This window comes from Martes martes (assembly GCF_963455335.1).
Source record: "Martes martes genome assembly, chromosome: 10".
Classification (NCBI taxonomy): Eukaryota; Metazoa; Chordata; class Mammalia; order Carnivora; family Mustelidae; genus Martes; species Martes martes.
Window position 1 is genome coordinate 42,650,979 of NC_137898.1, and position 285,298 is coordinate 42,936,276.

General features: G+C 44.5%; 4 protein-coding genes and 1 long non-coding RNA gene across 8 annotated transcripts; 3 read left to right on the top strand and 2 right to left on the bottom strand.

The window, feature by feature from the left end:
- Nucleotides 1-48,298: 48,298 nt before the first annotated feature.
- LOC308351330 lies at nucleotides 48,299-63,447 on the bottom strand. The gene is made up of 5 exons (XR_013967575.1): nucleotides 63,214-63,447; nucleotides 58,876-58,935; nucleotides 58,351-58,465; nucleotides 53,638-53,926; nucleotides 48,299-49,959 (listed from the first exon to the last, which is right to left on the bottom strand). It is a non-coding gene; the product is annotated as an uncharacterized lncRNA (long non-coding RNA).
- Nucleotides 63,448-64,086: 639 nt separating this feature from the next.
- On the top strand, nucleotides 64,087-80,203 carry E2F8 (E2F transcription factor 8). Its single transcript, XM_080816888.1, has 12 exons — nucleotides 64,087-64,643; nucleotides 66,638-66,916; nucleotides 67,257-67,413; nucleotides 69,112-69,426; nucleotides 69,857-70,018; nucleotides 71,845-71,982; nucleotides 73,655-73,858; nucleotides 74,158-74,245; nucleotides 74,504-75,023; nucleotides 78,470-78,602; nucleotides 78,721-79,109; nucleotides 79,435-80,203. Exons 1-12 carry the CDS (start codon nucleotides 64,629-64,631, stop codon nucleotides 79,615-79,617), a joined length of 2,583 nt encoding a protein of 860 aa, XP_080673014.1. The 5' UTR covers nucleotides 64,087-64,628; the 3' UTR covers nucleotides 79,618-80,203.
- Nucleotides 80,204-104,916: 24,713 nt separating this feature from the next.
- On the top strand, nucleotides 104,917-127,618 carry CSRP3 (cysteine and glycine rich protein 3). Of its 4 annotated transcripts, none has more exons than XM_080815933.1 (7): nucleotides 104,917-104,982; nucleotides 105,300-105,383; nucleotides 114,830-114,969; nucleotides 120,110-120,278; nucleotides 121,981-122,113; nucleotides 123,261-123,354; nucleotides 124,928-127,618. In XM_080815933.1, the coding sequence occupies exons 3-7, from the start codon at nucleotides 114,858-114,860 to the stop codon at nucleotides 125,002-125,004; spliced, it is 585 nt and encodes a 194-aa protein (XP_080672059.1). In that variant the 5' UTR covers nucleotides 104,917-104,982; nucleotides 105,300-105,383; nucleotides 114,830-114,857; the 3' UTR covers nucleotides 125,005-127,618. The 4 variants fall into 4 exon arrangements, with proteins under 4 accessions (XP_080672059.1, XP_080672058.1, XP_080672057.1 ...); XM_080815931.1 differs by lacking the exon at nucleotides 104,917-104,982 and adding an exon at nucleotides 107,904-108,074 and having other exon boundaries at nucleotides 105,231-105,383; XM_080815934.1 differs by lacking the exon at nucleotides 104,917-104,982 and adding an exon at nucleotides 110,324-110,432 and having other exon boundaries at nucleotides 105,365-105,383.
- A 3,787-nt stretch (nucleotides 127,619-131,405) lies between these two features.
- Nucleotides 131,406-182,035, bottom strand: ZDHHC13 (zDHHC palmitoyltransferase 13). Its single transcript, XM_080815194.1, has 17 exons — nucleotides 181,925-182,035; nucleotides 168,601-168,746; nucleotides 165,459-165,581; nucleotides 163,348-163,425; nucleotides 161,632-161,776; nucleotides 160,144-160,208; nucleotides 158,387-158,549; nucleotides 158,016-158,141; nucleotides 154,244-154,377; nucleotides 150,980-151,080; nucleotides 145,754-145,878; nucleotides 144,845-144,907; nucleotides 144,045-144,138; nucleotides 142,378-142,461; nucleotides 138,360-138,517; nucleotides 135,427-135,524; nucleotides 131,406-132,654 (listed from the first exon to the last, which is right to left on the bottom strand). Exons 1-17 carry the CDS (start codon nucleotides 181,949-181,951, stop codon nucleotides 132,516-132,518), a joined length of 1,869 nt encoding a protein of 622 aa, XP_080671320.1. The 5' UTR covers nucleotides 181,952-182,035; the 3' UTR covers nucleotides 131,406-132,515.
- Nucleotides 182,036-220,547: 38,512 nt separating this feature from the next.
- Nucleotides 220,548-230,244, top strand: MRGPRX2 (MAS related GPR family member X2; the record flags this gene model as incomplete). Its single annotated transcript, XM_080816286.1, has 3 exons — nucleotides 220,548-220,611; nucleotides 220,711-220,876; nucleotides 229,224-230,244. 3 exons carry the CDS (start codon nucleotides 220,548-220,550, stop codon nucleotides 230,242-230,244), a joined length of 1,251 nt encoding a protein of 416 aa, XP_080672412.1.
- Nucleotides 230,245-285,298: the final 55,054 nt, after the last annotated feature.

Consider the following 285,298-nt stretch of genomic DNA (forward strand, 5'->3'; position numbering starts at 1 on the left):
GTTCAGAGCTGCCAAGTCTGTGTAAGTTGATGGGAAGCATGGGGAGGGGAGTTACGGTGGCTCAAAGAGGAGTGAAAAGGACATCCCAGGCCAGGAGCAGGAAGTGATGGGGCACAGGGAGAAGGGCTGGAGAGAGGCACAGAGTTCACAGGGGAATGGGGGGGGGGGTGTGCTTCCCAGGGCCGTCTGCCTAAGAGAGGTGAGCAAGGGAAGGAGATGGGACCTAAGAGAGCCATGTTCTGGTGTCTTGAATACACAGCGAGAGCCTGCTCCCACGTGCAGGTAAAGAATCAGTGCCACTGGCCACAGGTCCCACCTTCATGCTCTGTGTAGAAGGAACCTCCCAGGTCTTGAGCTCAAGGTCAGAAGTCGATAGCTGTTCAAGCTTCCAGCTTGTACCAGAGCATCTGCCACAGAGCCCATGAATTCTGTCCAAAGGCTGCCTCCCAGGGACCACAGTGGAGGCACTCTTGGTGGCGGCCCTGGCTGGGTCTTTGGCTCCTCCCGTCCTGGGGATCACAGGCACAGAGCAGCAGCCTGACCTCCAGCCAGATCAGCTTGTGCCCCTGGGACCAAGAAAAAAATCTGACAAAGGATGGCCACTCCCCAGGAAGTCTTTCATGCTCTTCCTAGAGCAGACACCACACCCAGGCTGACCTTTCCTCCCAGGCGTCTCTGCCCCCAGGCTTCACCTGGCGTAAAGCTTACTTAAAATCAGCACACAGCAATTTACGCAGCTGTGCTGAAATGCCCAGTGTTGTGCCGCTTGCAATTGGGATAATGAGAGTTTAAGACATAATCCCTGCCCTCAAGGAATCTGCAAAGTCTTTGCACAAATAAAACCCAAAAAAACAGCCACAACAATAAGAATAGTTACCATTCAGCTAGCTCCCATCCATCACACATTGGCACACATATTTAATCATTACAAAATTACAGCAGAGACGGTCACGGGGACTTCATGCCTCAGTGTTCCTGTCTGTAATGTGACTGTAAGACGTGCTCAGCTGACATCAGCGTTGCAAATTAATGAAGCATCCAGTCGCTAAGTGCCCTAGCAATCAAGAGATGGTAATCTGATAGAGGCCAAAACACTAAAAAATGAAAATCAACATAATTTAAAAATTAAAAACACCTGAGAGCCCTATCTACCCTAAATTAAGGTGAATCAGAAACCAAGGGATATAGAGAAGGTAAGCGGTATGTTAGTAAGAAATGCCTGCGTGAGACTCACATCACAGCTGGGTGGCCCATTGCCTGAACAGATGCTCGGGACCCAAGAAAGACGAAGGGAAAGCAAACGCCAGGACATGAAGTATCAGCCAACCTAGGCCACTGGGGCCAGAGGGCTGTGGAGGCTCCTGCCAGCCCTGATCGGCATTGCTGAGATCAGCTTAGAAAAGCACACTCCACGTATCAGCTCGGGGAAATCGCAGAGGCAGCGGAGAACGTCAAGGGCTGATACATGATGGCCCAGTGGGAGCACCTGGCCCCTGGAGTCCTGGCACTGAAGCCCACCTCTGTGTGACCCTCTCTGGGCTTCAGTGTCTTCCTCTCTAGAACAAAGGAACTAGACAACACCAACAGTTCTTTAACCACGGGGGTGTATGGATCCTTTCAGTAAACTGAAAGTTATGGATTTGCTCCTCAAGAAGAAGATACACATACATCTGGCATAAATTATCAGGAATGTTTCTAGCACCTTCCACCTTACCCCAGGAGCCCAGGTAACAACCGTTGGGTTAGGAGATCTCTAATGATGACTTGAAGTGTAGACAAAGTCAATTGAGGTTCTACTGCTCGCAGGCCTTGAGTGCCAGGCTCAGGCTGGGGTTAGGGCACAAGCAGTAGTAAGCCAGAGAAGGTAATTACCAGGGAATAATGGGCTCAAAGTATCCACCAATCCAAGTTCTATGTCTTCTTCACTAAGGACCCAGGACCAAGCAAACTTCATTTACTACTGGTAGCAGACAGAGCTATGGAAGCAGGAAGAACTCTTTGTTGTTAATCCAAAGTGACCCACTGGGCCTGAATTCCCCCAGAAGAATCACATCTTTCTGACCCCACAACAGCAGGTAAATAACTCCGTCCCACAGCGCTCACCAGCAAACACGGGCACCCTGCCCTTTAGACACAAGACGCTTCTTGGTTCTCTGGGCAGCTTGGGGTTGCATATGCTTACCTGGCTCTCCTCCTCCGGAGACATCTGTCGCTCACCCCAGTCTAGGCTGCCAGCTGGCCTGAAGGGTTGGAACAGGAATTCAGGGCCCTGCTGACACCATGAATTAGGTTTTCCACTTCCTTGCTTAAGACATCAAGTCGGAACTGAAGTCTTGTCTTCGTGGAAACTCATCTCTCCTTTGGGGTCGTGAAGGAAAGGGGTCTGTGGGCTTCAAGAACAGACTGAAAGAAAAATTCCGTGTAAGGCGGGAGGAGGTCTCGGCCCGCAGCTCTCACCCCCGGCTGGACATTAGCATAACCGGGGGAGCTCATATATTATACTGATGCTGAGCACCGTGGCCAGGTGAGTCTAACTCTCTCCAGGTGAGTCTAACGGGCAGCCATGGCTGAGAACCACCGTCCTCGGCAACCCAAACATGGACTAAAGCGCCCTGGGGAGAAGCAGGCAGGGGCGAAGAGCGCAAGCCCTGTGCAGTGCCCGGGGACGAGTTCACTTCCCACTTGTGAAGGGTAACAAAGTTTTCTTGGAAACCTTTCCACAGGCAGATAAGGAGGGGGAGGGCACTGCAGACTGAGGGAACAGCTCGAGCAAAGATCCAAAGTCGGGAGCCTACTGGGAATCAAGGCCCTTTGCTCTTTTTGGGTCTTGTCTCACCAGATAAACTCTGAAATGCCTTGTGTAATAAGCCTGGGACCCCACAACTCCTGTATTCTTTGAGGCAGAATGTTCCCACTTCTGTGCTTAAGTCTTTGTTCTTGTAAAGGACTGTTCTGGAATAGATGGAAGGTAAAAGAGGATGGGGTGGTAGATTCCTGAGTAGTTTTACAAGCATTTTCACATAGATTTTTTTTTTTCATCCACTCCTGGGAAATCCCTGGGGTGTGGGCAAGAGAATTATAACCAGCATTTCAGAAAATTACAGAAGAGGACAGGAGCAAAGTTCAGGTCCCCTGCTGAAGGCCACACGGGCAGCTGCCAAAAGAATAGGGTCCTGAGGGCACCTGAGTGGCTCAGCCGGTTAAGCGCTCACTCTTGGTTTCAGCTCAGGCATGATCTCAGGGTCATGAGATCGAGCCATGCATTGGGCTCCACACAGGGTATGGAAACTGCTTAAGATTCTCTCCCTCTTCCTCTGCCCCTCCCCCCACTCAAGCACTCTCTACATAAATAATAATAAAATCGTGCTTTTGGAGAATACTTACTGCCATTGACAAATGCTCCCTCTATAATGGTAAATAAAATTAGATCTGAGTGCATAGCATTATTAATTAAATTCACTCATTCTACAAGTGTGCCAGGCACTGATCTGGGCACTAATGAATTAGCATGGAACAAAATGCGAAAGTCCCTCCTTCTGTCAACCTTCTTTTCTGGAAGGGGAGAGAGACAATAACCACAAAAACAACAAAAATATACAGGGCATCAGACAGTAAGAAGGGCAATCATGAAAAATGAATCAAGAAGGGGGGATGAATAAAAAAATTAATAAAAAAAGAAGGGGGGATGATAGAAGGGCATTTTTCCTTTTATACATATTCCCTTAATATGTTTTCTAACAAATATTGTATTTATGATCAGGAAAAAAACTTAAAGAAAAAGCAACACCAAAAATGTGGTGGAGTTAGGAGCTGTTGTTAGCTCACAGCTTGGGCCTCAGCTGGGATTCAGCCCCATGGCTGTGCTGGTAGACTGCTGGGTAGGGGAGACAGACGCCGGCCAGCCAAAGAAGGCAGGCATCTGGTCTGGGATGACCCAGGGGACAGGGCAGTTATTGAGGCAGCAGCGCAGTTTCTAGAGCCAGGCTTGGACTCAGGAATGTGACATAGTAGAGTTCTCAGAATTGAGGGCAGTACTTGACAGTAAGCCCACCCTCAAACGTGCATGAATATTCTCCCCTAAGGGAGGCAGGCTGGATTTCTGAGCCCCGGTGGAGCTGAGCCTGCAGGGGGTCCGGGGCGGTGGGTTCTAATCCCTGCTCTGCCCCGCCCTTCCAAGGAGACCTAAGTACTCCGCAGGTGGGTTATGAAATCAATAGCCCCCATGATGAGCGTGTGGAAGTTCCATACTAGTGTCTACAGCCTTTCTTCCCATCTCTTTCCAGAACTGTCCTTCGCCGTGGCTCCAGTCCCCACACAGCAGATTAATTACTGAAGCCACTGAACACAGAGTAAATGGGCGCACGGGGTGAAGATGCTAGAGAAAAATGAGGGCTTCAAGTGGGGCAGAGGTAGGAAGGGGGTCCAAGGGCCCGCCGGCTTGGGGCCAAGCGCTCCCTCGGGACTCGTCCAAGCGGGTGCTGCGCTCCCTCACTTGCCCAGCCAGAGGGGCTCCTTGGGTAGGCGTGTGTCCTTGGGGATACCACCTCACTGAGAGGTTTCACTCCACCCGCACACTCACGAGCACCCTCACCGCGTCCCAGGCGAATCCCGCCTGGGATGGTGAATGGATGGATCCAGGCACCCGTCAGGTGGCTAAGTACGGCGGGGCGTCCGCTGCCATCAGGAGAGAGGAAACGGCACCAGGACGGCTGTTTGCCTTCTCTCGGGCCCACAGAAACTCCCCCAGGACATCCTGACAGCACGTGCACGTTCCTGCCTTCTTCCTGGAAGGGCTTCATAACCCAGAGGCTTGGACAGAGGAGAGTCCAAATGTTAGCTCATGTGCTCCTGGGCAAGTTACTTAAGCCCTCCGGGTCCCTGTTTGGTCATCTGTGAGCTAGAGGTTCACCTACCTTGAGCAGTCATTGAGAAAGTGAGTGCAAACAGCAGGCACAGAGGGCCTGACCTTGTGTAGGTGCTGAGTAACTGTCACTCATTCTTTCTCATTCTTTCTCCTCCTTCCCATCTCACAGCAGCTTGGCCTCCGACAGAGGTTTTTCTCCACCTGAACCACCAAGAAAGTCGAGCCCTGCATTGGGCCTTTCTTACTGTGCCCTTGGACCACATCACTGTATGAATAACCGTTTCCACGTTGTGAGTCCACAAGGATTCTCCTTCCAAGGGAGTAGAAGAAGAGTGGAGTGGTTCTCCTGGGACCTGGGATGCCTAAGCCAGACAGGCTCTTCTCTGCTCTCTGCTGCCCCCTGTTGGTTCAGAGCCTGAAGAGCCAGTTCCCCACTTTCCCCGGGGGGGTTATTTATACCTTTCACGGAGATGATGATGATGATAGAAAGAAAACCCTGAGCAGTTAAAAAAAAAAAAAATTAACAAATAAAAAACTCTCAAGGTTTGTAGACACGCATCTCAGAGCCAGTCCTGCCCAGTCCTGCTAGGCTGCTTTGGGGTACTAACAGCTCAGGGATCCCTGTGATCTGAGGCTTTGACATAAGGGGGAAACCACTTTGCTGTACCACTTGGGGTTCCTCACTACATCTTCCAGAGAGAAGGAGTTGGAATAAGTTCTGCAAGAACGTGGCAGGAGCGTTGCCCTTTCCTCCATGGTCGGGCCTCTGTCAGGCATTTTCAACCAATCGTTTTCTTTCTTTCCTGCTGGGCACAGACCCAGCCTCAGGATCCTTTTTAACACAGCTATACTCCAGCAGCCAGTTCTCATTATTGCATGAGATTAAACCCGTTTTACAGCTCTGGGTTTGGAGCTCGAGCCTGGGCCTTGCAGCCACGGAGCAGATTTGGAACAGACTTCCTGCTGTGGGCTGCTCCTAAGTCACCTTTCTCCAAATGGTCTGGGTACTTTGTAGTCGCACTAGAGCAGCCTTGGGCTTCTGTTCTTGAAATATACTAGCTGTTTTATTTAGGAAATTGACTAAGGACAAAGTGCTAGTAAACTGACACTTCAAAGCATTACTGAGGGGCTCCTGGGTGGCTCAATTGGTTAAATGTCCAACTCTTGATTTTGACTGGGTCAAAAAGAGCTCCGAGTCATGAGAAAGCCCAGCTTTGGGCTCATGCTCAGAAGGGAGTCACTTGGGATTCTCATTCTCTCTCTCCCTCTGCCCCTTCTCGCCCCAAGCCTCCATCCTCCCAAACTCCCCTGACCCCTGCACTCTCTTGTGCACATACTCCCTCTCTAACAAATAAGTAATTTTTTTTTAAGTATTACTGAGCCTGGGAAAGGCAAATAAGTGGCCATGTGGATGATATTGATGGATGGATTTCCCTAGATGGATTTCCCTAGTATTTCCTGTTATCCCCTTGGGGTAGCTAAACAGGACCATGAGACACTGTCTTCTCCTGGCCGGGTGACTACAGCAGAAGAGAGAAGCAGAGCAGAACTCTAGAGCCAGATCCTTAGTGTTTGAGGATTCAGAAGACTTCAAGGCTCTTGAGTGATGAGACCTGGGCTCTTGGGCAAGAGTTACCTGAGTCTTGTAAGAGTCAGAGTGTGAAGTTTATTCTGTAAATGACAGATCTGGAAGAAAATGTGGCCAGCCCAAGCCACACCTTACCACTCCCCACCACTCCCCAGACTAAGTAATCTCATGTGCTATTATGAGAGGGAGAGGGTGAGCAGAGAGTTCAGATTTGGGGAGACCCCAAGAAGACCGTCTGTGCCCTACTGTCCCACATATGACCCAGGCCCCAGGGCAGGCCAGGTAGGGCAAATGAGAGCAGAGACCCTGGGACTCACCTTCCAGGTAAAGGCCTGGGCAGGTGACAAGTCTGGCTGTGTTTTCCTCTCCCAGGACCAAGCAGGGAGGGGGAAATTAAGTAGAAATGATTGCGAGAAATATAAGCTTCTGTGTTTTTCTGCACTAGCGTGGCAGAAACCTAATCTCAGTGAAATTGTATTCACTCTGGCATGTTTCTTTAGCTCTTCTCCTTTATGTTGTTTGTTGATTTTTGCTTGGGGGTACCGAAGCATGGGGGAAAGAGGTGTCTGTTCTCAGTCATCACCTGGCCCCCTGTCATCCACTGGGATGCTCCTGGGCCCGTCGGGTCTCTGGGTGTCAGTTCACACAAATGCCTGCCCCAGTGGCCTCAGCCCAAGGCCCAATGGGTCTCCATGTCCTGGTGTACAAGACCACATTCTACTGCATTCCGTGCCTTGTGTGAACATGTGAGGACCCCAAGGGGCTGTCTGTGACCACTTGCACCTAACACTCACACACAGTGCGGCCTTAGGTAACTCTCCGTGCCTAGTTTCCTCATCTGTGGAATGGGAATAACAATCGTATATATGTCATAGAATCGCTATGACAATCAAATGAACTAACACATTTTCAATGTCTACAGCCCTACAAATGTATCCGTACCCAGGGTTATTTGCTACTCCTAATAAAGGGGTGATGTTGGAAAGGCTCTGAATACAAATAGCAAATATGCAATATTCATCAAAGGCCCTCTGATGTGCTCCCTGGGTGGGAGAGAAAGTGGGAGGCTGGGCCAGGGCACTGGGAACAGCACATCACATCATACTGGAGAGTGCTGATAGTCCAAATCAGACCCAACAGATCTGTCCTAGAGGCTGCCTCTGTGCCAGGCATGGCTTTCAGTTGCTGGATGCAGAAGAAGTGGAGGTCCTGGTGTGTAGGACAGGCGGCCACTGCAGTAGGAGGGGAAAGAAGAAGTGAGGACCAGGGCCTCGGGACACTGGCTCTTTGATCAACCAAGACTGGACCCTTTCACTATTTTGCAGGAGCATGGCCTTACCTATGCCAGCTGGGTGGCTCCCTGCCCTGGCCCTGGGCCCACCCACAGGAGTGTCCCATGGTTATGAGTGCCACTGTCACGAGGCCAGTCCCATCACAGAGAGTGGGAGGAACACAAGCTTGTTACACTGCGCCATGGCTGGATGCTCAGCCAGGGTACAAGGTAAAGAGAAGACACAGGCTTGAATCCAGGTCGCCCCAGATGTCAGCCGGACCAAGTACCCCAAAGCCAGCTTAGCAGCTCCCTTAACACAAGATCAGCACCCAATCTGAATAAACCAGAAATGGGGCGTGTCCTGGATCAGCTGACTGGCTCTGTGGCTCCTGGATTGTGCAATCTTTAAGCCCTGCCCTTGGCCCAACACCCGAGGTGCTTCACCTGCTGAGTTTTGCCTCCTGCACTTTGGTTGCCATTTGTGATTGTCCGTTGGGTCACATCAGCTTCTGGAGGAATGCCCCAGTCCAAAGATGGTAAATAGGTCTTATTTTTTGTGGCAATTTGTATTGATTGATAGTACTTGCCTGGGATTCAGTGTTTGGACGGTGGCTAACTCGGGGGCACAGGATCATTTAGAACAGACTGTCCCGGGGTGGGGGAGCAAAAGAGGCAGTAGGCGTGTGGTATGCTGGTCATCTCGGCCCCAGCCGCATCCCTCCAAATGAGGATTCTTCAACCCCTAGTGGACACATGGATAAAGACAAGAGAAGGGTCAAAACTGGGCTCTGAGGGGCTCAGGTTGTTGCCAGAGGTGAGTTCACCAAAATCTAGATGCAATCACCAGAGCCTTTTTGGGGACGATGAGCAATTTACCAGGCGGTAGCCTAGGACTGCCTGTCTGGCCCCACTAGTCCTTAAAGGTGGGTTGACCAACCACCCCAGGTGGCCTAGGATTGTTCTGGGCTGAACACTGAAAGTCTCACGTACCAGGAAACTCCTCAGTCCCAAGCCAACCAGGACAACTGGTGACCCTATGGACAGGAGGTATAAAAGCTTTGCCTGTACCCACAGAGCTGATTGGGCAGCTTAGTAATCAGGAGCACACTCTCCTCTTTAGAAAGAAAGATGTGCCAGGTACCTTTCAAGAGCGTACGCCTGGATGTATCCAGTGAGTCTTACATGAACTGTTTATCCAGGAGCCTAAGGACTTTCAATTCCCCTAATGCTTCCATGTGAATGAAGATGAAGTACAGGAGACCTTGGAAAGATACCCATCTGAAGCCAGTGTGCTCAGGGACTCTTAACCTTCTCCAGGAAATAAGACCTATGAGATGCACCACACAGCACCTCTGCTAGCGACTGACTCATCACAGAGAGAACACAGATAAAATGCCAGGTACTCTGCTAAGCACTAATGGACCTCCCAACCGCTCACACCAACAAGTCAGCTGCAACTAACAAGAATGTTTTTCAGTGCTCAAAGAACTCTTTCGGGGCATCAAGGAAAGAGGAAAACATTCCTTCTTGCTCCTCTCTAAAAATATACTTTTCAAAGCCAATTAAAGGAGAAAGAGGGAGGGGGAGGGGCGAAATCAGGGCACAGAGTAAAATCATTTGCATTGGTCAAATGTTCAGAATTAGCTCTCAAAGGAAAGGAGGAAATTTGAAAAGTAACTATGGCTCCCTGGTTTGTGTCCTTTCCACCTGCAGCTTGCTGAGAAGAATCTGTATTTGCACTGGGCCATGTCTGCTCAGGGTGACATCTGTCAACCTGGGAGTTTAATTGTTGGTAATAGTATTTCCCTGTTATTCAGGCACCACACAAATAGCATAAATATGATTTAACCACCCTTGCCAGAAATCACAAATTTGTGTCGTGCATGCTGAACGCTAAGGCTGATTAGCACAAAATTTAATTTTCGTTAATATCAGCCCAAGACAAGTAGAGCATGAAATTAACCTGATGTGTTAATATTGTGCTTCACAGTTCCAACTATATCCTGTAGACGCTCTCACTGGAGACAGGTGCCGCTCTGCATGGGGAAGAACTCTAGCAATCAGCCCTGTCTAGGGGGAGGGGAATGATCGGGCCTGGTGGTGGGGTTTCCTGCAGCTGCAAGGTGTTGAGGAAGATGCTAGGTAACAACACAGGGAGGCACTAGAGGGCAGGTGGCTCTTATGGAGGAAATTAAGGACAGGGAGCCTCTGTGGTCCTTTCCAATACTGGGGCTCCGGGATTTTAAATCTTAAGAGATGAGGCACCTGGGTGGCTCAGTGGGTTAAAACCTCTGCCTTTGGCTCAGGTCATGGTCCTAGGGTCCTGGGATCGAGCCGCTCAGCGGGAAACCTGCTTCCTCTTCTTTCTCTCCCTCTCTCTCTCTCTTTCTCTCCCTCCGCCTGCCTCTCCACGTACTTGAGATCTCTGTCAAAAAAATAAATAAAATCTTTTTTTTAATAAATAAATAAATCTTAAGAGAGCTTCCGCAGATCGGCTGTTAGTATCTAAGACAGGAGTTGACAAACTGCAGCCTGCGGGCTAAATCCAGCCTGTTGCCTTTTCGCACAACCCATGAGCTAAGAATAATTTTTACATCTTTAAATAGTTGGGGAGAAGAGATCAAAAGAAGAATTTGTCATGACGTGAAAGTTATATTAAAGTCAAAGTTCAGTGCCCATCCAGATGGTGGCTTCATTTGCGGGCACAGCGTAATTTACAGAGAAGTGAATCGCGGGTTGTACACCTGAAGCTAATGTAACAGTGCGTGTCAACTATGGTGAAACAAACACTTTTGAAACACAAAGTTCAGATGCATAAATTTTGTTTGGAGCTCAGCGGTGCCATTCCTTTTTCAGTTACAGCAGAGCTGAGTAGTTGCTGCAGAGATCATAGGACCTGGAAGGCTCTAAATATTTACTCTCTGGCTCACTACCGGAAAAGTTTGCCGACTCCTGATCTGAGACAACAATCCTTTTCAAATGGGCTCTTTGGAGACTGGATCAAGGGCATCAGGGAGAAGTGGGGCTCCAGACTTTAGCTCTTTATCAATTATACCCAACATGCTTTTGTTGGAAGAAAAGGATTATTAGCTGTAGATGGTTCAGGATACAGATGAGAGTTCAAAATGTTTTCCCTTTGGAGAAACACATTGTGGGCTGTGAATTATGGACTGTAGGTAAATCTCCAGACCTCCAGAAGATCCCAGACTAGGCCAAAGTTGGGTGTGTGTGTGTGTGCGTGCGTGTGTGTGTGTGCGCACACGTGCCCTCGTGTGTGGACACGTGCATGAATTCATGTGTTCCCAACCAAGGAGTTTGAAGTCAGGGGCAAATAAACAATGAAATATATTATAATCCTCATGAAGCACATTCCAGGATTTTCCTGTATACACAGACTTCCCTTTCCCTGTGCCTAGCAAACACCTACTTAGCCATTTCTCATAAACTGGTGTATATTATTAATTCAATTAACCCATTTGTGGTAGGCAAATATCTACATCAAATCCCTGGGACCCGTGAATGTTGCCTTTTCTGGAAAAGGGGTCTTCGCAGATGTAATTAAATGAAGAATTTTGAGAAGAAGAGATAGCCCTGAATTATCCAGGTGGGCCCTAACTGCCATTCCAAGTATCCTTATAAAAGAGAAACACAGAGAAGAAGGCAATGTGACAACAGGGACAGAAACTGGCATGTTGTGACCACAAACGCAGGAGTGCCAAGCTACCAGAGCCTGCATTTTCCTCAAGAAATTGCCAACCTCTTCAGACTTCTGCCCCCCAAAACTGTTGGAGAATAAACCTGTGTTTCATTCAACTAGCAAGTTCGTGTTCGTGTGTTACAACAGCCTCTGGAAACTAACACACCATTACAAAAGGGTTCTACTGTAAATGGTCCCACAGTCCTGAAATAATTCTTTTCCTTACTTTGCGTTGAATACCCACATATCACTCAAAAGCCCATTCAAAGCTCTCCTGCCTTATAAATTATGGCATGGGAAGAGAAGGGCAGGATGAAATGAGGGAACTTACTTAAAGCAGTTGGCACATACTAGACACTGTGCATGCGAATTCCCTTCTTCCTGTTCTCCCAGCAGAATCTGTTGCCCCTTCCTCTGAGGTCCCATAGCACTTCATACATATTTTGTTTAATTGAAGTATAGTTGACATATGATGCTGTATTAGTCCCAGGTGTACAGTGCAGTGATTTGACAATTACATACATTACAAAATGCTCAGCACGGTAAATGTAGTTACCATCGGTCACCATACAACAGTATTACAATATTATTGATGACATTACCTATGCTGTACTTTTCATCTCTGTGACTTATTTATTTTATAGCTGGAAAGTTATACCTTTAATCCCTTTTATTTCCTGCGCCCTTCCTTCACCCACACCAATCCTCTGAACTGATGAGTCTGTTTGGGTTTTTTATTTGTTTCGTTTTTTAGATTCTACATGTAAGTAACATAATACTGTATTTATCTTGGACTTAATTCACTTCGCATAATACCTTCCAGGTGCTTCCAGGTTGTCACGAATGGTGAGATTTCATTCTTTTTTGTGACTATTAGTCCATTATGTACACACACACACACACACATACATATATTGTATATATAATATGTATATATATAGCACATCTTTATCCATTCATCTATGGATGGGACTTCATACATATTTTAATTAGCATTTACCTTTCTCAAGTATATTTCTGTGGTTTTGGGTTTGTTTTTTTTTCTTTAAAGGCTCTACGCCCAGCGTGGAGCCCACCACGGAGCTTGAACTCCTGACCCTGATATCAAGACCTGAGCTGAAATGAAGCCCCAGATGCTTATCCGACCGAGCTACCCAGAGGCCCCTATAGTTCTGTGTTTTCAATGTCAGGTACCGCTTGGTGGGCTCTGAATGTCTTAGAAGCAATGTTCATACCTCATTCTTTTTTATTGTCTTTTATTAACTTTTTACTGAGGTTTAGCGTACATACAGTAAAGAGCCTATATCTTCAGTGCGTATTTCCAAGAACATTTAGAAATGCCTACCCCTGAGGAGCCACCACCCAGATCAAGAGATAAAACACTGCCCACACTTCCATGCCCCTCCCCCCCAATACCTCCCAGAAGAACCGCCGCTATACTGACTTCTCTGACCATAGATAAGTTTTATCTATTCTTGAATATCTATAACTGAAATTATACAGTATCTGTTCTTTGGAAGATGGCCCCCCTCACACACCATGTCTCTGAGAGGCACCCATGCTGTTACATATGGCAATAGCATTCTTTTTTTTTTAAGATTTTATTTATTTATTTGACAGAGAGAGATCGCAAGTAGGCAGAGAGGCAGGCAGAGAGAGAGGCAGAAGCAGACTCCCTGCTGAGCAGAGAGCCCAATGTGGGGCTCGATCCCAGGACCCTGGGATCATGACCTGAGCCAAAGGCAGAGGCTTTAACCCACTGAGCCACCCCGGTGCCCCGGCAATAACATTCTTATCTGTCGCGTGAAATTACCACAACTTATGGGTTCACTGTACTGGGAACGGACTCCCGGGCATTGTGGGTGTGACTGTCACCAGCAGGGCCACTAGGAGAAGATTCCTGTGCCTGTCCTGTCATGGAAGCAAGCATTTGTTTCTGGTGAGTATGAGCAGTATGAGCACGAGTAGAACTTCTGGATCACAGGGTAAGAATATGGCAAGCTTTAGAAGATACTGCCTAATGGTTTTCTAACTAGCTGTGCAGATTTTCATTTACTCCAGAAACACATGAAATCCGGGGCGATGCACCAAATCCTCAATCCTCACCAAACTCTGTCAGTCTTTTTGATTTTAGTCATTCTGGTAGTAGCTACTTCATCTTCTTTTTTCTGGCTTTACTGAGGTGTGATTGACATGCAAAATGGTAAAATTTGAAAATGTACATTGTGGTGATTTTATATAGGTATACATTGTGAAAGACTTCCCCCATCTAGTTAATTAACACATCTCATCACCTTATATATTTATCTTTTGGGGGGGGAGGGAGAATATCTACATTCTACTCTGTCAACAAATTTTAATTATAAAATACAGTGTTATCAGCTATCGTCACATTATGCATTAGATCTTCAGACCTCATTCATCTGATAGCTGGAAGTTTGTACCCCTTTACCAAGCTCTGTCCCCCTGACCATTCCTGGTCCCAGGCAACCCCTTTTCTACTCTCTGTTTCTATGAGTTTGACTTTCTTTCTTTCTTTGTCTCCTTCTCTATTCCATATATAAGTGAGGTCAAAATTTCTTCTGCGTGATCCTACCTTCCTTCCTGGCCAAAATTGGCCAGATACAAACATTTGGCGGAATTCCCAGTAAATCATCGGTCAACTACCAACTGACAAAATCTTGCATGAAAAAATTAGCTTGGCCAATTAGATTCCCTCTTGCAGAAAGTAAAGTAACAAATAAACAATAGAATATAACACAGTCTTCAACAGGAAAAATAAGGAAAAGCTGGAATGGCTATGAATCAATACAAGCCAAAGATATGAGAAATTATGAGGAAGCAGAAACAATAACAGAGAGATGATATAAGGTAGAGGGCGTGGGAGCCTGCTGAGACCAGGACAGAAAGAATCAGGTACCATGAGAACAAGCAGTGAACCAGAGCATAGAGCCCAAGGCCAAGTTCTGGGGTCACTGGAGTAGCCTTGGACCCAGAACCACCCTCCTGCCCGTAGCTCCATAATGCCCTAGGAAGGGGCCCATTCTGGAATCCCTGGGGGGCACCTGGGTGGCTCAGTCAGCTGAGCGTCTGATTTGCAATTTCGGCTCAGGTCATGATCTCCTGGATCGCGGGATCCAGTCCCAGGCATGGGAAGTCTGCTTGAGATTCTCTCCCTCTGCCCCTTCTCAACTGGGCGCTGTGCACACTCTCTCGCTTTCTCAAATAAATAAATCTTAAAAAACAAACAAACAAACAAACAAACAAACAAAAAACCAGAAGAATCTCCAGGATAGTCTACCTCCCTTTCCTCACAATAAATACCTTTAGCATAAACCCCTCCTCACTGTGGTTGAACTAACTTGAGTGAGTATCTGCTTCTTGCAACCAAAACCATCCAACTGCTTCACCAAGTAGGCACCGTCAGTGGTGTGCTGGGAAAAGTTTAACAGCCATCGCTCCAGGAAGGAAGAGCCCTGAGTTGAAATGCTTGCCCATATCTGTGGTGTAAATACTCTACATGCTCCTTCCAAGGCTAATTGCCAGCTACCAACACGATACCACTGAAAACAGAAGGCAAGAGATGGGGAAAGAGCACACCATTAGACTGTCCTTTCACCACACAGATGCAATACATGGAAATAACCTCAAAAGCATAGACAGTAGGAAAATAATTAGTTGCGTATTGATATTCAATGTGAATATCATTGTTACCTTTATTTTTAATACAGTTTATTTAGTTTTAAGTCTATCTAAGTTTTTAGAAACACCTGCATTTAATAACTCGTTTGCAAAGTTCCCAAAAATTTGAGTGTTGAGCCAGGTCCAGCACATCCCCTGAAATAGATGCTCAGTCAATGTTTGGATCTTTTCCTGCCTTCTGTGCAAAATGCATCCTAGCAGACTCCTGGCTGTGTAGGGTTCAGCCACCTGGCTCCCAAGCCAGTGACGTAGCCAAACATGAGTAAAGCGAACCATGTGATAAAAGCGTTGTACTCAATTTTCCAGTGTAGATCTCCACCAGTGATATTCTAAACCATGGAAATAGACATGTCATGGCTATATTTACCCAGACAAAAGCGTCACAGCTTTCTGGTTCGGAAATCTGGTTTGTTTTGTTTGTGTTTTGCCTAACAGCAGGACCCAAGAAAGCATATACCAGAGAATGTGAAACACGCACAGGAACTTGGGACTCATCAGAATGGCTCCTGGAGCAAAACCCAGCAAATAGCCAAGTTTCTACATGCCTACCACAGTGCTGGGCATCATGGTCTCAGGAAGTAAAGTAAGAGCTCTAGTTTTGCTCTTAAAAAGGGCTTTCGGTGCGCCTGGGTGGCTCAGTGTGTTAAAGCCTCTGCCTTCGGCTCGGGTCATGGTCTCAGGGTCCTGGGATCGAGCCCTGCATCAGGCTTTCTGCTCGGCTGGGAGCCTGCTTCCTCCTCTCTCTCTCTCTGCCTGCCTCTCTGCCTACTTGTGATCTCTCTCTCTGTCAAATAAATAAATAAAATCTTAAAAAAAAAAAAAAGCTATAGGGGCGCCTGGGTGGCTCAGTGGGTTAAAGCCTCTGCCTTCGGCTCGGGTCACGATCCCAGGGTCCTGGGATGGAGCCCCGCATCGGGCTCTCTGCTCAGCAGGGAGCCTGCTTCCTCCTCTCTCTCTCTGCCTGCCTCTCTGCCTACTTGTGATCTCTGTCTGTCAAATAATTAAATAAATAAATCTTTTTTAAAAAAAAGCTATTAAAAAAGGGCTTTCAACAATAATATTCTGATGATGAGAGTTAATATTTATTAAGTGCCCACCTATAACAAGATTCCTTTAATTCTTGCCATTTGCAACGACATGAATGGAACTAGAGGGTATTATGCTAAGCGAAATAAATCAGTCAGAGAAAGATAAATACCATATGATTTCACTGATGCGTGGAATTTAAGAAACAAAACAGATGAACATAGTGGAAGGGAAGGAAAAATAAAATAAGACGCAATCAGAGAGCGAGACAAACTACAGGAGACTTAACTACTAGAAACAAACTGAGGGTTGCTGGAGGGGAGGTGGGTGGGGGGAGGGGGTAACTGGGTGATGGACTTTAAGGAGGGCACTCGATGTAATGAGCACTAGGTATTATATGTAACCGATGAATCATAGACCTATACTTCTGAAACTAATAATATACTATATGTTAATTACTTGATTTTAAATAAAAAGAAAAAAAAGATTCTTTTCTAAGTGCTCTATGTGGATAAATCCAATTAACCCTCACAACCACTCTTTGTGGTAGGTGTTATATTATCTCCCCAATCTTACAGATAAAGAACATGAGGCATAGAGAGGTTAAGAAGAAGCCTGAAGTTAGTGTCTGAACTCAAGTATCCAATTCCAGAGCTCATGCTGCTACCCACTGGGCCACCTCACCTTAGGAGAATAAGATACAAAAACTGTTGTACGAGTAAACAAAGAGGACTTCAAGAAGCTGTATATAAGTATATTAGTATCAGAAAAGGAAGTAGCAAGTGTGAGCTGGATTCTTCTCAAAGAATAACTTTTTAAAGTCCCATTAGCTATTTGGGAAGTTAAAGGAGAGACTTGAGAGATAGGCCGGGAGTGGGCAGATCAAAAGGACAAGGTGGGTAGCTTTACGGGAGGAAGACTTAAGAGTAGGAACGAGCACCAGATGCCAGGGAGGGTGACAGGATCAGCGAATGTGCCCAGGGCAGTCGGGGTGGGGGGTGGGGGTGCTGAGGAAGGGGCTGAGGCCAAATGACAGAAGGGAAGGATCACGAGGGGGTGTGAGGACACTTCACTTTTAGGGTGGTGGCTATGTGCCCTACCTTGATTGTGGTGATGATATCAACAAATGTATACATACGTCAAAACTTATCATATTGTATACTTTAAATATGTACAGTACCTTGTATGTCAATTATACCTCAGTAACACTGCTTTTAAAACTGAAAAAAAAAATAAAGATTACATACCATATGATTCAATTTATAGGACATTCTGGAAAAGGCAAAGTAGAGGCAAAAAACAGACAATAGTTGTCAGGGGCCAGGGATGGGGGAAAGGTTCGGTGATGAAGAAGCAAGAGGGACTTTGGAGGAGGAAGGGTTAATAGATGGGAGAGCTGGTCCGTTCACCTCAGTGGTCTTCCTCCCCAAAACCCATAACCCCAGTCTAAGCATCAGACAAAACCAAACTAAGGGCCATTCTCTTAAATACCAATACTCCCCAAAACGGTCAAGGTCATCAAAAACAAAAAAGACCGAGAAATCATCACACACCAGAGGAGACACAAGGACTAAATGTAATATGGTATCCTAGATGAAATTCTGGAGCAGAAAAAGGTCACAAAATGGACAAACTAATGAAATCTGAATAAACACTTTAGTCAACACTAGCAATGTGCCAATGTTGGTGCCTTCCTTCCAATGAATGTTGTAAGATGTTCACAGGAGGAACATAGGGCAGGAGCCTATGAGAACTCTTCATACTATCTTTGCAACTTTTCTGAAAACGGAAATTATTCCAAAATTAAAAGCATATTTACAAACATCTTAGTGGAAGCACTAGATGCTTTGGTTCTTCTTGTTGAATCTTCTCCCAAGCAGTAAGGAGCGTAGTTTATTTTTCAGCCACCAATTAATTTCCGAGCCAAAGGTAGGAGTTTCTCTGCTTTGACTCCTAAAACCCTCCACGGAGCCGCTTGGCAGAGAGGGTCTTCCAACTCCTCCCCCACTCCCAGACCTCCTCTGCCTTCTCCCCCCTCAGCAGCCCCAGTGGCAGTTTGAACTCAACAAAGGCATCCTGGTCACCCATAGATCCAGACAGCCAAGGGTCAGAGGGCAGTGTGCATCCCCCCCAACTCCTTGAAGCCCCACTGGTCAGATCTGGGCTGGGTGGGATGGCTCCTGGGTGTGGGGGGTGTCCCAGATGAGGCCAGGGGATTTCGAGCACTCCCTGTGTATGTGTGTGTGAGAGACAGACAGACAGGCAGACAGCAGACAGAGACAGGGAGACAGAGGAACTGAGAAAGCAGTGAGGAGGTTACAGTGAGTGACCTGAACCGGGCTTCTGGAAATAATCTCTCAGCAGGGAAGCAGTGAGTCCCTTTGGAAACCATTGAAGCAAGAAAGTGGTGTTGACCAGCCTATTGTGCAGGCCTTTTTTTATTATGTGTAAGTAAATGAAAGGCCGAAACTGTCCTAATAATCTTCAGGAAGCCCTGCCTCTCCCCGCCCCCAGCCTCTGCCAGCCCTTGGGGGACAGCCTTCCACCTGGCCTTCTGTAACACCTCCCTCGCCCCCACCCCCCTCGCCCAGAAACTGTCATTTTTTACTCCAATGGTCACAGCAGCTCTCCTCTCGTGGCCAGACTTTCTTCCTTTCCTCAGACTTTCTTCCTTTCCTCTTCCTTTTCCTCTCCACCCGCCCTCCCAGTGTGGTCCTTCACATCGTCACTTTAGCCCGGCTTGCCCCCGGAGCAGCCCTGGCCCCATGGAGCACAATCAGGACGCACGTGGTCTCTCACGCAGCTGTTCTGCACAGGGCATCAGGACGAAGAGCAGACTCCCGGCATCCCTTGTTCAGGGCGACGCTGACATCTTTGTTCATAAAATGAAGGTATCCCTCTCAAGTGACTCATTTAGGAAAAACTGAGTTTGTATGTAATATTAGACAGGGTCTGGTCAAAAAAAATTAATAATTTTAATAGAGATAATCTTGTACAAAAATTGTCCTCAATTTATTGTGGTAATCACGGTAGAATATATACATGTATGTAACCATTACATTGTACACTTTAGGCTTGTACAATGCTGCATGTCAATAATCTCAGGATAAAACTGGGGCAGTGGGGGTGGGGTGGAGAATTGTTCTGTTCACCAAGAATTGGAATATTAAGCCAGCAAAGAGAATACCGAAGTTTCACCAAACTGGCTGCAGGAAGCAGCTCTGGCCACCAAGGCTGGAGGAGCGAAGGGGACAGGCTGGGGCTCTAGGACCCAGAAATAGGAAGGAGGTCCCCAGAGACAGAACCCAGACCTCTGAGGAAGGTCTGCCGACTGGCTGGGGATAGGGTCTCCAAGGAGAGACAAGGAGACTGGTTTTGAGATTGTGAGAAAAAAAATAAAACCAGGATCAACTGCTATATTGAAATCAACGGCCATTGCCAAGATGAGTGGGGTGATGCTGGCAGGAACTGAGAGCAGGCAGGAAGAAGTACTTTTTTCCCTCCTCCTCCTGCCTTCCAATCCCCAGCTAGCACCCCCTGCTGGCAGAGCCTAATACCATTCCCACGGGCCAAGGAGATAGGGGTTTACCAGTCCCAGCCCAGCATTCCAGAGCCAAGTATAAAAGCAGCATTGAGACACAATGGCATTGTAATAGTAACAGAAGGAAGAAGAGATACAAACTGATACTTAATCAAGTGACTGTTCCATAGATCAACAGTGTGAATGTCCAAGCATGTGTGAGTATATGGGTAGAAAAAGTAGCTCTGATTATGAACCTCATATTTGGCAGCAGCTTCCCATTTCTAATAATAGTATCTAATATTTACTAAGAGGTTGCCAGGTACAAGGCAAGTGCTAAACTCTTCACATCAGTGATCTAATTTAGCACTCACAAGAACCTAAGGAGGTTGATACCAAAAGAATTCTAATTTTGCAGATGTGAAAATTAAGGTGTAGAGAGGTTAAGTCGCTTTCTCATGAAGATCAGAAAGTAGCAGGTTCAAGACCTTGTTCCATAGAGCTCATGTGGTTAGTCCCTGTATCACCTCTTACCCAATGGGCACCAGCACCGCAAAATCTACCCTCTCCTCTCCCTTCCCCTGACATCATCAGGAGCTCTGGCAGGAAAGCAGGTAACAGATTCCTCAGTTCTCTTCACTTAGATGCACATACAACTCAAACCCTCTGGTTCATGAAAACACAGGATTAAAGCACGTGCAGCCTTGAAGCACACACACAGTCACAAAACCAGAGGAACAGCAGAAAAGAGTGCTTACATCCCAGTATAATAGCGCCAGGCACAGACAGTATAATTATGAGGTCAACACACATGTATTGATATGGGAAGATAATAATTGCTAATATTTAATGGGAGTTTCCCATGTTCTGGGCACTGTATCATGGGCTTTTTTGCATGGACATATTTAATTCTTACAACCAGATGTAGCAGAACCCATCATTAACATGTCCATTTTACAGATGAGGAAATTGAGGCACTGGAGAGGTTATATAACTTACCCAAGGTCTGTATAGCTAGTAATTGATAGAGTCAGTATTTGAAACAAGGCAGTCAAGCTTCAGAGGACACGATGTTGACCCCACACTATTCTGACTCCAGCAGAGTGTAAAAATGACATGACAAGCTATTCAGCCAAAAAGAAAACAGATTACAGACTAGTGTGTCTAGTATTTTGTCGTATCTATTCCATATCTATTTCATATATACATATATGAATTTTATATATAATATATTTTTAAAATTTTAGTCCATAAGGGAAAGTGTGGAAGGGTTTATAATAACATATGAACAATGATTATCTCGGAATGGTAGTTTGACTTTTTTGCCTTCTTATTTTTAAATAACTGTGTGTTCTGGTTTTTCTACAATAAACATATTCTCTGTTGGAATAAACTTGCAATTTTCTTTAGGAAATGAATGTCATTTCAGGAAAAACGATCTGGCAGTGTGAACAGCTTCCTAATATTTTGGGTGGATAAGGAAAGGAAACTTGGGCTCCCACTAGACATGTATAAAAGGAAAGATTCAAAAGCATCTGCTTCATCCTGGCAAGGTAATCAAATGCCTCCTGACAATCATCCCATACCTGAGTAAGCCCAGGAGCCACGTCCATGCATTGTTTCCAGCATGTTCTCTTCTCCACTGCACTGTATGGAGGGCTTGCAAATGTATGGAGCATGGGCACGATTATTCCACTTTGAAACTCCAGCCTCCTAGATCCTAATCAAGATGACTTGGTCCCTCTGAACATCCGACATTTGCACGCAGGATAGCATTGTTGTGGTAGCTGTGATGTTATCCCTTTGCATCGAGAGTATTCTCTCCCATTTCCCCAAGCCATGTGTTGCCTTGGAAACATCATGATTCTTATAGAGATCTAAGCAAAGGGAAATAATAAAAATAATAAAATCTTACAGTTGAAGTCTATCTTTCATGCCACCAAGGCGTGTTGCTAAACCCATCCTCTAGATAAAAAGACAGACAGGCAGAATGGCTCATACCATGTGTCATCCCGATAATTAACAATTATCAAAAACACATTGATCTCTGTTCTCTGGATAATTCAGGTCAAAGTAGTTCTCCACCTGAATTAAGCAGATTGTCAAGGCCAACAACTTTATGAATAGGAAGATTGTGTCCCATATCTAAAGATGCTGGCCTGAGAGAGGTCTCTGAGCTGGGAGGCAACAAAGCCTCTTGCCATCCTGGCATCAGCTCACGTGGAAGAAAGGTCTGAAGCCATGCGGAGAATCTTTCCTTGTAGCACAGTGGTTGGCAAACTTTTCTGTGAAGGCCCAGCTGGCAAAAACGTTCAGTGTTGTAGGCCCTCTGGTCTGACTCACCAACTTAACTCTATTGTAGGATGCAAAAAGCCATAGAAAATATGGAAAGGAATGAGCACAGCCACGTTCAATAAAATGGATTTACAAAAACAGATGGCAGGCTAGATGTGACCCTGGAGCCATAATTTTGCAGACCCTTATTCTAGAATATAGACTGAGGATCTTCAAGGTGTGCCTGTAATTGTCAAGGATTACCCTCGGGAGAAGTATGAAGTTGGCAAAGTTATTCTCATTCATTTATTCAATGGATGTGTATTATATTCCTTTAGTGAGTCAGGCTCCAGCTTACGTACTGCAAGTCAGAAGTGGGAAAGCAAATAAAGTCCCTAGAGTTTGCAGTTGATGGAGGAAAACATACTAAGTCAGTAAACAAGCAAATGAGAAAATTTCTAGTATTGATGAGTTATATGGATATGATAACTAAAAGAAATAGTGAGAGAGGGGAGAGCCCAGTTTAGCTAGAGTGGTCAGAGAAGGCCTCCTAAGGAAGGTGCTGTCTAGCTCACATCTGTCTGCAGAGAAGGAGGTCACATGCAAAGACCCGGACAAAGAACAGGCCATCAGTGTAATAAGTAAGGAGAGTATGGTTTGGGATGAGGCTAAGAGGTGGTCAAGGGTCATAGCAGATGCAGTGTTCTGAGGCCTTCTGAGCCATAGGGCCTGAACTTGACCTCACCTTGCCATTGTCCAGGAGTCCTGGCTCTTGCTGAAACCTCACCTGGACACTCACAGCTTCTGAGCCTTGTTCAGGTCCACTGCATTTGTGGTGGGCTTGGAGGTATTCTAAAACTAGTACGAGCAGGCTCCCCTACCAAAGAAAGCACACCTATTTTCATTGGCACCAGTAAAAGACTGATTGAAGCAAAATAAATTCATGCAGTAATAAGATTTCAGGCACCTGATCAAGTGACTTCTTAGCTTCCTCTTTTCTTAAAATCAGTGTTCAGACCAGGAAGAATAAGGAGGTGACTTCTGAGTGTGTCAGGGCACACTCACAGATGAGAAAAAAAAAAAAAGCAAAATCTACTTACCTCCTTTAGCTCTATCAAGGACAAAACTCTTCACACTAGAATGCGTAGACTATACATGCTTAGGAAGGCACTTGAACACAAGGTAAAGAGAACTAGTAAGACAGGTCTTCAGCTATTTTAAATGAGCTGGAGGCACAAGCCCACACCAATGAACCCAGGGTAGAGAGGCATGTCCTGTCCCAGGGTTATAATATACCAGTATCTGTAAGACCAGGAGAAACGCCAGAAAAGACAGTGTTGTTCTTTTCAGAAGGAGTAAAGAGGCATAGTCCAAAAGCACAACCCATGACTTGAATATCCTTCCCCACAAAAATCCTATAAGGGATAATTAAATAATAACATTTCATGAGTGAGAGGGAAGTGGTGAGCATTACACCTAGAGAGCGTTCCTGGAAACAAATCTCACAGGATCACCCTCATTTCTTTTCTTTGATGTGATGGTTACATTCAGCCAATGTTCATTATATAACAACTAAGTTCTCACGCATGGGCTGTAGCATGAACAAGACAGACACAGTGCCTAACTCATCAGTGGAGTCTTTAGGAATATGCCACTGGGCTTTCTTCTGGATCCTAGCTTATGCAACCTCCTTATCCATTAGTTGGATGAAGACATGGGAGACATGACACAGTGGAATCCAAAATGGGTTAAATCTAATGAAAAATGAATAAATATTCAACCTTGTACAAGTTAACTCTGAAAGTACAGAATGTAGACTTCTGGTTAAAAATGATCCTTTGAGGGGCGCCTGGGTGGCTCAGTGGGTTAAGCCTCTGCCTTCAGCTCAGGTCATGATCTCAGGGTCCTGGGATCAAGCCCTGTATAGGGCTCTCTGCTCAGCAGGGAGCCTGCTTCCCCCCTTCTCTCTCTTCCTGCCTCTGCCTACTTGTGATCTCTATCAAATAAATAAATAAAATCTTTTAAAAAAATGATCCGTTGATTACAAACATTTATCTGCTTTCCCTCCCAGGCAAAGAGAATGGGAAAGGGGGCTTCAGCAGATGAGAGATTTCATTAAATTTTTGAAAGCGGAGAAGTTATTGAAAGAGTATTGAATGATGGAGCAGGACAGAGAAAGACATAAATTAATTTGCAGAGGAGGCTAAGGGCAAAGATCCCCAGTTTGCTTCACAGAACCCTGGAGAAGCTCTAGACTTGATTAAAACTGCCATGGAGGGGCGCCTGGGTGGCTCAGTCGGTTAAGCGTCTGCCTTCCGCTCAGGTCATGATCCCAGGGTCCTGGGATGGAGCCTACATTGGGCTCCCTGCTCAGCGGGGAATCTGCTTCCCTCTGCCCCCACCCACCACCCCCGACCCTCCACTCCCCACTCCTGCACTCACTCATGCTCTCTTTCTCTCTCTCACACAAAAATAAAATCTTTTTTAAAAACAAGAAGTGAAGCTGCCATGGAGAGGGCAGGGGCAGTGCAGAACTACAGACCTACTGTATCTGAACACTGAAATCCCTCATCCTTCTTTCCCACTGGATATGTCTTCCCCCAAGGTAGACATCAGGAAATTCTTCTCTGGGAAATCCAAACAGTCCCAAGGAAAAAAATTTCACAGGCTGTTACTTGGGTTTCCCCCAGTGCCAGCCTCCCACCCAATTGCCCACATGAGGTCTGCGAATTGACAAACCCCTATAACCATACTCATACACAGAGCTATCCATCAGCTTTGTAATGTCTTACAATTGGATAGGAATGGACAGCCAACATCTTTGACAATGTGAAGAGAGGCTGAGGTCAATGAATAGAGAAAGGGAAACTGAAGGAAACAGATTTCATGCATGAAACAAAGACTTAGCAAAAAAAAAAAAAAAAAATCTGGTCAGTAACCTCAAAATAAGTAATTTTTACATACCCCCCCAAAAAAGCAAAACAACCAAGAAGAGAATATTATGAAAAAGAGGCAACCTAAAGGTAAGAGTGAGTTTTTGAAATTAAAACAATGACAGTATAGGAGTGTTGGCCAGTCAGTAGAGTGTGTGACTCTTGATCTTGCGGTTGTAGGGTTGATTCCCATGTTGGGGGTAGAGATTACTTAAAAATAAAATCTGTAGTGTACAGAAATGATAAATTATAGCCTAAATAAATAAATGAAAGCATTGGAAGATAAAGTTGAAGATTCTTATAAGAAGTAAAACAAAAAGAACAGACTGAAAATAGGGGGACAAATAAAAAAGTCACCATATGAAGCAGGAGGACCAATATCCTAACAAGAACTCCAGAAAAAGAGAACAGCGTAAAAAGAGGGGGAAAAAATTAATATGAATGAATGAATGAATGAATCTCCAGGTTAAAGGACCCATAGCAGACCCAGCACAATAAGGGACAAGAGGCCATCACTAAGATTTCTCATAGTGAAATTCTGAACCTTAGAGATAAGAAGGAAACCCTAAAAGCTTCAGAGAGAAAAACTCACTGCTTAGAAAATACCAAGGTCATGGGACACCTTGGTGGCTCAGTCCATTGAGCGTCTGCCTTCCACTTAGGTCATGATCCCAGAGTCTTGGGATTGCATCCTGCGTCGGGCTCCTTGCTCTGCAGGGAGCGAGTCCCCCCCACTGCCTGCTGCTCCCCCTGCTTGTTCTTGCTTTCTCTCTTTCTCTAATAAATATTAAAGAAAAAAAGAAAAGACAAGACCAGACTGAGATCAGACTGACAAAGGTCTTCTCAAGAACAATACAGTAAGCTAGAACAGTGCTTCTCAAAGTATTAGGTGGAGATTTTACTTTGTTTTCAACCTTTCACTGACTGCTACTTTCATAAAACAGAGTAGAAATAATTCCTACGCAAAAAATTACAAATTAAAAGCCAGATTAAAATGTTATCATCAGAGATGCCTGAGTGGCTCAATTAGGTGTCTGCCTTTCACTCAGGTCATGATCCTGGGACCCTGGGATGGAGCCCCGCATTGGGTTCCCTGCTCAGCGAGGAGCCTGCTTCTCCCTCTTGCTCTGCCTCTCCCCTCTGCTCCTGCGTGCTCACTCTCTCTCAAATAAATACAGTCTTGAAAAAAATATTAAAAAATAAAACATCATCAGCTTCAAGAGACATGAAATGCTGTGGTTAAATTAGTTTAAGTTTTGAAAAGTTTACTCTCAATTTCTGTATTTAGCTCATCACAGATGAATGGCAAACAGTTTGCAGACTGACACGGGTCCATGGCCGCACTTTGAGTAGCAGTGTGGGGCAAGAAATGCCTTCAAGATTGTAGCTCTCAGCCCGGAATTATATACCCAAACTATAACTATGAGAGAGCAGAACAATGGAATGTTGAGGCTGGAAAAAATAAAGACAATTTATCCTCTTGGATCCTTCTGTATAAAACTACTAAGAAGTGTTCAAGTGTTCAAAATGAAGGAGTAAATGCAGAAAGTATAAGACAAGTCCAGGAAAGGGGGTCTGAGGGTGGGGTCCTACCGACGCCCACCTGGACCGCTGGGATCAGTGACACCCACCCTGCACCCCGCCTCACCCAGAGCCACTCTCTTCCCTGTCTCTTGGCAAGCATCTCCTTCAGCCCGCCGAGTTTAAGCCCTTGAACCTGTGAGGGGCTGAAGTATTCATACACACATCAGAGAGAAACTATGACAACCAGGCAAGGAAAGTGCCAGGAAAAGCAAGGACCTCGACTTCACCTGTGCCTTTTTGACCTGTGAGTGTCCCCAGTGATTCCCATGGGCTGCCGCCCTCCCACCACCACCCAGACTCAAACCCAGAGGCAGCTTCTCCTGGAGACGGTCCGAGGGGCCAGTTCTTGGTGCCTGCTCTCTCCTAATGTCTGCTGGGGCTTATTTCACCCTCTTCCTTCCACTCTGGCGGTCCTGGGAAATAATTTAAAAAATCGAAAATATTTGCATTCCATCCGAGTTAACACCACATCTTCTGTAATTATCCCCGCTGCTGAAATCATTTTCTCATGTGCTTTTTGAGCAAGAAGGGAGGGGCAGGGGGAGCAAATTAATTCCTTGGCAACAAAAATCTAATTAATCAAAAACAGGTCTGAGAGACTCAGAGCCTCTTCGGCTCAAGAAAGCAGCAGCCATAAGGGGAGCAGGGACACTTAGCTTAGTAGTAAGAAAAAAAAAAGTAGGCACCGCTTCACATGGCAGTTTTCATGAATGTGCAAGTGAGAGGCAAGGCAGCATGAGAGTTAGAGCAGGGGGTTGGAGTCAGTCTGAGTTGGGCTGGAATCCCAGCTCTGCTGTTTCCTGCTGCATCACCTTGAGCAAGTTACCTAGTCCCGTGGAGCCTCAGTTCTCCCATCTGTAAAGTGGGGATAACAACCCTGTCTCATGAAGGCAGTGGGGAAACTGAGATGATGTCTATAAAACCCTCGCACAAAGCTGTCGTCATCAAGACAGTATGGTACTGGCACAAAAACAGACACATAGATCAATGGAACAGAATAGAGAGCCCAGAAATAGACCCTCAATTCTATGGTCAACTAATCTTCGACAAAGCAGGAAAGAATGTCCAATGGAAAAAAGACAGCCTCTTCAACAAATGGTTGGGAAAATTGGACAGCCACATGTAGAAGAATGAAATTGGACCATTTCCTTATACCACACACAAAAATAGACTCAAATTGGATGAAGGACCTCAATGTGAGAAAGGAATCCATCAAAATCCTTGAGGAGAATACAGGCAGCAACCTCTTCGACCTCAACCGCAGCAACTTCTTCCTAGGAACATCGCCAAAGGCAAGGGAAGCAAGGGCAAAAATGAACTATTGGGATTTCATCAAGATCAAAAGCTTTTGCACAACAAAGGAAACAGTTAACAAAACCAAAAGACAACTGACAGAATGGGAGAAGATATTTGCAAACGATGTATCAGATAAAGGGCTAGTATCCAAAATCTATAAAGAGCTTAGCAAACTCAACACCCAAAGAACAAATAACCCAATGAAGAAATGGGCAGAGGACATGAACAGACATTTCTGCAAAGAAGACATCCAGATGGCCAACAGACACATGAAAAAATGCTCCACATCACTCAGCATCAGGGAAATACAAATCAAAACCACAATGAGATACCACCTCACACCAGTCAGAATGTCTCAAATCTGAGCCATTAACACAGTCAGGAAATAGCAAATTAACAAGTCAGGAAATGGTAGATGCTGGAGAGGATGTGGAGAAAGGGGAACCCTCCTACACTGTTGGTGGGAGTGCAAGCTGGTGCAGCTGGAAAACAGCGTGGAGGTTCCTCAAAAAGTTGAAAATAGAGCTACCCTATGACCCAGCAATTGCACTACTGGGTATTTACCCTAAAGATACAAACGAAGTGATCCGAGGGAGCACGTGCACCTGAATGTTTATAGCAGCAATGTCCACAATAGCCAAACTATGGAAAGAACCTAGATGTCCATCAACAGATGAATGGATAAAGAAGAGGTGGTATATATATATACAATGGAATACTGTGCAGCCATCAAAAGAAATGAAATCCTGCGATTTGTGACAAAGTGGATGAAACTAGAGGGTATTATGCTTAGCGAAATAAGTCAATCAGAGAAAGACAACTATCATATGATCTCCCTGATATGAGGAAGTGGAGATGCAACGTGGGGGGCTTAGGGGGCTTGGGGGGTCGGAAAAGAATAAGTGGAACAAGATGGGATCGGGAGGGAGACAAACCATAAGAGACTCTTAATCTCACAAAACAAATTGAGGGGGACTGGGGGGAGGGGGATAGGGAGAGGGTGGTTGGGTTATGGACATTGAGGAGGGTATGGGCTATGGTGAGTGCTGTGCAGTGTGTAATCCTGGCGATTCACAGACCTGTACCCCTGCGGCTAATAATACATTATATGTTTATAAAAAAATAAAAAAATTTTTAAAAACCCTCACCATGTTTGTCACACAGAAAACACTAAGTGTCAGTGATGAATTATTAGCACCCTCAAGCACCAACCCTGTTACATAAATTGCAAATTTTCGGGAGACATTTTTTTTTCAGCTTTTTCAAAAGCTCTTTTTAAAGAGCTTCAACTAAATGTATTATATTTTCTGGAAGACATACTAAAGAAATAATAAGAGAAGTATGAAGACATTTAGTTGTAGGAATGCCCATCAAGATTTTCATTCTAATAGAAAAAAGAAAGCTGTCTAAATGTTCTGAAATGGGAGTTAGTAAAATAAATCATGGTACACCCATAAAATGAATAATCACTCTTCAAAGCGGATATCAAAAGAGAACACTGATGGATGGAGATGAGGGGGTTAGGTGGTAGGAAGGTGTAGGAAGCCAGTTACCAGTTTGTAAAGTATAAACCATATTTATTTACTTCAACGCATTTTCTACCTGTGTGTATATATGTACAGAAAAGAATTTCGGAAAGGATGACCAAGGCTTTGTTGTTTTGTTTTTGTTTTGAGAATTTGCTCTCTTCTTTAAGCCATCTGTATTTTTTAAATTCTTTTATTGTGAGCATACTCTTTGTGATTTTTAAAAAATTTGAACTTTCACTTTTTATAGAGAACCATAGATTTACTCATTCTACCCTCAACTGTAGAGCTCTCTGGACGTGACCCTTGGATGATTTAAAGGCCGCCTGGAGGCTCTGTCAACACAGAAGACGCACGGGTGTCTGGGCCCCAGTTGTCAGTCAGACACCCCAAGGATGACCACCAAGGCGGCCAGTGCTGGGCCTCCCCACTTAACAGGCAATAGCCCCTGGGAAAGAAATCATCTCACACGGATGTTAACTGGGGTCACTGATGGAGCATGAGGCTTCTTTGCTGGGCCGTACCTGCTGGCTTTGTTCTCTTTGGGGACGAGGAGCAGGAGACACTGTCTGCCTGCCCTTTGCCTTCCGTTTACTCCCCCAGGGAAGGTGTCTGCTCTAAGGCAACACTGGGCTGCCAGCCCATCTGATCTCTTTTTCCTCAGCCCGCAGCTGCCACCCGCCTGCAGAAACTCAGTGTCGTCAAGGACGACGACCTCCTTCTCCACTCTGGTCCTTGCCAGCCCACGTCCTGTGCTCTGTTGAGGAAACAGCAGGCCTTTTTCCGCCCTCTTCCCACAAAAACACACACCTGCTCCTGCATGGGAGAAAAGCAGCTGTGACGTCCATCACTCAGAGCCACCACTGCAGTCTCAGGGGCAGCAACGGGAGAATCATAAGGCCATACACACGACCAGCCCTCAAATGTGCCAAGACAAGCCTCAAGGCTTCGGTCTCAGGTCCCCTGTCACCTTCATGTACAGTCTGTGGAAAGCTCAAGGGGAAAAAAAATCCCCAGACTTTGAGCATGGCTGGGGCGATGTCCTAACAGTCGAAGGCTCTGCCGGAAGTTCCATGGCATGCCTCCAAGGCTTTCAAGAGGTTTCCCCCAGAAATCCCCGCAAGGTATGAAGCAGATGCCCGTAATGCAATGGCATCCTAGAACCTCTGACAGAAGAAACAAACCTTGAGGCTAAATAATGAAATAGAACATTTTGGCTGCAGAAGTTAAAGAGAAAATAGTAAAAGGAAAATTGGAAGAATAATAATAAAACCCTCAAAACAGCTTGACTTGGATTTTTTGTATTTATTCACCCAATTCAACAAACATGATGTGTGTCTCCATTTGTTGGGTCTCCAAGCATTACAAAGATTGGGACAAAGTCGCCCTGGTGAACCCCCCATTTCCTGGATATATTCCTTCGGGGTCCATCATGTGGCTGGTTGCGTTGTCCAAAAGTAGCCAGCCAGGGTAGTGTGTCTAGTCATACGTTTCCTTTCCAAACCTTGATACCCCTCCGTCCAAATGGGGAGCCGATTTTCCCTTGGCAGGGGTTCACGCAGTCCCCTGTGATGGCCTTGACAAGTAGGACCCAGCAGAAGTAATACTGCTCCCTTTGGAGGAGAACTCATAAAAGCAGGTATGATGTCTGCTTGGTTCTCTCTTTCCTTTCTGGACCCTCAAATGTGGGGGCCACCATGTTGGGAGGAAGCCCAAATTCGTCCACGTAGAGAATGAGAGCAAGAGAGAGGAGAGGATCAGAGAATTCAGAGCTCTTACAGAGTAAGAGCCCAGAAATAGACTCTGTCCACATGGAGAGGAACTGAGGCCCCCAGCTTCAAGTCAGCCTCAATGGGCAGAGTGGGGCAAGTGAGCCTTCCAAAGAGCACAGTTTCCAGGCTTCCAGTCTCCAGCTGAAACTCTAGACACCGAGAATTGGAAGCAAGCCTGCCGTGCTGTGCCCTCTCTGCATTTATACGTGAGCCCAAGAGACGGTTGTCTTATGCCACTAAATTTTGTGAAACGTGTTCCTCAGTCATAGGGACTGGAATATCTCGTTTTCTTGAACAGAGCTTGGGTTTCCAGAGCTGGGCGGACCCGTTTTTAAATCCTAGCCCTGCCATGTCCCAGTTAAGGGGTACAGGCAAAATCACTTAAAGCCCCTCTGTAATATGGGAATAATACCAAGACCACTAGGGAGAGCAGAGACTGTAGAGAGAGACCCAAGGAGTAGAGGAAGGGGAGTTCGAAAGTCTCCCATCACAAAGGTTAGAAGCGGTATTGAAACAAGTGAGGCCAAGAGTCTAGAAGGAGAGGAGAGGTTGCTCAGGGAATAGAAAGCAAGCAAGGAAGGGCTAGACGGCTGTCTGGGAGAGGAGCTCAAAACACCAGAGTGGGCATTTGGCCACGAAAGGAACAGGAGCAGGGAGGTAAAACCACAGGGCTGCCGATTTTCACTCAGCAGCAAATATTTTTCACACCCAAAGATGGGTGAGAGTAATCGAGAAGATGGACGTTTCCGTCAGCAGGGGTATTTGACCCAAGGCAGGATGCCCTTGGAACAGACCTGCAGAGTACACTGAATCTTCACCAGGAGCACTGGATCCAAGGAATTTTAGAGTCGGGCCCACCCTGAGACACCAACTGTCACCAAGCTAGCCTGTCACTCTTTAGTACGGGGTCCTTTATTCATGCTCAGCACCACCTTGTCACCAGTCGATATTTTCTTTCTGCACTTATATCTATTCTATCTTCTATTCTATTCTATTCTGTTCTATTCTATTCATCTGTATTAACAGTTTATCTTCTCCTCCCCGTACTACTATCATTGACTACATATCGAATTGTCCCAGAGTTCAGTGGCTTGCAAACAACATTTACTATCTCATAGTTTCTGCGGGTCAGGAATCCAGGGGGGCCAGCTGGAGCCTCTGGCTTTGAGATTCGCAGGCTGTAGTCACGGTGTCGGGCAGGCCATGCGCCCCTCAAGGTCAAGCTGGGCGGGTCGGCAAACTGGCTCACTCACATAGTCGCTGGCAGCATCCAGTTCCTCCCAGCGGGGGACTGAGGCCCCAGTTTCTCAGGAGCCGTCAGTCAGAGGCCACCCTTGGTTCCCTGCCAGGTAGGTGTCTCCATAGAGCGTCTCACAGCCCGGCTGCTTGCTTCAGCAGAGGGAGGGAGGGGGAGAGAGAGAGAGCCAACAAGACGAAAGTCACTATCTTTGTAACAGAATCAGCAGTGACCACCCCCCCCCATCACTGTGGCTATATTCCCTTTCTTAGAAGTGACTCACTAGGTCCAGCCCACACTCAGGAGTGGGGATTTATACAGAGCTGTGACTTTCCAGAGTCACGGCTGCCATCCCCCTTCATCCAGCCCTCGCAAAGGTCCATGACAGCAGGAACCTCGCCTGCCTTTTTCACCTCCTTATGCCGGCGCCTGAGACATGAATGTTCGACGCACATTTTTAATGGAGTGAACAAGGTGAACCATAAGCCCCAAGAGCTCCGGGTGCTGCCCTGTAGAATACATGCTCGTTGAATGGATGAATGAATGAGTGGATGAATGAGCTAAATATCCCTCGGTAAACATTTGACACACTCCCCAAATCAAGATTAAAAAACAGATTTAGAAGACTAAGAACTCCCATGAATAAAGAGGGATTTTCAGGCCGAATTACACATAGATCCTATTTCCAAACCATGTGTCCACGAGGCCATCTTGAAGATGCGTAAATAACATAGGAATCCCTCCAGAAGACATGTGGCAAGAAAGCTACTGCCTCCAGGGAGTAGGATGGCAAGCAGACCTTTATCCTCTTGCCAGGTCGTGGCAGGGGCTCTGGAGAATTTACATTTGCATAATTATTTCCCCCTGACTGGCTCCCCTCCCTGCTAAGTCTGATGTCCTGGAGATGCCTTTCCAAGTGACAAGTGTATTGTCAATGCAGAGCAGATCCATGCACCAGTCTTGCTGATTGGCAGGCCCATCAAATCACAGAGGAGGCCCCAAATGGGGAACTTGGGGGACCAGACCTGCAGGAGGAGGCTGGTGAGAACATGTTCTCCCCGCCCCCCACCCTTACCCCTACTATGGCTGTTAATTGAGAAGGGGAGCCTCAATAAATTATATTGGAAACAGATAAACAACTCAAGCTGTGTTTATTAAAGAAATAGCAAATGGCACAGTGCCAGCACGAATGAGCTTTGCTGTAATCAGTGTATTTATTTCACCGAAAAAAAGCCTGTCTGGGCTTCTTTTAAGCCTGATAAATTCATTATGCTAAGTTTCAGCCTCCATAGAACTGAGGCTTTTCTATATGTTAATTCATTTTAGTAAATAATTATTCTGTTTGGCTGAGGGAATGCATGTCTCTATAATTTAATAATTGGGAGGGTTATTACATGTGATTAATAGGAATCATAAGCAAATACTGAGAGTATAATAAAGAAGGTCAGTGGGGAGGAAAGTGGGAAAGATGCCCCATCCCCCACCCTTCTCCCTTGGCGGAGTTAGGGATTCAGTACTTGGAGGAGAGATTGCCTTTTTATCCACCGAAGAGCCATTTCCGATACATGGTACATTTCTCTTTGGAGCTTTGCAGTGTGTCTCCATGTGTCTGTATTTCAGAGGTGAGAAAGGAGGAGAGAGAAGACCTGGAGAGAGAAACAGAGGCTTGAGTGGCTGGAACCTCCAGACCAGAGCCTCCCAGATGCCCAAGGGAGCCCCTACCTGTCTCTTCAATGCTAACCAGAGACGTTTTCAACAAACCTCAGTGAAATGAGAACAACTGACACCATGTGACGGCTTTTCCCATGTTTTTTCAAAATTCTGGAATCAGCGCTTACCCAACTGGAATATTTTTAAAATGTCCTTTTATGAAATAAGGATGACCAGTAACCTCTTTTTCTTCTTACTTGGAAAAATGAAAATCTGGCAATCTTTGACCTCTTCCCTCCAATGGGTTTTGGCATTTTTAGTTCAGAAATGTACCAGTCTGTGAAACCCCAAAGTCTTAGAACCTCTGCTTCAGTCCAGAGCCCTCTGGCCTCACGAGTGAGACCACCCTGGGATGAGAGTCCCATACCTGATTTTCCTGGGCTATTTCCTCATTTATTAAATGGAGAAATTGATTCACCTACATAGGAGTCCAGCAATTCAAAAATATTAATTGGGCACCTATGTGACAAGTACTCTTCTTAGCACTGATGATAAAGCACCTGATGTCTTTGAGCAAATAAGGGTTTAGTTGAAGAACTGTTACCCCCATCAATGTAGAGATTTGTACATGACCAAGGCAATAGGGGCAATGTGCGGCTCTTAGTAAGGGATTAATAGTGCTTGTTGACCATACAAATGACTGAACTACATTCATAGTTGTTACAAGATCACAGATATCAAGGTTCTTTACATATTTCGATATTGTTGTGTTGTCCTTATTCCTGCAAAAAAAAAACAAAAACAAAAACAAAAAAAACAACGGATCTTCCGGGCCCAGCCAGGCCAGCTGGGAAGCCCTAAGGAATCAATGGGTACTAGGAGACTCATGAGCAAGCTCCCCATGATCCTTCCAGACACAGCTACTGTGCTGCCTTGTCCATTGTCTCCTCACAACTGCTTCTCCTGACCTACACACGAGACCTGCTCTCCAGCCCCTGCTGTCCTGTTCTTGACCGCAGCCTCTCTCAGTCCTGATCTTCCCCAGCCCTGCCCTCCCGTGCCTGCTCTGGCTGATGGGTCCATGTCCAGCCTCAGGGAGCTTCTGCCCCGGCCCCCACTGCTGCTTCCCAGACTGAAACACGATGGTCCCGGCGGAGGTTTCTGGGGCTGAGGCTGCCACTTGCCAAACATGTCTCCTCTCTCCAAAGGACCAGTGAACCTCATAAGGTACAAGTCCTACTGCCTCGTAGGTACCGGCGATCTAGGCCCAGATCAGTGTTCCTGGAACGTGGTGCACCTGAAGCCATGGAGAGGCCAGAGCTTCAAAATGTATTAATTCCTTCAAGGAAATAAGTTGAACGTGTACCTAGTGTATGCCAGTCATTGTGCAAGGTGCTGAGCAGACAGCAATTAACAAACAGGCAAAAGTCCCTGCCCCTGTGAGGCTTAATTTTTGGCAAACAGATGCAAGTATATGTGATAGAATTCCAGAGAGTGATCAATGTTACAAAGAAAAATAAAGCAGGACAATGGGATAAGGGGGCAGAAAGGGCCTCTTTGAGGAAGTGACATTTGAGGTGGACTGCATAACATCCAGGAGAAAGGCCTCTGGGGCAGAGGGAACAGCAAGTGCAAAGGCCCTGAGGCCTGATACTGGGATGTTTTAGAAATGGCCAAGAAGGTTAATATAATAAGAACTGGAAAGGTTATAGACTGAGAGAAGAGAGGATAAGGGGCAGCCACGTCATGTGGCACTTAAAGACAATTGTGAGGACTCTGGCTTTACTCTAAGCGTTTAAGAAACTACTAAGAAATTTTCTGATAAGTGGAAAGGAAGGGGAGGCCCAAGCTGAGGCCTGGCCTGGCTAACTGCATAGTCATTAAAAAGGGTACCTGCCTTCAGAGAATTCCTTCAAGCCTTTTAGTCCCCCTATACCCTCCAGCCCCACCTGATACCCCTCTTATTACTACCAGCCCCCATACCAGATCTTTTGTCATCTCTCATCCCCACTACTCATTTTGGTCCCTGGCTCATCAACAAACAATCCTGAAGGTGGGGATGGCCACCATGTGCTGAGAATCATGACATGCCCAGGGTTAGTGGCCCAGACGAACACTACCAGAAGATTAGCCTGCTTTGATAGACCATACCAGACATGGGATCAGAGGTGTTGGGTCCAGTCCAGCTTTGCCATTTAGTAGCTGTGTGATCTTGCACAAGACCTCTCTGGTCTTTGTCTTTAAATGACAATTATAATAACTGCTCTGCTAACCTCCTGTGGAGGCAAGGACCCAGTGCTTCAGGTAAACTGTTGAGCAATGTACCCTTGTCAGCTGTGCCTGCAAGCCGATTATCAGCATTAAACCCTGAGCCTGCCTATAGGCTCGGGCCCTCATGGCTAAATGGCTTTCAAACACCATCCTCCCTGACTTCCCTGGGTCCCAGGCCCCAGAGCCATCTCGTCTCCATTCCCTCCTTCAAATAATACATTTCACTGTTCCTTGGCTCTCTAGGAAATAGTGACCCTTGAGATAGCAAAGGGCCCAGAAAACACATTTGGCACAGGCAGGGCATGGCTTCATGTCTGACACACCCAGTGCTGGGCCAGGATCCCCTCCGGATGCCTCCCTCAACAGCCTCCCCTCCAGAAACTCACACACGCACAAGTCAAGAGGGCTGTGGATCACACTCCTGTGGGGGATGATGGGAGATCCTTGGTTTGCTCATTCACTCAGTCTGGCGGTCAGACAGGCAGTCACCAAACATGTGTTCTGGGCCATGCTCCATGCTAGGCCCCGAGGCCCCACAGTGAGCGAGGCAGGCCTGGCCCTGGCCTGAGGGGAGCTTAGGCCAAGCTGTGGCCAGTCTACCAGCACCCAGGGAGCTACAAGGGACTGCATCCATCCAAGGGTTCAGGGCAAGGGGTTCCTCTGAGGAAATACCTGTGTTACCTCTCTCAAAACCGTGCTGACCACTTTGTGGAGCGGTCCTCGGGGAAAACAGCCTTTTTCCAGAGAAGCGGCCACCCTGCAGCCCAGCAGAGACTGGGGATTCTGTCCTGGCTCCAACATGCCGGGTCAGTTTATAACTTTGGACACTTGCAGGCACACTTGCAGGCACAGCTGACACATCCCTTCTGCTCTCTGGGCCACCCGGTGCCCCATCTGTCACAGGAAGGGCTACAGCAACCAAAATCCCTCACAAACTTCAGTTGTCCTGCAACCCTCCTTGTCATTTCTGTCCCATACACCCCTGCCACCTCCAATCCACTCACTTTTATGAACGGTGACTTAGACGATGCTTAGTATGCGCTGGGAAATGCTGTAAGAGCTTTATATGTATTCACTCATTTAACGGTCTAGATACCCTTCTGAGGTGGCTGCTACTTTACAGATAAGGACACAGAGCATAGCAAAGTGTTTGTCCGTCTCATCACGGCTCCTAAACGTGGGGCTGGGAATGCTGCTTGGGCAATACGGCTTCGGAGCTCATTCTCTTAACACTTGTAGTATGCTACTTACTGCTCTTAATATCTTTCTTTCAACCGATCCGCTTTTTAATGTCAACTTCTTTTTTTTTAAAGACTTGCAATCACATCCATCAAGTGAAGAAGTATGTGACTTGTCATAAATAGAAGAGACCCGTTAAAAATGCATGACTACTCCATTGCGAACTCAGTATTCCTCCATGCGACTCCTCAGATCAGCTCTCAGACCACCAGGGAACACCTGGGGACACCTGGAGAGGACACGCTGAGGGCTTTTCCAGTCCGGTTACACCGTGACTTTCTGTCACTTCCAGGCACCTGCAGGCTTCCAGGGGAGGAAAGCCTCACGGCTCTCTGACCTGCCCCCCCCCCCCCAGGATTGCCACTCCTTGTACACCTCGAGGACTTCCAGGGGATTTGGCTCCTGCCAGCCTGGGGCTCCCATGACTCACCCACCTCCTCCCTTGTGGGTAAAACGTCCACACAGGGGCTAATGATGCCCCCAGCTGAGGCTCCCTTGGTCCTTTGCTTTTTCCAAAGACAACCCACTGGAGGCGTGTTCCACCTCCTGCCAGAGTAAATAGATGATTTTCCATTGCCCTGGGTCCAGCGGGGCCTCCTGGGGAACATCAGCAACAACTGCGGTGGGGGGGGGCAGCGGGGTAGGAGCCTCGCTGCCCAGGCCCCCTCCTGAGGGGGATTTGCAGGGTAACAGGCGTTAATCACACCTCAGCTGCTCCAGCACTTTCCAAACCAGCATGTCTCCCACCGCTCATCCCCGTGCCCCCGCACCAGGCTCTTTATAAAACCAACTGTTTTCCTACACTGACCATGGAAGGGAAAAGCAGGGAATTGACGGCCCAGGACAAAATGCCTCCCCTCACCTTGAATACTTTTCTTTAACTCAGAGTACAACTTCACTTAGAGAAGAAGGATCGCTTAGGAGAGCCCAGTTCTGCAAATACTCACAGTGCCCAGCTTGCTATCACTCCAGGGCATAGCTGAGTCACAGAGAGAAGAGAAATGAACTTGGAACCACTGCCACCCCCACTAAAGTTTGAGTCATCTCTCTACCACCCTGGCAAGTGGGAGTGTGTACTTGGGCTAGTCATTTACCTACCCTCTTTTGGGCCCCACCTCTTCATCTTCAAAACGGGGATAATATCTGGGGGTCTGCCCAGCTCAAGGGGCCATGTGGGGACAGAATGAGAGGTGGCTCTGAATGTGTGGTACAAGCAAGGAAACCTGGTGTGGATGTGGGGGTATGACATGACGAGGTGTTAGCCACCGTCAGCTGCTGACAGCAAACCTAGTACCAGGGCAGGGGGTGTTGGTTTGAGATGTGTCCTCTGAAAATGAAGGTACAGTCCTCCCCACCTCTGTGGCTATAGGAATTTGTCAAGTGAGGCATCATTTATCCCATAAGACAACCAGACTCGGAGAGCAGGATGTTAATGAAATGGAGTCTTAACCACTTTCAGGATTGAAGCCATTTTCAAAATCCTTCTTTTGTTCCAGAATGAAATGAAGGTTTGATTCCCATTGAATCTAGTTTACCAAGTAAAATTTGGCTTGGGCAGGAAGGAACAAATTTAGTTCAGTTGGAAATTCCAAGAGATGGCAGATACTTGGGTTAGGTTTAGGTTCCAAGCAGGAGGGCTTTTTGCCCTCATTTGGGTTTTGAGTCTGTTACATGTGGGTTCCCTGGCCTTTCGTAACGGGGTCTGGCTGGGCAAATGACATTCATCACACTGTGCTTTTCCAGTACGTTTGTGAGTCAGAAGCCATCTGATAGACGGCATCAGGTTTGGCTATCCCCACTAAGAGAATAAGCTGGCCCAGCTGCTTACCCAGACAGAGGGAGCATTCCCCCACGACTTTATTCATTCATTCACCCACGCATTCATTCAACAAACATGTATTAAACTCCTCCTGTGCCATGCCTTCTCCAGAATGCCGGGGAAAATAAAGATAGGACTTAGTCTCGGACCTCAAGAAGCCCATAGTCAGGTGAGAAACAAGCTTGCAGAGAAATACATTACAATGTTGTGTGTCAAGAGCTAGGGTCGAGAACACAGAACACAGGAAGAAGACAAGAACAAAGGATTAAAGCAACAGTGTGGGCCAGCGCTCCTGGATAAGGTGGCCCCTGGTCTGGACCTTGAAAGATGAATAGAAATTCACCAGCTGCATGACATTACTGCATTCTGATTTGTATTTATTTTCATAGATGTGTTTATTTCTGCACAAAAGTAGACACACATACACACACACACAAACACACACACTCCACTACCTCGATCCTCAGCACCATGAAGGCAGGGAGCTGGTCTTGTTCACTGCTGCATCCCTGGCACCTAGACAATGAGTGGCACGTTTTTGTTAAGCGAATAATAGGTAGGAGGTATTCTAATCAAAGAGCAAAGCATTTTCCAAGGGGACATTAAGAGGAACTGAGTTAAAAAGGAGAGAGAAGACAATTTTCCATTAATGGTGGAGGAGAAAAGCTGGGGCTGGCTCAGGCTCGGCAGTTACTCAAACATTCCGCCGGTGGGCAGCCGATTTGCAAAGGAGGGAGTTACCCGACAAGGAACAGGTGGCTATGGCTGTGGCCTTCAAAGTGGCTATATATTTTTCAGAAGGGTTCAGGGACCCCATGCCACGCACCCACCCACCCACCCACAAACTCCATTTCTGCACAAAATTTGCCTGGAAATAAGCAGGCAGAGGAGGGTGGCACCAGCCGGGGGCAAGAGCATTAACCAATGAGCAAAAGAACGATTGCTGGTCCCTAATCATCCTTCCTCCCCTGACAAGCCAAAGCCCTGGGTGGGCCAAGGTGACAGCCACAGAGCTAAGGCGTCCATTCTCATGGAGGTACCACTTGGAATGGCAGCAACATGAGCCGATAAAGTTCACTTCCCGTTCTGCGGGCTGAAGACTGGCGGCATCCCGACAAGGGAACAGCCAGGACTTGGAGGGAAAGCAGAGTCTAGACTTGAATGCCCCATTTATTTACCACTTATAGCCAAGCCATCGGTTATAAGGTCATCAGGGCGTTTGGTCCACAAGTGCCAACAGCAAACTAACGCTGGACCTTGCCCAAAGGTGCAGATCATGACACGAGGATGTGTTACCACCACCCCCACCACCACCACCACCCCACCCCGCCCACGAGCTTGGCTTGTAGGGATCAGAGAGGAGGGGAAGGAAGGAACTTCATTCTTCAAGGGGAGAGGAGCGCAGAGGCCCCCCGCGTCAGTCAGCAGTCGGATGGCCTGATTGCTCAGTATGCAGCCCAAGTCCCCAGGAAGCCTCCCTCCCTGCGGCGCCCTCAGGAGAGGGAAAAATGTCGGCGAAAAGGAGCACAGAGCAAGGGAGAAGGAAGCCCCCGGCGCTGTTCACAAAGGCAGGCAAGAGCCTCCAGCCAGAACACAAGCCTGTGCGGCAAGGACAGAGGGCTGAAAGTCACCTGCGCTGCGGACGCTAAAGGAGGGGTGATGCTCGGAGGAGGTGAAGCCTCGGGCGGGCGGCAGCACCGGGATGGAGGTATTTCACCCACCGCCAGGATGCGCCTACTGAGGGAATGAGGTCCTCTGGCCCACGCCACTTCCTTTCAGGGGGTCACGCACCTCTGGCTGGCAGGGGCTGGACAGCCCTGGAAACCACTCGCTCACCTTATCCCAGGGACCATGGTGGTGCTGGAGGAGGAGCCCCGCACTGGGAGCCCCGCGCTCTTCTTCTGGAAGCTGCAGTTTCCACATCCGTAAAGCAGATTCCATGAGTGTTGTGAACTCACGTGGCAGGGGTGAGGTCGCCTGGAGATGGCAGGCGTTTGCCTATGTGTTCAGCAGGTGAGGGCACCAGGCTTCGCAGGGGTGACGAGATTTAAGCCCAAGAATTCAGCAAGTGGGAAGCCAAACTAAAATTCTTGTGTGAAAGAACAAAAATTCAACTGGGTAAATCTGAAGATTTAATTGGCTTTATTAAGCCGTTCGCAAAGCAGGTGGCATCTTCCCATCTAGCAAGTAGGAGGGAGCTCCAGAAGAGCTGAATACAAAGGGAGACTTTTTTTTTTTTTTTTAATAGGAATGAGGGTAGAGCAAGGAGTTACAAAAGAAAAGCAAGGATCTTTTCAGGCAAGTTCAGCTTCCCTTGGGGTTCTCATTAGGAGGATGACCTCATCTTCTTCTTTTGGAGGATGGAGAGGGCCCATTGGGACAGATTACCTCACTGAGGCTCATCAGAAAATTCCTGACTGACCAGGTAAAACTACATTCCAGGGGGGAGATTGTTAACTACAGTTAGGTTAGGTATTAAGTCGTGGGTTTGTGACTTGACCTAAGTGACCCCATTTCAGACCTGTGGTTTTAACACCTAACTGCTCGTTCAGTGCTCTTTCTCCAGAACCATGCCTACCCACAGGTAAAGAGTTTCAATTATTTCGTGGGCCCACATCTTGTCTCCTCAGTAAGTTTCCCTGGGACGAGGATTATGTACTCTACATGGTTCCTGATACTTAGCAACAGCAGCCAACATGTATGGCGTCATTACAGAGCGCTGGGCTTTATTCTAAGTGATTTTCCTGTCTGAACTCACTTTATCCACACATGAGATCTACAAGGTTAAATATTACTATGATCTCTGTCATTACAGAGGAGGATGCAGCGGCACACCCGTTAAGGAACCAGCCCAAGGTCATACAACCAGTGGGTTGGTGATATTTCCTGACGAACCAAGGCAGTGTGACTGGAAGGCTCAGCTCAACCAACAGAAGCAGAAACGTGGGTGTCACAAAGAGTTGGCCGTTACCCAGGGAAGTGTGTGAGTGCCAGGGACTGGGACAGTGGTGGTTTCCCGTGACCTGAAGAAAATCTTGTGATAAAATGATTTGCCATGTGCAGCCCTGATGCTGGCTTCTTGCCACTGGGATGACCAGGAGGCACCTCCATATTTCCTTCCTCTCACAAAGGACACAAGGAGATTTGTACTGAAATGTGACAGTGACAAAGAGATGTCAATAAGTAAGGAGAAAACTTTAGCCTCACCAGGAGTAAAAACAAAAACAAAAACAAACAAACAAAGAAACCAAATTAGAATTAGGTACTCTTTTCATCCATCCAATGAGAAAAGATTTTTCTATTTTTTCTTTTTTTTTTTTAGATTTTATTTCTTTGTAGAGAGAGAGAGTGAGCACAAGGCGGGGCGGGGTGGGGGGGGGGCGCTGGGTGGCTGGGGTGGACAGAGGCAGAGGGAGAAGCAGGCACTCCCCATGCAGCAGAGATCCTGATGCGGGACTCAGGCCCAGGACCCCATATCATGACCTGGGCTGAAGGCAGCTGTTTAACCAACGGAGCCATCCAGGTGCCCCAGAAAAGATTTTTTTAAGTGATCAAATCTAATGCTGCCAGATATGAAGTAACACATGCTTTTTCACACCCTGCTAGTAACAATGCACATAGGTTGTACTTCTCTGGGAAATTACATTTCATAAAGTCACCACAAACTCTGAATTACCAATTACCACTGTTCCTGGGGGAAGGACACGGTTAGACTACTGTGAGCCTCTCATCCAAGCAGTTTGGTCCACCAATCAATACATGCCTCGTTTTACATGTTTCTATTTAAAGACACCTTACTCAATACACTGTATGTCGACCAATTAACTCCTGAAGTCATAGCCAACAGCACTGTACCCCAGGCCTGAACAAAGCTTATTGAACACAGGAATTTTCTCCATAAGGCACATCACAGCCTTCTTGTACTTAGAAACACCAGCCAGCACTTATGCTGTTGTGTTGTTGTTGTCGTGTTGCTTGCTTCTCCTCTGCTCACCAGAAGACACATTTTCAGGACTACTCACTTCAATTGAGATCAGTGGAAGATTGGGGGTGGGGTGGGCGGGGGCTTATCCTTTTTCTCTAAAACTTTAAACAAAATTTCATTGAAATACAATTGGCAAATAACATTGTATTAGTTTCAGGTGTACACATTTCAAAATTTATATATATTGCAAAATGATCACCATTGTATACACTGCAGAATGCTAAGTCAAACTAACCTCTATCACCACGCAGAGTTACAATTTTTTTTCTCATGATGAGAACTTTTAAGATGTATCCTCTTAGCCCCTTTCAAATATAAGATATGGTATTCCTCACTATATTCACCATGAAGGTAGTTTTAAAATAGAAACTATTATGCTTTCTATTTGAAAACTATTTCTCTTGTTAACTCTAATTTTAAAAATTTTAGAAAAAACAAAACAAAAAACCGTTGGGAAAATGGCAGAGAAATGCTTCAACTTTTTGTATTAGTCGTGTAGCTACTCTTGTTCCCACTTAATGCTAGGCTTTCTTAAGGCCTATCCGCAAAGAGCTTTCATATAATGGGGATAAACTATGGGCACTCTCCAGGTCTTACCCCCTCCAAGAGTCCTTGGTTTGTGGGAAGCACAAGGTGAGGGGAGGAAGAGGGAGTGAAGCTGCTGAGGTTAGTCCATCAGACTCACTGGCTCAACCGAACCCCTCATCTTTAAAACTACTGGAAATAAATGAAGGATTTTAAACTGAGTCAATTACGTGATCATATTCATCCCTTAGAAATATAATTCAGAAATCACAAAGGAAGATTAGTGAGAGAAGACTGATGGTTGAGAAATCAATTTTTAATATTTGCATCTTTTTGAAGAACTGCTATTTCAATAGAAGATATTCTCTGTTCTCTAATTATAGTATAGTATAGCATAGTAGAGTACCTTTGACACCTTTCGCCCGTTTCTCCCACCCCCAGACTCTAACAACCACCACTCTGTTCTGAGTCTGTGAGCTTGGTTTGGGGTTGTTGTTTTTTTTTCCCCCGATTCCATATCTAAGGGATCATATGGCATTTGTCTCCCTCTGTCTGACTTATTCACATGGCGCAGTGCCCTTGAGCTCCATCCACATTGTAGCCCATGGCAGGATTTCATTCTTTTTATGGCTGGATAATATTCCATTTATATATACACAATTTCTTTATCCATTTGTCTATCAATAGACAATTTGTTTCCCTATATTGGCTATTGTAAATACTGTTGCAATAGACATTGGGGTACACATATCTTTTTAAGTTGTTTTCATTTTCTTTGGATAAATACCTAGAAGTGGAATTTCAGCACCATAGGGTAGTTCTGTTTTTATCTTGAGGAACTTCCATACTGTTTTCCATGGCGGTTGCTACAGTTTACATTCCCACCAACAGCGCAGGAGGGTTACCCTTCCTCCACAGCATCGCCAACACTTGTCATTTCTTGTCTTTTTGATTCTACCCATTATGGCAGGTGTGCAGTGGTATCTGACTTTGGTTTTGATTTGCATTTCCCTGATGATGGGTGGTGTTGATCATCTTTCCCTGTACCTGTTGGCCATCTATAGGTCTTTTTTAGAAAGATGTCTATTCAGATCCTCTGTCCATTGTTTAATGAGATTGTTTGGTGGTTTTTTGTTTGTATGTTTGTTTTTTGCTTTTGAGTTGGAATTCTTTTTATTTTGGATATTACCCCCTTATCAGATATATGATTTGCAAATATCTTCTCCCATTCAGGAGGCTGCTTTCCCATTTCGTTGATGCTTTCCTTTGCTGTGTAGAAGCTTTTCAGTATGATGAAGTACTACTGATTTATGTATACATTTGTTGCTTTTGCTTTTAGTGTTAGATTCAAAAAATCTTCACCAAGACCAATGTCAATGAGCTTACCACCTGTGTTTTCTTCTAAGGGTTTAATGGGTTCAGGTCTTACATTCAGGTCTTCACCCATTTTGAGTTCATTCTCGTGTATGGTGTAAGCAAGTGGTCTAGTTTCATTCTTTGGTATGTGGCTGTCCAGTTTTCCCAACACCACTTACTGAAGACACATTTTAAGCAGGAAAATCAGCAACAAGAAATACAAAAGTGCAAAACACAGAGCCCTAAGTAGACTGCAAAAGGATGCTTGTTCATGGTGTAACCGAAACAAGGCAGGGCATTACCTTGTTCCACCTCCCTGGGAACAGGCATGACGGCCAATTGTACCACACAGGTAGCCCATTTTTTAAAATTTTCATTGAAATTCAATTTAGTTAACATATCATGTATTACTAACTTTACAGGTAGGATTTAGTGATTCATCAGTTGCATAAAACACCCAGTGCTCATTATATCAAGTGCCCCCCTTAATGCCCATCACCCAGTTACCCCATCCCCCTCCCATCTCCCCTCCAGCAACCCTCAGTTTGTTTCCTAGAGTTAACAGTCTCTTATGAGTTGCCTCCCTCTCTGTTTTTATCTTATTTTATTTTTCCTTCCCTTCCACTATGTTCATCTGTTTTGTTTCTTAAATTCCACATGAGTGAAATCATGTGGTATTTGTCTTTCTCTGAACGACTTATTTCACTTAGCATAGTACCCTCTAGTTCCATCCACATTGTAGCAAATAGCAAGGTTTCATTCTTTTTGATGGCTGAGTAAAGCAACCTCTTTGACCTCGGCTGCAGCAACTTCTTGCTAGACATGTCTCCAAAGGCAAGGAAAACAAAAGCAAAAATGAACTATTGGGACTTTATCAGGATAAAAAGCTTTTGCACAGCAAACAATCAATACAACTAAAAAGGCAACCTACAGAAAGGGAGAAGATATTCACAAATGACATATCAGATAAAGGGCTAGTATCCAAAATCTATGAAGAACTTACCAAACTCAACACCCAAAATACAAAAAATCCAGACAAGAAATGGGCAGAAGACATGAACAGACATTGCTCCAAAGAAGACATACAGATGGCTAACAGACACATGAAAAAATGCTCAACATCACTCAGCATTAGGGAAATACAAATCCACAGTGAGATACCACCTCACACCAGTCAGAATGGCTAAAATTAACAACTCAGGAAACGACAGGTGTTGGCGAGGATGCGGAGAAAGGGGAACCAACCCTCCTACACTGTTGGTGGGAATGCAAGCTGGTGCAGCCACTCTGGAAAACAGTATGGAGCTTCCTCCAAAACTTAAAAATAGAGCTACTCTACAACACAGCAATTACACTACTAGGTCTTTATCCAAAGGATACAAACATAGTGATCCAAAGGGGCACGTGCACCCGAATATTCATAGCAGCAATGTCCACAATAACCAAACTACGGAAAGAGCCCAGATGTCCTCAACAGATGAATGGATAAAGAAGATAGGTTATGCCCATTTTATTGATGAAGGCACCAAGGCACAGGGAGATTTTACAATATAATCAAGGTCAACCAGGTAGAAAGAGATTGAGTCACATTAAATCCCAGATTTTTCTGATTCTATAGCTTCTATGCCAATGCTTCTCAAGCTACCTGGTGGGGAAGGGCCAGATGGGTGATAACAGAATAATAAAATGGGAAAAAAATTAGAAAATACCATATGTGCTTAGATGTCATGCCAATATCAGAATTTTCAAACACTTGCAGCATTTGTACTTGTCTCACACAGCCTGGTAGAAACACTTCAGTCCAGATCAGACTCTAGAATAGCTCTGTACTACCCCCCAAAGAGTTGGGTATTCCTGACTCTAGGTGGTCTGGGGACTGGCGTTGAGGCTCCATGAGAAAAGTTCATAATCTCTTTCACCTGCAGGGAACTTGATAATTTCACAAATCAACTTTCCATTGATTTGACCCCTTAAAGTTCAGGGAGGTGGGGGTTAGTTTTCTGACCCCCTCCCCCACCCCCACCTTGTCTTCAGATAAGAAAACCTACTTTTCCCTCTGGCCAGGACACCCCTTCCCTGGGTTCCTCACCAGGCTGACTCCTCGTCAGCCTTGGGGTCTCTACTCAGCATCACTTCCTCAGAATGGCTCTCCCCGACCACCTCATCCCGATAGCACCTCTGACCCTTCCCGTCACCATGCCCTGTTTCAGTCCACCACCATCGAAAGTTGTCTGTCTGTTTACCAGTTTTTCTCTTCTCTTTTTGTAAGACCAAGTCCAGAAGGGCACAAACCTCTCAGTTCATCGGCTTTCTCCCTGGTACCTGGCAGAGTCAGGCTCCCTGAAGGATGTGTTGAATGATTGCAATAAGAGCACAGAACCACAGAGTGGTAAAAGATAGCTTACCTCAGGTCAAAATCAAGTACGTGCAGGAGCTGGAAATCAAATCCAGTCAGCAATACCCCAGATAATGTTTATGTGTCTCCTTCTGTGAGTCAGGCATCAAGCTGGGCCCTAGGGGGGCTGGTGGTGGGAGAGAGAGGCCAGCTCCCATCCTGCTGCGGGCTTACAGATCCAGTGCCAAACATAGGGGCCTCCTCTCTGCCTTTCTGACTCTTTCTGGTCTCTTCCATTTGTATGTACTCTTCTGCCTATGATGAACAGTTTCTCACAAACAACTGTGTTATCTTGTAAGTAGGGATTATTATTACAACTCTTTCTAGGGTTGCCAGTTAAAACACAGTTATATTTGAATTGCAAATGAACAATGAGCAATTCTTCAAGATCCGTGTGTCCCATGCAATATTCAGGACATATTTATATTGAGAAATTATTCATTGTTATCTGAAATTTAAATTTAACTAGTTGCTCTGAGTTTTTTCTTTCTTTTTTTTTTTCTTCTCAGTCTGATAATGCTACACATTTATAGACAAGGAAACTGGGGCTCAGTGAGAGCACGCTGACTTAAAAAGCTTGTCCCTGGGGCACACCACTAGTAGGAGAGTCACCACCAGCCTGTCCAAAATTGGCTGACTCCTCATTCTCTCTCAAAGACCCTGTGCTTCTGTGGCCAAGCCAGCTCCTGCTGTCCAAATCCACGTACTCTGAAGATCAGCTTGAAGTTGAAATACCTCCTTCATCTCCAGCAAAAAAAGCAGTTTTCATGTCTATATTTGATTATTTTTATTGAATCTTTTCTGATTATAGAAACATACCTGTAATACATTCACATGATGGAATACTACACCTCAGTGAAAAAGAACGGGTTTCTGCTACACACAACAACCCAACCAGTGAGCTTGGGGGTATTTATACACATCGACTTAAATAAATGATATTGAACAGGAGTCCAGATAGAAAGGAGATCCTGTCTAACTCCGTAAAAATGAAGTCCCAAAATAGGCAAAACCAACCTGTGGGGACAGAATAATGATTCCTGGGGGGGATCGAGGGTAACTAAGAAGAGACATCAGGGGACTTTTTGGGGTTTTGGTAATGTAGATCTTAATCTTGGTGAAGGTTACACACATGTATAAATACATGAATCCAAACTATTTGGTTGAGATTTGCACACTTTTCCATTTGTATGTTATACGCCCATGAAAAACTAAAAAAGTAATATTAATACATGCTCACTGTTAAAAATGAATTAAGTATGGACAAATCTAAAAGAAAAAAAGAAGTCTGCATGTACCACTGGGAGACTGCACAAGCAACATCTTAAAGTGTATCCGTCCAGATATTTTCCCAGAAGCATTTACTTTTGATGAGCATTTCTTATGAAAGGACTTCAGGATCTACTACCAATCACCAGAGATGCTCATTTATTTAGGAGTCTAAATTTCTGGACAAGGCTTTCACTTACCCAGAAAGCCCTGACACAACCAGATTTAATTTGAACATTTTTAGAAGAGCATGGAACAATTAACATCAAATAAATGGAATTAAAATCAAATTGAACACAGTCTTTCAATGATATGACTTAGAATTTGATTTTAAGTACAGTAATGAATATAAAATGAAAGCGTGAAGGCGGAAAAGAGCTCCAGGGGCCTCCTGGGACCCAGAGTGCCACCTGCTGGTCACAGTCTGCAATGACATCCCACCATCCTCTCAGGTGAAAGCATGGTCTCCCTATTTATAAGCCCCAAATTTTACTCCCCCTTTTCTTGTATAAGTTTATACCTGTCCCAAGAGTTTCCCAGAAATCTTTGCTTCCCTGATGTATTTCACATCTCCTAAAACAGAGGAGTAAGTTAATAAATATTTGTTAAAGAATGAATGAAAGGATGGACGGATGGATAGACAAAAGAACAGACGGGCGTTCTTGAGCGTCAGTGTGAAACAAACAAGTAATCTCTGCCTTACCCATCTCTTTGTTTTGTTTTTAATAAAAATGATTTGATATCCCAAAATACAGTAAAATGATTAGTAGTCAAACTAATACACATCTTCACATAGTTACCTTTTAGTGATGAGAGCACCTGCATTCCACTCTCTTAGTGTATTTCCAGCTGCACATTAGGGATCTAGAGACAGTCATCCTTCATTACTGCAACTTTGTGCTCTTTGACCAACATTTCCCCCATCCCCCAGCGCCCATGAACCATGGTTCTCCAATGTGGATTCTATACGTTTGACTTCCTTAGATTCCATATTTAAGTGAGAGCGTGCAGGGTTTTTCTTTCTTTCTTTCTTTCTTCATGGACTTTCTTGGGAAAGAGGATAACCACTGGGTGAGACCAGATGAATGTGAGGGATTATCATGACACCCAACAGCAGGGGGTGGAGGAGTCAAACGGTGACCAGGGTGAGCGGTGAGGCTGTAGAAACAGGCACCATGTAAATAAAAGGAAACAAATATATGTGAAACGTCTTGAGCCCGACACTTAATAGGCATCTGACAGGTGTCACTCTTTTCCCTGTCCTCTTCCTCCTTTGCAGGCTGGCTCGCAAATCCTTTCTGCAGGACCCGGTGAGCTAAGGATGGAGATTTGTCCTCTCCTGGGCTCACTCACAGGTGAGATGATGTTCGAGGTCTATCTGGTACCAGTTCTGAAACAGGCCAAGGTCCCCTCGCCTGCGGGTGTGAGCTGGCCTGTCAAAGCCCTCCTGAGTTAAGAAAGGTGGTTCCTGAGACATTGCTGTTGGGCAAGGTGCCCATCTGAGCGTGTCCACTGTTGACAGCCCTTGACAAGCATCACGCTGGTCCTACTTTTAGATGTCGCACAGTGGGGCTCTGGCCTGCAAAAAGGCTCTGGCCTGCAGCGGAAAGAGTGTGGACAAGGGGTCAGTAGGCTGGGCTCTGCCACTCGCTAGCTAGGTGACCTTGAGCGCAATGGCTTGCCTTTGCCAGAATATAAGGATATAAACCTCATTAGGACAGTGTAATAAGGTGATGCCTGGGAAAACGCTATGTAGAAGGGTGTTGCTGTTAATAAAACCCCAAATGAACTTTATACCCCAGATGTGACCTGAGTGAGCTCAGAAACTACAGGAACCGTCGTCTGCTTTGGTCTGGATCCAGCTTCCCTTTATGGAATTGCTTCCATTTTAGCAGTTACTTCACCGTCTTAATCACGTGGCACTTCTGGCCCACCAAGACCTGCTGGCTTCTTAAAATCTGGGCTGTGCCCCAAAGACCACCCTTCGTTTGGGCAACCGACCTTTCGAAACCAAATGGAGACTTTGTGCTCCATTTGCACTGGGTAACCTTGATCTTGCTGTTCTGGCCCATCTGTACGGGCAATTCCATACATTCTCTCTCCCTGCCACCTTGATGACAGCCGCACATTTCAACAGTGTACAATCTGGGCATTCGTTCATTCAATATACATTCACTGAGCACCCACTATTGCCTAGACACTGTGGCAGGAGCTGGGAGACACAAGGGGTCTATCTGACAAAGGGTGGCAGGCACCAGGGTAGTGATTGCAGTGCTGTGGCCGCTGGGAGCTCAGAGAGTGGGGCATTCCCAGTGCGGCCAGTAGCAGTGGGAAGGTTTCCCAGTTCAGAAGATGTGGCAGTGGTCAGTGGCCATTCTCCTTTTTTTTTTTTTTTAAGATTTTACTTATTTATTTGAGAGAGAGCATGGGCAGAGGGGGAGAGATAGAGGGAGAGGGAGAAGCAGACTCCCCACCGAGCAAGGAGCCTGATGCAAGACTCGATCCCAGTACCCTGGGATCACGACTTGAGCCCAAGGCAGACACTCAGCTGATGAAGCCACCCAGGCACCCTCTCTTCCTCTTTCTGAGCACACCTCTGGACTCTGCTTTCCAGTCCTGATCATTCTTGGTGCTCCCACAGGAACGACCAGATCTTTCTTCCTAGGCAGGTGAGGACAGGCAGTCCACTGTGATGAGTCCCTCATGATTTCCTCTACCTTCCCAGCAAAGAAACTGCAGGTAGCAATAGCTGGCCTCCTCTTAGCTTTCTAACCTCCCCACCCCATCCCCCAGCCAGTGCACACGCTCATTCTGCAAATATTGGCAGATTGCCCACTTTGGACCAGAAATGTGTTGGGTTCCATGGCGTTCTCTTAAATCCTCTCTGAGTTCAGAATCTCCACGATGGGGAGCAGGGTGACCCCTCTCCACAGGGAGAACCTTTTCCCTAGCCCTTTCATCCCAGCCAAGATGAAGATCTGAGCCTCTGCATCCCTACCCCCCTGGCTTAGCGTTCCCAGGCAGCATGTAAAGGTGCCAAGGGAGGGAGGTGTGAGGTGTCACTGCACGCCTTATCCTCTTAGTCCCTTCCTTAGCAGAGTGCTGTGATGAGAAAAACCTGAACTCTGAGTAAAGAGACACAGACTTGTGTCCCACACCTGCCACCAATGCTGTGACTTTAGGTACAGCCCATAGAGCCAGCTTCGTAGACCATACCTTTGGGTCCCCATTCATCTCAAGTATTCTGATTCTTTCTATGCTAATCCCTAATTCCTCGATGGATCATCCACTCTCTTCTTGTCTAGCTTTATAGAGGCATGAAAAAGTCTTACAAAAAGAAGCAGAAGGAAGGGAAAGGAGGTTAGCCAGCCTTCCTTACAACAAAACACGTGCTGGCAATAAGCAGCCCAGGGGTGAAAAACAATCACAAACGGCTATAACCTCAGAATATCTCCAGAGTCTTCCTTGCCAGAAACTTGATTTCTTTTAGGCCTGGCCTCATCTTGACCAGGCTCATGTTCCATGCTAACTGTCAAGACAGGCTCAAATTATTCATGGAATTTCTCCACTGGAATGGTTTGGGGGGCTCTCCTTTGCAGACGCATTCCTCCTTCCCTGCCTTCAAGCCTTCCTAGGACTGAGCTAGCTGGACGGGAGTCCCTTCACTTTCTCAGGCCTTGTTTCCTCAACTGTAAGCCAGGAAGGTGGTTCCTCCCAGCTCTCGAAGGTCTTGGTGCTGTCATGACAGGTGCCTCAGCCGGCGAGTTCACATGCAGCTCCCCACCAGCAGGAAACCACGGAGATACACACATACGCATGCAAAAAGGATGCCATCCGCCGATTAAATGCAAAAGGAATTATGCGATTAGCAAAGGAAGTGGATCACACACCAGAGCCTAACTGCAGCACCTGCGAACGTTCCCTAAATTAGATAAATATGGGCTTCCAGTCACTCTGGTACACGAGATTGAATGGTAAAGTTGAGCAAAGTATAGAAGTTGATTATGAGACAGGAGTGATAAACACAGGGGATGTGCACGAGGCCGATCAGGATTATTAGCCAAGTAATCATCTCACGCCTAAGGTGGCGTGTTCTAGGAGCCCCGGGCCCCATAGTTGACGACCGTGTAATGAAGTTACCATGTTTCCCAAAACACGAAACACGTCCTTCATTTTTACATCACACCTGTCACCTGGGGAACTCCAGCACCTGAGACTGGTGATATTGGCTCGTCAGCCGGGCCCGATGCACGTTGCTGAAGTGGGCAAGGCTTCGCGTACTGACCTAGAAAAAGAACCCTGGGTCCTACCATTCTCAGACTCTCCTGAACCTGTCACCCATGACAAATCTTTAAGTCCATGAGGTAGCTTCTGCATGAATGAACCTATCAGGGTCAGGAACGTCCATGGAGAATGACATGGTGAGAACCTAGGTTCTGGAGACAAACTCTGAATTTGAATCCTGTTCTATCATTAATTCTTTGACAAATCAGTTGAGCTCATTGGGCCCTGGTTTCCTCATCTCTGTCACGGGGACACTAGTATCACCTATCTTTTGGTGTACATGCAAGGAGTAAAGGATTTCCTATCTGTAAAAGTACTAAGAACACTGTCTGGTACCTAGTACACACCCAAAAAGTGGCTTATTTCTTCCCATTTAGTTTCCCCTCTTCATTAATTCACTTATTCAGCCAAGTAAGGGCCCACTATGTACAAGGCACTACACTAATGACAATGCCCATAGCAGGGAACACACACACGCACGCATGCACGCACGTGTCCCACCATCACACTGGGATTAGAGAGGAAGTGTTACGTGTGACATGTTCTACTTACGTGTCTACAAAATGCTCCAGGGTGCATTACTCCTTCAAGGCAATCGGAGAAGTCTTCATTGAAGACAGGCCAGGATGAGATTTTAACAGAGGGGAAACGGAGTAGAAAGATGTGTAACAGGGAAACCTGGGTGGCTCAGTGGGTTAAGCATCTGCCTTCGGCTCAGGTCATGATCCCAGGGTCCTGGGATCGAGCCCCGCTTCGGGCTCCTTGCTCAGGAGGGAGCCTGCTTCTCCCGCTGCCTGCTCTGCCTGTTCTGCCTGCAGTTCTCCATGCTTCTGTTCTCTCTCTGACAAACAAATAAATAAAATCTTTAAAAAAAAAGAAATGTGTAACATTCTAGGCAGAAGGTGCAAAGATGCTTAGTCAGAAGATCCAAGGCAGGGGCACCTGGGTGGCACAGTCAATAGGGCCTCCAACTCTTGGTTTCAGCTCAGGTCATGATCTCAGGGTGGTGGGATGGAGCCTTGTCTCAGCTCCACACTCAGTGTGGAGGCTGCTCGGGATTTCCCTCTGCCTCTATCCCTCCCGCTCTTGCTCTCTGGGTGGGAGGGATGGGGTGGCTTAGTGATAGACATTGGGGAGGATGTGTGTTGTGGTGAACGCTGTATATTGTGTAAGACCGATGACTCACAGACCTCTATCCCTGAAACAAATAATACATGATATGTTAATTTTTTTAAAAAAAGGAAAGCATGTTTATGGAGAGGATAAATGACAAGTAGGTATTATATTATAAAAACCAAAATTTTTTAAAAACTGTGAATATGAATTGAAAAAACATTGGAAGGAAACATGTCATGACATTCATAGGTGATATTTTATATCTGTATCAATATATCTATATTTGTGTTTTTATATAAAATATGTAAATAAATCTTTAAAAAAGATAACACTTAAAAAAAAAAAGATCCAAGGCAACATCAAGTTATTGCCGGAAGTGATAGGTGAAGTTGGAAATCAGCTTTGCGGTCATTTGTGGCTGGGGGTGGTAAGTAGAGGGATGGGTCTCAATTTCAAGCCCCGAGTATTAATTTTATCCTGTAAGCCACAGAAATCCCTGGAACATTTCAAATGACACATTTTAGGACAAAGAGGGGTGAAAGGAAGATGACTGTGGCAGGTGAGCAGAAAGGATGGACAAGGAAAAGACTAGTAACAATGTGAGCTAGGATGCTACTGCAACAGTCCAAGCATGCTGTAACGGGGGTGAGAATGAAAAGAAAGGCAAGGGACATTGGGAAAGACAAATGACAGGACTCAGTGACCTATGAGCTCACTCAGTGAGGATGTACAGAGCAAGGATAAAGAGGAGGAGGAGATGATGTTATGGTTTTGAATGTAAGTAGCATGGACAGAATAGGAGTCTTGCTGGTCAGCAAAAGATTCTGATTCCCAGTTGCACAGAGCAGAAGTTCAGAACATGGGCTTAAGAGCAGAGCAGTTAAGGATACCTGCTATGCTATTTGCTAGCTGCATTATTCTCAGCCAGTTTTAACCTCCCAGAGCTTTTCTCATTTGCAAAATAGGGATAAAAACAACATACTTCTCACGGATGGGAAGATTAAGAAAGAGAATAATGTGATGAAAACGTCAAGCACCTGCAAAGTACCCGCCCGAAGAGAGCACAAAGTCAATGCCAAACGGAAGAATGCCAGGGCCCCCAAAGGATACAAAAGTATTTAATGATACTCTGCACTCGAATTCTCCTGAACAAATATTCACATTTTGATGATTTGGAAGCTCTTTCCAGATCTGGCAGAACCACCAACATCACAACGTACTGTCACTGAGTTAAAGCCCCGAAAGCACCAGTTGGCACATGCCTGGGTTGGGTTAAAAACAAACCAGCTTAGTGTATGGCTATGGAGCCACGGGGAGAAAGAGGAAGGAGCAGAGAGGAAGAATCCTTGCTAATGGAACTGGACCATGAATTTGGGTAAATTCCTCCCATATTCTCATCACGGACCCCATCGTTTTCCTTCTCACGCCTCTCGGGCAACACCAGCTTCCACAAACCTTTCCTGATTTCCTGTGACAGACGTGGTGGCGAAGATCCCAGGAGCTGCTGACCAGTCAGCTGCGGTGTGTGAACTTCAAAGGCCCTATTGACACAGCTGCAGGCCCCTGGGCCAGGGGCCGGCGGGGGCGGGGGCAGGCCTGTCTGAAATGCTTGAGCCATACCTCGAGAGCAGCAAAATGGCAAAGGGACCCATAAACCATCCCCAGTTCTCAGAGGGAGCGCTGTTATTAAGGCAACAAAAAGTCACCGCGCCAAAGCAACCTGGTTCTGTCAAACGGCCCCCTGGAGTTTGGAAATTACAGGCCTAAACCTAGGTCTAATCCATTTTCTCTCACGGCAGAGCTCTGCTCACAGCTAATGTCTTATTTCAAGCAAAACTGCCCTTCAGCCAAACTGCTGTGAAGTTTTCAAAAGTACCCAGGACCCTCTATTTAAAAAAACAAAAAACAAAAAGAGAGCAAGCCGTGAAGTAGTCTGTTGGTCCGCCCGTCAGATCTCAAAGCCTGTGCCTCTTCCGGTTTCCAAGGGGGACTCAGCGTCAGCATTGAATCATACCACGTTGGAAGATTCAAGGAAGCAAGTCTGCCACCCCCGCCCCCACGCCCCCAAATCACAGGGGAGACGCCTGCAGCCCAGGAACTGTGTGGCATGTCTACGATCACACAGCACGTGACAGTTCCTATGGTGGAAATCCATAAGCTAGCAAGATATTGGATCCTATTAAAAAGACAATTTCCTTGGGCGCCTGGGTGGCTCAGCGGGTTAAAGCCTCTGCTTTCGGCTCAGGTCACGATCCCGGGGTCCCGGGATCAAGCCCCGCATCGGGCTCTCTGCTCAGCGGGGAGCCTGCTTCCCTTCCTCTCTCTCCGCCTGCCTCTCTGCCTACTTGTGATCTCTGCCTGTCAAATAAACAAATAAAATCTTTAAAAAAAAAAAAGATTTCCTTATAATCAAATAACAATTAATGTTTTCAAACATTTTTTTGTTTTACATTTGTTGCCTCCGTTGGTCCCACACCATCAATGAAGTCTTTATGTCACTGGCATTTCCAGCCCCTTTCACAGAAAAGGAATCTGAGGTTCAGAGAGGGACATGGCTTGCCCTAGGTCACAGAGCTGGCAGGTACCACAGCCAGGGCTAGAACCAGAGTCCCCGGGTTCTAAGCCAATCGGCCAGTATTAACCAAATCCAGTTCTATGCCCCAGGCCATGCTTAGAGAAATTAGGATGTATATGTGCTGGGAGAAGAGGTACAGAAGCAGAGAACAGGAGAGGACATATGTACTAATAGAGCCAAAAAACTAGACAAGAAACCTTAAATTATGATGCACTTACTAATTCTTCTAAGAGATAAGAGTATGTTATCTTAAAGGATTTTTTTCTCGTTCAATGTATTTTTCTCAAGCATTCTATAAATTCAGTCCAAAAAAGAGCTAAGGCAGACCGTGGGTTGCAGGTTTCCAAAGACCTGCCCCCACAGCTAAGCACTGAGCACAGCTGCCCTGTAGCAGGGGGTGGAGGGAGGCAGCAGAAGGGGACAGAGGATACAGACCCAGGCAGTCAGGAGGTATGATTTCCTGCCCCAACGGTCAGCCTCCTGGGAATCTCTTTACCCAGAGTGATTACAATCAGAAAAAATAAAAACAAAAATGAGTATTGATTTGTCTGGGTTATAACAATGTATAGTAAATAGTACTTAGTACTTACCCTAATGTGTGAATGTCATGCTTAGTCCTTTATGTCCATTATCCCATCTCACTCCCATAGCAACCCTTCAAGCTGGGTATTTTGATCCCTATTTCAGTGAGGAGGAGAATGTAGGGCTCAGAGAGGTTAAGTAATTTACCTAAGGTCACACAGATATCATGATGAGGTGACTTTGAGCCAAGGCCTATTTCCCTCCAAAGGCCTGACTTGTATCCACATCCTATCCTTGTTCCAAGAAGATAACAGACTAGAAGATGACTCTCCTTCTCCCTTCTCCCAACCCTGAGTTTCCCTCAGAGGCTATGACACAGATAGGACATTTTCACAATGACACCAAGGTAACGAATACCTAAAAATTTTGGTTAACCAGTATCTTTCCCTTTTTTAATTAAAAAAAAAAAAAGGATCATTTTGCATTATTCAAACCAATTTAAAAACAATTCCAGATTCTCATTTCAGAGATTGAGTTAGGAATGAAGTTTAGCACTGTTTAAGAAGCACATGTAAAACTATTCGTTTTGTGGGCAGATTCTAATGCAATTACTGCAACCGTTTTCCACACTGAAAAATACTGTGAGTTTTTATTGAGCCTTTGCAGGTAAAGCTGAGAGGGGAGCTATCTCTTTCTTTTCAGAAGATCCTAGGTATTTTGCCAGCAAAATGAATTACGTATGTCTTAAACAATCTCTGTACTATGTGATAAAGCTGCACAGTGGGTAGCTGAATTCTACCACAGTATCATGGGCTACATTAGGTCAGACCAGATCCTGGAAACCAGGAGCTTCCAGGGAACTCAGAAGTGCCAAGGAGGCAGAAGACACCTCCTAGGGGAAGAAGTGGGATGCTGGAGGGCTCGGTGACTGCTTGTAACCCTGTTGGGGGTGCCCCTCACCCAGCCTGCCTTGGCTGATCAGGAGGCTTCTGTCTTCCGGGCTCGCTGCTCCCGGACACAACAGCGAGCCGGCCAAGGTTTAACTGACTTACTTAAGCGGACCTCAGTGATCATTCCAGGAGAAAGCAGGCCTCCTCCTGGGATTCTGCAGCAGCAGTTAGACAGGATCAGAAAAGCAAGCAACTTCTCCAAATGAAGGCCACGTCCCTGGAAAAGAGAAAGAGAGAAAGAAGAGTGGTAAGTGAACAGCAGGCCTTGCTGCTGTGATCTGAGGGCAGCTACTGTGCCCTGTGCCTGGTGCCCAGCGCTCCCTGGGCTCAGAGCAAGTGACCCATACATGTGGCTGAAAGGAGGAAAGAACAGAATGTGCATTCTTAGGGAAGAAAGATACCTGCAGAAAACTAACTAAATAAGTACAATAGAAGAAGAACATAGGAAAAAGTCATGTTTGCTAAATTGAGGAGTAGCAGAGAGGTCTCATACACAGGAGAAAAATAAAATAGTAACAACAACAACAACAATGTAGTAGTACTAGTAGCTAACACTTCGTGCCAGACACTGTCCTACTGCTTGACTGTAAATTCCAAAAGGGCAAGGACCTTGCCTCTTTCACTCACCTGTACACACAAAGCACCTCATTCAGGGCTTGGAGTATAGTAGGCATTCAGGATACTGTGCTTTAGTAAATGAATAGAGAAAAAAGAGTCATGAGTATGGGGGTGGGGGAGAGAAATACTATTTAGCTAAAGTAAAAAAAAAAAAATTTTTTTTTAATTTAATTTATTTATTTGACAGAGATCACAAGTAGGCAGAGAGGCAGGTAGGGAGGGGGGAGCAGGCTCCCTGCTGAGCAGAGAGGAACCTGAGCCGAAGGCGGAGGCTTCAACCCACTGAGACACCCAGGCGCCCCTAAAGTAAAAAAAAATGTTAAAGTGTGATAATTATGAGCTCATTTTTTCCAACACTAAGAACCAACTAGGTGTCAGGCATTGAACTTGGCCCTAATGATAAAGAAGTTAAAGGCAGGGTATCTTCTGGGCTTGGTGAGATGGCACTCAAAACTAGGGCCTTATTCAATGAACCAACATTTATCAAGCCCCTGCTCTGCGCCAGGCACCCAGCTGGGCACCTGGGGGAGAGAGAGATAAGGAAATCCCCTTCCCTGCTCTCCAGGAACTCACAGAGGTAGAGGAGGAGTGTCTGTAACAGGGATAGATGTACAGGGCTGCGATCAAGACAGGACTTGAGAAATCTGCTCTCTGAAGGGGATCAGAACAGTTACCCTTGATTACCAGACTTCAAACAAAGGGTAATAATTGCTGATCAGGGAGGTTATGGGATTCCTCCACTGACTGGGACTTTTTCATGTAATAAATTCCTGCCCCCAACTCCCAGGAATCTGTATATATACTTTGTTTTGGTGTATATATATATTATATATATAATATATATATTAAAACATTAAATATATGTATTATATATATATTAATATATATATATTTTAATGTTCTAGAACCTGGAGGAAAAGGGGTTCTTCCAATCTACAAATAAGCACTGAGACTACATGATCGTTAGCTCTATGTCAATTTTAAGATCAGATGATACAGTAATACAATGAGGACAGAACTCAGACTTGAATTCTATAAAAGGGTATTTGGTGTTCAGTTATCCCCAAAGCATTTAAAAAATTTAGATGCCATAACTGCTCGATACATGGCAACAACTGTTGCTGCTGCAGCTGAGTCCAGGGCTGCAAATATCCATCCGGGGCTCGTTGCTTGAGGTTTCCCAAAGGAAGTCAAGGAGAGCTGAAGGGGACTTCTTACCCAGCTGCCTACCACTGCCAGCAGGCTCTGACCAAATCTAGCTCCACAGTGGGCACAAGCCAGCTCCAGGCTGTCCCACCTCCTGCATCCCTTCCACCCACCCGCCTTAAACCCTGCCCAGATTGGACCCAGCACAATTCATTTGCGGGCAGAGTAAATAACTAGTTAAAAGAACCTGAGAGGACTGAGATCTGGTAGTGAGCAGCTGTGACCTAAGCCAGCACATGGGGATTTGTGCCGATTTAAGCTCTAGACAGCTGTTTTGCGGTGGCTATGCCCACTCATGTTGCCGAAAAAGCCCAACGCTGCATTGCCCCACCTGGTCGAACTTGGGAGGTGGGGCAGCAAGACAAAAAAAGGTCTAAGAGCCCAAGAGATAGAGCACCTCCCTTTCTAGCCCTGGGCCCGCCTGGTTGGGGGCGGGGAGCTGTTCTTTTCACACCCCTCCCCCCACCACCCCCTTCGAGGCTCTGGTGATGATGAAAAAACAGGATTCCCAAATCCTGAATGTGTCCTTTGAATCTAGACACCTTAGATGACACTCATCTCTCCCCCTTACTTCTTTTCTCCATCTTTAGTGCTTGACATATTACACAACACTTCACCCTCCAAGTTGTGCAAACCATAAGCGTAGAGTTGAAAAACTGGTCTAACTTCAGTGAGACACAGATTACACAACATGGTGAACCTGAAAAAAATGAATGAATGAATATTCCCTTGGATTTTATAACTAGTAAATGGAAAATATGTTGGATGGGAAAGTAACAACAAAGATTTCAAACCTGTCTGTCCCCTCCTCCTTCCTTCTGAGCTATGCAGGAAACATTAAAGTTTTCAGTGGTCTTATAGCTTCCCTTTATATTTGTGCCGAATTTCACATCAACATGAGACAGTGCCGAGTGGAAATGCCTTAGCTTGCTTTTTCATTACATTTACATAAATGATCTGTTACAACTTTAAAACTAGTTCATTTCAATCTTAGTAGAGCTACTTTTTTTCTTTCTTTTTTTTTTTTTAGTAGAGCTACTTTTCGTCAGTCAGTGACTTGGATTTTAATTTCACATGCTTCAATAAGATATGACAATAGTCATTCAAACAAGAATTACTACATCCCACTTTTCCAACTATTTGCTTATGCTGGGGTACCAGGAGGGGTGGAAACTTACAGACCTGAATGAAGAACATAGCTTCCAGTGGAAAGCCCTTAGGAGTAAACAGATTGGCTTCCAATCTGAGCCCTGCCACTTAGGGACCGTTCTGTTAAAATGCTCTTCTTCACTTCCCTGACCCCTGGTGAACACCTTTGCTGAGTATTAAATGAGATGCCCTCTGCGCAGGGTCACCAGAGGTGGCTGCTCCTTGCACCGTTTGCCTTACAGGTCCTTGGCACTCAGACACCTGGGGCATCAGTGGCCATATAGAGATGTAAACCCGTGAGTCACTGCCTCTGAAGACAGGAGAGCAGGAGCACTCCTATAAGTGCTGGGGATGGGGAGTGGAGAGAGGGGGCAACAATCTGAAACGGATAGTGGCAAAAGCAGAAACACCATTGGCCCCCTTCTGCTGATGCACGTGTAAGCACACCTTTGTCCAGAAAAGGTGTACCCGGGCTCAAGAAGAACCAGCTGCTTAGTGCTGTCGGTGGTGACTTCTGCCCAATGACCTCCGCTTTAGTTTAAATCTGAGACTTTCTGCACAGAACCCCGAAAGGTGGGCTTTCAGGTAGACGTGCCCTCCTGAGCAACACCTGCCTGAAGTAGATGCGGCCCGTGCCCCCCCGCCCCGGCTGGCGGCAAGGGGCGGACAGGGGCACCACAGCCCCTACGCACCCCAGGATCGCAATCCACAGTTCACAACGCGGGCCCCCGACCCTACGGTCGGTCGCTGCAGCACTGCGACCCCAGCCTCTGGATCACAACATCCCCGCCTTTAAACAACTTTCTCGGGACTATGGGAATGTCCCGCGCTGCAAGTCAGCCCTGGTGATTCACTGACACATGAGTGAGCCTGGGAGATCGTGGACAAGGGCCTTGCCGGAACTTAGAGAGGCGAGAATACAAAAGAGGGGGAAGAACTCACACCAAACCGTCGGGAGATGGGCGCCCTGATCTAGGCGCGGTTGGGCAATACACGCTGTACCGCAACTCCAGCGCAGGTCCCCAGAAAAGGGGAAACGCTTTAAGGCAGAGAACCGCGGGGCGAGCCAACACCGGCGCACACAATCCAGGCACAGGCAAGGCAGCTCTACCGCCCCGGGCCTCGGTTTCCCTGTCTACAAAACGAGGGCTTTGGACTAGAGCGTCTCCCAATCCTGCTATTAATCTAGAACTCTACAATATTCCATGCTGAAGCTGTCCGAGGCTCGGAAACCGGAAAAAGAGGGGAAAGCGAGGGAACACGACAAGGGAGGGGAAAGGGAGGAGCGGGTGGGAGATCACGAGAGGGAAGACGACAGGCGCCCAGAACACGCCTGGCGGGTTTTCAACCTTCCTACACCTCCTCCCACACCTGAGTTCTCACGTCTCGGCCGAGGCCTCACGCCCATCGAGTTTGGGCACCAGTTAGCCAAGCTTCTCCCTCTGCACACCAGTTTCTAGAAGCCACGGGGCAGGTGGTGGGCAGCACAATGATGCATGCCAGAAATGCAAGGGGGAATGGTCCCGGCTGGGGTCCGGAGGGCAGGTGAGCGGATCCAGAGCTGGGCAGGGAGTGGGACGGCCAGCCTGGGAATCGCAGAGCGCCCGCGTCTCAGCCCCCATGCTCCGGGAGGGCCAAACTTCATTCTCCAACTTTAGCAAGGGGAGGGGGGTGTTCGGGAATAAAAGGGAAAAAAAAAAGTTGCTGAACTTTTCCCCCAACTCTGTCGTGGAGGCGGGACCGGAGGGCGGTACCTACACCCTGATTCGCCGCCGCCTCCTGTCTGGAGGCTCCGATTGGCGCGCGGGGTCCGGGGCCGGGAAGAGCGGGCGTGGGGGAGGGGAGCGGCCCTCCCAGCCCGCGGGATCGGCTCGCGCCGGGAGCGGGTTAATTTCAAATCGGGGGCTTGGCTGCTCCTGGACGGTCACGCTCCCTCTGCCCGCCCGCCGGCCCGCCAGTCCCGGTCCCGGCGTTTCCCTCCGCGGCACCCACCTCGGCGAGGCGTGAGGACCGACTGACGGCCCGACACGCGGGCTCCCGGACCGGAGCGGGGAAGGGGCGCCGAAGAGTCCCCGCTCAGCCCCCGCCGGCTCCAACCGTGAGGTGAACTGACAGGTCAGCGGGACGCAGAGGGATGCGGCGCCCAGCCCGCCCGGCACCGGGAGAGGGCTCGGAGGGCAGCGGCGGAGACGGCCGTTTCCCGCCTCTCGCTCCGCCGGGGGCCGTGGAGGGAGGAGCTGAGCTCCCGCGCAGAGGGGAGGGGGCGAGCGAGGGGGAGGGGCGGGGATACCGTGGTTCCGGGCGCGGGTTTGCCCGCGCTCAAGCCCCGCGCAGCTAAGGGGCGGTGCCGGCCACGGTCCGACTTTCCGCGCCAAATTTTTAAATCGAAGGCGGAAGGTCCGGACCCGCCCCTGGAGCCGCCAACCAATCGCAGGCCCGCACCCAGCTCTCTGATTGGTTAGGAATCGTTGCCCTGGGAACCGCGGAGATGCTGTCCGGGAACTGCAGGGTTGGTGGCGCGCGGACTGGGCCCTGGGGGAGGGGTAGTTAGCCGGGCGGAGGGGGAAGTGCGCGGGGCGCGGAGCGGGTGGCGGCAGGGGGACTCTACCTGGTTGCTTTACTGAACAAATGCAGACTCCTCGGTAAGATCCAACATCGTGGCGTGAACTGGCCACCCGAACTGAGAGTACACAGGGCTCTGCATCTATAAGAATGTCTTAAAAGAAGAAAAGCCTTAATCATAAGGCGCTCTTTAAATACCCAGAGTACTTTTGGAGCTTAAGGACTGAATTTGGGAGTTTCCTATCAAGCTATTTCCCGAGACTTGACTGCTGACCCCGTGCACGTGTGTGTCAGGGGGAAAATACAGGCATCTAGATGCAGACTTTTGTTGAGATGCTTGGGGTCGTGTCTGCTCTGTCGGAACCAGGGCTGGGGCGCTGAGTCCCGAGCCCTGACCTGTGAACAGGTGGGTGCTTGTGCTTACGACGGTCCATTTGGTGGGGTCTGGAGAATGGCGCGCCTTCTCTAAAGGTGGGAGAGGACTGTCACTGGAAGTTCTGTGGTTTGTTTTAAGTCTCCTGACAGCAGATCGGTTTGCTGAAGGGAATTTATTGGCATTTGATGAAGTTCTCTGCCCAGTAGGGCTATCTCTGGTCAGGAATAAAATGTAAATGTAATTTGTCATTTTTCGTTAGTCTTTGTTTAAGTGGCCTGTGGTGTCCATGAGGGAATATTCAACGGATCTCCTGGTTTTATTTTTTTTAACTTTTTCTATTTCCTTTTCTTTTTAAGGAAAATAAACTTTTTAATAGAATTGATTGGACTACTTAAACCATCAGGGTGTTGGGAGAAACTCCAGATTTTTCATTTTTAAAGAAACTCTAAATGTATGAAAAAATTACAGAATGGAGAATGAAAAGGTACCTTTTTAACTTTAGTATTCACCCTCGCAGTTTTAAATGCAATATCCTGATTTAACCCCATAATTTTCCATATCCAATATCTTATTAATGCCCCCTCTCTTTTTAGTTAGCTTCTGTAAAAACCTAGAAGGAAGGCAAATTTAATTTTTAAAGAGGTGAAGAGTTTGGCCAGAGGTAAAGTAATCTAAAGTTTTTAATGGTTTGATTTCAAATGGAAGTCTCAAAGAGATAAGCAGAGAGAAAGGTATTTTTGAGAATAATAAAATTTGTTAGCTCCCTTACGATATTTCTCAGAATTCTTGAACAATTAGAATTCAGAGAGGGTATTTGACATGATTTGAGATCGGATTTCTTTTTAAGATAATTTTCTACCAAATCGGCAGCTTCTTAAACTTGGGGGCCACAACACTGGATTTGTGAGCTAGACATTTTGTAAAATAACCAAAGAATTGTCAGTAGGGGTGTCTTGACTGATGTCCCACAGTAGTTGGTTAAAAAATGAAAAATGCAAAGTTCCTCAAATGTTTAGATATCAGTCAAGTAAGAGAATTGCTATCTTTTCTGATAATCTGAGGCAAAGGACAGCAGCCTTTAGAGAGATGGCATTCTTGGGTAGCCACCTCTCGGGGCATATACTTAAGAGGGTCCCCCTTGTATCCATCATACTGATTTCCATGTAAGAACACCATAGTTGGACTGAGGATATTTGGGGTCAAGTCCTGTACAATCTCTCTCAGCCGGGGTTTCCTCTTCTGCAGAGGAGGACTACGAGATTTAGTAAAAATTACAAATAATAAATCCCAAGGAGTCATAGACATGTTAAACAGTCCCATTAATCTTTGTTTAAAGTCACTGAGGAATTAGTAAGTCTCTGTGTTCTTTCACTTTATGGCCATTCCAAGCATCTTCTCTAAAATAGCCATAGGTGGTAAGAATGTGTGAAGTCCCCAGTGGCCAAAAGTAGAAGAAACATAGTATCCATTCATCTTATTTGTGCTGCTATTAACTTACCCTCATGTCTCAGTGGCAGTCCTGCCTCTGCCAGTAACTAGCTTTATGACTTTGAATAACTAATTTTCTTTCTCTGGGCCCGTTTTTCCTTCTATAAAGTGAAAGGGGTAGGGGCGCCTGGGTGACTCAGTCAGTTAGGCATCTGCCTCCGGCTCAGGTCATCATCTAGGGGTCCTGGGATAGAGCCCTGTGTTGGGCTCCCTGCTCAGCAGGAAGCCTCCCTCTCCCTCTCCCTCGGCTCTTCCCCCTGCTTGTGCTCTCTCCCTCTCTCTCAAATACATAAAATCTTAGAAAAAATAATAAAGCAGCAGAGGTAAATATTGAAAGAGCAGACTTTCCTTTGCTCTTAGACACTCTGGATTTTGCTTCCTACTAGGTTTTGCCTATAAGTATGACCGTAGGCTAGCCCTCACCCTTGTCTCCTTGGCTTTCTGACTTCTACATCAATGGTGTTTTACTGAGCATTCAGTGCATGCTGCCATTGGGCTGGATGGACACACACAGAGGAATGGGACGAGGTTTCTGCCATATAGGCTTTTACTTACTGCAGTGTCATGTGTAAAAGTCATTTCTAGAAGTTTTGGATCACTTAAATTATCAGTCCCATTAGGGGAAAATGAGTGAAAGGTATATGAAAACTCTCTATACTGCCTCCAACACTTCTCTACATCAAAAATTATGTCAAAAAGCTTTTAAAATTAGGTCTTCAAGGTCTTTGGGTTTTTTTTAATTCTTGGAACATAAAAATAAAAATTTAAGTCTGTGCTTTATTGCAAGATTTAAAATGGAAATTTAGCTAGTAAAAAGATAGTAAGTGTCACGCGATCATTAGAAGACAGTTACTAATTTAATCAACTCTCCAACCTCATTAGGCATGTTTTCCTTAGCAATATTCTATTTATTGTACAATTCTGAAGTCTAAAGCTGTCTGATAAGTCCTGTTTTATAGTGGGTTTCATTGTTTACTTGTTTTAAACCAGGAAAATCTCTTTTTTGAGCCACATAAAAGAGGACTCATGAAAACACCTCTGAAGGAATCCACGGCAGCAAATACAGTGTTGACAGAGATCCAGCCTGACTTTGGCCCTTTGACCACACCCACCAAGCCCAAGGAAATCTCCCAGGGAGAACCGTGGACACCAACAGCAAACCTGAAAATGCTCATCAGTGCCGTGAGCCCCGAGATCCGAAACAGAGATCAGAAGAGGGGGTTGTTTGACAGCAGGAATGGATTACCTGAGGCCAAAGATTGTTTACATGTAGGTTTGCAAAAGACTGGGTGGACACTGGTGGGCGTGTGTGTGTGTGTGTGTGTGTGTGTGAAAGCATTGCCACCTACAGATTGTTATTCGCCTGCTTCCGAGCATGGGAAAGGTTGGACTCCATCAAATATAGCACTAGGAGTTCTGAGCCTTTGACTTATTTTCAGTTCAATCTTCCTTTTTAGATCTGCTAAGCAGTTTCATACTGGTTCCCACCTGTTTCCCCCCAATTCTGCCGCTGTCGAAGCTAAGCGCATTAGCCCTGGAGTGCAGAGGACCCTAATAAACTTGTCAACTTGATTTCCGGCTCAGACGTTATTTACCTCTTCTTTTGCAGGAACACTTATCTGGAGACGAATATGAGAAATCCCAGCCAAGTCGAAAAGAGAAAAGTTTAGGATTGCTGTGTCATAAGTTCTTAGCACGATATCCTAACTATCCCAACCCCGCTGTGAATAACGACATCTGTCTTGACGAAGTCGCCGAGGAACTGAGTAAGTACACAGAGGGTTCAGAGAGACAGTTAGTAATTAAAGCGACTCCGTGGAATTGCTCCCTCGGACCCACACTCATCTAGCCAGTGTGTGTAATGACACAGTCATGCCATGTGGAGATGATAAATCCCCAAAGCCCTATTAATTTAAGAAGGAACACGGAGAGTTTCCAATTTCAGCTAGTCTTCAAACAGAAGGACAAAATGACAATGGAGATTTGCTTCTGATTGCATTTCAAAAGCTCAGAAGCTGTAAAGGAAGGCAACATTGTTTTAGGAGTTGTTTCACAAACGGCTACAACTTTGAACTTCTACTTCGGTTCTCTCCTCGAAGAGCTGGGCTGAGGAACGGGATCTTCATGGTTTCAGATGGGCACATGCTTCTGTGAGCAGATGCCGGGCTTTAGTGCGCCCTGCCGCTCAGCTACGTGTTCGTGTCTGGCTAAAGTTACTGTGCTTCTCCTGCCCCTTGACTCCTCTCTTCAGATACTTGAATCTAGTGACAGCTACAAAAGGGTCTGTGGCCAACTGGGGATATCTCTGGAGTCATGAAATATAATTTGATGCAGGATATTTTAATGTAGCACCATCACTTCCTCAAAGGAATTTTACTCTTCAGATACATGTTTATAAATATCAACTTGATTTCCCATTTTAAGAATATGCCTTTCAGATTCATCTATTCGCATATCCTTAATTAGAGCTACTGTACCTTTAATCTAGCAGGGAGCTGTTGACCCCCTACTGTGTGCCAGGCACTGTTGTTAAAGCTAGGGATGCCATCCATGAATGACAAGAATAAAGTCTTCCCTCCTGTGGAACCGACTTTCCAGTGGGGCCTAATAGAGAAGTATGCAAGGGACAGACAAGAAGGAGAGATGGTGACAGGGATTATACAAGGCGCATAGTAAGCAAGTAAGAATGATGCCTGTTGGAAGGTAATACATGCTGTGGGAAAAATAAAAGGTAGAACAGGGCAAAGGGGAACCAGGAGTGCCGGGAGTGTGCTTTGCAACATTAAGTGAGGTGGTCAGGTCAGACCTCCTGGAGAAGATGACATCTAAGCAAGAACTTGAAAGAACGGGGGGCTGTGGGGGGGGAGTAGGGAGGGCTTCAGGAATGGCAATTCCAGGCAGAAGGAATAGCTCACTCCAAAAGCCTTCAGACAAGGGCATATCTGGCAGTTTCCAGGAACAGCAAGAAATCTCCGTGCTTTGTGCCTATCATATGACAGCTCTGTGTGTGTGTGTGTGTGTGTGTGTGTGTGCACTCGTGCACGCATGCACATGCTTTGAAGAATAATATAAAAAAGCAGGTCATGTGTGGAATTTCGATATTAAAGATATTTTTGCCACTTACTGGCTCTATATCTTGGGGTGAGCTACTTAGCCAGCCTGAGCTGCTGTTTCCTCCTCCGGAAACTGAATAATAATACCGGCCTCACCAGTTTACCATAGACATTTCCTCCGGCTGCATAGCCCATAGTGGGCCCTCAATGAATGCTTCCTCTCTAATTCATATTCTTGGTACCCTGTGAGATCAGAAACATATCTTCCTTGTCTTCACAGTCTTTGTCGAGTGTAATTAAATTCCCTCATCCAGACCCACTGATCAACAGACCGTGGGAGAAAAAGTTAATTCTGTTCTATACACATTACAAAGTCTGATCCTAGTACATACAATTGCTCATTCTTTGCAGATGTTGAGCGGCGACGCATTTACGATATTGTGAATGTCCTAGAGAGTTTACACATGGTGAGCCGCCTGGCCAAAAACAGGTACACTTGGCATGGGCGACATAATCTCAACAAAACCCTTGGGACTCTGAAAAGTGTCGGGGAGGAGAACAAGTATGCCGAGCAGATCATGATGATCAAAAAGAAAGAATATGAACAAGAGTTTGACTTTAGTAAGACTTACAGTATAGAGGATCATATCATCAAATCAAACACAGGCCAGAACGGACACCCAGACATGTGTTTCGTCGAACTCCCTGGAGTGGAGTTTCGGGCAGGTAAGCGATGGTTGGAGGCGCCGGGCTGCATGGCACTTCTCAGAGGCCTAGAGGCAAACGTTCCTTCTAGAATACTGTTCTAACGCTGCTGTGGCAGCTGCGGCTGCATTTTTTTTTTCCAGTGTTCCAAGATCCATTGTTTATGCACCACACCCAGTGCTCCATGCAATTTGTGCCCTCCATAATACCCACCACCAGGCTCACCCATCCCCCCCCGACCCCCCTCCAAAACCCTCAGTTTGTTTCTCAGAGTCCACAGTCTCTCATGGTTCATCTCCTCCACTCCAATGTCCCCCAATTCATAACATGTTAAAATGCAGCAGTTGTCAACTGTCTGATCAGGTTGTGGTATTTTTAGCCGTGTTACTTTAGAAATTACTTGTCCCTTCATGAATTTTAATTCTCTAATCCTCCTCCTCCTTCTCCAAAGCTTCTGTAAACAGCCGCAAAGACAAGTCTTTAAGAGTGATGAGCCAGAAATTTGTGATGCTGTTTTTGGTGTCAACGCCTCAGATAGTCAGCCTAGAAATCGCTGCCAAGATTTTAATTGGGGAGGACCACGTGGAGGATCTGGATAGAAGCAAGTTTAAAAGTAAGTGTCGTGAGCGCCGTGGACTTTTGGGCCGCTTTGTAAACCATAAAATCTTACCTATGAATCGACTGCCAAATACATTTGCTATGCTGACATCGTCTCTAATTACGCTTTTGTGCCTTCACTTCGCCCCAGAAGCCATGATTATACTGTCTTTCGCTAACTTGTAGGATTCAAAGATATGTATATAAGTACTCTTTATATGTCTGGCACTCTAGCTTATAAACAGTTCCTTAAAAGTTACCTCCTTGGGTGCTGTAACCTCGTCCCCACTTTGCGCATGCGGACTCTGTGTTGCCCAAAGTCTAAACGAGCCAGTAAAATGTAAAGTGGGCCCAGGCCCAGCTCTCTGCTCTCGGATGTAAGTGTGTAAATAACTCTCCTAAAATCGTTCCCAAGAAGTGACCTACCTGCAGCGCCCTTGGTTTGCCATTTTGAAAGAACGGTTTTAGCTAGATCCGCTCAGAGCAGGAAAGGGGCTTGGACAGGTTTCTGACACTGAGCTCTGTCCACCTGGTAGGGACAGGCTTTGCAGGAGCCTCTAGGAAGAGAAGCATGTGGAAAGAGGAGCTCAGCAGGGGGTGCCTGGGTGGCTCAGTGGCATAAGGCCTCTGCCTTTGGCTCAGGTCACGATTCCAGGATCATGGGATCGTGACCCACTGCTCAGCAGGGAGCCTGCTTCCCTTTCCCTCTCTCTGCCTGCCTCTCTGCCTACTTGTGAACTGTCAAATAAATAAAATCTTAAAAGAAAAAAAAAAGAAAGAGAGAAGACCTTTCTTTTAAAAAAAGGCTCAGCAGATGGGAAGAGCCTGTTGCGTGCCCACCTTTCCTGGGGCAGGCAGGACATGAGGCTAGCCTAAACAGGGGGCCTATAGTGGGGAGTGCCCAAGAGCTCAGACTCCTTTCCCATCCCTGTAAAGCTGCACTAGTCCCGCGAGAGTATAGTCAGACATCCCCAGCTTGATAGTGTCTCTATAAAGACAAAATTAAATCGAGGGTAAAGGCAGTAATACCAGCAATTGGCTTGGGAGATGTGCAATTTCAGAAAACAGTCCCTGTATTACTGATGGCCCGCCTGCTTTTTCTGACTCACCGGGCCGCTTTCAGCTCTCCATTTCACTGGTTAGTCATGGCATCAGAAACCATTCTGGGAACTGCAAATGTGTCATTTGCCAAATCGCCAGGGAATTCAGAACCTTCTGGCCTGGCTTTGAAGAAGGAGCCCAATTTGTAATTTTGTACTATCAAGCTAGAAGTAGAGACAGAATTCCCATAACAAAACTTTTTAAGATATGTTATGTAAGATTTGTAGATTTCACAAATCTCTGCTTTACATATAATGTAAAGACAGTATAAAAATTTACAAATTTTATGGGTATAGAATCTCCCATGCTTATGATGCTAAATAAACTCATTGTTATAAACTGTCACAAGCAGGAAAATAGTACATTTATCATCGGTGCTTTATCTGTTCATAAAACTCTTCTGAATCCTCATTAGAAGATGCCCAGCAATGGAAACTTTTTATTAAAAAATTTGTAACATAGCTCATGATAGAAGGATCTCATGAAATCCTTTTTTCGTTTTTCAACTGTTGTCATTTCAAAATTCAGTACCCACAGCAACTGAAGTCTTTTCCATATTTAAAACTATTTTTTGTTTGAATTAAAGCAGTAGCACCAGAATAACTTGAAAGAGTCACATTTTCCTCTGTCTGACGTTGATGGCTAGGATAGCTCTCTGAATATACATGAAGTCCTTATGAAGCAAAGTTCTTTGATCTTTCATTATTCCATTAAGTGGTATATATACCTTTTATTTTCCAGCAAAAATTAGGAGGTTGTATGATATAGCTAATGTTCTGAGTAGCCTGAATCTTATCAAGAAAGTTCATGTTACAGAAGAAAGAGGCCGAAAACCAGCTTTTAAATGGACAGGCCCAGAAATCAGTCCAAGTCCCAGTGGTATGTATTTGCTTCCCTTCGCTCCTTGCTTCGTTGTTCTGAATTAATGCACATTGGGAGATATTCTCTCTTCCCCTCTCTGCCCACCCTCCCACATGGAAAGAACGTATATAAGTTGTTGGAAAGACAAAGATGGTGCCGATAGGGAAAGTTTGGCTATGGGTTCCATCAGCAACCCACGGTCTAAAACACCTCCTGCCCTGTACCCAAGAGGCAGAATCTGTGTGAAAGGCCCTAAAACAGCCTGCACATACCGAGAATATGAAATGAATTCATTCCAGTATTAATATTCCAGTCTCCCTCTTGACTCCGGGGCTCTGACATTTTACATTCCACCAAAGATCCCATGCCGAAATGTTTAAAGTGGCAAGAACATGGGCCATGGAGGCAGAGGGAAGCCTAGCCACTTATTAGTTCTGTGGCCTTGAGCAAGCTGTATCTCCAAGGCTGTTCCCTCGCCTGCAAAATGGGAAGAGCAGTGGTACCTTTGCAAGGTTACCGCGATTCTGAATATGCATTGACTCTTGAACAGCACAGCATTTAGGAGCGCGGTCAAAATATGCATATGACTTTGACTCCCCCAAAATGTAACTACTAATAGCCTATCGCTGACCAGAAGACTTAGCAATAACATAAAGTCACTTAGCAAATACTTTGTATATGTATCATACACCATATTCTTACAACGAAGTAAGGTAGAAAACAGAAAATGTTACTAAGAAAATCATAAGGAAAAGAAAACACATTTACAGTACCTCACTGTAAAAAATCCGTGTACTCGTTGCCGTTCAAGAGTCCACTGTAATCTCAGAGAGAGGTCGCTGGGTGCAGGGATTCAGAGTGTAGGTTCAGGGGCCAGACTGACGGGTTCATATCCCAGGTCCATGTTCACCTGAGAGACCAAGATCACAGTGTGTTAATATCTCTGAGATGGGGATGCATTTCCTAAGAAGTTGTTGAGGATGTCTTACTCCGTTTAGGCTGCTATAACCAAATACCATAGACTAGGGGGCTTATAAACAACAGAAGTTTATTTCTCAAGTTCTGGAGGTTGGCAAGTCCGAGATCATGGCACCAACAAATTCATTGTCTTGCCGGAGCCTGCTTTCTAGACTGCTTTTTGTCATAACCTCACAAAGGTAGAAGGGACTGGAGAGCACTGTGGGGCCTCTTTCCTAAGAGCCCTAATCCTTTTCAAGAGGGCTCCACCCTCCTGACCCAAGCACCTCCCAAAGGCCCCACCTCCTAACAGCATCCCATGGAGGGTTGGGATTTCAGCCTGTGAACTTGAGGGGCCCAAACAGTCAGTCCGTGAGGGTTGCCATATTTCATCAGGTTAGGACGCCACGGATTAGAAGATGCCCAATTTGGAGTGTGTATCTGTAAGAAAGAGAAACCACTAGTGATTACACTCTAGCACATCACTGGTTGGTTGTAAGACACAAGGGGTTTCAGCGATGTTAATGTGTGAAATCTTACCTCAGAATTCGGTTAAAATTAGATTAACAGGGTTTTGTGCCCAAAGACTTTCAGATAGCGTCTGCCCCAGGCTCAGTGCTCTGTTACTGTTGACACTTACATTCCTAAAATCGATCTCAACTACACTTGGGCTTCAGCTCCCACAAGGAACCCAAGCTGGCTGGGTTTTGACCCCCTGCCTCCTCTCTTTCAGGCCGTGGCCCCGTCCTTCCTCTCCCCTGCTCCGATCTGGAAGCAAAGCGTCCTTCAAAAGACAACTGTGCCAAAAACCTCTTCTCCACGCGTGGGAAACCGAACTTCACTCGGCACCCATCTCTTATCAAACTGGTAAAGAGCATAGAAAGTGACCGGAGGAAGATAAATTCTGCCCCCAGCAGCCCCATCAAGACCAACAAAGGTATGTTTTCAGGCGCTACTCAGAAGAATTCCTTTTTATCGGCTTCTTCAGCTGACTTGATCCCTACGGTACTTGTTAGAGAACCGTTTCAATACCTTTAGACCCGGACCCACTTGAAGCCTAACCCATGTCTGAATGAAAGGGTAAAAAGTAATTGGTGGGTTTTATTGTTTCATTGTTATGTGATTTGGGGAGGGGGGGTGTGCTCTGTTCCTTTGGCTTCAGTCATGTTTCATCTGTGTGACCATTCATTGTTTTGCTTTGACCAGTGTCCCCCCACCCCCTTTCTGTTTCACCAGCTGAGAGTTCTCGGGACCTGGCGCCCTTCCCAAGTAAAATGGCTCAGCTCGCAGCTATTTGCAAAATGCAGTTAGAAGAGCAGTCAAGGTAGGTTAGTAATACTTTTTAGTGGCAGGATGAATTATTTCTACTTTGCATCATTAGGATTACTTATTTTATGTAAGAATACGCGCCAGCCTTGGAAACTGGGAAGATAATCTTTTCCATGACTCTTAGGCAGTCATTACAGACACTATCTGGTGGTTTCATAAACGCATGGTTTCAATGTGGGCCAGTCTAAAGCGATAGAACATTTTAGAGAAAATGTGTTTCCATTGTCTCATGCCTTGAAATCTTGTCTCTTAGTGAACCCAGAAAGAAAGTGAAGGTACAGCTGGCAAGATCTGGGCAGTGCAAACCCATGGCCCCCCTGGATACCCCAGCAAGTGCTGAGCTGGACCTGACGGCACCGTCCCTCATCCAGCCCCTGGGGGTTGTCCCCCTCCTCCCCAGCCCACTGTCACCGGCAGTGCCAGTGATCCTACCTCAGGCCCCTTCGGGCCCATCCTATGCCATCTACCTGCAGCCTGCCCAAGCCCAGACCATGACACCACCCCAAGGCCTGAGCCCCAACCCCTCTTGTAAAGCTACAAAATCAAAAGACACCACAGATGCCGCCACCGAGAAGGCAGCCAGTGATGCCACCAAGTCCGGGGCCTCCACCAGGCCTGGAAGCTTGCTGCCAGTGCCCGAGAGACCAGGTGCCAAGAACCGAGACAAGGAGCCTGCTGGAGAAAGAGGCTCCAAGAGGGCAAGCCTGCTCGAGGACAGTGGTTCCAAAAAGAAATTTAAAGAGGACCTAAAAGGACTTGAAAATGTCTCCGCAGTAAGTACAGCCTTGACCTGTATGAAGCTTCGGGAAGTCCACAGTTGATCAGAGGATAATGCAGTAGCTCGTGAAATTTACCAGAGCAAAGGGCAGTTTCTCAGAAGACAAGAAACTGTTCCTTAGCATCCCATAATCCAAACAAAGCCCCAGACAGCTAATCCCCTGACTGGGATGACGGCAGGGACATTTTTAACCTTTGGAGGAAGGGATTATTTGCTCTCTTTATAAAGCACCACGGGTGGTTGTCCTTAAGTCCATTTCTCTGTCACATAAGGGAATGCAAACACCTGTCATGAAAGTCTTAAATAATTTACAAGCAGACGTAACCCCAAATGAATGGATGGATGCATAGGGTTCTTTTAACTCCTGCTCTCTGAGTCACTACCTAATGTTTGCTTGATGTCGTGTACCTGGCATCTGTTGCCTCGATGAGAAATTGTTCCCTCTGTTTCTACTTTCCCCCTAAAATTTAACCCTAGATTTCTGTTTTGTGTAATAGAAAAGTCAGGCTTATCCTGGCAGATTGTTGGTATATTTGCTGCATTGGCTTGTAGGGATTGTGATGTCCAGACCATTTTTCTTCCTAGGTGGAGTTAAGTTCAGGAAGGAATTAACATTTATTAGATGCCTACCAAAAGTATTAGGCACTTTTATATACGTTATCTCATTTTTCTCCCTCAGGACAATTATATATGATGGACATTATCACCAAACAAACACCACTAACCATGGAGGCAGAAGTTAGTCTCCCATTTTGTCCCTGCTATTAACAAGCTATTTTACTTCCCTGCATCTTGTTTTTCCACATCTATCAAGAATTTATTCCCCCAGTTCTTCCTGATCATCTCCTGGGTATAAAGCTCTGTGCTCTGGATCCGCTCAAACCCAGCACCTGCCCTTGATGACTGTTGCTTTTGAATTCTTGCCCCAGGGCCCTGTTACAGTTTTTGTGAGGTTAAGTGCATTTATTACATGATAATATACATAAAGGGGCTTGTGATCCTTTTAAGGCACCGTATAAGCTGAAATGTATTATCTGTAACTGTTGTTATTAAAGAGGCTTTAGAGTTTGTCAAATCTTCCTGGAGGATGGCCTCATGGTAATCATTCAAAACATCTATTATCTTAGTATAATATCATTTTGCATTTAATATACATGCTAAGGGGGAAATCACCAGGCTTTGGCTTGATTCTATTTTCTGGGAGGTCCATAATCTCTTTGGGCCAATGGATATGATTTAATAATGGTCTCCTGTTGCTTACATCGTGATTTAGGATTAGGATTTTCAGTAGATAGATTTTTCCATGTCCCTCTGCTTCTTTTCTCGTCTCTATGACTTCATTTTGACCACTTCTTTTTAGTATGGACTGAGCTGAACAGAGAAAAAGAGAGATTCATGTGCCACTTCATTCATCAAACATTACTGAGAATGTACACTTCCCACGGGTAATAGACAAATGAGAGAAGGCAGTACACAACGTGTACACTTCCCACGGGTAGTACACAAATGAGAGAAGGCAGCATACAGTGTGTACACAAACGAACACAGATACATCAGGTAGTGAAGAAGCAGTAAAAATGAAACAGGCTGACAGAACAGGAAGGATGGGGTAAGAGGGCTAATGTAGGACTAGATGAGAAACATGCAAGCAGAAACGTACCAAATTCATTCATCCTGCTAATTAGTAGTTGTGATTAAAAAAAAAAAAAAAAAACAGATAGGAATCGGCATTTTAGGTTAAAAGATTTCGTGAAGAACGTTGTTTGTAGGAAATGGAAAAATAATTATTATTAGAGTACTATAGGTTTTGCTGAAGATTTGAAACAATTAAGCCAGCAACCAGAGTAACTTGTACCGTGAGAGAGTATGATTAATGGTTAGCAAAGAGCAGCTCTTTGTAAAATGCCTAAATCCACCCATTAAGTTTCTGTTCCTGTAGCTTTCAAGGAACCCAACCAGCAAAGCTAGGGAAGCGGCACCAAACCTTTAAGAAATGAAATAAATAAAGAAATAACCGTGTCGTGGGACAGTGTGAGCATTGAGGATTCTGAATTCACTGGTTCCCCAGGAAAAGATGGGACCTACTAACAGCTAAATCAAAGCGTAGACTGTTGTTTGGACAATGGTGAGAAGAAAGATCTGGAGGAAGATAAAAGGAGGGCCCCAGGTTACAAGAGCTGCTTTTAGCTTTTGCCAGGCCTGCTCGTGGTAAGGCGGAAACGGACTTTTCAGGCAGCTCAGCCACCCGTGCAGGCTCTCTGGTGAAATGCAGACACCAAGCAGGCTTGGTGAGGGATTCACCCAACCCAACGCTTGCCATTTCTGTTGCAAATATAACTTTACTGCTTAAAGCTTTTGCTCCATGACATTGGGTCTGCGGTATGAATCAATCAGTTCTCTTTCTGATCTCCAGTTTTTGAACTCTGGTGCCCTGACCTTTAGTTTGTATGTTAAGAGCATTTCCTTGGTATCACTGGAAGCTAAAGCACTAGGAAAAAAAAAAATGCATAGTTGTATAATTACTTAGTTCTCAATGAGGGGTCAGGAAACTCTTTCTGGAAAGGGCCAGATAATAAGTATTTTTGGCTTTGCAGGCCGTATGGTCTCTGTGCTGACTAGTAACTCTGCCATTGTCAGAATAGAAGCAAGCAGCTATAGACAGAACATAAATGAATGGGCATGGCTGGGTCCCAATGCAATTTCATTCACATAGCTAGCCTGGAGGCCACATTTTGGCCTGTGATTTTGGCAACCCCTTTCTCTAAATCACCATTTCTTAAAATGTTTCCCTTGAATACCAATACTACCAAAAATTTAGCTGCCAAATCGCCCTGGAAATGCTACATGCTGGATGCCCCCTGGAGATTTACAATGGGTGCCATCATCAAAGCCCCTGAGAAATTCTCTAATAAAGACAGCATTTTCCTTTGTTCGAGTCAGCATTCCTGAGACCTGTTCTACCATGATTCAAGTCGGGCCAACTTGCATCCCATGGAACCAGAGTTCCTCGGAACACTCTTTGGGAAATGACCATCCTAACATGATTTAAGAACAATCCTAGAATAATACGACAGGGCCTTTATGGTGTCCAACTGCATTAAACGTGGTTCTGACAGCACCACATCATACCAAAAAGTCTGCTGGAGTTGGGATGTCCGTGTGAGGGGGGTGTGTTGGGCAAATTCTACCCTTAAGCAGGCTCACTTCTAGCTTTAGGACACTTCCTAAGACCACCACATTTAGGAAAACAATGGCTTATGATATTCAGGACAAGTGTTGGACGAGGAGAGAGGGATATTGTCTTCCACTAGACCTATGGCTGGCCCACCCATACTGTTGGATGCTCTGATAAAACAAACCACCACAGAGGGATACGGCACAGGCACATGGCCATTGTCCTTCCATACTTGTATGTAAAATAAATCCTTCCTTGTTTTTTAGACCCTGTTCCCATCGGGATACCTGATCCCTCTCACCCAGTGCTCATCCCTGGGGGCAGAGTCCATTCTGTCCAGTAAAGAAAACTCAAGTACACTGTCCCCAAACCACAGGATCTACAGCTCCCCTATCACAGGTGAGTGTACCTAAAACTCTATTCAAATGTGGGTCAGGCTCAAGTTCACATAAGCCTTGTAAGCTTCTCGGACAAATGCCTGTGCTTTTAAGATATCTTCCCCCTCTTTTCTTTCCAGGTGTTATTCCAGTGACATCATCCGAACTCACTGCTGTTAATTTTCCCTCTTTCCATGTAACACCTCTGAAGCTAATGGTCTCACCAACTTCTGTGGCAGCCGTCCCTGTCGGGAACAGCCCGGCTCTCACTTCGAGCCACCCCGTTCCCGTCCAGAACCCGAGCTCAGCCATTGTAAACTTCACCCTGCAGCACCTGGGACTCCTCTCCCCCAGTGTGCAGGTATCTGCCAGCCCAGGAGCTGTTCCCGTGTCTCCAAGAATAGAGGCTGTTAGTGTCATATCAGACCATGCAGGCACTCAGCAAGGAAGGGCCACCAGGTACGACTCTCCAGTGCCAGGCCAGAACCAACCAAATGGACAATCAGTTGCTGTGATGGGGACACAACAGGTGAGAGCATTTCCATTTAATGGGCTTTTTTCCCCCCTCGGGTTATTAAAGGCCCAAATATCAGTATCATGGAAGACTTGCTTTTGCTTCTCTTCCCTGGAGAGGGGAAAGATGGGAGGAGGAGGAGGAGGAAACTGAAGGCCTTAACTGCCTTTCAAGCCCTGGAGAAGTACCCCAGGAGTCCACAGTCCTCCTGGCCAATTGCAGAAGATGCCAGCTTCCTGCTCTGTGCCCTGCCCTTCCGGTTCCGCCCTCCGAGGCTAGTAGGCCGTACCTCTCTGGGTAGATTTGACGTCTTTTTTCCTATTCCTCTCTTTCCGATCAGCCTGTTCCCGTCACACCCAAAGGGTCACAGTCAGTGGCCGAAAGTTTCTTCCGGACCCCAGGTGGACCAGGGAAGCCGACGGGCCCATCCTGTGTGGATTTCGATGGTGCTAATAAAACCTCCGTAGGAACTCTCTTTGTCCCACAGCGAAAACTGGAAGTCTCCACGGAGGATGTCCATTGATTTACAGATTGAACTCCATTTAATTTTCTAAAGAGTTGTTCAATAGAGAAGATGTGATCAGACTTATTTGGAGAATATATTCTCTGAAAATACTGTAAATATGTTGGGGGTTTACTTAATTTTAAAGCAGACACTTGTTTTCCTACTTATATACATACACACACACACACACACAAACACACACATATTTGTACTAAGTTAATTTCAGCCGCCAGTCCTACCGGGTAAAAGCAAATGTTGAACTTAGGTGTATTAACTTCCAGAGGAAAAGATTCATCGTCTCAGTGGTGCCTATACTATTATGCAATGTAACCTTTTTCAAGTTTACTTCCCTTTGAGTGACTACGTGACCTGCGCAATGCAACATTCTCGTCACCTTTGCACAATGAAAATGCTGTGATGTATAATGTTGTATTTTTAAATGGGAGGGCTATAGCTATATTTTTTGTAATTCTTTTAATCTGTTTCTTGTTGCCATGTGTCCTTTTGTAAAGTTTGCAAGAATCCTCAATCAAGTCTATGGAAAAATTATTTATAAACATATTTTTAATCATAAGTTGTTCAAATTAAAACTTTTCTAAAACGTATTTCACATTTTCATGTGGCTGGTTCGGGCACTGTTGGGAGGAAATGAAAGCCTCACTAGCTGGGGAGGCGGGTCCTTGGTAAAGGGCAGTCCCTCCTAGGTTCCTGTAGATGCGCCATGTTTATAAAATGGCCCTACATTCCTTCCCCCTTTTGATCCTCCCTATGGCTCTACTTTTCAGCAGTGAAAATGGCTTTGGAGAGACTGTTGCTTGGCCACGGACACCCAGCTGAGTCTCCTGTACTTTCCACCATGCCTGGGGACATCAGAAATGAAAGACAGGAACAGGGGCGCTCCCTCTGTGGGCCTGACCCGACCGGCATCCAGCCCCCTCTCTGGGTCTCCAGCCACATACAGAGGACAGACTGCAGTTCCAATCCTCCCACCACACTTTCCAAACAGCTGGGCTTCGGGGATGGAAAAGCAGCAGTGGGGATTCTCATTTACTCAAGGAACTACCACACTAAAGCCTCAGGAGCTCCAAGAGAAGGAACAAGCTGGGAGGGGTTAAGAGTGCATCTCCTCGGCCCCCTTGTTGTGGGATAAACTGCACCTTCACAGTTGACATGGGCCTTCACTGATCAGGGTCTTAGAGGATCCTCATGCTATTTACTATAGGCTAGCCACTGTGCTATGCATTTTAAAGGCATTATCTCCATATGCTAAAATTATGAGGTCACCCAGGCTCACAGGGATTAAAGCATTAAATCTAGAATTACACTGCTAGAATATGGAATGACTCAAGGGTCCTGGTCTTTCCACCGTCACCCATCCGCTAACACACACCTGCCTAGCTGCCTAAGAACCAAGCACACTCGGGGTAATCTAAGATCATCCCCTTCAAATACACATGTTTTGTTTGCACAGCCAAGTACAGCGAAGAGCAGATTTTCACATTGACCTAGAGCCTCCCTTTCCTTCACCTTACAGAACCAATAGGAGCTACTTCTTCCAAAGTACCTCTGCCTTCCCTTTCTCATACTTGGAGGTTGTGTGAATGGCACCTGATGTAAGAAATGACTCCTGCCTTTAAGGTGATTGTAATAGAGTTGAGGAGGACAGTACGTACACATGCATAAATGAAAGTATTTTCGTGCAGTAAAGAGACGGTAACTTGCTAAACGGTAAATATCCACAAAAGATACGGTTCAGTGGAGGCCACCAGCTTCCACTACACACAGATGACCCAGAAAAACCAACCCAGTCATAGTAGCTCTGAGGCAATGACGCTCCTTACATCCCCTCCCCATCCCTAAAGCTGAGCTAGAGGGATTGGAGGCCAAGATTTGGTTTTGCGCCCCCCTCTATCGGTTCACATGAAGAAGTACCTTCCCACATTGAGGTTTGGGGAAATCAGATGCACAGAAAGAACTAGCTATGTTCGACTTCAAGACAGCTCTGGGGATCATCCCACTCAGTTCTTCCACTCGGACAGGTTCATAAGGTTGCCCCCAAAATCCCCACTTTCTGATGTTCATGCCTTGTGCGATCCCCTTCCCTTCAGTGTGGGTGGGACCTATGTCTTCCTTCTACCTAACAGGCTGCAGTAAAGGGGATGGTGTATGTGTGGTTATGTGTCCATGGTTATGTGCTCACACCACACAAGATTGTAGTGTAATCCAGTTAGGGGAACCCCTACATGGCCAGGGACCATGGGCAGTGTTCTTGGAGCTGAGGGGAGCCCGCAGCTGAAACTAACAAGAAACCGAAATCCTCAGTCCTACTTAGGGCTGCAAGGAAATGAATTCTACCTGAGTGAGCTTGCACACGGATCTTTCCCCAGGCAGACCTCAGATGAGACTGCAACTCTAAATGACACCATGAACACAGCCCTAGGACACTTCAAGCAGAAAACCCAACTAAGTTGCTGTGAGATGGGAAATCTGTAATGTTTTAAGATGCTATTTGCGGGTCACCTGGGTGGCTCAGTCGGTTAAGTGTCTGCCTTCAGCTCAGGTCACGATCCCAGGACCCTGGGATGAGCCAAGCTTGCATCAGGCTCTCTGCTCAGCAGGGAGCCTACTTCTCCCACTCCCTCTGCCCCTCTGCCTGCTGCTCAGTCTCTCGCTCTTGCTCTGTCTCTCTCAAATAAATAAATACAATCTTAAAAAAAAAATAAGATGCTATTTGTGGTAACATGTTACACAGCAATAGCTAACAGAGACAACCACTATTACACAGTGAAGTCATCACTACTACTAACCCACTTATCCTCCTGTCTTCTTCCAGTTTGTCGTCTTATTGTTCATTGGTTTTACAGACATTCATAGAAGCAAACAGCACAGGGACACGATAGCCTGAAAGGTTTTCATGAGAGGACTCTCCGTTCATTTTATTGTATTTTTTTTTTTTTTAAGATTTGTATTTATTTGACAGACAGATCACAAGTAGTCAGAAAGGCAGGCAGAGAGAGAGAGGAGGAAACAGGCTCCCCTCTGAGCAGAGAGCCCGATGCCCGGGGCTCGATACCAGGACCCTGAGACCATGACCTGAGCCGAAGGCAGAGGCTTTAACCCACTGAGCCACCCAGGAGCCCCTCTCCGTTCATTTTAAAGCAGGAATCAACTTATCTGTCTGGCTTGCAACTTCTTTTCCTCAGCAGCCTCCTGATTTCCTCTTTTTTTTTTTTTTTTTAAATTTATTTATTTGTTAGAGAGAGAGCGAGCGAGCACAGGCAGACAGAGTGGTAGGCAGAGGCAGAGGGAGAAGCAGGCTCCCTGCGGAGCAAGGAGCCCGATGTGGGACTCGATCCTAGGACGCTGGGATCATGACCTGAGCCGAAGGCAGCTGCTTAACCAACTGAGCCACCCAGGCGTCCCTCCTGATTTCCTCTTAAGGAATTACTAGGTAGAGCCCATTGGCTGCAGCTGGGGGCCCCGCCCATATCTAGCAGGAGTGGGCGTGTCACCCAGCCTCAGCCAACCTCCCTGGGATTTGATGTTCCATTTCACCCTAGCGGGGACCTCCCTCCTCATGCTTTTCCGACTGCAAGCCCATTGGCTGCAGCTGGGGGCCCCGCCCATATCTAGCAGGAGTGGGCGTGTCACCCAGCCTCAGCCAACCTCCCTGGGATTTGATGTTCCATTTCACCCTAGCGGGGACCTCCCTCCTCATGCTTTTCCGACTGCAAGACTGTATTGCTGGGGCTTCTGTGTCCCAGCTTCTGGAAAGGCCATGGCACGGGCTCCTGTTCCAGCCTGATTTTTAGCCATCCACTGATTCTGCAGGCCTTTGGTGTCCTTCCAATAAGTTTCCTTGGCTTAAAGTTGCCAAGCATTTCCATGCCTGGTAACTAAAGGGCTCTTACCAAATCACAGAGGGAACCCCAGAGCCAAAGCCTCCCAATTTCCAGAGCAGACAGCTCCCTGTTCTCTGGGCCTGGCCGAATCCCGCTGAGTAGTGAATAGGTAAGGTGCTTATCTTACCAGCAAGGCAAGCAACTCACATGCTCAAGTGAAAGCAAAGTACCACTTAAAATACGTGAAAGGGAACTAGTTGAAAGAAGAGACGCAAGGAACCCAGGAAACCGATAGAATTTGATACAAAAAAAAATCTGTTAAACTTGGCTTTGAAACAACTTCCTTCAAGCCCTGTCCTTTTCAAGCGATTAGTGTTCCTGCAGATAAAGGATAAAGAGATTTTCAGAACTTAAGCAGATAAGCTGTCTGAGCAATCCTATTAATTATATCGAGGAGTGTGGGTGGACTGCAGATTCCCTACAATGTGTATCATCGACTGGTAGTTTTCAAATCTTGTGGGCCTAAAATAAGACATAAATTGGAAGGAAAAGGGTCATCATTTTAGGTTTAAAAAAAAAACTATCCACTTTTTTTAAAAAGATTTATTTACTTGACAGAGTGAGAGCACAAGCAGGGGGAGTGGCAGGCAGGGAGAAACGGAGAAGCAGGTGCGCCGCCCCGGCAGGGAGCTAGACATGGGGCTCTGATCCCAGGGTCTTGGAAACATGACCTGAGCCAAAGGCAGCCGCTTTAAAACTGAGCCACCCAGGTGCCCCAAAAAAACTCTCCGTTTTTAAATAAACTTTTAAATAAGTGATTTTACATCTCAATGGCCCATGAGTACATTCAGGTCAATTATTTGCTCAAACAGATCAGTAACTAAGTGAAGACCTGTCAAAACTGCCAACAATTTGTAGGAAAATACAGGTAGGGAGAATGTTATCAGTGTCCTCTGACAGTCAAGGAATTAACTGCATTTTTGAAAGGCTGCAGGAGAATCTTCCATATTCCATGAGTTAGGCTCAGAGTCTGATTTGCCCTGTATAAACCGAATTCTATTTAAAAAGTATTTTTCCCAGTTTTTATCATTCGCCTAGCACTGTTATGCAAAACAGTGCCTATTATCCTACTTTGGATAAGAAAAGATCCTCTGTGTGTAAATCTACTAGAAGTTTATCCTGAATGAAAACTTCTAGTTACTATTGACTAAAATCTTTCTAAAAGGATAACATCGCCCCCTAGATTCCTAAATAGAGGACTTGGAAATCAAATTACTCTTCATGTTTCAGAAACTCTTGAGCACTATTGTTTTGTCGAATTCAGAGTCAACCTGGGGTGCTTGGGTGGCTCAGTGTTAAGCCTCTGCCTTCAGCTCACGTCATGATCTCAAGGTCCTGAGGTCCTGGTATGGAGCCACCTAGTGGGGCTCTCTGCTCAGCAGAGACCCTGCTTCACCCTCTCTCTCTGCCTGCCTCTCTGCCTACTTGTGATCTCTGACTGTCAAATAAATAAATAAAATATTTTTTAAAAATTTTAAAAAATTCAAAGTCAACCAACAATATAGACCAGCTATGTTACAGTAATACCCTTGCAGCTATTTGACATGTAGGTCTATATGCTCCTAAAATAAATGGCTCCAGAGTATTATGCCTTTCAAGCTCTATTTTTATGGTTCTCTCTCTCCAACTTTGATATCAGCTTTCATTTGCCTCTTCCCTCTACCCTCATGATAAATCTCTTTTCTAACCCAAAGAAAACTGGAGGATTCCAGAGGAACTGAAGTCACCACACTTGCTTTTATAAACCATTCCAAGCCGATAGATTTCTAACTACTTAAGGAAAGCTCTTCCTTTCTCCTGGGGGGGAAGGCTATGAGCTTCATCTTGGGTGTCTCCCTTGCCAATCCATTGTCTTTCTTACTGTCCACATGAATCCAAACTTGTTGATACTGAGAATCTGGGATCATGATGGAATGCCAGGAATGTTGAATATAAATTATATATTTTTATTCATTATCAAAATCCAGCCCTTAGACAATGAGGGCATTTCTGCATGAAGATATTCTTTTTTTTTTTTTAAAGATTTTATTTATTTATCTGACAGACAGAGATCACAAGTAGGCAGAGAGGAAGGCAGAGAGAGGAAGGAAAGCAGGCTCCCCGCTGAGCAGAAAGCCCGATGCGGGGCTCGATCCCAGGACTCTGGGATCATGACCTGAGCCGAAGGCAGCGGCTTAACCCACTGAGCCACCCAGGTGCCCCTGCATGAAGATATTCTTAAGAAATGGACATGTCCTAGATGTACTAAGGGAAAGAGCGGGACTCAAGAGTTAAAAGGAATCATTTTTATTGAGTATCTACCATTATACCTACTTCAGAATATTATCAGGTGCTTACTACTGGCCCCATTTTGCAAATGAGGAAGCTAATTGCAGAAAGCAGGAAGAACGTGCCCCCAGTCACAGCCTAAGGGTGCAGAGCCAGCAAGGACCTGCAGGTCTGTCTGGCAACTCTGCTACACCAATTCCAGAACACCGCACTCCTGAGTGCCACCATACTAAAGCCCCCACACATCTCCAGACTGTGGAAGACGGGCTGTTTCCAGACTATTCACTGGCAAACGAGGACAGAACTTCAAGAGCATTACTCCTGAGGCCTCTCTATTTTTCAGGCTTCCGCCTGTAATGCTTTACACTGTACTGAGTTACATAACCCCGAAGAACATTTCACAAAACCCCTTCATGTTATTACGGTTGTGCTTTTTGAGCTGGCCAACAGCAGAATGCTCGGTTCCTCGGACTGAGGGGTTGGTGACAACTCACCCTCTCAAACCTTTACTTCCCCAGCTCCTCCTCCAACGGAGCACGGTCCAGTTCCTACAACACTTCCCTTATGTCATAACTCATCATGGTTCTGCTTCCCTGATTAAACCCTGACTCCACAGGGGCATTTTGGGGAAGAAATGGGATGGGTGATGTTCCAGAGGTGGCCAGGGGCTGTCAGCTTCCCAGTGCCCAGAGAATAGGACCGGCCAGCAAGCTGGTACTTTACAAGCTGTGGTCACTTTGGTTGCCAATATTTTCATGGCCGCAAACCTAGGAGCTAAACCATTTTTAGGTCATAGTGCCCTTTACAAATGCACTGCGTGGAACTCCGCCACTGCCCAGTACAGCTGACTGACTCAGCTCGGAGATGAGGCCAGGACACTCGCCTTCCAAGGGCTCACCTGACTCAGCTCAGTCAGACAGAAAACGCATGGCCGAGGAGCCAAAGGCTCTGACCGCCACCGCCCCCAAACAAGACTCTTCAATTTTCAGGTCTGGTTTCTTCTTTCACAGGTGTGAGCTCAAGGAAATAATTTCTGAGTTCTCTTAGAAATACATTTTCACGAAAAGCAAATTTAAACTCACCAGTGATTCCTGCCACATAAGAAGAAACTGCACTGACCGAAAGAATTTTGTCAAATATATGGGAAGGAATTAATCCTAGGGAGGAAAGGAGGTGCCTAATGAAACTACTAGCATATATCCTGGATATATGCTATATACTATATATATGCATATATACTAGCATATATCCTGGATTCTTCCTGGCTAACGGCAAATAAAGCAGACTTCGAATTCATTGCTGCTATTATTCCAAGAAGTTGTAATTGCCACAAAACTAGTCTTACAAATTGGGAGTCCATCTGGTCTGTTGGTTTTACTATCTTGACTTTGCCTTTTAGTTCTATTTATGTTTTTGTCTACACTGTGACATTATTTGAGATATCCTGTATCATCTAAGCTTCAGGTAAAAACTTGAGGGAAGCAAGCAGACTGGCAACTCACTTAAAAGCAGCTTCATGAATGGACTATTCTGAATCTAGAATTTGGGCATCTCAGGGTTGGAAAGAAACCTGGAGATCATCTCATCCAGGGGTTCCCAAACTTCCAGCATGGACCCCCTAATCTGGTGCCAAGTGGCTATGTCAGAAACCCAGAAGCATTTTCTATAGATTCTTGGGTTCCTATCGTCAGAGATGAGTCTGGGCTAGGGCCCTGGAATCGTTGGGTTTTTTTAAGTTTCCCAGTTAATTCAAATAAGTTGCTAGGTTTGAGAATAACAATCTAGAAGAATCTTCAACCAGATTTAGATCGTCATTACAGGACTTCTGGTAGGAATCAATATAGAGTAAGCCCATTACAACCTATCTCTCCCACTGATTATAAACAAAACCTCTGGACAGAATACAAAAGCAATTAACTGAGGACTCCGAAAAGTAAAGAGTAGCAAATAAATTGAGAGGCGAAGTCAAAACTTGAAGAACAACTTGTATGGCAGTTGACTGAACTTGGTTTTTCTTTCCTTCTTTATTTCTTGGCTTTAGTCAGAGGGTGGGCTGAGCCCTGGAACTGAGCCACAGTATGACAGCAAAAAAAATCTTTTCTAGCCAGAGGATCAGGAAAAGGGATCCCTTAATCTGAAGATGGGGAGAAACCCTTTAATTTTTTTTATTTTTATTCTTCTTTTCCCCTCCCAGTCCAGTCCTAAAGTGGCATCGTCATGGTGACAGCAGCTGGGACATGGAGACCTAAAACCTTAAGACAACCATCCCTCAGTGCACAGGGATTGGAAAAAGGAGTCTTAAGAGTCCAGAGACGATGGGATTCCTATTACTTTCTTCTTTTTTCTCTTCAGGATGTCCTGAGGCACTCCAGGTGCTCAGAATTGTGTCCAAGGGCATGAGCTAAAATTCTGAGAGAAATACTGGCTTTCTAGCCAGAGGGCTAGGAAAAAGGACCCCTGGGAACCAAAGAGTGTCAGGGAAATTCCAAGGATGAGAAACTTGGAGAAGGAAATCCCTTGGGGGTGATTCTGACACTAACGGTAGTATATGAACTACTATAGAGAACTACTATAGAGTTCATATATTACCGTTAGTGTCAGAATCACCCCTAAGTGATGCATGCACAAAACAGACACAAATAAGAATAGGGAAGTCGTTGAGAACCAAATGATGATAGAAATCACTGCCCAAATAACAGATTAAGACCGGAATGGGGTATATGTTGGGCAGTCACACACAGCACAGCAAAAGCTTTGAAAACTGAACTGACATTGGAACCACCATTCTCAGAAGGCAAGACACAACTTGAGCTATGAGCCAAACCAGGTACACTGCCTGCTAAAATAAACAAACAATTAATGTAAACATTAATGTTCGCCAGAGGATTTTAATAGAACCCAGAGTCTCACAACATCTTCCTCAAAATTCCAGGATACAATCCAAAATTACAAAGGAACAAAAACGAAGAAAAGAGAAAAATGCTCGGTTTTCAAAGGAAAAGACAACTGACAGATGCCGGACCCAAGATGATCTGGGTGTTAGAATCACAAAGATTTTAAAATGGCTGTTATAAACATGCTCCATGAAATAAAGCAGACACTCTTGAAATGAACAGAAATACTGATGTTCTGACCAGAAAAATAGAAACTACAAATAAGAATAAAGTAGAAACTTTAGATCTTTTTTTTTTAAATATTTTATTTATCTATTTGACACAGCGAGATAGAAAGTGCACAAAAGCAGGGGGAGCAACAGAGGGAGAGGAAGAAGTAGACTCCCCGCTAAGCAGGGACCTTGACATGATCCTTGATCCCAGGACCCCGGGATCAAAACCTGAGCCAAAGGCAGACACGTAACTAACTGAGCCACCCAAGTACCCCGGAAACTTTAGATCTCAAAAATACAGTTTCTGAAATAAAAAGAAATTCATTGAATGGACTCAATAGCACAAACAAAAAATGAACATTCTCCAGAGATTTTAGTGAGATCAAGAATCGACAGAGAGTCCAGAAATAGACCCATGCAAATAGTCATTGGGTTTTGTTGTTTTGTTTTGTTTGTTTTGTAAAGGGACTTCAATGGAAAAAGAGCAGACATTTCAGCAAATAGTGCTAACACAGTTGGACATCAATACCCACACAAAAGTAAACACCAATATACACCTCCACCTTATACAAAAGTAAACTCAAGACGCATAGTATGCCTGAATATAAAAAGTAAACCTATCAAACATTTTAAAGAAAAGAGGAGAAAAATCTTTGTTACTTTGAGCTAGGCAAAAAGTTCTTGGATACAACACTGAAAGCATGATTCATGACAAACAAAAATTTTTTTTACTTTTATTTATTTATATTTTTAAGTAATCTCTATGCCCAACATGGGGCTCAAACTCACAAACCCAAGATCAAGAGTCTCATGTTCCTCCAACTGAGTTAGCTAGGCATGGTAAAAGACAAAATTATTAAATAGTACTCTATCAAACTGAAAAATGTGTACCCTTAAACAGGTTTTAAAAATATTTTTAAAATGAAAAAACCAGCTACAGGCTGGCAAAAATATTTGCAAATTACACATCTAACAAAGCACTGGTATTCTGGATACATAAAAAATTCTCAAAAATCAACAATAAAAAGAATCCAGTTCTTTTTTTTAGCTTTATTTCTTTTTAATTTTTATTTATGTTTTTTAGGTCATTTCTAACCCAACATGGGAGTTGAACTCATGACCCTGAGATCAAGAGTCACATGTTCCACTGAGTGAGCCAGCAGGTACCCCAAAAAGATCGGATTTTTTTTTAAGTGAGCAAAAGATCTGAAAAGTTGGTTTATGATAGAAAATACAAAAATGGCACATAAAAAGATTCTTAACATCACTGTTCATTGAAGAAATGCAAATTTAAACCACACCAAAATACCACTATAGGCTCAAATTTCAAAAACAAAAAATCGATCCTGCTAAATGCTGGTGAGGGTGCAGAGCAAACGGACCCCTCATTCATTGCTGATGGGAATGCAAAATGATCCATATGCTTTGGAAAACAAATTGATAGTTCCTTATAAAGTTAAATGTGGACTTATCTTATTCACAAATTCCACTCTGAAGTATTTACTTCAAAAAAATGAAGAGTTACGTTCCCACAAAAACCTTTATATTAATATTTGTGGCATATTTATCCCCATTTGCTCAAAACTAGAAACAGCCCAAATATTCTTGGCATTTATCTTTCATGGTGTTCTCCGAGCTTCCTAGATCTGTGGTTCAGTATCTGACATTAATTTGGGAATTCTGCCATAATTCTTTCAAATATTTCTTCTGTTCCTTTCTCTCTTCTCTAGGGATTCTCATTATGTATATGTTATAGCTTTTATAGTTGTCCCGCAGTTTTTGGGTATACTGTTCCACTTTTTTCAGTGATTATTCTCTTTGCTTTTCGGTTTTGGAAATTTCTACTGACATAGCCTCATGCTCACTGATTATTTCCTCAGTGTGTCCAGTCCACTAATGAACCCACCAAAGGTATTCTTTATTTCTCTACAGTATACTTGATTTCCAGCATTTCTTCTTCATTCTTTCTTAGAATTTCCATCTCTCAGAGGGAACCCTCTTACACTGTTGGTGGGAATGCAAACTAGTGCAGCCACTTGAAAAACAGTACGGAGGTTCCTCAAAAAGCTGAACATAGGGCACCTGGGTGGCTCAGTTGGTTAAGCGACTGCCTTCAGTTCAGTCATGATCCTGGAGTCCCGGTATCAAGTCCCACATCCCCACACTGGGTTCTCTGCTCAGTGGGGAGTCTGTTTCTCCCTCTGACCCTCTCCCCTCTCACACTCTCTCTCATTCACTCTCCTTCTCTCAAATAAATAAATAAAAACTTTTTTAAAAAGTTGAACATAGGGGTGCCTGGGTGGCTCAGTGGATTAAAGCCTCTGCCTTCGGCTCAGGTCATGATCCCAGGATCTTGGGATCAAGCCCCACATAGGGCTCTCTGCTCAGCAGGGAGCCTGTTTCCCCCTCTCTCTGTCTCTGCCTGCCTCTCTGCCTACTTGTGATCTCTGTCTGTCAAATAAATAAATAAAGTCTTTAAAAAATTTTTTTTAAAAGTTGAACATAGAGCTACCCTACCACCCAGCAATTATACTACTAGGTATTTACCCCAAAGATACAAATGTAGTGATCTGAAGGGGCACCTGCACCCCAGTGTTTATAGCAGCAATGTCCACAATAGCCAAACTCTGGAAAGAGCCCAGATGTCTACTGACAGATGAATGCATAAAAAAGGTTGATATCCAGGATCTATAAAGAACTCCTCAAACTCAACACACACAAAACAGATAATCATATTAAAAAATGGGCAGAAGATATGAACAGACACTTCTCCAATGAAGACATACAAATGGCTACCAGACACATGAAAAAATGTTCATCATCACTAGCCATCAGGGAGATTCAAATCAAAACCACATTGAGATACCACCTTACACCAGTTAGAATGGCCAAAATTAGCAAGACAGGAAACAACGTGTGTTGGAGAGGATGTGGAGAAAGGGGAACCCTCTTACACTGTTGGTGGGAATGCAAACTGGTGCAGCCACTTTGGAGAACAGTGTGGAGATTCCTCAGGAAATTAAAAATAGATCTTCCCTATGACCCTGCAATTGCACTGCTGGGTATTTACCCCAAAGATACAGATGTAGTGAAAAGAAGGGCCATCTGTACCCCAATGTTTATAGCAGCAATGGCCACGGTCGCCAAACTGTGGAAAGAACCAAGATGCCCTTCAACGGATGAATGGATAAGGAAGATGTGGTCCATATACACTATGGAGTATTATGCCTCCATCAGAAAGGACGAATACCCAACTTTTGTAGCAACATGGACAGGACTGGAAGAGATTATGCTGAGTGAAATAAGTCAAACAGAGAAAGTCAAGTATCATATGGTTTCACTTATTGGTGGAGCATAACAAATAATATAGAGGACAAGGGTAGATGGAGAGGAGAAGGGAGTTGAGGGAAATTGGAAGGGGAGGTGAACCATGAGAGACTATGGACTCTGAAAAACAACCTGAGGGTTTTGAAGGGGCGGGGGTGGGAGGGTGGGGGAACCAGGTGGTGGGTATTAGGGAGGGCACAGATTGCATGGAGCACTGGGTGTGGTGAAAAAACAATGAATACTGTTACGCTGAAAATAAAAAAAAAAAAAAAAAAAAAGTTGTGGCATCAGCAAAGGAAATAGTCAACAGAACCAAAAGACAACTGACAGAATGGGAGAAGATATTTGCAAATGACATATCAGATAAAGGGCTAGTATCCAAAATATATAAGGAACTTATCAAACTCAATACCCAAACAACAAATAATCCAATCAAGAAATGAGCAGAAGACATGAACAGACATTTCTGTAAAGAAGACATCCAGATGGCCAACAAACACATGAAAAAATGCTCAACATCACTCAGCATCAGGGAAATACAAATCAAAACCACAATGAGATACTACCTCACACCCGTCAGAATGGCTAAAATTAACAACTCAGGAAACGACAGATGTTGGAGAGGATGCAGAGAAAGGGGAACCCTCCTACACTGTTGGTGGGAATGCAAACTGGTGCGGCTACTCTGGAAAACAGCATGGAGGTTCCTCAAAAAGTTAAAAATAGAGCTACCCTATGACTCAGCAATCACACTACTGGGTATTTACCCTAAAGATACAAATGTAGTGACCCGAAGGGGCACATAAACCCGAATGTTTACAGCAGCAATGTCCAAAATAGCCAAACTATGGAAAGAACCTAGATGTCCATCAACAGATGAATGGATAAAGAAGATGTGGTATATATATACAATGGAATACTATGCAGCCATCAAAAGAAATGAAATCTTGCCAGTTGCAATGACATGGATGGAACTAGAGGGTATTATGCTGAGCGAAATAAGTCAATCAGAGAAAGACAATTATCGTATGATATCTCTGATATGAGGAATTTGAGAGGCAGGGTGGGAGGCTTTGTGGGGAGGGAAGGGAAAAATGAAACAAGATGGGATCGGGAGGGAGACAAACCATAAGAGACTCTTAATCTCACAAAACAAACCGAGAGTTGCTGGGAAGAGGGTGGTTGGGTTATGGACATTGGGGAGGGTATGTGAAATGGTGAGTGCTGTCAAATGCGTAAGTCTGATGATTCACAGACCCGTACCCCTTGGGCAAATAATACATTATATGTTAATAAAAATAATTAATAAATAATTTTAAAAAGATGTGGCATATATATGATGGAAAACTACTCAGCCATCAAAAAAACAGAATGTTGTCATTTGCAATAATGTGGATGGAATTAGAAGGTATTATGTGAAGCAAAATAAGTCAATCAAAGAAAGATAATTATATGATTTCACTCAGACATGGAACTTAAAAAACAAACAGAGGAGCGTAGGGGAAGGGAGGAAAAAATAAAACAAGATGAAATCAGAGAAACAAACCATAAGAGACTCTTAATCACAGGAAACAAACTGAGGGCTACGGAGGGGAGGGGGATGGGGTAACTGGGTGATGATATTAAAGAGGGCACATGACATAATGAGGACTGAATGTTAAATAAGACTGACAAATCGGGGTGCCTGGGTGGCTCAGTGGGTTCAGCCTCTGCCTTTGGCTCAGGTCATGATCTCAGGGTCCTGGGATCGAGTCCCCACATTGGGCTTTCAGCTCAGCAGGGAGCCTGCTTTCCCCACTCTCTCTGCCTGCCTCTCTGCCTACTCGTGATATCTCTCTCTCTGTCAAATAAATAAATAAAATATTTTTTTTAAAAGACTGATGAATCACTGAACTCTACTCTGAAACTAATAATACTCGATATGTTAATTAATTGAATTTAAAATTAGAAATGAGAATAAAAAGAATTTCCATCTCTCTGCTTACATTACCATGCATATTTTTTTCTTGCCTATGGTTTACTTTTTCCATGAAAGCTCTTAGCATATTTACCATAGTTATTTTAAATTCCTGGACAGATAACTCCAACTCCCTTGCCATATTTGACTCTTCAAACTCTCCTTTTTGCCTACTGATTAGAATGTCTTCTAATTTTTTGTTGAAAGCTGGACATGATATACTGGGTAAAGGAAACACAGTACTCGTTTACAGGGATGTTTCTTTTTTTTTTTAAGATTTTATTTATTTATTTGACAGACAGAGATCACAAGTAGCTAGAGAGGCAGGCAGAGAGAGAGGGGGAAGCAGGCTCCCTGCTGAGCAGAGAGCCCGATGCGGGGCTCAATCCCAGGACCCTGAAATCATGACCTGAGCCGAAGGAAGAGGCTTTAACCCACTGAGCCACCCAGGCTCCCCTACATGGATGTTTCTATTCTAGCAAATTGTGATTCTCCGTATCCAACTGATGGCCTCTCCAATTTGGGGGGCAGCAGTTTGTTCTGTGATCTTGATTCTCTAGTGGATCTAAGAAAAGTTGCTGATTTTAGTTTGTTAAGCTTTTTATTTGCTGTTAGAATGAAGTGATGACTTCCAAATTCCTTACATGCTGTACTAGAAACCAGAGGTCCCTCAAATATTCTCCAACTAGTGAATGGATGGACACTATGGTAGATCTATAAAATGGAATATTATTCAGCAATAAAAAAGAAAAAACCTTGGATGAGTCAACAACATGGATGAATCTCAAGTACATGCTGCAAAGTGAAAGATACTTGACTCAAAAAGCTGGATACTGTATAATTCTGTTTACATGACATACTCAGATAGGGCAAAACTATAGAGATAGAGAACAGATAGGTGGTTGCCAGTGGTTAAGGATGGAGGTGGATTTGACTAAAGGGGAAGTACAAAAGAATTGGGTGGAGGAATGGCGGAGTTCTTCTGTATCTTCATTGTGGTAATGGTTATGGGAGTCTATGTATTTTTCAGAATTCACAAGCTATTCAATAAAAAGCATATACATTTTAAAGAACTTTTTAAAATTGCCATTACAACACTCCATCTGAGTTCTTTCCTAACTCTACTTGAAGATTTCCTGTGATGGGGAATTTACTCTTTTCAGAGACCACTGATGCTATTATCACAGAACCTCCCAATCACTGTGCTGTGAAAGGGTCACAGCTGGCTGAGATCTTAAATAACTCAGTCCTCAGGCATGCTGGAGTCATTGGACGACTCTTATCCACAGTGGGCTGTAGAATTCTTCCATTTTCTATTATTGCCATGAAGTGAAAAAGGAAGCACTATGTTGTTAGATAACTCGATTTTCTTATATGTTAAAACAGTATCAGTCTATCTGCAAGGTGTACCCTCATTAGTCCCAGTTTTTCCCTTTCTTGGAACAAATTTATTCCTTTCTTATACATAGGACAGGTTTTCAGGTATTTGAAGATTTGCTATCCATTTTCATATTCCAGCCATCCTCAACACTTCTCTGAGTTAAATGCGTCTGGTTCTTTGAGCTGTTCCTCGCATGGCATGTTTTTAAGATTCTCTATTGTCCCTGAAACATGATCTTTATGTTCAGTATTTCTTCTCAGTCTCCAGAATGGAAAATGATATTTAATTTTCAACTATCATAGGATCTACAAAGAAAACATTTTTATTGAAAACGGTCCCAAGATTTCTGCCTTCACACATCCAACAGAGAATGTATAATGCAATCTTTCTTTGAAGACTGAAAATATCACAGGGTCTCATGCTCATCAAGTTCTATGGTCCCACTGAACGGCCTCTACATCCTCTGAGAGTTCTTGGAGCACTTTCAAATTCTAGTGTTTGGGGACAACCCAGTAGAAGGAATTCATAGACTTAAAATATCACCAAACGAGTCAACAATAACTACAACACAACCACGAGCACCATATCTCAGCATCTATAAAAGGATCCACATCTATAAAAAGATCCACAGTTGTTACCCTCTTGGCCCCCTCCAGCAATATGTCACTCTGTGACTAGAGATCCTTATTGCCCTGACCACATTCTCTCAAATACTCATGAGGCCAAGTCCTCCCATCCTCCAGGAAATAGGAGACGTTTCTTAGGTTCCAGCAAATCTGAGGAAATTGTTCCTCACTTACAAGCCATCTCACCCTCTCCTTTCAGGGGACAGACATTGCTATAACAGTATGTATAGTCAGTGAGAAATACATTCTATCTCCTGTGGGTTTATCACACATTAGTTGAAATCTTTTGGTTGGTGACCTCAGATGTGACAAAAACTGGTTTAGGAAATTGGGTTGAAGTCAGCCAATCCCAAGACATCCCCTCAATGGATATTTGAAACACATATGGCAAGTTATATCTCAAATTTGACCACAGATGATTTTTTCTAAATTCTGTTTCTATTCATTCCTAAGTCAAGGAAATAGAAGTAAAACAAAGCCTACTTCTCTATAGGCTAGAAAGAAATTTCCGGTTGAGTGGTATTTCTGCTAAAACAGTTTAAAAGTAGAATTTTGTTTAAGTGTGTCTGTGAAGAATGAGAATAACAGCTCTGTGAAAGATACTGACAAGAGAATGAGAAGACAAACCAGAGACTGGGAGGAAATATTTGAAAAAGACATCTGATAAAGGACTGTTCAGTTTATTATCCAAAATATACAAAGAAATCATCAAATAATAGGAAATGAGTCTTTCAATTAATATTGTTGGATGCTCAAAAGAAATGAGCTATCAAGCTATGAAAAGAAATGGAGGAAACCTGACTGCATCTTACTAAGTGAAAGAAGCTAATCATGAAAGGCTACAAACTATAAGATTCTAATGATACGACTTGCCAGAAAAAGCAAAACTATGAAGACAATAAGGTGGTGCCTGTGTGGTTCAGTCAGTTAAGCATCTGACTTAGACTCAGTGCATCTTGGGGTTCTGGGATCAAGGCAAGTGTTGGGCTCACCCCGCTCCATGGGAAGTCTGCTTGTCCCTCTGCTCCTCCCCCTGCTCATGTTCTCTCTCTCTCTCTCTCTCTCAAATAAATGAATAAAATCTTTAAAAAAAAAAAAAAACTATGAAGACAATAAAAAGATCAGTGGTTTCCAGAGGTTAGGGGACAAGGGGGGATGAACAGACAGAGCACAGAGAATTTTTAGTACATTTACCCTATTTTGTATGACCCTTTGATGGTGGATACAGGTCATTATACATTTGTCAAAGCTCAGAGAATGTAAAACACCAACAGTGAACCCTAATGTAAACTATAGAATCTGGATGATAACGATGTGTCAGTGTAGGTTCGATTGCAACAAAGGTACCCCTCTGGTGCAGGATACTGATACTGGGGGGGGGGGCGTGTGCATGTGTAGGGGCAGGGAACTCTCTCCACCTTCTGCTCATTTCGCTGTAAACCCAAAATTGATTTTGAAAAAATAAAGCTTATTTTAAAAAATGGGTAGAACAGAATTTCAGAATATGGGGGGCTTTTCAGGTGATGCCAAAGGAAATTGTCACAGCCTCTAGCAGGAGTCAGTGACACAGCCAGACTCACCATCCTGAAGACTTCCACTCCTCTCTGTACCTGTGACATATTAAGGAATGCCTTCCCTAAAAACCAGAGTTTAAAACTCAACATCCAAGTATCTTTTCCCCCCTCTGCAAACCATCTTCATGTATGACTTGACCACTTTATTTCCTCCCTTATCTTTATGAACCCAAGATTAGATCAACTCATCTTTCCAAGGTCTTTTAGCCTGATGCATGGTCTTTCAACTTTAAAGGGGCAGAACCCTGATGCTTTAGCAGTAAGGAGTTTTTTATTTGTTGTTTTTGCTTTGATTTTTTTTTAAAGATTTTATTTATTTATTTGACAGACAGAGATCACAAGTAGGCAGCGAGGCAGACAGAGAGAGTGGGAGAAGCAGGCTCCCTGCTGAGCAGAGAGCCCAATGTGGGGCTCGATCCCAGGACCCTGGGATCATGACCTGAGCTGAAGGCAGAGGCTTTAACCCACTGAGCCACCCAGGTGCCCCGTTTTTGCTTTGATTTTTTAAATTTTTTTAAACATTTATTTATTTATTTGAGAGAGAGTGTGTGAGTGGGGGGAGGGACAGAGGGAGAGGATCTTCAAGCCAACACCCTGATGAGTGTAGAGACTGAGATCATGACCTGACTTGAAATCAAGAGTTGGATGCTCGACCGAATGAGGCACCCAGGTGCCCTGATTTTGAATTATTTCTAATATCCAATTTTTATGTAATGGGGCCATTGTCAAGTAAGAGTGTTTTTATGACAATATAGAATACCTCCTCTTATTGCTAAGGGACCATCACACTCAAAGGGAAATAAAGACTTGGTTTTCTTAACTAGAAAATAAGCATCATCAAATTTTAGAATTAGAAGACATCTTGAAAGTCATCTTGTTCAGCATGAACATTTTACAGATAAAGAAATCAGAAAGGGGTACTGACCTGTCAAAGGGCACACAACAGTTAATAGCAGAGCTGAGACTAGAAAGACACCCGTATCTATCCTTTCCACCCCGTTGCTATTTCCACTTTAGGCACAGCATGAACGTTTTGGGGCAGTCAATAAAAAACTTCCAACTATTCTAAAAATGCATCCAATCCTTATTTTTAAATTTTAGATGGAGTGGACATAAGGGGAAATAAGTAATTTCTTCTTGCTGAATTTGTGCTTTCTCTTTTGCTGCTTGTTCAGATCTGATAGAAATTTAGCCCTCGTGAGATCTCTCAAAACTGCTCAGTTATACAAATAAATTCGACCCCAAATTTTCAAATGCCTACTGGGTGCCAACACCAAGGACACAAAAATAAATAAGACACTCTCTGTTGTCTTACGGAGTCCACCAGCTAATGAGCCAAAAGGACACGTGAACAACCAGCCAAAGTTCCTTGTAATGAGAAGCTTGAAGGGTTTGGGGGGCCCGGCACAGAGAGCGGCACATCCCTCCCGGAAAAGGGTGGGTGTGGAGGCCTGCACTCAAGAGACAGAATTTGACCTGCTTACAAAAGGATAAGGAAGATCCCCCCAGAGGGGGCAGGTTAAGGAGGCGGAGGACATTCCAGGCAGAGGACAGAACATGAGCAAAGCAGAGAGGCATGAAAGTGCTGGCTATTTTTAAAGAACGGTGATTAGATTGGAGAGGCTGGAAGATAGGATAAAAGAAAGTGGGGTGGTGGGAGAAAAAGGTGGCAAGTTAATTGGGGCAAGATGAAGAAACTTGAATGCCATGTCAAAATTGTTCAACCTGATCTCATGATGACAGGATGCTAAGGGCAGTCTTCAGGCTCAAGGTGCCATCGTCAGATGCGGTAGCAGTTTGAGAGATAGAAAAGAGAAGTCTACATGGTTGGAGGCTCCTGAAAAAGTCTAGGCAGGACATCTGAACCTGGGCAATAAGAGGGGCAGGGATAAAAAGAAGGGCCGGATTCAAAGGCATCGTTTCAATATCTGTTGTTGACACAGGTGAACAGTCATCGACTCTGCTCAACCCGTGGAAGTCATCTCCTGACAAGACCATCCCACCGATCCACTTCTGAACCTCTGTGAGATGATTCTCGAATTTGTCAATTTGCAGGAGCTTGTACTGCTTCCGGCTTTGTACTGGCGGAATAACAAATGTAGGAACAGCAGCTACCGACCCCGAGGGACCACTGAGACAAAGCCCGACTGATCTCTCAGAGCAGAGGGAAGCAGAGGAGCTGGAACTTGGGCTCTGGAAGTCCTCAGACCTACGGCAATTCTCAGACCTACAGGATCCTCTCTTCCAACGACACCCCGCCAACCAGATCAGTTAAAATTTCCCCCAGAGCATGGGCTCTAGATTAGAGAACATGGTTTAGGTCCTGACTTTGCCATCTACTATCCATGTGACCTAACCCCTCAAGCTGGGTTCTTCATCTGGAAAGTGGGATGATAATACCTATGTCCTCCCACTGCTTGCGAGAGAGACAGAAACAGAGAGAGAGAGAGAGAGAGAAGAAAGAGATCACTCCCGAGAGAATCAAACACAGGGTAGTGCTTTTAAGCTGAAAAGCATTATGTGGGGAACAGTTACTACTATAAATAGCAAGTGATAAATGGCTATAAAAACAAGAAGACCAATAAAAAAAAATCTGGGTGATACAAGTAAATCAAATATTTGTTTCACTACATCTTACTTCATTTCAGTGAAGATGATAATACTGTTTTTTCCTCTCTTGGGAAAAAAAAGGCACCATTTTGACACACTCAAGTGTTGCTTTGTGCATTTCTTTGCCTTTCATGGATGGGACACATGGCCAGGAGCAGCTTTTGAATGGTAGTTTAAAATTAATTCTCTTTGAAATAAGAACCAATGACAAATGTCAGACCACTGGTGCATAGAAATAGTGAAAAGCCCTAGTTACTCCAAGAATGTGGCTGACATTGAATACATTATGGTCCAATTATGTTTCTTTTCAGAGTAGTTTGGATGAAGCAGATGAAAGTGGAGACTCCCAGGCCTATAATTTCTTCCACAGCATATTCTCTCTTTGTGTGGCATGGTTCAGAGCAGGGGCTCCCGAAGTGGAAGGCAGGCCTGGGAACATGCAAAATAATACTGGAATATGCGAAAAAGAATCAGGGCTTTTATCACATTAATTTTTATCTTTTTTAGTGTGTATTCTGAGATATGTTTCATAAGTACACATTATTACAGCAATGTAGTTAATATTTTATAAATACACACATATGCACACATATGCGTATTTATTTATGAGTGTGTGTATATGCACGTGTGTGTTGCTCAAACTTGTTTACTGAGGGACCGAGAGCAAACAAATTTGGGAATCAGTATTGTAGAAGGGTTTTGGAGTTAGATCTGGGTTTAAATTTCCCAGTCACCTTAGTGATCTGTATTTCCCCATGACTTACCAGCTTTTAGTTATTCTAGAGCAAAGAAGAGCAGGAAGCAGTAGATTCTAGTCCTGACATTGCCACTGACTCGCTGTTGACCCAACTGTGCGGCTTTGGAGGAGTCACTGAGCTTTCATGAGCTGCATTGACTTCATTCCTCACTCAGACAATGGGTATAATGATACCTTCTTTACAAAGCTTTTTAAATTTAATTTTATTTATTTATTTGACAGAGAGGGAGATCACAAGTAGGCAGAGAGGCAGGCAGAGAGAGAGGAAGGGAAGCAGGCTCCCTGCTGAGCAGAGAGCCCACCATGGGGACTCAATTCCAGGACCCTGAGATCATGACCTGAGCTGAAAGCAGAGGTTTAACCCACTGAGCCACCCAGGCGCCCCTCTTTACAAAGTTGTTGAGAGGATTAAATAGAATAATGTTTATTCTGATTTGGGGTGTAAATGTAGTGGTTTAAGGCATGTGTTTAATATTGTCCGCATTGTCCCACCTCACTCTCACCTGGTTGTCTTCATGTCCTATGTTTCACAGTGGATTACTCATCTATGGCTATTCTGGGGGAACAAGGGGGTGGGGACAGCAGGTCTTAGTCCTAATATTACTACTGAGTTAACATTCAGGTAGTATTGACCGAGCGCCCTGGTACCTGTCCAACACATGCTTAATATTATCTGTTCTTCATAGAATCCAAGAGAAATGTGCTTCATTTTTCAGATGAAGAAATTGCAGAGCACTGCTATCCAGTAGAACCTCTGCAATGATGGAAACATGTTATGTCTATGCCACATATGGGTATTGAGCATTTGAAACATGGATACTGTGACCAAGGAACTCAACTGCTAATTTCATCTTTATTAATTTCAACTTAGGGGCACCTGCATGGCTCAGTCAGTTAAGTGTCTACCTTTGGCTTAGGTCATGATCCCAGGGTCCTGGGATCGAGCCTCATGTCCAGCTCCCTGCTCGGCAGGAGTCTTGGCTTCTCCCTCTCACTTTCCCCTTCCCCCCCACCACCCCACTCATGCTTTCTCTCTCAAATGAATAAATTTTAAAAAATATTTTTAAAAAATAAAAATAATTTCAATTTAAATAGCCACATGTGACTGTGGGCTACTATATTGTACAGTACAACTCTAGAGATTGCTGAATTAACATTGAAGCATAAGGACGAATTGTGTCTCCAAATTCCTATGTTGAAGTCCTAACCTCCAGTACCTCATACTATGACTATATTTGAAGGTAGAGCATTTAAAAATAAAATGAGATTATATGAGTGTGCCCTTGTCAAATATGATTGGTGTCCTTATACGAAGAGGAGATTGGGACACAGAGACACACGGGGGGAGACCATGGGTACATGTGGAGAAGATGACCACCTACAACCCAAAGGGAGAGATCTCAGAAGAAAGCAACCCTGCTGACACCTTGATCTTGGACTTCAAGCCTCCAGAACTGTGAAAAAATAAATATCTGTTGTTGAAGCCACCCAGTGTAGAGTATTTCTTAAAGCAGTTCTAGCAATCTAATACAAAGGGCTTTTAAATTAGGTGAGAATTTACTTAATTTACAACAGATTTCCTCAATGAATTAATCAAGAATGAATTCTATCACACATACACTCATAGAATTAAAAATGGAGGATACAAAAAACATGCAAGAAACAGTAGTTGAATGAAGAAAGCAGCAATATTTATAACTAGGTTTAAACAACTACTGATGCATAATGAACAAAACTAATTACAACCTGGAAGTAAAATCCCAAACGATTTACACACGGGATGTGGTAGGTAAATATGTAAACATAAAACCCATGGGAAGGGAGAGGGCAAGGTGGTGATAGTGAAAGTGTGATGAGGTTCTTATAAGTTTCTCATCTCATTGGAAAAAAGTAGAATAGAGCCAGAAAAAAAAGTAACATTATAGAAAGAAAACATAAAAGAAGATTAAGGGGACAAGTGTGTGTGTGTGTATATATATATATATATATATATATATATATATATATATATATATAAAATCTCCAAAAATCACAATAAATGTGAATGGGCTAAAATCTCCTTTTAAAAGATGACTCAAATTAGGTAAAACTAAAAATACTGTCAGTCATTAACTCTGGGGGGAAAAAAGTAGGATTGTGGGAGGCACTTTTACATTTTACCTTAAATACATCCTTCTTGTTTAGTCTTTCACAATAAACATGCATTCCTGTGTTATTTATGTAACTAAAAAATATTTTATTTGAGGGTCAGAAGCATTAGCCTCAATCCCAGATTTTCTGGCTCTGGAAATAATTTGACTATATATATTGCATTTCACTTTGAATAGACAGATCCCTCCTTTGGCCCTTAATATCTGTATCTATAAAATGAAAGTGGTGGGCCACACTTGGGACTTTTACATTTTGCCCAAACAAGTATTTTATGTGTATGTGTGTATGTATGTACTACGTATTTTAGATTTTATTTTTAAATAATCTCTATACCCAACATGGGGCTCGATCTCACAACCCCAAGATCAAGAGTCTCATGCTCTACTGATTGAGCCAACCAGGCATCCACAAAGAAGTATTTTATTTATTTATTTTTTTAAGACTTATTTATTCACTTGAGAGAGAAAGACAGAGTGAGCAGGGGAGGGGGAAGAGGGAGAGGGAAACAAGCAAACTCTCCACAAAACAGGGAGCCCATCGTGGGGCTCAATCCCAGGACCCCAACATTATGATCTGAGCTGAAATCAAGAGTCAGTTGCCCAACCAACTGAACCACCCAGGCGCCCCACCAGAGAAGTATTTTAGAATCCACCTTAGGGGATTCAGGAAAAAGTTATGTGAGTGAGACTTTAAGACCACCTACTTATCTCAAGCAAAGAAGTTCTTTTATCTGCTTTATATATTGATGTTCCATTTAAGATTATCTATAGAAAAAATATTATTATTCTTGAAAACCCACAAATGTTTGTAAGCTGCTATCTTAGAAGACTTCTAAAATTCCTTCTAACTTTAACGTTTTGGAGTACTTGCCCTTTCTCCATTTCTGTGATGAATACTTCTACACATAAATGTAGATCGAGGACATCTCATATGGGGTTGAGCTGTGTCCATATTTACAAAATTACCCCAACCTTCCTTACGGGGAAATATTCAATCATGCAACCAACTGCTTTGTGAGCATGTAACTGAAGGGCTAATATGGCCGATTCGGAGGGCTGGATTTCACACACCTCTTGTTTGGATACTACCTACACCTAACCTCAACGTCCAGGTCAATGCTAGAGTATGAAGTGCCTTTGCCTGAGAGGTGGATGGCCTGGATTTCAATGCGGACCCCGCCAACCTGCCTAGAACCTGGTCTGGGCAAGTTAGGTGCCTCAGTTTCCTCAGGGACAACATGAAGAATAAGTTTCTTAAATCCCAAACTTCTTATCACCTATCAAATTCTATAATTCATATGTGTCCTTGATGCTTGATCAAAGCCAAAAATATGAAAAAAGAAAACCAAAATTATGTACACATCAGGCAAAGAGAAATTGGGCCTCCAACGAAAACCCGACTTCATAGAGGCTTATTTATGACAAGGTTTGTCATAAATATGACACACTGCCCGTTAAATTCTTAAGTAGAAAAAGATGATGAACGCGGCGATTCAAAACCTTTGAGAGAAAACTTTTCTTCATAGGATGGCAGGCCGTGGAGGGCCAGGACCCTGATGATTAGCTGACCTTTTTTTCCTCCAAGCTTCTTTGGAGAGATTATCTAAGTATCATTTCAGACACCCATCACTCTTATTTTTAGCCCTGAGTTCTCTTCACGAGCGTCGTGACCTGTGTCTCGGAGTTCCAGAGGCCTCCCAGATATGGCTCATGATTCATTTGCAGGTACCCTGCATTGATTTCCAGGAAGGTCAGGGGAGTAGGAGCCTGGAAAAATGATTTTCAGTAGAAAATCCTTCTTTGCTGTTCCAACCACTTGATCAGAAATTTACATTCCACAAATTGATCCCTTAGTGCCATGGGCAGCTGGCAATGAAAACAGAACCCAAGCGATATTGTTCTCTAAGGGCTCACAGCTGGCGTGAGGGGGACAAAACTCAGGGCTTTGGTCACAGGCTATTTTCAGCCTCTGATAGCAGTTGTGTTACTCATGTCTCATTCACCCTCTCCCCTCGGCCTCCCTCCCACCCTTCCCTCCACAGGCCAATGCTGGGGACGGCCTCCATGTATTTAAAGAGGACGAGAGCCCCCATACTCAGTTGAGCCGACAGAGACCGCACAGGCAGGTACGTGGAGCAACACAGACACCTGGGCTGGGGGTAGGCTGGCTGGGTGGCTGGGTGGGATTCGGAAGAGTCCTGTAGAGTTAAGGGTGTGTTTTGCGTCCCAGGTGCCAGTGTCCACTCTGGTTCTGTGTGAGGAGGCTCAAGCTGTTCTGCTGTGGACCCAGCAGTTGTTTAACAGAACTCCTAAAAGGGGGATGAGTATTTGGGGGTTCAAGGGAACCTCACAGAGAAATGAGTAAGGGATAACGTTTGACCTAAGACTATTTCCACGTTGGAATGTTTCCCAGTGTCTTAATCAAAATACCATACCAGTCCTAGAACTACCACATAGCGACTGGACGTGGAACTCTGGAAAACTTCCTGCCTTCAGGTCTCCTCTGTGAGGGTGATATTGTCCTAAACAGTTACAAAGTGTACAATACCGCCGAAGCCAGCTTTCCAATGCTCAGACTACAAGAGATCGTGCCATTCAGAAGGTGTGGGCGAAGGACAGGTTTCTATCATTCACCATACCTGCCTTGCGCATGGGCAATGCTCAGTGAAATTTGCTGGTTTAAAATAGATTTTATATCCCAAGAATGTACAGCAACAGGCTTGCTTCTAATAACTTAAAATTAAATCAACCCCCCCCCCCAAAAAAAGGTCCCACAAATGACATTGCTACTCTGAAAAATCCATTAAAACTCTATTTCATGGGAGGAGAATTCCCTGCGGAGGGGGAGAGATGATTCCCAGGGTTTCCTCCCGGTTTCAGTCAAGCATTTGAATGACAGGCATGAGTGTGACGGAGAATGAATGAGAAGTGGTTTTAAGCAATGGTGAGTGGAGCTGCTGGCCAAAGATCAGAGCCGCCACCTCTAATTTCTGTTCCCATCCCTGAGCTGGGCCAGTGACAACCCCAGGAAGGAGTTGGGTGGCAGGTCTGAGGAACTCTGCCTTTCTGCAGTAATTCAACCCAACTGAATGAGTTTGTGGTGACCACCTTGTGTGTTGGGGCTGGGGTTGGGGGGTGGGCAGGCAGCACCACGGCAGGGAAGGGTGGGGAATTAGGGAGAGCCTTTGTCCTTGGTTCACTTTTGGGACCAAAATCTCAATGCTGGGTACCTCCAAGTCAACACAAAGTAGATAAAACTGCTGTATGACCCAGAAAATGTAAGGAATTCTTCTGACCTGGCTTTGTTTCCATTCTGAACAAGCTGGTCTTCAAAAGGAGCCCGACTATTGTCAGGGAGGGCAGTTTACCCCCAGGGCCTGGTGCTCAGCAGACAGGTGCTCGGCAGCCCAAGCACACAAGCCATCCATTAGAGACAGAGGAAAGAACCCAGGGGGCAGGGGAAGAAGACAGAGATACAGAGACAGAGACGGGGAGAAAGAGAGGAAAGTGAACATGATCACTCAGCAGGCAAATCACCATAATCCTCTTGAAAGAGTTAGAGACAGAATCTTGGAAGAACACAGACTCAGAAATCTTGGGAATCTGAAGAAGGAAATAGAAGAAAATAGCATCTGTTACTGAGACTGTTCAAAACCCAGTTCTGGACATCATTTAACTTCTCTTGAGTTTCCATTTTCTGCACAGTCAGATTAAGCTAAGGCCATCTATCTGCGAGGGATTTGTTAGCATCCAAGGAGATGGACTACAGGAAGTACTTTGTAAAGTCACGTAAGACCATGCAAATACACGGGCCTTTTGAGAAAAGGCCCCGGGCCAAGGCCGGTGGGCTGCAGGAGGATTTCCTACTAAGCACAAGTATAATGAAGAAAGCCCAGAGGTCAGCGTGGATAACAAGGTGCCCGGGAGTTAGAAGATGATTAATTTGCTTTATAAGAGGAAGGACATAGACAGGGAATATACTATACAGGAAACACAACTCCCCGTGGCAGGCAGACTTCCCGGTAGAAGCAAGCTGCTCAGATGTCTGGGTGTACCGTAGCCAGGGCCGGGCTTGGCGGCCAGAGAGAAGTGTGACAGCTTCGGATGTGAAAAGCTACAGTTATTTGCTACAGTGGAGAAAAGCAGGAGAGGAGGCAGGGAGGGTCACAAGGGCCACACGCGGGAGCCTTTTCTGAGCGTCAGAGTGGACCTCGTGGTGGGAAAGGATTGAGCTGATATGATTTGTGGGCTGTTTACTACCCTATGCAGGCATGGAACACTATTCACTTATTTCACTGTCGCAGAAAGTCCCATGAGAAGTCATTCTTCAGAGGAAGAAACGAAAGCTCAAGGAAGCAAAGTAATTAACTCGGGGTCACGTGGCCAGGAAACGGCAGAGCCAGGATCTAAACCAGGGTGCCCTGTGCTCTTTAAAAACACGTGTAAGGGCCAACATAGAGCAAAGTGAGTTTCTGAAAGTCAAATTCGGCCACACGTCAGAAGTGATTTCAGAAAAGGTGCAATGTAACCCGCGTGTCACAGCTATGGTTTGTAGCGGGCAGGTGTGTCTACCCAGAGTTCTAAGGGACAAGAGCCAACACTCGGGCTTACTTCTGTGCTGGGAATAAGCAACATTGGCTTCACAGGCTTGGCGAAAGGGCCTCTGGAGAGGGGACTTCATTCATCTGCCCAAACCATAGGACGAAGCCAGTGACCTTGAGTATCCCACACGGGGAAGCTGAAGGGCATGGTCTCCCCGGGCCATGAGGACTCTGCCCGGGCTGGCTGCATCCCTCCATGTCCCCATTGCCAGTGAGGTCAGCTGGTGTTAGGTACCGGGGCTGCCAACGCACGGAAGCAGCTGTCCTGGGGCACAGGCTTAGGGCTTTGCCTGGCATGCTGTGTCTGGCACCGGGCACCTGGATCCCCACCCCCGAGGGAGCGCTCTCCCCGGCCGGGCTGCATGTGCGCCTGGGGGCAGCACGCTCTAAAGGCTAAGAAACAGAGTGGATTCACAGTCTGAGCCACAGGGGCCACGGAGAAGAAGCCAGGAAAGATTTGCTTGTTTTAAGAAAATGGATTTAAAAGCTGGGGATAAAATAATAATAATAACAATAATAATAGTAATAAGGGAAGCAACAAAATGATTAGACACCTGCCATGTATCATGCACTTGTATATGTAATGCCTTAGCTATTAGGATGATCCTCTCTAACCTGGAAACCTCTGAAGACAAGCCTTCTCGTCTGTCCTTACATGCATGAGAACAGGACACTGGGCTCACAGATTTGGAGCATTTTGTCCAAGGTCCAGCAGACAGCTTTTTTTTTTTTTTAATTTATTTATTTGTTTGACAGACAGATTACAAGTAGGCAGAGAGGCAGGCAGAGAGAGAGAGAGGACAGGCTCCCCACTGAGTAGGGAGCCCGATGCGGGGCTCGATCCCAGGACCCTGGAACCATGACCTGAGCGGAAGGCAGAGGCTTTAATCCACTGAGCCACCCAGGTGCCCCCAGACAGCTTTTTTTGAGCCCTGGCCGGGTTCTTTCCAAAGCCCGTGCTGTTTCACTATGCCATCTCATCTACCTGGATTAAGACAGTAGAGAAGAGGCAGTGATTGAGAGGGGACTGTCACTGGGCAGCATTTCTGCAAGGTGAGGCTCTAGTCACTGTTCAGATCCCTACACCTGTCTCAGCGCCTGAAGGAGCCTTGAAGGGGCTTCACAACACTGTAGTCACGTGGGCAGCTATTCCCAGCTGGGCTAAAGTCAACGGTGAAAGGGAACTCTCCAGCCTCAAAGGAGTTTTCTCCGTGTCTGAAAAGCCTCTCTCTTAGAGAGGCTTTTATTTTACTGAATTAAATTCAGGTTCCCTGATACTCCTACCTATGAGTACTCTCTGGCCCATGCAGAGACAATGGGGTCAATCAGATCCCAGTTCCCATCAGCTGGAAAGTTTGGTTCATGGAGGTGCTGACCCTATCCCCTCTCCAGCGTGTTGGAAGCAGAGACATGGGATATAGAATGAGCTTCATTCGGGTCTGAACTGTAGCTCTGCCGCTTGCTGGCTGTGTGATCTTAGATAAGTCACTGAGGTTCTCTGAGTCTCAGTTTTCTCCTCTGCAAAATGGAGATGACAAAATTTGCTCTGTGGGGCTGTTGTATTAAAGATAGTACACACAGGGGCGCCTAGGTGGCTCAGTGGGTTAAGCCTCTGCCTTTGGCTCAGGTCATGATCCCAGAGTCCTGGGATCAAGCCCCGCATCTGGCCCTCTGCTCAGCAGGGAGCCTGCTTCCCCCACCCCCTTCTGCCTGCCTCTCTGTCTACTTGTGATTTCTGTCAAATAAATAAATAAAATCTTAAAAAAAAAAGATAGTACATACAAAGCAAACCAACACAGAGTAAACAATAAATAGTAGCTAATTTTTGTTTGTTTACTTTTTTTAAGATTTTATTTGTTCACTTGAGAGAGAGAGACAGAGATAGAGAGAGCACGAGCAGGGGGAGAGGTAGAGGTAGGGGAGAAGCAGGCTCCTCACGGACCTGGGAGCCCAATGTGGGGCTCGATCCCAGGACCTGAAGATCATGACCCGAGCTGAAAGCAGACACTTAACCATCTGAGACACCAAGACGCCCCACTAATGTTAATATAAGAACACAGCTTTGGAGTCAGAGACCTAAATTCCTATCTCTCCATGTGAGCATGGGCAACATAATTTCCCTAAGACTCCATTTCCCCAAAAGTTACAAAAGGCAACTTTTGTAATAGTGTCTACCTTGAAGGTCTGTGAAGACAGAGTGAGCTAATCCACAGTGCCTGGCCGAAGGGACACACACTTCAATAGTAATATTATTAGATTAATAATTATTGCTTACATTCCAGATATATGCTCCCATGATACAAAATCTTGGCTTGAGCCAGTGTAGACAATTTAACTCACTATGCAGAATCAGGGTTCTAAAAGGGTGACCACATGAATCCACGCTGAGCTGGAAAGGGCACTGTCACTAATAGTTTCTGCTCGAAGTCATGGCCTAAGGTTCCCTTCCCTCCGATATTCTTTAGCAGACCCCTACAAAGAAGAAACTGAGTCGCTCGGTGCCCATTTTGTCTCCCCCACCCAATTCTACTCTAAGGATCACTTTTCAGATCCACAGCTGATAAAAGACAAACGGTGAGTGCTGGAGTAGGAAAACGGTGCTAAGACGCATAGCGCGGTTACTCCTTTAAAAGTTCAAATTGAGGGGCACCTGGGTGGCTCAGGCGTTAGGCGTCTGCCTTCGGCTCAGGTCATGATCTCAGGGTCCTGGGATCGAGTCCCGCATTGGGCTCCCTGCTCAGTGGGGAGCCTGCTTCTCCCACTCCTACTCCCCCTGCTTGTGTTCCCTCTCTCTCTCTCTCTCTCTGTGTCAAATAAATAAATAAAATCTTTAGGAAAAAAAAAAGTTCAAATTGAGATGTAACAGTTCAGAGTTACTGCAAGTCTAATTAGCTCACACATTTTATTTTTCATGATTTTATTTATTTATTTATTTGAGAGAGAGCACGCATGAGAGGGAAGAGGGTCAGAGGGAGAAGCAGACTCCCTGCTGAGCAGGAAGCCGGATGCCAAACATGATCCCTGGAATCCGGGATCATAAGCTAAGCTAAAGGCAGTCGCTTAACCAACCGAACCACCCAGGTGCCCTAGCTCACACATTTTAGAATACTCGGTGGTTTACAAAAGGATTTGAGGTACTTGAACTGTTTCAATCCTCCCAGCAAGACTCTCGTGCCCATTTTAGAGAAAGATTCCTGAAGTTCAGAGAGCTTTGCTGATTTCCCCAGATTACACAGCTTTGAAGAGGTGGGATGGAGCTCGAACTCCAGCCTCCTGCATCTGATCCAGTGCTTTTCCCAGGGCACACTGTGGCATATCCCTGGTATCACTGTTCCCACAGTATTATTCGTGAAGAAACTGACACAGCTCTCACCGGGATCTGGGTAGCTAAAAGTCTGGAGCTCACCCTCTTCCTAGCCAATGTAGCAAAACTTGCAATCTATCTTATCTTCAGGAACCCCAGACTGTCCCCCATTTCAATCCTGACCCTCGACTTCTTCTGTGACAGCACAGCCATCTCCAGGACTGGCCCTGGGGAGTAATGCCAGGTGATATGATGGAGATTGTGACCCAGGTGGCAGATGGGGCTGAGTGACAGGCAAGCCTATATTTAGCATCCTACCTTCAATGACCCTCGCCTGTGCCAGGCAACACTGATAAACAAATGACCCATCCCTTGGTATCTTGCCAGTATAAACTTACATTCTGGGCCTGGTTAGCAGAGTGTTGAGACACAGGAATTCCAAAGCAATGTGGGAGGCTGAAAAGGTTACGTTTATGAGCCAGGACTTAAATGTGCTTTCAAATCACGGTGATTTAATTAGCAGATTGGTGCTATTTGAATAACCTGAAGTAAAGGGGGTAACAATGCCTTGCCTGTGACTAGCTCAATACTGCTTTCAATTCCATCATATTTCACCCAAGTTCAAGGTTGCAAGGTCAAGACTAGGACCCATGTCTTCCAAGGTGCTTTACAATACCCTCTGCCTTTTGGCCTTTGAGCACGGGAAAAAGAAATCAGAGATGTCTTCTGCGTTTAATCTTCGTAGCTACATTTCCAACTTTAAAAATGGAACTCAGCACCTGTTTAGTAAAATGCTTACAGATTTCTATTCTGGGTTTCAAGTCCTAATACATGTATGTCAGATATTTTATGATCACTTAAAAAAATAAGCTGTGCTAGGATCCACTACCTTCTTAAGAAGGTATTATCTGTAATCTTATCCTCACTTTGAAAAGTATTATGTGTAGGCAATTACTGAATGAGCCAGCCCACATCCTCCCAAGGGCTGTCTCTGGCTACCATGAACTTGCAGGACATGCCAATGAGATTTCCACCAAAGATTTGAGATAAGAAATGTGACCTAGGCTTGTTTTCATTGAAATTTTCCATCTCATTAATTTCACAAGTGTCACTGTCTCATTCTGGGATATGTATTACATTTCTCTTCTATTTTATATTATGTTACAATCCAGGATCAAAATGAACATGAACAAAAAACTATGTGTTTCTACTCTTTTCCAAAGAATGTGTTACCTTTAATCAGAGAAGGGTGAATCTTAGTAAAAGAAATTAGCTAAGAAAATACTCCCAAATGTTTATTTCTTTTGCCTTACCTGGTTTGTAAATAAGGGGGTTGGTCAATCCTTGAAGATCTATAACAACCATAGAGACCTAAATTTTTTTTTTTAAGATTTTATTTATTTATTTGACAGATCAGAAGTAGGCAGAGAGGCAGGCAGAGAGAGAGAGTGAGGGAAGCAGGCTCCCGGCTGAGCAGAGAGCCCAATGCGGGGCTTGATCCCAGGACCCTGAGATCATGACCTGAGCTGAAGGCAGAAGCTTTAACCCACTGAGCCACCCAAGCACCCAAGACCTAAAATTTTTAATGGAGTCAAAAAATAAGCAATGTGGGCTCTTTTAGAAGATATTAAGATATGCCTTTCTGTGTGCTCTTTTCTCTACCTGAAATGTCCTTCCTCCTTTTCTCTATCTGGTAAACTTGTATTCACCATACAAAAGGTCATTTGGATGTGACACATGGAATCCTCCAACAACTCATGTCCTTCGTCCCCAGTCTAAACGTGGGTAGCCATAGTCTCCTCTGAGTTTGCATGGTGCTCTCATAAGGTTCTTCTTTGGCACAGGGTATTCTGGTTCCTGCTTCTTCCTCTAGAATGTGCACTTCTCATTCTAGGTGACACAAGTTATTTATTTTTATACATTTTCTTCCCCTTGATCCATCACCAAGTTCCTAGTACAGTGCTTGACACATGATAGGTAGGTAGTAAATGCGTGGTGAACGAAGGCATGTAGACTTGATCCCAAGCCTTTCATTTCAAAATCCATTGTTCTTTCCTCCAAAAACCTGAACTACAGAAATAGATGCACTATATGTTTCCTTAAAAAAAAAAGTTTAAAGTGTATTTTCTAAAATTTTACTGAATAAAAAGAAGGGCCTGCTCCTATGAGAGGAAGGATAGGATGTTCCTGGCTAACCTCGTGCTGTTCTTGGTAAATGGGAAAGCTCTTTACAGGGACATTTAGGTAGAGATGTTCCCTTTGGTTCTGGTATCAGGTTTAGTGGTCTGTTTGCTATTTACCTTCTGTTTCTTAGCAAAATCTGTCTTTGCTGTGAGGCTGGAAGGCACAATCTGGACCGTTGACCCAGGAGGGCTTAGCGTTAATCGCCAACTATTATAAGAAGGTGACTGGCTTCCCAGAAGGGAAAGAGAAGGTCAGAAGCAGCCACTTGGAAGGGCCTGATAGTGCTTGGTGTCAATGACAAGATGACATACCAGGCTTCTTAGAAACCAAAGGATCTCAGAGAAAATTCAGCCCCCTGGTGCTGGCAGGATTTCAGAAATTTCACTGACTATGGGTGGCTGATTTTAGTTCTGCTCTGGGAAAACTAACAACTGGATGCATACTTATGCATAGATGCAGAAAGAAAGGGAAAGTTGTTTTTGATGCCCCTACTTGTCTGGTATCCCTCACTCAAATGCTATGGGGAGGAGACAACGAGGGCCTGGGGCTGTGACTAGCAGCCGCTCCTTGTAGCAGAATGTCCTGGAAGGGTGTGGGAGGACACGTGGCATTATCACCCAGCTCCTGGGATCACACCTGGCACCGTGAGCTCTGCCCAGTCCCTTCATTTGGTGCTATATACACACAAGGGAAGGAATGACTCTCTTCATAACACAGGTGGGGAGACAGACATAAGAGAAGCCATGCAGTTCATCTCACTGCCCACGGCCACCAGCCGGAGCTCTGAGAGCAGAAGGCAGGTGTTCGGACTACTCAACTAGTGTAGTGCTTACTGCTTGGGTCTAAGGGATAGGAGGAATAAATCTGAATGGGAGAGCTTATCTGTCATAGATTTTTATCAGCAAGATTAGCTAAGGCTTTGCTGCCCAAACGGTGGTCCCCTATGAGTAGCATCAGCACTGCCTGGAGACGGTTAGGAATGCAGAATTCCCTGCCTCACCCACATCTACTAAACCAGCATCTGCAGAGTAGCAAGATCTGATGCGATCTGAGAAGCACCGAGCTAGGTAAGAAGATATGCCATTTTCATAGATTATCCCCACTTCCGCTGGAATGTTTAAAATTTCAGATACAAAAAATTATATTCAGTATTTGTTTACAATTTTGTATATGCAAAATTAACTCATCTATTCCTTCCAAGAACCTTGAGCGTTATCTAGGCGCAGGTGCTACTGAAATTTAACAGAGGAGGAAACTGAGTCCTAAAGTATTAAAGTGACTGGCTCAGAGGCATCTGAGTGTCCGAGCTCATTCAGAGACACTCCCACAGAAGTATTTGCTGAGCGCATGGATGCATGCATGCGTGCACGAACCACCAAACACATTGGGGCTGGATCTGGTCTTCAGACCACAGTACTACCAGGCACTGGTGCACTCCTAAGGTTACCAACATTCAGGGTATATTTCCTTTATATCCTGTTAGACTTGGCCTTGGTCAGAAGGTCTTCAAGATGCCGAACTGGGGCGGAGGAGCAAAATGCGGCGCCTGCGAAAAGACAGTCTACCACGCAGAAGAAATCCAGTGCAATGGAAGGAGTTTCCACAAGACCTGCTTCCACTGCAGTGAGTCGGGTGAACAGCACGAGGGCCCCATAGCATCCAGAGGGCATTTCAAAGTTCACATTTAGCCACAGATACTGTGTATCAGTGGTCCTCAGGCTCCGGTCCGAGGACCAACAGCAGCAGCAGCACCTGGGAACTTAATAGAAATATCACTTTGGGAGCATCTGGGTGGCTCAGTCAGTTAAGTGTCTGACTCTTGATCTCAGGGTCATGAGTTCAAGCCCCACACCGGACATGGGGTTTGGAATTTACTTTTAAAAAGTAGAAACAGGGGCGCCTGGGTGGCTCAGTGGGTTAAAGCCTCTGCCTTCGGCTCCGGTCATGATCCCAGGGTCCTGGGATCGAGCCCCGCATCGGGCTCTCTGCTCGGCAGGGAGCCTGCTTCTCCCTCTCTCTCTGCCTGCCTCTCTGCCTACTCGTGATCTCTGTCTGTGAAATAAATAAATAAAATCTTAAAAAATAATAAAAAAAATAAAAAGTAGAAATAACACTTTGGGGCCCCACCTAAATGGATGGTATTGTCCTGAGCATCCTCTTGCCAACTGCTTGCCCAGCTCAGAGGCCATTTCCCTGCTGCTCAAAGTCAGAACAAGTTAGCCTGCTGCTGCCACCACGCTGAGAACCTTGACCCAGGGGCAACATTTACAAAGTGTGACTTGGCACAGAGAGGAAGTCATCGCTTATCTGGAGCCAGGATGGATCTGGCTCTAAGTTGTTCCCACTGGCCAGTGTTCCTGAAGCCAGCTGTGACTGGTCTTTCCAAAAGAAAGAACCTGTGTCAGGCGAGGGGCAATGCAGCCGATTCTATAACAGTCCAGAAGGGAAGAGTTTGGGGCCTGGGCACCAGTAGCCTGGTGAATCTTTACCATCATCTGAGAAGGGAATCTTTACCATCATCAGCTGGACACAGATTCACAAATGCCAAAACTGCGGGAATACAAATCCTGGGGTCCATCTGGAAGTCTGGCCCAGCCTGACCCATGACTTTGGACAAATCACTTCTCATCTCTAAACACCTGCAGCAGAGCCTGGAGTAGAACCTGTACCTTCAGACCCTCAGTCCAGTCCCTTCAACATGACTTCATTTTAGAGTTTTCAATGGCCAATCCAGTTCTAGGAGAACAGTCTTTTTTGGCCACCTACCTTCTTTGCTTTGCTCCTGTAGGTCTGCCTTAAGGGCTAGCTTTGCTGGACATTTGGCAGACCCTCCCCCCCCCACACACACATGGCTCCCTACACAACCTCCATGATTTAGCCCAGTGGCCTTAAAGCATCGCATTGCCCCAAACTGTTTCACACAGAACTTCAAGGATTGGAGGCACTTTGTCCTTAAGCTGCCAGAAATAATAATGTTTCACCTGCTGCGGGAGTTCCCATGATCTCTTATCTTCCATGGCAAACCAAGTTCTCACTGAAGAACGGGGATACACAGCTCTGAGTGTCTGGGTTGGCGGATTCACTAAGGCCTTGGGTCCTGGCAATGGGTAATTTTTTTTGAGGTGGGGAAAGGCAGAGGGAGAGGGAGAGCATAAATATTAAGCAGGCTCCACGCCCAGCATGGCGGACCTGATACAGGGCTCAATCCCACAACCCTGAGATCATGACCTGAGCGGAAATCGAGAGTCGGAAATCAAGAGTCCAACGCTTAAGTGACTGAACCACCCCGCCCAGCGCCCCGATGAGTAATTATTTTTAAGTCATCATACACACCCATCAGATTCAACATTATTATTACAACCACCCAGAAGTCATTGCTCAAGAGAGCCTTCTACGACCTTCTGGCTTTTGTCCAAAAACACCTAGTGCTCTTTAAGAAGAGAAGGCACGAGGAGTAATGGAAAGATCCCTGGAATTAGAGTATGAATGACTAGGGCTTGAGCCTGGGCTGTGCCACCTAAGAAGTGCGTGACCTTGAGCAAGTGATTTCACCATCGTGAGCCTCACTTTCCCTGTCTATAAAACGGAGATGACAGCACCCACCATACATATGTTGTCACAAGATGAAAACTAGGTTCCCAATCAGGCCTCTGTTCTCCTCTGATCCACTTTACTGAATGAGAACAGGACATGGTAGGGACGCTTTCCATGGTCAGGGGTGTCTTGTTTTCCTCAAGTGGCAGGAAGATGCTCTGTTCAACAGAGCGGTGATGGAAGGGATGTGAGCATTTGCTGGTACCGACCTTCTAACGCTTTGATATTGTCCTTAGAACTCACGGGTGGGATGAGGATCCGAGCAGCACACGTTTCTGTGGGAGTAGACAGAGGATCCTGGGGAGGAGCACGTTTTTCTCTTTTACCACCCCACGACGTGCCTGTCTGCAGGCCAACCTGTAGTTGTCATGAATAGGCTTCCGGAAAGCAGAGCCTACCTTAGCTTGTCCTCTGGCCAGTGTTCTCCAAACTTCTAGACAAACCTTAATCCTTCTTACCAGTGTTGTCCGAAAGAAATATCATGCAAGCTACACATATACATTTAACGTTTCTAGTAGATATATTTTTAGAAAGCTATAAAGAAGTGACATTAATTTTAAAACATTTTATTTAACCCAATATGTCCAAAAATTATAATTTCTACATATAATCAACAGACACATCATTCATGGGGTATTTTATATTCTTCTTTGTTTGTAATTAGTGATAGAAATAGGTGTGTATCTTGCACTGACCACCCATCACGTACACAGCAGTGAGCAGCTGTGGCGGCACCTGGGTGCAGAAGCTGGTCAGGCCCCAGGGGACGTGGCTATAGGAAGGATGTAGGCATGATGGGGCATACACAGTCCTGGAGGGTTGGACTGGAGCAGGGGTCAGAGGCCCTGAGGCCAGTCACGGCTTTGCTACTGACATGCTGAGAATCGTGGACGAGTCACTGACCATGATTTGAATGGGCATGCGTGCATTCATCCACTCACTCACTCATTCATTCAACGAACGTTCACAGTGGACTAACTCTGGGCCAGCCCCATGCTACGTTCTGAGGATATTAAAGTAAAAGTCCTTTCCTCAAGGAACTCAGAGTCTAGAACACTAATGAATACTGAAGATGCTTTTCTGGAGACTTGCAGCTGACAGTAACAAGAAGGGTAGAGAGAGGCAATATATATGTTTAAATGTAAGGCATTTTTCTCCAAAAATTATTCCTCATAAGAGGGGTTTGCCTTGTGTTCAAAGCCTTATGAAGTATCTCATGCTGTAGGATAGTTTCTCGATTTTTTGTTTTACAGGGAATTTTTAACACATACAACATTGACATAATTGTTCAATGAATTTCCATAGACTCGTTTCCCCATCCATACAACCACCAGCCCCTCGTCCACAACTTTGTGCTTCCCCACTCTCATATTCAATTACTATGTTTTTAAATAAAATACAGTTTGGGGAAGGCATAGTGCTCTGCAACAACTTCATTCAAAGCTGGACAGCCTTTGAAGGTCACTTGAACGGCTTAAAAACAAAAAAGGAAGTAAGTAAATGAATGCACATGTTAATTCATTCTTGGGGCTACGATCTCATTATTACAAGCAGTGAGTACGACCTTAAACAAACTTTAAGAATCACTGTTATAAAGCAATGCAGCGACTTATTAAGTTACAAAAATCCTACATTTTTTAAAAGATTTTATTTATTTATTGAGAGGGAGAGAGTGCGCCAGCGGGGCTAGCGGTAGAGGGAGAGAGGGAATCACAAGCAGACTCCATGGCAAGCACCAGGCCTGATGCAGGGCTCGATCCCACAACCCTGAGATCATGACCTGAGCTAAAATCAAGAGACGCTTAACTGACTGAGCCACCCAGGCGCCCTCTACATGTTCTTTAAAGCTGTTCAAACGTGATGCTGAGAGGGCTGATAGGAAGTTCTGGTTGAGATACAAATTCCAGGTGACAGCCTCCCTGCTCAAGTACAAACAGGGTTGGCCCTGAAAGACGCAGACAGAAGCGGGGAGCTGGAGAGCTGAGTCTGCTGCCTCAAAAAGATAGGGATATGGTGATAGGGAGACCCTGATGATGAAGGTGCAGAGAAAGAATTTGGATACACTCATTTCCTGAATTTGTGGGAGGTTTGAAAAAGGAAACTCTCCAAATCAACCTATTATTGATTGATATTATTAAATATTAGAAGGAGGTTTTAACACTTTCACTGGCATCCTTGAAAGTTTATTTTTATTTTATTCTATTTTTAAAGATTTTATTTATTTATTTGACAGACAGAGATCACAAGTAGGCAGAGAGGCAGGCAGAGAGGGGTGGGGGAAGCAGGCTCCCTGCTGAGCAGAGAGCCCGATGCAGGGCTCAATCCCAGGACCCTGGGATCATGACCTAAGCCGAAGGCAGAGGCTTTAACCCACTGAGCCACCCAGGTGCCCCTTATTTTTTTTATTTTAATTCAATTAGCCAACATATAGTATATCATTAGTTTTAGATGGAAAGAGTTTATTTTTTCAAATTGGCCAAAAAAAAAAAAAAACTTCTCTATATATCTTCTTTTTGGAAAATGGAGGCTTGTCTTATATCCTTTCTATTATGGGGGATACTTGATATTGGGTAATACACAGTGACCCGGGGCTAAGCCAATATAAGCTGAAGGACTACCCCTTCACCACCTCCTGCTTCCAGAACTGGATGAAAAGTAGCCTCGGTGGTAGTTGTCTCCTTGCATAACAAAGGCCATGGTAAGTAGAGAAACTGCTCGACCCTGATTCTGATATAATTAAGGGAGAATAAACTCATCCCCAGTTTCAGCGCCTTATTCCCTACCCACCCCCCGCACACATGCAGACACACACTTTCCTGGTGTCATCTGGGCTGAGACACTCAGGGAGTCAGCTTGTTCGGATTCAGGGACAATATTCTCAGCTGGTCCAAGACCACACAGCCCATTCCAATCCTGGCCTCCCCCTCTTTCTAGCTGGTCTCCACTGAGCACATTCTGTCCCTTCTCTGTTTCCCAGTTTCCTCACCTATGAAATCAGGGGTGCCGTGGGGTCCACAGCTCAGAATGCTCTGGGTCAGGAATCAGAGCTGTGTTCTTGGCCAGAGGGTCCCTCTCGCTGGGCCTCTTGGCCCTGAGCATGGCATCAGGGCTTCGGGGAAGGCGGGGAGGAACCGTGGCCCCAGCCCCCTGACCCTCCCTTTCCCGGCAGTGGCCTGCAGGAAGGCTCTCGACAGCACCACGGTTGCAGCTCACGAGTCCGAGATCTACTGTAAGGTCTGCTATGGGCGCAGGTACGGTCCCAAGGGGATCGGGTACGGACAAGGCGCTGGCTGCCTCAGCACGGACACAGGCGAACATCTGGGCCTCCAGTTCCAACAGTGAGTTTATTGCCCTGCTTCTCCCAGCCTGGTAGAGCCCCAGCTATCGGGACAGTTCATTCTGTTCCCATAGCAACGTTTTCTGGAAGTGGGAGAATGGACTCAGTTGTTGACTTGCCAACAATAGGAATACTCAGTCTGACCAAGTTTTAACAATGTGTCATCTCTCCCAAGGCTCTCTTCAAATTATCTGCCTTTCTAAAGGGCAATTACTTTTACACCATGGCTCTTGGTTTGCATGTCAAGAGAAACCCAGAAAGTACAGCTTCTCCATTGTTTGACCTTTGCCAAAACTGCATGGAGTCTCTCTTCTTCCTCTTTGAGTGTTTTGGTGAAAATCACATAAATATGGCCGGGAAGCAGTGGCCATTTGCTGTGTGCTTGTCGCTAAAAGATTTCTTCCCTCGGGCTGTAAGATGATTAACGTCCACATCACAGGGAAGGTGGGTCTGCAGGGAGGGCAGTGGGCCTCCCTAGTTGCCCACTGACCACACAGTGCTGACATTCCCCCAGCGTGATCAAGGGAAGCCGGGCTATCACCCTGTACAAACTCCATCTACCAGGCTGGTCTACGATCTTGATGATCACGCTGCCTTCCAGCCCAGAACTGAGTACAGACTGACAGCCACTCACCCACAGTGCTGTCTGGACAGCTGGGGTCCACGCTCAGCTCCACAGTGGGACTAGACAGAAAGGCCCACCTGAGACAGTGGCCCATGGAGGGCCTCCCCCAGAGAGCAGGGTTAGACCATCTAAACTGACATCTGGCCCCTTCCAAAGAGGTTAGGCCATGGTAGAGCCTGGGAAAATAGTGCAGGGATGTATGACCAATCATTTGAATTTTTCTCATCACTCAGTCCCAACTGAACACTGTTTAGTGAAGACAGGTACTGACCATGTTCTTGGCCACACGTTGCTTGAAGCCCACTCTTCTCTGTTAGGGCTTCCTTGTGATGCTGCACCAGGAGGGACAAGAGTCCACAGACCTGGGTTTGGTCCCAGTTCCACCAGTCATGAGCTGCCTGACCTTGGGCTGGTACCCCTGGAACCCTTGCTCTCCTCCAACCAGCCCTGCCTATCTTAGAGGTTATGATGAGAAACAAGTGGTAAATATACAAGGAAACACCAACAGAGATGGAAACAAGGTGGGGGTTTTCTGTGCTTCTTAGATGTTGCTCACACGGGGACAGGGCACCTTTTGAGGCAGGACAACAACCTGAACTGTGACAAGGATGCATCAGTGTATTGGGCTGTGGTTTGCTTACGATCAACCGTCAAGATCCCATCTTGCTCTGCAGTACCTTCACAGCTCACTCTATAAAGCAGACCAGCAGGCTTTGAGATGGTACAGAAAAATCTAAACTCTAGCAGCAATACTAACACAACAACAACAATGCAAGGTAATGCACGTGGAACCCTCGCTAAAGGCTTTACGACAGAAAGGAAAGATGTAAGCCAATGACAGCGAGGTTTGTTAGCCCTTACTACCTTCCAGGAGACACTCAGACTTCTAGGTGTTTTCCTCATGTCCCCTCATTAACCCCTCCCAGCAACCCTGTGAGGAAGGCACCATGATTAGTCCCCTTTTCCAGAGAAGGAGTCTGAAGCACAGAGAAGTTAAGTAATTCACACAAGGTCACACAGCTAAGTCCCCTTTGCCAACAAAGTCTATAGGTTTCATTCACCTTTCTGTTCCCACCAGGTCCCCAAAGCCTGCACGCTCGGCCACCACCAGCAACCCTTCCAAGTTCACCGCGAAGTTTGGAGAGTCGGAGAAGTGCCCCCGATGCGGCAAGTCCGTTTATGCTGCTGAGAAGGTGATGGGAGGTGGCAAGGTAAGGACTGCCATGTGAGCCAAATGGGACTTGCTCATCCACACAGGAGGAATGAGAGAGGAGAGTAGGAACTGTGCGCAGGTGGGAGCCAGGACCTTTATCCTCCTTTGCTCCCGGGAGCCATGTTAGGAGCCACCCATCCTCACCCAGTTTCCTGGGCTGTGGCCGCCACTCAGCCGAGCCCTTGGAAACTAGAACTGGTGCATTTCGATGCAACAAGTTTCAGTCCACTAGGCAGAAGGCACCCAGCTAGCAGCTTGGAGATACAAAGGTGCATGAGCCCCTTGTCCTTCCGTGTCCAAAATCCTTCCAGAAAGGTGTCAGCCCTGTGAGCCCATCATCACTGTGTAACTCAATCACCACAGATGGATAGAGCAGACCCCTCGTGGCAGTGAGAAGCATCTTTGTTCACAAGGGTCTTGGCAATTAGGGGAGTCATCCCATATCTGAGACATTACCGCACACTTGCCCTACAAGCTCTGGTTTCAGGGTATTCGCCCAAGGGTTTGGGTCTGACAGAAGAAAACAAAAACCCATTTACACTGAAGTGGAGAGGGGTGGGTGGAAACAAGGGCCCTGGAGAGTGTCTGATCTCAAATATGAGGGCAGTCTCCACCCTAAGACTGGCTCCTTGAAGATGTATGAGAACCCAAGGCTGTGCCTGGGGGACAGGCAGGCGTGTGGAAGGAAGCCATCTTGTGAAGACCCAAGTGACTCTCTTCCATGAGAAACACACAGAGTTCAAGCAAAGCTGAATTCCTGGTTAATTGCCTTCTTTCTTCACTTCTTTTCTTCTTTAACTTTATATTCAGTGTAAATGAATGTATTCAGCGTCCCCAAGCCCAAGTTCCTTTCTCTCTACTTTATACCTTGATCTTTTAGAAGGAGGAAGCCCTTTTCTATTTAGTGTGTTCTGAAGGAATACATATGGTGATGACTTTGATAAATTTATTTGTAGGGGTTCTGAGAATTGCTGGCTGAATCCATTTTCTCTGAACCCCTCGGAAAATTATTCTGGGGTCAATGAGATATGTGAGTGGTTAAGACAGTGGCACTCCTTTATACGCTGCTGGTGAGCTCTCATGCGGAAACAGATTATCTTGCCCCCCACACTAACGTAGCTCTTCCACTCTCCTGCGCCCCTCAGCCTTGGCACAAGACCTGTTTTCGCTGCGCCATCTGTGGGAAGAGTCTAGAGTCCACGAACGTCACTGACAAAGATGGGGAACTTTACTGCAAAGGTGAGTGGTTCCGGGGACTCTCTTGAGATGTTTTCCCAAGGAGGATCCTTAGAGGATAAGTTGTCCAGCCAGGAGGCCTGTGTTTGCCAGAAGGCATGGCTGCTCAGCCTGGGCAGAGTTTGGGCTCTCAGGATGGGGAGCAAAATCACCAGAGGGAAAGAATTCCACCCCCCACCCAACCCAGCTCTGGCCCTCTCCATTGGATCATGTGGTGGGGAGACCAGATGCTTTCAGATGCTCAGTGGTTCAAACCAGCCTGAGGGGAGAGGGGACATGGAGAAACAAGGTCCTGACTCTGGTCCTGGAAGAGACCACAGGCCTCGATAAACAGCATCACATTCCCTTCTGAAAACCCAAACACCCTCTACCTACCTGAGCGGTGGTTACGGGTGACTGGGGGAGAAAGAACTCTCTTTAGTTCATTAGACTAAATAACAGTTCATTAGTTTAGAGAGTCTGACCTCTCTTTAATTCATCAAAACATACAATATCCCTCCCTCCCTCCCACTCTTGCTCTCTCTCTCCTTCCTTCCTGACATTTCTGTTTCTAATGTTGCGTATCACTTAGTGATCTCAGGGACAGAACTGAGGAACAGGTTTTCCTTCCCGTCCTCCCTGCTCTACCCCCAGATGCCTCCAAAGGTCCCTTTGTCTTACGGAGAGGAGAGGTTAGCTCTCTGCTGATGCTAAGAAAAGGGAGGGATGCATTAGGGGCAAGGCGCTGTCCCCTCAGCCCCAGAGCCACAGTTTCTCAGGGGGGCCCTCCCACGCTTGCACAGAATGATGGTGCCCCTCGGTCTCCAAGTGCGAGTGTTGGAACGGAGTGAGAGGAGCGACGGGGAGGGGCAGAGGGAGGCCATTCCTAATCAAGACTGCAGGATGCCAAAGCTTTGCCCTCGGGAAGACGGAATGCGAAGGAACGCACTATCCCACGGGAGGTGCCTTCTCCCGACAGTGGAGGACACAGAGGGTCCTTAGCATTCGCAGGCCAAAACCCCTAAAATGTTGCTGCAGTCAGCTGACAGAGTGACACGTAGACAACCGTGCTGCCAAGGGAACAAAGCCCCAGTACCACACAGTGTGGCAGCACACAGAGGCGAGTGAGCAGCTTGGGGCATTAGGGAAAGCTTCTTGGAAGATAAGCCTCCTCTGGTCTTGAAGGGTGAATGCGCGCTTTGGTGGGGGACATTCCAGGAATGGGCAGCGGTGCGTGCACCGGCACCCAAGACAGGGCACCGCGGCTCATTCCAGGGACCGTGGGTCGTTCCGTGTGCCTGGGGTGTCGGGAAGGAGGCAGAGGCAGGAGGGGACCTGGCTGGCAGGCAAGCAGGGGCCATTTTACGTTCACTCAAATGAGAAAATGCCTGTGAACACTGAGTCCTAAGTCCTAAGTCCTAAGTGCTGATCTTTATCAGCAGACCGAAAGTCCGTGTAGTTCAATGTACTCGCAAGTTAACTTGGGAATCCGTGTATCACAAGGATGCCTCTCACAGCTGGAAGGGCTGTGTCAGACCCCAGGAAGCACGATGATGGTCTAACCAACCCTTTCTTCCCCCCCGCTTCTCGTTCACAGTTTGCTATGCCAAAAATTTTGGCCCTACAGGTATTGGGTTTGGAGGCCTCACACAACAAGTGGAGAAGAAAGAGTGAAAAGTGTGTGTATTTCCACCAGCCTTGCGCACTTGCCGTGTCCTCCTGCCAGTCGGGAAGCCGGGCCCCATCAGCCCCTCGTTGGGGGCCGGGCAGTATTTCTCTTCAGAAGTGATCATAGTCTTTGCCCAAAGTTAGAAAACACTTTTGGAAGAAGAGTATTAACAGCTTAACCTGTAACAAATGCGTTATTATTTCTGACACCTGGGGTGGGAGAGGCAATAAATGCTTTGGCGGCACCTTGTGTCTCTGGATCTTTTCTCTAGAAGAGAGGGAGATTTTCAGGAAAAAAGAGAGGGGTTTCAAAAAACTCACTGCAAGGATGTCATGAATCTTGGTGTCACCTGGGGACGGTGTGAGCAGGAGGAACAAGAGGCAAAGGAGAGCGGGCTTCCAGAATCTGCCCGCGGAGCTGCTTTCTCGCTGCTGGCAGAGAAAGAAACGGGGTTCCAGAGGAAGCAGACAGCATGAGAGCAAATTCTGGAAGGAACATCAAAACCAAAAAACTGCTGAAGCGTCAGTCCTTTTGTCCTACGATAGGCTTCGCAATCTTCACACACTTCATGAAAACCCGGAAATGGCAACAAAATGTGGAGTTTGCTTCTGTGTTATAAACAACGGGAGGATGATTTTCTTTTATTCTGGGACAATTCCCAAGGGTTTAGCAATTTTCTGAAAACCTCTCCTACGTCCAATTGCCGGCCTCACCCATGAAATGCAGCCAATTAATGTCTCTGCCTCCTCAGCAAGTTCTCAGCAGCCCAGGCGTGCGTATTTTCCTGGGACTCTGCTTTTAACAACGACTGCATCTCGCCCGCCCCCGGGAGAATTCTGATTTCTGGGAGGAAATGAAAGCAAGTGAGTGTCTAGACTAAACCATGTGTTCATCTCTGCTCCAAGGCTCAAGAAGGCTTTCTTTTAAAATGAGCACTTACTTCGGGGCTGATGACACACGTTATCATATGGACAAAGCCCCTCACTGACTTTGTTACCTACTAGTTTTTTGATGCTCAAAATGCAATTACATTTTATCATGTTCTCTATTGGATTGGTATGGATAGAATGGCAGGGGTTGTGTCCCATTCTACCTTCAAAGAGATAAGGTAGAAGTATGCTTTATTTGTCCAGAGACCCCATGCTGGGGTAATTCGGCCATGGAGTTCCACCAAAATGAGCCAAGGGTGGAAATACCATACATTTTACATTCTCCTGGGAAGGCAGGGTATGGCGATTATATTTAACTCGTAAGCTTTTGGCCAGAGTTGTCTGGGATCCCTTCAATGCCAATCGAACAATTAATAACACCAGTGATAAGTAAGTCAATCAAGTCCCCTTTAACCTACATGGATTTTAAATGCAATATAGTCCCTTAGCCTTCACTAGGAAGTTCCCTACCCTAGAGACTTCCAGGCTTGCAGAGGGGTAGGATGCACACACAAAATGATCACCGGATTGTGCAGTGTTCTCCTCGGCCACCACGTCTCACAGTTCCCAGCCCCACCATCCATCCACCTGCGAGACTGAGCCCAAAACTCAAGTCATCCTTAGCTTTGCCCTCTCCCTCACCCTCCCTTGCCTCACTCCCCAAACCTCCTTGATTCTGAGTCCAAAATGTCTCTAGAATGCATCCCTTCCATTCCTACCCTTTGGAATACGTAGCAGTCAGCTAGGGCTTCCATTACGAAGGACCATGGACTGGGCGGCTCAAACAGCAGAAATTACACTTGCACACTTTCAGCGGCTACATGTGGGAGATTAAGGAGTTAGCAGATTTGGTTTCTTCTGAGGACCTCTCCCCTCGTCTGTGGCCACCTTCTCCCTGTGTCGTCACATGGCCTTCCCTCCGTGCATGTCTGTGTCCTAATTTCCTCTTCTTATAAGGACACCAGTCTTATTGCATCAGGGACCTTGAAAGGCCTCATTTTAACTTAATTACCTCTGTTAAGACCCTATCCTCAAATACAATCACATTCTGAGGTTCTGGGAGTTTGGACTTCAACATATAGATGTGGGGCCAAGCGGAGGGACAGAATTTGGCCCATATGCCATATGTCATATAAGGACTTTTACAAAGTCCATAAAGGACTTTGGATTTACCCTTCAACTTTAGCTTTAGACCTTCCAGACGAGCTCCAGCTACAGCCAAAGACTTGACGCTTTCCAAATAGGCCAAGTATCCTCACGCCATCATGCTTCTGCTAATGCTGCTCTTTTTGCCTGAAACGTCTAGAAGATGGAGGCCCCTCCAACTTTACCACCTCACCCAACTTCTCAGCCTGGTGAGCTCCTATAATCAAGTCAAGGGTCAAATGCCATCTCCTCTGCAAAACCTTTCCTGAACTTCCCGAGCAGAATTAAGCCACCTCCGTGTTTCCACAGCCAGCATGTAAGTGACACAGCACTGCTCTCCGCACACTGTGTTTCTGAACTCCCATCTACTGCTTTGTTAGAATGTGATGTGTATGTATTCATAGTGCTCTAGGAACAGTAGGCACTTTGTAAACATTTGTTGAGCGAGGGGAGTGGGAGAGCCTGTAGGCTGGACTGCAAGCAAATTCTGCTAGAATGTGAAAGAAGAGATTATTATATGTGGAGTGAAGGAGTTTGGAAACGGAAAAAAAAAAAAAAAAGCAAAACAAAGAAAGCAGCTTATTGTGTGTTAGCCATCTTTGTGTTTCTGCTCAACTTCCTGGGCAATGTCCTACTTTTTCCAGGCTTGCCTATCATCGGCTGGGATGTGGGACTGAGACTGGCCAGTGGAGGCCGGGCCCCCAAGACCTCTAGGACAGTCTCCGTTCTCTTTCCAGATCTGTGGATGCAGAAGGGCCAGGGGGCACCAAGGCTCTAGGAAATGGTGGAAGCACTAGTCAGGAGGGAGCGTGGGTTCCCACAGGCAAGAGTGTCTGCAAACAGCTAACCGGGTCATAACAAGAGGGGGGAATAAGCCTCATGTTGTGTTAAGCCAGTGAGATGTGAGGGGCAGTTACGACCGCGTGAACTCCCCGCAGCTGCACTACTGAACGGGCCACGTCCAAGATGTCCCACTTTTCACTGCCCAGTGTCCAGCCCATCTGCTAAGTCATGGGGAGCATCCTCAGGAGTGTGCCTAATAGTTGTGCAAGGGATTAAATGCAGTCTCCGATGTGACTACACAGACATTTAGGGAAAGGATTGAGGTTCTGGCCTCACACTGTTAAGAGTCTCACTCCCCTGGTCCTGACAAACCAAACAAGCCCAAACCTGGCCACTTCGCCCCCAAGCTACTGCCTTCTCCCGGCTTGTCTCAAAGCCGTCACCGTTAAGACTCTGTTCCGTCTTACTGCCTGAGCATCAGGCATCCAAGTGCCCTCCCTGCTGCCCACCCCACTCCCAGCCTCCACGGCTCTCCCGAGCCCGCCGATAACCTCCTAGCCACAGATCCCGTATCTCTTCAGTTGTCCTCTCCTCAGCTCCTGATGAGTGACTTCTTCCTCTTTGAACTCGTCTTGAATTCTATGCTATCCTGCCCTCCAACCCCCTCCCTGGTTCCTCCTCCTCATCTCCAGCTCCCTAAATCTACATTCTATAAGACTGTGTTCCTGCTCCCTCCTCCCTCACATTTTCTTTGTTTGCATGGGTTGTCATCTTTGGTCTCTTTCTAGGATTGATTTTCCCATTTCAGGTGGGCAACTCCCCATTTCATTTGCATCTTGTTTTTCTACCTTTTTCCTGTGACAGCCTCATCTGTCTATGTTCATGACTCCCATGCATGCCGTGATCTCTTTACAGCTGCCTTCCAGACTTTTCTACCGCACAGCCTGTGATACCTCAAACTCAGTAGCCCCCAACCACCAAACTCATCACCTGGTCTCTCCACAGTTTTCTTTACTCCTCAGAAGAGCACTGCCACCCTCTCATTCACTGGGTCCAAAGTCATCGCTGACTCTCCCTTCTCTCCCTCCACACTCAATCAACAATCCGGGCCTTCATTACTTCTTGCCTAGGACATTGTTAAAAGCGTATCTCTAACATTCTCTGTCAGGTTCCCATCAGAAAAACAGAAACTACATTAGGCTTTCTGGTTTTGTTTCGTTATTATTTTTTAACAGAGAGAAAATAAGAGGGAATTGACTAAGCAGGTGCTAATACTTTTCAAAAAGTAAAGAGGAGCACACTGATTACGCACAGAGATGGGACCTGCAGGAAGCAGCCATGATGCCTGGGGCTGGGAAGAGATGGGAGCACCCTAATTCAGATGCCTCCGGGACAGGTATCCCCAGGCTGGGAGTCAGACCTCCCAGCAGAGATCCCTGTCTGTTCTTACTGGGGCTTCTAAGGGAGGACGATGGAGGTGGCTTGGGAATGTGGGAAAAAAGCTAGACCCTGATTCCAACTGTCACCATCAGGGTGGAAGGCCACTTCACAACAACACCGAGAGGACGCGCTGGCAAGAGGAATGGAGTTAAGTCTCTTCTCCCCTCCTCCTTCTCTACTAGCAGAACTTAATGGAAACTCAGCTGACAAGGAAAACTATAGTTTTGAGAATCCTAGTCCCCAGATGCAGGGTATGGAAGAGTGAATATGGCACATTTCCTTACCTCTAGTCAATTTTCCAAAGATTTCTGAATGAATAGCATTTCTTGAGCATTTTTATGGGCCAAGTAGAATTCTAATTCTAATGTTATTACACATTTAATCCTCCTCACAACATTTGGAGGTATCTACTATACCACATCATACAAATGAGGAAACTGGAGCATTACAGAGGTAAGTCATTTGTTTAGAGGTAAAATGCACATATAACTGGCAGTTCCAGGACTCAAACCCAGGGTGTCTAGTTATAAAACATTAACTCTCAAACTTTATTTTTTTTCCAAACTTTCCCACCAACATGAACCTGAGGAAAACATCACAATGTTTGGTGGGGACAAGAGTCCCTACATAAATGATTCTCAAACTGTATCATGTAAATGTCAGAATCACTTGGGGAGATAAACCATTAGAGACTCAATCTCAGGAAACAAACTGAGGGCTGCCAGAGGGGAAGAGGGTGAAAGGGATAGGGTGGCTGGGGGATGGACATTGAGGAGGGTATGTGCTATGGTGAGTGCTGTGAATTGCTGTGAATAAAAATTTAAATTTTATAAATAAAAATATAAATGACCTGTACCCCTGAAACAAATAATACATTATATGTTAAAAAAAAATCACTTGGGGAACCTGATAAAAACTGAGATTCCAAGACTCACTCGAGGAATCTGAATTATTTTATTTTATATTTTTAAGGATTTTATTTATTTGCCAGAGAGAGAGAGAGAGAGAGTGCGCGAGAGGGAGCACACAAGCAGGAGGAATGGCAGGCAAAGGGATGGCTGAGCAAGGAGCTGGTTGTGGGACTCTATCCCAGGGTCCTGGAATCATGACCTGAGCCGAAGGCAGATGCTTAACCCACTGAGCCACCCAGGCGGTCCAGGAATTTGAATTTTAAACAAGTGATCCCCAGAACCACCCCCATCACTATCGTAGGCCTGTTATTCTGATGTAAATGGTCTATGGACCCCAATTTGAGAGTAATTACTTGGCAGGGGTTGGTGAGACCAGACAAGACGATGTAAAAAGACTTTTTATTGACAAGTGAGTAAAGAAATAGCTCCTTATTGCTCATTTAAATACAGCTCATTAGCTTAACATTCAGGGCCCCTGGAGATCTAGTCCGAATCAACAAGTCCAATTTACTGACCAAGCTCCCCACTTTAAACATCCTGGAGACCCAGCCTGTCATGGTTGTAACCATATTTTAAACTCTCCCATTGTCTTCACTATGTGAAAAGGTCTTTCACTTCCAACTCCATATTTCCCAACTAAATATCACTGAAAGACCCTTTCTAATGCCATATCGTCCATAAACACTTGACCACATCTACTGAGGCTCTCTCCAACCTCTAAACTCTAACAATATTTTATTTGTACCCCTCTTATGGCTTTTCATATTTTCTACATTATACTATAGGCTCATTTATCTTAGCTTTCCCTCGAGACTGCAAGCTCTGTGATTAGTATGCCCAATTACATGTTTTATGGTCAGAAAGTCCTATCATGATACACAAAAAATATATCTATAGAATAATTTAAATTAATGAAATGTGTTTTCCTTATTACATATCAATTATAAAGGCTGGAATATAGTAGTTTGGAAGATGTGAGGCAGGGTATTTGAATTTTAAACAAGTGAGCCCCTGCCCTGTCCCTATAATTCTGATTAAACAGTGTATGGACCACAATTTGAGAATACTTGGTAGTTTGAAGAGAGAGAGAAAGGGAAAGGGTATAGTTTGAGAAAGTCCTTCTGTCCTCCCAGCTGAGAATCAGCCTTCAAACAATTATGATCACACCATATCCTGCTTAAAAACCATTCATTCATTCAATGAATTTAAATGTTTATTGAACACATACAAGGTGTCAGACAGTATTTGAGGTGACTGGTGCTCTAGAGTGGTGACCCCATTTAGATCTAAGTGACCCTGGAGAACACAGGAACTTCTTTAGGCTTTAGTTTGCTTATTTGCAAAGGCTCTATAGAGGAAAGAACAGATCCTTGAAAAACGGAAAGGTCAATGTGGTTAGAGTATAAAGCATGGTCCAGAGTTAAGACTGGTAAACCAAATAAGGTTATATTATTCAAGGCCTTGGAGGTCATGATGAGAGCCTTTATCCCAAGAGCAAGAGAACTTTAAGGAATGGTTTTCAGCAGGAAGGGGCCATGCCCAGGGGCACTTATATACAAACCAAGAGTTAAAGTTGAATTCATTTCTCCTCCAGAAAAAGGGAAATCAGCAATTACAATCACATCAGTCCAATATTTTGAGGATACTAAGTAAAAGCAGTAATTAATCTTTAAGACTTCCTCTGTTCAATTTTCTAAGTAAGATGGAAAACTAAATTAGATCTTGCTTACTGGTGTTAACAGTGAGTTCAACTCATTCCTGGAACTGTGAATCAGTTTCTTTATGTCCTATATACACCTTTTCTCATTTTAAGATTCTAAAAGTGTTAAGTGTCAGAAATGAAATCTCAACTACAAAAAAAAAATTTATTAAGTGTGAAAGCATAACAGGTACATCTATTTAAATATTTTTTACATATTTATAGATAAAACAAACAAATAATTTATCAAAAATTACAAGTTTAAAGAATAGTACTATTTTGAAACAACCAATAAAGTATTTGGAAATACCACATTTTATCCATAATTAGTGAATATTATCTCCAAAAAAATGTAACTTGTGTTTTCTTGTGAAAAATATAAGTTTTTTTAGATGTCTGCCAAGATTGTTCAGGAACAGTCCATCTTGCTAAATCTAAAAGTGTAATGCCTTTATTGAGAACTTCTGTTTTTACCAAATAGCTTTAAAAAAAACCACCTGCATCTTCCTTTGGACTTAGGTGAACTCTGAATCTCCACTTCACTTGCAGACCACAGGGCATCAACAAAAACACAAGTAGGTCACAGTGAGAGTCTGGCGTGGCTTTTCTTAAACGGAGCGAAGGACCTTCTCCTTAGCTGGGTGGAAGACCATGGTGTATTGTGACGTCCAATCCACGGCACAGGGCTTCACCAAGCCAAAGCAGCCACACTGAAAGAAATCTGCGAGGTTCTGCATGAACCCAAGGCTGCCAAGGAAGGAAGAGAACACATCTTACTACATTTCCTGTTTGAACATTCATTCAGATCAGAAACATTCACTGAGAATTTATAACAGACAAGGTGCTTTGAAGATCCTGAAGCAGGAATCCAGAGGTGAATCAGACAGTTCCCTGGCTTAGAGGACATTAAAACTGAAGTCCAGGTCCATTTCTGGACCTCGGTCCTAATTCTGAGATTCCCTGGCTTCTGCCCAGCAACTTGATTTCCTTCTGAGTCCCCCACTCACTGGAATGGTGGGGCCATCAATAGGTGTCCTGCTTTCCGTTCCCATTGCCCTGATTCGCATTTTGATGATCTCAAAGGCCAGATAGGCCAAAAGAATATAGTCAACAAACTGTTTTTTTTCCTAAACTTTTTAAGTAAAATAGGGCCCTGTCTCGATTCCTCACAATTCTTCTTTTTCTTTAATAGTCCAGAGGTCTTTCGTCTTTTCTTAGACCTATCATACCAAGAATTCAGAGGGAATGGGTTCCAGCAGCTCAGGCTCCTTTCCATTGGTTCTCAGAAAGTGCAGCACTGGGTGGAGCAGGCTAGCCCTTCAGGTGAACCCAAGTACCTTTCTCCTTGGCTTCCTTCTTCTGATCAGTTTCCTCCACATGCTTCAGGAAGCTATCTCAGCTCTTTGAGTGCCTCATGAGCTCGGTACATACGTTAGTTCTCTTGGCAAGAATCTGGCCCTTGTGTGTGTACACTAACAGCTGGGGGACGCCATAGCAGACTACTGCAGTTCCGCCGCGGTCACATTTGTTGGGCATCACTTTCTGAACGGTGCCCACTGCCTTGATGTCTACAGTTAACACTTTTTTGTAGATTCGCATGTATGTGGCCAAAGGAACACCTCTGTGTTTTCTAACAGGTCTAGAGAACATACAGTGGGTGTTTCTCCTCTTTCCCTTGGTGCTGGTCATTTTGGCAAACTGCTAGAAGGTGGCAGTTCCAGCCAAAGGGACGGAGCTCCTTCCCAATTAATCTTACCTATTGGACACTGTCTGCTCCTCCAAAAACCTTATCAAAACCCAACCCCCGGGCACCTGGGTGGCTCGGTTCATTGAGCAACTGCCTTCTGCTCAGGTCATGATCCCAGGATCCTGGGATCGCGCCCCGCATCGGGATCCCTGTTCCATAGGGAGTCTGCTTCTCCCTCTGACTTTCCCCACCTCAGGCTCTCTCTCAAGTGGATAAATAAAATGTTTAAAAAAAAAAAAAAAAGGGCACCTGGGTGGCTCAGTGGGTTAAAGCCTCTGCCTTCTGCTCAGGTCATGATCCCAGGGTCCTGGGATCGAGCCCCGCATCGGGCTCTCTGCTCAGCAGGGAGCCTGCTTTCCCCTCTCTCTCTTTCTCTGCCTGCCTCTCTGCCTGCTTGTGATCTCTGTCAAATAAATAAAATATTTTTAAAAAACCAAAAAAAAAAATAAACAAACAACAAAAAAAACCTAACCCCTAATACACATTAGAACATATTTGTGCATGAGGATGACTGGGCCATTGCTGCTGCTGGGAGAGCTGTCAGGATCATATCATCACCACTCCTCGAGAGAGTGGCTCCAAAGCTAGTTAGTGAGTAAAAGTAACTTGGGCAGGTTTTTGGAAGCAAGACGCAAAGTAGCTCTATGGCTTTCCCGTTAGTTCCTCCAGCATATGTTGCCATTACTCAGTAATTCCCACACATGCCCCAGTTCTCTCAACTCAGGCCCTTCATCTGGGCTCTTTAGGGCTTGAAATCCCTGTCTGTCCTTCTCCATCAGGCCCCACCCCACGTCTTTCAAGGCTCAGCTGAAAATTCTACCTCGGTCACAAAAGGCTTTCATCCTCTAGTGGAGTCAATATTTATTCCTCTGGTCAAACTACTGGGGAACAGATCGCCACAAGCTTGGCACCACCGGCCACCCTCCATCACCTTAGCCATCTCTTCCCAATTAAGTCAATTCCTCTCCTCTCTAAACACAGATCATAGCCCCTCCCAGGCTCTGATCTCCTTGTCTAACAGCCTAACAGTTTCATCTTGTACCACGAGTGTGCTTTAAAATAGACCGCTCATGAGATATGCAAGTGAGCGTTAAATCCCCCGAGGGCGCAGGGTGACCTCCGCAGCACTCCCAGCCTCCAAGACCCCGATATATATGACAGGAAGATAAGCTTCAAAGCCCGATCGTTCATATCGTAGGATGACAGCCTTCCTACAAACACTCTCATTTTCAACTGAGGACAGGTTTTATACAACCGATGCTCTGAAGAAAACACGCCCCAAACCTGAAGCAGCAGCTTCCGCCTGACACAGATGGGCTCGTTAAACACAAGGCTAAAAGAATTACGGGTGAGAGAAAGGCAGGTGGAAAATCTTGGCAAGCCTCACAACCTAATGCTTTCTGCAGAGAGCCCTGTGGCTGGAATTCTCAGCCACATGCTTGGTTATCTCACATTGACTTCATGCCAGCAACACGCAATCTTGTGACCATGTGGCTTGACTGGAGAGATTCCCCACCCTGGCAAAACTTCAAAGTCACTTAACTGTTCGTGCTGAGTCCAACAGACCAAGTCCCAAATTCTTAGCACCTGCGTGCTCATGACCTTACCACAAACCTCTTGTCACTAAGACTCCCAAGAAAGAAGAGGGTCAACTCCGCCAGACAGCAAGTTAGGGGAGAGCAGCTTGCCCGAGTGGTGGCAGTAGGCTGGCAAACCAATGACTAGACTAGCATCTTCCACAGGACACAGTGGCCAAAATAGATCTGACTTACTTGTATGGGGTCCTCCTGAGGGATAATGTCTGTTTCATATGCCTGCTTTGCTTCAGCAGGCTGGTTCTCTCGTGGGAGGTCAGGCCCAGGAAAGCAATCTGCAAAAGAAGGTTGGAAGGTACATGAAAAATACCATTATGTTGAGGTTCTGTTGCTCTTAGTGCATCTCAGGACAGCAGTAAACATTCAGTACGTCCCTGAATACAGTATAACCTAGCCTTCTAACCAAGGATCATGGTGACAACAACAACTCAACAGCTCTAAATGAGACTAAGTAAATCTAGTAGCCAAGTTGCTTTTTTTTTTTTAAGTTTGTTTATTTATTTTTCAGTAATCTCTACACCCAACGTGAGGCTTGGACTCATCACCCCGAGGTTAAGAGACCCTCATTCTTCCGACTGAGCCAGCCAGGCACCCCTGAGCATTCATTTTTTTGAGTGTCTGTTTTTATTAACATTCAACAAAGCACAGTCATGAAGTAATTGCTTTAGTAATTCGAGCCGTGGCCTTACAAGCCTGTTTAGATTCTCAGCACATGCAGCATGTAAGTTTTAGTTGAATAAAACTAAATAAGGTCAAGATTACTGCAATGATCTCACCTTGTGTATGCTTCTTAGCATCTCTTTGGAAAGTGCCAACTGAAAACATCAATCTGAAGTGAAGGACATTCGAATCCATAATTTGGGGAAGGGTAAGAGTTGAGGTAACTTAAAAACCCCCCAAATCATTAAAACCCTACTATTCACTGAGGTACTCCATTTAATCCTCAAAATAACTCAAATATCAAAGTACTTATCTGTGAAACAGAGATTATCACACCATTCTCCCTCATCAGGTTGTTGAAGGATTTGACATAATATATTTAAAATACCCTGTCAAGAGGCTGCCAGCGGTGGAGTAACTGGTCCAAGGTCACACAGCTTAGAAAGTAGCAGAACTGAGACAGATACCTCAGTCAGTGTGAGAATAAAGTTCACCGTCCTTACCAAAGTCTGTGCTCTGTCTTACTACAGTCAAACCCGTGACTCACTAGAGCAGTCAGCAAAGGAAAGGCTTCAAACAACTGAATTGTTTTATTAAGAAAACAACTTTACCATGAATTCCTGTATTTGAAAACTATCCAAAACTTTTGAGTCCATTTTCTTGCCTTAGAAACTGTAAGAAACATTAACCTTTAAAAAGAAAAAAAACAAACAAACTGGGGACACCTGGGTGTTCAGTGGGTTATGCCTCTGCCTTTGGCTCAGGTCATGATCTCAGGGTCCTGGGATGGAGGCCCACATTGGGCTCTCTGCTCAGCAGGGAGCCTGCTTCTTCCTCTCTCTCTGCCTGCCTCTCTGCCTACTTGGGATCTCTCTCTCTCTGTCAAATAAATAAATAAAATCTTTAAAAAAAAAAAAAAACAACTAACATTATAGTCTCACATATATCTGTACTTGTCCTCAGAGTCCAGAAAAGAAGAAAGAGAATTAGAATTGAGGTCTCAAATCTTTGGTTCTACTTCTCGTTCCCCTCTCACCAGCCACGTGGCCAAAACAAGGCACTTAACCTCTCAGGGGCTTAGTTTTCTCATCTATAAAATGAAGACACGGCTATGGCACAGTCTAGGACTCAACTCTTTTTTTTTTGGAGATTTTATTTATTTGTCAGAGAGAGAGAGCACAAGCAGGAGGAGTGACAGGCAGAGGGAGAAGCAGGCTTCCTGCTAAGCAAGGAGCCCGATTCAGGACTCGATCCCCCCAGGACCCTGGAATCATGACCTGAGCTGAAGGGAGACACATAACCGACTGAGCCACCCAGGCGTCCCTAGGACTCAACTCCTTGTCGGGAAAGAGATAGGAAGTGCTTTGAAATATGGAAAGCATATATAAATATTAGGTATTATAAGGTATTAACAATCAGTGATGCTAATATTCATTCTTCCTGCCTGAGTCTGTAGATACCAGAGAGGCAGGAGATGAACATTCAGAAGCCTCAGTTCAGTGTTACCAGCTTCATTCCCTTCCTTAGCATTTCTCCCCTTTGTCTGTCTTTCTTTCTTTCTCCTTATTACTGTAGAATTGGTTACTTCCCTGTAAAAGTGGAATGCATTGTGCTTTTGATGAGTAATGCTCGAATTATCGAGGTCTGACGGTAATTGGCTCAGACTGATCACGGCTGTCTGTTCCACGAGGGCAGGCCATAGCAACAAGAAGAATTAGGTTATGCTCAGAGGGAAGGCAGGCAGCAGGAAAAGGACAGTAGCTTCACAGGAAGCTGAATGTGGCTACCGCCCTGGAGCATGAACTTTCTAATGGCTGTGACCTTCCCTGGAAGTGTAATTACCACATCCACTGGTTGGTGATGGATCTTGCATTTCACCCCCCTTCTATCCACTTAGCACTGAGTAATGAACAGGATAACAAACAGGGTTGGAAAAAATGAGGACAGAGAATCATCTTGCAAATGTTTCAAAGTATCTCACAATGCTGTTTATATTTTATGTTTTCACACACCTTACGATTTAACTATATGATGAAAAAAGCCTTTGAAGAGGCTGTCAGAAGACCTAGGTCTCCAGTTCTGATTTCGCTACTTACTGAGTGACCCTGAGCAAGTCAATTCACCTCTCTGTAACTCTATCCGTAAAATAAAAAGGTCAGATTAGATCATTCCTAGGGACAAGCTAACAACTTACTATTCTAACCTTTACACGATCCTGTGAGAGTAGCACTATCAACTCCATTTTACAGGCAAGGAAATTGAAATTCAGGAGTCAAATGACATGGAAAATTGACATTCCAGAGTCAAATGACATGCCTACAACCAGAGAGTAAGCAACAGGGGTGGAACTAAGACCCAAAAACCTTCTGATTTAAAATTCAAGTCTTTCAACCTTATTACAGGCTACTGGAAATTTTACCCAAATGCATTATAAAAAGAGAAATAAATACCTGAAAGAGTTGATTTAATAATAAAAATGTTGACCATGAGAAATGGAAAGCTGCTAGCATGAAGATATATAAAACCCAAGGGGAACAGGCCACAATCTGATTGAGGTAGGTCCATAGTCCATCTTCTCTGAATGTTGTGGCACAATGATTTGACCAATCTGTGAATTCACAAGAAAAGGAACTCATTATTTAAAAAGGCAACAAACTAGTGATCATACTTCAAGAAGATAAAATCACTGCACTTTTATTCAGGGAGAAGAGAAAGTAAGACATGGTAACACAGACTAGAACCCAACTTTAAGAATTTATCTTCCAAATACGAGCTTAATGAACAAAGATGAAAAAATGGTATCTCACTGCTCATGAAGACTACGACAGCATCGCATTGGTGGTTGGCAGGAAAGGAATAAAAGTAAAAAAGGTCTGTACCACCACCACTAAAACCATCGTATTATTCAGCATAAAATAAACTGGCTTGAAGTTAACTGTTCAAGGACTTGATAATGGAGAACAGCTGTGTTTAATAAATATCTGCTTAGAAAACTCTTCATATTGTTCAGGATACACAGCAAGAGATGAGTCTGTAAGGGTTCAGACCCACAGGCCACTGCTGTAGGCACAAGAAATCCCGTAAGCACCCAGATATCACTGGAACACAACCTAACAACTTGTGGTTATTGGGGGGTACAGAAGTACCATTGTGCACTGGCACCATGACTCATCCTGTAAGGGGAGAAAGTTCAGGTAAGGGAATCATGAGAGACGCCCTAGGAAAAGGCAGAACTTCACCATGGCCCTTGTGACCCCATAAGCCATGCAGCTAAGGGTAGCCGTAAGGAGAATGTAGGTAGACAGCGGCAGGAACAAGGGAACAAATCTGCAAGATTTTGTAAAGCCAATGACTTGTGTAGGCACCAGGACTGTGTATAAAGGGCAAATCATTTTTGAAATAAGAACTCTGCAAATTTGCACCTTGAGGTTTCATAAATGCCTCCAACAATTTGATAAGTAGTTTCAGACATTTTCCCAAAGCAGCACTTGAGAGCTCCTAGGACGGAAAGAAAATGAATCCCTGACTTTACCATTACCTGTCTGTCCATTTTAGTCTTAAAAATCTATTTTTTCCCCCTTTTGAGTCTCATTTGGTTCCTATCTTTCATGACTATATGTCAGAAGCATTTTAAGGGCAATCATCACAGAGTAACGATCAAGGCAACAAGTTAAGGCAAATTATGCTCTCTTTTCGAGCTGCTCAAAGATGCGATCCATGCACCTGATATGACAAAAAAAAAAAAAAAAAAAGAATGTAATTCCCAACAGCAGGTAGAGGAAACAGCTGCTACATGGAAAAGAATACCTACTTTCTTTGAGCTTATGGATTTCTACTGCTCTCTTCTGGGAATTTTTTGAATACAGCATGACCTCAAACTGAAATTTTCATAGGATTGACTTTAGAATTAATGTCAAAGATATGGCTACAAATGGGACGTACATTATCTTATACACTATAAAACTTTGCTATGTAATAATAATACATTCTTATCAGGTGGTCATTGGCTAATGACAGGGGACTCCTACTACTCCAGGTTGATCATTTTCATCTTTAGATAGTTCTGACAGTTACAAAGTTCTTTCTAACAATGATCTAAAATCTTTCAGGGTGCCTGGTGGTTCAGTTGGTTGAGCATCTGCCTTTGGCTCAGGTCATGATCCCAGGTGCTGGAATTGAGCCCCGCGTCGGGCTCCCTGCTTAGTGGGGAGTCTGCTTCTCCCTTTGCCTCTTTCTCTCTCTCTCTCTCTGTCTCTCATGAATAAATAAATAAAGTCTTTAACATAAAATAAAATAAAATAAAATAAAATAAAATCTTTCTCCCTGCAACTTGTAGGAGGCTGACACTTCTGAGTATCCACCCTGCGAGCAGACCTCACCGAAGATGAAATGGATGTAGCTACTTCTGCAGGGAACCCAAAGCAGCTGCCACTGGCTGACACGAGGAGGGCACACATCAAGGCCCTAGCAACAGGAATTTCCATGGAAAACCATGAGGGTGGGATGATAGTGAGACCTCGCTAGAAAAGTGAAGCACAAGTTCATTTTTTCCATCTGTGAAATAATGATAAATACTACAATGTCCTCATTCGGTGTAAAGAAATACTGTCTGAATACCAATGGGATAAAAGTAACCAAATACGTTCAGCTAGCCTCCATGGTTGCAAGCGAATATAAAATGTGACCGTTCCTAAGAAACAAAATATAGAAATTGGATCAGAGCCAGGGAATAAAGACAAAAGAGAGGGAAGAACCAATGCATGTAATAAGAAAGCAACTTGGAAAGAACGAAAGTGATGGAAAATTACTTCTGTCCTTATCAATACAGTCTTATGCTGGACACAGACACCAAACAAAGGTAACTATTTTTAGTGAAGAGAGAAGCAGGAGAGACAAGAGTAGTGTAAAATCTGGCTCGTGTCCCTTAGGATCAAGTCCAAGGGACAAGTTGGTCCATGGGCCAGCTTAAAAAGGTTTTCCAGGAATATGTTTTATTGTTAGGCCTTAAAAGGGCAGTTCTTTCAATAGAACTGTCAAGAAATCTTTCACTTCTTAAACTACAGGACATAATTTAAGAGGTTTTTGGATTCCAATCTCAGGATTACTGATGGCTTTTGACAAGAAATGAGACCAGAGATCACAACCTTCTGACTATTTGCTCCATTTGAGATGGTGACGGTCACATTGAGCTACAAAAGCAGTTCCCTACTGATCACAGACATCCAAGGTGTCAGAGGGGAAAGGAGCCGACAAGGTAAATTGAAGCCCTCTCCATGCCTATGCTGTGGCAAAAAAGACACCATTTCATATAGATATAAAGAATCTCTAAAAATGAAACCCCAAACAAACCAAAACTTGTAATACTGGATGTTTCTGGGGAGGGGGACTGGGAGGCTTAGGGACAGAGTAGGAATATTTCTTTTTCAAGAACTAAACAAAATTTAAAGAAAACTGGAGTAGGGGGAAGGGGAAGGTAGGGAGGGGTGGTACTTGGGATGTTAAGGAAAAAAGAAAATAAAGTAGAAAAAACATTCCTAACATCTTCCTGAGTCATTCCATGTTTTAGCTCAGGAAATAAACTTGTGTTCTATTGGCAAAATCTAAGACCTGAGCATGAATATAACAGGAGGGTGGGTGGAAACAGATTCGTAGTGAGGCCAGATTCTCCCAAAGCCTTCAAAATAAATAAATAATAAACAACTAAGGCCAAAATAAACTATGAGAGCTATAGGTTTTCCCAGTTAGGTAACCTACTCTAAGGTTTGCGAAGCATAGCCATGCAATTGGTGAGAGTTAACCCAAATCCTTCTTGCTTCAATTTAAACCCTGTTCTTCTTGGTTAATCACCTTGGAATAGCCGGATGTCACTCCCTACATGAGCTCCCTCCGTGAGTGTTCGCACTGCTACTGAGACGTTACTTTCCCTTCTCAGGGATGCAAAATAAATGGTCTAAGGTTTTCTTCCAAGTCATGATTACCAAACTTGCAATGACTATTAGTTGTCCCATTAGCTCTGTGACTTGACATTTACCAAATGGCACGGGTGGTCAGACTTTTGTTCCTTCTCTACTGTGGTCACTTCCGCCCACCCTAAACCTCTCCACTGCCAACCTGTTCTTTTCCCTCTTTTATTTCTCACTTCCCTTTGTTCCTGAGCAGCTAATTTTTCTTCACTTCACGAGGTGATCAATCTACACTTTGCCTTAAACGAATCCGTATTGTTGACCACTTCTCAAATTCATCAAGGTCACTTTAGGAGAGGTCCAATCTCTTGCCAAGTGCTAACAACTAATCGCTCTGAGCATTTCTTGCAGTTTCCCATTGCTGTGTCTCAGAGGCAGCTGTTTCATTTTTATTAGGGGTATGGTTTATCGTCACCCAGTCAGAATGGGACATACAAGAATTTACCAAGAAAAGTGCGTGTGGGTATGAGTTCATGAGCTTGTTTTAAGAAAAACTTATACTTACAGATGAAAGATTCATATATAATCCAGTCACAAACGATGGAAAGAAAAAATAAGAAGAATATGTAATAGCGATGGTTGCCAAAACCTACATCAAGAAGAAAAAACATAGTTAATACTTTCTTACAATGATTTTCCATATCAAAACCTTATTAGCCACTTTCTTGTCAAAAGCCTCACCAAAGTAAAAAATAAATAAGCTTGTGCTTTGCTTTTAAATACCATTAACCCAAAACCAAACAGCTCTGATTTGTCACAGGCAACTGTCCATGTTAACTGAGCTAATATTTATTCGTTGCTTACCTAAAAGACATCGTTTTCTGGACAGAACAAGATCTACTAAACACATGTAGCACTAGGAGGGCCTACGACTGCGCTGGAGGAAGGGGAGACAGCAGGACTTTGGGCAGACATACCCTACTCCTTCCTTCCTTCCTTCCACGTGATGAGTTTAAGAAGTGCAATTTTGGAACATCAGAGATCCACTTGATTGGAGGAATAGAGAAAATGAATCTGAAGAGCGGCAGATAGATATGTTGCAGGAGACTAAACACAGGAGAAGAGGGGCAACCTGCCGCCTGAGAAAGGTCTACAGAAGTGAAGTAGGGGCAAGGAGGCTGAGCAACCAAGCTCCACTCTCGTGTATGTCGCTCTCTTGAAGCTGCAGTTGGGAGCACGTTGATGCTAATGACACTAAAGTACTACCATTTCTCCGAAGGCAGCACAGCCCAGGAGGAGGAAAACCCACTGCAATGGGGAGACCTAGGTTCACAGATCAGCAGCTGTGTGAATGTAGGCAAGTCATTTAACTTCTCTGATCTAGTGTTCTTGCTTTTAATATGGGGATAAGATCTCTTCTGTCTGCTTCATAGGCCTATGGCAACCAAACAAGAGGATGCCCGTGAGATCACTATGTCAAATGCGTGTAATCAAAATATATGGGCTCATTACTGTTGTTTTCCCACTTCCATTCAAAGCTGCCGGCTATAATGCTAGCCATCCCATCTCTACAGTGGGATGGTGTCTATGAAGCTTGGAGCCCTAAGAATTACCTCTTCACCTATTCTCTAGGAATACAAGAGAACATCAAAATGCACCAAAGAAACCTGACTGTGAAGCAGCCTTTTGTTCAGGATTTTAAAAGCATTTTCTCTGCTGGAGACAAATGACCATAGTTCCTCATAATAAACCCCTGGTTTTTACAGGGGCCAGGACAAGGAACAGTCCCCATCATCTCTGGGTCGGCTCCTACCTGAGCTTTGAAGGAGGCAAGTGGAGGAGTAAAGGAGAGACTCAAGTCACAAAACATGCTAAGAACCTGGTAATTTGGTATAGAAGACTGGTATTCCTAAAACAACTTCAAGGAAATAATTTACCTTTAATATTTTTTCACCTCTAAAACGGAGACAGTAATACCAACCTCGGGATGTGCCCTGATGATCAAATAGGATACTATATTCAAAAGTGCTTTATAAACTCTAAAATACTATACAAACCACATTAATTATTATCAACACTGACAGTTTTCCAAGAGTGTTACACCGTGAAAGGCCATAAGAGCCACAAAATGGACCCTTTAGATGCCCTTCCATTTTTTTCTATGAATCACACACACACAGCTAAATATATGCTTAACTTCATAGTGTTAACTAAAAAAATTCCATCTCTCACCTATGCACCGTCCAGTCCACAGACAATGCTGATCATATCGAGCGACACAGGAGTTACACACGTGGCAATGAAGTGACCTTAAAGGCTTCCTTATCTAAGTGGGCAATTAAGACAGGTCTAAACAAAAATATCAGTGTCTTAAAGTGGTAACAAATCACAAGCAAAATCTTACTCCTAAATCCTAAAGACACAGGCACAGATAATCCTAAGTAGACCATCAGTTCACGCTGAGGCTCTGGAATGCCTTATTAATGCCTTTACTTCCAGATATCTATTTTGATCAGGCCATCACTAAAACGGATTTGACTTCCAGAGCCTTTTCACACTGATGAAAAGGAAGTGAGGCAGCACCAGGCAGCAGAATGAGCACTGGATTAAGGAAAAGGAAAAAGAAAAACGCAAGTTACATTTCCAGCTCTGCCAATAATTTGGGGGAATTTACTTCCTTCCTCTAGGCCTTGATTCCTCAACTGAAAAATGAGAGGTTTCACTAAGTGGTTTCTAGGGTCATCGTGAGCCTGTGAGTTGAAGTTAGTTCTACTATATGCTTCATGGTAGAAAAAAGCAATCCAAACATACTACAGATCATTCAGAGAGATTTAACCACAGGCAACTTGAAGAAACTATAAACACTCCCTCATACACTCAAGGCAGAAAACTATTCTAATAGTAATACAAAATCAGAAGCTGGTAAAAATGCAGATGTACAAATATACCATGAAGATTTAATGAAGGCTTACATGAGAAATGTTACCAGGAATTTGCTTTCTTACTACAGGGGGGAAAGAAAAAAGACTCACAAGACATGATGTACAAAACGTTCTGAAGTCCAGACAGCCAGTCTCTGCAAGGGTGATGATATTCTGAAAGGCATGAAATTTGACCTTATGATTACGTGTTACTAGGGAATGTATAATGCATGTTATAGACCATTCTCACAGCTCTCTCTCCAAACTGAGGCAGCCAGAAAAGCAATCTGGAATACCTGCCACCAAATCATCCTATACCTGAAAATAATGTGACTTTTCAAGGCTGCATTTTTAAGCACAGCCAATAAATTAGAAAGCACAAAATTACACCTCCCCTTCTCTCCATGAATGGCAAGCATCCCCTACTTATAATCTGTTAGAGAAAAAGACACACACATATATACGCTTATAAAAAAGAAACAAAACTGATCAGTAGACATCAGAACTGATGGTTATAAGCACCAGGGCTTATCTTTCAGGAACACTGGATAGAGGTAACACAAACAACGATACTCTCCCCAACTTCCAAACATTCACAAGCAAAGGAAGCCATGCAGGTCAACTGACAGCTTCACATCTGAGGAAGAGAAGGGAATCTCTTGTCATTGAGGACTCCCCCCTTGCCTCTGCCTACTTACTCTCCATGTATTAAATTGGGAGAACTTAAGCTAAATGATCATTATCTATATGTTACGGTAAAGAAACCGAGATCAGGTTTGCTGACAGAAATTACATTTGAAAAAGTCTTGGTGGGTATGACTTTAAGAGAAAATAAAAATATTTTTTAAGACTTTTACATAAATAAACGAAAGCACGACCTGGAGAAATCTCAACTTACAGATTTATGTCGCAGCTATTACTTGCCAGGCACTAGAGATGCAGCCATGACAAACACCAACATTGCTATGAACTTCTTATTAAAAAAAAAAAAAAAAAAGTAACATTATAAAGAAAGCTCACCGTTTTCCTTTCTTCTTCAGAAGCTTTAGTGAAGCCTGGATCAGTTGCCCAAGTCTTGTAGAAAAAGTAGAGGAAGCCTATTATGCTGAGAAGGAAAGCAAAATAGAAAGGGGTGCCTGCTCGATGTGAAAGCCACGTTAAGGAAATGTATCAACTTCCACTAAGAACGGCATGATTGTGACATAAGCAAATTCCATCACTGGTGCCTGAAAATCTCTCTGCATTCTATCTTCACTTTCCGTTACATATAGATATCCCTGCCCCCAAACCTGGCCCCATCCTATGTTCTAATACTACAGGAATTTGCTCATACTTGCTAATAATTAATCCCTCCCGATTAGTTGAAACTCATGAAGTATTGATAGGAATAATTATAATGTATGAGGAACAACCTGAGGACTGAAAAACATTTCAGATTCAAATAAGTTAATCTCTCATGGTGTAACTACAGCTCTCCTGTAAGTATCAAAAAGAATATTTATTGATCATTTAAACAAAATCAAAGAAACGAACCCCTTGATTCAGAGATTCCAACTAAAAACATTTCTTTATATATTAGATAAATGCTTGCAAAAATTTCCTAATGGAAAGTTTAATAATGAATCCCTGTGATGTATTAGGTTGTATTAATTTAGAAATACACAAAAAAAATTTGCTCTCTGTGCAAGGTAATTACAAATCAAATGCTATTCTGGGAAAGGAACATATTACAGACACATTAAGATAAAAAGTATTTCAAGGATAAACATTACCCATTTTGAAATGGTACAAATTCCTTGTAGAAAAAGCAAAATTTTGCTCTAGGGAAAGATGAATGAAGGTGCACCAAGTAATTAGCCAATACACCAGTAGTAAACCATTTCTCCTTGCCCAATTTAAATCATCATCAACATGGTAACTGTATCTGCCTTCCAAGGTATTATCAAGCTTTTTAAAAAGATTTTATTTATTTATTTCAAGGGAGAGAGAGAGAGAGTGAGGAAGCACTAGTGGGGGTGGAGGGAGGAGGGCAGAGGGATTGGGAGAAGCAGACTCCTGGGTGAGCAGGAATCCTGACACAGGGCTCGATCCCAGGACCCTGAGATCATGACCTGAGCTGAAGGCAGACACTTAGCCAAATGAGCCACCCAGGCACCCCTCAAGCTGTCCTGTGCCAAACTTTGGAGTGGAAAAGATGGCCATAAAATAGACTCTAACCCTTGCTATTTAAAGTGTGGTTCATAGACCCACAGCAATGGCTTTTCCTGGGAGCTTGTTAGAAAGGCACTCGAGCTTCAGACCTCAGCCCAGATTTGCAGAATCACACTCTGGATTTTAACAAGATCCTTAGGGGTCCACATGCATAGAACAGTTCGAGAAGCACTGCTCCAACCCACAAAAACCAGCAGCAACCACATCTGGTTGAGGTAGGCAGGAACACACCTTGGTGGTTAAATGTATCAGTTTGTCTACGGAAGTGCCTGGCTTTAAGAAAGAGATAGGATCTGGAAGAGTTGTGTGAAATGGAATTCTGACAAATAAAGTTTACTCAGAATGAATTAACAGCACTGTTTAAGAGTACGTAAGTCAAGACCTTTAGTTACAGAAACACATCCTGCTTTCTTCCCACTGAACTTTGATCGGCACACATGACACATTCTCAAAAATACATTCAGCTGAAGCATATGATTCCGCATACAGACCTGACTGAACTCTGGGCTCCTGTTCTGAATAACTTTCAGAACAAATCGCAGAGAATCACTGGAGCCTCTCTCTCCAAGTAAAATGAATGTGTTCTATCCCCTCACATAAAAGCCCAATGTTCCTTGTTTCCATGCCGTTGCTTTGTGTGGTTCATTAACCTCAAATGCTCTCTACCGGCCCCAGCTACTTCCAGAAGCACACTTTGAGGATGTCCAAGCCCTAACTGCCTTCGAGACCTAACACACTCTCCTTCCCCTTGAAGGTCTTTCTTGATTGCCTACAGAGAAGAATTCTTGCCCTTCCCTGAAGCTAAAGATGCCTTTTCTGTGGTATTCAGACCTTATACACACCTCAGCCTCGTCAGTTAGCCGGTGACTCTTTGCAGTTAAAAATTCTCTCAATATGGAAATGAAATTTGCCTTTCTGTAACTTGGACTGTTTTTCATTCCTTAGATCCTTTAGCTCTACACTACAGATCTACACTATAGCTGTCCTTAGATCTATACCCTACAGAAGCTTATTCCTCCTTTGTTCAATACAGTTTTATTCAATGTCCATTCCATACAATGCATTGGCTTCTGAGTGACAGACTTCCGAACACGTGACACCGGATGGCAGCACGCACACCTCCAGGATAAGCAGCAACCTTGTTCCTTGTACAGCAACAGTCTCCTGGTCACGTTCTGCTTTACGCTCCTGTTTGTCCATGTCTCTCTCAAAAGAACAGAATTCGAAACAGAGCAAACACACTTCAGGGTTGTCCTGACCAGTGCTAGGGACAGTGCTACTGCTGTTGTCCTTTGCAGGGACGCTCCCATCCCTGTACTATTTATTACTGGAGAACACAGCAGCTTCCTTGGCAGCTAGGTCACTCCCTACATGGGGCTTTTAGTCAAAGCTCTTACTCTTTCACCTGATTTGAAGCTGGGTCACTCCTTCCGCAACAAGCCAGAGGCATAGACATAGACATAGACAGTCACCATTTCTGGGTCTTAATCTTACCTCCAAATGCATCAGTAAGGTCCTATTTTTTCCATTTGATCCTGCTTTATAAAAGCCATATACATTAATGCTGAACACATAAAAGGCATCAAAAGGAAGTGATCTTCTGAGGAACCAACCTAGAGCTTCCCTTAAAATTAATTTCAACATGCAGCCTTCCACACAGATTTTATTCGTAGAGAATTAATAATGAAGTAAGTATTATTTAGAAAATGCCGATTACGCAATGGGGTCAGCATTTTACAGACATCACAGCACAGTAATCCTTGCAGCCATCCCATGAACTTGGTACTTTTATCCTTCAGGAATTTTTTAATGGCAAAACAGACTCAGAGAAACTAAATAATGTGCCTAATGTGCCCAATGGTACACGACAAGTCAGAAAAAGAACCAAACTCAAACTCATTCTGTCTGATTCCAAAGACAGTACTCTTTCCACAGCGCCCCAGACACTTTCCCATAATGGACTGTGAGAGGGGACGCTCCCACATGATCTGGACTTGGCAACCTGAGACAAGATCAGTCTAACTAGTCAGGATGGGTCGTTACAGGGTAGCACAGTCAAGTCATACCCAGAGCAGTTTCAAACAGCATTTAACATTCAGCTCTTAAAACACTGATCTGGCGGCGAAGTCTGCCACCTACTGACTGACACTCACCGGTAGCAGGTTCACAAGGGCGTGTGGATCAAAGGGCTTTTGGTGGCACAGGCAAGGAAAATATCCCATCCTGTCCACTCTGACATCCTAAGAATCTGTCTAGCTTTGGAAATCAATTCTTCTGATTAATGGCATCATCACAGATGGTGAACTGCTTGTAATGAAACTCACCTGAATACTAAGTTCTATAGTTGAGACTCTCAAACTACAGTGGAGCCACATTCTTGTTGATAGTACTTTGGCAAAGTTGAAATAATTCAATATAAACAGTATCTCACTTTTTGTACCAAAAGTGAAATAATGTGAATTGCTCAAATTTTAAAAATTCATCAAGAAACACAATTTTAAAACTGTGTTTACTCCACTGCTACATGGGCTGGTAAGCAAAAATGCCAGCCACCCCTTAGAATGATGTCAATTATCCTAGAATTTACCAGCCTTGGGATTCCTCCAAGTGATTCTGGGTGTATATTGTGCTGCTGTTTAATACACTCATTACTTATAATGTATTTTTATATTACATAATATCATCCAAGCCTCCATTAAGCAGTGATCATGAGGCTAGTGCTTACAAAGCTGCCCCCACAACAGTAATCATGAGACAAAGGCTATATGTAATAACCTCTTTGATAAAAGCCAAATGAACTCCATGGTATGCTGTACCACTCATTTACATTAAAGGAATCTGAAGAATATTAGAGATAAGGCTCAGAAACAAAAAGCATCATTGAAGTATAAACATACTATGATGAAAGGAAACGTAATGCACACTGAGAACTCATCTGCTTCTCTCGTTTCACATTGATTCCCGTGGAAAAAATATTCCTGAATTGAGTATATGCATCTCTCTCACAAACACCATTCTTTCTTTTCAAAGATGCCATTACCAGAAAGAGACATAACACAGAAGCTGAAGGAGTATGTTTATAGGTACATTTCTATCTACCACATTCCTTTTTCCCCTACCCTGTACAGAAAGCAAGGTTATAATGGCTTCCTAGTCTCTGCAGGGGAAATAGGAACCTAGAAAGAGGTGGGAAGATAAAAATTAGACAAAAATACCTCCCTCCTACTGGGAGCTATAAACAGCTGTAAACCAGGAAGTATGCCCTACTCCCACTTCTACGTGACTAGGCTCAGTCAACCCCAAGAGCACAACACACCCCCCAAGCTGGCCTTGGCCTGAGCCCGGCTCCTCAACAGATAAACCTATTCCTCAGAGGAGTTCTTTTGGTTTGAAAACAGCTGCCATCCGTTAGCAGGCCATGAAAGAATTAAGTGCGCTGTGACCAGCATTTTTTAAAAAGGAAATAGAACATCATAAAGTAACAAAATTTCAGAGTAAAGCACATGTCAGGAGTATCAATTTTCTGTTTCACGTACATTTTGGGTGGCAATGTAAATGTATTTTTAGTGTGGATTGAGAATCACGGCTATAGACAGCAACACTGTGCTGACCATGGCTGAGGAGGACACGTTTCCCTGAAGACCCCTCCCACACAGGCCATCTTGGTACCCAGAAGATTTATTAATCAACTGTCACTGCCGACCAAGTTAAAAGAACCATCTGACCTTGAAAAGAGTATCTCAAGGCAATACAACAAATGTTTACGGGTCCAAGTAAAATAATAATTCATTCTACTGTTTCTTTCCTGTGAGTGATGAATACTAGACCCCTACCGGTTCCATGATGTGCTCTAAGATTATTTCCAGAACTGAGAAGATTTTCAACACTACACCTCGTCAACCAGAATAATTAAAATGACTACAAATAGGAGCTGCATTCCCTGGATCTCTCCTATTATCTAAATTTCTATCACTGGCATTACTATTGTTGAAAGGCAAAATGAGATAAACATTTAAATTTCAGCTTGAAGGATATGAGGAAAGAATAAGATGAACCAAGTCACAAATATCCAAAAAATGGAACTTAGCAGGAAGACTGTTGGTAAGTATATGAAGCTCTTATACCCGACCAAGAACCTGAAAGAGAAAGGGATATACATAGGATATTAGTGAAAACAAGTATGGTCAATATTAATTTTAGTTCTACGTCCACTTAAATAACAGTAATAATAACAGTCCCCTCAAGTAACGGCAGCAGCAACGGCTTTCAGCACCCAGCACTTCCAGTGTGAAACTTCCCACCCAGTAACTGAGCATTCGCCGCCACCTCACCCCATCTTCCATGAGAAAAGTAAAGCAGAGATGCACGTTCCAGTTCTTGTAACTAACTTCTACAGGATTTCATTCCCCATAACTTTCTATTTGCAATGATTCTTCAGTTCTACTGTGATGTATCGCACGTGTATATCTTTTTGGCATATCATATTTTCAAATGTTCCAAAATGCAAAAATTGTAAATACTTGGGAGATTCACCTTCACATTTAACATGCTTCCTTCCGGAGGACAGGAGCATATTTTTAAAAACAAAACAGATGCACACAACCCTAAGCAGTTTCATCCCACAACCAGCCTGAGAAGCGACAGGCGACATAAAAAAGATCTATAAAGGCTAAAAGTGGCACCAGTGGTCAGAACGCAAACCCTCTCGCTTGGGTAACAAACAACGTGGAAGGCTAAATATCACTTACTCAACTGTTGCTACTGGAGTTTCAAAAGAAAAAAAAAAATCTGTCTTTTGTGTTAAATACTCAATATACTAAATCTGTGCATGAACAGAGTTTACCTGGATCTGTTTTACAATGTTATATCAGGAAAAAACAATGGTTGATGACCGGTAGGAAAAGGATTTTTTAAAAAGCTATCAAGATCATGAGCATCGTTATGATAAAATATTTCAGAAAAACTAAAGATCCCAAACTTCAGGCACATAAAATGCTGCCAGAGTAGGCCAAACAGAGCCCATGGAACCTCTGCAGCACAACCTGAGATTTTGCAGTGCAAATGTGTTTGATGGTTGACTGAATTAAGCAGTGCAGTGAACTACCTCATTTGTAAGTCTGCGACCACGACCTACCTACTTCTAACAGGCATCACAGAGCAGCCTGGATTGGTAAGCAACAGCCCCTGGAGCCTAAATAGTAGTAGAAGTTTGCAGCTGCCTAAGCTCTATAAAACTGGGTCTCTACAGAAGGGTAAGTCAGAAATAAAAGCAGGATGGATAAAGGTGCCATATGCATTTGTCTCCCATTTGAACTGTGTCCATATGCCAAGCCTAGATTATGAAGACCTCGACTCACTGTCAGCAGAAACAAAAGTTTCATATGATTTTTGCATACTGTTGGTTTCTACCAGAACAGACAAAATCTCAAGTGCTCCTATCCTAGGTGAGTAGATACTGCCAGGCCTGGCTTTCTCTCTGAAAAAGCAAAAGCGAAAACAAAAACCCCAAAGCGATGATTGAGATGCCTGGTGATTTGGCTTAAAATGTCTTTGGCAAATGAGTCAAACTAATTAGTGGAAAATGAATAAATATCTCTAAGTTACAAGTTTTCTGAATAGCAGGCAATTTTAGGCATTCTGTTATTTTTCAGAAATGTAAGTTTTTACATTTATATTCTAATTAATTCCCCACCAACTGTCCTGCTCTTGAATGACCAAGAGTAAGCTTCCTCTAATACTTTGTATTTTCTTATGACTCAAGCGGCTCATGCTTATTCCAGAAAATGCTGGCAAGCAAAAAAGGGCATAGTAATACTGAACACACACCCTGAAGAAAGCAACACTGTATTTCCTTTTAGATCCTTTTCTATGGATCATCATCATTACATTTTTCTTTCATTCACTAAGCGAAAATATTGAGCAGGAGAAACAAGTTTCCTGCTTAGAGGGGCCTTAACACTCCAGGAAACGGTGATGAAGTGCTATGAAGGAAATCAAACAGTGATGCAGAGAGTTAGTCAGGGACAGCCTAAGGAAGTGACCCTGCTCTACAACAATATGGTACTGGAACTCTTCAGACAAAGACAGAAGCAAGAGTCAAGGCCCAGGGCTGGGGGGAAGGCTGGGCATGAGCTCGACAATGTGTTCTAGAAACAGAAAGAAGGTAGAAGAGCAGAGAAGGGAAGAGAGGAAAGAGATGAAATCAGAGGTGAGACCGAGTCACATAATACCTCATCACAGGCAAGGAGTTTGGATTTTATTTTGAAGACACAGAAAAGGAACCAGAGGGCTTTAAGCAGGGAGAAAAGACAGAAAATGATTTATTTGCCTTTTTAAAAGACTGCACTGATTGCTAAGTGGAGATGAACTATTAAGGGATAAGAGCTGAAGTAAGACCAGTTAGGGACCTCGGTCTGGGGAGGCCGGCCATGGAGCTGGAGAGAGCAAACTGGACAAAGGGCAGGAAGGACTTGGTGATGAGCTGGATGTGAGAAGGGAAGAATCGAAGATGAAAGTAATCCAAGGATGACACTCATTATTCACACAGGGAACTGGATGCCATTTTACTGAAAAATGGAGAAGAGACTGGGGTGTGGCATGGTTATTGTGTCATGTGTGTCAGCCATGGTTCTAACCACTATATATACATTAACTATGAAGCAGGCATTGTCACAATTATTATCCACATTTTATAGATGAACAAAGTGAGGCGCGGAGAGGTAAAGCAACTTAATCAATGTCAGAATGCTGTGTGGTAAAGCCTGACTTGACTTGAACCCAGGCAACCTGACTCTTAACCATGACTATATATAATCATGTATAATATTTTCCTAAAAACAGAACCATACCATAGCTACTATTTTAACTACAATTTAGCTACTAATTTCCTACAATTTAATTAGGTTGTTTCAACTATAAAGCATTAAGAGCAAAAACAATGAGCTTAAAATGAGTTTAGATTAAGGAAAAAACATTTCTGAAAAATGGGCAAAAATGTTTCATGATGTAAAACAGTTACAAAAATCTCATTATTTACCCAAATCAACAATTCAAAAAGTGAGCTAGGATCTTTATTTTCCACCAACTGCCAATTCAATCAGATTATTGGGTTGACCAATTTGCTTTCAGCTAAATCATATACTACCAAACCCCTTCCCTCCCACCACCCCTGAAGAATTTTCTGTGTGGTAAGTAACATTCATAGCTCAATAAAACCCTATGATTCTAGCTGATCAACAACAGAAATAAGCAATCAAATGGAAATGCAATAACCAGCCTTGCAAAGACTAATATACACACCTTGGAAGCAAAGATGTCAGAAAAAACAATGTTAATAGAAGACATCCTTTTAAAAGCCAAGAATCTGAATTGAAGTCCAGTATGTATCCAACAGCCCACATGGTAATCACAGAAAGCATCAGCAGCAGGAAGAGCTATTAAGAGATTGAGAATTTTAGAACCTTATGGATTTTATGTCTTAAGTTTCTAACAATGATTAGTACAACAAAAGAACTACTTCCTAAATGTATAACAGTTAATACAACAGCAGAATACAGAGTTTTTTCTTTGAAATTGCTGATTGATAAATATGGAGTGTGAGAAACCACAAATCTTGGAAACAATCTTTTAAGATTTAATGTTATAAAATATTGCTTAAATATGTTTTCTTTCACTTTCTTCCCCTCTAAGAAATGGTGGTCTTTTAGAAAAGTGCTAATGAGAGCTGACATTTTTAAAAATAATTTCTTTCTAACAGTAACTACAGGTCAGAAAGCATAAAGCAAAACAAAGGAACCACACAAAAATCAATACACTCAAGACTCAATGAGGAGAGTACAGGAGTTCCAGCCTGGACACCAGATGGTGCCATCCCCTAATAAAGAAGGTCAGAGGGAACAAGCCTGCAGAAAAGATGACAGTTTAGGGCATGTGGAATTTCAGATGCCTGTGGGCATCTAGGAGATACACAAGAGGCAGGCAGGAAAAGCAGGTCTATCACCCAGGAGAACATTTTGTACTCACCAGTATATAGGCTGGAAAGCCAGGAATGAACATCCCAAGGATGTACAGGTGGAAAGGGGCAGAATCTTGGCCAACACAAACATTTAAAGGGGAAAAAGCTAAGTTGTCAGAGATAACCAAGAAAGAGTGACTGGTGTGACCAGAAAGGCAGGACGAGAACCAAGAGAAAGGTCCCATGAAGCCAGAGAAGAGAGTTTTAAGAAAGGAGTAGTTCTCAGTTGTCAAGTGACATATGGAGGCCAAAGACTGAAATAAATCCTCAGGATGCTAATCCTTCAGGTCTATTGGTTCAGTCTATGAACGAACAGTGCAGGTGACTGTCTGTGGCACTGAAGCCCGGCATCACACTGCTGCAATGCGGTCCCCTAACTGGAACACATATGACCTTGGAAGCCAGCAGGGCTTTTGTAACAGCAAAGGGAGAAACTATATTCTGCCCTATTTTCTTCGATTTTTACTTCTCTAAGTATTCTGGGGATGAATACTTTCCAATGCTATCAAATCTTTCAAATCCTAAATCTAGGGGTTCCTGGGTGGCTCAGTTGTTAAGCGTCTACCTTCGGCTCACGTCATGATCCCAGGGTCCTGGGATCGAGCCCTGAGTCAGGCTCCCTGCTCAGCAGGAAGCCTGCTTCTCCCTCTCCCACTTCCCCTGCTTATGTTCCCTCTCTTGCTGTCTCTCTCTCTGTCAAATAAATAAATAAAATCTTTTATAAAAAATAAATAAATAAAAATAAAATCCTAAATCTAATTTGCATGGCAACATAAATTAGCAAGTTTAGATTTTTTAAAACGTAGTAAACTTAGAATCTATAGGCAACATAATCTCAGAATAAAAATATGAATTAAATACGGATCTCAAATTTTAACCCCAGACATTAATACTCATAGATGAGCCACAGTATTTATTCACTCAATAACTATTCCAGTGCATACTGTATGCTGGGCACTGTTCTAGGTACTTGGGACACATCACGACTTAAGGCCTTTCTTCCATGGAGCTTAAATTCTAGCAGAAGATGACAAGATAAATGTACTAAGTGATTTAATAGTACATAAAAGCTGGACCACACAGAGCCTTATAAGTCACGGTAAGGACTTTGGCTTTTATTCTGGGACACAGGGGGAGGTATCACAGGATTCTGAGCAGAGGAATGACAGGACCTGTCCTACATTTCGAAAGATTCATCTGCCCGCTCCGTTGACAATGGACTAGAGGTGAGTGGGGCAAGGAGATGTCAGACAACTGCAATAATCCGCATGGAAGATAATGGTGGCTGGACCAAAATGCCACCGGTGGAACAGTGAGAAGGGTCAGACTCTGGAATACACTGAGGACAGAATTAGCCAATATGTTTTGCTAATGGACTAGATACATGGTATGACAGAGAAAAGGCAAAAATGGCTGGGAGGTCGGAGTTGCCACCTACTAAGAAGGGAAAGGCTGTGGATGGAATACTTGGGGAGGAGTGGGGCAAAGATCAGGAGTTCAGTTTCGGATGTTATGCTGGAGCTGCCTATCAGACACTGAACTGGGTAATTCAAGTAGGTAATTTGATATAGCAGTCTGGAAAGATCTGAACTAGAGATAACTTTGGAAGCTGTCAACATATACATGGCATTTAAAGCCATGGACGTGCACTAGGGGTGCCTGGGTGGCTCAGTTGGTTAAGCGTCTGCCTTTAGCTCAGGTCATGATCCCAGCGTCCTGGGATCAAGCCCCACACTGGGACCCTTGCTTCGTGAGGAGTCTGTTTCTCCCTCTCTTTCTGCCCCTTCTTCTCATTCATGCTCTTTTTCTCCCTCTCTCAAATAAATAAATAAAACCTTAAAAAAAAAAAAAGAATAAAGCCATGGAAGTGTATGAAATCACCAAGGGAATGAATGGATTAAAAAAGAGGTCCAAGAACAAAATCCTGGAGCACCCTACCAATATGGGGTAGGAGAGAAGCAGAGGGGTTGGCAAAGGATACTGAGGAGTGACAGTTACTCCTTCCTCTCTCCCTCCATACATCTGAATGCAAAATTGGTACAGTATTTGTGATGACCCTCTGCATAGAAATCTGGTGCCCGTGAATTAAGAATCGATATGAGGATATAATTACTAATCATTATTAGATAAGATGATGCCATCTGTCATCTTTGAAAACATTAGAAAAGTAGAATCAACTCAATATCTCGTTTTAACAATTTGAATTATATTCACTAATATGACTTAGATTTTGGGGGCCATTCACAAGAACAAGCTGAACTTCCTAACTTCCTCTATCAATTAAGTTTAGAAGAACATCACTCAGAACTGCCAACTTAAACCAAGAGTAAACTCGGGATACATCTGTAGAAATTACAGATGTTTTCATTTTGTGAGGAGCCATCACATGCTTGAAGTCTGCAAAACTTATTTTTAAAGTCTAACTCCTCTGTGTTGAATGTTACTATTTTCCTCTTCAAAAAAACTTCAATAAAAACAAGTTCTATAAGAAAATCTTCTACAGGAGCACCTAGGTGGCTCAGTGGGTTAAAGCCTCTGCTTTCAGTTCAGGTCATGATCTCAGGGTCCCGGGATCAAGCCCTGCATCGGGCTCTCTGCTCAGCAGGGAGCCTGCTTCCCCCTCTGTCTCTGCCTGCCTCTCTACCTACTTGTGACCTCTATCAAATAAATCTTTAAAAAAAAAAAAAAAAAGAAAAAGAAAAAAAAAGTTCTATAAATTTTCTCTCAACAAGTTATTTCTCCTTTTGCTTCCTTAAGAATCAGTCTGTTTTCAATTCATTCATTAAACGTGGAAGTATGCTATGACATTCATGAGGTAACACACCGCTTTAGAGCCATCTAGCTTAGGATCACCAGTAAATTGCTAACAAAATGACAAATTTCCAACTCTCGGCCATGGGATGTGTGGGAAAGATGCGATTAGCAGATGTAATGTAGCACTAAGCTAAATTTCCTGGTTTTGCCCTGGTTTCCTCCCTGCTTTACCTTCAAAACCAAACACAAATGAACAAAACAGTCCTTTTTATGGCCCATAGAACAGGACCCATATGAAAATACCTCACATTTCTGCAGCCACCTCCAAAGTCTGAACTTCTTGTTGGCTCGCATTTTTGCCTCTGTTTTTAGCATGTGAATAATAAGGCGATTTTTATTCTGTAAAGCCATGTCAAGAGGTGTTTCACCCTTAATAAGAGAGAGAGAGAGAATATTCAATTATATTTTCTACAGAGTATGGGTGCTAAACATTTTATAAGAAATCAGCAGAATCACAGACTCAAATGTATTCATTCTGAAAGTAGCCAGCTACAGTTCATGGTTATTTATCCTGTGGTTAATTGAAAATATATGCATAGCTTATGTTTATGTTGATGTACTAATTTTCTAACTGAAGACATAATAAACTAAGGGAGATAAATACCTGGTCATACCTTAACATTTCTGATATCCAGGCTAGAACCAGCTTCCAAAAGTTTATCGACCGCATTAACATTTCCTGCTGCAACTGCCCAGTGGAGGGGAGTGTTTTGGTGTATTTTATCAACCACAGCAAGAGAAGGATTAAACTTTAAAAGAAATCCAGTTGGTTCTGGTCTGTCTCAAAACAATAAAATACCCAGGAGTTTTAGAGAGATGAATGATTTCAAGGGTAAATGCAAAATTATGTATCTTTTAAGCTAACATATAAATTGAACAATCAGTTAAGTATTCTGGAAACCAAGAAACTTCTTTCTGCAGAGTTCCATTCCAGGGGCTAATAGGAGAGATGCACCTTTCAAAAAGAAATGCAGGAAGTGACAGTCTGCTACACAGATAATATAATTTCAACGTCAATACAATGAAATAACTTCTTTTGTTTTTACATTTTATTTTCATGTTGTTGTTCTCTTGGTTAACATTTTTTCTTAAACTGCGAATTTAACTTTGGCCAATGTTATGATATTTACCTAATTAAAACTAAATGTACAACATTATATGAGGCGATAAACCAAAAGCTAACTTTCCATGTTCCCTTTAACCAATTATTAAATGAAACAGATATAATGTCCTAAAGTATTTATCTTAGAAACCTATGGACTAGCAGGCAGAATTCAGTATTTTTACTTTACCATCAATATCTTCCCTTCTTTCATGACTACTCAAGAGATTCTTTTAATAAAGCGGTATTCTACTTACTTATTCTATCAATATCTTTAAACATTATTATCTGACTTCAGTGTTATCACCAGAAAAGAAGAAATGCTTTTTAACAAAACTCAGCCCCCAGCCCCCAGCACTCCATGAATAAAATGTAATGGCATCACAACTAACTCAGTTCCTAGGAGAGAGGTCCTAAGTAAAAGCAGAATCAGAAATTAAGTACAACACTGGAAATGAATTCATAAAGGTAAAACTGTAGCAAGTATTTGGACAGAAAGAATACCAGACGTTGACTATCTGGTGGTCATTAATCACATGTGTTTATATAATACATAAAAAAAACTTAAATATGTAAATACTTGATATAAACACATCAATAGACTATATTCATAGATCAGTTACAATTAATATTTTCAGAGTAGTCAACAATGCCAGAGAGCCCCAAAACGTATTGTTTTCTGAAAAGATTATATCATCCAGATTTCAAATTATGAGAACACTTAAACTTGAAGCCATTTTTTAAAAAATGCAAACTCAGAAATATGTCATATTAGTAAGTATATGCTATGGAATCTCTACCTGTTCTGTAAGGAAATTTTTTTCTTTTTTTTTTTTTTTTTTAAAGATTTTATTTATTTATTTGACAGACAGAGATCACAAGTAGGCAGAGAGGCAGGCAGAGAGAGAGGAGGAAGCAGGTTCCCCGCTGAGCAGAGAGCCTGATGCGGGGCTCAATCCCAGGACTCTGAGATCATGACCTGAGCTGAACGCAGAGGCTTAACCCACTGAGCCACCCAGGCGCCCCAGGAAATTTTTTTTCTTATTAGTAGCTTTCAAACTTCCCCAAAGCTATCAGGAAAAAGAAAATTTATTTCAGTGGTACCTAACCACAACTACATTAAAAGTTCCTAACAGTCACAGGGTGGAAAATCTTTCTTTCCTCTTCAGAAAGTATTATCATCTCAACATAGATTAAGATATTTAAAATTACATACAGAGAAATTAGAACCAAGAATCAAAATGAGGCAATTCAATTAAATGTACTTACCCAAGTACTTTGTGAGCTGATAACATCAGAGGTGTCTGCCCATTTAAATCTGTCATATTCACACTCTGTCCAAAAGGAAGAGTCAATCAGACTTACTGTAAAGGCAGTCAAAATTCTCTCTTCTCTTAATGGAAGTAGCTCTCTAATACAGTCAACATTACAAGAAGGGTTTACAAGAAGGTTTGTGTTTACAAGAAGGGTTCAAATGTCATTTGAACAAAAGAATGTTCTGCTTCGAATCCACAGGATAAAAATTCACCGTTTTCTACAAAATATCCTTAAAGGGAAAATGTGAATATATAGTTAAAAGTATATGATGTGAATGGAAGAGAGTTAAGGGAAGGGGGAGAATGCTAATAATCACCATCAAATATAAGAGACTGCAGAGACCTTAGGAATCATCTAGGTTACAACTTAACTGACACGGTAATTCAAACCATCGTGTCTTATGTAACAGCACCCAGCCTTTATGTAAACACACTTCAAGGGATGGTGAAATGTCCATCTTTTCTGAGGCAACTCACCATATTTTTGGACTTATGTTTCAAGAGTAAAACATGAAAAATTCTTTTCTATTTTCCAGAGTATAGAGGGGAAAAAGGAAACCCTATCTCCATGAGGATATGCTCCTTTTAATAAAATGGGCCCAGGTTTGAGGCACACAATAATGATTCCATCCAAGTCAAAGAAAGAGTTTCAATTACCAAAGAGTCTCTTGGGCCTTGGTTGGAATACAACTCGGGAAAGAGCCGAAAGAGGCAGACAGGGCTCCTCCTCATACGTCTTCCCAAAATGAGACCCAAGAGGTTATAATTATTCTACTTCAGTTGGCTAAGTCTGAGAGAAAGTGCTTATTTAAAAAGAACACAATCATTCCAAGAGCATTTGTGCAAACATGTTTCCACGCCTGTTACAGGCAAGTCTGCTGATACATAAACTACTTCGCTACCAGAAAGCACATTCCAGACAAGAACAGCTGACAGTGAAACTCCCACCACCAATACCCTATAATTTAACCTGTGCCATAAATGGATGCCTCTTAAGGCAAGTCATTTTTCATGGAATTACTTTAGAGAACAATAAGAAGCACACATTCAAATTGGTCTCCCATTTGGACTCAAATAATGAAAGCAAATGATGGGTTAATTTAGTGATCTGACTACCATTCCTACATTCAACCAGAAGAAAAATATAGGCTTTTGAAGTCATGTTTTTGAAAAACTCTGCAAATTACTGGGATCATAAGGAAAACTATTATAGGCTTACACATTTCAAAAATATCTATTATATGTTACTGTGCTAAATGACCTGTCCTTTTGCTCCAATGAAGCTAGAAAAGCAGCACAGCTAGACTTACTGAGGCTAATATTTGACTATCCGGATATCTTTAACTTCTATTTTAAAAATGAGAACAGAGTATTACTAATCATCCTTCCAATCTCTTCAGCTTCACAACAGCTGGAGTATAAGATAGGTTTCAAAACATACCTGTCCTTTGGAGATGAGATATGCTATAATGGGCATGTGTTGAAATAACACTGCCAGGTGGATGCTGCTGAAGCCCTCCCCATCAATGAGAGTGGGGTCTGCTCCATACTGTAGTAGTAATATGACCATAGGCAAATGCCCTTGTCTGTAAAGAGAGGATAAAAATTATACGGTTTTCTGTAGCATGCAGAAAAACTTCAGGGAAAAACTGATATCACTAAGACATGAGAGATTTTGGTTCAGTATAAACAGTAATTCCTAACAGACTTTTAAAACACTGGAGATTCTCTAGACATATTTCACTTTAAGGCTCCAAACTTAGAGCTATCTATAAAGTCCTTCTTGAGTGCTAGTAATACACTTAATAACCTCCCAATCTACTATAAATCTTATGTTGCTACCATATATAAGCAATAACTTCACATGACTAATGCCCAAAATGAAAACTTTAAAACCACTTAAACTTCATTGTTCCTATTTTAAAAAACAAGAAATAATCATGAGTCAGATACAATGAAGTACAACATTCACAGACTACAGGAATACTGTGATAATATTATTTATTCTTAGAAAGTACATACTTTTACACTTGATTGTGGCTCATTTTCCATGTAAAGCACTGTATCTTGCTAGCTTAAAAGGGATGAGTTAACCTAAATTCTTCAAAATTCTTGGATATGGAAAAAATATTTCACTCCTTTTCTTAAATGAACAATTGTTCATTTTAGTTTTGGGTTCATGCCAACCCCACCAACCAGAGACTGGGATTAAAGTGACAGATGAAGAAATTATTAAGTATCAAGACATAGCGTCTGGGCGGCTCAGTCGTTAAGCATCTGACTTTGATTCAGGTCATAATCGAGGGGTCCTGGGATCCAGCCCTGCATCTGGCTCCCTCCTCAGCAGGAAGCCTACTTCTTCCTCTCCCACTCCCTTTGCTTGTGTTCCCTCTCTCACTGTCTCTCTGTCTCTCTCTCTGTCAAATAAATAAATAAAAACTTTAAAAAAAAAAAAAAAAGAAAGAAACCTTCCTTTAAAAAAAAAAAAAAGGTATCAAGACAGACACATATCAACTACAGCTTCAAAAGGCCAATAGATAGCAGAGAAAAGAACTGACTGAGATGGGTATTAAGGAGGGCACTTCTTATGATGAGCCCGGGTGTTGTATGTAAGTGATCAATCACTGAATTCTACTCCTGAAACCAATATTACACTGCATGTTAACTAACTGGAATTTAAATAAAAATTTGAAGGAAAAAAAAAAAAAGAACTGAGTTTACAGTTCTCTGAACTATAGCTTTATCCATATGATCAGATATAAAGATACTTATTTTGATTACAAGGAAATATAACACACATACTTGAGTTTGAGCACCACAGCAGAAACCTAAATTAAACACAAAAACACACTATCTCTGGAAACTCTTTGAAAAAAAATTTTTTTTTTTTTAATGAAGAGGGGGAAAAAGGGAAAGAAAGCCTTTCAAATGGTCTATAACAGCAGTTTCCAATATGGTAGTTACTAGCCACATGTGGCTATTTAAGTTAGTTAAAATTAAATAAAATTAAAAATTCATTTCCTTACTTGCATTAGCCACATTTCACATGTGGCTAGTGGCCACCGCATTGGCTAGCACAAAACAAAACACTTCCATTACCACAGAAAAGTCACTTTGATTCTGAATTAGCAATTTCAGTATTCAAAAAAATCTTTACCTGATGGCCCAGTGAAGCGGAGTCGAATTTAAATCTCCACCCAACTGATCTACTACAGCACCTTTTGAAATATAAAACCTATTAAGAGCAGACATAAATGGAAATAAGACTTAAAACTTAAAATTCATGATGAAAAAGAAAACATTAGTTTTTCCTCATAATAAATACATGAAAACAGAAATTATAATAATCCTCTCTAGAAGCACTCAGACCTACAAAAGTCTGAGATTCACACACAGCATCAAACAGATCCCTGGTGAAATATTCTCAGCATTTCAGTAATGATTCCTGCTGTCAGGAGCATTCCATTAGAACTGACACACCAAACACACGATAACTACTCACCACGTACTCTAATTACCCAGCACTCTTAAATTGGTTTATATTCAAAACATTTAGGATCACATATTCTACTTAACTTGCAAGAAGAAAGATGAAATTATGTCACTCTTAACAGTTTAGAATTAGAATTACTAGGTGGGATTGAATTCTAAAAATAAGTAGTAAAAAATTAATCCAAAATCCTTTCAGAAAAGTTAGACATTTTGAGTATTTGGCTTTCTATTTTGGGGTCACAGGTGTGATACAGTTTATCAAGTAAACCTATAAGGTAAAGAGACTTATTTTCTTTTGCAGTTTATAGGAATTATAATATTTATAATTACTATAATTATATTTTATAACATTTACTATATTTTATTTTATATCATTTATATATATAATATATAATATATACTTTTATGTTTTCTATATATTTATATTTTTATTTTATATATTTTATTATTTTATTATATTTTATAATATAACGTAGCAGCAGATAAAAATATACAGATAAAATATATACAGATAAAAATACACAGATAAAATATATACAGCAGATAAAATATAATTTTATTATATCTTATATAAAATATATTTTTACTTATATATAAAATATATTTTACTTATATATACTTTATATATTATATAATATATCATATATTTATAATATTTTATGGTATAATATTTATAATAATTTATAATATTTATAATTATTATAATTGTAATATTTTAAAGTTGTGCTTCATATATCATATTATCCAAATAGTATTCTAGTTTATTTCTACAGAAAAGGTATTTGCCCGTGAGTATAAAGTGTGTTTATTTTAGTATATTTTAAATGTTAGTCCATTTTTATTTTCTTAAACTCCAGGGTTTTTAAATATTATATGATACAAAATATACACATATTCACATGCACACATATATTTTACACTCTAAAGTATAAAATAAACAAACCAAAAAACCCTGGGTAGACAGCACCGCTCTATGAAGAGGAAATACTTTATACAACTTAATACATGTCTACTTAAAAATGTATTCCGTATGTAGTTTAAAAAACGGTTAAATCATTCCCCTACCGATCGACTCTGGGATTATTATAAAGTACAATATTTTAATGTTTCTTCTAAACTAGATGAAACTTTCTGTTCTAGTTTGAGACAGTTTGTTATGCTTTTCCCTTTCATAAAATGATGGTGGTGGGGCACCTGGGTGGCTTAGTCAGTTGAACACCCAACTCTTGTTTTCGGCTGAGGTCATGATCTCAGGATCATGAGACTGAGACCCGCATCAGGCTCTGAGCTCAGTGTGGAGTCTGCCTGAGACTCTCTCCCCCTCTGCCCCTCCCTCTCCTTCTAAAATAAATAAATCCTAACCACAAAAAAGAATTTTCAGGGTGCCTGGCTGGCTCAGTCAAGAGCATACAACTCCTGATCTTGGGGTTGTGAGTTCAAGCCCCACGCTGGGTCTAGAGCTTACTTAGAAAAGAAAAACAAACACATAAAAATGTTAAATTTCATTGTCTTAACTTTATCTTTACAGTGGGTCCCCATGGCTTTTTCTTCAATTTTTCTTTTAGGGCCAGTGAGAGTCCTGGAATGGATGATCACTAAGGTTCTTTTCAACACTATGATAACCGATGTGTGGGGCACAAAGTTTCAGGTATTCATTCACAGTAAAAGATGACAGATGGCACAACATTCCTACTTGTACTTGAAGAAAAAGACAAATGAGGAGAGATCTAGAATAACAAATACATACTTAATTAACACACATATATCCCATCTTACCTTACAAGATCCAGCCTGTTGTTAATAGCAGCCCAATGAAGAAGTGACACATTTTCTTTGTCTGGTTGCCTGACATCATATCCTGCTTCTACCAATTCTTTACAACGTTCAAAAATCCCGTATCTCAAATTTTTAAAAAAAGCATAATTAATACCATTAAAATAATTTCAAATACCAAAACTTCTTCCTTTTACCATGTCTTTATCTAATCTGTCTTTCAGTTGACACAGAAATACGGTAATTAACAAAGACATACACAGAGGGCATACTGTTAAGCCAAACAACAAAAGTAAACCTTATTTACTAACTGACCAGATCAACCTACTTGGGAGTTGAACTTGATTTTCCTAACTAAACTTCAACATTCACATTTCCCCTCCCTTCAGTACATTTCGTATTATCCTCTACTACATGCTAGAAAAGTATAGTACTGATCCCTGACTACAATCCTCTCCCTTAATAAGGGAGAGAGACTAACAGCAAACTTGGAATGGGATAAATTCAACAATACAACGTAAATATGGTATAGTTACAGCAAAGAAAGGAAAGATTAGCTCTTCCTGGAGATGAAGAATGATATATGTGAACTGTTTCACAGGTTGAAGGAAGGGTATCTGAGGCCAAGGAAACAGCCTGGACAAAAATCAGAGATGTGAAACTGCATGATGTTCAGAGAAATATAAGTGAGTTAGCACGGCAGAAACATAAAGCATAAAAAAAAGGGAATGGCAAGAGACAAGGCTAGAAGAGGTATGCAGAGACTGCGTGGGCCTTCTAGGCCATGCTATGCAGTTTAGACTGCTTAGCTTAAAGGGAAGCCACTGAAGGTTTTAAAGAGGAAAGCACATACACTTTGAGTTTTAAGAAGATCGCATGAGTGGTAGAATGGAAGTTAATTAGAAGAGAGTGATTCAGGGCGCCTGGGTGGCTCAGTCGTTAAGCATCTGCCTTCGGCTCAGGCCATGATCCCAAGGGTCCTGGGATTGAGCCCTGCATTGGGCTCCCTGCTCAGCGGGAAGCTTGCTTCTCCCTCTCCACCTTCTGTGCTTGCGTTCCCTCTCTCAATGCCTCTTTCTCTCTGTCAAATAAATAAATAAAAAATCTTTAAAAAAAGAAGAAGAGGGTGACTCTTGTACAGAAATACAGGTAAGAGCCAATGAGAACCTAAACTAAGAGATGGAAAAGGAGGGATGGACTTGAGGAATATTTAAGAGTGTTATTAAACTATCAGGATAAGAAATGTCTCTTCTTAATATTATAGTAATTTTTAAAATCATTCATTAGCTTTATTTCTTTCTAACAGTAACTACTAAGTCTCCAACAGACCATTAAGCCTTTCTTTCAGACTTCTTTCCATTTAGAGGGACCCGAATGTTTCAATAGGCCGTCACGGGTCAAAATCACATTTTAGATTAAATAATTTCTGCTTTACCAAAACGTGTAGGCTTATCAGTCTGTCTTTACGGCACTTTTTAAAAGACAGAGATACCTGTTTGACAAGTGACTGTTAAGTGAAAACAGGAGTAAGAGAGTGAACTGTTGACAATGATACATATATTCATATTCTCCAAGTTTTAAATGTCAATTTTAACATTTTACTGAAAAAGAAATACTTCCCTTATGTGAGAAATATAAGAGTACACACTAATGAGGATTTTAGTGATTTAGACAATGTACATATCCTAGTTCTCTTTGGCCCTTTCCAAATACTACCTAATTATATTCCCACAACCATTTAAGAAGGTCCAAGACCTGGAGGAAATTTCAGGAAAGATATAAAATGCGAGTTTTTACTGAGATTCCCTGTGAATGTTGCCTAATTTCTTACATTCATCATAACAGAGCTTTACTGACAGCAGATAAACATTTAAATGCTTCTATGCTAATTAAAGCAAATATTTACCTTAAGAACATTCTTACCTTCATATAAAAATAAGAATAGCAAATAATATTCACCTAAACGAGCAGTTCCAAGGGCCTCTAGAGTTCATATAAATTAGTAATCAGAATACTAAAATAATCATCGATTATTTTTAAACATAAATAACACATTAGTCTTTGTTAAGGCTTAACAGGCTAATTAATCACCAAACATCTTTGCTTTTAATAGAAATTATATCAAGTTAATGTGATAACATTAGTTCCTTAATGTTGATTAAAAGCTCTGATGGACAGATTTATATTTGATTACAGTAGTCAATTAATGAAGTCTGACAGACAAAATATTTCAAAATATGTTCAATGGCAAGAGGCGGGTTGGCTGTTAATGAACAGTGAGATCCATGAGGGTAAAAATGTTAGAAATGAAAAAAAAATGTTAGAAATGATTTAATGCAAATACCCACATATGGAAATCTTAAGGGGAAACTTTCAAAACATACTTTCCATTTTCAGTGCAAGCCAATAACCCACTGTATGTTTCAAGTGGTCAGAAAACCTATTTTACTTTACTGACGCTCTTCCAGTGCCTCTAACACAATAGGTACATAGAAAGTACTCAATAAATAATTGTTTAAACTATCCATAAATGTGTGAGCTGATATTTTTCCCATCCCACTGACCTACTTAGGTTGTAGTACATTTTTAAAAACTCAGATTTGTGTTTCAAACTCATCCTTTTTTTTTTTTTAAGATTTTATTTATTTATTTGTTAGAGAGAGAGAGAAAGTGAACACAGGCAGACAGAGTGGCAGAGGGAGAAGCAGGCTCCCTGCGGAGCAAGGAGCCCGATGTGGGACTCGATCCCGGGACGCTGGGATCATGACCTGAGCCGAAGGCAGCCGCTTAACCAACTGAGCCACCCAGGCGTCCCTCAAACTCATACTTTTAATATCATTTATATCAATCATTCACTCGACAAAGATTTATCCAGCACCTGATACAAGACAAGAACTATGCGAAAGCACTGGGACGACAAGGATGAAAACTACTGCTTTTGCTAAGAAGCTGCTCGACTTAATGGGAGAGATGGGTAATCAAGAGTGAATCAGGTGCACTGCATCAAATGCTCTGATGCTGGCAGGACAAACATGTTAGCGCTGAAGTATGAAGTGAGGAAGGTATATACTGGGCTGCCATGAAATGCACAAACATTATTATGACAACAGAACACAGGACAAAAGGAAACACTGGGGAGACTTACTGGGTAGCTTTTACAATGTCACAGTTACTAGAGTCCTCTATAAGAGGAAGAGCTTCTCTCGCTTTAGCAAGTTCTTTGCTTTCAGATGCGCAGATTCCATGTCGACCAAATCCTGGACGGTGGGGGCCATGGCTGTGATTCCTGCACTGAAGAATAAGAGTAATTTGACAAAGCATAGTAGGAGAATTAATGTCACATTCAATTACATAATGAAGCACCTGCTACTGTCAACAGTTTCTATGTCCTTAAATGAGAATTTCTTCCAGTCTTACAGGTATATCCTAGGAAAGATTTTCATCTTAATTCTATCCACTAAGATGAGATGCTCATTATGAGAAAATTCCAAATTATATATTTTGTCATAAAACAAAGGTCATTTGCAAAGGCACAAATGGAGTTTATTACCTATAGTAGGTGGCGGGTAATGGCTACTGACATAGTAGGAAGGTCGCCAGGCCTCTGCTTTGGGGAGTTGTGGCAGACACATCCTAAGGATACCCCCTAACCTCCCAATAAACCAAGTTCTTGAATATGTATAACTGGAGTCTCAGGAAAGGAGGAGAAAATATTTTTAAATATCTGACTGGGGCGCTTGGATGGCTCAGTCAGTTAGACATCCAACTCTTGATTTGGGCTCAGGTCCTGATCTCAGGATCCTGAGATCAAGCCCGAAGCTGGGCTCCTTCTGCCCCTCCTACCCCCAGCTCATGTGTGCAAGCTTCTTCTTCCTGTCTGTCTGTCTGTCTCTCTCTCTCTCTATATATATATATACACACACACATATATACATATATATATATACATAAAAATATTGGACCAAATAATAGCTGAAAATCTTCCAAATTTGGTGAAAATTATAAACCCATAGGTCCTAGAAACTCAACAAAGCCAAGCAGGATAAACCTCAAAACTGTACATGAAGGCATATTATAATCAAGTCACTAAAAGCCAACGCTTAAGAGATAATCGTTAAGAGCTGCCTAAGGGAAAACACACATTATGTTCAAAAAAACAAAGATAAGAATGACTTCAGACTTCTTACCTGTAAGTGCAGGCCAGAACACAAAACACAGTTTTGTTGTTTGTTTGTTTGTTTGTTTTTTAAAGATTTTTTATTTATTTGACAGACAGAGATTACAAGTAGGCAGAGAGGCAGGTAGAGAGAGAGAGGAGGAAGCAGGCTCCCTGCTGAGCAGAGAACCCCATGCAGGGCTCGATCCCAGGACCCTGGGATCATGACCTGAGCCGAAGGCAGAGGCTTTAACCCACTGAGCCACCCAGGCGCCCCCACAAAACACAGTTTTAAAGAGCTGAGAGAACCGCAAACCTGAAACACCAGCAAAACTATTCTTCAAAAATGGGGGTGAAATACATACTTTTTGAGACAAACAAAAGGTGAGAAAGTTGCCAGCAAACTTATACTAAAAGAAATGATAAAAGAAGTTCTTCAGGCTTAAATGAAAATAATACCATATGGCAATCTAAAACAATACAAAGGAACAGAGTACCAGACCACAGGAGTAACTATGTATAATTATGTGGGTAAACATAATGGACTTTTTCTCATTTTTTAATTTCTTGATAATTGTAAAAAAGGTGGAAGTATATTTGCCAGTATACTTGTAAAAGATGTTAAAACAGTTATAAGAGATACTATAATAGTATTTGCAGGTAGACAGTGATAAGGAGTATAATGGTAACCCAAGGGCAACCTCTAAATAAAAAAGTATAATAAGGGGCACTTGGGTGGCTCAGTGGGTTAAAGCCTCTGCCTTTGGCTCAGGTCATGATCCCAGGGTCCTGGGATCAAGCCCTGCATCGGGCTCTCTGCTCAGTGGGGAGCCTGCTTCCCCCTCTCTCTCTTGGCCTGCCTCTCTGCCTACAGAGAAGAAAAAAGAAAAACATACAAGATGATATATTTTCACCTAACCACCATATTGATAATCACGTTAAGTACAAATGGTCTTTAAAAAAAAAAAAAAAGACTGTTAGATTGGATTTTAAAAAACAAAACAAAGATACTACAACTATATGTTGTCTACAGGAAACCCACTTAAACTATAAAAGCATACATAGGGGCGCCTGGGTAGCTCAGTTGGTTAAGGGTCTGCCTTAGGCTCAGGTCATGATCCCATGGTCCCAGGATTGAGCCCCATGTCTGGCTCTCTGCTCAGCAGGGAGCCCGCTTTTCCCGCTCCCTCCACCTGCTACTCCCCTTGCTTGTGCGCTCTCTCTATGTCAAATAAATAAATAAATAAAATCTTAAAAAAAAAAAAAAAAAAAAGAATCTAAAGAAAGAGGGGAACCTGGGTGGCTCAGTTGGTTAAGTGCCAGACTCTTGGTTTTGGCTCAGGTCATGATCTCAGGGTCATGATATCGAGCCTCATATCAGGCTCCATGCTCAGTGCAGAATCTGCTGGAGATGCTCTCCTTCTCTGCCTCCCTGCTTATGTGTATGCTCACAAATGTCTCTCTGAAAGTACATCTTTAAAAAAGAGAATCTAGAGAAAGAAAATTAAAATCAATGTAGACAGAATGAAGAAACCAGTAAACACAGAAGAAATCCATGAAATATAAGAAAAACAATGTAGAAAATCACTGAAACCGGAACTTATTCTTTATAAAGAATAAATCAATAAAACTGATTTACTGTTAAAGTGATCAAGAAAGAAGATGTCAATGACAAATAGCAAGCTTAAAAAGGGGCTATCACTATAAAAGCCTGTGAAAATTAAAAGGGTAATACTAAGGCAATACTGTGAATATCTTTATGTCAATAAATTCAACCCAGATGGAATGAATGCACAAATACCTCAAAAGACACAAGTTATCAAAACAGGCTTTAAAAGAAATGGGTAGCACTCTAGCTATTAAAGAAATTGAATTTATAATTTTAAAACTTCCCGTTAAAAAAAAAAAAATAACCCCAAGCCCATATAACCTTTAACTTCTGAATTCTATCAAAATACTTAAGGAAGAAAGGATACCAACTCTTTCAGAAATTACAGGAAATGTTTCTCAGCTCATTTTAGGAGGCAGCATTATCCTGATACTAAAATCAACAGACACTACAAGTAAAAACAAAAACAAAAACGTAACTACAGATTCAATATCCTTCATAAACATAGATACAAATATTCTTAAACAAAATATTAGCAAAGTGTACCCAGTAATATGTAAAAAGAATAATATATATTATGACCAAGCTTAAACACTTTAAAACAAATTAAGTGATTTCCCTTATTAACAGAATAAAGGGGGAAAAATACATATATTCATTTCAGTAGAATAAAGCAGTTGACAAAATTCAACACCCATGCATAATAAAAACTCTTGGACAAAGATTCTTGGCACACCAGGGATAGAAGGGAACTTCTTCAACCTGATAAAGAGGTACACTGTAAGAAATCTATAGGTACCACACACTTCGTGGCGAAAGACTGAATGCTTTAACTCTAAAGACTGAAAACAAGGCAAGGATGCTCATTATCACCACTTTTTTTTTTTTTTTTTTTTTTTAAATAGGCTCTACGCCCAACATGGGGCTCAAACTCACAACTCTGAGATCGAGTCCCATGCTCCAATAGACCAAGCCAGCCAGGCGCCCAACTTCTAATCAACATTGTACTGAAGTCCTAGACAGAATAATAGAGTAAGGAACAGAAGTGAAATGTATATGGATTAGAAAAGAAGCAAGTCCATCTTTATTTGTACACAACATGATCATATATAGGAGATCTATGACATCTTTGATAAAATTTACAATAGCATCAAAAATATAAAATACAGAATACTAGGGCACCTGGATGTCTTAGTCTGTTAAGCACTCTTGATTTCGGCTTAGGTCAGGATCTCAGAATCTTGAGATGAAGCCCTACATAAGGCTCCACACTCAGCGGGGAGTCTGCTTGGGATTCTCTCTCTCCCTCTGCCCCTCCCCCATCCATGCACATGCACATGGGCACGCACTCTCTCTCAAATAAACAAAATCTTTAAAAAAAAAAAATAAAATAAAAATAAGAATAAAATACCATATCCAGCATTTTTAGTTCAAGGGGGTAATTCTGCATCAAATGTCTAGCAAACCATTCCTAGAAATCAAAACTGGCTAATTAATTCATCATTCCTTCTTGTTCTTTACCATGAAGTTTTTATCCAGCCTTCACCCACCTTATTCATCAGACCTATCTCTCTGAAAAACTTCTTGCTGTTCACAGACAAAACAAAAACACCATCCCTCAGAGAATACACATTAGGAATAGAAAAGTTGGAGATATTTGAAATAATGTGCCCAAGTCAATGCCCCAGGAGTTCCAAAAAAGGTTTAAGAAATGATAGCTTTACTGAAATAAGTCTGTAGCCCCTCAATGGGTTTACTGAAGGGGCAAATGGGTTTTTTCCTTTTTTTAAGTTAATTTAAAATAAAACTGACTTTTTGGTATATAGTTCTATGAATTTTAACACACTGCATGTACAGTTGTGTAACCACCAGCAAAATCAAGATACAAGACAGTTCTAACCCCTCAAGAAACTCCACTGGGATACTGCTTTGTAGTCACACCCTCCCCCTTCCTCAACTCCTGCCAATCACCAATACGTTCTTCATCACTAATTTCATCTTTCCCAGAATGTCATGTAATGGAATTCTAAAGCATATGATCTTCTAAGATTGGCTTCTTACACTTAACATAATGCTTTCTGAGACTCAATCAAGTGGTTCTGTCTTATTAATAGTTCCTTCCCTGCTGTATAGTATTCCATTATATGAATGTATCACAGTTTATCCATTCAAACAATCCAGGCAAGTTGTTTCCAGCAAGTTGTTTCCAGTTGTTTAAGTAGAGCTGCTATAAACATTCATGTACAAAGCTTTTGTATGAATGTATGTTTTTGCTTCTGTAAGAGTGAGATTGCTTGGCCATCCAGTGACCTATGTTGAATTTACAAGAAATTGCCAAAATATTCTCCAGAGTGGCTGTACCACTCTGCACTGCCACTAGCAATGTATGAGAGTTCCAACTGCTCTCCATGCTCACTGGCATCTGGTATGGTCAGTGTAACAGATAGGCAGCAGTATAGCATCATGGTCTTAATTTGCATATCCCTAATGGCTGAAGTTGAGTATCTTCTCATGTGCTTATTTGCCATCTGTATATCTTCTTTGGAGAATTGTCTTTTACCCACTTTTTAATTGGGCTGTTTGTTTTCTCACTGTTAAGTTTTGAGAGCTCTTAACATTATACATTCCAGACACAAGTCCTTTGTGTCTCGATTTGCAAATATTTTCTCCCAGTCTGTAGCTTATTTTCCCATTTCTTAGAAGTCTCTTTCATATGGCAAAAATTTTAATTTTGATGAAGTCCAATTTATCAATTATTTTCTTTTATGTATCATGCTTTGGGTGTCACTTCTAAGAACAGCTATCTTGGCACCACAACTCCTCTGTTCAAAGAGGAAGTTCTCCTCCCCCAGAGTTTCAGGCACCTGTGCTGCCAGGAGACCTCCTTCTTGTTCCCTGAACTTGAACTAGAGGGCTTCTCCTGGAGCGCTCTGTCTCACTAATGCTTACTTCCACGGTTCAAGTTTAGGTATGGCAGGGAACAGGGAAGGAGACCCAGTGGGGGGGAAAATGTAAATTAGCTCCTGGTTCAGTGGTTTCTTGAATTCTGGTTTTTCCTCCCCATCTACCTGTTACAATTTACTTTTCAGAATCCTTAAACAGCTGCTACTTACATTCTGCCCAGTGCCTTCAGTGGGATAGGCAAATGCTTAACTCCATCTTACTCAGAACCAGAACCACAAATGCTCTCTTGAATAGTGAGTTCTGCTTTATCTGGTGAATTCAACCTCCCTACTTCACACTCTTTATAAGCAAGCATACTTGCACACAGCTAAAAATAAACATACAGGTAGTTAGATTAAAACATAAATAGGAACATTACTTTAGGATTCTTTTCATCATATCACAGCAATTATAATTATATCCAATTGGAAGAAGACAAGCTGTTAAGGAAGAGTTGAACTACAGTCAGAATTACTACAGTTTAGTCATTTCCCCCACCTCTTATGACAATTCAACTTTTTTTTACTTAAATTCTTAAATTTCTACCTTGAGGATCAAGGACAACCTATTTTTTAATAAAGGTCTGGGTAGTCCTGAACTTAAATCAGGACACTGACACTAACATGTCAGTAAATAGCAGATTAGTTAAAATTGACAGAGTGGTCAGTCTACCTTTCACATCAACATTTTTTTTTTTTAAATTATAAACTGAATCACACTCATTTTAAAGATCCGGCAATATAAAACTGAACAAAGAATAAGCAAACCTGGACTATTTTCTTTCCAATCTTGTAGCAACAGAGATACTACTAGGAGTTTGGTGTATCCCTACCTCACTGTGTATATTAGTTGACCCTTGAACAACACAGGTTTGAATTACATGGGCCTGCGTACATACAGATGTTTGTTGATAAATCCAGTATAGTACTGAAATGTATTTCCTCTTCCTTATGATTCTTAACATTTTCTTTTCTCTAGCTTACTTTATGGTAAGAATATAGAACATAACACATGTAACATACATAATCAACTGTTCTTGTTATCAGTAAGGCTTCTAGTCAAAAGCAAGCTATTAGTAGTTGAGTTTTTAGGGAGCAAAAGTAACATATGAATTTTTTAAGTGTGTGGGGGGGTCAGTGCCCCTAAACCTGGTGGTGTTGCAGAGATGTAGGCTGATTTCACCCTTCACTTCTATAAAGAATGTTACAATGAAGAGCATTTGTTTTTCCAGCAATAAATTACTGTGTATATATGGCATACAAAGTGTTATGCTAGAGGCACGAAAACCATCAGTGTCTATCTTCCAGGAGTTTAAGTCTAATAAAATCTAATAGAGACAAAGAGAGTAAAATGATAATGGAAGACAATATGAGATTAAGTGGCAAAAATGGGTGGTAAAGACTAAGGGACAGGAGGTACCTCCTGTTCACATCATCATTTTTTGCCGAAATCTAAAGCAGAGTAAAACCTAAGAAATGATTATATAAACTCAAAGCCTGTTTTTGAAGTCAGTAGTCTCCAAAGCCAGGCAAGGCCACTCAAGGCCATATAATCCAGTGACCCACTGAATAATGGGAGAACATGGTAAAGCTTCTATTATAATGACTTTTTTTTTTTAAAGGGAACATCACAAGTCTTTACAAATCTGGTTCTTTAAGCTTTACTAATTTTAGCACTGCCAGCCTCTTTTGATTTGTACATCAAGCAAGTCATCCTTACAGTCTGTTTACAAGGTGACTTGGAGTTGGAGTAAAAGTTCCACCACCCAGAGGGCTTGACAGGGTGAAGTGATGCGGGAAGAAACGGCACTAGACAGAAAGCTCACGGCTTCTAACACTGTCCCAGATGACTGCAGCCTGTTCGGGGGGGTTGTGAAAGCAAGGGAAAGTTCCATGTAATGCAGAGAGTACCCTGTCAGCTGTGTGGGGGAGCCTAAGGTACGTGCCACATACCTGTCCCGAACAACGCAGTGGAGGAACCATCCTTCACACCCACCTATGCTCCATGTTCCTTAGAGGGGCAAAGGCGCGGAGGGTGGGTTGGGGGGACCTTCAGCATACTGCAGTATACATCAGGTTAAGTTAATTTTCAAGTAAAATCATCAATTTTAACTAAGTTACCCCTCCCAAAATAAGCATGTGGCTTACACTGATTCCTACGAAGAGGCCATAAAGTAGGGGAATAATAACAGCGCAGGTCCAAGCAAACAAGAAAACGGCAAAGCTGACACTTCTATGCATAATATCTCCAGCATCGCCTGAAGTAACAAAAAAGACAATCTAACGTGATTTAACAAAAAGCCAGCCTCCCTCCAAAATAAAATAAAATAAAATAAAAATTATCAAAAAGGCTAATTTGAAACAGGTTTTTTTTTTTTTTTTAAGATTTTATTTACTTATTTGACAGAGAGAGAGAGAAAGAGATCACAAGTAGGCAGAGAGCTAGGCAGACAGAGAGGGGGAAGCAGGCTACCTGCTGAGCAGAGAGCCTGATGCAGGGCTTGATCCCAGGACCCCGAGATCATGACCTAAGCCAAAGGCAGAGGCTTAACCCACTGAGCCAACCAGGCGCCCTGAAACAGGTTTCTATTCATTATCTTTAATTCAAAACCTTACCACAAGTATATACTGAGTTATCAATCAATGAATAGAATTCAGAAACATATTGTCAAATCTTACAATAACATGCCCTGGGATGATACAAATTCAGCAAGGAGCTCCTGCCCCAGCCCCCATGTACCTCAAACAGACGGAAGCAGGACTTGTAAAGTCCCAGCCGACCACACAACACAAAGTCAGCCCATCAGTGGAGCGATCAGAGTGATCAAATGCCAACACATGAGGACAAACTGCAGTCAGTAACCTGGGTGATTTGGACTGTGCGTCTGGAGCCAAGCTCCCAGCCAGCTTGGAGCACAGCTCCATTTATCATTCCATTCATCTCACCATACATGATGCTTTACAAAAATGACTTTGGGATCATTTGGGATCCCACTTTCGGATCCCACTTTGGGATCCCACTTTTCACATTATGGTAGGGTTTTACTTTAACGGTGCAAGCTCAAAATTGTCACTGATTGGAACACATGATCAAAACAGCTTAGAGACCACAGCTCCTTTGCTCTAGACATCAGACTTCCCAAAATTTTACAAGAGCTACAGGTGAGGAAAGCAATGTCCTGCTTTCAGGGAGGTCAACTTTGGAGATAGTCGCATAAAGTTGTTTAAGGAAAACAACCATACATTCCTACTACCAAGACTGAAGCCAAGTTTATGTGAAGATACTAAATCCTTCTTAGAAATTAGTCTCCAGTTACTAAAAAAAATTTTTGTTGTTGTTTTTTTCTTAGTATTCTCTGGTTGTTTCATTTTTACCACATTGAAATGAGAACCCCTTGAGAATAAGGCCAAAGTCTCAGATTTCATGTGGGCTGAATGATGGTGGCTAATTATCTACCCTATTTTTGGTTTCGGTTTTTACATTTGTAAAATGGAAGGAGCAGGTCAATATGGCTATGAAGTTCCTTCCACATTAATGCTGTATGGGTCTAAGAGGAGCTGTTACAACAGTCATTATTAAAATGTGCACTGACAAAGCCTTCACATAAACAAACACCCTTTATGGTGGTGGAAGCTCAACTGCCACATGGCTGCCTGCAATGTTAAGGTAACAGAAGAGAGGGGTGCCTGGATGGCTCAGTGGGTTAAGCCTCTGACTTCAGCGCAGGTCATGATCTCAGGGTCCTCTGATGGAACTCCACGTCAGGCTCCCCACTCAGCAGGTAGGGGAAGCAAAGTCTGCTTCCTGTCTCCCTTTTTTTCTGCCCCTCTCCCCACACATCTTCTCTGTCTCTCAAGCAAATGGATTAAAAAAAAAAAAAAAAGGTAACAGAAGAGACTAAGCAAATTCTCAAATTCTCATGATGCTAGCAAACTCGTAAGAGTTTTCATTACACATTCATTCAGGGACATGTAAAGAACACCTGCTGTACACCAATCACAATACAATCCCCAACTTACAATAATTCAACTTGGGATTTTTCAATTTTATGATGGTGTGGAAAAAATATGCATTCAATAAAAACCGTACTTTGAATTTTGATCTTTTCCCAGGTCGAGTGATATGTTGTAGGACACTTGTGGTGCTAGGCAGCTGCAGTGAGCTCCTACTCACGTGAATAAGCAATATGCTTTCAAGCATTATACACACCATACAACCATTCTATCACTTTCAATACTGTATTCCATAAATTACATGAGATACTCAACACTTTAGTAACAGGCTTTGTGTTAGATGGTTTTGCCCAACCATAGGCTCATGTAAGTGTTCTGAACACATTTATGGTGGGCTAGGCCAAGCTATGATGTTCAGTAGGTTGGGTGTATTAAATGCATTCTCAATTTATGATGGGTTTATTGGATGTAACCCCTTTATAACTTGATGAAGATCTGTACAAGGTAATTAGGGAATAAGACACAATTCCTGCTGCAATCCATCCATCCATCCATCCAACTGATATTTACTCAATGCCCTCTATGTGCCAGGCACTGCTCTTGACACAGGGATATGACAGTGAACAGAACAGGCAAGATTCAAAAAAAGTAAAAAGGATACCAAGAAAGAAACATGTAGCTAGCTCAATACCCTCCTTCAAAGGGGAAAACAAGATACTGTGAAAATTATGTAAGAGATATGTGGATACCTCTGTGGTGATTTTTACAACAGAGTCCCTAAATTCTTTGATACTTCTCCATTAAGAGGAGAGGTTCTGTGTCCCTTCCTCTCAAATCTGAGCTCTATGACTGCCTCACTAATAAAATCCCACTAAAGTGATGTTCCACCAGTTTGCGGGCCCAAGCCTGAGAAACTGGCAGCTTCCTCTTTCTGTCTCTTGAGATGCTCACCCTTGGAACCCAGCCATCATGCTGTGCAGAGGCCCAGGCCTCATGTAGGTGTCCCTGCTAAAAGTCAACATCAACTACCAGATATGTGAGTGAAGACATCACTAGATGACACCAAACCCAGATGTTAAGTATCCCAGTTTCTGAGCCTTTCTAGCAAAGGCTCCAAACACAGTGGAACAGAAACAAACCATCCCTGCTATGCCCTGTCCAAATTCCTGACACAGTCCACGAACATGACAAAACCTCTACGTTTTGGAGTGGTTTTTACACAGCAATAGAAAACCAGAACAATTTAAGAAAAAAGAAAAGAAAAGAGAAGAAAACAAAACAAAACAAAACTAGAACAATTTTAAGATATAAGGGGTCATACAATACTTTTCACATGGAGATATCACGAATCATATGATTTTTCTAAATAGTAAATAAGTACCATTAAAGTTACAGTGGGCATTAACTAAAGAGAAACTCCAGATGTAGAAATCATATTCAAACTCTGGTGAGGGTCACTATCGTGCCAGATTATCAAATAAAACAAAGAGATAATGGATAACCATTAAAATTTTTCATGACATTAACAGAAGTACCAGAGTTCAGTTTCCGAGTTCATTCATTGGACAATTGTTTGCAGAGTACCCACCAATGCTAGGCACTGTTCTAGATGCCAGGCACACAGCAGTCAACAAAACTGATAATCACTGCCCTCATAGAACTTACGTTCAGTGGAAGGAAGGAGACAACAAACAAAACAAAGTATGTTAAATGGTATTAAATGCTGAGGAGAAATTTAAAAGAAAGGAGACTAGAGAATATTGCTGGTAGGGGTAACGATGAGGAGGGGTTGCGCACTGAGCTGACATTTACATCAAAACCTTCAAGCGGTGGGGAATTAAGCCATGTGGGTATTTGAGGAAAGAGCACTCTAGACAGAGTGATAAGTAAGTACAAAGGTCCTGAGACCAATGTGGTTTGGCAAGCAAGAAAGTAGTTAAAAAATGAGGTGAGAGAGGAAACTGGTGGCCAGATGGCATAAGCAAATGCCCACAAAACCCAACAACACTGAAATTGGAATCAGGAGAACCAAATTCAACCACAGCAGGAATGTTTTTGTCTGTTTCATTCACTGATTTATCTCTAGCACCTGTAACAGGGCCTAAGACCTAGTAGAATGAATGAAGTCTTAGCTCGATCACTTAGCAGCTATTTGACTTTTAACAAATGATGCGATTTTTTGAGCCTCAGTTCTAATCTTTAAAACTAGAATAACAATCTCTCCCCACCTCACAGGGTCACAGTGATCAAGAATGGGGAAATAGTTTGTAAACGGCAGAGCACCATATATAGATGAACTCTTTATTATGGAAAAACAATTATTATCATTATGTTATTATTATTAAACAACAATTATTATGAACAATGACTACTCTACCTTGCCCCATTAATTTCAACCTCTGAATCATTCTCTTCCTCCATCTGTCATGAAATTGGGGCAGGGCTATCTTCCCTTCAGCACGAGGGAGTGGATTTCAAGTACTTGAAGGCTTTTGTAAATAAGTGGCAGTAATTAAGATATGAGAGTTTCTCCTACCAACTTTTCCTTGAGAGTCTCTGAGAAAAAAAAAAAAAAAAGAGAGAGAGAGATAGTTTCCATGAGAAGATTCTACACCCTTTTGTAAAATCCAGTCAGCTTGCAAATTTTTTTTCTGTCAAAGTGCAAGAATACCTAATAGGAAAAGAACAACTTAAATTCTCCACATGTTTTATTCTTTCTCTTAAACCTACACCAGACTGTTGAAAGAAGGACAGGAAGGCGGAGCATGAAAAACACTCTAAGGATTGGAAAGAGTTTTTTTTAAGAACCCAACTCCTCCAGTCATCTCAAAGGGCTTGGATCCCATTAGGGACAGAAAATCTACTACCGAGCTCACTCCAACTGAAGACAGCTTCAGTTTGCCCATCAGTAAAAAGGAGATCATATCATCTTCTTAAGGATGCTTCAATTCCAAAATAAAATAATGCATATAAAAGCATCTGGCGTAAGCTAAGCACTCACAACATGTTGGCAGAATCTGGATATTCTTCATTTATTCAACAAATATTAAGTGAACAGCTACAACATGCCTGTCAGCAATCTAGGAACTGGAAAGGTGGCATAAGGAAACAGGACAAAAATCTTTTTCTCTTGGAACATCCTCCTGTTATCTGCTGTAACGTCCCCCACTGGCCCGTTCCGTCCTCTGGAACTACAACTGGCTTCTGGTAGTATCCCCTCCACAGAACAGCGTCCTTTGAGGTTCTGCGGAGAGCTGTCACGCACCTCTTTTCACCCACCTTTCCCCAGCCTAAACTAACAGCCTCAGTTCTTTGAAGGAGTACGCAAGGATGTGGGAACAAGAACCAGAATAGGGCTGGGTGGGGCCAAGGCAGGTGTCCAGGCAACTCCACCGAAGAAAGAAATCAAGAGAACCGCACGGATTCCAGGCCAAGGTCAAGACAGGCTGGTCCAACTCAGGTGTGTCACCTGACACCTCTCCCAGGAACGGCCACACTCCCTTCCCAGGCCCCTCAGCGGTCCCCGCCAGGCACCCGGGTACCGGCCCCAGGGGGCGCCCTCGACCACCGTGGGGGATGGAGGGCCCGTGGGGCACTCACCCGTACGTCCTCGCCTTTTCTTTCCGGTCGTCTCGGAGAGAATTCCCAGCATCATTCTCGGTGTCTCCATGCTTCCTCCTCCCCAACCCAGGCCCCTCCGCCCCCGGAGGCCCCTCCTGGGAGCCGCCTCACACCTACGCCCTCCCTCCCTACGGCCGCCGCCGCCGCTCTCCCCGCCCCAAGACTGCCAGCGCCCGGCCGCACTCACCTGCGAACCCAGCCCCGGCCCCTCCATCTCGCCACTGGCGGCCGCGACACGGCAAAGTGGCCGCAGCAACCCGCGAGCTAGCTCGCCTCGAGCCGCCTTTACACCCACTTCCTGCTTGAGGCTCCGCCTCCGTCGCGGCCCCGGTCGCGCCCCGTGCTGCCAATCGCCCTCGGGAGAGCCAGTCCCTGAGCTCCCTTAGGCTGAGGGCGGGACTTTTCGGCTGAAGCTAAGGGGAAACCGCGAGTCGTAGGCCCCGCCCCTGGCCCGTCCCCGCCGTGTGCTTCCAGCCCCAGGCCGAGATAGTGCTGGGCTCGCCCGGGTTGGCGTCCACCTGCCCTTCACGTCTCGTCCTGCCCCCGATACAGGTCCAGGATCGGGGTGTTATTCCAAAGTCACCCCACCACCTACTGAGAGCAAATGCAGACTTGGCTACTAAATAGCTAGATAACCTTGTGAAAGTTTCTTATTTTACTTCATTTCCTCATCTGTGAATGGGGGAAAATAAGGGCACTTAAAACTTAACAGATTGTCAGGAGGATTAAATGAGAGAAAACGTGCAAAGCTCCTCACTGAATGTTTGACATACAGTAAGGCGTCAATAAATGTTAACTATTAAAACATTTGCCACTCTCCACTTCTCTCATCTTGAGTGAGCCACTGCCACCATCTGGGCCTGTTTTCTTCATACAAAAGAGAAAATACTTGAGTTTCACTGCTCAGGCTAGGGTAAGATTAAGCAAGAACCCCCACTTGCATTCTCCACATCCTTTTGTGGACTGAAGGCCCTGGCATCTAAACTGTTCAGCTTCCTGCCCTTGGGTAGTTCCAGCGGGACAATGGGGCTCTCCTACCTCAGACCCCGGAAAACACTGGAGTTTTCTAGCCCAGCACTTACTACAATCTTTGTAATTATTCCTTAATGTGTCTGTTGCCAAACCAAAGCGGATTAAGACCTCTAAAAGCTAAACTGTAAAGGAACGGAAAACATTATGACTCCCTTATTCCATAAAAATAGTGTTAATCATAAGTGTCTAGAAATCCAACAAAGTGCTGGGTTTTCCCAGAATAAATACCATGATACAATATAACTGTAAAAATGTTTTAAACTCTGTCATTATCATTATTATTATTATTATTATGTCCCTCCTATTGGGCACAGCAGTCTTGAGTCACCCCAAAAGCTCAACCTCTTTGAGGCCATAAACAAAACAGACAAAAACCTTGTTCTCTTGGGGCATCCTCCTGTTATCTTCACTAATGTGCCCCACTGGCCTATTCCGTCCTCTGGAACTACATCCCTCTTTTGGTAGTATGTCCGCCACAGAGTGGCGTCTTTTGGGATTTTGCAGAGAGCTATCACGTACCTCTCTTTCACCCACCTTTCCCCACCCTAGCCTAGAGCCTCAGTTCTTTGAAGGAGTGAGAAGGATGAGGTAACAAGAGCCAAAACAGGGTTGGTTAGGGCAAAAGTGGGTGCCCAGGTACCCATCTCTGAACTCTCAATGCCCAGCACCGCACTGGGACATGGACAGTGGTTAGTATAATTTTACTGAGTGAATGGACAGATGGATAGGTGCGTCATCAACTTCTATGATACAAGGAAGGACAGAAAGAAGTGTAAGCAACTTCCTGCGAGAGTCAGAGCAGTGAGCAATTAATTTGGACAGGCCAGGATGAGACATCGGGCAAGGCTTATACAGGAGAAAGCCTTTGGGTATGGTCAACTTTGTTTAACTAATAAGAGCTGTGTTTATTGATCACTTACTATGTATTGGCACTCTGTGACAGTGTTTTTGCATTTATTATATCTAATCCATGAGAAGAGTGTTAGTTTCCGCATCTCCCAGAAGAAAAAGTTGAGCTTCCAACTGAGTATATAAACCCCAAGTCACACAGCCGGTAAGTGTCTCTTACTGAAAAGTGCTTTCACTGAAGCAGTTTGGTCGTTTCACTTTCAAAGACTGAATTAGGAGATATTTTTTGAACTTGTGGGAGGTTGAAGTCTGCCATTTCAGTGCTTCTGCATCAATAGCCTAGCACAGGAAGATTCTGGAACAAATAAATGCTAACACTGTACTCTTTAGTAAGGTTCCTGCTCCGCTCTGCTCATTTGTTTGATGCCTGCGCTGAACCACTTCAGACTGGGATCAGGATAGCCACCACAGATGGCTCTATGAGAGCCAACCCAGCAAGGCCCAAAGGGCCACCATCACCTCCCATCTTTGAAAACGTCTTTGGTGTGTAGACGTACCACAGTAGAACAGCATGATGGGTAGGAGCAGGCTATGGAGCAGCCTGTCTGAGAAGCTGTCTGCTCTTGGGCCAGGTGCTCAATCTTTTCATGCTTCAGTTTCCTCGTCTGTACAAGTGGGACAATAATCATACTTACTTGCCAGCAGTGTTGAGTGAATTAAATGAGCCAATGTATGTGAAGTACACAAAAGAGTGCCTGGTACCTGTCTTCACAAGGTCTCCCCTCTCTCTATATCTGTTTTCTAACCCTCTCTTCTCATAAGGACCCTAGTCATATAGATTAAGATTATGACTGCATTTTAATTTCCTTGCCTCTTTAAAGACCTTACGTGCAAATGCTGTCACATTCTGAGGTACTGGGTGTTAAGACTTCAACATATGAATGGGAAGGAAGACAACTATATGACCCTGGGCAAATAATTTTCTCTCTCCGTGACACTTTGTTTATTTGTAAAATGAGGCTGAGATGCTGCAGGAACCACTAACCTCAATGGTCCCTCTCAGTTTTGATCAGGTAATTTCCCCTGGTGAGACTAAGCTCTACCTCTCCAATCCCTATAGCACTTTTGGGATCTCTTTTAGAGGACACTATTTCTCTCATTCTGCAACTATATGCTGAGTTCCTACTAAGTACCAAGTACCATTAACTATTGAGCAAGACACCCCACCCCCGCCAAAAAAAAATGAGTCTCTGATTTCCTGGGGCTTAGTAGTTTAGTAGCAAGAGACAGACTTTAATCAAATGGGCTCACACATACTGACCTCTTAGATCAGCCTTGCAGTTCTTGGGTGGATGTTCTTCCCTCTACTTGGCCATGGACTCCTGGCACACATCCATCTTTATGCCCCTCACCATGTTCTGCTCAAGGGCTGGCACACAGAGCCTGAAAAGAAGTGCTATCCAAACAAATGAACAAATGAATGAATACAGCAAAGGTCATGGTTTACACAAGGAAATCAAAGGTGGTTCAGCTCCATAAATCACTGTAAGGAGTGCTGATTTCACAATGTTTAAAAACTCTTGGCTTTGAAGAAAAATTCCACATTAGAGTTTGCTATTCTCCACTGTCACACGATGGGTGGCAACTGACTTCATTCTGACTGAATTTTTGACTCTGGTCTCATTTCTGTCGTGGCCTTAGAAAGGACAGGAGCGTTTTTTGGATCAGGGACTTGGGTTTGTAACTACGTCAAAGGCACTGTCATGATCCTTTGGAATGTCACAAAGCTCCACACATCTGTCAGCACACAGGTTTTTCCAGACACCAGTTAGAAAACCCCAGTGCGCACCGGTGTCGAGTCAGCAGGGCTGGGGTGGGGATGAGTGCTTCCTGTGAACATTCAGGCAACAAATGTTTATTGAGCTCCTACTGTGTGCCAGGTACAGGCTAAAACATATGGAGTGCAGTGGCAACAGCAGAGTCTCTGCTCTCCTGAAGGTCAAGTCTTTGGGGGAGGGCAAACACTGATAGAGACAGATAAATATATATATATTTTTAAGAGAAAAAGTAGAGACAAGAATAAGTGCTAACAAGGAAATATAACACGGGGACCTACATTAGCCTGGGAGATAAAGAGTCCTTTTCATAAATTCATAAAACTAGGTCGAAAGGACTTTCCCAACTTCCTCTATTTATAGATAGGGAAACTGAGGCTTGGGGAGGGAAGTGACTTGCTCAGGACCATTCTACAAGTTACTGGAGAAGATAGGGTTAGGGCAGCTCTTCTGGTCCTGCTCCCAAGGCTATCTCGCCAACTCTCAAAGAGTCTCAGTTTCTAACTGTAACCAACCTCACAGATTCTCGGGGCTGGGAGTTGCAAGAAGGGCCAGGGATTACTTAGAAGCCTTGCTCGGTCTCTTGCCTTCTCTGCATGAAAAGCTTCGTGGTTAAAAAGTGAAAGTGACTTTTTCCCTTTATTTTATATATAATTCGTCAAGATCTGGTAATGAGATCTTCTAAGTCACTAGGGTCTGGGTTAGGAGACCATGGTGTACATCTTATATTTTACTTGCCAGATTAACCAGGTGTGTACGTGTGTGTGTGTGTGTGTGTGAGAGAGAGAGAGAGAGAGAGAGAGAGGAGGTAAAGCAGGAAGTATTCCTACTATTTTTTTGTTGGTTGCTATTTTGAGTCTTAGTCACCTACTTACAATCACATATTTAAATATCTATTCCTATGGAAAATTTTCTGGATGTTTCCAAACTGTGACAGCAACACTCAGGATTGGGTAATAAATCCACCTTGACTTTAATACAGGTAAGACTCGCTGCTCTACCTTCTCTAGCCATCTATCATAGCTCTGTATTTGTAGATTTATATACCCACACCCCCCCTGCTCAGTCTCTGTGCTCCTACAGGACACTTATATATGACTTCCTCGGGGAGGGTGGAGTCCTAGATCGGGTTCTGACTCCCCCTTGAATGCTCCCATAGCACCTATAGTTCTCCTAACAGAACCCATGGAACATTATTTTTTTAAAAGATTTTATTTATTTATTTGACAGAGAGAGAGAAAGATCACAAGTGGGCAGAGAGTAAGGCAGAGAGAAAGGGGGAAGCAGGTTCCCCGCCCCATGTGGGGCTCGATCCCAGGACCCTGAGATCATGACCTGAGCCAAAGGCAGAGGCTTAACCCACTGAGCCACCTGAGCGCCCCCCATGGAACATTATTAAATTCATGTTTTGAACAGCTATCTTCTCTGCACACCATGAGCGGTTCTTTGAACATAGAACCTGGCCTTGATTCAAACACAGATGTGTTCCCAACGCATAGCACGGTACCTAGCCCATGGGAACTCAGCTTAATAATCAGTTGTTGAGTAACAAATAATCCTGTATTAATTCATTTTTATTTATATCCCTGGCATCTAGCACATTTCCCAATGCAGGCTAAGTGTTCAGAAAATGCTGCCTTGAGTTGAAGAATCCCATCTATGGCTTTATACAGTTTGCAAAAACACTTTTGCTTTTACTTATATTGCGACTCATAACATCCCTGTGAAGTGAGCAGAGTGGGGATTAGCACCCCTCTTGATAGCCTGTGATCCAGGAAGCTTCAGCGGTTTCCCCAGGGTGTCAGGCTAGAGACTGTGGAAAAGCCCAGACTCAGGGCTTCGGGTGACGAGGGTAGGGCTATCTCCTGTGTGACAAGGCTGTGACCTTGGCAATACAGTCACTGACAAGAAATAAGTTCGGGGCCTAGGAACTATTTACTGGTTCAGGAACTTTCAAAACTTCATACAGGATTTTTTTCAAAAGTATTTCCAAACTTCCCACCTACCTAGAGGGATCAAGGTGGGACATGAGTTTAAGAGGTTCACTCTTTGTGTGCTCTTAGCAAGAGACCTTACCTCTTTGAACCTACACGCTCTCGTCTATGAAATGGCAATGGTAAATGAACCTACTTCATAGAGTAGTTGTCTGGATTAAATGAAAGAATGTATGTCATGTACATACAATAAGTGGTCTGTAAATGTGGGTCATTGCTGGATACTTAAGACTACTGAGAAAAGCTGAGATCTTCAGGAAACTCAGCCTTAACACTGATTACGATGCAACTCTGAAATATTCATGACTTCATAGCAAATACAATGACCACAGTTCCACTGGTCAAAATCCATTCCTTGTTTCGACAAGGACATTAGTTTGTGACATTTTAAAGGAGTAATCATTCTTCTTTTTCCACCACCACTCTGCCCTACACACTAAACTATTTGCGGTGATGAGAGGAGCTGCATTCCCACCAGCTCTGCCTTCACTAGAAGACAAGAAACTGGTTAAATCTGCTGTTCACTGCTGCCCAGCAGGCTCCAATTAGAGCGACAGTGGTGTCCATGGTAACCGGCCAAGCTAGCTTGCTATGGTGCAAGTTGTTCAAGAATAGAGAAGGGACGAGGGGAGGCCTAATTGGTTAACTATCATCTCAGTTTCTAAATGAAAGAATTCCACACTGTGCTTTGGAGAGATGCTGAATCCACACAAAATCTGAATTTCCCAAGCAGAAGACACTGAGGTCATTCCCAACGCCACTGAGTTCCCGATGAATCTGACCACTGGAAGTATGGTTTGTCAACAAGGGCAGTAGGTGAGATGGCAGGAGAGGTAGAACACGAGATAAAATGATTACATGAAATTCTGCCAATCCCTCGAACCTTCTGTGGCTCCCTTTTTCCTGTGGCCAAGTCCCTTGTAGAACTGGAGTTGAACAGTGAGGCACCCTCAAGAACCAAGGTCGCCATGGTCATTAGTTTCTCTCTCATCTCTGTGTCTCTAGACATCTGTCCTGCTCTCACTGTAGATAGGGGCCCTCTGTGTACTCAGTACTCACAACTCCTGCTTTCCCACAATTTCTGCTTATATGGGACAATGACTCCAGCCCTGACTCTACGAGATCTTATAGGCCTGGCACAAGCTACCTGCTCGTCACTGACCAGGAAGAGTTCTCAAGGCTGTAATATACCCAGGGTGGGGAGGGGGGACAGATCAGAAAGGAGAATCAAGATGGGTGACTTGAGTACAGGGCGCCAGAAGCCAGGGCTCCAGCTGTGATCAAAGCTGGGTCACAGACCCACAGAAATCCTGAAGCAAGAGCCAGGCCTTTCTCTGGCTCAGCTTTGCCCTCCATCAGCCATGCCCTTGAACAGCCCGTGAAGGAGATGTTGGGGCAGGGGGAGGAGCCAGGCCAGCAGTGAAGAAGGCTAGCTTTCAAGTGGCCAGTTATTGGCTGCATGGCCTCTGGTGAGACATCGAACCCCTATGGGTTTCCTCCCCTGCAAATGGAACTTTGGCCACAGCATGACTGAACAGCACTTGCAAGTATGTGTTGTAGAAACATCTGCAGAACTTGCCCTATGCCATAGACAGGAAGGAAGGGAGTCCTGAGCTCCAAGACCAGGTTAGTTTGATTCCAGTCCCATGGGACTGTGGACACTTACAGGTGATTCTCCTTGCATGAAGGACAAGCCAGACACCTGTCTCGGGAAGGGAGAAACAGTACCACATCATTATTTTAGTGCAGAGCTGGGGTAATGGACCCAGGAGCAGAGGGACACAGAAGGAAGTGTGTTGAGATGCCTCTCAGACAAGACACAGACCAGACACCTCTCACTCTTGTCAGCCCCCTGTCTCAACGTCTCAGCCCCATTAGGTGCTGTTCTCAGGCAATTCACGTAGAGTCTGAGACAGAGTATTAAAATCAGTAAAATTTTTGCAAACAAGCCGTCTAGCCTTAACTGGATAAGCCCGGAGTACTTTTTAAATGATAAAATGAACTAAAAAGTCTGGAGATGTCTCAGGCAGACTAAAATGCTTAAAGTTGCATGAAAATTTGCAAAAATCCCTATGGTGTGTCTATATTATCAATACATGATTTCGTGGTTTTGTTTTGTTTTGTTTTGTTTTTTAAACAACCAGCGCGTCCTTTTTCCTTTTGAGTTACTTGGGTTTTTGTGGGTTTTTTTTCATCAATTTACCATCTGGAGTCAACCCAGAATCTTGAGGGTAGCCTTGCAAGAATTGTGACTTCAGGAAATGGGGTGAGCAGAAAGCAAGGAGTGGTTTCATGGTTGTAGGACTTTTAAAAACCCTCCACCCAATCTGCTCCCTGAGTTAGGATTTTCTCACTCTTCCACATCTCTCAAAAGCTGCCCCATCACTGTCTCCTTAGATACCCACACTGCCTTCTACCATTTGGGTTGTGCGGAGCAGAGCTTTATCTCACTCTAACTTACCTCGTTGGCACTGTTTCTGGCTCTTGGAACGCAAAAATTCCAATAAACTCTCTCTTCTACCTCGTAGCCCATTGGATATTTGGATGAATAATGCCACCCCAGTGTGTGTTGTCCTGCTGGTTAAATAGCCCCAGCTCTTTCGCCATTCCTCCATGGGCATGAAGACAATATAGAGAAAATGTTGTTTTTGGAGGAGCCAGACTGAAATAGCTTCCTATCCTATGACAAGGTAACCACATACCTGGGCCAAGTCACACGATCTTTCCGGGACACCAATGCTATATTTTAAGGTCATAAAGTAGAGTAAATGAGAGAATGTGTGTAAAACATCTAGTATGGTGTCTGCCTCACAGCGGTGGACGCTTTGTGAGTGCACAGTTGTTATGAGACTTGCTTGTAATCACTCCAACTTCAGGAGGATTTTGCATCAAAAAGGAATGGAGCTGAGATATTTAGAAGTAGAAGGAAATCAAGGGCTGTGGCCAAGGGAGCTGGGCAGATGAGGCTTTGTGCTGAAAAGGAAAGAACAGACCAGCCACAGGAGGCCAAAGAAGATTCCAGAACCTGAAGATGAAAATACCTATTTCGCAGTGGCTGACATCATCAGGAACAAATTATAGAGCGTTTGTGAATGTGTTTTGTAGAGTAAATGCTCCCCTGTGCTCCTAGAACATGGGTGCCTCATATCATCGTATGATAATCGCTTGTCCATATGTCTATTTCCCCCGAAGACTGTAAAGTTATCATGGTGGGAATATGTTGGGGTTCTCTTTCTGCCCAGCTCCCCCTTTCATTGGAGAAGCACATCTCCCTTACTCCAAGTGGTTCAGATGGGACAGCCCACGTCAGTACCCTGCCTGCTGTGAGCTACAGGGCTGAGTCCGTGAGCCTGGCCAGACCCATTAGGGTCTGGAGAGATTGGTCCAAGGCATGGAGGCGCATGCGGCCCAACCAGGGCCCACCAGAGTCCTTCCATGTAATTTTATCTTTGGGTACTGGAAAATATGTTTCTTTCTTTAGAATTATGAGCTCTAAGAACATTAGCTTGGCAATAGAATTTATTCATTCAACAAGTATTTATTCAGGACCAAAATATCAGTCCAAGTTGAGAGGATCCAGTCATGAGACATATACCTCTCTGGATTTTTTAAAGATTTTATATATTTATTTGAGAGAGAGAGAGCATGAGCAGTGGGGCCAGAGGGGAGGGGCAAAGGGAAAGGGAGAAGCAAGCTCCTCACTGAACAGGGAGCCCAATGCAGGGCTTAATCCCAGGATCCTGGGATCATGACCTGAGCTGAAGGCAGATGCCTAACAGCTGAGCCACCCAGGGGTCCCCTCTGGATATTTTAAACAGAGGGAATTTAATACAGGAAAGTGACTACATAGTGTTGGAAGGGCTGAGGATGAAAAAAAAAAGAGGGACTTTCTCTTTTTAAAAAGATTTTACTTATTTATTTGTCTCAGAGAGAGAGAGAGAGCACAAGCAGGGGGAGCAGCAGGCAGAGGGAGAAGCAGCCTCTCAGCTGAGCAAGGATCCTGATGCAGGACTCCATCCCAGGACCCTGAAATCATGACCTGAGCTGAAGGCAGATGCTTAATAGACTGAACCACCCAGCAGTCCCAAAAAGAGGGACTTTGAGTTAACCCAGATCTTAATGATGCAGGAAGAAGCCGCCATCCCTAATAGTAGGAGAACCGCAGGGTAGAGGTGGCACCACCAGAGTCCAGCACCTGGGAAAAGGGGAGGCTGGGCTGGTGCTCTGAGCCATAGAGGTTTCCCGAAGGTAGCCAGAACTGAGACCACAGTGGGGTACACAGCAGGTGGTGCCAGGCCATGTTGGAGAGCTACTCGGGCTCTGAGGAAGAAACTTCACAGGCAGGAGCTGGAAGTGCCAGAAACTCCCTGTTGCTATCCATGCCTGCCAGGGAGATGCTAACCCAAGTCCAAAGCAGAAAAAGAGCCTCCCCTATCTCCTCCTTTCTGCTAATTCCTCACCATTGCCTTATTGACAGAGCCTATCTGAAAGCCTCTTGGCGAGAAGTCTAGAAAATGCAGCTACAGAGTCCAAGCCTCCCTGGGATACACAGCAGAACAAAGCAAAGTAGAAATAGAGGCTGAGAACAACCAGGCAAAACACTGGCCAAGGTGCTCTGTTCTAGGTCTTGTTCTAGGGACTGGGGTTAGAGCAGTAAGCAAGACAGAAAATACCCTGCTCTCCAGAAACTTACTTCTGGAAGGGGAGGGTAGGCAATACAATGGCAAGCCCCAGACAAACAAGGGAGTGCAGCAGGACACAAAGCATCAGTTGGTCTTAGTGCAGGTTCCTTAGAAGCTGAGTATGAGATGAGGATTAATATAAAAGTGATGTATTAAGCGTGTGTTCTCAGGAACACCTCTAAGGTGAGGAGACGTAATGCTTAATTTCATGTGTCACCTTGGCTAGATGATGGTGACCAGTTGTTTGGTCAAGAACGAGTCTAGATGTTTCTATAAAGGTCTATGTTTAGCTGTGATTAACATTTATGATCAGTCGACTTTAAGGAAAGCAGATGATCCTATATAGTGTGGGTGGGCATCATCTAATCAGTGGAAGGCCTTAAGAGCAAAGACTGAGTTTTCCTGAAGAAGAAGGAAATCTGCCTCCAGACTGAAACAGAGAAATTCTGATTCTCGGACACAAGACTACAACCTCAACTCTTACCTGAATCTCCAACCTGCTGGCTTACCCTACAGATGTCAGAGTGCCAACCCTAACAATCATAAGCCAATCCCTTAAAATCTTTCTCTCTCTCTCTCTCTCTCTCTCTCACTCTCTCTCTCTCTCTCCTTCTCAGATTTGCTTCTCTGAAGAACTCTGATTATTATGGCAGGGGAGAGGAAGAGAAGCAGAGCAAGGATGTGGTCTCAGCCTGATGCCATGGGGAGCTCTGGAGAGTAAACCAGAGTTTGCCCTGCCTCGAGGCACAGGGTTTTGTGGGCTTTGTGCATCTGCATCAGTCAATTCCCAGGCAACCCTTCAGAGAAGGTTGCGGGTGCAAGTTATACACATACTTCAACTCTCGGGAATTTCTTTTCTCTATTTGTTAAGATCGTGGTATTTAAATTCCAGAGGGTAACAGAGACTCTTGGGAGGAATACTGTACTATTCCTCCATTGTCCGTTCACAAACTAAAAGGGATTTCTTTAATTAGAAATCTACCTTTGGGTTTTGTGGGATGTAGGGCTTAGCTTAAGGACCTAGAAGGTCTGATTTCAGGTTCCAGCTTGGCGAACTCACTGTATGATCTTAAAAAGGAAAAAAAAAAAAAAAAGTGGAGGGACACCTGGGTGGCTCAGTAGGTTAAGCGTCTGCCTTTGGCTTCGGTTGTGATCTCAGGATGCTGGGAAGGGTCTTAGAATTGAGTCTTGCATCGGGCTCCCAGCTCAGCAGGGAATCGGCTTCTCCCTCTCCCTCTGCCCTTCTACCTCATGCTCTCTCTCGCTCTTCTTTGAACTTTACCAGAGAGCTAGCCAAGACAATAAAAATCTCTACTCACACCTTCCATATCTCTACCCTCTGCCACTACCAGATAAACAGCACTTCTAGAAGCTTCCCTGATCTCTCCAGGAGGGCAGCTCAAGCGGGGTTCCTTTAGGGTTTCTGTGTATAAAGACAGCACTGATTTGAGGTTACATGAGGCAGGAAAAGATTTGGTTCAGCTAAAGGACTACTGAAGTCCTGCTCATTCCTAGTTGGCCAGATGTCCCCACACAATTTGAACCTTGTTTCCCAAAGGTAACGGGGGCAGGCCCCCAATGGACCAGATCAGCACACTCGAAATGGTATTTTTTTCTTTTCTGATCAAATATAAAGTGATCGGTTTCTTCATCGTGCCCAACCAATGCCTGTTACAGATTAACCCAATTCCATAGGTGTATGAGGAAGGCCGGAGCTGGGGTCCACCTTGGCTTTAACAAGGCAAGCAGAGTGTATGTCCGGGGAGGCGATGTGGTCAGCAGGGAGGGGCATAGGCCTAGGAGGATGGTTTCTATTGCATCCTGTAACTCACTGTAGACCACTGAACTAGGGTTCTCTAAGCCTCAGGCTCCTCATCTATGAAATGGGGTTGGGGGAGGGCTAGGTCAAATATGTTCAGCCCAGGAGAGCACCCAGAACTACGGCCCAGCCCCCAGGATGTCCAGCCTGGTGAAAAACTTCACTGGCCCTTTTGATAACAATTTTCCTGATGGCTCTTCTGTGGTTTCTAGCAGCAAGTGTTTTCTCCTAAGTGTGGTGTGTGTAGAATATTAAAAAAAAAAAAAAGTGGCACGGTGGGTGACTCACATTTTAATATTTGCATCGCGATTATTTGTGACAGCCATCTTCTGAATCCTCAGATATTAACATTCTGAACCTCTCCCGAGTCAGATTTCATAACCTCCCCAACACAGATCCATCCGTGAATAAGATTTCATTATTAAGAATTTCATTCCTCAGAATGGATTTTTTTTTTCTTATTTGGGCTCTGTGGGCAAGGCACCGAGATGACATGATTTATTGCTTCTGGTTTGTTGGCCTTGGTTACTGATTCTGCCTGTGTACTAATTTTACGGCAGGCTGAACTTCTGCTTCTTTGTCAGCTTCATCCCAAAGGAGGAAAAACCGCAGCCCCTAATACCTTCCAAACAAACAAACCAAAATCATCCCCAGAAGGTAGAGGCGTACCTTTCCCTTGGAACAAAGGCTCCCGTTTGCTCAGAAGGCTATTCTCCCACCCATGGACCCTCGAAGATGGATTGAAAAAACAGCAGACAAGTAACTGTTCTGGTAGGAAATGGAACAGACTGATTACTTCTTAATTAGTATCCATGCAGAGTAAACATCCTTGTGCAGGAAACATCTAAGCACGGTCCTCATCTTCATTAGATTCTGCCTTGAACAAGTTTATTCATAATGGAGGTCTTTCTTTCTGCCAATGAAATATATACGGAAATACACGTTACTTATTAGATCATACATGTGCATGTGTGTTTTCCAGAGCTCAGAAAGACTTCGAAGAAAAGGAAAATTCATACTTACTGAGTATATTAGTTTCCCGGGGCTGCTGTAACAAATCAACGCAAACTTTGCGGCTTAGGATGACAGAAATGTATTCTCCCGACAGTTCTAGAGGCCAGACATTCGAAATCAGTGTCATTGGCCCAAACTGAGGTGTTGGCAGGGCTGCACACCCTCCAGAGCCTCTAGGGAAGAATCCATTCCTGGTTGCCTCCAGCTGCTGGTGGCTGTCCGTGTTCCTTGGTTGGTGGGCTCATCTCAAATTTCCCTAAGCTCTATCTTCACATCACCCTCTCAAATTTCCCTAAGCTCTATCTTCACATCACCCTCTCCTCGGTCTGTGAACTCTCTCTCTCTGCCTCCCTCTTATAAGTACATACATGATTGCATTTAGGACCCACTTGGATAAAGCAGAATAATCCCCTCACCTCAAAATACTTAATCACATCTGCAGAGACTACACCTTCCCGCCGTTTTTGTTGTTGTTGTTTTTTTTTTGTTTTTTTTTTTTTTTTTTTTTTCCCACGTAAGGTAACATTCACAGGTTCTAGGGATTAGGGCATGGAAATCTTTTGGAAGGCTGTTTCCAGCCTACCAGCTGAGCATTTACTCTACCATTTCCTACCTGTGTCTGGATACTTGCATCTCCTTCCACAAGCCCTCTGTAGGAACGTGCCGCAGGGAAAGAACCTGGGGCTGGGAACCAGGAAACCTGAGTTTGTTTGTTTTTTTAGTTTGTTTTGGGGGCTCTGCTTTTGTTTTGTTTTTGTTGTTTAGAGAGGGAAAGAGAGAGGGCTCAAGTACATGCTTGTGCGTGCAAGCAGAGGCAGAGGCAGAGAGCAGAGCAGAAAAGGAGCAGAGGGAGAAAGAGGGAGAGAATCTTAAGCAGATTCTATGCCCAGCATTGGGGCTGTCATGGGGCTCGATCTCACCACCCTGAGATCATGACTTGAGCTGAAATCAAGAGCCACCCAGGCGCCCGGGAAATCTCAGTTCTTTCACTCACCAGCACAGGTGCCATCACCTTCCTTTTCAGTGGCCAGGGCAGACATTACTAGTTGATCACAGCACTTAGTTTTTGCCAAACCCTTAGACTTTTTCTTTTTTTTTGAGATTTTATTTATTCAACAGAGAGAGACACAGTGGGAGAGGGAACACAAGCAGCGGGAGTGGGAGAGGTTGAAAAGTAGGCCTCCCATTGAGCAGGGAACCCGATGCAGGGCTCAAACCCAGGACCCTGGGACCATCACCTGAGCCAAAAGCAGACATTCAGTGACTGAGCCACCCAGGCGCCCAGCTTTTTTTTTTTTTTTTTTTAAGATTTTATTTATTTGTCAGAGAGAGAGAGAGAGAGAAAGAAAGAAACAGAGCACAAGCAGGGGGAGCTATAGGCAGAGGGAGAAGAAGAAGCAGGCTCCTCGCTGAGCAAGGAGCTGGATGCAGAACTCGATCCCAGGACCCAGGGATCATGACCTGAGCCAAAGGCAGACATTTAACCAACTGAGCCACCCAGGCATCTCCAAACCTTTGAATTAACTTCAGAATCTGTAATACAATGTTGCAGAAAGTCAAAGTGAATTGAAACCTCTTTGCCATCCCTATCTTGAACCCTCGGTTTCCTCATGTGTGAAATGAAAATATTCTCTGTACATCTACTTTCTAAGGACAGTGTATGGCTCAAATGACATAATAGATGAGAAAGCACTTATAAATCTTTAGAATAGGTGACTAAAGAAGCTATGTCCCCAAGAGGAACTCACGGGGAGACTGTCAAGGACAGCCTTGCCTAGAAAGATAGAGAGCTCTCAGTGCAAGGAGATTATGAAGGTCAGGTTCAGGGGTAGTAAGGATAGATGATCATTCTTTTTCAATCAATAAAATAACATAAGCAAAGAGAGTCCATGCATTCAGTAAGGATAGCTTTAAAATAACATCATCAAGCATATAAATCTTACACTAGTGTTTGCTTGGCTCACCATAGCCGTCTGGTATGTGTCAACCTGAACCCAGGACTATACACTTGCTAGGCATCCAACACCACAAACTCTGTTCAAATTATATGAACCCTTCAGAGACTATTAAGAATGTACTCCTCCAGGGAGTCTTCCCTGATAGGGCAGAAGGGGCTCTCTCCCAACTCCATGTGCATTTTTGTCGCTTTGCGTATGCATTTCAAGGTTCCCTTGGATGGAGAAAGAGACTCTTGTCTGCATAGATGTTTCATGGGCTCTTGTCAAAAAGCTTTTAAGTGAATATCCTAAATCCCCAGCCAAGATATCAAAGTGTCTCTCCTTCCTTTCCATTTTTGGAGTCAGAAAACTACCTCTAAACATTTTGGTGACCCCTTTGGATGCTGGTTCCAGCTGGACTGTTTTCCCTGGGATCTGGTTCTAGGCTTCATTCTGCTACAGATCAGCTGTGTGATCTTGATAAGTTCTGAGCCTCAGCTAGCTCTTCTGTAAAATGAGAAGGGTGTTGGACACTGCCCTCCCTGCCTCTCAGGATTGTCAGCAATGACTAAGAACCTAGGCTTTGTTGCAGACAGACTGGTTCAAATTCCAGCTTATTTACATTCTAGTTGTGTGACCTTGGGAAAGTTGCTAAACCTCCAGGAGCCAGTTTTTCACCTATAAAATGGGAATGCCTACCTTCTAGGATCATTAGCGAGGATATTATCTGTTCAATGCCTAGTATAGCACTTGACATCTAATAAGTGCTCAATGCATGTTAGCAAGCCTCGTTATTTTAAAGAAACTGCTTTAGTTGGAATAAGTGGTGTTGTCAAACTAGAGGTACAGTTAGGCAGAACAGAGGTATCTGGGACTAGACAGGGAGCTCAGGATCAGGCAGGTCTAAGAAGGGGGATCTTGAGTCTGAGATTCAAGATCAGGCAGGTTGTGTTGAAGTCATCGTAATGGTAACAATCGACACACGTGATGGAATTGTCCTAGGCTCTGGCAACTCTCTTCCCGTTCCACTTACCCCTCCACTCAAGACTCCAGGTGTTTCTGGACCCAGCCTGATAGGAACTGAGAATATGCGTAGCATGTTTATCAAGTACAAGGTGAAGACCCTAACTGTGATAGTCAGCAAGGACTTGTTCTTAGGAGCTAAACAGGACCCTGGTTATACTCATGAAAGTCATGAAAGTCCAAGTTCAGCCCTTTTCTTGCATTAAGGCAGCAATCCCCTGGTGAAAGTCAGGCATGTTATAACATGTCTACCTGGATATGTCCTAGAGATAACTGTTCTAACAGAAGATGAATCTATTTTACAGATGAAGAAATTGAGACTCAGAGAGGTTAAGTGATTTCCTGAAGTTCACACAACCTTTAAGCGGCAGAGTCATCCATCATGTCCAGGTCTTTTGGGAGTCTCATCCATGGCTCTCTCTGCTACATGATGCTATTCTGAGATTCCAGGAAAGAAAGGGGTAGACCCACTCCACCTTCTCCCCTCCCCTAGCGTTTTCTGTCTCTATTGGATTGACTGCATTGGTATCACTGGTCACTAGTATCACTGTGGGGGAGCCTCACCTCCCCATGAGAGTCCTCTCTGCTCACCTGGAAGCTGAGTGAGGAGGGGAGCAGTTTGGGGGCCAGTAGGAAAATTGAGGGTTACATTACTGGAGGTGTATAAATTGGTACATGTTTTCTGGAGAGTTGGTAGCAATATGCATCAAAAGTCTGAGTATGGGTGTGCTTTGATGCAGCAATTCCACTCTTCAAATTTATCGCAAGGAATATCCAACAAATATATAAAAATACAAGCAAAGTTCAAAAAAAAGAAAAACAAAATAAAGTCTAAAAGGTCTTAGTAAGGGATTAGGCAAAGGTAGTATATCCGTACAGTGAAATACTATGCAATCATTCAAAGAGATGATGTTGGACTGTATTTATTGTTATGTAAATAAACATGATAAACCAAAAAAAAAAAAAATAGGTCGTATGTGTAGTGTGATCTCATCTTCTGTAAATAAATTATATTCATACCTGTATACAGTGTGATCTTTCCTAACTGGCATCCAACAACTTAGCTGACTCCCAGTTGAGTCAACCCTCCCCTTCCACCTAAAAACCAAGAGAAATGATTCTCATATCCACAGAAGGCTCTGGATGGAAGGCTGTGCCTTTTCAATACCCCACTTCTTTTTTTTTTTTTTTTTTTTTAGATTTTATTTATTTATTTGACAGAGAGAAAGAGATCACAAGCAGGCATGGAGGCAGGCAGAGGGAAAAAGGATCCCCGCCGAGCAGAGAGCCCAACGCGGGGCTCAATCCCAAGACACCAAGATCACGACCCGAGCCGAAGACAGAGGCTCAACCCACTGAGCCACCGAGGCGCCCCTAATGCCCCACTTCTGCTCCCACCAGACAGCTCATGTGGTCAGCAGGCATCCGTTTAAAACTTCTCCAGCCTCTTTATCCCAATGTCCTTGTTAGTATAATTTCATAGTTAAATATTATATGAACTGATAAAAATGAGTGAAAACAGGAGAAAAGCTCCTTTAAAAAAAACTAAATTGAATATTTTGAAGAATTCAACTGCTATTGTAGTAACGTAGTTACAACGGATTGGCAAGGGGGAAGGTGGTTCGGAAAAATTCAAGATTCTGCTCTCAGAATGCTTTCTTCTTCAAAGAAGAAAAACAGGAATTTGGAGACAAACTATCATGGTATCTATAAAAAAAGACAAAGATGGACTCCTTTCAGCAGAGCGATAGTAACATAAAAGGTTATATTAAAATATTGATACATTTTAAGTGAAAAATAAAAGGTTTAAAGTGTGTATAGATTTTATGGTTGTTATCATTTATTATTTTAACTAACTTTTTTGCTTAACCCACTAAGCACTGTCCCAATAACATCCGATAAAAAGGCTTCTGCTCCACAGGTCTAGAAAAAGGAAGGATATAATGATATATCTGGAAGATTATAGAGAGATTATAGTTATTTTTACTCTCTGTGCCTTTCTACGCTTTAAAAAAGAAAAGCATCTCTTGTTTTAAAATCAGAAAAAAAACCGTAAAGCCATCACTATTCGGAGAAAGGAAAACAGAAAAAGAAACTTCAGGATGTGGGAACAACGTGCTGATGCTTGCAAGGTGCCCTGGAGAGACCCCGTCTGTCTTCTTCGGAAGACTGGAACTGGTAGGATTATTTTCTTGTAAATCATAATAGTGATCGTGAGTTTAACTCCTTGGTTTCACCCTATCCTGAGGGTCAGGTTGACATCAGCACTCAGACATCTCAATATACTTAATTGCCACGGGAAAGGGGACAGGAACTCAGGCAGAACAGGTCTGGGGAGGAGAGATGGACATCCCCAGGTGACACAAGCGGGGTGGGGGGGACCAAGGATGGCGGGAGGCGGGACATGAATAAGCCAGATCAAAATCGGGCTGCAAAGTGGAGGGCAACAGTTCTGAGCATGCTGGGGTTACTGTCATTCACAGAGGTTACACCAAGTTGCTTAAGGTCACCCACCAGCAGATGTAGCCTTGCACAAAGATGGGTGCAATTTCCCCATATATATGTGTGTGTGTGTATATATATATATACACATATATATATACATATATATACATATATATACATATATACATATATATACATATTTTTTAAAAGCACAATCTTCTTTTTTTTTACAAATATAATGTTCTTTCCACAGAACCTTTTAAATAATTCTTCATTCTTATTGAATTATTTGTTGGAAATCAACTCCTTTTTTTAAAAAATTTTATTTATTTATTTGAGAGAGAAAGCACAAAAGGGAGAGGGAGAAAAACTTCTGGCTATCATACTATTAAAAAGGAAATCATAGGCCCCAAAATGGCATTACTTGGGCCAAGTCACCAAACCGGGGCTTAAGACCTAAACTAATTGTACTTTTAAGCTTCCACAGAAATGTAGTCTTAACCGGTTAATCAGGAACTTTCTGGCAAGCACCAACACGCGGTAATCTGTCACGTGGGACTTCTCTGCCCCCAAAAGGAAGATGAGATAATCCCACCTATGAAGACCCTTTCGTCCCCAGATGAAGGTGACATCACCTGAAATACTCCATTTTCTGTTTATGACATCCTTGTCCTGCTCTAGAAAACCTTTTCCTTTCTGTAGCTCTTTGGAGTTCCCCTCTACGTGCTGGAAGGGATGTCTCCCAGTTCATCAACTGTTTCATAAAGCCAACAGATCTTCAAGTTTACTCCATTGAACTTTGTTTTTAGCAATGACTGATTTTAAAATTATAATAAAGTTGTTTAAAGTCTTGCATTTTGAAAAAAATGCCAACAACCAAATCGAAATTTGTTCTCAGGGCGCCTGGGTGGCTCATTGGTTAGGCCTTTGCCTTCGGCTCACGTCATGATCTCAGGGTCCTGGGATCGAGCCCCACATTGGGCTCTCTGCTCGGCGGGAAGGGTGCTTCCCCCTCTCTCTCTGCCTGCCTCTCTGCCTACTTGTGATCTCTCTCCTCTGTCAAATTAATAAATAAAAATCTTAAAAAAAAAAATACAGGGCACCTGAGTGACTCAGTGGGTTAAAACCTCTGCCTTCGGCTCAGGTCATGATCTCAGGGTCCTGGGATCAAGCCCCACATCGGGCTCTCTGCTCAGCAGGGAGCCTGCTTCCCCCTCTCTCTGCCTGCCTCTCTGCCTATTTGTGATCTCTCTCTGTCAAATAAACAAATAAAATCTTTTTTAAAAAAAATACACTGTGCTCCAGTCCTGGCAAGGCTGGGACCACGGGGCAGACAAAAGAAAATCTGACAGATTTGCCTTCCTGCCCTTGGCAATAGGATTCTCAATTGTGCAAGGACATTCTGGGGAGCAGAACTCAGCAGCAGCTCAAAGAGAAAAGATTCAGGGCTCTTCTTGGAATGGATGGTCAAGGCAGGGGTCCCCTACAAAAGCACATGACAATCATCATTACATGCAGTCTAGCTGTAATTGGCACAGGCACAAGCAGAGTAGAGGTGAGGCTGGAGATCACCCGCCCTTCCAGTCCGCTCTTAGGAGAAGCAGCATCTCTCAGTTTGGGATCAGAGCCCCCAACTGCAATCCCATTCCAGGCCCTATTGGGTGAGTCAACTTCACTCTAATGCTGAGCAATGGGCTTTGGGGTCAGCCAGACCAAGATTCACATCCTGACTCTACCACATACGACTTCTTTAACACAGTGTTTAAACCAATTCAAAATAAGTGACACACAAACCAAGGACTGAGTTAAATGCATGACATGCACACCCCCCTTCTCTCATATTCACACACACACACACAATCAATGCAACCCATAAGACTCAAATAGAAGCATCACTTTTTCAACTTTCTCAATCAACTCAACACTTGCTCAGCTCCCACCTGCCTGGTTGGCAGAGCCAGGAGATTTAATCATGGTCATTTGGAAGCTTTTGCCTAGGAATTCTGAGGAGGCACCTAGATTCTCACATAGCCACGCAGACGCTGATGACCAACCCCGTGTGTGTGGTCTGTTTCAGGGTGGTGGCCCCACTGGTGGCCATCCACGTGGCATCTCAGGCACACTTGGCCACTGGGCCTTCATGTAGCTCCAAAGGCATAGTGCTTTGTGATTAGTACTCAGGCAGCCCTCTTTGCCTGACAGAAATCCTGCTACCTCCAGGGAGGTGGGAAGAAGGGGCTCGGGGGCTTCTCTCAGCCCTCCGTTATGCCGATCCTGTCGTCCCAGCTCCTCCAGGCTGCGCCACACTCCTCTTACTTTTGCTCCCTCAAAGCCTCTAGTCCCTCTCTTATGGACTCCACATCCTGGGGCTGAAACAGAAAAGCCATCACCTCCCCACAACCAGGTCAGTAGAGCAAAAGGAATGCCTGAGGTAACTTCCTGGGAGGAGAAAGGGCCTTTCTTTTTCAAGCTTCCTTTCTTTCTTTCTGTTGAGCTCAGAAAGATCTTTACTCTGAAAACTAGTCTTTTGTCAGACAAGTAATTTGTAGATATTTTCTCCCAGTTGATACTTAGCATCTCATCTCTCAACTAAGTCTTTCACAGAGCAAACGTTTTTCATTTTTATCAAGTCCAGCTAGTTGATTTTTTTTTTTTTATGGATTGTGTTTTTGGTACCGTATCTTGGAGCTCTTCTCCTATTACCTCATTTTTTTTTAAGATTTTATTTATTTATTTCACAGAGAGAGAGAGATCACAAGTAGGCAGAGAGGCGGTGGGGGGGGGAGCAGGCTCCCTGCTGAGCAGAGAGCCCGATGTGGGGCTCCATCCCAGGACCCTGAGATCATGACCCGAGCTGAAGGCAGAAGCTTAACCCACTGACCTACCCAGGCCTCCTACGTTCTCTTCTAGAAGTGTTATGGTGTTACATTTTACATTTAGATCTCTATGATCCATTCTGATGTTATTTTGTGTAAGGTGTGAGGTGTAGGCTAAGGTTCATGTTATCGGCTACTGATGTTCTATTTGTTTCTACCAAGTGAGATAAGAGCACCAGGTTCTGCAGGAGTCACAGGAGTAATAAGATGATACCCAGGGAGGTGGGCTGTCTGGACACAAACCCTTCCAGGAATTAATCACTCTACCACGTGTGTCTAGAATGAGCTTGGTGCTATGGAAGCCAAACACTTCACTCGTGAGTCTTCGGAAACCTTGGTGTTGTGCAACCAAATACCATTCATACTGGATCCCCGAGGAGTGTCCTGCTGCCCCTTGCATCCCAGCCTAGAGCCTATTCCTGTTTGAAGCAGGAAGTAAACATTCCTGTTTGCAAATTACTGTTGCACCTGATAACATCATGTGTCAGGATAGGAAAGGGCGTGTCTTACAGAAACATGGTCCCAGAGGTGGGAAGGGCCGGAAGTAGGAAATCCCTTCTATAGCCTCTTGGAAAGGACAATCTTTCACTCAACAAATATACATGGAGCAGCTACTATGTGTGAGCAGCTACGCAGTAACGATGCAGAGTGAACAAAACAGATACGGTCCCTGCCCTCTGGTGGGGGACAGGAGGGGAGGGGAGTGTAAGTGATTACGTATACACACACAGTCCTGCATGCCAAAAACCAGTGAAAGGATGCAGAAGTTATCGGTGGCAGGGGCATCTAACCTAGACTTGGGGAGCCTGGCAATGCTTCTTGGCAGACGTGACATTGAACTTAAGACCTAATAAATGAATAGCAGGTAGAATGGAACTGGTGGGGAGGGGGGTGGTTGTGAGAAAGAAGAGTCTTCCCGGTGAGGGAGAGCAGCACATGCAAAGGTACAAATGTGGGCGTGAGTGTGGTGGGCATGGATCCAAAGCATGCGGTATTGCTGGTGAGTAAAGTGCAAGGGGAAGGCTGCCTGTGTCAGACGACAGAGCACCTTGAAAGTCACAGTACGGGATCCAGCCATTTTAGGAGGATACCAGGAATCCACTGGAAGGAGTGTAACAGGTGTGTAATAGATGCACATGTGTAATTTAGAAGTCTCACTCCGGCAACACGGAGGCAGGAGGCCAGCTGGGACATTGGTTAGGAGACCGTTGCAAGAGATAATGAGACCAGAATGGGGGCGGTGAAGAATGTTCCATACATTTACATCAGATATAGGATCTGAAGATTAAGGAACAAAGATGAAGTTTTAAAGATCACTTCGAGAAATGGGGGGAAAGAGTTGTACAGAGAAACAGAAGTTGAGTGGCTGAGTTGAGAATCAGTCGAGGAGGAAACTTGGCATGGAGGATCCTAGCCAGGAAAGCCAACAGATTATTCCCTCCCCATTTGAGACTCTTCCATGTTGAACAGTCCTGCTTGAGCAGAACTCTGCTTCCCTGTCACTTCCCTGTCCTGGTCCAACTTCAGCCCTGAGGGGCCACACAGAATGAGTGTATCTCCACTAGTCCACATCAGTCCTTTGACCATTTTAGACATGAGTCACATTCTCTCAAGTTTTCTTTTTCTCCCACTCATGCCTAGTTCTTCCAACTGCTTTCCATTTGGCATGGGTTCTCACCCCTCCTCTTTCCAGTAATCCTTCTACCTTCTGCCTTTTATTTAATCATGTGGTGGTCAAACTCTTGATAGAGTCTGGTCAGCCAGAAAACAGTAATCATTGCCTTCTGGAGCCTGGACATTCTACCCCTGGCATCCCACACACTTCTGTCCTTGTTGGGAAAGTTGCCTCCCTTTCTTGGACGTTTGATCCAATATTCCCCAGTGAGATCTGTGGTCACCAGGGGCACAGGGCTCAGGCCTGAATCCAGAGCCTCAGCTGGGGAAGTAGGTTTAATTAGGCCCTCACTGGCTCATCTCCAAGAGCAGGTAAATTGGGTCTGGGAGCATGTGACCCAGCCTCACCTGGAAATGGATTTCCCGCCTTTTCTCCACTACCGAGAATCAAGGCACCAACAACAATTCACTGACCATTTTTTGGTGTGTGGCTTGGTGAGGAAAACAGATGTGGGATAACAGCTCTGGCTTCAGGAACCATGCAGCTTTGTTGGGAGAGAGGATATAGCATGGGCAGTCAGAGAAGAACTTTTAGAGAGGAGATGGGACCACGGGTAGACCTTGAAGGACAGGAGAAAATCAGCTGATGGGGAAAAAAGGGCAGTACACTAGGATGGGAAGGAGAAATGCAGAGGTCAAAGTGTCTAAGGTGGATCTGGGGGGAAAAAAGATACTGTGGTCTGAGCAGAGACTCTATATATGTGAACACTGAGAGAAAATACTGCAAAAGTAAGTTGGAACCATATTGGGATGCCAGCTAGAGAGGCTGGTCTCTCCTCCAGGCAGGGAGCTGCCAAGGACTTTTGAACCAGAGAAGGAGATGATTGAAATGGTTGGTGGTTTGGTTTCTGATCTGGCGAAGCTGGATAGATAAATTCACACTCTGCTGTGACCCAGGAGGACAGAGCTTCATGATGTCTGAGGAGGATAAAACCCTTCCAGGAAGTGGTCTGGAGAATGCAGAGAAGCACCTAGCTGGCCTAGTTTTAGCTTGCCTTCAAGTAATCTTTCCAATGTCCCTTCCTGGGGAGGTAAGGACAGAGAGAACAATGGACTAGTCATATGAGTGAGACCCATATGTGGCATGCCTTTGCTTACAAGTTACTAAATTTCAAAAATGGCAACAATTAAACCAAACGTGGGGTCCTTCTAAGCATAGAGTTCTGTGCGACTTTGCAGGTTGGATGCCTACGATGTCCGATCTCTGCCTGAGATAAAGATGTGGGCAGGATCTTACCCAAATGCATGCAGTGGGTTTACAAGGGGTTCCCATAGTCAGAAGGCTCACACCCAGTCATTTCCCTCTCTTTCCTGGGCAGGTAATAACCCAGCATTCTAGCTCAGGCAGTCAACTTATGGTTGTTAGTTTCATGAAAAGAACAATAGACAAGGGACACGAAATCTGAGTTCTAATCCTGATTTTGCTTCAAAATTGATGTGAGTCACTTTTGGATCTTAGTTTTGTAGCTTATATTAAATGTTCAGTAAGTATTGTTTTTCTTTCTTCCCATAAAGAAATCTCAATTGTGGGATCTCTACCATAGAGCTTCTTTCTGGAGTATTTGAAAGAAGATGCAGGCTCCAAAGGTGGGTCTTGGGTTGTAGAAAAATCTCAGTGAAATGCATTTGTATCTCAGAGCAAACTCCAGATACCTTTCGGTATCCTAGTACCTTCCTACCTCACTAGAAAAGGCACCCTTGGCCATTCTCTGACAAGGATATAATTTAAGAGACTTCAAGTCTACCCTTACCTATTGTGCCAACTCTCTGTGATTTCTTCTCCTTATGTCTCAGTTTCCCCTTCTCTAAATGGTGAGGATTGACAAAGTGGTCTCCAAGATCCTTTTCTGCTCTCGGTGTTCTATTTCCTTGAAACTGTGAAGTAACTAGTCCAGCATTTGTCATCACCTGGTGTTGAGATGAATTTATCTGTCCCCATCAATAGAAAGTAGGCTCACTGAGGTCAAGAATGATTGCAGTCTGTCTTTGAATCTCCATTTCCTGGCACAGCACCTTACACTAAAATTATGTATTGAATGAACAGAGATATCAGTGGACAGATAAGGTGGGCCGGAGGGAAACTTAAAACAAACGAGCCGAGGAAGTGAAACCAGAGATATAATCAGAAGAATCAGAAGAATGTGCAAAGGGAAGAAAGAGAATTAGGGCAATATCGTATCAAAGGAGACTGAATACGAGGTGACCAACATCTCAAAAATATAAAGGAAATTTTAGATTAAAGAAAAAGACACCAGGGACAACTGGATAGCACAGTTGGTTAGGCATCTGACTCTTGATTTTGGCTTAGGTCATGATCTTAGATAGCGAGATCAAGTCCCATGTCAGGCTCCGTGCTCTGCATGGAGTCTGCTTGGTATTCTCTCTCCCTCTCGCTCTGCTCCTCCTGTGCATTCTCTCTCTCTCTCTCCCTCTCTCTCTCTCTCTCTCTCTCTCATATAAATAAGTAAATAAATCTTTTTTTTTAAAGACACCAGATTTCATAATTAGGATGTCATTGGTGAAGCTGCTGAAAGATAAGAAGTGGGTGGATCGTGAAGTGTGGACAGCAAGTATAAAGCAGTCAAGAAATTTGGTAGAAGAACAGAAAAAGGTAAGGTCTCTAGGCATGTGGCAACCTTGGAAGAAGAATCATTGCTTATTTATTGGTTTATTTGCTTAAAGAGGAGGCCCAAAATATTTGTTAACCAAGACGAAGGAGTGAAGGAGAAAGAGACTAAAGATTTTAGAAAGGGGTAGAGGAGGCCATTGATAGACTGATGTCCTGGAGGAGTCGGAAGAGGCAACTGAGACCCCAACTTCCTCTCCAACTCTGCCACCTATAAAGATGTATGGCAGGTGTATCACTAGGGACTATGGAGGGAGTCCAAATGTCAGAAGGGGGTTGAGCAACTCAACTTTTAAGATCCCTTCCCACAGGGGCACCTGGGTGGCTCAGTGGGTTAAGCCTCTGCCTTCGGCTCAGGTCATGATCTCGGGGTCCTGGGATCGAGCCCCACATTGGGCTCTCTGCTGAGCCGGGAGCCTGCTTCCCCCTCTCTCTCTGCCTGCCTCTCTGCCTACTTGTGATCTCTGTCTGTCAGATAAATAAATAAAATCTTAAAAAAAAAAATAAAGGATCCCTTCCCACAAATTCTGTGACTACCATGTCCATCCATCCTATTGTACCATGTGGCCCATAGGCAGATGATAGGAGACAATGGGAAAAAATCTTTGAAATGTAGCCCAGTGCCTGCAGTATTTCTTGACTAACCAATGCTAATAACGGATCAAAGAGCAAATGAGCCCTTTGAGACAAACTCTACCTGCTTTGCACTGTGCCCCAAGGAGGGAGAGTAGCATAGTAGAAAAAGAACCAGATTGGGAGTCAGGAGTTTGGATCTAGCCTCTCCTTGTAATTCTTTATGTGCCCCTGTCCTTTCGGCACAACCCTTCTTTTCTGAGTTGCAGTTTTTCTTGGAAAATGGGAGTTCAAGATAGGAAATTGATGTTTTTCTACGTGTTCTGACTCTTGAACAAAGTTCTTCTGAAAGATTAGGCACTTGTTTCCGTGGTTCTTTATTTATTTATTTATTTATTTTTATTTTATTTTTTTTTAAAGATTTTATTTATTTATTTGACAGAGAGAGATCACAAGTAGGCAGAGAGGTAGGCAGAGAGAGGGAGAGAGGAGCAGGCTCCCTGCCAAGCAGAGAGTCCGATGCGGGACTCGATCCCAGGACCCTGAGATCATGACCTGAGCCCAAGGCAGCGGCCCAACCCACTGAGCCACCCAGGCGCCCTTGTCTCCATGGTTCTTGAGCAGCTCTGTGTTTAATGTGGCCTCTGTGGTACAGGGAGCAAAAATGAGGCTAGAGCAAGTAAGTCCTCTTTGGTAATTCACAATGACATCACCACAGAGCTCAAAGTATTGCCATCAGCTCCAACAGGAAAACCCACATGCTTGTCAATGACACTCTGGACTTTCTTGTTTGGGCTGTGGCACCAGCATGACTGAATCATATTTAGAAAGGTCACATCTGGCTGTGTGCTGATGACACTGATGAAACTCAGCACTCCCTAGGAGGACTGAGTTCCTGACTGAATTCCAAGTTCTAAGTTCAAAACTCGGTTCAGGACATGGTCTCAGGGTCCTGGGATCAAGCCCCGCATCAGGCTCTCTGCTCGGTGGGGAGGCTGCTTTCCTTCCTCTCTCACTGCCTGCCTCTCTGCCTACTTGTGATCTCTCTCTGTCTGTCAAATAAATAAATAAAATCTTTAAAAAAATTTTTTAAATGCATGTGCAACTGCTTTATTTATTAAATGTATGTGTATTGGATGGATGGATGGATGGATGGATAGATGATAGATGGATGGTAGATGAATGGGTGGATGGATGGATGAATGGATGATGGATGGGTGATATGTTGATGGATGATGGATGAGAAGACCCAGGATCTGGTTCAAAATATCACTCACCAGATGGGCATGTGAACAAGGATTTTTCAATTACAAGGGACAGAAACCTTAATCTAAGTAGCTTAAGACGAAATTTTAAAAAGAAATATGTTCACTTACATATCTGAGAAATTACCAACAGTACCAAAGCCCCATTTATCTTGCAGCTCTGGTTTCTTCTGTTCTAATTTCATCTTTAGACGGTCTTTTCCCACCTGGAAACCAGTTTCACAGCCAGCAGCTCCATGCTTACATTCTTCTAGCTTTATAACCCCAAAAGATAGAGTGTCTTTCCTCAGGAGTTCTACCAGAAGTCCTTGAGAGGGTCCTCACTGGCCCACTTTGGGTCATGTGGTCATCCCTGAGCAAATGCCATGGCCAGGAGGGTGCAGATTTCTGATTGGCTGGGTCTGAGTCTAGAGGTGATGGCCGCTCCGAAAAAACTCATAGACTGAGAGTGAAAACAAGATATCATTCCCAGAAGAAAAGGGAATGGACACTGGGCAGTCAAAACACAGCAAATGTCCTCTCACTGGATAACTATGCTCCCTGATTATCCTTACCGCACAGGCTTCGTGTGATGGGAAAGCCCTTTGACACCCACCCACCTTTGATACCCACCTGGGTGGCTATTCTTTTCACTCATCATTTATCAGTAAGCACTGTGGCTCCTCCTCCTTCTTGAAACCTTCCCCGGCATCTTGGCCTCCAAGTTCCTCCCTTTTCTGATCTAGGCCATTTAACCTTTCATGCCATCCAATTTGACAGTTAATCATCAAGTGTATCTGGTACACTCTATACTTTGTAAAAAGTACCTACATCTTCATCAGGCCCAGCAAGAAATGCGGCAATGAATAAGACTCCCTCTCTCCATGGGAAACTCCCAATCCAGTCAGTGATAAATCTCCCCACATTGTTCTCTAATAGCTTTGTGTGCAAATCTAATCTCCCAAACAAAACTCCTGCTCTCAGGTCACTCACATACCTCCAGGCCGTATCATCCTGAGAGTACCTGTCATGGGCCCTTGGAGGTCCCATCAGTAAAGGATCTGAATGAAATGAAAGAATCTAAACCTTCTTGGTAAAGGATCCCCATGCTCTCAGCAGCCAGTTCAGTCCTTCTCTTTGCTACCTCACACCAGGTGCCTTGCTTCCCGCAGCATGTCACCCCAGGGTCCTTAGTCGCCACGTCACTGGGGTCCTCACCCTCCACTTAACAGTGTCTTCTGTCTTTGCCTTCTTTAAAATCGCTGGAGCTGCATGGCCCTGACAGTCCTTTGCATCTAGCTATTACGAGGTGAGGAGGGAATGGATCCTTCTCTAACCTCTATGAGACCATCCTGTGAGGCTAGAAACAAGGTAGCACCTTCGTGATCTGCTCTATTAGTCAACAAATATGTGCTGAACCTCTACTACTCTGTGCCCAGAACATGTGCGAAGGAAATTGGTGAATAGGCAGACAGGGTTTTGTCCTCTAGGAGCCCACAGACCCAATCCTGGGAGAGTGAAGCTTCTTACGATCCATGGTGATCTCTTCTATTTATCTATCTATCGGAATCGGCATGAAAAAAACTTGGTACAAGTACCCCCATGTGGCTTGGTTATAGTGCAGGGGAGTGGGGAAGGAAGGAGAAGAGTGGCCTTCATGGTGAGCTACTCAAAATGGTCCTTCTACGTCCTTTGTCAGTCAGGTCCCTGGACGTAGCATATGGACCCAGACTCATTCTCCCCGCACCAGCGGCCAAGGGGGCATGGGGGCAGCAGCTGGCCACAGGCTGGGGCATCTTAGCTTTGGCTTCAGCCCTTCATTTAAGGCAATCAAGCAGGGCTCTCCTTTGCTTGTACCAGTGTGCCCAAATCTGCAATGGGTCCACTCTGAAAGCTTGCTCCGCTTACACTCTGCCACCACTGAGCACAGGCCTGTGTGCTGGGGACCAGCTCAAAGGACAACTGATGAAAAAGTCTAAAGTGAAATGAAGCAAATCCAGCGGAACCAGGCCAAACTGCACGGCCCTCTCTAAGGCACTCACAAGACTGAAGTTGATCTTTGAAAAAGGAGGAACGTGTCCCGAGCCATCTGCTCTTCACTGAATAGCCCTCGAATTCCTTCTTGAAAGTGAACACTTCTCTGGCACAGGTCTCTTCCCTCCTTTGAACTCAGAGGTGAAATGGCTCCCAGGACCTCAGTCCCTTTCTCTCTGCCCCCACCTCTTCTTTCCGACATTAAAATCAGTCACTGCCTTTCATATCCACATGGGAGGGGGTGGGGCTCCACTAATGAATGTTTGAGAAACCCTTTGAGATCTTGGATGAAAGGCACCTTATAAAATACAATTAAAAATAATAGGGGTAATTACTAGCTGGGTTAGTCCCTGTAGGTTAATTAGAGAGGTTTCCTCTGGCAGATTCCAAATCTGTGCAGAAACACATGGGTTCAAAAGGCGAAACTGATTTGAGATTTCAGGGGCCACGGTTATGCCTCTTTCATTCCAGGATCATGCACTGACATCTTTGTTGAAATCCAAGGAAAGTCGCAGCACGCCAGAGCTGGAAAAGATCTTTCAGATGATCTAACTTTCTTGGTTTGCTGATAAAGTCAGTGAGGCCCAGAGAGGTGATGTGACTGGCTCAAAATTGCACAGCAAGTGTAACACGACCACAGCTCTGGAGGTCCAGTCCCTGGCCACCCCCATTAGGGTTGGGGTGCGGAACTCCCATCACCACTCCTAATCAATAATGTACTCTATCCAACCTGTGCATGCTGGTGACATTTTATTGCATAGGAGAGCATTGGAATAAGAGTCAGACGGATCTGAGTTCAAATCCCAGCTCTGACACATATGACAGACAGCGCCTAGCAAGTGAGCCTCAGTTTCCTCTTGTGTAAAATGGGACTAATACCTGCCTCAAAAGACTGCTGTGAGGAACCAAGGAGCACTGCACACCAAAGCCCCTGCTATGGAGGCTGTGTTCAGTCAATGCTGCTCGAGTAGTGCTGCGAGGACAAGTCTTCACCTACAGTTCTTGCTTTACACACCTATGTTCAGCTAGATTTAATGAGTCCCTATTAAGTGCCGAACACCGGGCGAAGCTCTCCAGTTCTTTATTTCACTGAATCACCACCACATCTCCATGAGGTTAGCTGTGTGAACTTGAGGTTCAAGGAAGTTAGCTAAGTCACCCAAGACTGCACAGCTGAAGAGGAGGCAGGACTTGAATCCATGCTCTCTGCCACTGTGAACGCTGCCGCTGCCTTCCTTTGTGAAAAGAAGCATGAACCATGTTATAAGCATGATGGAGCTCCCAGAGGATTTTCTGCTGTGAGGCTGGACAGAAGTGATGGAGGACATCAGGGGTAGGTATAGCCCAAAATGATCCACTGAAGCATTTTTGTTTTCAAGGTTATGAAAATTGAACTCTTCTCCTTATCTAATATTTAGTTATTTGGGGCATCTGCATCGATGCAAGAAGTCAAATGATCTCCCTCAAGAAAAACAGTGGCTGGAACTGAATTTAGAATCAAGAAATCTCGACTCAGCTCCTGGATCCACTCCTCAGAAACCATGTGCTTTTGGTCAAGTTTCTTAACTTCTCCATCTTCGGAGTCTCACGGTCCTGGTCTGTATAATGGGCCTGACACCGCCCTCTTTACTCCTCACATGGAATCTTCAGAGGCCCAAGGGGCACAAACACGGATATATTTTGCCAGTTGCAACCTCCTTTACAATGTAAATAGTTACTGTTACTATTCACAGTTTAGAAGGTTTTCTCAGTGATAGAAGAGGTGGCTACAAACCCCAGGCCTGTGGATTTCAGGAAAACTGACTCAGCACTTTTCCCCAAAGGACAGTTCAGAGCATTCATCCTCTAACGCTCTAAGCTCAGATTATTTGGTTGGAAGAGAGCGTTCTGGGGGACCAGTCCTTTGAAATTCAATCGTAAATCATAATAGGTTCCATTTTTTTTTGAGATTTCAGTTTTTTCCCAGCTGAGTCCCAAGATCAGAACCTGTTATGTCACATTTTCCACTTCTAGCCCCTATGAAAGGTTTCTGGGTAAGGCCGGCGAAGTAGGGAAGAAGCTAACCTTAAGTTGTTCCGCCCATGATTTCCTCATCCATCCAACATTTTCCAAATACCTTCTAGAAACTAGAACAAGCAGGACTATATCTTTTGAACTATTCTTTCAGAATGGATGGCTCTGAGTCATCCTCTCCAGGGATTTCAGAGTTGACCAAGAGACCAATAGTGCCTCAAACCACAGAGCTAAAGGGAAGCCGGGTCCCCTTCTGCCAGTGTTCGGGCCTTCTGGAGAGACAGTCAACCAACACCCGCAGTGATGGGGCACACACTCCCTCACTTTGTCAGACACTTGCTAAAAGTTGCTCCCTATCTTTGGCCACCATCTGCCTCCAAGTAATTCTCTCTCACTGTGCAAGGGTCTGTCCTCTGGAGCCATCCAGAGAGATATACCCCTCTCCAACACCACTAGTAATGTGTCAGCTCTGAGACCTCCCTTCCCAAGACTAGACTGCCCATGTTAGAGGGATGGGGTGATACAGACAAAAATGCATGGCTCTAGGCATCAGAAGGAAAGGCTTAAGTTCAAATCCCAGTTCAACAACTCATTAGCTACATAACTTTGGGAAATTTACTTCACCTCTCTGAACTTTATTGTCTTATCTTTAAAACAAATAATTATCAATACCTCTCTGGATTGTTATAAGAATTTGAACTAACATACAGAAAGTGTTCACACATGGTAGGCATTCAACAAGTAGTAGTCTTTATTTGGCAAGATGCATTCATATTTAAAATATTTATTGAGGCGCTTTCCTGGGTACTGTCCAAAAGAGACCAAAAAGAGAATGGGGTTTTGGTGTCAAAGACCTGGGTTCTAATCCAAGCTCTACCATTTACCAATCCCATGACCTTAGACAATGGACTGACTGAGTCTCATCATCTTATCCCTGCACAGGTATTCCTAAACCTTACCTGTCTCATCTCTATGAAGGGGTGTTGTGGGGATTAAAGGAGATGATGCCCACCAAGCACTGAGCCCAGCACTTGGTTCAGCATGAGGGCTCAAAAAGTGACCACCATATTGAAAGAGTCAGGGATATTGAATATATGATGGAGTTAATGCAGGGCTCAGCTCAAGCATGGCAATGGATATTTTCTTGTATGGAATTTAAAGTAATCTTCTCTAATTTTATGGTTCCTAACAATGAACTCTGGACTGCTTCCTCTTTCCACTAATTTTCTTAGGGGGATAGATTCTTGAATATACAGGGACAAAGTCCTTTAGCTTTGTTGTGTTGTTGACACCCATGGGAAACTTCTATATAAGGCTGAAAACACTGCCGCTTAGCCAGACATAGTCCTAGCCATGTCTCTGACTCCGAAGAATTTCATTACATTAAGGTATGAGTGGCTGGTAGCTGAAGGTTTCCAGAGAGAAGGCTCCCAACATGCAGTGAGAAGTATGGTGACAAATTCTAGCCACCTTTGAGATTAGAAGGGGTCAGGGTATAGCACCAGCTACAGCTTCTGCTCAGAGCAGGGAAACTAAGGCGGAAGATCAGTCATGTAGGCGGGGACAACATAAGGGAAGGGAATGGGTAGGAGGAGAAAACTCAATAAGCACCAGGGCTCTCTGGGCTGCAAGCAAGGACGGCATCAGGATCTCTGAGACCATCCCCTGGAGGGAAGGGGTCATGCCTAGCTTGGGATCTGCTCAGGGCTTAGTCTGCCGCTTCGGGTCTCTGTGGGGCTGAGAAAGGCAGCAGCTGAGAGAGATCACTACTAATCCTTGTCTTTCCATTTGAGTCACTGGGCCCAGGAAGAAACAAGTGGAGGAGAAAGGAACAGGTTTGATTTAGTTGCCATTTCAGAATATCCATGCAAAGTGCCCATCCTAGCAATGTTCACCATGGTGGCTACAGTGAATAATTCTGTATTGCATCCTTGAAAGCTGCTAAGACAGTAGATCTTAAAATTCTTCATCACACACACACAGAAGGTATAACTATGTAGGGTGATGGATGTTAACTAGCTTTACTGTGGTGACATTTTAGAATACATACAAACATTGAATCATTAGGTTGTACACCTAAAACTAGTATAATGTTGCATGTCAATTATATGCCAATAAAAATATTTCTGAAAAAGTGCTTATCCTACTTCTGTTTTAGTGATATGATAAAGGAAAGCTGTTGTTCTCAGCCTCTATCAGTCACCTGGGGTCTTACAAACATGCAGATTGTGATTCTGTGGATCTGGATGGAGCCCCAAATTCTGCATGTCTGAGATGTTCTCAGGTGATGCTGAAGCTGCTCTGAAACTCTCTGCCCAGGAAACACGCCAAAATGTTAGGGGAAAAAATATTTTAGAAAATGCTTTTCACTCAATGGTAGAGACTTCAAGGAAGGGGACCCTGGGGCCAAGAGTGATGCTAGGCTGCAGTCCAAGTGGATACTTGGGAAAGGAAGTGATCACATCTTCTAGGGAATTCTACACAGTCCTGTCATCTAGACCTGTTATGCATAGAACTTTGCTAGGAAGGGGAGGGTGACACTTGACACTAGTTCTTGTACCTGTGCAGGGTGGGGAGTCAAATTGAATACCCCTCCCCATAAAGCCAGGACTCAGGAAGGCCTATACCATGAGAAAAAGGGTGATCGATATAAATAAAAACAAAGAGAAGTGGCTATGTCAGCCCCGATTTGGAGCATCTGGGAAAAAAGGTCCCTGAGATTTTAGAGCTTCTGGATAACCCTTGTGTGATGTGAGAGTTTGAAATGACACTGGTAGCATGGTCTTAAAACCCCCAAATGATCATTTAAATCTGAAGTGGACCCCGGTCCGTTATCGGTATGTCCCAATCCCCACCGAAGCAGTCACAAAGTCCTCCCTGCAGGCATGCTCCTCAAATCAGGCCATAGGGACTTATAAGATTTCTAAAAATAGGGGTTTACAGTCAACAGCTCAATACATACAGGGAAACAGACCGCCGTGAGTGTGAGGCAACAGAAATAGCAAACCTGAGAATCGGGCCCTCAAAGACTTCAGATACTGGGATATAGAATATAAAACGATTATACTTAATTTGTTTAAAAACATAAAAGAATAAAAAGTGATGAAGAGCGAGAGACCACAGTTGTCCCCCCTCATCCACGGTTTTGGTTTCCACGGTTATAGTGGTCTGTGGTCGGCCGTGGTGGGGGAGCAGACAATGCTTTCCACGCCGGGTCAGGTCAGTGGGCACCTAACACGACGTCATGAGGCCTACGCCGTCGTCACCTCCTTCATCTCATCACGTAGGCATTTTAACATCACATCATCATAAGAAGAGAGAGCTGAGTACGGTACAAGATATTTTGAAAGAGAGAGACAACAGTCACACAACTTTTATTACTGTATAGTGTTATGATTGTTCTATTTTATTATTATTGTTATTAATCTCTTACCATGCCCAGTTTATAAATTGAACTTTATCATAAGTATGTAGGTATATATAGGAAAAACATAGTATATATAGAGTTCAATACTATCCACAGTTTCAGGCATCCACTGGGGGTCTTGGGATGTGTCACCCACAGATAAGGGAGGGGACTACTGTATAAAAATGAACAGGTAGATTTGAAAAAATTATCAAAATGCGTGCTAATGATAAATCAGTATTCCTAGCTTCCTATATTAAAGCCAACACACTTCCTATTAGAAAAGCATTGGCAGGGGGGCTCCTGGGTAGCTCAGTGGGTTAAGCCTCTGCCTTCGGTTCAGGTCGTGATCTCAGGGTCCTGGGATCGAGCCCCACATCGGACTCTCTGCTCAGCAGGGAGCCTGCTTACCCCCCTCTCTCTGTCTGCCTCTCTGCCTACTTGTGATCTCTCTCTCTGTCAAATAAATAAATAAAATCATAAAAAAAAGAAAAGAAAAGAAAAGCATTTGGAACTTTGTCCCATCCCTAACCATTAAACCCCTTGTCCATTGCTGCCCAGTGTTGCTGCAGGGAACGTTATAAAAAATATCATCCCTCTGCCTGGCTCATCTTCTTGTGCTACTTCTCCCAGCTCTGGAGTGCTCTGGCTTTCTTCTCCAGTTCCCAGTTCCTGGCTCTCCTCCTTATTTAGGTGACATATCCAGACCCTCCCCTCTCACTGGCACCTGAGTACCTGTTTTACGATGGCACCCTCACTCTAAGTGTGAGGGGGTCTTGGGTATGACCGTGTCAGCAGTGGTTATAACCATGCCCCATTCTACCAAGGTTTACAAAGCACCTTTCATGTCTGCTAGAGCACGGTCAACCCCAGACAGAGGAGACAGGCTCAGAGTTACTGTCATTCAGCTAGAAAGCTACAGAACCAGAATTCCAAACAGGACTCACGGCCATGCCTCCACCACGGCCCAGTGCTTGTTCTAGTCCAAGGTTACATCCAAGGTTAGAGCAATAATCAATAACCAACCAGCTCTTTCTGTTCCTTTATTATGGTAAACCCTTACCAGCCTTCCTCAAACTGAATTGACATCTTCTTGGTCTTACCCAGTTGATTGGGAAATCTCTGGGTCATTGCCAAATGCAGGCTTATGCTCAAGGAAATGTTAACTTATGTTCCATATGTCTGAAAATAATCCATCTCTGGTTATAGTCAGTAGAGACATAAGTAGAGGTTCTTTCCAACAAAATTCACCCTAAGCACAACAGAGGGGAAAGACAGGGTCCCCAGACATCTCCCCTCCTACTGTCTCAAGGTAATATCTTCAAGTCCAACAGAGAAACATTTTTAACTCTCAAGAACTTGAAAAACCACAAAACATGTGTGCTTAGGTGTCTCAGTCAGCTAAACACCTGCCTTTATAAATAGATAAAATTCTAAAAAAATTAAAAAAGGCACCAGACTCTTGATTTTGTCTGAGCTCATGATCTCAGTGTCCTGAGATCAAGCCCCATGTCAGGATCCACACTGGGCCTGAAGCCTACTTAAGATTCTCTCTCTCCTGGGACGCCTGGGTGGCTCAGTCGGTTGAGTGACTGACTTGGTTTCAGGTTGTGATCTCGGGGCCTGACTTGGTTTCAGGTTGTGATCTCGGGGCCGTGAGGTTGAGCCCTGAGCAAGTTCCAGGCTCAGTGTGGAGCCTGCTTGAGATTCTCTCTCTACCCCTTCCCCTGCTCATGCTCTCCCTCTAAATAAATAATCTCTTAAAAAAAAAAAATCTCTCTCTCCCTCTCTACCGCTCCCCCCCTCCCGCCAAAAAAGAAAAACCATAAATCATGACTGTACATGGTGGGCCCAATAGGAGAACGGGTCAGCAAAGGCCTGGCTCACAGGGCATCTAGGTGTCCTTGCAAAGGTTCCTAGATGTGTTGGAAATCTTTTATGCCCCACTTCACATATCCTAGGCTCACCTTTTAAATTAGCCATTGCTGTGGCGACCAGCTGTACCCGAGCTGCACAGAATAGCTCTTGCTTTCTGACAGCTACTACTCTGTGATCCTGGGTAATGCCTTAACCTCTCTGTGCCCAGGTTCCTCCTCTGGAAAGGGGGGATGAAAATGGCACATACTTCATATGGTTGTAGTGAGGATAATATGAGTTAATAAATGCAAAGTAGGTATAATAGTGCCTGGCACAAAGTCAGAATTACAAAAAAGATCAACATTACTATTATTATAAGTATTATCATTATTTCATATTTATTCTGACTGTATCTAGGGCTGGGTGCCAGAAGAAGAAGACTGGGCTTCTTAGCTCTCAGTTTGCCAAGTTGGAGTCTGACTTGCCATGGACGGGTGTTCACTAGAGCCCTCGGGCCTCAGGGGTGGGAGGAGTGGGGCAGAAAGGGTAAGAATCCCATTCACGGAAGGCGCAGAGTCTCAGAGAATTCTTACGACAAATCAGGGAGAAGGTGCTCATATTACCTATTTTTTTGATATGATGAAACCAAGGTTTAGAGAGGTTGGTGAGGTCACATGGCCAGGAGTGGCTCATCAGGCTTGAGTCCCTGAGCCTGGGCCTGGTTCTTGGGGCCACCATGTTAGGCTGCAGAGGTGGTAAAGGGAAGCGCATGTTTCTATTGTTACCTGATCGATACTGTCCAGGAAGAAGAGGGAGGTAGCAGAGACGTGCCTCCCAGCCCCCTGAACCTGCTCACAAATGCCCCAGGGGATCATCTGTCAGAGCTGTGAGAGGAAGGGGGGGGGCCTGAGCACTGTTTCCCTAAAGTACAACTAGGTGGCTGGGCTCCAGGTGAAGCGGGAGGGGCGTAGGGGGTCTGTTGGAAGTAGCTCTGGGCCAGGAGTCAGGACCTGGATTTTAGGCCTGGCTCCCTGGGCAAATTCTAGCTCCCAATCCAGGGCCTGCCAGGCCATGGGAGTTCCATGATTATTGGTGAACAAATGAATGAATGAGCCAATGAATGAATAACAAGGTCCCAGCTCTCAGAGTTTCCAATCTGGAGGACGCACTCATAAGCCTCCGCAGAGAGCAGCATGTGCTGTGTCAGGCTTGTAGGGAGAGCACAGGGGCTGTGGAGTCAGCCCCGGGGAAAGTGCCCCTGAGGACTGGGATGTATTCCAAAAGAGGGAACTTGACTGGGCCAAAAGGATAAGGGGGCTTCCAGGAGGCAGAGAAGGGGGAAGAACACAGAGCATGAGGCCTGCTTGCACAGAGGCTTAGAGGGAGGGGCAGCTTAGTATCTGAAAGATCCTTGTGTACTGTTCTAGCCCTTTCCCTCCGTTCTCCCGAAGTGGAACTCCAAACTGTACGGTTATCTGTAAACTGGCCCAGCTCCCCAGCACGGGTTTTCTAAAGTCTGGCCTCGTTCAAGGAGCTGTTTAAAACAGAGATCTGTTAGCTCCCAAGGCCCAAGGTTCGACTCTACCCAGCAACTATAACAAGGCCTAGGACCAACCCAGCCCTCAGGGAAGTCTGGGCCTGCACCTCTGTCCTCTTCCTTGGCTCCCCACTCCCCTACCATGGTGTTTACATATCGCTTCCCCACTCCCTGGCAGCAAGGCCCCACTACCTCTGCCTGCTCCTACCTGGCCGAGTGCCACTGCCTCTCCCCACTCCACCCTGGCCAAACACTGGCAGAGGAAGCTGGAGAAAACCAAACCAGCAGGCCTCACCAGGTGACCGCCCGGCTGTAAGGAGCCCAGGAAGAAGACGGCGACATGGAGGTCACTGGGGTTCCCCGAAGCCAGAAAGACTTGGAGAGGAACTGCTCTCTGCTGGAAGGTAAAGAGCAGGGAGTCTGACCCTTTTAGCTCCCTGACTAACGTTCCTGTGAGAGTGAAGAGAATTAAGTAGCCATCATGGGTCTTTGTGTCTTTATAGCGCTTTATGGTTCACAGTCCGCGCTTACACGAGGTATCTACTCTAACAGAGACACAGCAGCAGGAGTGGAAACAGAGTTCACCTGCTGTCACACAGCGGCAGGTGGAAGGGCCCCGTCCAGGCCACAGCTCCGGCCGTGGGACTCGCAGTGGCTGACGTGTGCAGAGTAGCTTCAGACCCTGCTGGCCTGGGGCACTTGGATGTCAGGACCAAGCCTCAGAGGCTTTGTGGGATTCCAGGGAAGGAATGGGCTAATAAAGGTGATGACCGTCATGAGCACGTTCTTGACAATCATAGAGCTTTTACCACACGCTAAGCACTCACTGGTGTCTTTGAGTACCTCACGACAGCTCTATAGGCAGCCATCACCATTTCACTGAGGTAACTGAGGGTTAGTGAGATTAAGCAAATTAACTGTCAGTAAGGTTCAGTTAATTAGTAACCCTGTCAGAACCAGGATTTGAGACCAGGAATCATCATTCCAAACTTTGATTTCACAGACACTGCGCTACACTGCCACCAGTGAATAACCATCCAGAAATAACATGGCTCCCCTTCACTCGCCCACTTTAAGTGGGACCTCTTCCCAAACTTCACTGACTGGGCCCCCTGCTGGCCAGCCATGGGTTACATGATCCCCACAATAATCATTGACTACCACCTAGTGGCACTACATGGAATGCCACATTTCTATCCTTGCATTGGATTTTTGTGATGTTCACACCTTATCCCCAGTGCCTGCAACAGTACCTGGCACAAAGTAGACATTCAATAAATATTTGTTGAATGAACTCAAGTGATTCTTAGAGGAAAAATAAATTTTTCTTTTCAACTAGGAAAACTAGAGCTTTGGTTGTCCCAACTTTTTTATTCCTAGAAGCTTCCCAGGCCCATGTTTTATGTTCCCTGACAGCTGATCTGAAGAAACAAAGAATCAGATGGCGAAGAAGCTGGCTCTCCTCAGTCAGATGAAGGTGGCGGCACGCTTCCCTGATCCTTCCAGCTACTCAAAGCCCTAAACTCCTATCTCCATGAGGCCCTGACTTTCTGGGGAACTAGATCTTGTTTGAGCAAGAGCAGTCTGACCTAACAAGGCAACAGAATGGAAAGGAAAGAATTCAATAAGCCTTTACTTTCCTTCTCCTCTACTTCCCATAGAGAATCAGCTCTGAGCTTCCTTGAAGCAGGAGGTCCTTCCTGGAGCTCCTGACTCTGAAATGAACTCTTGGTCCTCTGGCTGGAGAAAGCCCTGTAGACAAGGCTGCCTGATTTGGTGTTATCAAGAGCCTGAGAAGCCATGTGATTTCCTATGCAAGGACTATGAACGACCATAACTGGATGAGAAAAGCTCAGCACTCTCACAAGGGAGTTTCCTACTTCTGGTCCTCCCCTGCTCTCCCCAGACTGACTTCTCTTTCCTGCTCTGAAGTCTTGTGACTGCTCTTCCCCCCAATCCAGCCAGTTCAGATTAATCTTGATCCATTTCCTCCCGCAGCCCCTGTTGGGGCCACTGGAAGTCAGCCATCATTCTGATGACGCAGCCATGGTCTTCCATCGTGGTCATGAAGACCCAAGAGATCAGTGGTGCCCACTTTCCAGTGGGGTTTTTATAGAACGGATCCTATAACCCAGTGACTTTTCTGTCCCCACTGCCAGATCCAGCTTATTCTGCTTCCACACTCCTGGACTCCACTGTGATTCTCTAGGTCACAGTGGTCTGCTCCCCCATTTCTTCAAAACACTGCTCCCCGACTTGTACGGTGATGAATACTGAATCTAAGTCAACTACAGATGACTTCCATTTCCCACAAGGACTGGGCTTCTTTTTTTTTTTTTTTAAGATTTTATTTATTTATTTGACAGACAGAGATCACAAGTAGGCAGAGAGGCATGGGGATCATGACCTGAGCCAAAGGCAGAGGCTTTTTTTTTTTTTTTCTTTTCAGCATAACAGTATTCATTGTTTTTGCACCACATCCAGTGCTCCATGCAATTCGTGCCCTCCTTAATACCCACCATCTGGCTCCCCCAACCTCCCACCCTCCGCCCCTTCAAAACCCTCAGGTTGTTTTTCAGAGTCCATAGTCTCTCATGGTTCACCTCCCCTTCCAATTTCCCTCAACTCCCTTCTCCTCTCCATCTCCCCATGTCCTCCATGTTATTTGTTATGCTCCACAAATAAGTGAAACCATATGATAATTGACTCTCTCTGCTTGACTTATTTCACTCAGCATAATCTCTTCCAGTCCCATCCATGTTGCTACAAAAGTTGGGTATTCATCCTTTCTGATGGAGGCATAATACTCCATAGTGTATATGGACCACATCTTCCTTATCCATTCGAAGGACTGGGCTTCTTAAATATTGTGTTAAGTTTTAAAGCGGACTACCCTGTCAAATATTCTTTGTCTCCATTTTGCTTTGTTCTTCTATACCCAGGTCTTTCTCACAGTTAGTTAGGCCTTAAAATTCTCTGCCTAGAAGGCCTTCACCATCCTCACTTTTCCAAGTCATTTGTTCAATCACTAAGTCACTCATGCTTGCAGACACAAGTGCATATGCTTAAAATTTTTCTTTTGCTGAGCATTGGGTAAGGCATTGTCCCAGGCACTGGGACTCAAAGACATGGTTATTATTCTCAAAGCACTCACAGCACAATAGGAGAGAAATATGTCCTCAGATGCTTAAAGTACTATGTGATCAATGTTTTCATATGGATATATTTGTGGCTGCACAAACAAAAGATAGGTCCAAATTAAATTAGTTTTAGCAGAAATAGACATTTTTGGTTCAAACAGCTGAGATTCAGCAAGACGACATGGCTCCAGGCATAGTGGGATTCAGAGTTCAGACTATACCATCAGGATGCAACCCCCCCCCCCACCCCGCCTCAGATCCTGGCCTTGGTTTTATTGCATGCGCTTGGCTTTCGGCTGCTGGTGATATCCACATGGAGTAGAATGAGAAGAATGAGAAGAAGAGGTTCAGATACAGCGATGAGCCACACCCTCTCAAAATTATAACTGCAAATTCACATAATAAAATTAGCTACACATACATTCTCACATACACTTTTACACACACACACACACACCCCACGCAACAAAACTATACTTTATAGGGACTTCCTAAATGACTAAATGACCTAAATGACTAAATGACTCTAATGAAAAGAATTTGTAACACAAAATTTTGGGTCATGGAGGACACCTAGACTCATGAGTATATCACAGGGATGGAAAGGGGTGCCTCTGGGAACCATTAAGGACCTGATGAGAGTCACTTTGGGATCAAGTTCGGCCTTGGGAGAGAGCCCTGTTTGAGGTCTCCCTTCTCTTTGGTACAGAACAGATCCAAAGCGGGGGTGAGGGAGGGCACAGGAGGAAGAGAGGCCTCCACAGGCACCAGTCTTAAAACTTAGTTTTAGACTCATCGCAGCTGGAAAGCATCTCATTTTACAGAGAAGGAACAGAGACCAGATTCCACGATTAATTATTAAATTGGAAATATACTATACATTACAAAACAGTGTATTGGATATATTGTGTGCATATACCAAAGTATTTGTGCAATTGCTTCCATTGTAGAAGTATGACTAGAGATTTATATTTTCATTTATATTCTATCTACTCTCCCTGTGACAGCCTGAGGGATGTTTCTAAAGCACAGAGCTGATAAAGTTTCTTCCTTTAATGGAATCCCCTCTGCAAATATGAAGGAGATTCATATTTCGTATTCGGCTTCTAGAAGACAGAACTTTGGGACAAACCGAAGGTCAGAAATCAGAAAGTTGGGACCTCCAAAGACTAAACCTTTAATGTATTTCTCACTAGTGAGAAATAAACTACCAAGAAATTGCTTAATCGAGCTTGGCTCTGCGTGAAGAAACCTTCTCTCTCTGGAGAATTTGTAGCCACAAGTCAGTATCACGTTGTGGTCCTAACACTTCAAATGACAGATGAGATCTCTGGTGACATCCTGAAAAATGAATAATGCTGGGAAGGTCCCCCAGGTAACTCGCAAAAGAAAAAAAAAAAGGCCTCTCTGAAGGAGCTCAGCTGTAATTCAGGCCTCAGAGGATTCCCACAGATAAAGTCCCAGCGAAAGGGAGCAACTCAGGACGCCTGGGTGGTTCAGTCGGTTAAGCATCTGCCTTTGGCTCAGGTCATGATCCCAGGGTCCTGAGATGGAACCCAGCATTGAGCTCCCTACTCAGCAGGGAGTCTGCTTCTCCCTCTACCTGCTGTTCCCCACCCCACCCCGCTCATGTGCACTCCCTCTCTCTCTTTGACAAATAAATAAATAAAATCTTAAAAAAAAAAAAAAAGTGAGCTACTCATAGTCAAAAATCACAAACACAGAAAGTAAAAAGGCACTGTGTGAAAGTGATAGAAGACACAATGGGCAGTAAAATCAGACATACATAGACTTCAGCACTGGAATTATTGGAGAAGTATAACATGGCCATGCCCAATAAGGTTAAAGACATAAAAGAGAATTGACAGTGTGAGGCAGCAACAAGAGATAAATCTCAAGTAGAACACCTAGAAATTAGGGACGCCTGGGTGGTTTAGTTGGTTAAGTGATGGCCTTGACTCAGGTCATGATCCCAGGGTCTTGGGATCGAGTCCCACATCGAGCTTCTTGCTCAGCGGGAAGCCTGCTTCTCCTTCTGCATCTGCCCCTCTCCCTGCTTGTGCACTCACTCTCTCTCTGTCTCTCTCTCTGACAGATAAATAAGTAAATATATCTTTTTAAAAAAGAACTTCCAGAAATTAATACCATAAAAAGTAAATTTAAAATTCAGTGGATGGATTTAACAGATTAGACACAGTGCAAAGAGACTAGTCACCTAGAAGGTGCATCTATAGAAATTACCCAGAAAGCTAACCAGGACACAAAGAGATGGAAAATAAGAAAGAACTTAAATGGTATGGAAAAATAGGAAAAGAAACTTTAATGTATATTGAATTAGACTTCCGGAAAGAGATAGTAAAAAAAAAAAAAAATCATGGTAAGAATTAGCAAGTATATAGGACTTACTATGAGTTCCTCTTCTAAGCTGTTACATAATTAATCCATTAATCTTCACAACAAAGCTATAGTTTTGGGTCAATGAATAAGTGAGTAAAAAAGTTTTTCTGATTGTTTTAAATACTTCACAGTGAAGTTTTTAAAGGGGATGGCAAGAAATTCAATTTGGCCACAGCATGGGCACATGAGAGGAAGTCATAGGAGCTAAGGCCAAAAATACTAGCTATCTCTAGCTGATCTGAAAATAAGCTAGCTAACAAATATTGTGATGTAGAGGGAGAACGGTGACAATGTGTGCAGTGCACTAAATTCCTTATCTTTTTTTTTAAAGATTCTATTTATTTGACAGAGAAAGAGATCACAAGTAGGCATAGAGGCAGGCAGAGGTGGGGGGAAGCAGGCTCCCCACTGAGCAGAGAGCCCAATGCGGGGCTTGATCCCAGGACCCTGAGATCATGACCTGAGCCGAAGGCAGAGGCTTAACCTACTGAGCCACCCAGGCGCCCCTAAATTGCTTATCTTTTATAAGGAAACTCAATACTCCCTGCTGTTGTTATTGACAAATCAGAAGCAGAACTGTAGTGTTGTTATACAAAGTCATAATATTAGCATCTGGAAGAATTTAGAATGGAAACTGGAAGTACTGGTTGCTATTGAGAAATGAGAGTAAGCGAGACCTCGTGTTTCACTTTATACACTCCGGCATCATTTGAAATAAAACCAATGTGTATATATTGCTTCTGTGATTAAATTTAAAAAGATCAAGTGAGCCAAGACATGCAGGGCCTTGAACACCAAGCCGGGCCTTGAACATCCAGCCGGACTTTGACGTCAAGCCAACAATTCTTTAGCTATGGAAGCTCACGCAGCTTGGTGGATGTTTTACTGCCCAGGCTCACGGAGGGCAACAAAAGGCCCTAGGACAGCCATTCCTCACAGGAAGGGGGACCGGATGGGGTAGGACGGGGAGAGGTCAAGATAAGTGACTGGAGTCAGGGCACATGAAAACATCTCGTGAAGTTTCTTGCTTGACACATCTCCAGGATTTCATTTGCTGGTGCCCTTTGGGCAGGAAATCACAGGGGCTGTCCAGCATCTTGATAAGCCTCAGGCAGTCACCAGATTGCATGCCTGTGGCCTTGGACACCTTGCCATCCACAGAGTAGAGAAGTCCTCTCTGCTATTTCTCAATCTCAGGAAAGCTCTTCCTTTCCTAGTTTCTATCCCCAGCAAGAAGAATGGTGCTCAGGTAAGCATATGATCAAGAGCTATCTTCTTTCAGAGATAGTTCTGTTTTCTTCCTCTTAATCCATCTGCTTGTGAATTCATTTTAAGGGGGATGGGGCGTGCCGGAAGCCAGGGCACCCCACTGCAAATCGGGAGACATGAAACTCCCTCATGGAGGCTTTGGGTGCTGGTGACTTGGACTGTGGGAGAGCCAAACGGCCCCCACCAGGCTCTTGTGACTTCTCTCCTGTCTCCTTATACTCTCTCTCTCCAGTCAAATCTGCAACTAGGGAGAGATGTATTGTGCTCAGGGACCAAGGTGGCATCCTGGCACAACATTCCAAAGCTAAATTGTTTTAATAACATCAGGTTTCACAGATTTGCTTGCTATTCAAAGGTGATTTTTTCACCCTTTGTACCCTTGTATCTGACATTGTCCTAACAGAAAATACAGGGCCCGAACTAATGAGGTTATGGAGGAGAGTAATGAAAGGACAGGTCACACGGGTATGGGCAGAGCTAAAGGAACTCTATAAAGGACGCTAACTGAAGACCCCAGAGACAAGAACTGAAAGGGAAAGGGAAGAAGTTACCAGAACTCAGGAGGGCTGTGGATATAGGGAAGGACCACCAGACAGGGGCGCAGTCATTAGAGTAACACGTCCACTGCTAATTCACAGCCTGGCAGAGAGTGAGAAAGTCACAAACGCCCAATCACCCTCCTCCCACCCCCAGCTCCTGTCCGTGTATCCCTTTCACTGAAAGCAACCAGGAGCCAGAGAGAGGGGGAAACCTTCAATGAGGATGATGAGGACACCCAGAGGAGGGTAGAAAAGATGGAAATGAGATTTGATGGCAAATGGAGAAAATCCACCTCTCTCTCTTTTTTTTTTAAAGATGCTATTTATTTATTTGAGAGAAAGAGAGATAGAATTAGTTGGAGGAAGGACAAGTTGGGGGAAGGATGGAGGGAGAAGCAGACTCCCCACTGAGCAGGGAGCCCAACGAAGGGCTCGATCCCAGGACACTGAGATCACATCCTGAGCCGAAGGCAGCTGCTTAACTGACTGAGCCACCCAGGTGCCCCCAAACCCATCTCCTCTTATAGCCTTCTCACAGCTGGTATTTCCTGGGACTTTCTCTCTCTGTGTGATTGGATCAATTTCTCATGGTACTCCTCAAGATGTATTTGACTGTCTGCACCTTTCTATCTGCTGTCACTCTTTCAGAATAGTCTCTCATTATCATCATAAATGCCTTGAGAATGGGGGCGCCTGAGTGGTTCAGTTGGTTAAGCGTCTGCCTTTAGCTCAGGGCATTATCCAAGGGTCCCGGATGCAGCCCTGTGTCCTCCCTGCTCAGCGGAGAGCCTGCTTCTCCTTCTCCCTCTGCCCCCCCCCCACCCTTGCTTGTGTGTACTCTCTCCTTCTCTCTTTCAAATAAATAAATAAAGTCTTTAAAAAAAAAATAAATGCTTTGAGAATGAAACGTAGTTTTGTGAGGGGTTTTTTGTTTTTTTTAGGGTGGTGTACACACATACTCGTAAATATTTTAAGTTTGTTATTTTGACTGCTCTAGAAAGAAAGCCATTGTAAGTGTGACTTAGACTGTGTCCCTCGCAATAGAGTAGGACATTAGGGGGACACACTAATGGCCAGGAGGAAAGTATCTCCTGTCCTCATAAAGCCGACATGCTTGGACATTTCTGGCCAAGAGGTTTGGCCATACTCATACCAGTCATTGCAACAGGTCACATTCTCTTCATGACCCTAAATCATGACTTCCTTCATGGTAGGTGGACCACCTTTAGTCACTGAGATTGTCCACAGGTCATGGCAGGGTGTTCCAACTTCCTGGCCCCTAAGAGGAATTCTCAGTCCCAGACAGAAGGAATCCCGAGCTCAGGGTCCTGCTGTCACCACACATAACCTGTGCAAACTTTTTCCCTATTGCATCCTAAAGACCTGACATGGTCTGGGAGGTTAAAAAGAGGTGTGTGAACCCTGGAATATTCCCACATTAGTATAAGGTCGGTGTTGCTGTAGAGAGAGTCCTAGCGTTAGCGTCAGAGACAACTGGTCTGAATCCAGGTTCCAGAACTCCAAAGCAGTGCAGTGTTTGGTGAGTATCTTAACTTTTGCAAGCCTCCTTTTCCCTCCTCTGTAACATGGAGACAGTAATCCCCCAGTAGCAGGCTGGCCCTGAGGACCAGTGAGCCTCCAGCAGGTGCTCCGTCTTGTTTGTGTTCCCAGGAATACCAGTGGAGGGTTTCTGAGCCTCGATCCCACCACCCCAGCCTGGGAGAGCACACTCACACCGGTGAATGGAAGTGACCACGCCTTTCTGCAGACTTTCCCCGTGGAGATCCTGATCGTGTCCTTGCTGAGCCTCACCTTTGCCCTCGGTGGGCTGGTGGGAAACCTGATCGTGCTGTGGCTCCTGGGCTTCCGCGTACGGAGGAACACCTTCTCTGTCTACATCCTCAACCTGGCAGGAGCCGACTTCCTCTTCCTCTCCTTCCAGGTTGTCTATTCCGTGGTGACGCTTTTCAACTTCCATTCCGTGTCCCTTTCCATCCCCAGGTTTTTCGTCATCGCTTGGACCTTTGCCTACATCGCAAGCCTGAGCCTTCTCAGTGCTATTAGCACAGAGCGCTGTCTGTCAGTCCTGTGTCCCATCTGGTACCGCTGCCACCGCCCAAGACACACATCAGCTATGACGTGTGCCCTGCTCTGGGCCCTCTCCTTGCTGCTGAGCATCCTGGAAGGGGAGTACTGTGGCTTCCTGTTTCAGGGTTTCGACGACAATTGGTGTCGGGCGTTTGATTTCATTGCTGCCACCTGGCTGATTTTCTTATTTGTGCTTCTCTCTGGGTCCAGCCTGGCCCTGCTCAGCCGATTGCTGTGTGGCCGCCATCGGCTGCAGCTGACCAGGCTGTATGTGACCGTGGCGCTCACGGTGCTGGTCTTCCTCCTCTGTGGCCTGCCCTTTGGCATCCACTGGTTCCTCTTACACTGGATTCTGATAGAGTCCTCGGATACGGTCCTCAAGGATCTTTATCTGGTTGCTGTTCTCCTGTCCTGCATCAACAGCTGTGTCAACCCCATCATTTACTTCTTCGTTGGCTCCTGTAGACAGCGGTGGGCTCAGCGGCACAGGACCCTCAAGATGGTCCTCCAGAGGGCTCTGCAGGACGTATCAGGAGGGGATGAGAGTGAAGCCAGCCTTCCTCAGGAAACTCTGGAGATGGCGGGAAGCAGCGTGGTGTTCTGAGTCAGTCTGTCTCCCTCAGACAAATGTGGCTTTGAGAGCCAACTCTCTCCCCATCAGTTTGGGAGGTTTTCTTGACTTCTCTCAGACTCTGGGTGCCCTGGTCTTAAAGCCTTCAAGTTTTAAGATAAAGCTGAAGGTTGAGATAACAATCCCCCTCGTGAGGACTGAGACAGCGCCTGTCAGGCAGACACTGAAGTCTGGCGCCTCAAGAACAGCCTCCCCCAGGACCGTCACACCATCCCCAGCTTTGCCAACTCTCGGGTCCCCTTCTGAAGAATCCCACCTTCAGCAGAAGCTGAACGCGGTACAGGAAAGGTCGACATTTTCTTTGGTCACTGCACTCAGGAGGGACTAGAAGAACATTCCCTCGCAACTTTCTATGGTTACCCTCCTGCCATCTGTCTCCATAAAATTAAAAGAATTAAAGTGCAGTCTAGTCCCAAAGGGCAATCGTCTTTGATTTTGGAAGGCCCTGGAATATCTCCCTAGCTTAATGGATCTCTGTTGAATAAATGACTTAATAAATAAATAAATGATGAATTTTTACACCAAGTCTGTACTAAATGTCCATTTACCAGATTTGAGTCACCATCTGTTTCTTTCTGTCACCATTGTCGGTTTGTGCAAGCACAAAGTTGAGTTTTATAACTGGGCAAATCAAAGTCAAAGCATGCTTAAGGTCTGAGGTAGGTCGTCTTACCGTGACTTCCTGTCCCTCGCGCCCAGTGGAACCCCATGTATGTCCCTTCTCATTCATTCCCGTCCCTGTACCTCTGCCCTGGCTCTCCCTCTCTGGAGCAATCTGATCCTTCATGGCATGTTTCCTTTTTTTTTTTTTTTTTAAGAATTTATTTATGTATTTGAGAGACAGCGAGAGCAGAGCAAGAGAGAGAGAGAGAGCGTGCGTGCGCATGAGCTGGGGGGAGGGACAGAGGGACAGGGAGAAGCAGACTCCCGGCGGAGCAGGGAGCCCGTTGTGGGGCATGTGGGACTCGATCCCAGGACCCTGGGATCATGACCTGAGCCAAAGGCAGACTCTTAACCAACGGAGCCACTGAGGCACCCCCTTTATGGCACGTTTCCAACGTGTCTCACTAGACTCTGTATTCTCTGAGGACAGGATCTTCTCCAGATTTACCTTCTCTTCCATAGAGCTCGCAACATTCATTTTATTAATCCAGTTACAGAAAAACATTTCTAAAATGCCATGTTCTGTAAAAATTATAACATGTTAGGTTTAAACGTTGCATCGTCTCATAATTTTTTAGTTCTTTAATTGAGGTACAATTAGGAGAAAGAGATGGCACAGATCATAAGTGAACAGTGCGGTGAGTTATGGCACGTGAGTACACCCACGTGATTCAAACCCCAAGCAAAGCACAACACATTTTCATCACCTCGGAAAGTTCCCTCACGTCCCTACCAGACATTCCTCCTGCCCCAGAGGCGATGATCGTTCCTGCTTCTAACACCAAAGACGAGGTTTACCTGACCTTGGATTTCATATATTTGGGATGATTCAATGTACTCTTTTGTTCCTACCTTGTATCACTCAGCATAATATTTTTAGGATTTACACAGGCCGTGACATTGCATGTCAGTAGCTTGTCATTTTAGTGAAGGTGAGTACTATTTCGTTGTACGGATATTCCACCATTTATTTTCATATTGATAGATATCTATGTGGTATTCCATTCCTGGTTATTGTGAATAAAGCTACTGTGAACATTCTTCTCCAAGGCTTTTTCTGGATATATGTTTTTATGTCTCTCGGATAAATAACCTTAAGTGATATTGCTGGGTCACGGAAAGATGTATGCTCGACTCTGAGAAATTTCCAAACTCTTTTCTAAAGTGGTTGTGTTATTGCACATCTCTACCAGCAATGTCTAAAAGTGCCAGTTGCTCCAAATCCTTCTTAACAAACATTGCCAGTCTTTTGAATTTTAGTCATTCTAATGAGTATAAAGTGGCATCTCATTGTGTATTAATTTGCATTTCCAAAATGACTTATGAAATTGGCATCTTTCCATGTGCTTATTGGCTACTTGTATTTTTTTGAAGTGTCTAAGTTTTGCCCATTTTTATTAAGTGTTTCCCTTTTTTGTTATTTATTTGTAGGAGTTTCTATTTATGCCAAATGAGTCTTTCCTTAGTTATGTGTGTTATAAATATTCATCCAGTTGGTGGTTTGCCTATTCATTTTTAATGAATTTTGCATTTTAGAGCACTTTTAGATTTATGGAAAATTTTCACAGAAAAGTACAGAGGGTTCCCACATACTCCCTCTCCCCATCCCCACTGCCCCTGCCACAGCTTCTCCTATTGCTAACATCTTCATTTAATGTGCCACACTTATTAAAATTGATGCACCAATACAGAGACATTATTATAAAGTGAAGTCCATCGTTTACTCAGGGTTCCTTATATAACTCAATGGATTTGGTCAATGCAGGGTATCACACGTCCGCCATGACAGTATCCTATGGAGTGGTTTCGCTGCCCCCAGAAATTGAATATGCAGAAACAGAGGTCTTAAAAAATTATTATTATTCATCCTAGTTCAGGTTCTCTGAACTACCTGGGTCTGTGGTTTGGTGCCTGCAAATAATTGAAAAGCTCTTGGCCATTATTACTTCAAATAGATCTTCTGTTCCTTTTCTTCTTTGCTTTTTAATATCCCAGTTCTATGTATTCTAATACCTTTTGTTATCATCCCACAGCTCTTGAATACTCGGTTCCCTTTTTTCAGTCAGTTTGGGAAAATTCTAGTAATTTATCTTGAGGCTCGCTGATCCTTTGAAAAGTGTTTAGCTAGTCTACTGATGAACCCATAAAGGGCAGAGGTGAAGCGATAGGAGTAGAGCAAATCAAATGTTGAGAAACATCTCATGAGGAGCGGTGACTCATGTTCTCACTTGCCAGCAGATCCCTGTACAGGAAATCACAGGGGCTGTCCAGCATCTTGATCAGTCGTACTCCGTCACCAGGCTTCACCCCTGCTCCTGGGCAGAGAAGTGTCCTGTAGCAGCGGTCAGTCGCAGGAGGCTTTCTCTTCAGCACAGGTCAGCTTGTCGCCTCCTGCTGAAACAGTGGAGGAAAGGCACCTTGATCGAGTATTTATTTCCAAAGCCACCATTGGGTTTTTCCTTCTAGTGCACATCCATGTAACTTGATCTGGGGATGCAGTATTCAGGGGCTCCTGCAGGAAAAGACAGCAGGCATGGAGGACCTTCTGGCCACGTTGGGTGCTGGCAGCCTTGACTGTGGAAATCTGAATTGATAAGCCCACCTTTACCTCTTCTCCCCCATTAGAGCCTGTCCCACTTGCCCCTCCATCCCAGCCATTCAAATTGTGCTGTCATGGTGAGAAATCTGTTGCTTTCCTTAATTTAGGGAGCAAGATTGGGAACATGCACGCATCCCAAAGCTTAAGTACTGTGAATAACCCAGTCATCTGTTTGACTTGCTTTTTGAAATTTACTTTCCTTTCAGTATCTCTCAGGATGCCAGCAGAAAACAGATGGCCTAAAATGGGATAATTCAGAAGAGTTTAATTAAGGTACAATCCACCAATACGGGCAGATTTAGAGAAAATTACATGGGCTGGTGACCACTACCCCTTAAGGAAAGTAATAGCAGGGTCCTTAAGATCACTAGGCTTGAAAGACAAGGGGAAGAAGCTACCAGAACTCAGGAGGGCTGTGGTTGTAGGAAAGGACCACCAAACCGGAGCGGAGTCCTCGGGCAGAGCAACACGTCCATGCTAACTCACAGCCTGGCAGAGGAGAGCCAGAAAGTCACAAACCTCCAATCGCCCTCCTCCCACCCTCCAGCTCCTGTCTGCCCCTATCTCCCTTTCCACTGAAAGCAACCAGGACCCAGAGAGAGAGGGAGCGCATCCATGAGGATGATGAGGACGCAGAGGAGGGTAGAGAAGTTGGAAATGCTATTTGATGGCAAATGGAGGAAATCCACCTCTTCTTATGGCCTCCTCACAGTTGGCATGTCCTGGGACTTTCTGTGTGTGATTGGATCGATTTCTCTTTGTATTTCCTCAGAGATTGGTTGTCTGCACCTCTCTATCTAATGTCACTTCTTGGGACTAATCTCTCATTATCAACATAGATGCCTTGAGAGTAGTATGTAGTGGGTTGTTGTTTTTTTTAAAGAAGATAGGGGTACACAGGTGTTTGTAAGTGTTTTAAGTTTATTATTTGTGTTGCTTTAGGAAGATATCCATTATGATCGTGACTTACACAAGAGAGAAGTTACCAGGACTGAACTGGTGACCCCATGGCATTAGACACACTGTGCTTCCCACCTGATGCTCCCATCCCCTGGGGTAACTTCATCCTAGACGGCTCTACATGGCCCCTGGACACTTCAGCTCTCCATCCAGCGGTGAAGAGAAGGAAAGACACAATTCAGAAATTGGCTACATCGCTTCTGCTCACTTCCCATTGGCCAACATCAAATTACATGGTGCCATCCAGCATTAAGGTGGGTTGGGAATAGGGTTTTTTTTTTCCTAGTCTAAAAGTCACAGAATTATTATGTACGAGAGGAGGGAGATGGATATTGGATCAACTAGCCATTTCTATACCCCTGAATCTCTCTCACATTCTGAGCTCACGTGAGGATTTTTTGGGGGGGAAGCTTTTCTCTTGATGAATGATGTGGCAGAGAACAGTGGGATAGCCTCAGGCAGGACTTCAGGAGACCAAGGCCCTTGGGCATTGGCCTGCTATTCACAATGGGATCTCAGGAAAATCCCTTTGACTCTTTAAGCCTCAACATTTTCCTGTGTTAAATGAAGATATTATAAAAGAGGATCTCTAAGGGACATGTGCTAAATGCTGGGGACATGATGGTGAACAACATCAACCCAAAAACCCCAAGCAGATCTAGGCATTACAAGCTTTGAGTTTAATAAGGGAGACCAAGAAAGGAAAAAGACAAACACAAATTAGAGCTTCAAACTGTGTTCAGTTCCATGAGTGAAAACGCCATGTCGCCCTGAGGGAGGACAGCAGAGGTTGTGGATTTCCTCCATCTCCTCAGGCCACCCAGGACTGCAAGAACTGAGAGTGATGGATAATTCAGGCCATGATGCTAACTGTGGGGCCAGTAGGGTCTAGCTTTTTCCATGCTGATACTCCTGCCCTGTGTGAGCCCCTGGCCAGTTGGACTGATGGGGGCTTTTTAGAGGCAAGAAGGGGCTGCTGGGTGTTATGGTTGGTCCTCAGCTGTCCTCTACCCACTCTTCTTTCTTCCATATTGGATGGACTTCACTTCCTTGCTGTTTACACAATTTGCCTGTTCTCGTTTAAGAAAACACACAAGTGGTTGCCATTCTAGATTTGTTCCTGAGAGTCACCTGCTTCCTCCTGGCACCACCTTCCACGTGCAGTGGACACACCACCCTGGGGGTGGGGCTGCAGGGCTTGGGAAGGGTGAGGACTCTGACACAGACCTCTGCCTGGGCTTGTTACCAAAATCCAAGTTGAGCGGCTCACTGCTCGAAAGCCAATACTCAAGACAGAGGTGTTGGTTGAAAAGGAAAGGCTGCTTTATTCAGGAGGCCAGCAACCTGGAGAGACTGATGTCCAAAGACCATCTCTGAGATTCTGGGTTAAGGATCAAGTGGGCTTATTTATTTATTTATTTATTTATTTATTTATTATTAATTTATTTATTTTTAAGAGCGAGAGGGAGAAAGAGAGAGAGCACATATGAGTGGTGTAGGGAGCAGGGGAGGGGCAGAGAGAGGGGGAGAGCACAGAGCCCTACGCGGGGCCAGCTCCCTGACCCAGAGATCTCCACCTGAGCTGAAATCAAGAGTCTGATGCTTGATGACTGACCCACCCAGGTGCTCCTCAAGTGGAGTTTTTAAAGGGCAAATTCAGGGTAGGAGCTGACGTATTGATGGAAATGGGTGGGGAAACTTACAACTATTCACAGGGAAAGGTGGAGCACACACATTGACCAAACATAATGTAACATACATCTCACGTTCACTTTGGACTGGAGACAGTGCCAGAAAGAGGCAAAATTCAGCCCGATGTCAGGAGGTTATCCCGGATCAAGGGGAGTGGGCTATGGGCGTGCTCTGAGAGCCGCTCTAAACTAGATGTGGTTTTGGGCCCCTTATCTCAGGTAAGGAATCCAGTGCCCTGTTTGTTCCTAGGCTGGAACTGTATCGGTTGACCTTGAGTCTAAGCTTCCGCAGAGACAGCTGGTGGGTTTGTTAGTGAGGTCTGAAAGGACGATAGCTGATTAGGAGAAAACAGTTCCCTGAAAAACAGTTATCTGCTGCTTCCAACCTCGTTAACCTTACGGGGCACAGTTTCAATCCTCCCTTGAGTCATGATCATTCCTCAGTCTTGAGGAATTGGGATGGTGACCAGTCTGGCTACTTGCTTATCTCTTTGGGTGAGATAGATTTCGGGTAAACAGCAGTTTTTGCAAATCTTAGCTGTAACATGCCTACATGCAGGGCTAAGCAGAAGTTTCTAAGCTATAGGTCACAGCAGCAAGGGAAATAGAAGGAATATAGAGTCGGACATGCTAAGTTTCTCCCTGCTGAAGATTCAAGTCCAGACCCTACCACTTTTGGGCATGAGACCCGGAGCATATCACTCCACCTCCTTGTGCTTCTATTTCCTCACGTGCAAGATGGGAATAATAATAATACTTGCTTCACATACTTGCTATTTAGAGATTAAAGTTTGTGACAAGTAGACACTCAACTGCTACATTCACCTACGAGTGAGTTGGTCCTTGTTTTTTATCTGGAATCTGTGAGAGCATCCCTCTTTTCAACCAAAGCCCTTCATAAAGTGGAAACAAGTATTTTTTTTTTAAAGCTCCCTTACCTCCCCAAATTTTCTTATATGAGTGTTTTAATCTGCAAAGAAAACTGTAGTCAGAATCACATGTGGGGACAAGAAGTGGGTTTTGTACTACGTATCTACTAGGAAAATCACTTAATGATCCCCCTTCTGTATTTCTTTGCCTCTATTCGGACCCAGTGCTGGCTCTCTCTTTCCCTAGCCTAGCTTCTTATTCCTCTGAAGTGCAGAGAAATTCAGTTAAGCTCTGAATCCTCTCCCTAAATTATGTGCTTAAATCTTCCAGGTGCTCACTAAAGCCATATGCTGGCCCTCCCTGGGTTGGTAACCTCACAGCGGCCATCATTAGTTCTTTGTGCAAGCATTAGGAACTCTTTCAAACATACACCAGAACTTTCCACTGAAGGAATAATAAGAAATGAAATTTTCTTCATTTCCTTAATGTGTGTGTCCCTGGGTAACCAATTTCATTAAGAATTTTTTTATGTTACATTGAATCTAAATTTTCCAGGACCCTTAGACTTCTCCTTCATTCATTTATTCATTGTTCATTTATTGATTAAAAATTCCTTGACTACCCATTGTGTCACTCCCACAGAGTTAGACTTTGGGGACACAGCAATGGGTGAGAGTAAATCCATCTCTGTCCTCATAAAGCTGACACATTGAACTACGTCTGGCCCAACAGCCTAAGGTGTCCTCACAGTGTCATAGCAAGAAGTCACGTTCCCTTCATGACCTAAGCATGATCTCCTCTCTCTTGGTGAGTGGACCTCTCTCAGTCACTGAAATTATCCATTGTTCATGCCTAAGCCTTCTGACTTCCTGCCTCTGAGCAGAAACCACTGTCCCAGAGCAGAAGTAATGCTCTTGTCCTGTTGTCATCCCACACAGCCTATACAGACATATCTCCCCTTGCCTCCAGGGACCATGTCATGGCCTCGGACAGTCAATGGGACTATTTGGATCACAGAACATTCCCCTGTCAGTAGATGGTCTGTGTTGCAGTAGAGAGAGCCCAGGCTTTAAAGGTGGAGAGAACTGGGTTTGAATCCACATTATAGGACTCTAAAGCTGTGTGGCCTTCAGTAAGTATTATAGTCTCTACAAACCTCCCTGTCCTTCCTCTGTAATATGGGAACAGTAATTTCCATGTTGCAGGGTAGCCCTGAGAATCAGTGAGCATACGGCAGGTGCTCAAGTCTTGTTTGTGTTCCCAGGGACACCAGTGGAGGATACCACTGGGAATACATTCGGGTCAGTGATTAAGAGTCTCAGAAATTTGAGAGTAAACACTGCCTCATCCGCCTTGGCAATCATCTACTCTTCTCTCAACCTTGTGCCTCCAAAATATCTCAGTGATTCCCCAAAGTCTTCAAATTGATTGTTTTTAATCTGGCTTTTCCAGTTTTTCTCAGAGAAATCACTAATCTTCTGAATCTTCTTTATCAAATGTTTGCTCACTCTTTCTTCTTCTTCTTCCTCTTCCTCTTCCTCCCCTCCTCCTCTTCCTCCTCCTCCTCCTCCTTCTTCTTCTTCTTTTGCAAACTTTCATAGCAATGGAAGGGCTCACTGTCCAAAAACCATAAAACCCTTGTTCATAATTATTCTCTGTCTATGGTATAGGAAAAGAAGATCCCTTATTTTCTCCCCAGACTACGTTCCCCTAAGAGTCATGTTTGGTCCCATGACTGGGGGCATCCTGCATGTATAAAGCTTGAATAAGTGAATTCTGCTACCCTTAATCTCATTGGGTTCTCTGAGTTTGGGGAAAATGATGTCCTTTGAGGCATACTCCCTACTTGCAAAAGACTAGTCCAGGTAATTCAGTCTATGAAAATTCTTCAGGTGGCATTTGTCCATGGCATGGTGACAGCTGGCTTTAGGTTCTAATAAAGAGAACCATGCTTTTGCCCTTGAGAATTGGTAAATGGCTATTCAGCTCTGGCCTCAACCAGTATAGAGTCAAGGAATATGGCCCACCAGTTCTAATTTGGCCATTGCAAACTGTACTGATTTCAAAATACTAATCTGGCCATTGCAACCTGTACTGATTTCAAAATAGAAATTATCTTGGAAACCACTTATTATTAGCTTACAGATACTAGGTTTGGGAACACTCTGTAAGCCTCAAGATTTTGTACCACTTGTTCTAGCTATGACTTTCAGTCGGTTCCATGGCCAGTCCCCATAAGGAGCAGGATTGGAAACATCTGATCCTTCCACAGTCATGCCAGTCATATTGATAAAAACTTAGAGTTAGTACAGAATTCTGGGCTGTTCTCTGCTAGTGGTTACTCACTCCTCACAGAACTCAGCAGACAAGGAGGGGCCACCATGAGATGGTGTGACAACACAGCAGGCTGTCTGCTCCTCACAGACTGTGAGACTGCCTTCAGATTGACCTTCAGAGAGAGGAGCTAATGAATGAACAGAGTCCTCAGGAGATGACACAAGGTAGCTATGAAAATGATGCCAACCACAATTTTCTATTTTTCCAACCAGATATATCAATCATTGCCGTAACGCAGTTCAGTACTCAGAACTCTGGTTCCCTGACTCCAGATCCAGTGCTCTTCTCTGTCCAGCTCTCTGCTGATTCTGCATCCTATGGGCATTTCTTGATTTCCAAGTGTTGCATTAGGGCTTGGGTATGTAGGTTTGGCTCAGCTAGGGTGCAGGGTAGTGGGAAGAAGCAGGATTAGATGGCTGTAGCCTCTGCACCAGACAGATTTCACTGTGATGCCACTGACTTAGACTGAGGGTTCCTATGACAGTCAGCCCTGGGAGTCTGGTGATAGCCTCAGCTGTACAGCTTTGGCTGAATACATCCGTCATGAGGAGGTCTGTGGAGAAGTTTCATCTAGTGTGTGAACTGAACAGTCGGGCTTCACCCAAGCAACTGGTTCTTTTGATGTCAGTGGCGCTCGTCTTCATATTGGCCTCAAGGAGACAGAGTTCCTGGATGCTTAAGCTTAGCCACTGCAGCCCACACTGAACTTGCTTGACCCTGACATCCCTCTATTACAGCACTTACCACGTTGTGCCATAATGACTCATTTGTATGTCTCTTCCTCCACCACACTGAGAAGTCCTAACGAACAGATAGCGTGTCTTCGAATCCCTAGAGCATGGGACTGGTACTACCATTACAAAGGTCCTCGGCAATTATTTTTCTCAAGCAAGCCCCACCTGAAGATCATGGTGCGTCCAGCTCCTTCCAGAAAAGACTGGCTCCGTCACCAGGCACTACCATAGCTCTTGCCAACATCTCCCACTCAAGGGAACAGAAAGTGTCCTCTGGAGTCGGTCAGTCTGAGGAAGGCTCTTCTCTTTCATTGCAGGTCTGCTTGCTGCCTCTGGGGGCAAAGAAGAAGGGAAGGAAAGTATCTGTTCACGAGCCCCTTCTTCCTAAAGCTACTGATGGTTGTCCTTGTAACTCCACCTTGGGGTGGATGGTGCAGGACATCCAGGAGTTTCCTTCAAGGACAGAGAAAAGATTTGAAAGTCCCTTATGTCACCTTTTGGGAGCTGACATCCACAACTGTTTGTTTATGCATGAATTCAACAAACATTATTCAAACCTATTTTATCAAGCACTTTGCTATTTCTGTGTAGAGTAGACACCTTTTAAGTAAGTCTCTGGTTAACAGACTCTATCTTTTTCGCCAACCCTGTTCATTCCATCCTGAACATGTATTGATTGATGTCCAGTAAATGCTAAGCCCTCAGGGCCATTCACTCATTTTCTAGTACACCTGGAAAGGAGAGCGCTGATTTACCTGCTTCCTGAGAAACAGCTGGGTCTGTTTCCAATTCTACTTACGCCGGTCAGACTTGTTCATGTAATTACCCAACTTAACAAAATATAATGTAAATCAATGTAACAAGAGAATGAAGGGAGAATTATAATTTCAATGAAAATTAATATGAACGTTTAAAGGGGCCATAAAAGCTAGTTTCAAAATTATTGTTATTGAATTAGCCTGACAACTCTACTAGATTGAAAAAAACCTACCAATCATGAAAAATGTCCTCATGCAGAACACTATATGTATGATATTATGCTCTCCACTTCACTAAATGCAACTGCAAATCACAGACAATGCTTAATGGATGTGCTTTCTGCAAGAAAGGCAGAGTAGAACTCTTATCTGCTAATCCATATTCAAAGGGAAGTCCTTCTCTCCCCTGCATTTTTGATGAATGAACTCTAGGTAAAAATAAAATATTTATACAAATGTACCCTTTTTTCTAATTGCCATTTAACAGATCTTTGCAATTAACCTATCCACTAGGCTTGAATATATCGTTGAGTGGGCTTTTCATAGCAAAGTCTCTCAGTCATTCTTCTGTTGGTTCTATAAATAATGACTGAACATCTTCTATGTTCTAGCCCCTGTGCCAGGCACTGGCGATCCAAAGGCAACACACGCATCTTCAAGGAACTCACAGTCTGTGGAAGGAAGAAGCCTACTGCAAGACAGACTGCAGCACAATGTGGGGGACACGGTTCAGTCTGTAACAAGATCCTTATTCAATATTTGCTGAACAAATCCATTGAAGAATTTTTCTGACTATCTGAAATAGTTTCTAATTCAAATTACATTTAAAAAAGAAAAAAGACAAGTAGCACGAGACCCATGAAAAGAAGTCATGGGACATAAGACTTAAATTTTTTAATATCTACACCAAATATAAATAAATAAATAAATAATTTCATGGAGTGGAGGAAGAATGTTATGTGTGCTGAACTCTTTACATTTTATAAGAGAAGTCCCTCGAGGGGCACCTGGGTGGCTCAATTGGTTAAGTGTCTGCTTTCATCTCAGGTCCTGATCTCAGGGTTGTGGGACTGATCCCCACATTGGGCTCCCTGCCCAGGTGGAAGACTGCTTCCCTCTCTGCTCCTCCCCTCTCCCCCCGCTCATGCTCTCTCTTTTGCTCACTCTTTCTCTCAAATAAATAAATAAAATCTTTTTTAAATATTAAAAAAAAGAGGGGCGCCTGGGTGGCTCAGGGGGTTAAAGCCTCTGCCTTCGGCTCAGGTCACAATCTCAGGGTCCTGGGATCGAGCCCCACATTGGGCTCTCTGCTAGGCGGGGAGCCTGTTTCCCCCTCTCTCTGCCTGCCTCTCTGCCTACTAGTGATCTCCGTCTTTCAAATAAATAAACAAAATCTTTAAAAAAAAATTTTTTTTTAAAGAGAGAAGTCACTTGATCCACTTGTTGATGCAAATAAACTAAAAATAGAAATACAAGCTTACTATTCTGAGCTAATAATAGTAAAAGAAACAGGAATGGAAATTTTAATAACTGGTGGCCTCTGGAGAATGGGATTCAGGGATACTGTCACTTTATACACCATTTCTCTACCATTTGCAAAGAAGTTATACAAATGAAAGCATCACTACTATGATAAAGAAAACAAACACCACAAAAGAAATGGGGTCAAGCCATGGTGAATTTTTAATCACTCTATGATATACTTTATTTAGTTATAAAGCCTCACAAGGCAAGCACACATTGCCTAATGTTGCTACCCAGTTTATTAGACCTGACCTGAATACTCCAAGGCCTTCAGACTCCAGCATCCTTTCCAACTTGCTGCTCCTGTCTCCCCTAGAGGCTTTATGGTCCTACATGGCTCCCCACCACATCAGCATTCAGCCCCATTCAGCCCCAGGATGGGGACTGTGGGTGGGGGGAAGCCATGCTCCTTCTACTGAAGCCCTAACCCAGGAGTTTGTTACACGGTGCCTCCCACATCGAGGGGGTTGGGAGATGGGGTCCTTTCTCTGTTCTGAAACTCTCAGAATTCTCACCTGACCAAGGAGGAAAATGGATACTGGGGGCGGTCTCTGCACCTCTTGACCATCTCTAACATTCCATGATTGAATTGAATCTATCCATTTATTTGGAAATAATTGACATCTTAGAATAAAGTGTCTTTAAATTCATACACATGGTATCACTGGCTATTTACTTAGGCCTCCCTTAATTTTTCTCAGCAACTTTTTGTAGCTTCCAGCACATAAGTCTTGCACATCTTTTGTCAAGTTAGTATTTTATGTTTTCTAATGCTGCTGTACATGATATTTTTTACCTCATTTTCTGGTTGCTCATTGCTAGAATACAGACATACAATTACAAGGAAGATGGCTGGAGAGGAGGTTTCTGACTCGCCCTCCTCCCACAGAGGATCAATTCCCTTTGAGAGAAATCCAGAAAGGAGTTGACTGACTCCTACACATCAGGCAACTGAGAAAGTGTGAAGAATTTATTTCTGTTTATGAGAAAGAAGGAAAGAAACAGGGAAGGAAGAGGAAGAGGGGAATTAGCAAGACGGCAGATGGCTGGCTGGGTACCAGGTAAGACAAAGGGCTGGTGAGAAACCTCGCATGAGGGAAAACAGAAATGTGTAATATTTATATATAGATTACTTGTATACATATGACCTCTTCTCATGACCCTCAAATCTTCAGTGAAGTCTACATCACACGTACGAATAACGTGGGTAGGTTGGTGAAGGGAGGGGGAGTTGTGTGTGCAGATGTGTGTAAATCAATTTAGATGAGCTTTCTTCTGGAACGATATATCAGAGGAAAAAGAAGTCAGGTATAAAATAGATCCTGGCGCTGGAGGTGATGGAAGAATACAAGGCCCTCAATGACATCTGGGTTATCCATGACAGTATGAATTAAACATGGGGCAAAAAAATAAAAGAAAGACACTCAGGCTTGGGGACAAAATGATGTCAGGAATGAGACTGAAGTGCCCAGCAAGCAAACCCCTTAGGGCCCTGCATTCCCCAATAGTCTTGTCAGTTCCACATTCATGATATATATAAATAGGCCAACAGCCCAGGAGAACCACTATTGTACTTTGTCTCAAGATCAGAATGGACTCTGCCCCAAGACTCTCTCATAACTCAACATTCTCAAGTCCACCCTGACAGAAGACACAAACATGAGCCTCTGCAATGACTTCAGACACCGACTCTCTGGAGTGGGGCCAAACATCCCAGGTGAAGGGCACAGCCCTCACGAGACGGCCTTCACCTCAGACACCACCAGTTGAACCTCTGGTCAATGTCACTTCTAAGCAGCCGGCTATTAATTCAGTGGTTTGCACTCTCCCCTCAGGTTCCATAATTCTCTAGAATGACTCACAAAACTCAGAAAAGCAATGCACTTATGATTACAGTTTTATTGTAGCAAAAGAATACAAATCAGAATCAGGCAAAAAAAGAGGAATATAGGGCAAGGTCTGGGACATGAAGTTTCCATTACCCTCAGGAATGTGTCATTCCCCTGGCACAGCAGTATGTGGCAATATGTAGAAGACTGCCAACTGGGGAAGCTTACTTTGAGCTTCAGGATCCAGAGTTTATATTGGAGTTCTATTATGCAGGCATGATTTATTGACTCACTGGCCATGTGGTCTTGGTGGACCCAACCCTCCCCAGGACTCAAAGCCCCAATGCTCTCTCCACATGATTGGTCTTTGTAACATGGATAGCCCCCATTCTCAGTCATCTAGTCAGTATTAATTGTTTAGGGCCTACCATGAGTCACGCCATTACCATAAACTATCAGGTGTGGTCTGGAAAGCCCACCATGAATAACAAATACTCTCCTGTCATTCAGGAGATTCCAAGAGTTTAGATCCTACCTCCCAAGAACTAGGGACAAAGGGCAGCCAAATTCTTTATTACACAGCCTCTCATTGGTTGCTTCTAACAACAGCCCTCAAACTAGAAATGGTAGCATGAGGGACACCTGAGTGGCTCAGTTGGTTGAGCATCTGCTTCAACTCAGGTCATGATCTCAGGTTCCTGGGATCAAGTCCCACTTCAGGCTCCCTGCTCAGCTCTTAACTGAGAACTGTAGCTGGCTATTTGTGGTGGAACGATAAATTCTCTCAAAATTCTGGGGAGGGACCTTTTCCCAGCCCCAGGACAGCATCCTAAAAGAGAAGCAGGAACAGGATTTAAAGTTAGCTCAGTGCAAAGTGCACTAAGATCAAGTATGGTCTCCTCATCCGTCAATTTCTTGTGCAAACTTGGGTTCACCCTTCCCCTCTCTGGCCTCAGCATCCCCAACCATAGAAGGAAGGGTTCAGATGACATGGCCTCCACATACCTTCCACTCAGGGATTTGATGGTTCTTTACTCTCAAGGCTGGCAGACAGCAGGATCTTAGAATACCTGGGTAGCTTAGACCTTCTGTCCCTTTCCCTGCTCCCCAAGAATCAGATTTCCTCTCACTTGCTTCCCACTCAATTCTAGGCAGTGCCCTCCTTCTACATGCACTCATTCTTCTGGTTACTGAGAGTAATTTTCTTTCTGGGTAGGTTCCCCTGGTTCTAGATTTTAACCCACAAGGTCAAGCTGGGTTGCCATTAGGCGTCACTCTCAGAATGCCACTGGAAGGCTCCACAGTTGGGTCTCCCCAGCTTCCAGTCCCTTATCCATACCTCAGCCCACTCAGCCATGACCTGAAATATCTAATTTCCTTCTCTCATCACTACCTCAAATGAAATTTAATCTGCCTTCATCTTTTACTTTACTATAGGAGCCAAGAAACATTTTTTCAGACAGCCAGATAAAAAATATTTTAGGCTTTGTAGGCCTTGGGTCTCTACAGAAATGACTCAACTCTGCCATTGTAGTGTGAAAGCAGCCATAGACATTAGCAAACAAAAGGGTGTGCCTGGGTTCCCACAAGACTTTATTTACAAATATGCTTGTAGGCCGGATTTGGCCCCTGGGGTAGAACCCTTCTCAAGGGAAGCAGGTCCTGGGAGCAGCATGGAATATACATTTGTTTAGAAGGAGATAATACTAAGAATTGCCACTTACTCAGATCAAGCATGAGATGCATTGCCTCATTGAACCCTCACAAGCACTCATAGAAATGCGAGACCGGAAGGAGAAAAGGCATTGAGTGCTATTACCAGGTTGGTATGAGTGACAGTCATGAGTGCAGGTAGATCCAGGAGCCCAAGGGCAAGGACACAGCTGGCACACGGACTAAGAGTATCAGCTAACAATGATGGAGAACCCAATAGGTGTCAGGCACTAGGTACATTTTTCTCATTCAATGTTCAAAATAACCTTAAGAGGTGAGTGCTAACATGATCACCTCTTCTCAGACAAGGAATGGAGGCACAAACCACTCACAGAGGCATGAGGTCACTAAGCGTTAGGTTCTGAGCCCAGATTTATTCCCAGACAGCCTATCTACGGAATCTCCAACTGTAGGTGCTGTGCTCTCCCACTTCCCCAGCTGAGTTTCCACAGGGTGACATGTAAAGAAAAAAAGTTATTTCTAATCCACAATAAAACAAAATAGACAACCCGAAGCCATGTGAGTGTGTGTGTTCTCACGTGAGTGGATGTTTATGTGAGTGCCTGTGTGTTGAGTGTAAGTGACTACACAGGTGAGCGAGGATGTCGAGCCTACCAGGAGGCAAATTTCAGAAACACCACAGGAGAATGGTCAATAAAATCTTGAACTAGAAACACGTGGGGGAAAGCCATTGCTCAAAGAAAAAGAGGCATGGACTCTTTTTCTCCCCCAGAAAAGCAGCCCCCGAGGCAATCGGCAAGGGACTGTCATAGGAAGGAGGACTGGGGTAGAAAGCACATCACAGAGTCTGAGAGGCAAAAGTTGGCAGAAACACAGAAGGGCACGTGATGAGATCTCTTGGTGAGGCAGCGTCATTCCTTGGAGCACTGACCTGCTCGCTTCCATTCCACGGTGTGAAGTTAGTCACCCAGTTTGAGAGTGCTCAGAAGCATTCTGAGGTCCCTGTGAGCGCGAAAGACGGTTGGCCATCTGCTGGATGAAATATTGTCCATTATTGCCCCCATTTCACAGATTTGAATGTTCGGAGGGAACAAAGCAATAGAGAAAGGTGGACCAGAGGAGGAAAACTCCCGAATACCATAGTCGGATCTCCCACAGCGGAGTTTGCCAGCGCCCAAAGCTGTCAGGTGGACATTTCCTACCTCCTGCCTCTTCCTGGGGGAGCCGCACACATACCCACCCCAAGGTGGAGTCAGAGATGTGAACTAATTGGAAAAACTTATCACTGGCTTTGAAAGTAAGATAAATCCTTAAGCAAATCCTTACCTTTCCTCCATTCTTTTCACCAGAGAGGGTGGGTGGACCATGCGGAAAGGAAGTTTTTCTGTTTGCTCTTGCCTTGTCAGAGGGTGACTGCAGGAACTCCAGTGGAAACTGGTGCCCAGGGAGGTTTTATCAAGATGCCAGGCAGCTCCAGTGACTTCCTTCCCAGGGGCCTGGTGGCCGCTGGAGGCCCAGATTCGTTGGACACACAAAACCTCACAAGATGTTAATCAACCTCAGCCTCTACCCATCCCCACCCATCCAGCATTCTTCCTACAGAGAATCGCTGTTCCAGAACCTTCACAGTCAAGGGCAGCAAGTCTGGGCACCACTGCCAAGCAGCATGAGCCCACACCAGGAGGCTTAATAATTAAAGAATAAAGTGCACTGACCTTTGTTCAGCATTCAAGGCTTCCATGGCCCGGTCCACCCTATCCTTTGATTTCTTTTGTTAGAACTTTTTAATCATAGGAGTGACATACACACGGATTTTAAGTATTTTCTTCAAATGACACAGGACTGCATAAAATAACAGATAAATGCCCTCCCATTCCATTACCTGGGCAGGGGTGGGGGGGCGGATCACCGTTTAGAGCTTCTATTCTTGATTGTATCTTTATAAATTTATCTTTTTATCTTTATAATTTTATAATTTTATAAATTTATCTTTATGATTTTAAATTATAAATTTACAGGTTAAGATTATAAATTAGAAATTTACAGGGTGAGATCACAGCCCTCTACATCAGCCACAGTCTGCTGACTTCTTTATGAAAGAGAAGGGATTTAGCACATACTTCTTCCAACTCATGATTCTTGTCAGCAATACATTTTCAGTTTGTCAAGTGCCAGGAAACATTTTCAGTTTTATGTCCCGGGTCTTCCTTTTAAGAGGTTCATGATGCAGCCAAGTTGAGCTACTTGTCGTCTTTTTAAAAAACGACTTAACAATTAAATATATCAAAGTTCAAGAAAATTTCATTTAAGTTTGACAAGCTAGACCCTATACAGGATCATGATATTTAAAGTCCCAATCAATTTATTTTTAAATTTTTTTATAGCTGAATTTTTATTTTTATCTTTATTTTTTAAAATTTTTGGTGACTTTTGCAATGTTTAAATTTACTTAGCATAAGCACATATTTTACAACAACACATTTGAAAAGCCACATATGAGGTTGCTAAAAACATAAATTAGGTTCAGTCTAAAATTCCTCAAGATTACATAAATTATATGCCCATCAATCAAATATACAAACATTCCAAGGTAAATTTTTTTATTTAAATTCAATTAATTAACATACCGTGTATTGCTAGTTTCAGAGGTAGAGTTTAGTGATTCATCAGTCTTATATAATACAAAGTGCTCATTACATCACATGCCCCATTTAATGTCCAGCACCCTGTAACCCCATCCACCCACCCCCATCCCCTCCAGCAACCCTCAGTTTTTTTCCTATGATTAAGAGTCTCATTCACAGACCTGTACCCCTGGGGATAAAAATACATTATATGTTTATTAAAATAAAAAAAATGAAAAAAAAAGAGTCTCTTATGGTTTATCTCCTTCTCTGATTTCATCTTGTTTTATTTTTCCTTCCCTTCCCCTATGATCCTCTGTTTTGTTTCTTAAACTCCACATATGAGTGAGATCGTATGATAATTGTCTTTCTCTGATTGACTTCACTTAGCATAATACCCTCTAGTTCCATCCATGTCATTCAAATGGCAAGATTTCATATTTTTTGATGACTGAGTAATATTTCACTGTATATATATATACCACATCTTCTTTATCCATTCATCTGTCGATGGACATCTGTTGATGAACATCTGTTTCCATAATTTGGCTATTGCGGACGTTGCTGCTATAAACATTGGGGCACAGTTGATTCAGATCACTACATTTGTATCTTTAGGGTAAATACCCAGTAGTAGGAATACCCAGTAGTACCCAGTAGTAGGAATTGGTTTATTTTCAACTTTCTGAGGAATCTCCACACTTTTCCAGAGTGGCTGCACTAGCTTGCATTCCCACCAACAGCGTAGGAGGGTTCCCCTTTCTCCACATCCTCACCAACATTTGTCCTTTCCTGACTTGTTAATTTTAGCCATTCTGACAAGTGTGAGGTGGTATCTCATTGTGGTTTTGGTTTGTAGTTCCTTGATGCTGACTGATGCTGAGCAAATTTCAGGTGTCTGTTGGCCATTCTCTAACTTCTTCTAATGTCTTCTTTGAAGAAATGTCTTGTTAGTGTCTTCTGCCCATTTCTTGATTGGATTATTTGTTCTTTGGGTGTTGAGTTTGATAAGCTCTTTATAGGTTTTGAATACTAACTAGTCCCTTATCTGATAAGACATTTGCAAATATCTTCTCTCATTCTGTTGGTTGTCTTTTGGTTTTGTCGTAAAGTCCCAATGAATTTAAAAGGATCAAAAGTATATAGTCTATTTTCTCCAAACAGAAAAAAATTAAATTAAATATCAATAACTAAAAGATATTTGGGAAGTACCCAATATTTGGGAATTAAGTCATGTGGTTCTAAATAACCCATGCTCGGGGTGTCTGGGTAGCTCAATCAATTAAGCATCTGCTTTCAGTCAGGTCATAATCTTGGGGTCCCGGGTTGGAGTCCCGGTGTCAGGCTCCCTGCAGGGAGCCTGTTTCTCCCTCTCCTCCTTGCTCATGCTTTCTCCTGCTATCTCTGTCTCTCCCTCAAATAAATGAATAAAATCTTTTAAGAAAAATAACCCACACTCAAAGAAGAAGAAGAAGCAAAAGCTAGGGAAGTTAGAGAATATTCCAAACTGAATGGAAACATGAAGGGTTAGAATTTGGAAGAAGTGGAGCCCTTATATATTATTGGTGGGGATGTAACATGGTACCACTACTTTGGAGAAGGGGGCTGACGTGATTTTATAAAGTTAAACATATACTTTTCCACATGGTCCTACAATTCCACTCCTAGGTATTTATTCAAGAGATGTAAAAATGTACTTATACACAAAGACTTGTTCATGAATGTTCATAGCAGCTTTATTCATGATATCCACAGACTTGAAACAGTCCAAAGATTCTACAACAAGCGAACAGATAAATGAATTTTGGTAAATTCACGCAATGGAATACATTCAGCAATAAAAAGAAGGAAGTCTGGACCCATGCAAGAAAGAAACAGAACAAGGGTGACTGGGTAGCTCAGTGTGTTAAACATCTGACTCTGGTTTTCGGCTCAGGTCATGGCCTCAGGGTTGTGAGATGGAGCCCCATGTCAGTCTCCGTGCTCAGTAGGGCATCTGCTTCTCTGTCTCCCTCTGCTACTCCCCCCGCTAGTGTCCTCCCTCTCTCTCTCTCAAATAAATAAATCTTTTTTAGAAAGAAACAGGACACAAAAGATGAGATAATATACTAGTCCATTCTAAATCAGGAAAAATCACTCTTAAGTATCTTGACTGATAGTTATGGTTATAAGGACGTATGTATTTGTCAAAACTCACTTTGACTATACACCATGCACACAAAATGGGCACATGTCATAAAATGTGATATGTAAATTTTAGTTCAATAAAGTTGATTAGAAAAATATGGAGAGGACATGGAGCACCTGAGTGGCTCAGATGACTGAGCGTCCAACTCAAGATTTCAGCTCAGGTCATGATCTCAGGGTTGTGAGATCAGGCTCTGTGATCAGTGGGGATGCTTGAAGAGTCTCTCCCTCTGCTCCTTCTCCCACTCTTTCTCTTTCTCTCTCTCAAATAAATAAATAAATCTTTAAAAAAACGATATGTAGAGGACAAACTCATAGGATAAAAATGGCCTTTACATCCAACATTATGAATAACAAAGATAATAATGGCACAGACTTTTAACTCATGTTGATACTAGCTCAGAAGGTTGTTTGGGAATCAAGTGTATTTATATATAGGGTCATTAGAACTGCTAGTGATGCACAAGTGTTAGTAATTATTATTATTATTATTATCTAGTTACATCCTAGTTTTTGCTTTCTGATGAACCATGGGACGAATTCCCATGGACACCAAAACTTAATTAAAGTTTATTACACTAAGAAAGATTGTATATGAGTTTTGATACATATGAGTTGGTGTGAAAAATCACATGGAAAAAGAAAGCAAGGACTCAGGGAATAGAAGTGACAATGAGAACAAAAATCCACTGTGACTCAGAAATTAAAAGTGCACCAAGAAGGGGGCAACTGGGTTGCTCTGCTGGTTATGTGTCCAACTCTTGATCTCAGGTCAGGTGTTGTTCTTGGGGTTGTGAGTTCCAGCCCCATAAAGAAAAGAAGTTTAACAAGAGACAGAAAGAAGAACAAAGGTGTGGTCCAAGGTAAGCCAGGTATAGTCTTAAAATTAAGACCAAGATTCCTGTCCTGCTGTGGGGCTGTTTCACATTTTCCCTCTAAGCATACCACAGACCACATGAACACAGAAGTCTCATCAGAAACACAAATCCCATTCACCATAACGTTAAAAAAATTTTTTTTAAGATTTTATTTATTTATTTGACAGAGAGGGACACAGTGAGAGAGGGAACACAAGCAGGGGGAGTGGGAGAGGGAGAAGTAGGCTTCTTGCAGAGTAGGGAGCCCAATGCGGGGCTGGATCCCAAGACCCTGAGATCATGACCTGAGCCGAAGGCAGACACTTAACACCTGAGCCACCCAGGTGCCCCACACCATAACATTTTTTAAAGTCCCTCAAACTCTTGCAACAGATGGAATAACTTATCACCTTGGTGTCTGGGGATAAACTATCCTCCCTTGATCTTCTCTAGAGGCTCCATATAAAAAGGAAATTTCCTTGCTACCTCCAGTTAGAAAAACAACAACAATAAAGCAAACAATAACAACAAAAACAAACAAACAAAAAACCTCAGTGGATGACATTCCCTGGTCCAGAACTGGTCACATGACTACCTGGTCCAATTGCTAGAGACAAGACGTGAAGGCTCCCATTAACTCATAATCCATCATCCCTTTTCAGGAAAGCGGGATCTGTCATTAGCAAAAGGGAAAGGTTGGAGCATGAAACGTGAGCACTAAAGGATTTGTGAGCCAGCCAGCCACACAAATCAGTGTCCAACGCAGCCTGCTTTTTTTCCAACCGTCTCTACTGCACTGCCTTCTGGTATTCACAACCTGCTTGGAATCTGGGCTGATGCCACGGTGCTCATTCTGCCGACGGACTGCCATTTCTGTCCAGTCATCAGGTGATTCATAAATAAATATCAGGTGTCAACACTGGCAAAACACTCTGACCCTATGTAGAAACGGACTAGAAACGGAGCCGTAGACACGGACAAGATATTGCACTAGGCTGTGCTCTCAGGATGGCGGGCATGTTGGCTACCAGGAACTACCATCTCCCGGCTAGCTGAGCACAGAGGGTGAGGTCGCAAACATGCCGCAGCTTCAGGGAAGGACCTTTCTACATCTTTTTGATCTTTTGATTCACAGTGCTGGGTGGTACGTAAGTTTAAGACAAGACAATTTATGATAGGAAGAGATGGTGACAGGGAAAGCCGGAAGACATGAGGTAATTTCAGGAAAAGCACAAAAGTAACTTAGGGAGCATTGAACAAGGTGCAGATTTCCTCCTCAGGTTAACGTGGATTGATTGGTAGAGTCTGTTGAGTGCTGTCTTCAGGAGAATTCTCCAATTGTAGCCACACTCAGTGTGACAGGGTTCTGGGATCCATTAATTATGTCTTTTATGGACAAGGCTTTGAAGGATGATGCCAGAAAATAAAAGAGGGATAGAAGAAATAAATGTGGACAGAAGGGTAAGTAGAAGCTAGAACGTTAAATGTCAGAGAGTCTAGAAAGTTGATTAGACATTGTTTTCTCTAGTTGCCAGAGGTACCAAAAAAAAAAAAAAAGCCTGTTCATTTGGGTGACACCAAACTGTGGGACCTGTCCATTCAAGTGTGTGAGACCCCTGCATCTCTAACAAGTAAAATGAAAAGTCAGGACCGTTTACATAACCACTACACTCCTCTCGTGTCCCCATAGACTTATTCTCTCAACCCCCCTTCCTGGAAAATCTGAAGCTTGGCATCACAGCAAGTGTGAGAAGAATGGCTATACTTGTCCCACAACCACATGACTGCAGTCATGACACCCCAGGGAGGTATCCTCTTCTCCTCACTGCTCTCTGGGGGCTTCCATAAGCAGAGGGCAGAACAGCCCAGTGTTGGGTCCTCACTGTAAATGTTGACCAACACAACCGCCCTGATGGAGATAGGATCAGTTGTTTTAGTCATGCTCCCCCCAGGAAGACAACTTGAAGCTACCCAAAAGTCACAGCCACAACAGTCCTCAGAACAGTACGGATGTGCACAGAGTCATCCCAGACTAAAGAATACAGTCAACAAGCGGGAACTGGCACCCAAGACTCTCCTCTCCATGGTCTCTGCTTCACCCCCAGGGGAACAACACATCCTTTAGATCGCTGGCAGGGCAAACCACTACCATTTTATAAACACAGACCCATAGTCTCCAGTTGAAACCCTAGAAGCCAAATATGATCCCATATGAAAGATCAAATGTGCCTCTGTGGCAGCTTTGTGAGATCCCGCCCCCCCCCACTCCAGAGCAGAGGACCCAGCTGAGCCACGTCCTGACTCTTGACCCACAGAAACTCTGAAACAGTAAATGTGTGCTGCTTGAAGCCTCTAAATGAGTAGTAATTTGCTATGCAACAATAGGTAGACTAATTTGACAAGAAACTAGTTATAGAAGTCTGGAATTAAGAGGTTCCAGTGGAGACATAAATTTGGAAATCTATCAGTATATTGATCGCTTTGTGCTGGTTATGGTCTACGTCCCCCCACCTCAACCAATTCTCCACCCGTCTCCACCTTCCTCTGTGCCCCCAGGAGGCTACCTTCTACTGACTCCAACACCTAGGCTTCCTTGGTTCAGCCAACAGGAGGCACCAGCAAGAGATCGGAGAGTGGTTAGCATATGTCTTACCCTGCCACAGCACTTACACTTGGAACAGAGTGGCCCCGGGCAGGCCAGCCTTGCCATCTGGGTGGAGTGTCATCCTTCAACATCCTACTCCTACCACACGCAGTTGGCTTCAGTAGGAATAGTGACAGTTGACCTACAGTAACAGCAGAGAAGGGATGGTTCACCCACAGTAACAAAAGGAAGGAGGAGGAGGTACATAGTTAAAGATGCAGGTAAGTGACAGATATGGAGGTGGAAATTTGAGCACTGTCTCTTCTGATTGTTTCCATTGTCCTTGTTCAGGTCATCTGTTGACAATGAGGATGACGGTAAAGGTGTCAGAGGTTTAAGGAAAGAAGTGGTCATGGAACAGTCATGTAGGAGAACCAGAGATGAATGGACTGGGGAAATGTCCCCAATCCTAGGGAGGATAAGCAGATTCAGAGTTACCTATGGTTGAGGCCTGTCCAGGTAGAGCAGACACTGTCCAGATCCTTGAAACTCTGTGTTGGTTTTATTCCAACCGTCCATCCACCAGCTAGTGCAGGAGCCACTGCTAATAACAAATACCTGCAAACCAGCTCCAGAGGCTGGTGCTTGGGTAAATGCAGCCTGCTCACCCTGAGAAGCCTAATCACGCAGGATCAAAGTTTCAAAATCCCCTCCTTCTTGCCTCAAGATGGGATGGACTCCATGTTATTCAAGGTCAAGATGACACTTGACTATACTGGACCCATTTCCCTGCTTAGCTCTACTCCTTCCCTATTCTGTTTCCCTCATTCTCTCACAGGTTTCTCTCACACTCCATTATCTAATCACTTGTGTCATAATTCCCAGTTCAGGCTCTGCACCCCAGAACAGCCCAGAGGACACTCCCCCTACCAAGGTGAAAAGGAATGAATGATGAGGGGGCTGTCAGCATGATGGAGAAGCCCTGTTGAGGCTGTCCTCTGCAGGCTGAAACTGGCAGCAGGAGATGCTGTCGCATAGCTGGGTTCTCTGGTTTCAGAAGGGATGATAGCATTCTGGAGTAGTAGAGGCCAGATGGCGTCATTAATCATCAATGACAAGATGACCCTAATCCTCAGAGTGGGTGGCGACATCAGAATGGCAGTCAGGCGGCCTGACCTGGAGGAATCTATGGTGATGGAAAGTGGAACATGGTATTCCTCGGGGCAATAAATGTTTGCAGGCATCAAAGATATCACTTAATACATATAATCAAAGAAATCAAGAATGAATGAGTCGAAGGTTGAAGTCAGTCACCCCAACAGACAGTCCTGATGCATTATCCAGTTTTCAGACCTGAGCCAGGTCTCAGACCTAACACCCATCAATTGAAAGGGAGGCTGACAAAGGAGGACATCAGAGCAGGGATGAGGCAGACCAGCAGAGCAGGATCAAGGCCTGCATGAGGAGGGCATCCAAGCAGGATGCTGGCCTAGTGTGGTCAGGTTACTTGTCCTACTAGGGGGGGATTCAGCAATAAATATATTGAGCATAATGGGAGCCAGATTTCTCACAGTTGGAAAAAGCAAATACAGGTAGTTATAGCCAGCCCCATTGGATTGGTGTCGAATTGGAATTGGAGGTATAGGTGTAAGCTAATGGTTTTCAATATACATGTAGATAAGAAATATCTATATTAATCTCTATATAGAAACACACAGAGATACATATACATATATACACACACATATATACTCTAGCTCTGACAACTGGTGGTACAGGATCGGGGCTCTCAACAGCAATACTCCAATAGATTTTAGTTTCTAGATACCATTCTCCATTTAAAGAAAGTAAGTCTACTTGAAAAAAAATGGCTGACCCCAGGACTGAGGCAAGAAAAAACCAAAGGTGACTTAGAAAAGTTATATTACTCGAGAAAGTAAGGAAGCACTCAAAGAATGATGGAGATGTAGGAAACAAACACAGAAGGGTGCCTGGGTGGCTCAGTCAGTTAAGCATTCAACTCCTGATTTTGGCCTAGTTCGTGATCTCTGGGTCGTGATATTGGGCCCTGTGTCAGACTCCACAATCAGTGAAGAGTCTGCTTCAGATTCTCTCTCTCCCTCTGCCTTTCTCCCTGTTCATGCTTGTGTGCTCACGCTCGCTCTCTCTCTCTCTCACTCTAAAATAAATAAATAAATCTTAAAAACAAACAAACACAGAAACCAGCTTGAAGGGACTCTTACTGGAAATATCTGGGACAATATGAGCACCCAAATAAATCCTGGTAGTACCAGATTATAACTCATGAAACTATAGAAATCAGTGAGTCCATAATGACAAAAATGTGTAAGTGGAAAAATAAATGGGGAATAGAAAAAGTGTTTCCTTATAGTAGAATGCCAAATGAAGATTGATGGGATTAGGAAATCAACATTTAGCAACCATTCAAGTAATAATTAATTCAGGCAAGAAATATCAATGGATGCTAAAACTAGAGGACTAAAATAAGAATTTATTTAAATATTTTATTTATTTATTTGACAGGGAGAGACACAGCAAGAGAGGGAACACCAGCAGGGGCAGTGAGAGAGGCAGAAGCAGGCTTCCCGTGGAGCAGGGGCTCGATCCCAGGACCCTGGGATTATGCCCTGAGCCGAAGGCAGACACCTAACAACTGAGCCACCCAGCACCCCAAGATGAGGAATTTAATATAGCTTCAAAGTATTTCCCCACAAAATTCGTACTATTTTACAAGGGGGAGAAAAGTAACTATAGTGGAAAAACATGGCAGACACTATTTTGATCAAGTGATCAAATTAATATCACCATTCATAGGACAAATCCATATCATGTAGGATTGCAGTGAGAAGGATACAGCATCACATCTGTGGTGTTCTGACCAAAATTATAACCCAGGGCTAATCGTGAGGAAATCCCTGACTCGACCATGCTGAAGAACATTCTACAACATAACTGGCCTGTGATCTTCAAAACCATGTACAAATCATGAAAGTTGTAGATTGAAGGAGACCAGGAAGACATGACATGTGATCCTGGACCAGATACAAAAAAGACATTCTTTTTTTTTTTTTTAAAGAGAGAAGGGGGGATGGGGCAGAGAGGGAGAGAATATCTCAAGCAGACTTTATGCCCAGTGTGGAGCTTTCCCGACATGGAGCTCGATCTCACAACCCTGAGATCATGACCTGAGCTGAAATCAAGAGCTAGATGCTGGGGGGAGGAGCGAAATGGTGGAGGAGTAGGAGACCTAAATATCGTGGGATCCCAGGAGTTCAGCTAGATAGTTATCAAACCATTCTGAACACCTACAAACTCAAGAGGAGACCAAAGAGAAGAAGAGCAGCAATTCTAGGAACAGAAAATCAACCACTTTCTGGAAGGTAGGACATGCAGAGAAGTGAGTCTGAAAGGACTGGAAGATAGACCGCGGGGGAGGGGCCAGTCCCTGGCAAGTGGTAGAGCTGCAGCGGAGCACAAATTTGGAACTTTTAGAAGTCTGCACCACTGAGGGATGTCACTCCAGAGGCTAAGCAGGGGTGGAGCCCTCACAAGGACAGTGTGGTCTCAGGACCTGCAGGGTCACAGGAAGACCGGGGGTGTCTGAGTGTGGCAGAGCTCCTGGGTATCGGAGCAGGGAAGCTGGCTACAGAGACGGAGCCAGGGAGTGCACTCTCAGCTGGGGGTTACCTTAAACTGTGATCCGTGGCACAGTCGGGCCACTGCTCTTCCACAAGCAACAGATCCTGGGAGATTCACCTTTCTCCCTGGAGAGAAACAGCATGGGAGCGCTGGCAGGAATCTGCTGGATTTGGAAACTCCAAACGGGGCCGTGCGCCAGAGACAGAAACACTCAGACACAGACCAGGTGAGCGTGGAGCGCAGCCAGAGACCAGGGAGACGGGAGTGATTGAGCGCTTTTCTCTGAGGGTGCACTGAGGAGTAGGGCCCCACGCTCTCAACTGCTCTAGGGGGGAGATTGCGAAGCCGCCATTTTCATTCCCATCCTCCAGAGCTCTACGGAAATCGTTCAGGGAACAAAAGCCCCCCAGAGCAAACCCCGGGCAGATTACTTAGCCTGGCCCCTGACAAGGGCCTCAGGCAAAGACCTCTGAGAATCACTGCAACAGACCCCTCCCCCAGAAGATCAGCAAGAACATCCAACCAAGACCACACTCACCGATTAATGAGAACTGTGGAAATCCAGAGCTAGGGGAAAACAATGCATGGAATTCATGGCTTTTTCCCCATGATCCTTTAGTCTTTCAAAGTTAAATTTTTTTTATTTTATTTTTTCTTATTCTATTCTTTTCATTTTTCCTCTTTCCTATTTTAACCTTTTTAAACTATTTTAGCTTATCAATACCTTTTTTAAAAATCTTTTTAAATTTTCATTGTTATAGTCATATTCTCTCCCTTCATTGTATTTAAGCTTATTTTTTGTATAGATATAGATTTTTCTTTCTTTAAAATTTTGGGATACAGTTTCTTCTAACAGATCAAAATATACCCTAAATCTAGTGCATGGCTTTGTTCTAGTCTCCTGCCTGATCACATTCTTTCCTCTTTTTTTTTTTCTTTCTTCAACCAACTGCTTATCTTATCAATTCCTTTTATAGAATCTTTTTTAATTTTCATCTTTACAGTCATAGTCCATCTCCTGCTCATGTTTACCCTTAGTTTTATATAGATATATATAAGTTTTTCTTCCTTTAAAATTTTGGGAGGCAGTTTCTTCTAACAGGCCATGGAAGAGCTAGGCAGTTCCTCCAAATGCTAAGCATAGAGTTACTATCTGACCTAGCAATTCCACTCTCATGCCCAAGAAAAATGAAAATCCATGTCTACTCAAAAAGCTGTGCACAAACATTCATAGCAGCATTACTCATAACGCAAAAAAGTGCAAACAACTTAAACATGCATCAATTGATGAACGGATAAAAAAATGTATATCCATATAATGGCCTATCATTTGGCAATAAAAATCAGGAAGTACTAACACATGCTACCACATGGATGAATCTTGAAAATATTACGTTCAGTGAAAGAAACCAGACACAAAAGAGCACACATATTATATGACTCCATTTATGTGGAATGCCCAGGAGAGACAAATCCATAGAGACAGAAAGTCGATGAGTGGTTGCCTGGGGCCGGGGCAGGGGAGAAGGGGAGAGGAGCAGGAATGGAGAATGACTGCTAAAGGGTGCAGGGTTTCTTTCTCTGGTAATGAAATGTTCTAAAATTGGATTGTCGAGGTGTTTGCCCAGCTCTGTGAATGTACCCAGAACCACGCCAAGTGTATGCTGTGTATCATATGTTAATGGCCACCAGGGGGCATCCTCTGCAGAAGCAGCATGAGAACAACCAAGTGGACAGGATCCATTAGATGTCAGCCAGCCCCTGTCCTTGGACACCTGAGTGTTGGTGAAACGGAATCATGAGTGGAACAACTATGGTGACAGAGATGGAGGTTATGCCTGGGTCCTGCAGCACCATTTCTTCTCACCAAGATTGATCTAGATACTGCTGTTCCCAATGTCCAATGCATCATCAGCAACAAAGACCAACACTCAGACCCCCAAGGAGGACGACAAGAACCTATTGACACATGGGCTATAATTGGAAGCGTCCACCCTGGAAATTGCAGCAACTCATCCTGACTAACACTGACACATATTCTTGGCATTTCCATTTCCCTTTCCTGCCTGGAATGGCTCTACCAGCACCGCAATCCAAGGGCTCACAGAGTCAGGGCCAGGACCAAGATGAGGCAAGTGAGGCATCTGGAGTAGCAAAGAGTGAGTGTCATCTTCAAGTCAGCCTCCTAGGCACCCCCACTCGCCTCCCTCCAGTCCTCTCCCTATACAGTATCTCATTTACCAACATGAAACTACAGATAAAACATGGCTTTGGGCCAAGGAACCTTATCCATGGTGAAACAAAAGCAATGGGCATGTGGAATCCATTGCTCTTATCACATTATCCCAAAGCTGCCAACCTGATGGTGGTGAACGCCCCTCTTAAAGATGCAACTGAAAAGCCATGGAGTCTCAAACCAACGGCCACTAGAGGGGGAACATCCTCCGCAGGTGGGCTACTTGGGTCCAGGATGAAGAGATTAAAGTAAGAGTGGCCCCACTTACCTTTAGTCCCAGTGACCCTCTAGGGAATTTGTACTTCCCATGCCTACGCCTCTGGACTCTGGCAATCTAGAGTTCCTGGTCCCCAGAAGCAGCATGCTTACACCACGGAATAAAAGATAAGAAGCCCCTTGAACTTAAAACCAGCTCTGGCTGCCTCCTAGACATTTCATGCTCTTTGAAGGTATAACCTCTAACTTGAAAGGTATAACCAGTCAAAGAAAGGCACTGCCATACTTCCAGGAATAATTGGTCCTTATCATGAAGACGTAGGGTTCCTAACACATATTGGGGGTAGGAAGGAATATGTTTACCATTGGATAGCCTAAAGCAACCATTGGACCATTGGAGTATCCCTTCTTACTCCCATGCCAAGTTTATCTGTACATGGAAAAAATATAGTAACCATGGCCTCATAAGAACATGATAAAAAGGGGTTCAGACACCCTGAGTGTCTAGGTCATTCCACCATCAAGTCACCTAGACCAGCAGAAATGTCAGCAGAGCTGAAGAGAAGCTGTCATGGGTGGTACAGAAAGGAGACGGCAAGCATCCATTGCAGCCTTGGGGCCAACCACAGAACTGGGTGCTACAACTCGTCCCATATTCCTCTCTTATAACTTCCACTACACACTGTGGCCATCCAGAATCCCGGAGAAGCTGAGATAATGTGGAGAGAATTCAACATGAGAAGCCAGTGGATCTAAGTGGTGCTAGAGCTGGACCAGAGCAGATGCTGTTGGCGCCCCCAGGATGCCTTTTCCCAATCTGCTATGCTTATCCCCCAGCTGCCAACTGAATTCCTGCTAACAGCTCAGACTTGCTACTCCATCAGCAAGTTGTCCTTGGCTGATTGGATCCACCTCACAGCTTATATTACCTGTAGTCCAGGCTGCCTGTGACAAATGATTGCCCATCGTTGGGGCGGGGAGGGGTACAGAAGCCCAGCTCCCTTGGCTCAAGGTGGAGCAACTCTGGGGAGCCATTTACACTCCAGAGCTCCTGCAAGTTCACGCGGAGGCTAGACTTCGCTGACGTCATCCTCTGGCTCAGCTGCTGCTTCTTCCCTGACTTTCCTCGTTCCCTTACAGGCTTCTCCGGAGGGCATGCCTTACACATCATGTGCCCAGGAATGCCCGCCTTGGATTCCACTTTGAGAGAACAGGACTCAGAAATGCAAAAGTGATTTCAGTTGCAAAATGAATACAAAATTTAAATGAAACTTAAATTGACTGACAAATGCAGTTTGAAGTCAGCTTCTCGACCATTCCCTGACCTGGGATTGAAATCACATGACAGATTTCTTAAAATGCCGTTTGCTGGGTCCTGTATGAGGCCTCCTTCACCAACACTCCACAGGTAACACTGAGAAGTCCCACTTTTTGTAAAGTTCTCCTGGTACTACTGGTTGTTAAGGTTTTGGAATCCATTAGTTTGGACAATTCATTTGTGCTGGATGGTTTTGATATGCCTCTCTATGAACCCATAGAATGTGCCAGATGCCAGTTTGAGCTCCCTCCCAATACTCCAAGTCTGCAATTCATAAACTAGTCATTACACATCAATATTGCTTAACTGAAAAAAAAATTATCTCGATTTTAAATCAAACTTAGGATGATTATTCACTACAAAAATAATGTGAAATTTGACATAGATAGTCCTGAATATTTTATGTGTCATTGACTATATTTTACAAAATGATAATGATTCTTTTTACTTTATAAGCTGATACGTATCACTGTGCTGGTCATTATAGACTCAGGAATGCGCCACCAAATGTCAGTGACGTCAGAGAGGAAAAGGGTATCTCTTTGTCGTACAAAGCCCACAGCCTGTCTGGGCACCTCCTCAGAGAGGCTGCCCTCCAGCAGCGCAGGAGACTTCCAGCTTAAGGTACTTTCATCTAATCTCGAGGCTTAGTGTTCACTGCTGCTGCAGAGACTCGCACGGGAAATCGAATGCTAAAGCCCTAAGGTGACCTGTCACCATTTCCATTGATTACACGTGTCACAACCTATTGGGAGAGTGATGACTACACCAAAGGAGAGTAATCCCCAAGAAAGGGGAATCCTGCTGTATGCCCAGAATAAGGGAGGAACTGCATATTGGGAAGACTAGCAATGTCTACAACCATTATTAAACAAAATGCAGAAGATTCATGAAAGTAGAAAAAAATATATATGCATGTATGTATGTGTGTATGCGTGTGTATATGTATACACATATTCCACCACTGCTATCAGATTTTGGCTTATTTCCCTTGAATCACTGAAAATACAAGTTCTTTTGAATAATGCTTATTTTTATTCTACAAATATACACCCTACTGTGGAATATTTTGAAAGTACATCAATGTGTGCCCCCAAAATTAAAACCCTTATGATCCCACCTCCAAAATATAACCACATATGATTTTTTAAAAGATTTTATTTATTTATTTGACAGACAGAGATCACAAGTAGGCAGAGAGAGAGGAAGGGAAGCAGGCTCCCTGCTGAGCAGAGAGCCCGATGCAGGGCTCGATCCCAGGACCTTGGGATCATGACCCGAGCTGAAGGCAGAGGCTTTAACCCACTGAGCCACCCAGGTGCCCCCCCCACATATGATTTTTAATCAAAATTGGGATCATACTGTTCACACTTATTTGTAATACGTTTGTTCTCCTTATCAATTTATACAAATTCAATTTTTAGTCTCACCATGCTTATGGTCATTAATTGCAATTTCAAGCAAGGCGCTACTCTCTGGGTCTCAGATACCCTGTTATAAGAGATCATCTCTGAGATGGTCTTCCATCTCTGGTGATTTTGAATATACGCAACTTCTGATGTTTGTATACCTTCCTCTTTCTCTTCTCCTCTCATCTACAGCTACCCTGGACTAATCATACCTGGGAGAATGAAGACCTTGAACCAGCCTCCCTCAGATTCCATTTTCAGGACCCAGAAGAGCTTCAGGGGTAGGGCTTCTGTCTGTCAGCGTTATGCCCTGAGGCCTCTGTTGCTTTCAACCTGACACACTAAATCTCCTTAGGCCGAGTCCCTGGCCACATCGTTGTCACAAATTTTTGCCAGACCAGACGACCATGACTTGCAATCAATGAATCTTCGCATCTCTGATTAGAAAAGAATATTGGGGTTTGTTCCCCCTCACCAATAAAATGTAAACTCATAAAACAAGGTCTTTGTTTTGTTCACAACTTGTATACCTGTTACTTAGGAACTTTCTGGAACATAGTAGGTGCTCAGTATTTGATCATTTGAATAAGTGAATCTAACATTATTCCCTACCCTTTTCCAGCAGGACTAAGAACTCCTGTAACATGTGTTTCTACATCTCCAACAGCTGAGACCTGATTCTGTCCCAGAATAACCAGTCCCACCACGGCACTGAGAAACAGGCATAACTGGAGGTCGGCAGTGCCAGACTCAACACATCCACTACCCCAACTGTTAAGTCAAGAACTGAGGAGTCCTGAGGGTGGACATGTCACGCGGGCAAATGTTGGCTCTGGGAGTGGACATACAACCTTCAGAAACAGTAACTTTCCTATCTGTATGCTGTAGATTACTTTATAAGACTTTCATGCCCTTTCTAAAAATCTTACCTTGAGGGTTAGGCAGAGGCTGGATTTAAATTCAGTATTTGCTAAACTGCGGAGACTTTCTGCGATTTTTACATCGGTCACCAGGGGGTGCACTTGTTGCTTAAATCGTTTCTATCATCCCTGTGGCTGGGGACCTGCAGTCTGAGAGCTATATCGAACTTGGAGAATTAATTACAAACATTTAGGTCCTAAAACAAAGGAATGATGCTAAAAGAAAGATTACCTAGCAAGACAGGTGCTGGGAGCACATCATAACTACTGAGAAGGGTGGATAGAAATCCTTCCTTTACCACTGATTAAATCTGGGGTGGGGTGCCTGGCTGGCTCAGTCAGAGGAGCAGGAGACTCTTGATCTTGGGTCGTGAGTTCGAGCCCCATGTTGGGTGTAGAGATCATTTAAATAAAAACAAACAAAAAACTCTAAATTTCTGGCAGTCTCCTAAAATGTCAGGGCTATAAGGAAATGCAACAGCATCCAAGCATTTCCTCCAACCTTCCATTTTATAGATGGGAAAACCAAAGCCCAGAGAAAAGTACATTACTTTCCCAAGATGAACCAACTATCTAGTAGCAGAGCCAGAATTAAAACTCAAGAGTTCATTTCACTGAGTATTTGATAGTTTGGCTGGGGAGGTCTTTAGAAACACCCCTTTGGATTCAGGGCAACCTAAACTCTTATTTTTTTTTTTTTTAAGATTTTATTTATTTGTCAGAGAGAGAGTGAGCGAGCGCACAAGCAGGCAGAGTGGCAAGCAGAGGCGGAGAGAGAAGCAGGCTCCCTGCAGAGCAAGGAGCCTGATGCAGGACTCAAACCCAGGACTCTGGGATCGTGACCTGATCCGAAGGCAGCCGCTTAACCAACTGAGCCACCCAGGCTCCCCCAACCTAAACTCTATTACGCATAAGACTGGTCTTTTTAGAAGAGGTTTTTGATTATGACATCTTTGCTCAAAAGAGAAAAGAGAGAGGAGAGAGGGAAGGATGGGGGAAGGGATGGGGAAAGAAAGGAAGGGAAGAGAAAGAAAGGGAGGGAAGGAGAGGGGAGGAGAAGGGAAGGGAGGGGAGGGGAAGGCAAGGGAAGAGAAGGGATGGGAAGGGGTGGGGAGGGAAGAGAAAGAGAGACAAGAGTTTTCTGCTGCCTTCGTCTCCAGGCAGCCTCCGGCGCTGCTCTCCTCCTAGCCACTGCAGCGATGCTGCATTGTTTGAAGTACTCATTTTTTTCAAAATCGAAAGATGAAGGATAAACTCCCAAAACAAAAGGCATTTTTCTTCCAAGGGCTTAGATAAATCATAATTCCAGAACAAAAGAGTCAAGGGTGAGCAATCCCTCAAAAACCATCTGCAGAACAATTACACATTGCCAATAGCACATCCCCTTTCTGAAGTGCACCTTGGAGGGGGGCCCTGGAAGCGTATTCAAACGCCTCGCCTTACAGAAGAGGAATGTGTGGTTCACAGAGGGGAAGGGGTAGGGTCATCACTCAAATGCTTCCAGAAGCCAGGGCAATGAAGCAAGCTGGGGACAGAGAAGAGATATTTTAGTTATGATACCAAAAATATGTGACTTTGCTCTTTAAGAAAAACAACAGAGCAGGCCTGTTGACAAGTGGCAAATAGCACATGCACTCCGTGATGGGGAAAAGAGTGGGGACTGTGACAAACTGGACACGTCCCGCTTCAAGGGAGCAGCTGCTCCCCAGCGTCATCGGTCACTGTCATGTAGGCATGGGTGCCTGACGTTGCCAGATCTTGTTTGTTTTTTTTTTAAATATGGATTTGTACTTGAAATGTTCTAATCTTTTTTTTTTAAGATTTTGTTTATTTATTTGACACAGAGAGACACAGCGAGAGAGGGAACACAGCAGAGGAAGTGGGAGAGGGAGAAGCAGGCTTCCTGCGGAGCAGGGAGCCTGATGTGGGGCTCGATCCCAGGACCCTGGGATCGTGACCCCCAGGGGACTGTGACCTGAGCTAAAGGCAGATGCTAAACGACTGAGCCACCCAGGCGCCCCTGAAATGTTCTAATCTTTTCTTAATGGTGACAACTAGTTTGAACTAGTTGCAGGCTAAACAGAACCCTTCTGGAGTCTGGCTTCCACTGTGAAGTGTCTGGTACGTGCCCTCTGGACTAGGCTCCTGCGGGAGGGTAGGGAACGGGTCTTCCGGAAAGCCCTTCTGGTTTTAGTTCAACCATCCCCTTGCTATGGGATCTTCCAGGAACCATGTTTCTCTGGCTTCTGTTTTCTCATGTGAAATTCGAGGGCAACGAAGTAGGGGATCTCCAAGGTTTATCTGACAGTCTCAGTTTCTGAGTGTTCTTCACAGATGGAGATTCTCACATTAGCAAGGCATTCTGGGAAGATCACAGGGTCTGGAGGCAAAAGGTCTACAAACTTCTCTATCCCTCCCTGTCGCTGTCATACTGAAACTTCAAACACCACATGTCCAAAACCGAGCTATCCTCTCCCACACCCAAATGGTCCCTCAGATGGACCTCACCCACAGTACAGGGCACCACACCTCACCCAGCTGCCCAAGCCAGAAACCATGGCCTCATCCTCAAACCCACCCTCACCCCCGGCCTCAGCCAACCAGCAAGTCCTGTCAATTCCACTTTTTAATCTATCAACTCTGTTCACTTCTTTCCATCTCCAGTGCCAACATCCTAATCCGGGCAGCCATGCTTTCTCATCCCAATTACCCCACAACTGTCTCCCCACCTTCATTCTTCCCCCTCTGGTCCATTCCTCATACTGCAGTCAGAGTTGCCTGCATAAGACACATATTCCAGCTTCAAATCCTTCTGCGGTTGCCCTCAAGACAAAATCCAAACCCCTTAACAAGAGGCCCTTGGTTTTGTTTCCGTTTTTATTTTTCCTGGGCCAGCCTCACATTCTAGACTCTTCTCTCGCCACTGCCCCAAACACTCTACCTGGGGTTGGTGAACTCCTGGAGAGAAGAAACTGCAGATTATTAACCAGTGTGTTCCCAGAACCTGACAGCTGCTTGCTGCTTGATGAATGAATAAGCGAATGAACGGATGGATGGATGGACGGACGGACGGATGATGGGTGGGTGAGTGGATGAACGAACGAGTGACCGTATGAATCCAAGGACTCCCCTACTTCCTAACTAGATCTTACAGCACGTTCACTCTCACTTTCTCCACTGTAAAAATGGCTGCCCTCACAAGTTAAAAATGAGGAGCATATTAGGCAACAGGTGTAAATGACTGTTGGAGCCTTTAAAAGCAGAATCTAGACATTAGTTGCTACCTACCTTCTCTGTGCTTCAGTTTCCCAGCTCAGCACCTACTTCAGTACCTGCCTCATAGCCTTAAAGTGTGAGTTAAATTAGCTCATATATGTACCATGCTTTGAATAGAAGGTGGTAAGTGACTAAGTGTTACTATAATGACGGGAATGATGTTAGTGAATAGTGAACTTTACAACCCCGTGAGGTCCCACGTGTAGTGCATACTTGTGGCTGCTCTTTTGGTAACAGACCCCTGGTTTCCTTTTGGACGAAGTCTTGAGTGAAGTCTGAATAGGACTATCAATCAGGGTGGGCCCTCCCCTAGCCAGTGGTGGGGAGTCCACAACCAGAACCCAGCCAATCAGTCTCTGGCTCTCCCAGAACTTGGAGTCTTGAGTGGCAGGAAGGAAGAAAACCAAGTTAGGTGCTCGTGCATCTCTATGGGGACACGTGGATGGGACGATGGAGATGTCCCAACCCTGGAAACTTACAAGCCTGACTCTCACCTTTCCAGGTATGGTTCTTCAGCCTTCCCTTCCAACCATGAGCTGCCCCCACTGCCTTCCAATAAATTCCCCTTTGCCTATGTTAGTCAATAGTCCCTCCTATGGCTTTTTGCACTGGCCATCAGTGCTCTAGGGTCAGCAGACACCTCCAGGGCCTCAGACAAGGCGTTTCTCCTTCCCGTACCTCCATATACTCCCCCTAAAGTGCGGGGCCTTGACCAGCTACTTGTTCCCAGCTGATCAGTGGCAGCATCTTAAGATAGAGCCTCGCCCAATCCTACTGAGTCAGACTTTCTAGAGGGAGCCTGAGAATCTATATTTTTTAAATAGTTCTCCCTAGTGATTCTGAGATGCAACCAACTTGGGAAGCACGGGATGGGAGGTCTTCCGGGGGCCCTCTGGGAGAAGAGGGCTGGGATTCTCAGTGCTTCTCTGCTGCTGCTACTCTCTCCGATTCCAGATTCGGAGTCAAGCCCCATCACTCTCCCCACAGAGAAACTTTCTGTCACTTTCTAGCACACCAGAATAAAGCACAAACTCCCCCAGCCTCCTCTCCCACCTCATCTGTCCCTGGCCTTTCTGCTGTGCCTAGAAGAGAAAGTTCTGCCTACAAAGCTCTTCCCTACTCTGCATGGCCATTTTCTTCTAACTCAAACCTCTGCTCAGATGTTATCTCCTCCGAGAGGCCCTCCCTGAACACTCAGTCAGAAACATCCTCCGTCTACCTTCACACTCCATCGCCCCGTTCTCTTTTCTTTTCCTTTACTGCACTTATCCCTGTCTGAAATTATCTTTTTATTTATTATTTTAACCTGGTTCATTAGCAGTGTGTCCCCCTGAGAATGTATGTTCCATGAGAGCAGGGGAGATGACCGTCTTGTTCTCTAATATGTACCCAGCTTCTGGAATAGGGACCAGCTCAGAGGAGGCTCTCTATAAAATATTTTTTTGAACGAATCTGCTTCATAAGATCCTAGAGGAGTGATCAAAGTTCCGACTCTCACTCCTCCTGAGATGGTGTTTCAGATGTTTCTCCCTGGGATTGGCAGCCAGGTGCCCTTGGACTTCACCTTGAGTTGACAGGCTGGTGTCTGCGGCTCTGAGGCTTGGCCCGGATATGAGGCCAGCTTCTACAGAAAGATCACATCACACCCCCAGCCCGCATCCACCCCAGCTCAGCTTCTCCTCTGACAAACCTTGTTAATGTCCTTGGCTTTTCACTCTTCAGGCTTGCAGCCAGGAAATACGACTCCGGAGGTGAGCTTTTAGGAACACAAAAATGTCCTCTCCTTTTAAGTCAATTATTTCACATAAATGCTCTGCTTTTCATTTTCCCATCTCCATCCCACAGCATCTGCTCCAAATCCCAAGTCCTTGGGAAAGATATTAGGACACTATTCCTCGACCCCTAAATGAATTACCTTTGCCAATTTAGGTGTGGGGTGATGCCCAGCTTTTGTTGAGAGACCTCAACAACATCGGCTTCATGAAACCCATTTATACATTTCCTATAACAATGAGACTAAGGTCATTGGCCACAGGGACCCTAAGGGTCTACCATCAGAAAGATCCTCCCGAAACTGTGCGCTGAGAGCTAACTGCCTCGAATTCTTTATGGAAATGAACAGGAGAAAAACAAAGAAGAAAAGAAAGGAGGAAGGAGGGGAAGATCATGTAAACTAGCAAAAAAAAAAAGGTGACCTACTTTGCCACTTTAGACATATTGGTCTGTTTCTTCCTCACTGAAATAATCACTCAAGCATGCAACAAAAATTTATTGAGTACCTACTACACACCAGGCATTGTGACACTTGGGATGTATCAGTGATCCAAACAGATGACAATGTCTGCCCGTGTGGAACCTGTATTCTAGCAGAAGAAGACGGACACTGAAACAGTGACCCTATTAGCCACATAAGTTAATTTAAAATTTACAAATAAATGTATTAATAAAGAATATATTGAAGAGTGCTTTATGTTACAACAAATATATAATATAGCTTGTATATTACCCAGTATGTTAGAAGGTAAAATGTGCCATCATATCAGAAAAGGTAAAGGGGGACTGGGCAGCAGCAGGGAGGAGGCAGAGGCAAGCTCCACTATTAAGAAGAGTGGTCAGGGTGGGCCTCATTGAGGAAGTGACCTTGAGCAAAGACTTGTACGGTGTGAGGGCATTAGTTCCATGTGCTATTTCCCTTTCTTTTTGCCATCCAAGATGATCAGAACTGAATTTGAGGCTCAAGCCCAGTGCCCTGGAGGCCTCCGTGGTCTGCATATTTGTGGTCTTTTTTCTATTGGGGAGGCAGGGCAGGACAGCGGTGAAGGGCACAAGTTCCAAAGTCAAACCAATTATTGGTTCTATGGCTCACCAGCTACGTGACTTTGGGCATCATAGTTCATCTCTCTCGCCCTCAGTTCTCTATGCCTCAAAAGGAAGATAATAATAGCACCTACCTCACAGGGCTCTTTTTATGGATTAAATAAAGTGATGTATACAAATTCCTTTGCATTCAGGAAGAACTCGATAAAAATCAGCTGCAATAATCAAGCTTTGGTCTTGTCTCTCAAAGTTTATTTACATCTTCCTTGGTCCTGATTCTCTATCCTTATTGAAAGTTTAACATTGTTTTATGGTTTCTGCTCCTGCGGTAAGCTACCTCAAATCCTTTGTGGATTGGGGTGGGTTATAAATAAGTAAGTAAATAAATAAAATCTGGATAGGGGAACGTTTTCACTGAAGCAAAACATTTCATTATCAGTAGAGTGAATTCCAAGTGAGACCAAAAGCAAGAAATATCGACTCTTAATCTCTAAAAGCCCATCAAAAACCACCAGCAAGTTGCTCTCTGGTTAGTCAGGCCCTCTTTCTCTGCCCCCTGCTCCTCTTTCCCAAACCCCTCTTCCTCCCTTCCTCAGAAGAGGCTACATGAGTCACACGAAATGGCCCCGTAAGCCAAACCCCTCCCGACCCCCAAAGGATGACCCCGTTGCCATGGGACTCACAGAATTCTCCTTCTTCCCCATCAGAGAAGAGAAAGGACATTGGTGGGTTCACTCCGCACGCGGACGAGGTAAACAGACGGGTGCTACTCAGGGCACTGAGTCAGATACCGGTCAGAATCTCATTCCTGCCATTCATTAGAGAGTACTGTGGCCAACAGGAAGCCATGGTCACAGTAGTGGGCCTCAGCTTCCTCGCTGGTGATAACAGTACCCATGCAGATGAAAGGGGATAATAGAGGGAAGCAACATGGATAGCTTGTTTTTAAAGCCCTTCATAAAAGTTGGACTTTCCTTCCTTAACTGCACCCCACGGTAACACTTACCGGACAATGGGAATCTAAAACTCTTTAATAAGAGGATGTACAGGGCAGAAAAGGGGTAAGAAGAATAGTTTAGCTCTATCCCTATGGGACAGAAATACCCTACGAGAAGCAAAGGAGACAGATCATTTTTTGAGCCTCTACTACATTGTAGGTCCAGTCACACAGGTGTGTATCACACAGGTATCTTACCGTGTATGTCATCACAGATCCTTACTGTAACCCCAGGAGATGGACATTGTACATCACATCTGACAGCTAGGGCTGGGTTTGGAACCCAGAGCACACAGCTGGGAATGTCTGTGAGGCAGTCCTGGCCTTCCGGTATTGTCTTCACAAAGGGTGACAACTCACCTTCCCCATAGGACATCACAGGCATCCCTGACAGAAGCCAGCCAGTCCCCAGACCTGCTGGAGTGCCAAGCCTCTGTGACTCCCTGAGCTGGCTTCCAAAAGAATCTGGGCCAGGGTGACCTTGCCGAATCTCTCTGAGCCCTCCTCCTCCCCTCCCCTCCATCAGCCTTCAGGGCCTTCACCAGGAAGGCCCCCCTGCTCTATGAACTCAGGCTTTGGATTTAGCTAGATCTGAATTTGAAACACACACCCCTCACATATCAACTGCAGGACCTTAAACATGAGTCACTTTTCCCTTCTGGTTTCTATTCTGAAAATGAGAATATCAAAATGCCTGCCTCCCAAAGTTATCATGAAGATGAATAGAGCAATGTATTGAAAATACACAAAACGGTGCCTGGAGCATACTCAATGTTCATTTATGGTCGCTGCTATTGTTACACTGATGCCATTAGGGAAAATCAACCTTATACTGAAGGACAGAGATGATGCTCTGAGGGAGGGAGAACAAGTCCTTGAGCAGTAACTGACATGTCTACCCACGCTTCCATACAGACCAAGCAGCACGACCCGGTTATCTGATACTGGATCCACAGACAACTACATGAGGATAACGAGAAGACCTAGCTGTGCTCTGTGCCTCTCCTAGGGGGAAAAAAGACAAATCAAGATCCAGTCCTTCCAAATCACTGCCCTTAACCCACAAGCATGTAATGATGGTCCCTCCGTGCTGGGAACTGGGGAGAGATAAGAGACCCATCCCCAGCCCAGGAGTTTATAGTGCACTTAGAAGAAAAAAAGAAAGAAACTGCTATCATAGCAGACAGAAAGGAATGAGTACTTAGTATCCAGGTGGGATATAAGTGAAGGGCCTATGGAGAAGGATGTATTTGAACTGAACCTTACAAACGAGGTAAAACATAGGGGCATGGCTTTCCAGGCTGAAAGCACTGGATGAACGGATAGAAACCAGAAAAAACAGTTTGTTTAGAGAACAAAATTTGGGGGCGCCTGGGGGACTGGACTGCCGCTGACAGTGAAGGGCCAATGAGCCACAGGAAACACCCAAAAAGTTCATGACTACCACGAAGAAAATAGGGAGAGTGGGCTTCCAATTTAAAATAGGATGGTCACAGAAGACCTCTTTGAGGTGACACATTTAAGGTGTAAGGGAGCAAGACATGTGACTCTCTGGGGGCAGTTTCCAGGCAGAGCGGTGCAAAGGTCCTGAGGCCACAGGGTAGCTACCATGTTGGCAGTGCATTAAAAGAGACCACTGCGAATAGAGCTGTAGGAAGTGAGGTTAGAGAGTTCAAAGGGAGCCAGCTCAGAAGAGGCCTTGCAGCCTGTTAAGGGGCTTTAGCTTTCACTTGCCTAAAATGAAGAGCCATTGTAGGATTGAAGACTTACGTTTTAAAAGGATCTCTGACTGCTGTGTGGCGAATCAACTGCAGGGGGCCAAGGCTGGAAGCAGGAAGACCAATCTGGTGGCTATAGCAGAATTCTGGGTGAAAGAGGATAGTGGCTGGAACGAGGTTGATAGCTGTGTGGTGTCTCGCCTCAGTTACCCCATGTAAAAATGGAGCTTAGGATCCTGGCTCTGTGTGCAGGCTGATACCTCAAAAAGCTCCCCCCCCCATCAGGAATATGAGGAACCTCCAACCAGCGGGGTGCCAGCCTGGGAAAATGTGAGATTGTGGGGCCATGGGCAGCTCCTTGCACGTCCCGGCCCCTGGTACCCAGGAGAAAACCAAGACAGGTGCGTGCCCCACCGCGAGCGTCAGGCCGGAGAGACCCGGCGGAGCGAGGTCTTGCTCCCCAGAAACTGAAGAAAGAAGAGTGGGAAGGCGGGTGCCTCCTCCGAGCCCTGGAGCAGGTCCTGGGCACCCGGCACTGTGTGCGCCCGGGTATGCAACCACTCCATGCAGATGTTGGCATCTTGCGGGCAACATCGGGGAGCGGCACAGCACCCTCTCCAGGCACACTCCCGCCCCCCGCCCCCAGGACTGACCCCTTTGTCTCGCTCTCCTTTACCCCCAACTGTCTGCCTGTACGTCCCGCACTGGGTTCGGAGCGCACAGCCCTGCTGGGGTCCCTCTGGCGGTCGCCGTATCGACGCAGCCCGGGCCCGGGGCTCCCGTGAAGAGAAAATCATGAATGAAATGCATGCGGTTCTCCCGCTCCCCCGCCCTCGCTGTCCAGGCAACCTCCGCGCGGGGGCGGCGCGCGCGGGGACTCCGCGCAGAGTAGGGGGAGGGGGCGCCTGAGAGCAGGGTCAGGGACTAAGGCTCCGGGATCCGGCCCCACTCGGGCCCCTGGGCGCTGCCGGAGCTCCCACGCCCCGCCCGCCAGCCCCGCGGGCCCTGCGCAATTCCCGGGGAGAGGCGCCAGGCCGCCCGGGGGCGGGGCGGAGCCGGGGCCGGGGGGTGCCGAGCAGACCCGGCTGCTGCGCCCGCGACTCCGCAGCCCAAGCGCATTTAGTGGGGCGGCCGGGCAAGGGAGCGCGCACGGAGCGCGGGACGGAGCGCCGGGCGGACGGACCGACGGACGGACGCCCCCGCACACGCAGACGCACAGAGCTCGGCGCGGCCCCCGTCACACACACACACACACACACTCGCGCAGACACACACAGGAACACACGCAGACACACGCACACTCGCGCGCGCACATCCTCCCGCCAGCCTGCCCGCCCGCCCGCTCGCCGGCGCCCGGAGCCCGCTCTGGCCGGTAAGTGCGGCGCCTCTGTGGGCGCCTTTGTGTGGGGAGCGGGGAGGTGGAAAGCGCGGGGTCCCTCCCGGGGCCGCCCCGCGGGTGAGACCTCCTCCAACCCCCAGGGCCGAGAAGCCAGAGCCCGCCACCGCCACGCCCCCATGGGGCTCCCTGCGCCCCCGGACTGGGGGAGGGGGACCCGCGCCGGGGAGGGGGCTCGGCGCTGCGTACCGGGGAGAGAGCAGCAGCCACTCCCCACGAAGCTCGTGCACGGTTTCGGGGAAGGATGGAGGCGGTGGTCCCGGGTCCGAGCCTCCGCGACCGAAGCTGGTGCGCGGCTTTTGGCTGCATCGCCTCTCCAGGGTCTGAAGCTCCGGAGGGAGGCAGGAGATCGCCGCTAGCCTGCTGGCCTGTAAAACGAACTCCCAGCCTTCCCTTCGCTTCGCCTCCCCCGGACCGACAGTGTAGCTTAAACCACTGGCTACCCACCCACCCTCAAAATAAGAGCCCAGCGCGTTCCCCTCCCCCAGCATGCCCCTTTTTCCTAGATGAGGCCCAGACTCCTGCAAAATCCGGAGATTGTCCTGATCAGAGCCCTGAGGGGCTTACCTGACCAAGGATCACGTGGCTTAGAGGGTCAGAACCAGATGAACCCTTGGAACTCACTTAATCCTCTCACTGTACAAATGGGGAAACTGAGGTCCAGTGAGGTGGCTTGACCAAGGTCACCAGAGTTAGTGACAAAGCCCGCCTTAGAATTCAGGGTCTATGGCTTTCCTATTCTTTTTGCTCCTACATGATTCAATTCTATAGCCACTGAAACCCCAAAATTCATCTGAGTGTACCAGGAAAGTCTTTGTAATTCCAGCCCTGCCCCCACTTGGAGCGGCAGGTGCCATTCATTTGCTACCATCCTTACTGTGGGGGGAAAAGGGTGGCCTTTAGTTTGCTTCAGTCAGCCTCCAAGGAGAGCTCTCTTATGCAAGCAAGCACTCCAGGTTTGGGGATTTGATTGGCAAGAATGAAGCAGCTCTGGGCAGGAGATCAGATTCTAGGATGCTGGGCTCTCCCAGAAGTCATTGAATCTGTGTCCTCAGTTGGACCAGTTGCTGTGGCATTCAAGAGTCAACCCCTTCCCTCACCTTGACCTGACTATACGGCTTCCCAGTCATGCTCCCCTCCTTCTTAATGGCCTGCATCTTATACCCAGGCCCCTTGTGTCGTCCCTTTGTGGAGGTCCCCCAAATCCCTCAAGTCCGGCTGCCCCTTCCTCCTTGATGTCTGTTGAGTATGGCCTCTTGGTGTTGCTGACAAAGCTGCTGGAGAAGCTTGAGTTACAGCTTCATCAGGCTCAGGTGGTAGCTCAGGGCAAGGCTCCCTCAAGGGCAGCTGGGTGTCCCCAGAGCTGAGCCCGATGCTTGGTGCAGACAGGGTGCCCCGAAAGGTATGTCGAAGGAGTACAAGCTGGGTGGTGAGTAGATGAAGTCAGTCACTCTCGAGGAGACTCAAGACGTAGACAACATAGTTGTTCAGTCTGTAGGGGCCTGAGGCTCTTGTCTCAAGAGCTTCCTTCTTGAGTGGGGTGAGCAGCCTGGCAAGGTGACTAGGTGTCCTAACTTCAGGGACGACCACTCAGGCCGTAGGCCCCAGAAATGGCATTGCACTCCAGAAGTGCCATTTACATAGACTTCCTAATGCGCGGTGCCCCTTGGCTTTTTGTAGAGCAGTGGCTCCCACCCTAAAAGTGAAGAGATCTGGGTTCCAGGCCCAGCCTCCTCCTCGCTGGCTGGACAGCTTCAATGAATGCTCATAGCCTCTCTGGGTCTGAGATTCTCCATCTGAAAGATAAGATCAAGGGATTGGAAATTTGCAGGGTACCTTTCAGGGCTGAACCGGGGAGAAGGGTGGGGGGAAGGGGAGCACTTATTTATATAACTACTGTGGGCCTGCTTTTCCTCTTCTATTACTCTATGAGGGAATACAATGAGGTGAGATAATTTATGTAGGGTACTTAGCACAGTGCCTGGGGCATAGAAGGTGCTCCAGAATAGGTAACTATTAATACCATTAGAGCCCGGGCTTTGTGGGTATACCCTCCACGTCTTCCCTCTTCCGATTGCCCAAAGACATGGGATTTTAGGGCCCCAGAGTCCCTCTCTCCCCAAAATTCCCTTCCCCACCGGACTTAGGGCTCAGCTGGCATACGACATCCATGAAACCTCCCTGGGACAAGGAACGCTTCTCTTCACACGTTGTTTCGCAGCTAATCGTGACGGATTTTAGTAATTGATATAGTGTCAAAGCTTTTCTTACACTGTCGCTTACATTTAATTCTCTAACACACCCATGATAGCCACAGTGTTATCATTCCCATTTTATAAATGGGGAAGCTAAGACTCGGAGACGAACTTATCTAAGGGTGCATAATTTAAAAGTCTCAGAGCCAGAGAGCTGTGCTTGGAGCTCAGATCATCTGAATCCAGATTCTGAACTCTTCCCTGTCATATCGCCTGTCTTTTCCCAACACCTGCCCTAAAAGAGATACAGATGACCTTTGGGAAAGAGTTGAGAAGAAGGTTGGATTTTATTCTCCTGGAAAATCAGGAGTCGCTTCTTGGAGAAGCTGTATAACATATGAGTTGGGTCTACATGATTAGTACACTAGGAGAAAGAAAGGACATTATTTCAAGTGTTAGAGGGAGCATGAACAGAGAACAGGCAGCGGGGCCTTCTTGGGCGTGTGTAGAAACTGGGAAGTGTTTCATTCCAACTGGAGCAGAAAGGATAACAGAGGAGTTGTGAGAAGGAAGACTGGGTAGGAAGGTGGAGGCAGTTTCTGGGAGCATTGAATGCCAAGCTAAGAGACTGGTCTTTAGTTTCTGAGTAGGGGAGAGACCTGATCCAGCCTGGCCAATAGGAATCTCATCCTGGCTGCCCTGTGGAGAACAGATTGGAGGGGAGGAACCACTGGCAGGGGGCCCAGGTAAGACACAATGACAGTGTCTAAGTGAGAGATAAGGAGTGGGGGTGGTCGTAAGAATGAAGACAGAAAGGAGTTGATGCAGGAAGCCAGAGTGTCACCGAAATGGGCAGGGGTTTGGATGTGGGTGCTAGAGGGAGGGGGGAATGAGAAGTGGTGGCAAGGGTTTTGAGCCTGAGTTGCTAAGGATGCCATTCACAGAAAGAGCCCAACAGGAGGGAGGATTGGGAGGCCTGCCAGTGGGGGCTGTGGGTCTGACAGGACGCCATAATGACTCCTGCAAAGCTGGCTCACTGAGCACCCCGAACTGTCAAGAGCCAGTTTGTTCATCCATTCATTCAATCTCCAGATACATATAAACATCTGTTATGTGCCAGGTTGTTCTGGGCTCTGGGGATACATTGCTGAAAAAGATGAACTTCCTGCCCAAGCTCTACCAAGGGAGACAGAAAATAAAACATAAGCAGAGATATGACATTTCAAGGGGTGAGAAGTGCTCTGGAGTAAAATAAAACAGGGTGGGGAGGGGGAAGAGTGAAGGAAGAGATTTGCCTTTAAACGAACTATCTTTGAGGAGGTGAGAGTTGACCAAAGACCTGAATGAAGTGAGGAATAAGAAGAGGAGACCACCAGTGCAAAGGCCCTGGGGTAAGAATACCTTGGTGTTTTCAGGGAGCAGCAAGTGTGGCTATAACAGATATTCTTAGTGACTTGTATTCTTAGTGACTAGCAAACCAAACCTGATACTCAGAGCTAGCTCACTAAATAGTTGTTGAATGCATGAATGTTAGAAATGACCATTTATGTATGAAGCTGCATACTTTGGAATTATATGAACCACTAAGTATATTACGACATAGTAAGGTGTAGTAGGATCAAAATGATAAAGCTCAGATGATTTGAATGTGCTGTCATTCAACTATGAAAAGTCCACAGTTTACAGATTTGTTGGAGAGCAAGGATCTTGGTGAGAATGTCTAACTTTGGGCTAATGTAGGGGCTAAACCGTTCATGGCCAAATCTCCTGGTCAGTGTGATGGTCAAAGAAAGACCCTAAATTGCCCTTCCTTTGCTTGGTGAGGTGGTTTGTTGAAGTCATTAGAGAGGCTTCAAGTCAAACGTTCCCCTGTCCCAGGACTCTCTGGAAGTCCTTCAGAGGGACTTGTGGACTTCAGCAATGGGCAGCCTGTGGGTGTCTGGAGTCAGCCGCAGAGATTGTATGTTTCATCATCAGCCTAAGGGTGTTGCCTGGCCTCAAAAAATAAATTGCATTATAAAAATAACATGACCGCACTGTAAAGCAAATGGAAGATGAACCATGATCTTGAACATCCTGTTCTGTTTCTTCTGAAAATCTTTTTTTCTTCCTGCAGTTTATTTTTTTATTTAAATGTCAGTTAGTTGACATAGAGTGTAATGTTAATTTCAGGTGTACCATATAGTGATGCAACACTTCCCTATATCACCAGGTGCTCATCACAATTAAGGACTCCTTAATCCCTATCCACCTCCCCTCACCTACCTCCCCTCCGGTAACCATCAATTTGTTCTCTGTATCAAGAGTCTGTTTCTTGACTGCCTCTAAAGGTCTGTATTTTTTAATGGATGAAATCAGTCCATACCTAGCTTTAGTATCTTGCGTTTTTCACTTAACACTTTATCATGACTTCTGTGTTCCATCCTGATCTTTTTTTATCCTCAGTGGCTTTACTATATTTTGGTTAGCCATTTCCTCGTCGGTGGATCCCGTAGTGAACATCCTCAACCACAGCTTTTCTATCTCAGGTTCTTGAGGCTTCCGTTTTGAGCATCCTCAAGAGGGTATGACAGGGCCATGGAGGGGTTAAAGAGGGGCCCAAGGGATGGAAAGGAGTGACTGTGGACAGGGACAGGGTGATTTCATGGACATAAATGATGTGGCCCTGGGTCCTGGCATAGAAAGAGAACAGGGGACCCCAGAGCAAGAGCCAAGGAGGGGATGGATGGGGAGATCTCAGATCAGAAGGCCAGAGGCAAAAGAGTGCTAAGGGTATGCCAGAGTGGTACCCAGCTCTGTCTGATTCAGATGGGGTCCCTCCAGCATTTCGCTGGCTCTGTAGGGGGTGCTTTTTTAAAATTGGGAAGTACCTGAAATTTGCTATGTTATTCATTTCTAAGTGTACATTTCCGGGGGCATTTAAGTACATTCGCAATATTTTTGTAATATTGCACTACCATCACCATCCCCCACCCAGAGAACTCTCTTCAGTGTGCAAAACTGAAATTTTGTATCCGTTAAACAATAAGCCCTCATTCCCACCCAGCCTCTGGTAGCCTGTATTCCACTTTCTTTCTCTATGAATTCACCTATCCTGGGCCCCTCGCATAAGTGCAATCATACAGTTTTTGCCTTTTTTGTGTCTGGCTTGCTTCCCTTAGCACAGCGTCCTCTGGATGCTTCCATGTTGTAGCATGGGCCAGAATTTCCTTCCTTTTTAAGGCTGAGTAATATTCTGTTGTCTGCATGACCACACTTGGTTTATCCGTTCATCCATTGAGGAGCTCTCGGTTTGCTTCCAGCTTTGGGCTATTGTGGACTTTGTTCCAGTGAATACTGATGTACATATCTGAGCCCCTGCTTTCAGTTTTTTTGGACCTAGAAATGGATTTGCTGCATCATAGGGTCACTGTGTGTTTAACTTTGTGAGAAACCATTGGGGCTTTCTTTTAAGAGGATTTTTGTGGGCTCAGCATGAAAAAGGCCACTGGAGGAAGTCTTGGGAGTTAGGAGTCTGGGAACAAGTCATTAATTTAAAAAAAAAAAAAAGATGCTTGGGGCACTTGGATGGCTCAGTTGTTTCAGTGGCCAACTCTTGGTTTCGTTCGGCTCCGTTTGTGATCTCACAGTCGTGAGATCGAGCCTCTCATTGTGCTCTGCGCTCAGCACAGAGTCTGCTCCAGATTCTCTCTTCCTTTCCCCCAAGTTCCTGTGCTTTCTCTCTCTCTCAAATAAATAAAATCTTAAAAAAGAAGAAGAAGAAGAAGAAGAAGAAGTTTGTGGCTTTTTCATGGCCTTGGAGTAATAGAGAGGAGAGAAGAGAGAACAGAGTTAAAGTGAATCCAGCCTCCATGTGTGAAGAATTACTGTGATTTAGAGGCCTTGTGGGTGGAAAAGAAAGCTCTCCGGAGAGGTCTTAGAGGACACAGTTCATTCATGCATGCAAGTATTTACTGTGTCAGGAAATCCACGCGGCCACAAGGCCCCTGCCCACAAGGAGCTTACGTCTCTTGGGGGTGCCAGTCGAGTAACCCAGCAACAGTGCTCCATCCTGACTTGTGCTCTGATAATAATAATAATAATAACAAGCACTAACTTCTTCTGGGTGCTTATGACATGATCTCACCTGACCCTCATGACAGTTGCGTACAGAAGGCATACAGGCTCAGAGAGCTTGAGGAACTTGCCAAGAACACACAGCAGGGGAGTGGCAGAGCCAGAATGCAGACCTAGGCTGTAACATCCTCTAGTGCTGGGCAGAGGGCTGCGGGAACGCAGGAGACGCATGTGCACAGTGTGGAGATCCGAGAAGCTTCCTGTAGGAGGAGGTGAGGCCGGCATTTTAGTGTAAGTCAGCTGTGTTCTGCTTTCACCTATGGTTTCAGAAAATGATTTTCTGTAGCAGCAGCAGGAGTAGCCTCCAGACATGATGCCAGGGACTCTGACCTCCGAGGGTGCCCCGCCTCGCTGAGACTCGTATCAGAGGAAGAAGCGCATTCATCATCCCCCAGTGCTTATCATAAGCAGGGAGGCCTGCAGGGACCATTTCCTTTTCCCTCTGGCTTCCTTGCCTGACCTCCTTCTTGCCCCTCCTGGGGTGCCACAGAGGGACATCCAGGGCTCCTCCTGGGCCCAAGCAGCTTCAGGACAGAGGGCCAGAACTGACCAAACGCAAAGCCCAGGAGTGTCCATGGAGGTCCCGTGTGCACCTTCTGTGTGTGCCACTTTGGTGCCCTGAGATGCCCGGACCTCATGGGCTTCCATCATGGCCGAAACTCCATCTTCCCCAAACCTAGATGTAGTCCGTCCCCTCAGCTCCTTAAACCCCAGGTGCGGCCCATGGCCTGCAGCCCTGCTTCCTACCAGGGACCCTCTTGGCCTTTGAGTGGGAGAATTTTTCACCGTGAAAGGCTTCCCGGCCCCATCCTGTACGTACTGCCAGCTGCACCTTTAGTCGTGACCTCCAGGAATGAAGGACCTGCCCCCCAAGGAACCGGTGTCCCCCGGCCTGCCATTGTGGGTGTCTTGCCTGCTCTTGATCTTCATAGGAATGGCGTCATCGCATGGGGTCATTTGGGGCATAAGGCAGTTGGGGGATCCATCCCCATTGTGCCCCCAGCCTCACGGGCACAGATTTCTACGTCCAGCTAGAGTGGTAAGGCCTGTCTTCATGCCACCAAGAAAAAGCAGCCTCAAGTTCAAGTCTGGGCACCTTAGCCTGCTGCCAAACAGGCCTCCATGCCACAGGAGTCCCCTCTCCTGCCCCTTCTCCAGCTGCACCCACATGTCGTCTTTCTCCCACTCCCCTACTACACGTCTCCAAGTCTTTGCCCCAGCGCTCTCCTCTACCTGGAATGCCCTCCTCATTGCCCGCTGGACTCCTGCTTGTCCCAGAGATGCTCGTCATCTCTCCATGCAGCTTCCCAGCCCCTCCCATTGTGCCCTCCTAGGCACTCCCATAAGATGGGAGTTGGTATTTAGCACATTTCTTTGTTATTGTTGTTTTATTAGTTTCGCAGGTAGAGTTCAGTGATTCAGTTACCCTGCCCCCCACAACATCCCCTCCAGCAACCCTCCTTTTGTTTCCTAGAGTTTATTGTCTCTTGTGTTTGCCTCCCTCTCAATTTTCACCTTATTTTGCTTTTCCTTCCCTTCCCCCATGTTCAGGGGAACACACCTGTGCGTGTGTGTTAAATTCCACATGAGTGAGATCATATGATAATTGTCTTTCTTTGATTAACTTACTTTGCTTTACATAATACCCTCTAGTTCCATCTACCTCATTGCAAATGGCAAGATCTCATTCTTTCTGATGGCTGCGTAATATTCTATTGTGTATATTTACCACGTCTGCTTTATCCACTCATCTGTCAATGGGCAGCTGGGCTCTTTCCATATTTTGGAAAATTTCTGACTCTGTGCACTAAGCTGGATGCTGGTTGAGGGCAGGCACTGGGTTTTGGGCCCAACAGAGCCTGACAGAAAAGAATCATACAAGAATATAAGATAACAGGCCTTGTCTCAAGATTGTGTTGGAGGCAAACTGGATTTAAAGAGACCATGCAGGGCACCTGGGTGGCTCAGTCAGTTAAGTGTCTGCTTTCAGCTCAGGTCATGATCTCAGGGTCCTGGGATCAAGTCCTGAATCAGGCATCTTGCTCAGCGAGGAGCCAGCTTCTCCCTCTGCCTGCCATTCCCCCACTTGTGTGTACGCGCGCGCTCTCTCTCTCTCACACACACACAAATAAATTTAAAAATCTTAAAAAAAAAAGAAACCAACCATGCAAAATAAATCTCACCCACCCTCTGAAGCCAATAAAAGAGACAGTGAAAGATATCTCTGACTACAGATGATAAATGGAGAGTGAGACTTGCCGACAGTGAAGCAGAGACTCCCAGCCCTTCCCTAGAGGACCTAGCATCATGGGAAATGGCATCAATGAGTACAAAGTAGTACAGCTCAGGGAGCCAAGGAAGAGATCCAAGTCAATCAGGGAAGGCTGCCTGGAGGAGGTTAAGTTCCAAATGCTTCCAAAGAGGAGTCTATTAAGGCAAGGAGCTACATAATCAGGGGGTAATTCACAGAGGGCCTTAACGCATGATCCAAAGCATCCAGGATTGTCGTCTTGTGACCTGTTCCTGAGTCTCACACGGCTGTCCTCCCCTTTCACTTCTGTTCACTCACTTCTTCCTTCTTTTTCTCCCACTTAGTCACTCCTTCCTGTCTTCTTTTCAAATCTAAGCATACAGGAAAATGCTGGATGCACATTTTCTTGCTTTCCATCCCCATTCCTCTGCACTGGGATCCCTGTCATGGGCCTTATAGCAGGAGGCCCGTCTTTTACCCCTTCTCAGCCTGGGCAGCTCACAGAAGCCCAGATTATGAACAAGAGGGCCAGGGAGCAGCCCAGGGTGGGATGCAGTCTTTTGCCAGATTCCAAGTCACAAGTCAAAAGGTGGGAGAATAATTCAGCCAGAGGGACAGAAAGCATGCCCTGGGCTCACCACGAAGGCTTCCTGGAGGAGGCATGGTGCCGAGGCAGAGGTCCCAAGGGCAGAACGGCCCAAAGCCACAGCTCAGAAAGGAGGAGCAGAGAGTCTTCTGCAGGAAGGAGGAACAGGAGAGGCAAAGGCTGTGAATAAAAAATGAGTGTGGCTAGAAGGTGGGGCAGTGTTCATGGTGCAGGAAGATTCGGGGAATCCAGTGATGTCCCGTTTCCAGTTCTTTGACCCATGTTCCCAAGGGCTCTGGGTCTGACGGGGGAACCTGGCAACAGCCTAGGGCTCTCCAGAAGGGAGAAGAGCCAGATCTGCTGGGGAGGCCCTGTGTTGTTCTCATTAGCTCTGGGAACACCTGACAGAGCCCAAGTTGAAAAAGGAAACAGACCTTTGGAGCTGACGGCTCTGCCTGGTCCAAAGAACAGGAGCACCTCCGGTGCGGGGCTGACTTCGAAGGAGCCAGGAAATGAAGCTTTGAGCCAGGTCAGCTGTCATCAGGAGGAAGCTCTCTACCTCCGGTTGCTTGGTACTTTCTTTACTGCAGTCACTTCCACAGCCCATACCACAACCCTGTCACAGGCAGCTCTGTTGCTCCTGCAGCCCAGAGGAAGAAACTGAGGTTCAGAGAGGTCCAGACACCACCCAGGGATCCCACGGGGAGAAGGTGGCAAAGCACAGCGTTTCAACCAGGTCTCTCTGCCTCTAAATCCATCCCTTTTCCAGAGTGCTACAGTTGCATTGAGGTGTTTGACATCAGAATGGTCAGCTGTCATGTTTTGAGGGATTGTGCCCATAACCAAGGACCTCTGTTGACAACCTGCCCTAGGCCCCAGGTTTCCAGCTGTATAATAGCACGAGGCATGGAGAAAGACCACCCATCCTTGGCCCAGGACTAGGTTGTGTCCTGTCTTTTCCATGGGTCACCTGAGCAGGACCAGAGTGACACTTAACCTGTGCTCTTGCCAGGCTCTAACCTCTCCAAGTACCCATTAGCTCCTAGACAAAGTGAGCTTATGATGTCTTTCACAAATTGTTGCAAGGGCCTAATTAGATAAGGCATTGGAAAACATGGGGCACATTGGAGGCATGCAGCTGACAGTACATTTGAATACAGGAGGTCAGACCCTTTTTAACTTTGATTCCTGGCCTCATCTGTTTTTTTTTTGTTTTGTTTTGTTTTTCTGTTTCTTTCCCATTCCATTTGATACTCTTGTCTTTCCTCGGACCCAACCAAGGTTTTCAAAGGTAGCCTCTGCCTTGCCTCTCCCAGTCTTCTGCCTCTGACTCAGTTTGTCTGAGTCTTTCACCAAATCCTAAAGTGCCAGGGTCTTCCCAGCCTGGGCTGGCACTGCTTGGGCCAGGCCTTAGCACCGAAGAGTTTAATCAGAGGCAGAGGGTGGGGACTCAGGCCAGGACTAGACTTCATGATGGGGAGAGGCAGGAGCTAGAACCTTCCCTGGCTGCAGGGGGAGCAACCGTGGCTCTGAGCCCCAACTCTCCACTCTGTAAGCACACACAAGCCCTGTGAGAAGAGGTTTCATAAGCATGAAGGGCAGAGCAGAGGCCAAATGGGACCATTGTGGACGATCCAGAGCAAAGCAGAGGCACAGGTAGTCCAGGCCAAGGGGTGGCATCAGGGACACCGAGGGCTGAAACCAGAGGCCCATAGACACCAGCCTCATGAAACCATTTGTGGTCAGTGTGTGTGTGTGACCAACATAGGCCAAGTCAGAATGCTCGTTGCATGTGGACTGGGGAGAGCTACAAGAGTGGACAAGGCCTTAGTCCTAGAAGTCCAAGAAGTCCAAGACAGACTCTGCCAGGGCCTTCGGCAAAAGGCCAGGTGCTGAGGCTGGGCCAGTGTCCGAGCCAGACAAGCAGCCCTGAGACAGAGTGTTGTTACAACTGTCCACCACCGTTGTGCGAGCTCACTCATACATAGTGCACTCTGTGCCCTGAACTTCTCCATCATTCCTCTA

Bases quoted from the DNA above. Each gene is read 5' to 3' on its own strand.
- E2F8 (XM_080816888.1), top strand. The intron at 69,427-69,856 runs GTAAGCGATGGT...CCTTCTCCAAAG, and splicing joins TGGAGTGGAGTTTCGGGCAG to CTTCTGTAAACAGCCGCAAA. The intron at 70,019-71,844 runs GTAAGTGTCGTG...TTTATTTTCCAG, and splicing joins GGATAGAAGCAAGTTTAAAA to CAAAAATTAGGAGGTTGTAT.
- CSRP3 (XM_080815931.1), top strand. From the start codon at position 108,055: ATGTCCCCATTGCCAGTGAG. The intron at 114,970-120,109 runs GTGAGTCGGGTG...CTTTCCCGGCAG, and splicing joins CAAGACCTGCTTCCACTGCA to TGGCCTGCAGGAAGGCTCTC. The intron at 122,114-123,260 runs GTAAGGACTGCC...TGCGCCCCTCAG, and splicing joins AGGTGATGGGAGGTGGCAAG to CCTTGGCACAAGACCTGTTT.
- ZDHHC13 (XM_080815194.1), bottom strand. From the start codon at position 181,951: ATGGAGGGGCCGGGGCTGGGTTCGCAG. The intron at 158,142-158,386 runs GTATGACCAGGT...TCTCTTATTAAG, and splicing joins TGGATATCAGAAATGTTAAG to GGTGAAACACCTCTTGACAT. The intron at 142,462-144,044 runs GTGAGAGATGGA...TTCTTGATGTAG, and splicing joins GTGGACTGGACGGTGCATAG to GTTTTGGCAACCATCGCTAT.